This window comes from Scyliorhinus canicula, chromosome 6, assembly GCF_902713615.1.
Source record: "Scyliorhinus canicula chromosome 6, sScyCan1.1, whole genome shotgun sequence".
In the NCBI taxonomy this organism is placed as follows: Eukaryota; Metazoa; Chordata; class Chondrichthyes; order Carcharhiniformes; family Scyliorhinidae; genus Scyliorhinus; species Scyliorhinus canicula.
In genome coordinates, this window is record NC_052151.1 from 24,003,594 (window position 1) to 24,274,300 (window position 270,707).

Genomic DNA, 270,707 nt, shown 5'->3' on the forward strand with positions numbered 1-270,707 from the left:
GAAAGGTCCAGAAGTAAAAGAGTTGTTGTCATGGGTGACTTCAACTTCCCTAATATTGACTGGAACCTCCTTAGTGCAAATGGTTGGGATGGAGCAGATTTTGTCAGGTGTATCCAGGAAGGATTCCTGACTCAATATGTAGATAGGACGAGGAGGGCGGTGAGGTTATATTGGATTTGGTGCTTGGCCACGAATCAGGCCTGGCGTCAGATGTCTGGGTGGGAGAGCATTTCGATGAAAGTGACCACAACTCCTTGACCTTTACCACAGTCATGGAGAGGGATAGGAACACACAGTACGGGAAGGTATTTAATTGGGGATGGGGAAATTATACTGCTATTAGACAGAACCTGGGGAGCATAAATTAGGAACAGATGTTCTCAGGGAAATGCACAACAGTAATGTGGGGGTTGTTTAAGGAGCACTTGCTGCGAGTGCTCAATAGTTTTGCCCCACTGAGACGAGAAAGGAATGGTAAGGTGAAAGAGCCTTGGATGACATGAGAAGTGGAGCTTCTAGTCAAGAGGAAGAAGGAAGCTTACATAAGGTTGAGGAAGCAAGGATCTGGTACGGCTCTCGAGGGTTACAAGGTAGCCAGGAAGGAACTGAAAAATGGACTGAGGAGAGCTGGAAGGGAGCATGAAAAAGCCCTGGTGGGAAGGATTAGGGAAAACCCCAAGTCGTTCTACACCTACGTGAGAAATAAAAGGATGATCAGAGTGTGAGTAGGGCCAATCAGGGATAGTGGAGGGAACTTGTGCCTCGAGTATGAGGATGTACGGGAGGCCCTAAATTAATATCTTGCTTCAGTATTCACTAGAGAGAGGGACCTTGTTGCTTGTGAGAACAGTGTGAACCAGATTAATAGGCTCGAACAGTTTGATATTAAGGAGAATGTGTTGGAAATTTTGAAAAGCATCAGGATAGATAAGTCCCCTGGGTCAGACGGGATATAGCCAAGGCTACGATGGGAAGCAAGGGAGGAGATTGCTGCGCCATTGGCGATGATCTTTGCGTCCTCACTCTCCACTGGGGTAGTACCAGATGATTGAAGGGAGGAAAATGTTGTTCCCTGGGAATTACAGACCAGTCAGTCTCACATCCGTGGTGAGCAATATACTGGAAAGGATTCTGAAAGATAGGATTTCTGATTATTTAGAGAAACATAGTTTGATTAAAGATAGTCAGCATGGCCTTGTGAGGGGCAGGTCATGCCTCACAAGCCTCGTTGAATTCTTTGAGGATGTGACGAGACACATTGATGAAGATCAGGCAGTGGATGTGGTGTATATGGATTTCAGTAAGGCATTTGATAAGGTTCCCCATGGTAGGCTCATTCGGAAAATCAGGGGGCATGGGATACAGGGAAATTTGGCTGTCTGGATGCAGAATTGGCTGGCCGAAAGAAGACAGCGAGTGATAGTGGATGGAAAGTACTCCGCCTGCTCTGCTCTTTGTGGTTTTTATAAATGGCTTGGATGAGGAAGTGGAAGGGTGGGTTAGCAAGTTTGCCGATGACACGAAGGTTGGTGGAGTTGTAGATAGTGTTGAGGGCTGTTGGAGTTGACAACAGGACATTGACAGGATGCAGAGCTTGGCTGAGAAGTGGAAGATGGAGTTCAATCTAGATGAATGTGCAGTGATTCATTTTGGAAGGTCAGATTTGAACGCTGAATGCAGGGTTAAAGGCAGGATTCTTAGAAGTGTGGAGGAACAGACAGATCTTGGGGTCCCCATACATAGATCCCTCAAACTTGCCCCCCAGGTGAATGAAATGAAAATTAAATGAAATGAAATCGCTCATTGTCACAAGTAGGCTTCAAATGAAGTTACTGTGAAAAGCCCCTAGTCGCCACATTCTGGTGCCTGTTCGGGGAGGCTGAATACAGGGTAAAAGGCACGATTCTTAGAAGTGTGGAGGAACAGAGGGATCTTGGGGTCCTCATACATAGATCCCTCAAAGTTGCCACCCAGGTTGATAGGGTTGTTAAGAAGGTGAATGGTGTGTTGCTTTGATTAACAGGGGCATTGAGTTTAGAGCCGCAAGTTTTTGCTGCAGCTTTATAAAACCCTGGTTAGACCACACTTGGAATATTATGTCCAGTTCTGGTTACCTCATTATAGGAAGGATGTGGATGCTTTGGAGAGGGTGCAGAGGAGATTTACCAGGATGCTGCCTGGACTGGAGGGCATGTCTTATGAAGAAAGGATGAGGGAGCTCGGGCTTTTCTCACTGGAGCAAAGAAGGAAGAGAGATGACTTGATAGAGGTGTACAAGGGGATGAGAGGCATGGATAGAGTGGATAGCCAGAGACTTTTCCCCAGGGCGGAAATGGCTGTCACGAGGGGACATAATTTTACGGTGATTGGAGGAAGGTATAGGGGAGATGTCAGAGGTCGGTTCTTTACACAGAGAGTGGTCAGAGCGTGCAATGCACTGCCAGCGGAGGTGGTGGAGTCAGAGTCATTAGGGACATTTAAGCAACTCTTGAACAAGCACATGGACAGCAGTAAATTGAAGGGGTGTAGGTTAGGTTGATCTTACAACATCGTGGGCCGAAGGATCTGTACTGTGCTGTACTGTTATATGTTCTATGCCACAGGAAGGGTATTAAAGTTGTTGAGAATGGGTAGAAAGCGCACTCACCAGGATTATACCAGAAATGGAAAGCTCTAGGTATGAGGCACATGAGACATTGGAACTTTAAAAAAAAATGTATTCAGGGGATCCCTTGCATGGTTGGCAATTATTGCTCATCATTAATTTCCCTTGAGTGCCACCAACTGGATTTGCTGCAGTAAATGTGGTGTAGGTCCACTTGTGGTGTAAGAAGGTAGTTCCAGGACATTGACCCAGTGACAGTGAAGGAAAGGATATATCGTTCCAAGTCAAGATGGTGTCTGGCAAATGCAACAATGTTTATGCCTGTGTGCTCTTTGTGTTGCTTATTTCAGGATGGTTGGCGTCGTGTTGACAAAGATCACAACATAGCTTGAACTTAAACAAATCTGTAAATTTATTCACACCAGTAACTTGGGAAGCACGGTAGCACACATGGCGAGCACTGTAGCTTCACAGCGCCAGGGTCCCAGGTTCGATTCCCCGCTGTGTCACTGTCTGTGCAGAGTCTCCACGTTCTCCCCGTGTCTGCGTGGGTTTCCTCCGGGTGCTCCGGTTTCCTACCACAGTCCAAAGACGTGTAGATTAGGTGGATTGGCCATGCTAAATTGCCCTTAGTGTCCACGAAAGGTCAGGAGGGGTTATTGGGTTACGAGGATAGGGTGGAAGTGAGGGCTTAAGTGGGTCGGAGCAGACTCGATGGGCCAAATGGCCTCCTCCTACACTGTATGTTCTGTATATGTATCTATGTATGTAACTTGGATGCGACATGTACTCCTTCAGAATACACAGTTGATTAATAGCATCTAAACTACACTCATCTACAGCTAATCTCACTACTGGTTTAAACTATGAGCTGCACTCACTTACACTATCTGTACTTCTGACCTTCATTAGCTAACTCCTGCATGCACTCCCCCCCCCACAAGGCTGAGCATCACTGCCTTATATAGTTGGAACTGTAACTCCCTCTAGTGGCTGCTCTTGACAGTACATTGCTGATAGTTATGATAATAACACAACCCCTAGAGCAATTTGGGAAGTGAACAAGGAAAGAATCACATGACTTGTCAATCATGGATGCATTCAAGTCTAAGGGTGTGCATACTGCATGGAATGTTTCACAGGGCAGCATCAGATGAATGATAAGCATATTATAATGATCTTTATTAGTGTCACAAGCAGGCTTGCATTAACACTGCAATGAAGTTACTGTGAAAAGCCCCTAGTTGCCACACTCCGACGCCTGTTCGGGTACACGGAGGGAGAATTCAGAATGTCCAATTCACCTCACAGCACGTCTTTGGGATTTGTGGGAGGAAACCGGAGCGCCCGGAGGAAACCCACACAGACACGGGGAGAACATTCAGATTCTGCACAGTGAACCAAGCCGGGAAGCGAACTTGGGACTCTGGCGCTGTGAAGCAACAGTGCTAAATACTGTGCTACCCGAAAGGTGAAAGCAAAATAGTTTCTTTTGAGAAGAGTAGTTCTTTCATCTTGTGAGGTTTTTTACATTTTGTTTGCCCATCAAGGTGAAAGAATTCAGTGCTGGGAAACATGTAATGAACTCAAGGGGTGGGATTCACCGTACCGCACCGAAATTGCGATCTGCGCGAGGGCGGAGAATGGGCGTTGATGCTGAAATCTGGTCCCCGGAGAATCACCGCAAATTGCAGAAGCGCGGTCTACGCAGCACGAGTAGGGGGGCCATTGACAGAGGCCCCTGCGGCGATTCTCCGAGGACAACTGGCCGAGTTCCTGACAGTGTGATTATAATCATGTTTTGCCTGTTGGTGGGGGCAGGGGAATCCTTCACCGGGGGGGGGCCTCACAGACGGCCAGGCAAGCGATCAGGCAGCACCGATCCTTGGGCGCGCCTGATCTTGGGGGGGAACCTACATTCATGTTGCCACTTTGCGGGCTAAGTCCGCCATGTCGCATGGGGTGGCCTCTACAGGCAACCGCAGTGCTCATGTGCGGACTCCCGATCGGAAGTGCAGGGCCCCGTACCGCAACCAGAGCTGCAAGAAGCACTCCAGGGCCCTGCTAGCCCCCTGCAAATTGGAGAATCCTTCAGAAAGTCCAGAGTGAAATTCCCGCTTCTTGACGCTGGCGTGGGGACCTAGCCCCATTATTGGAGAATCCAGCCCAAAATCTAGGTTTCCTGCCTTCTAGCTCTCATAGTGGGTCAGCACTTCTTTAAATCACTCCTGCACTGATGGTTACAAACTGGTGTGTAGACTTAATTGGTTGATACTAGCTAAGATTATTGGGAGGAATCATGGCCGGGGTTCTCCAAACTGGCACCAGGTCGGAGAATATCCGGGGGACGCGAGAATCGCGCTATGCCGCCCCAATGCCGGCTCGCCGATTCTCCAGCGCCGATTCTCCGGAGCCTGCGGGATCGCCGCAGCGCCGATCGGGGGCCCCTGAAAGTTGCCGTCAGAACTTGGCCGCGGGATTGGAGAATCCCGGTCTGTGGCTTTACATGTAACAGAACCTATACTAGGGTTAAATATGCTAAATTACATTACACTGAAGTAAACAATCTCTGTCCGTATGAACTTATGATTACAACATTGATGGAATCTCTTAAGACTTCTCTTTTGTTGACTGGAGCAGAGTTACTGTAATTGTTGCCATTATTTGAAGAGAAAAGATGGTGGCAACCATGACAGGATGGTGGAAGGCTCTCAAGAAAGTCGGAAGATCTTTGAAGTGTCTTCCTTAAAATGAATTATGTCGAGACTAAAGCATTAGTGATTGAAGTTCCAGGGTCCAAATATGCTGCCACTCGTAACTTTACAAACTATTATAATGTTATTTTTTCACTTTTTTCTTCTTTTTTTAATATAAATTTAGAGGGAGTACCCAATTTTTCTTTTCCAATTAAGGGCTGTTGTAGGCTATATTCGGGGTATCACAGTGTGGTGATCCAACCAGTATATATGGGTGCTTGCAGTAGGGGAGTGTATGGCCGTACCTGTATTACAGGTTTCTCCGGTAAGCCCCTGCCGGCTAGCTCTGCCCACAAGGACCTGTATAAATATTTGTAAGTTTCACTGAGATGCCATTCTACAGCTGCCGCCGGAGGAATAGCATCTCACTGTAATAAAGCCTCTCTTGTACTTCACTCCAGTCTTTGTGTAAAATTGTTAGCGCCACAATTTATTACAGTGAGATTTTCCTTACACCATGGACATCAGGATTAAACCTGACCGCCTGCAGCTGGATTCGCAGTCGCCCCACGCCAGGAAAGACTTTGTTCACTGGCTTGCAGTTTTCAAGGCCTACATCTCTTCAGTGGACCCTCCATCTTCGGAGGCTCATAAACGACAGCTTCTTTACTCAAGACTCAGCTCTAGCGTGTTTCCGCTAATTTGAGGCGTGCCTGACTACGCCCGGGCCATGGAACTGTTCAAAGAGAACTACGCACAGTCGACGAACACCCTGTTTGCGAGGCATCAACTCTCTACTCACGTCCAACAGCCGGGTGAGTCGATTGAGGACTTTTGGAGGGCCCTTATACCTCTAGTACGAGACTGCGACTGCCGGGCCCTCACGGCCACAGAACATTCCGACTTACTCATGCGGGATGCCTTTGTTACGAGTATTGCATCGGACCCCATCCGGCAACGACTGCTGGAAGGGGCCGCTCTTGATCTCGCGGCTACAAAGACCCTGGCGCTATCAATGACGGCCGCCTCCCATGGTGCGCGATCCTACCCTGCTAGCCACTCGGCCCACCCGTCCTACCCCTCGTGGACCACACAAATGGCCCCCCCCAGCCCACCCGTCCTACACTTCGTGGACCCCGCAACCGCCCCCCCCCCCCAGCTGCCTACCTCGCATGCTACGCCTGCGCTGCTCACCGCACCGCGCACCCTGGGGGTCCCCGCTGCTACTTCTGTGGTCAGCAGAAGCATCCCCGCCAGCGCTGCCCGGCCCGCACCGCAACCTGCAAAGCTTATGGCAAGAAAGGTCACTTTGCAGCGGTGTGTCAGTCCTGGATGGTTGCCACTATCGCGCCCGAATCTCCCCCCTCGCCTCAGCTGATCGCACAATGGGCCCTGCCGTCCGCTGCCCCCGATCCCACGTGTGATCAGTGGGCGCCGCCATCTTTCGCCGCCCCCGCCATGTGCGCACCATGGGCGCCGCCATCTTCACCCTCCGTGACGCTCGACCAGTCCCATCCTCGCAACCTGGCACCCTCTTCCATGACGGTGCTCGTCAATGGTGTAGCCACCTGGGGTGACCACTGCCCAAACACAAAATGGAAGATTGCAAGGAATGCAGGGAAAATGGACATGTTGTGAAAAGCAAGCAGCTTGCAGAGCGCTTGTACATTTGGACTGCTGCAGAAACCAGTTTGGCTGTTGCAGAAACCAGACAGCACTATGAAAAGAAACAGTTAACATATTAATGAGGCGATACCGGGCGATCCCCAGGCACAAAAGAAACAAGTTAACACTGATCGATACATTGAATGGAAGGCTAGACTTTTCGGCGCCAAAGAAGCCCAAAACGATGAGCCCCAAGAACCGCCCCTGTGATCGAGCAACTGCCCCGCTATTGGGGAATTCAAATCAATCGATTGGGAAGAGACCCAATCGATTACAAGAGGATAGACGGTCTGCCCAGGTGGGTGCAAGACCCTGAGAGGAGTATAAGACAGAGAACGCGACCCCAGCTCTTTCTCTCTGTCAGCCTCTGCTAGACCAGCTAGCTCTCCCAGCAGAACACCGTTGCAGCAGAAGGACCTTGTGCAGGAGAGGTCTGGGCAGAAGCCACCAGCAAGTAAGTCACAATGCACGCTACGGGAATAGACACCCCTGACCCCTTTAGACCATAACCACTGGAACCCTGCGGACCCTGGACAAAGCTAGAAGCCGTTGTTCCCTGATCCGGCAGTCCCCTTATCCAGATAAGTATTTGGCCTAGTAGTGGTAGGATTAGTCTAGTCCTATAGTTTATATGCATGATTAGTAGATTACTGTAATATAATAAACGTGTCTTGTTTGAACTTACTAATTGGTGTATGGTTTTATTGCTTTAAACTTCACCTTGAAACTTGTGGCGGTATCTTAACGATACCTGGCGACTCCAAAGCTAAGTAACGAAACAGAGCCAAATTGTGTGTTAAGCATACTCACCCAGAACGAGCAACACCGGCCACGTGACCTCCTGCCTCATCGACTCCGGGAGCACCGAGAGCTTCATTCACCCGGACATGGTAAGGTGCTACTCCCTTGCGGTCCATCCCACCAACCGGCAGATCTCCCTTGCCTCCGGTCCACTCTGTCCCGATCTGGGGCTTCTGTCTGGTTAATCTCACTGTACAGGGCATGGAATTTGACCGTTTCCGCCTGTTCATTCTCCCCAACCTCTGCGCGTCACTTTTACTAGGCCTGGATTTTCAATGCAACCTCCAGAGCCTCACCCTCAAATTCGGAGGAGCCCTACCTCCCCTCACCATTTGCGGCCTCGCAACCCTCAAGGTTGGGCCTCCCTCCCTCTTTGCCAATCTGACCGCAGATTGCAAGCCCGTCCCCACCAGGAGCAGACGGTACAGCACCCAGGACAAGGCCTTCATCAGGTCCGAAGTCCAGCGGCTGCTTCGGGAGGGTATTATCGAGGCCAGCAACAGCCCCTGGCGAGCCCAGGTGGTAGTGGTTAAAACTGGGGATAAACACAGGACTACAGCCAGGCCATCAACCGGTACACGCAGCCCGACGCGTACCCCCTCCCTCGCATTTCTGATATGGTCAATCAGATTGCACAGTACCGGGTCTTCTCAACAATTGACCTGAAATCCGCCTACCACCAGCTCCCCATTCGTAAATCGAACCGTCCCTACACTGTCTTCGAGGCAGACGGTCGTCTGTACCAATTTCTTAGGGTTCCCTTCGGCATCACTAACGGGGTCTCGGTATTTCAACGAGAAATGGACCGAATTGTTGACTGGTACGAACTGCGGGCCACATTTCTGTACTTAGACAATGTCACCATCTGTGGCCATGACCAGCAGGACCATGACGCCAAACTTGCTAAATTTCTCCACACCGCATCTCTCCTTAACCTCACGTATAACAAGGAGAAGTGCGTGTTCCGCACAGGCCGTTTGGCCATCCTCGGCTACGTTCTCCACAACGGACTACTGGGGCCCGATCCCGACCGCATGCGCCCCCTCCCCCACTGCCCCAATGCTCTCAAATGATGCCTGGGGTTCTTTTCTTACTACGCCCAGTGAGTCCCACAATACGGGGACAAGGCCCGCCCACTAAACCAGCCCACACAATTTCCCCTCACGGCCGAGGCACAACAGGCCTTCGCTCGTATTCGCTCAGACATAGCCAAGGCCGGGATGCACGCAGTAGATGAGACTTCCAAATAGAGAGCGACGCTTCAGATGTCACCCTTGCCGCCACGCTGGCAGGCAGACCCGTGGCATTCTTTTCCCGCAGCCTCCACGCCTCCGAAATTCGACATTCGTCTGTTGAAAAGGAGGCCCAGGCAATCGTTGAAGCGGTGCGGCACTGGAGGCATTACCTGGCCGGCAGGAGATACACTCTCCTCACTGACCAACGGTCGGTAGCCTTCATGTTCAACAACACGCAGCGGGGCAAGATTAAAAATGATAAAATCTTGGGATGGAGGATCGAGCTCTCCACCTATAATTACGAGATCTTGTATCGCCCCGGCAAGCTCAACGAGCCCCCAGACGCCCTCTCCCGAGGTACATGTGCCAGTGTACAAGTGAACCTTTGAACGCCTCAGCGTGGGTTTCAAAGGGCCCCTCCCCTCCACCGACCACAACATCTACATCCTTAATTTGGTCGATGAATTCTCTAGGTTCCCCTTCGCCATCCCATGCCCGGATATGACGTCTGCCACCGTCATCAAGGCCCTTGATTCCATACTCGCTCTGTTTGGTTTCCCCGACTACATCCACAGTGACAGGGGATCCTCGTTCATGAGTGACGAGCTGCGTCAGTTCCTGCTCAGCAGGGGTCTCGCCTCCAGCAGGACGACCAGCTACAACCCCCGGGGAAACGGGCAGGTAGAGAGGGAGAGCGGGACGGTATGGAGAGCCGTCCAGTTGGCCCTATGGTCCAGGAACCTCCCATCCGCTCACTGGCAGCAGGTCCTCCCTGACGCGCTCCATTCCATTCGGTCGCTACTGTGCACCATGACTAACCACACACCCCATAAACGTGTTTTTGCCTTTCCTAGGAAGTCTACATCTGGGGTGTCGCTTCCGACTTGGCTCACGACTCCGGGCCCAGTCCTTCTTCGTAGGCATGTCAGTCACCACAAGGCGGAACACCTAGTGGACAAAGTATGCCTGCTCCACGCGAACCCCTAGTATGCCTAAGTGGAACTCCACGATGGCCGCCAGGACGCAGTCTCGCTCCGGGACCTGGCTCCCTCGGGTGCTGATCCCATGCCCACGCCCCTTCCCCCCCCCGCTCCACCCTACTTTTCCCCGGCGCCCCCGTATTCGTCCCCACCAGGTCCATCCCTCATTCCCCTGCCCACGCTGGAGGACATGGAAGAGTTTGGCTCGCTCCCGTAGTCATCCTGCCACTGGCCAGCACCAACACCGCCAGCACCTACACCGTCGTCACCAACGCCGCCTGTGCAGACATCACCACCACAGCTACGTCGCTCGCAATGGAACATTCGACTGCCGATCCGACTTAACCTGTGACCGGATTGCCTGATGTGCTCTTGGTTTTCTTTTGTTTTGCCCTTTTGTAAATAGACCACCTGATGTATCATAGTTCCACATCACCCCCGCCGGACTCATTTTTTACAGGGGATGAATGTGGTGATCCAACCACTGTATATATGGGTGCTTGCAGTAGGGGGATGTATGGCCGTACTGTATTACAGGTTTCTCCAGTAAGCCCCTGCCGGCTAGCTCTGCCCACAGGGAGCTGTATAAATATTCGTAAGTTTCACTGAGATGCCATTCTACAGCTGCCGCCGGAGGAATAGCATCTCACTGTAATAAAGCCTCTTTTGTACTTCACTCGAGTCTTTGTGTACAATTGTTAGTGCCACACACAGTACATAGGTGGGATGTACCTTATACTGTAGTATGAGTGGTAGAACCTGCCTGCTAGTTCCGCCCAGCAGGCGGAGCATGAGAGTCTGTGTTTCACCCACAGCAGTCATTCTGTACCGGAGCTGCTGGGGTAACTACTTGTTCATTAAAGCCTTCAATTGGACTACAATCTCGCTTCAGTAGTGATTGATTGTGCATCAGGGGCAATTTAGTGTGGCCATCCACCTACCCTGCACATCTTTGGTTGTGGTGGTGAGACCCACGCGGACAGGAGAAGTTGGGCAGGATTGTCCGGTCGGGGACGCTGAACTCTCACTCGGCGATTGGTCGGAGAATACTCTTTTCCAAGCAAATCTGGGGCGACGTTGCTTTTGCGATGCTTAGCCCCCTCCAAAGCGGCGTACCAGCGCCGTATCGACGGCCTCAGGTCATTGCCTGAGGCCCACCCCCGATGCTCCACCCCCGACCGGTCGAGTTTCCGACAGCGTGGGTCTTTTATGGTCTCACCCGTCGGGAACATAGAACATAGAACAGTACAGCACAGAACAGGCCCTTCGGCCCTCGATGTTGTGCCGAGCAATGATCACCCTACTCAAACCTGCGTATCCACCCTATACCCGTAACCCAACAACTCCCCCCCCCCCCCAGCCCTTAACCTTACTTTTTAGGACACTACGGGCAATTTAGCATGGCCAATCCACCTAACCCGCACATCTTTGGACTGTGGGAGGAAACCGGAGCACCCGGAGGAAACCCACGCACACACGGGGAGGAAGTGCAGACTCCGCACAGACAGTGACCCAGCCGGGAATCGAACCTGGGACCCTGGAGCTGTGAAGCATTTATGCTAACCACCATGCTACCGTGCTGCCCGGAACTCGGGCTGGCGGCTGCGGATTCATCAGTCCAGCGCCACCACAGTCGGGGTGGGGGGGGGGGGGGCGATACCCTGATATGCTGACATATAATTAAGGCCAAATTTATTTTGATAGATATGTCAAGACTCACTCAAAAATAAGCTATTTGGGTGACCAAAAATTCTAAATCACGAGATTGTTTTCATTATTTTAATTAAATCAGTACATTAAACCAATGGAAATTCTTTAAACGTTGATTGCAATTGAACTCATTTTAATCTCAAGGCCAAGTTCATTTTTGGGCCTCTGAATCTCCAAAACCAAATAAAGCTCAAATTCTATCAGTGCATGACGTCCAGTTGGCTTTTTTAACATGAGCTGCTGCCCACGAGTCGATTAAGATTTTCGAGATAGTTTTTTTACAATATATTTTAAGAGCTTGTGAGCATATTATGAGGTACTTCGCAAACGGATAAGACACTTTATCTGCATTGGAGTTATTAGCCTTTCTGTGTACGCATCCATCAAAATTTAAATACTTTTTTAGAATGTTTGTCAAATCCATTGAATGGACATTATTATTTCCTGGGCATCCCTGTATGATCCATTAAGTTCAAAACTAAGCCATGAATCTCTCAAGCAGTAGATTCAGATGATTGAGTTAACTTTCATGGCGTCATTTTCTCAGCAATTGGAGATGGAACTCTTAATATTCCTGCCGTTCCAGAAAAAGAAACCCCCGATAGGAATTGAGAAATGTTTTCTCACACTTGGAAGCTCCCATTTTTGTGACTTTGAATATATTTGGAAACATTTGAAAAATAGATTTGAACTCTTTCCCATGCGTTGCAACAAATTTGATGCCCTTTATCACCTTCCCATTTCACACCATCCTCGTCCATCTGTTCTTTCCACTTCTCTCCTCATTCCCTGTGTACTCCCAGTCCTTCCTGTTTAGCCTCATCCTTTCATTGCCTTCACCAAACCGTTCAAACTTTAACCTCTTCCTCATCAACATTAGTTTGACTCTAAAGTTGGCTGTCAGCCAACAAGAAGGAGAGGCAATGATGTGGAGTAAACCTGGCCTGGTGGGGAAAGATCACTGGTGAAAGTAGTAGGAATACATGGGGGGGGGGATTCTCTGTTCCCCAACGCAGATTTTGTATGCTCCTCCCCCTCCGAAACTGCGTCATCGCGGCACACGCCGCAAGCCATTGGGACGGCGTCAGCGGGTCACTTGAAGGCTCTCCCCTGAAGCTCCACCCCCCCCCATGGGCCGAGTTCCCAATGGCGCGGTGCACTTCTGGTCCCAGCCGTGCGGGAACTTGGCTTGGTGGCTGCGGACCGTGTCCAGCACCGCCACAGTCGGGTGGGAGCTATGCTGCTCGCCGGGGGTGGGGGAATGTCTTCAGCGAGGGCTGGGGGGGACTGGTGGGAGCTGGACAGGGGGTGAAGAGGGAGTGTCCAGGGGGACACTAAATGACAGATCGAGTCCACGCACGGCCGGCGCCATGTTGTATGGCGCGACCGCTGCAGGTCGTCGCCGTGCGCATGCGTGGCCAGGGACCGGGCCATTCTCCAGCCGTTTATTTCGTGGAGGCGGGAGTTTTACGTGGCGCGGCTGCGACCAGTGAGGGGGTGCCACCAATTTTCTCCACGTAAAACGCCACAGATCCTCCGCACCTAGCCTCAGAATTGAAGACTCTGGCCCCAAAAATCTTATTAGCAAGATGGTTTTTCGCATTGGGGAGTGCCAGCAATCAAACTGAATTACGTTTAAAACATTTTCTATGAAAGTTGTAAACTTTGCATTCCTATATTCTTCAATCCATTGTGGCTGCCATTTCACAGCTTTAGTGAGGGTTACAGAGGCTTGACTGCTGTGAACACTGAAGTGGAGATGCCGGCGTTGGACTGGGGTGAGCACAGTAAGAAGTCTTACAACACCAGGTTAAAGTCCAACAGGTTTGTTTCAAACACGAGCTTTCGGAGCACGGCTCCTTCTTCAGGTGAATGAGCTGAAGAAGGAGCCGTGCTCCGAAAGCTCGTGTTTGAAACAAACCTGTTGGACTTTAACCTGGTGTTGTAAGACTTCTTACTGTGAACACTGAAGCCATTGTCTTCTCTTGTTCTAGTTTTTTCTGTTACATCCACATCTATTTTTCAATGTTATTGAGGCGGTACCGGCGTTTTTCACCATTGTTTAACAACAGCACTATTGAGGTTCTAAGATGTGGAGATGCCGGCGTTGGACTGGGGTAAGAAGTCTTACAACACCAGGTTAAAGTCCAACAGGTTTGTTTCAAACACGAGCTTTCGGAGCGCAGCTCCTTCCTCAGGTGAATGGCGAGGTATGTTCCAGAAACATTTATATAGACAAAGTCAGGGATGCTGGACAATGCTTGGAATGCCAGCATTTGCAGGTAATCAAATCATTACAGATCCAGGGAGAGGGATAATCACAGGTTAAAGAGGTGTGAATTGTCTCAAGCCAGAACAGTTGGTAGGATTTTGCAAGTCCAGGTCAGATGGTGGGGGGTGAATGTAATGCGTCATGAATCCAAGATCCCTGTTGAGGCCGCACTCATGCGTGCGGAACTTAGCTATAAGGTTTTGTTCGGCAATTCTGCGTTGTCGCGTGTTTTGAAGACCGCCTTGGAGAACACTTACCCGGAGATCAGAGGCTGAATGTCCTTGACTGCTGAAGTGTTCCTCGACTGGAAGGGAACATTCCTGCCTGGTGATTGTCGCACGATGTCTGTTCATTCGTTGTCGCAGTGTCTGCATGGTCTCGCCAATGTACCACGCTTCGGGACATCCTTTCCTGCAGCGTATGAGGTAGACTACATTGGTCGAGTCGCACGAGTATGTGCCGTGTACCTGGTGGGTGGTGTTACCACGTGTAATGGTGGTATCCGAGTCGATGATCTGGCATGTCTTGCAGAGATTGCACTAGCAGGGTTGTATGGTGTCGTGGTCGCTGTTCTGAAGGCTGGGTAATTTGCTGCAAACAATGGTTTGTTGGAGGTTGCGCGGTTGTTTGAAGGCCAGTAGTGGGGGTGTGGGGATGACCGTGGCAAGATGTTCACCTTCATTGACGATGTGTTGAAGGCTGCGAAGAAGATGTCGTAGTTTCTCCGCCCCAGGAAAGTACTGGACGACGAAGGGTACTCTGTCAGTGGTGTCCCGTGTTTGTCTTCTGAGGAGGTCGGTGCAGTTTTTTGCTGTGACGCGTTGGAACTGTCGATCGATGAGTCGAGCGCCATATCCCGTTCGTACGAGAGCATCTTTCAGCATCTGTAGGTGTCTGTTACGCTCCTCTTCGTCTGAGCAGATTCTGTGTATACGGAGGGCTTGTCCAGAGGGGATGGCTTCTTTAATGTGTTTCGGGTGAAAGCTGGAGAAGTGGAGCATCGTGAGGTTGTCTGTGGGCTTGCGGTAAAGCGAAGTGCTAAGGTGACTGTCCTTGATGGAGATGAGTGTGTCCAAGAATGCAACAGAATTTGGAGAATAGTCCATGGTGAGTCTGATGGTGGGATGGAATTTATTGGTCTCATCGTGTAGTCGTTTCAGTGATTCTTCGCTGTGGGTCCAAAGGAAAAAAATGTCATCGATGTATCTGGCGTATAACATCGGTTGCAGGTCCTGTGTGGTGAGGAAGTCTTGTTCAAACTTGTGCAAGAAGATGTTGGCATATTGAGGTGCAAATTTGGTTCCCAAATTTTCTAATTTGTTCTAAGATTTCTAAGAGTTTCTAAGAGGTAACTCATTTGCCAAACTGAGGCACAGTCTCTAGACGATTGTATCTCACCTTCAAGGCTACAGCGGCAGAAATTACTCATTAGTATGAATGTAACTGGAAAATGTTGGAAACACCAGAACATAATCGCCATTGCTTCACAGTTACAACGTTGGATTAATTCAATGAAATTTTGTTCAGACAAAAAAAAAGGATGGTGTCTGGCTTGGACAGGAATTTCCAGTTGGTGGTGCACCTAGGCATCTGCTGCCCTTGCCCTGCTAGGTGGTAGAGAGTTTTGAAAATCCTGTTGAAGATGCCTTAGCTGCAGTGCATCGTGTAGGATTCTCCATTTCTGAGACTAAGGGCTGGATTCCCTGATCCCCACGCCGGTGTTTTATGACAGACCAAATGGGGTAAAAAGGCCACCGATGCCGTGTTTGGCTGGGGGCTAGCGCCAAGGCAGTGTAGAGCACCCAGCTCTAGCTGCCGATATGGCCCAGAGAATTGGCGAGTCCGTGACCATGTACGCGCATGGCGGTGGCTTTCAGCGGCAGCGCTGTTACAACATGGCACCGGCCGTTCGCAGACCCGGCCTGCAAAATAGTGCCGCCCCTTTGGTCAGCTTGCGTGCCCCGGACCACCCTCCAACAGTGCCCCCGGCCCCTGGCAAAGTCCGACCTGCCCATGGATCGGCCCTCACCCGGCTGGGCCCGCAGCCGCTACATCGAGTTCCCGATGGATGAGACCACGCGCAACCGATGCCGTTGGGAACTTGGCCGATCGGGGGCAGGGCATCGGGGGGGGGCGGGTCTCAGGCAATGTCCTAAGGCCGCGATACGGTGCATGCCATATTCTCTGAGTATGCTGCTTTGGAGGGAGCGGAGCATCACGAAAGCGGCGTCGCCCCTGATTCGGTTGTGAACGGGGATTCTCCAGCCGATCGGTGAACGCGATTTTGGCTTCGGCAACCGGAGAATCCAGCCCGAAGTGTTGACGCTGACATAGAAGTCGTGGACATCCATGACAGCAATACTGCTGCCGCACCTGGACAGATTCCGCTACTGTTAAAGGGCTAGCACAGGTGCCATGTCAAACACAATCGATTCCAAATGGGAACAGGGCTGGATTCGTGATTGACACTCAGGAGGCTGACAAGCTGCAGCTGCATATACACTCTGCACTCCCTACACACACCATCCCAGCCAACAAGATGGTAGCAATGAGAGCGGCCCCAAGATTCACCGATGCCGAGCTGGAGAACCTCCAGGACACGGTGGAGGTGAGGCGGTTGACCCTATACCCTGGTCCGGGAAGGAGGCTGCCAGCCGCTGCCATTCACCGTGCTTGGGTGCAGGTGGCAGAGACGGTCAGTGCCAACAGCAACATTGTCCAAACTGGCCATCAGTGGCAAAGAAATCAGCATGACCTCCTCAGGTGGCCAGGGTGAGCTGGCAGCAGTGTGTACCTGGCGCTAACCTCCATCCCTCACACCCATAATCTGACACGTCCCTTCCACCTGGAGTGGGAGAAGACAGGAGGGGGACTGCCAGGCCTGCAGCCCCTGACTATGGCAGAGCAGAGGGCCCTGGATGTGGTTGGCGGCCCGGAGGAAAGGGAGGTCGCTGAGATGGAGGGTGGCTGCATGGCTCCCCACGCCGCGTGTGCCAACACCCACCCAACATCACCCCCACACAACCCTCACCCCCACACTACCCTCACCCTACACCACCCCTTACCCTACACCACCCCTTACCCCAATCCACACGCTCACTCCCACCACCCTCCGACCCACGGTCTGATCATGCGTCTTGTCTTGCGCCTTGCAGGAGCTGCTGGGGATGGGATGGATCCATCTGACGTCCCCCGCCCCCAGCTAGTGCCACATGCAAATGGTGTTCACTGTACGCGGATTCCAGACCGCATTGACGTCACTGTCGTGATGACAGAGAATTGCGATTTGGCATCAAATCGGCACCTGCTGCGATTTTGGCATCAGAACCGATTCTCCGCCCAATCCCCTTTCACGATTTTGGCAACAGCCCACGGACAATCCCGCCCTACATACTTCAGTGGTGGAGGGAATGAATTTTTAAGGAGGTGGATGGAGCATCAATCAAGGTTTTGGTCTGGATAGTACTGAGTTTCTTCAGTGTTGTTGGAGCTGCACTTATCCAAGCAAATGAGGAATACTCTATCACACTCCTAACATGTGCCTTGCACATGGTGGACAGGCTCTGTGGAGGCAGGAGGTGAATTACCTTCTGCAGGATTCCCAGCCTCTTATCTGCTCAGGCAGCCCATAATTTACATGGATGGTCCAGTTGAGCTTCTGGTCAATGGCAACCCCCAGGATGTTGAAGCTGGGGGATTCAGCGATGCTATGGAATTCCAATGGGAGGTGAACAGATTCCCTCTTGATGGAGATCATCATTGCTTGCCACTTGAGTGGCACAAATACAGTAGTCCCCCGTTATACCGCGCTCCGCAATACCGCGGTTCGCGATATACGGCAGGGGGGGCTTATGGACCCCAACTGTCAGCTTCCCTCTCCGGATCAAAGTGAGCTGGCCGCTGAAATTGACGCTGCCGGCTGCTCTCTCCCTCCAATCCAACTTTTAAGTTTTAATGTTTCTGATTGGAGGGAGAGAGCAGCCGGCAGTGTCAACTTCAGCGGCCGGCTGATTGTTTCAGTGAGAGAGCAGCTTCCCTCACCGGATCAAAGTGAGCCGGCCGCTGAAATTGACACTGCCGGCTGCTCTCTCCCTCCAATCCAACTTTTAAGTTGTAAAAAATGCAGCAGTACTTGTTTTAATTAGATCCACAATGGGGGTTTTAAATTTATTTTAAAATCTATGCTAGCGCTTCCCATTGTGAGTCTACAGGGGTCTGACCTCTCCCCCCGCCCCCCGTAGACTCACAATGGGAAGCGCTAGCATAGATTTTAAAATAAATTAAAAACCCCCATCGTGGATATCCGCGGCTCGGTGGCTGTCTTGGACCCCAACACCCGCGTTATAAAGGGGGACTACTGTATTACTAACAAGGGAGTCAAAGGTTTTTAGTGTTATGTTAAATGTGGATTTGAGGCCGCAGTCAGAGCAGCTATGATCGTATTGCATGGCGGAGCAGTTCGGAAGGGTAAAAAGGCCTATCCATGCTTCCAATTTATATGTCTGTATGTTAGCCCAGGCCAAAATTGTCCAGGTCTTGTTGCAAATGGGCATTGGCTGTTTCAGTGTCTAGGGAGTCAGATCATTGCGCAATTATCAGCTAACACCCCCACTTCTGAACTTTAATTCCTAGCGATTCCTAGCGACTTCAATTTTGATATGGCTTCTTGAAGCCACATTCTACCAAAGGCTGCCTTGGGCATTCACCCTGATCTCTGGATATCAGCTCTTCTGCTCATGTTTCGACCAAAGTTGTGACGAGGCCAGGAGCTGAGTGATCCTCGAGGAACCCAAACTAAGTGTCAGTGACCAGGTTATAGCTATGTAAGCGTCACTTGATAGGACTGTCAATGACCCCCTTCCACCACTTGGCAGATGATCGCAAGTAGATTGATGGAGCAGAAATGAGCAAGATTGCATTTGTCCGACATTTTGTGGATAGGGCATACTTAGGAATTTTCCACGTTGCCAAGTAGATGCCAGGCTGTCCTGGAACAGCTTGGCCAAAGGCGCAGCAAGTTCTAGAACACAAGTCTTCTATACCTTAGCTGGAATATCGTCAGGACTCATAACCTTTGCAGAATCCAGTGTCTTCAGTCCTTTCTTGATATCACGTGGAGTGAATCGAATTGGCTGCAAATCAGTATCCATGATGGCGGGACCACAAGAGGACACTGACATGAATTATTCACTCGGCATTTCTGGCTGAAGATTGCTGAAAATTCTTCAGCTTTGTCCTTGCGCTGGTAGGCTGGGCTGTCCTGTCTTCGAGGATGAGGATATTTGTGAAGGCAATGAGTTGTGTAATTGTGCACTACCATTCATGACTGCAGAGACTAGATCTGATCAGTTGGTTGTGGGATGGCTTATTTCTTTCTGCCACTTGCAGATGGTGGGGTTAGTTCTCTGCATCTTTTTATGGAAGAGGTGAGGTTCCAAGGTAAGGTCTAGTGCTTCATCTTTTAGTATCGCAGGAAAGAATTCAATCAAAGCTCTTGTTGAACATCACAATGCGAGAACTGACAATGCAACGAAAGCAGTAATTCCAAATGAAGGCCAACCATCACCAATTTTTCAGGGTAACCAGAGATTATTAATTAATGCAGCCTCATCAGTGGCACTAACATGCCGAGAATGAAGGCACAGTGGCCAGCATGGCCTCCTCAGGGTGGCCAGGGTGAGCTGGCAGCAGTGTGTACCTGGCGCTAACCTCCATCCCTCACACCCATAATCCGACACTGCAGTAGCACAGTGGCCAGCACTGTTGCTTCACAGCAGCAGGGTCCCAGGTTCGATTCCGGCTTGGGTCACTGTCCGTGTGGAGTCTGTACAATCTCCCCGCACCTACGTGGATTTCCTCTGGGTGCTTCGGTTTCCTCCCACAAGTCCTGGAAAATGTGCTTGTTAGGTGAATTGGGCATTCTGAATCCTCCCTCTGTGTACTCGAACAGGCACCGGAATGTGGCGACGAGGGGATTTTCACTGTAACTTCATTGCAGGTTAATGTAAGCCTACTTGTGACACTAATAAAGATTATTGTAAAAAAAGATGTGGCTAAGATTTCTTTTGATGCCGAATGAATATTGTCACAAATGTGAGGTTAACGAAGCTACTTTGGAAATTAGCGCGGTAGCTAATGTACCCATTCCAGGTGTGTTTTTTTGGCAGCGTGGTATGTAGAATAGAGCAGGTGCCCTTCCCACCACCTTTCCACCCATCACCGAGCTCACCTCCATAATATGGGCAGCACGGTAGCATTGTGGATAGCACAATGGCTTCACAGCTCCAGGGTCCCAGGTTCGATTCCGGCTTGGGTCACTGTCTGTGCGGAGTCTGCACATCCTCCCCGTGTGTGGGTGGGTTTCCTCCGGGTGCTCCGGTTTCCTCCCACAGTCCAAAGATGTGAAGGTTAGGTGGATTGGCCATGATAAATTGCCTTTAGTGTCCAATATTGCCCTTAGTGTTGGGTGGGGTTACTGGGTTATGGGGATAGGGTGGAGGTGTTAACCTTGGGTATGGTGCTCTTTCCAGGAGCTGGTGCAGACTCGATGGGACGAATGGCCTCCTTCTGCACTGAAAATTCTATAAATTCTATGGGCAGGTGTTGAAATTGGCAGCCTGCCACCACATTTAAATTGATTATCAAGGGTCAATGTTAACCAACCCAATGTTGCCATAAAGTGTTTATGCTGCCCAAGACCTCAGACTCGCCTGTTCCTGGGGACCCAAAGGACCTTCTTCCTCCTCCATTTGCAGTCCCAGCAGTTCTCACTGACATGCTTTCGGTGCTGCCAGTACTATCTTAAGGAGCTACCAGCCTATCCTGGTGAGGGGTGGCAATTCCACTCGGCCCTTGTTTAGCTCACCCGCAACACACCATCGGTGTGGGGAGAGCCAATTCGAAGTGGGTTGGCTTCATGTCACATTTGCTTCCAAGGACCTCCCCTCATAATATTAAACCCTGTGTCTTTAAATTGAGGGTAAATTAAGAAGGTCACGTGATCTGTACAGTCTTCCTGATGCTGAGCCTAGATGGTTTGATTGTTAGAGAGCGAACTCTGATTGTTTCACTGAGAGGAATGTGCAAGCTATTTATGCTTGGAAATTATGGCTCTAATTGCTGAATACACCATGAGTAGACCGTGAGTCTTCCAAAGCCCCAGAAATGGTAATCAATAGTTTTGTAACCGAACCATTTACCTCAAAGATGAAAGGGTATTGGAATCAAAGCTAACCGATTAGCATTTCAGTGCAGCAAACGTTCCTGTTGTCAGGGGGGGAGAGGGTAGAGGAAATTATCTTTAAGATTAGCCTGCACGCTTCCCTATTAACCGACTAAAAACAAAGACAAACAAGCAGCTTGCAGTTTTATCTTGTGTGGTCATTTATTTATTTATCTATTTTTAATTAATTTAGGGGGTGTGGGCGCGGTGGTTAGGCCAACATTTTTTGCTCATCTGTAGTTGCCCTTGAGAAGGTGGTGGTGAGCTGCCTTCTTGAACCGCTGCTGTCTTTGAGGTGTAGGTAGACCCACTGTGCTGTTGGGGAGGGAGTTCCAGGATTTTGTCCCAGCAACAGCGAAGGAACGGCGATATATTTCCAAGGCAGGGTTATTTTTAAGCTTCTTGAGTGTTGTTGGAGCTGCACTCATCCAGGCAAGTGGAGAGTATCCCATCACACTCCTGACTTGTGCCTTGTAGATGGTGGACAGGCTTTGGGGGGTCAGGAGGTGAGTTGCTCACTGGAGGATTTGGACACAATCTTCTGGCCTCATTACACTCCCGCTCAAGCGTAATGAAGCTGGTGAACAGCGGGCGAGTCCAAAAACCAGAATTGTAGCACGTGCCAAACAGTTTGCAATGAAACCGGCCCGCTCCCGTAGACGAATTCAGAATCTCGCCGTAGCGTGGCGAGAAACCAAGTATCACCACTTAAGCCCCATTTCCATACAATTAACGAGAGCCACCTGTCATCCAACAGCCTCCCATCATTCACTGGCCTCTCCAGCAAGCGCTCACGTTGGCGCCGATTAGTACTCCTTTTGAAAAACGTGAACCTGGTGGGAGGGCTTCTGTGGCGAGCTGAGGAGGTGATCAGCCATCTTTGCTCACAGGCAGAGACCAGGGGTGCTGGCCTTGCCATGCCAGTGCTGGGCAGGGGGTAAGGGACCCTCTGCATGGGTGGGCCGCCATTGCAGGGTGGGGGTGGGGCGCTGGGGGGGGCAACTGGGGAGCAATTGCTTGCGACACCACCATGTCAACCCTTGGATCTCAACCCCATTCCGGGGGAAACCCTGTCCCTGACCGTCTGCCCCACCAATCACCCATAACCTCCATTGACTGCTGAGGCCTCAGGCTGTATGGCCGAAGGCTATTACTGATAGAAAATTGGCAATTGTGGTTAGGTGAGCACTTGACACATGCCAAGTGGGTTCCTGTGAGTAGGCAGGCCATGTAGCCTGTGGGTGTCATTGCCCTGCATTCCGATTGCACCTTGATGCCTGGACACTGTGTGGGAGTCAACTCCACACACGTAGCAGCCAATATCCGAACACGCAAGGGATGGGGCACAGCTCCCAGGGCATGACCATGGCCGGAGGGTGGTTGGGTGCCAGGGGGAGAGGGGGTTGCCTAGAGAATCAGGCAAAGTGTCTGGGGGTCATCCCGCATCGCGGAACAAAGTAACAGAGGCATCATGATGTTTGTGTAAGGAGTTGTTTAATGTGCTGTACAATACCCCATGACCAATAGTGCCGCCCGCCCCAACCACCCAAACCCACTCCCTGCACACCCCTACCTAACCCCTCCCCCTACCCTACTAAGTTAGGGTGATGCTTAACGTAGCTGGCCCTCCTAGCTCTGCCAGTATGTCTTGCAGTTTGTCCAGGATGCACACCTGAGGTGGGAGCAGCAAGCTGCTTACCTCGGCATGTGGCATTCGATGCCCCTGGTGGGCGTATGCGGGGACTCACTTGTCGGCGGCACATGGACAACCGTGCCACCCTGTCCCGTGTGCTGATCCCGCGACACGGCCTCAGCAGAGGGTTGGAACCCGGAGTGCTGGTGGCCACCGTCGCCGCCCCATGGGACGGGTCCGGGTTGGCACTCAGCGCCCCCTCCTCCCGGTCGATGCACATAGGGCCTTGGGGGACACCTTGGGATGGAGGGGCAGCTGTTTCGCGCCCTGGCTGCCCCTGCTTCATCTGGCTCTGCCAACCATGGCGGTTCCCCATAGTCGGCACCGTTGTGTTGATGCCCGTGGCGATGCTCCTCAGTGAGTGGGACACATCGCCCAGTGACCGGGCCATGCTCTGCAGTCCCTCAGCCATGTCCACCTGAAACTGGGACAAGCTCCACAGCACCTCAGCCATTCCCATCTGAGAGCTGGTCATGTTCCACAGAACCCGATCAAGGTCGGCCTGGTACTGGGTGAAACCTCCCTGTGCGCCAGACATACTGCCGAGACCCTCAGCCATGGCGTCATCGACTGAGCGATGCTTTGGACATCTTCAGTCATGGTCGTGCACCAGGCTCTCCACTGCGGTCACCACCCTGGCATCTCTTGCACCTGTAGCCTCTGGGACTCCTCCAATCAGCTATGGATCTGCTGGAGAGACGCTGATATCTCCCTCTGAACATTCAGGTTGGGCCCCATCAGCTCCAGGTAACCCTGTACCAGAGGCTCAGCATCAGGCTGGGACCCAGTTGGGCCCTGGGATCGAGCAGACCTCCGACTGCTGTCTCGCCTGGGGACTCCTGCCTCCACCTGATCCACATCATCAGCTGTGTGGTGCTCACCAGATTGTGCCCCAGAAGCCTGACCACTAACATTTCCCAGCGAGGTGTGCGTATCTGCGCTGGTGGAGGGTGGGGATGACAGCTGCACCGCGACTATAACAGTTACATCCACGGAGCTCTCCTCTGAGGTGTTCTCCTCAGGAGAGGGGGCCGCCCGGAATGGGCTGGTGCCGTCGGTGCAGGACCTGTGGGAGAATGGACATGTGGTCAGTGTGGAGGGATGGGTCAGTCAGTAAGGTAGTCAGTTGTCATGTTTGATAGGTCCTTCAGGTGGAGCCTGATGGTCCTTCACCTCTGCGGCGTCCGCCAGCCACCGTGTGGGTGACCACAATGTCCTTGGCCACACTGCTCACCTCAAGGGCCCGCTCCTTGAAGAAGGTGAGGGTTCTCAAGTCCTGCACCCCACCGCCAGTCTGGGGCCTTTCCCGCCGATTATGAGAGAGCTTTCCTTGAGGGAACACAGAGAGGGCATCGTTAGCCACACGCGTGGTTCACAGTTGGGGGAAGGGAGGGTTGGGGTGGCGGGAGGGTTGAAGGGGTGGGTGGAAGGGGTTTTGAAGGGGAGGGGTATGGGGGAGGGTTGTGGGTCACCTGGGGGGGGGGGTGTGATGCTCCCTTGGGGGTTTTGTTGGTGTCTACTTACTCTGGCTGCACGGTGTAGGCCTTCGACCTATTTCCGACACTGGAGGCCAATCTTCCTGGTCACACTGCCCGAGCTGACAGCTGCCGACACCTCATCCCAGGCAGCACAGGCTGCCTTGTGGCTCACCCTCCGGGACCCTCGGGGGAAAAGGACATCCCTCCTGGCCTCCATTGTGTCCAGGTCAACGTCCCTGAATTTTGCATCTGGTCTCATCGGCACCATTGTTGCGAGCTGGATGGTGTTGGCTGAGCAAGAGCTGCTTAACGTTGTTAGCGGGGCGCTGGCGAACCCTGTCCCGGTGAATCAGCTGGCGAGCCGGCATTCGGGGCGAGAAGCCCGTGAGGCCTTGTTAAGTGGACCAATTAACGTTGGCCTTGCTGGCCAAATGCCGGGAAACCCATGGAAATTCCCGTTTGCTACAGCACTTGGAAATCTTTCCGGAAAATTGCGCCCTAGCGTTTGACCTACCCTGGTAGCCACACTATTAATGTGACTAGTCCAGTTCAGTTTCTGATCAATGGTAATTCCCAGGATGTTGATTGTGGGTGATTCAGCGATGCTGATGCCATTGAATGCCATGGGGAATGGTTAGATCCTCTCTTGTAGGAGATGGTCATTGTCTGGAACTTGTGTGGAGCGAATGTAACTTGCCACTTGTCAGCCCAAGCCTGGATAATGTCCAGGTCTTGCTGCATTTGGACACGGACTGCTTCATTATCTGAAGAGTCACGAATGGTGCTGAACATTGTGCAGTCATCTGTAAACATCCCCTCTTCTGACCTTATGATGGAAGGCAGGTCATTGATGAAGCAGCTGAAGATGGTTGGGCCTGGGACATTACCATGAGGAACTCTGATCTGAAGCTAGCTGAGAGTTACACTGCAAAATATAGAAGCAGCCTTGTTTGCAACTGAAGCAGAAAAGATGTTCACCATGCAGAACATGGGTTGAAGCTTGTGCTTTGACTGAAGACTGATCTTGTGAGGATTTAGAGGAGGCTGGAAGATTCGCCTAGCTTTGAGATGGATGAGGTGTTCCACAGTCAATGCTGACATTAGAAGTCGACAAGGATGAGAAAGTAAAAAAGAAATAAAGCCATAGGAAGCTGGAGACAAGTGCAAACTGTTTGTTATAAGAATGACAATTCCGGGGTGTGTGCAATGTGCGAGAAGTAAAAAAAAGTCAATTTGTTTCTGTACTTTGAAGCATAAGTTGCCTACAAAAAGAAAATAGTATTTAGTCAATCGTGTTTTTAAAATAATTTTTACAATAATATTCTTAAAATATGGCTGCTTAATGTGTCATTCTTTCAGCTGTTAAGTGGACGTTTGAATTTCTCTTTAAAAATGATTGGTCTCTCTGGAGATTGTAACAATATTAATTGCAGTCACTGACTTCTCGTTAAATTTATTATTTGGCTTAATGCAGCCTGGGCCTCTGCTTGGCATATTAAATTAACATCTATTATAATAATCTGGTCATGAGCAACAGAGAGATAAATGGCAAGCCTGTATTGTTGTGACTTAGTGTGTGTCCCAGTACACAATCTGCTTTAATTCCTGTTGTGGCTATAGTAACAACAACAACTTGTAATTATATAGCACCTTTAATGTAGATAAGTGTCCCAAGGGGCTGCAGAGGAGCACAATCAGGAAGCAATTGACATAAACCCAATTGGGGTGGTAAAATCTCGGTCAACAAAGCTGATTTTCAGGAATGTGTTAAAGGAAGATAAACGGGTAGACGAGCAGAGAGGTGTGAGGGTGGGAATTGCAGTTATTAGGGCCGAGATGGCTGAAGGCATGGCTCTCAATGAGGTGAAGGAGGCTGGGGCAGACAAGAGGATCACAGGGTTCCTCGAGAGTTGTAGGGTTGGCAGAGATTTGATAGCTGCGGAGGAGTGAGGCAATGGGTAAATCTGAACAACAGGGCACTCATTTTATAATTGAGGCACTGGCCAACTGAAAGGCGGTGTAGGTCAGTGAGCACAGGGGTGATTGGTGAATGGGGTTGGGTACATGCTAGGAAAGGGGAGCACATTGTTGGATGAACTGTCATTTCTGCAGCGTAGAAGATATGTGTGCAGCCACGAGAGCATTAGAATAGTCAAGTCTCAAGGTAAGAAGTCTGACAACACCAGGTTAAAGTCCAACGGGTTTGTTTCAAACACTAGCTTTCGGAGCACTGCTCCTTCCTCGGGTGGTTCACCTGAGGAAAGAGCAGTGCTCCGAAAGCTAGTGTTTGAAACAAACCTGTTGGACTTTAACCTGGTGTTGTAAGACTTCTTACTGTGCTCACCCCAGTCCAACGGCGGCATCTCCACATCAAGTCTCAAGGTGACAAAGGCGTGGACGAGTTTCCCAGCAGATGTAATGAGGCTGTGTAGACAGACAACATGGAGGTGAAAATAAGCAGTTATTACAATGGAGAGAATAGTGAAGCTGGATCAGCACAGTTTAGGGTTACTTAGGACACCGTTGTGAGCAGTTTGGTTCAGTTGTGACAGTGATCGGGAATAGGGAATAGGGATCTCTTTACATTCCTATGTCAAGAAACTCCCAGGGGGTTCATCTGATCTGCTACCAGGACGGTTTATATCGCTCTCTCTAGCTCTCTCTCTCACAATCTATACCTCAGTGTCTCTCCCTCTCTTTCTCTCTTTTTCTCTCTCTCTTTCTCTTTCTACCTAGTCTGCTAAAAAGTCAAAACAACCTGATCAACATTGAAAGAGTAATGAGGTAAGGACAATATTGTATTCGCTGCTCACAATGTGATATCCTGTACACTGAGGAAACCAAAGGAAGATTGGGTGATGTCTGTTCAGCCCACAGGTGTGACCACGACCTTCCTGCTGACTGCTGTTTTAATTCTCCACCATATTTCATAGAATCATAGAATTTACAGTGCAGAAGGAGGCCATTTGGCCCATCAAGTCTGCACCGGCTCTTGGAAAGAGCACCCTACCCAACCCCACACCCTCACCCTATCCGCATAACCCAGTAACCCCACCCAACACTAAGGGCAATTTTGGACACTAAGGGCAATTTATCATGGCCAATCAACCTAACCCGCACATCTTTGGACTGTGGGAGGAAACCGGAGCACCCGGAGGAAACCCACGCAGACACGAGGAGAACGTGCAGACTCCACACAGACAGTGACCCAGCCGGGAATCGAACCTGGGACCCTGGATCTGTGAAGCAATTGTGCTAACCACTATGCTACCGTGGTGATCAACAAGGGCTCATCAGCTGTAGATCAAAATAGTGGCGTGGGGTATTTTACACACGCCTGAGGGGAAACAGAGCCTCAGTTTAATCTGTCATCTGAGATACGGTTTCCCTTGAGAGTGCAGCACCTCCTCAGTACTACACTGGGGTATCAGCCTGGATCTTATACTCCAGTCTCGGGAATGGCAATTGGATTAAAACCTTCAGACAAGGGTGAACTGAGGGTCGCCTAAGGCAGTGGTTTCAAACTTTTTATCGGTGGACCCATTCTTACCAACCGGCCAACCTTCGGGTCCCACGTTGGCCAACTTTCGCAACACACGTTGGCCAACTTTCACAACACACGCTGACCAACTTTCGCAACACACGCTGACCAACTTTCGCAACACACGCTGGCCAACTTCGGCGACTCACGACACCTGAACTCTGCGACCCACCATTTTCACTCACTTTTAAGAAGCCGAGGGAAGAAAGGTCCAAGTGGAAAAGGTCCTTACGGTGACTGAGAGTAAGTTCTCACTTTAAGGCAGTACCACAGATAATAGAATGATCAATCTCTCCCTATCGATCTGTCTTCTTATCTCTTTAACTCCCTGTGTTAAGAAACTCCCAGGAGGTTCATCTGATTTGCTACTGGGATTGTTTATGACACTCTCTCTCGCTCTCCCTCCCACATACCTCAGTGTCGGTCTCTCTTTTTACCTAGCCTGCTAAAAAGACCCAACAACCTAACCAACATTGAAAGAATAAGGAGGTAAGGACAACATAGTGTTCGCTGTTCACGGTGTGATATCCTGTACACTGGGGAAACCAAAGAAAAATTGGGTGACGTCTATTCAGCCCTCAGGTGTGACCCTGAGCCTGCTTGGTCCACATGATCTCACTGGCTTTGTCTTTCAATGTTACATTTCTGAATGGATTGTTCATCAGAGGTCCTGGAGCATTGTTTCAGTGCACCAGCACTGCTTTGCCCTGTTGTGGACTCTCCTAAGTAGCTAAGTGGGCAGCACGGTAGCATTGTGGATAGCACAACCGCTTCACAGCTCCAGGGTCCCAGGTTCGATTCCGGCTTGGGTCACTGTCTGTGCAGAGTCTGCACATCCTCCCCGTGTGTGCGTGGGTTTCCTCCGGGTACTCCGGTTTCCTCCCACAGTCCAAAGATGTGCAGGTTAGGTGGATTGGCCATGCTAAATTGCCCTTAGTGTCCAAAAGTGCCCTTAGTGTTGGGTGGGGGTACTGGGTTATGGCGATAGGCTGGAGGTGTTAACCTTGGGTAGGGTGCTCTTTCCAGGAGCCGGTGCAGTCTCGATGGGCCGAATGACCTCCTTCTGCTCTGTAAATTCTATGATCACAACACCATTGCTTTATCCTTTTGTGGAAATTCCTGAAGCTCTCACCACGACTGCTTTGCCCCTGTTGTGGACACTCCTGAGCAGCTCACACCACCACAGCTTTGCCCTGTTGTGGACACTCCTGAACAGCTCACACCACCATTGCTTTGCCCTGCTGTGCACACTCCCGAACAGCTCACACCACCACTGCCTTGTCTTGCTGTGGACTCTCCTGACTGCTCACACCAGCATTGCTTTGCCCTGTTGTGGACCCTCCTGAACAGCTCACACCAGCATTGCTTTGCCCTGTTGTGGACACTCCTGAGCAGCTCACACCACCACTGCTTTGCCCTGTTGTGGACTCTCCTGACTGCTCACACCAGCATTGCTTTGCCCTGTTGTGGACACTCCTGAACAGCTCACACCAGCATTGCTTTGCCCTGTTGTGGATTCTCCTGAGCCACTCTCTCCAGCAGGTTCAGTTGTGAGATCCTGGCCTGTTTGTGTCACTGGCCCTCTCTTCCTTATTAAAAAATAATCTATCTTAAATTTTACAGTCTTGTTGCTTGTTTGCTGCTAACAAAATGAAGTGCAGTAAGAAGTCTGACAACACCAGGTTAAATCCAACATGTTTGTTTCAAACACTAGCTTTTGGTGCACTGCTCCTTCCTCAGGTGAATGAAGAGGTAGGCTCCAGAAACATATATATCGACCAATTCAAAGATGCCAGACAATGCTTAGAATGCGAGCATTAGCAGGTAATTAAGTCTTTACAGATCCAGAAAGAAAATGGAGGAATCGTAATCGTGCCCAGAGCACGTGATGTCAGTGTTCGAGGTGCGTGACCTGCTCTGTGCCTCGCTTCAGGCAGGAAGACAGCATTCAATTTTTAAAAAAATCTTCTCCTGGGTCAGGTGCGGATGTCAGGAGGAGGTGTTTCTCTCTGGGCACCAGGCATGCGCACTGATGAGCGGGCACGCATGCGCAGCGCGCCCGCATCCTGAAAGCCGGTCATGGCCGTCATTTTTAAAGCCGGTCTCAGTTGGCATTTTTAAAAGCCGTGACCCACCTGCGGGTCGCGGCACCGACTTTGAAAATGACTGAGCTAAGGGAATGTGCAATGAAGTGAATAAAAGGATCTTGGATTTAGTGTTCTTATTAAGGCAAGAGACCTAGGAGGGGAACTGAGGCTTGTAGTGCAGGGCGTCTCCAGGACTGGGAATGCAAGGAGACGGGATAAGCACGTAAAATGACTGAATAAATAGTGGGGCGTTCTCAGGAGCAACTTTCAAAAGAAAACTGGGCAAATACCTGAAGAAGGAGAATTCTGCAGGCCTATTGAGAAACAAACAAGGCGCTCGGATGGATTGGTTAGCTCTTTCAAACCTAGTACTGACAGGATGGACTGAATGGCCTCATGATTGGCTATTTAATTCCATGATTGCATGAGTGCATGGTTAGTGATCACTGAGCTTATATATCAGAGGAAATAATGAACAAAGGAGGTTTGGAATGGGGATTAATGATACAGATTTGGGTTTCTGGGAGAGGAGAAGTTAAAATTGGAGATAGTGTGATTAGTATCGCTTTCAACAGACTGAGGACACATCAATAAGGAAGAATAAATAACATAAACACTCAAAGCTTTAAAGAAAAGGCACCCCCTTATTTTTCTCACTTCCTCTGTCAATTTCCCGACCTTTTGGTGACTGGGAGAAAGTTCTCACTTTAAGGCAGTACCACAGATAATGGAATGATCAATCTCTCCCTATCGATCTGTCTTCTTATCTCTTTAACTCCCGGTGTTAAGAAACTCCCAGGAGGTTCATCTGATTTGCTACTGGGATTGTTTATGACACTCTCTCTCGCTCTCCCTCCCACATACCTCAGTGTCGGTCTCTCTTTCTACCTCGCCTGCTAAAAAGACCCAATAACCTAACCAACATTGAAAGAATAAGGAGGTAAGGACAATATTGAGTGGGATTCTCATAGGCCCGGGGCTGCGCCGGAGAATCGCCGCGACCGGCGCAAATCACGCCACGCCGCCCCTACGCCGGGACGCAATTCGCTGCAGAGCGGAGAATTGACGCGGTGTGGCCAGCGAGGCGCCAGCCGGGGGCTGCTCTACGGGGCAACCCCCCCCCCCCCCCCCCGCGATTTTTGGCCCGGGCCATATCAAAATACCCGAGTCCCGCTTGCTCCGTTCTAATCTGCTCTTAGCCAGCGGGACCTCGGCGTGGAAGGGTCCGGGGCAGCATGTGCGGGGTCGGGGGGAGGGGGGGTTCTGACCCCAGGGGGGGACTCCGCTATGGCCTGGCCCTCGATCGGGGCCCACTGATCGGCGACCGGCCTCTCGGGCTGGGGGCCTCCTTTCTTCCACGCCGGCCCCTGTAGCCCTGCGCCATGTTGCGTCGGGGCCGGCGTGGAGAAGGGGGCCACTGCGCATGCACGCATTGGTGCCGGTGCCACTGCGCATGCACGCATTGGTGCCGGAGCCACTGCGCATGCATGCGTTGGCGCCAGACCCCGCAGCGCCCAGTTGACGCCGGGATCAGCAGCTGGAGCGGCGTGGGCCCTGCTGGCCGCGATGCCGTTTCCGACGGCGTCAACACTTAGCCTCAGGATCAGAGAATCCCACCCACTGTGTTCACTGCTCACAGTGTGATATCCTGCACATTGGGGAAACCAAAGGAGGCTGGATGACGTCTGTTCAGCCCGCAGGTGTGACCATGACCTTCCTGCTGACTGCTGTTCTAATTCTCCACCCTATTTCCACTTGGACCTTTCTGTTATTGACCTCTTGCAGGTCTCCAATAAAACTCAATGCAATCTCGAGGAACGACCCCTCATCTTTTGATTGGGCCCATCACAGCCTCTGGGGCTCAGCATCCTATGAACAACTTTGGATTGTGACTCCTGCTCCCATTTATTTTTGGTCAGCAGCCCTTGGTAATGATTCTGCTCTGTTTAGCTCAATGTGCCTCCTTACGTCTGCTTATCCCAATGTTTCTCCCTTTTATCACAATGTCTCTCCCTCCCTCTTGTTATAGTCATAGGGAGCCATAAAGCAGGATTTATTGGCTGTTCACCCTGGCGGAATATTCCGGAAATCCCGTTGACAACGGCGAGGTTGGTAAATCCCACTAGTTGGCCACCTCCGCCACTGAAAAACACCCGGCGGGTTAGAACATAGAACATTACAGCGCAGTACAGGCCCTTCGGCCCTCGATGTTGCGCCGACCTGTGAAACCACTCTAAAGCCCATCTACACTATTCCCTTATCATCCATAGGTTTATCCAATGGTCATTTAAATGGCCTTAATGTTGGCGAGTCCACTACTGTCGCAGGCAGGGCATTCCACGCCCTTACTACTCTCTGAGTAAAGAACCTACCTCTGACATCTGTCCTATATCTATCTCCCCTCAATTTAAAGTTATGTCCCCTTGTGCTAGCCATCACCATCCGAGGAAAAAGGCTCTCACTGTCCACCCTATCTAATCCTCTGATCATCTTGTATGCCTCAATTAAGTCACCTCTTAACCTTCTTCTTTCTAACGAAAACAGCCTTAAGTCCCTCAGCCTTTCCTCATTAGATCTTCTCTCCATACTAGGCAACATCCTGGTAAATCTCCTCTGCACCCTTTCCAAAGCTTCCACATCCTTCCTACAATGAGGCGACCGGAACTGCACGCAATACTCCAAATGCGGCTGCACCAGAGTTTTGTACAACTGCAACATGACCTCATGGCTCCGAAACTCAATCCGTCTACCAATAAAAGCTAACCCACCGTACGCCTTCTTAACAACCCTCTCAACCTGGGTGGCAACTTTCAGGGATCTATGTACATGGACACCGAGATCTCTCTGCTCATCCACACTACAAGAATCTTCCCATTAGCCCAGTACTCTGTCTTCCTGTTACTCCTTCCAAAATGAATCACCTCACACTTTTCTGCATTAAACTCAATTTGACATCTTTCAGCTCAGCTCTGCAGTTTATCTATGTCCCTCTGTAACCTGCAACATTCTTCCGCACTGTCCACAACTCCACCGACTTTAGTGTCATCTGCAAATTTACTCACCTTCTACGCCCTCCTCCAGGTTATTTATAAAAATGACAAACAGTAGTGGCCCCAAAACAGATCCTTGTGGTACACCACTAGTAACTGAACTACAGGCTGAACATTTCCCATCAACCACCACCCTCTGTCTTCTTACAGCGAGCTAATTTCTGATCCAAACTGCTAAATCACCCTGAATCCCATGCCTTCGTATTTTCTACAATAGCCTACTGTGGGGAACCTTATCAAATGCTTTACTGAAATCCATATACACCACATCAACTGCTTTACCCTCGTTCACCTGTTTGGTCACCTTCTCAAACAACTCAATAAGGTTTGTGAGGCACGACCTACCCTTTACAAAACCGTGTTGACTATCCCTAATCAAATTATTCCTTTCGAAATGATTATAAATCCGGGGCAGCTAATTCTGTAAAGTAAGAGGGGATGGAGGCTAGGGCAGTTGCATGCTCCTCCTGTAGGATGTGGGTGGTGAGGGATACCACTGGTGTCCCCGCTGACTATACCTGCGGGAAGTGCACCCAACTCCAGCTCCTCAGAGACCGTGTTAAGGAACTGGAGCTGGAGCTGGATGAACTGCGGATCATCCGGGAGGCAGAGGGGGTTATCGAGAAGAGTTACAGGGAGGTAGCCACACCAAAGGTACTGGACAAGAGTAGCTGGGTTACAGTCAGGGGAAAGAAAACTAACAGGCAGACAGTGCAGGGATCCCTCGTGGCCGTTCCCCTTCAAAACAAGTATACCGTTTTGGATGCTGTTGGGGGGGATGACCTACCAGGGGAAGGCCCCAGCGGCCAGGTCTCTGGTACTGAGTCTGGCTATGGGGCTCAGAAGGGAAGGGGGGAGCATAGAAAAGCAATAGTAATAGGAGATTCCATGGTTAGGGGACTAGATAGGAGATTCTGTGGTCGCGAGCGAGACTCCCGAAAGGTATGTTGCCTCCCAGGTGCCAGGGCCAGGGATGACTCGGATCGTGTCTTCAGGATCCTGAAGGGGAGGGTGAGCAACCAGAAGTCGTGATGCACATTGGTACCAACGACGTAGGTAGGAAAAAGGGTGTGGAGGTAATAAACAAGTTTAGGGAGTTAGGCTGGAAGTTAAAGGCCAGGACAGACAGAGTTGTCATCTCTGGTTTGTTGCCGGTGCCACGTGATAGCGAGGCTAGGAATAGGGAGAGAGTGCAGTTGAACACGTGGCTGCAGGAATGGTGTAGGAGGGAGGGCTTCAGGTATTTGGATAATTGGAGCACATTCTGGGGAAGGTGGGACCTGTACAAGCAGGACGGGTTGCATCTCAACCAGAGGGGCACCAATATCCTGGGGGGGAGGTTTTCTAGTACTCTTCGGGAGGGTTTAAACTAATTTGGCAGGGGAATGGGAACCGGATCTGTAGTCCAGCAACTAAGGAAGCCGATATTCAGGATGCCAAGCACGTAGTGATGCAGTGGGGAAGGTAACACTGACAAAGGAGAGTACTTGCAGGCAAGGAGATGGGTTGAAGTGTGTATACTTTAATGCAAGAAGCATCAGGAATAAGGTGGGTGAACTTAAGGCATGGATCTGTACTTGGGACTACGATGTGGTGGCCATCACAGAAACTTGGATAGAAGTGGGGCAGAAATGGTTGTTGGAGGTCCCTGGTTATAGATGTTTCAACAAGATTAGGGAGGATGGTAAAAGAGGTGGTGGGGGGGGGGGGGGGGGTGGCATTGTTAATTAGAGATAGTATAACAGCTGCAGAAAGGCAGTTCGAGGGGGATGTGCCTACTGAGGTAATATGGGTTGAAGTCAGAAATAGGAAAGGAGCAGTCACCTTGTTGGGAGTTTTCTATAGGCCCCCCAATAGCAGCAGAGATGTGGAGGAACAGATTGGGAAACAGATTTTGGAAAGGTGCAGAAGTTACAGGGTAGTAGTCATGGGTGACTTCAACTTCCCAAACATTGAGTGGAAACTCTTTAGATCAAATAGTTTGGATGGGGTAGTGTTTGTGCAGTGTGTCCAGGAAGCTTTTCTAACACAGTATGTAGATTGTCCGACCAGAGGGGAGGCCATATTGGATTTAGTACTTGGTAATGAACCAGGGCAGGTGATAGATTTGTTAGTGGGGGAGCATTTTGGAGGTAGTGACCACAATTCTGTGACTTTCACTTTAGTTATGGAGAGGGATAGGTGTGAGCAACAGGGCAAGGTTTATAATTGGGGGAAGGGTAAATACAATGCTGTCAGACAAGAATTGAAGTGCAGAAGTTAGGAACATAGGCTGTCAGGGAAGGACACAAGTGAAATGTGGAACTTGTTCAAGGAACAGGTACTGCGTGTCTTTGATATGTATGTCCCTGTCAGGCAGGGAAGAGATGGTCGAGTAAGGGAACCATGGTTGACAAGAGAGGTTGAATGTCTTGTTAAGAGGAAGAAGGAGACTTATGTAAGGCTGAAGAAACAAGGTTCAGACAGGGCACTGGAGGGATACAAGATAGCATGAAAAATCTTTGGCGGGTCGGATCAAGGAAAACCCCAAGGCCTTTTACACATATGTGAGAAATATGAGAATGACTAGAGCGAGGGTAGGTCCGATCAAGGACAGTAGCGGGAGATTGTGTATTGAGTCTGAAGAGATAGGAGAGGTCTTGAACAAGTATTTTTCTCCAGTATTTACAAACGAGAGGGGCCATATTGTTGGAGAGGACAGTGTGAAACAGACTGATAAGCTCGAGGAGATACTTGTCAGGAAGGAAGATGTGTTGCGCGTTTTGAAAAACTTCAGGATAGACAAGTCCCCCGGGCCTGACGGGATATATCCAAGGATTCTATGGGAAGCAAGAAATGAAATTGCAGAGCCGTTGGCAATGATCTTTTCGTCCTCGCTGTCAACTGGGGTGGTACCAGAGGATTGGAGAGTGGCGAATGTCGTGCTCCTGTTCAAAATAGGGAATAGGGATAATCCTGGGAATTACAGGCCAGTTAGTCTTACTTCGGTAGGCAAAGTAATGGAAAGGGTACTGAGGGATAGGATTTCTGAGCATCTGGAAAGGCATTGCTTGATTAGGGATAGTCAGCACGGATTTGTGAGAGGTAGGTCTTGCCTTACAAGTCTTATTGGCTTCTTTGAGGAGGTGACCAAGCGTGTGGATGAAGGTAAAGCAGTGGATGTAGTGTACATGGATTTTAGTAAGGCATTTGATAAGGTTCCACATTGTAGGCTTGTGCAGAAAGTAAGGAGGCATGGGATAGTGGGAAATTTGGCCAGTTGGATAACAAACTGGCTAACTGATAGAAGACAGAGAGTGGTGGTGGATGGCAAATATTCAGCCTGGAGCCCAGTTATCAGTGGCGTACCGCAGGGATCAGTTCTGGGTCCTCTGCTGTTTGTGATTTTCATTAACGACTTGGATGAGGGAGTTGAAGGGTGGGTCAGTAAATTTGCAGATGATACGAAGATTGGTGGAGTTGTGGATAGTGAGGAGGGCTGTTGTCGGCTTCAAAGAGACATAGATAGAATGCAGAGCTGCGCTGAGAAGTGGCAGATGGAGTTTAACCCTGACAAGTGTGAGGTTGTCCATTTTGGAAGGACAAATATGAATGCGGAATACAGGGTTAATGGTAGGGTTCTTGGCAATGTGGAGGAGCAGAGAGATCTTGGGGTCTATGTTCATAGTTCTTTGAAAGTTGCCACTCAAGTGGATAGAGCTGTGAAGAAGGCCTATGGTGTGCTAGCGTTCATTAGCAGAGGGATTGAATTTAAGAGCCATGAGGTGATGATGCAGCTGTACAAAACCTTGGTCAGGCCACATTTGGAGTACTGTGTGCAGTTCTGGTCACCTCATTTTAGGAAGGATGTGGAAGCTTTGGAAAAGGTGCAAAGGAGATTTACCAGGATGTTGCCTGGAATGGAGAATAGGTCATATGAGGAAAGGTTGAGGGTGCTAGGCCTTTTCTCATTAGAACGGAGAAGGATGAGGGGCGACTTGATAGAGGTTTATAAGATGATCAGGGGAATAGATAGAGTAGACAGTCAGAGACTTTTTCCCCGGGTGGAACACACCATTACAAGGGGACATAAATTTAAGATAAATGGTGGAAGATATAGAGGGGATGTCAGAGGTAGGTTCTTTACCCAGAGAGTGGTGGGGGCATGGAATGCACTGCCTGTGGTAGTAGTTGAGTCGGAAAAGTTAGGGACCTTCAAGCGGCTATTGGATAGGTACTTGGATTAGGGTAGAATAATGGAGTGTAGGTTAACTTCTTAAGGGCAGCACGGTACCATTGTGGATAGCACAATTGCTTCACAGCTCCAGGGTCCCAAGTTCGATTTCGACTTGGGTCACTGTCTGTGTGGAGTCTGCACATCCTCCCCGTGACTGCGTGGGTTTCCTCCGGGTACTCCGGTTCCCTCCCACAGTCCAAAGATGTGCAGGTTGGGTGGATTGGCCATGAAAAATTGTCCAAAATTCTATGATTAACCTAGGACAAAAGTTCGGCGCAACATCGTGGGCCGAAGGGCCTGTTCTGTGCTGTATTTCTCTATCTCTATTTCTCTATCTATATCTCTATCTCTTATAAATCTTTCCAAGACTTTGCCCACAACAGAAGTAAGGCTCACTGGTCTATAGTTGCCGGGGTTATCTCGACTCCCCTTTTTGAACAAGGGGACAACATTTGCTATCCTCCAGTTTCTGGCACTATTCCTGTAGACAATGACGACATAAAGATCAAAGCCAAAGGCTCAGCAATCTCCTCCCTAGCTTCCCAGAGAATCCTGGGATAAATCCCGTCCGGTCCAGGGGACTTATCTATTTTCACACTTTCCAGAATTGCTAACACCTTCTCCTTATGAACCTCAAGCCCTTCTAGTCTAGTAGCCTGTATCTCAGTATTCTCCTCGACAACATTGTCTTTTTCCTGCGTGAATACTGACGAAAAATATTCATTTAGCACCTCTCCTATCTCCTCGGACTCCACGCACAACTTCCCACTACTGTCCTTGACTGGCCCTACTCTTACCCTAGTCATTCTTTTATTCCTGACATACCTATAGAAAACTTTAGGGTTATCCTTGATCCTACCTGCCAAAGACTTCTCATGTCCCCTCCTGGCTCTTCTTAGCTCTCTCTTTAGGTCCCTCCTAGCTAACTTGTAACTCTCGAGTGCCCTAACTGAACCTTCACGTCTCATCTTTACATAAGCCGATTTCTTCCTCTTGATTCAACTACTTTAGTAAACCATGGTTCCCTCGCTCGACCACTTCCTCCCTGCCTGACAGGTACATACTTATCAAGGACACGCAGTATCTGTTCCTTGAACAAGCTCCACATTTCAATTGTGCCCATCCCCTGCAGTTTCCTTCCCCATCCTATGCATCCTAAGTCTTGCCTCATCGCATCCTAATTGCCTTTCCCCCAGCTCTAACTCTTGCTCTGCGGTATATACCTATCCCTTTCCATCGCTAAAGTAAACGTAACTGAATTGTGGTCACTATCACCAAAGGGTTGGTCGATAAATTCCTCCCATAGTGTCACACAGCACAGAAACAGGCCCTTCGGCCCCCCATGTGTGTGTCAACCATCAAATACCAGTCTACACTAATCCCATTTACCACGTCTTGGTCCGTAGCCTACTATGCCTTTGCGATTTAAGTTCTCGTCCAGATGTTGCTTAAATATGGTAGAGTAGCTACCTCCACCACCCTCTAAACCAGTGCATCCTGAATCTTCCTACTCTGCTATTTTTTTTATATCTCAAAACCCTGGGAGGATACAAGTGAGGTTACCACTTGCGGTTTGTCTCCTGTGGGAAAACATCGTCACAGCAAGAAGGCAATAGAATCTTGTATTCCAATCATTATATAAAAGCCAAGGACACAATGTAACCCTTGACATTAATGACTATTTGGCTCTGTCTATTTTCATGTAGCCCTCTCCAGCATTTTGCAAGCAGATCTGTTAAATGAAGCAATGTACTTATGCATTTCACTCCTGTTCTAATTTTCTAATCCTCTAATAGCCCAGCTCTTATTGTTACCTATGATTGATGGCATGTTGGAGGAGTATTCATTAAAAAAAGACTACTTTGAGTGATAAAGCTGAATCTGTATCTCCACAAACTGTGCTGGGCTATGAATGTTACTGTGCCCCATTAAAGTGCACTCACTTGTCACTGAGTTTGATTAATCGTTTTTTTTTGCACCCATTGAATATCCATTAATGTTAATTACTGAGACAGCAGTCAGCATGATGACACTGCTTGAAATAAGAGTCATATTAACAGTACAACTAAAAGTCCTTAACACTTCGCAGTTAAAGAGCAAATGAGTCCTCGAAAGAATTGGATAATGAGCCATGATTACCGAAGGCCAGGTAGAAGAGTTGGAAGAAAATGTACAGCTTTGAGGAGCTGGATTCTAAACAAAATGGGGATCTGCACTCAATCCAAAGGAATTGGAAAGCAAACAGCACAAAGAAAACCAGCACTGGAATATTGAACAGTGGGAAAGATGTGAATTATAGATATGAGATGGAATTTAAACATGAAGGAAAGAAAGAAAGCAGCTAGGCGTCAATCTGTAATAATTTGTTTATTGACCACCATGAGGATCATGACAACAATTAATGATCATCCAATGGGGCTGATTGAATACGAGCGCACAAGGTAGGGGGCGGAGACTCACCTCCTGGGGCTTGTCAGACTAGTGGATGAAAGTAGGCCCCAGTCAGGGCCTGGTCAGACTATTCTCCCAGTAAGGTCTACTGGGGATGAGGTACAGGAATAACTTGTATTTATGTAAACAAATCCAGCTACGTTTATGACAGTCTCCTTTGGAGCTATTACTTTGGGTCCTCTGGGATTATTTTTGGTTGAATTCAGTTCTACTGCTTTTGATGGCCCACAGTGCCTCATGGATATCCTGTCCACAAAGACTAGGTTGTGGTAGTTGGAGGTCAATCATTTCAGTCTCACAACCTCGCAGTAGGAGCTCCTCACGGTAGTGTAACACAGTGTTTTTCAAACTTTTTTTCCGGGGACCATTTTTACCAACCGGCCAACCTTCGGGACCCAATCCAGTCACTCTTTGTGACATTTTGCCGGCTTACTTTCGTAACCCACACCGGCCGACCTTCTCGACCCACCATTTTCTCTTACCTTGTTTGCTGCTGACAAAGTGGAGGAATCACAATCGTGCCCAAAGCATGTGATGTCAATGTTCGGGAGGATGTGACCTGCTCTCTGCCTCCCTTCAGGCTGGAAGATTACAGAGAATTTTTTTTTAAATCTTCTGCGTCTCCGATTGCGCAAATTCGTGGGCAACAGCCGTAGCAGCCGGCTTTTTTACTACAAGTTCAGGGGGGTTTTATTTGATAAAATATTACAGGAACAAAATGCAGAAACTGGAAATGTATTCATCCTCTCGAAATTGGCGGTTCACCATATTTCACCTAAACATTAAAATTAAAAATGTAAAAAAAAATAAAAGACATTTAAAAATCAATTAATTGATAAAGCTTCCAAATACGACCTGCAGGCACTTTGTTTTGGCATGTCTAAAAATCAAGATTAAAAAAGTTCACATCTCTTGGTTGAAGTTGAAGCTGCGGTAAAACCATCGTTGGATCACTCACCAGTCTTGGAGTCAGAGACTTCCACTTGATCAGCGTCAAAGTTCAGAAAGCAACCAATCACATCATTCTCCCCGAACATTTTGCAGCCGGCTTTTAACAATGCCGGCTGCGAACGGCCTTCAAAAAGGCTGCAACCAGATTTTAGAAAATGCGGCCGCACTGCACATGCGCTCATCGGTACGCATGCAGGCAGGTATGCGCAGTGCGGCCGCACTTTTAAAAATATGTTTCTGGCCGTTTTGAAGGCTGCTTGTAGCCGGCATTATTAAAAGCCGGCTGCTGTGGCTGTTGCGCATGGATTTGCGCGATCAGGAGCGCCACAACGGATGGCTCCGCGACCCTCCCGAAATCCGCCCGCGACCCACCTGCGGGTCGCGTCCCTGACTTTGACAATGCCTGGTGTAACAGATCCAACCATCTTCAGCTGCTTTATCAACGACCTTCCTTCCATCAGAAAGTCAGAAGAGGGGATGTTTGCTGATGACTGTGCAATGCCCACCGCCATTCATGATTCCTCCGATACTGGTTCAGTCTGTCCCATATGCAGGAAGACCTGGACAATATTCACACGTGGGTTGATAAGATGAAATTAACATTCATGCCATGCAAATTCCAGGAAATCTCCATCAAGAGAGAATCTAACTATCTTCCTTTGACATTAAATGCATTACCAACATGAAATCCCCCACTGATTGACAGCCCATTTGATTGACAGCCCATCAGCCAATATTCACTCCCTCCACCACTGACGCACAGTGGCAGCTGTATGTACAATCTACTAAATACATTGCATCAACTCTCTTAAGGCTCTTTCAACAGCACCTTCCAAATGTGGTGAGTGTGGAGTCTTAGGATTAGTATGGCAAAGCAGGTCCTATTCCCATCCTGGACCAGACCCGTACAGTAGCTGGGATGCCAGACAGAAACACCAATTTTTTATTTAATTTTTAAGACCGTGAGGAAAGAATACTTCTCTCCAGGAGTAATTGCAAGCACAAATAGGGCGATGGTACAGTAAAACAGATTTTATTACTAACACAGAATTAGTGACTTTAACATCACAAAGAAAATAGCTTCCAATTACCCGTTAAACAATGCTTAATAATGTCAATGAAACACTACCCCCTAACTGCTATCTTTTAGCTGCACTCATGTTTGGTCTATTTTTAGTGCTTTTACCATAATCATGTTGTCTAATTCTTTCAAATTCTAGATATGTTTGACCTGTTTCTTTCATTAGATTTCTAAACTTCGGTCTGCAGTCTTCTGCCATTAGTTGACATACACTTAATATGTCTTTTCTTATCTCATCATAATCTCTAGATACCTTCTCTGATAGTGATGCAAACACCTCACTTACTCTACCAACCAACTTTGTTTGAACCAATGATACCCACATGACCTTTCGACAATTCAATTGTTTAGCCACTTTCTCAAATGAAAATTTAAAAAATCCTTCTACATCTTTATCCTCAAGTTCGACAGTGCTTGAATGTTTTTAAATATATCCCCTCTAGGCTTTTGACCAGAAGATGTTTCTCTTTCCTCAAGACTTTCCTCAGCTTCTTCCTTTTACTTAAACATTTTACGTTGTTGTTCTCTTTGCAGCTCCAGTTTCCTAAGTTCAAATTTTCCCATTTTTTACCTTTTCCTCCTTTCCCTGCCTGTCTAAAAATTTGTTTATGAATTCTAGGTAATTCTATTGATTCAGGTGGCATGGCGGCGCAGTGGTTAGCACTGCTGCCTACTGCGCTGAGGGCCCGGGTCACTGTCTGTGTGGGGTTTGCACATTCTCCCAGTGTCTGCGTTCTGCGTGGCTCTCACCCCTACAACCCAAAGATGTGCCGGTGGATTGTGGATTGTGGTAAGTGGATTGGCCATGCTAAATTGCCCCTTAAATTGCCAACATTATCAAATACAATTTTGTGCCCAGCCACTTAAGAAAAAAAAGGAACCGTCAACAGGTAGGTTTTAAGGAAAATTTGAAAGACGTTAGAGAGTTTCAGAGTTTAGGAACTAGATCGTGTGGTGATATGCATCACTGTAAATACACAAGGAATTAATGCAAATACACTAAGACTAAGTAAACACAAGAGGGAGCACCAGAGACATCATGACATACAGACATTCAACCAATAGGTCAGTAAGATAGGGCACGACCAATGGGCAGTCAAGACACACCCAGAGGTGACACTACCACAAGGGGGCTACCCATATAAAAGGACAGGGCACACATACTCTTTCTCTTTCCATAGGCGACACTCAGAGACACAGGGGCAGATCAGGAAGCATCACGCCCACCGCATGGCTTAGAGCAGACTGGTTCGTTAGATTGAGTTACTATAGCAAGATTAGCAGGAGAGTCGAACTCAAGTAGGAGAATTGTTAACTGTTCAATAAATGTGCTAAACCTATCTTCAAGTCTGAACCTTCCTTTGTCAGAGCATACATCAAGGAAGCTGCTTATGCTACATGAAGAAGCATAACACAACAGACAGGTGCTAATAATACATGTTACAAAGGCTTATGTCACAGCTTTTAAAGCGCTTGCTGATTATAACTGAGATCATGTCTGAAATTTGTATGAATTAATGAGATTAATTTAGTATTAAATTTCTCAGATAATGAATAATAATAATCTTTATTAATGTCACAAGTAGGCTACATTGACACTGCAATTTAGTTACTGTGAAAAGCCTCTAGTCGCCACATTCCGGCGCCTGTTCAGGTACACTGAGGGAGATTTCAGAATGTCCAATTCACCTAACAGCACGTCTTTCGGGACTTGTGGGAGGAAACCAGAGCACCCGGAGGAAACACACGCAGACACGAGGAGAACGTGCAGACTTCGCACAGACGGTGGCCCAAGCCAAGAATGGAACCCGGGTCCCTGACGCTGTGAAGCAACAGCTCCAACCACTGTGCTAGCGTGCTACCCTACATTGACAGGTTAACACTATATAGTCATTCTCTGAAACAGATTAAAGCGTGTAGCTAGTATAGTATCAGGGATTAATGTCAGGTTTTTATCATGATACAATGGTATCACTCCGAAGTGTGCAAACATGTTGCAGATTCATTTATAAAAGCTAGGCACATGGGAACATTTACATACAGTGGTAGCCCTAATGAAGTAGTGTTGAGTAGAAACCAGAGAATGTCTGCAGTATTGTCTCAGAACCAAGTTCCACATCTAAAGTCCAATGCAGAAGGACTCAAACTCAGAACATGGCAACAGTTCAGAACAGCTAGCAATGTTTGCAGAAGCTATAGGAGATGGAATGGATGGTTTGGTTGCCTCACCTTTAGAGAGGTCAGACTGTTGAATTCCATTTGTGGAGGTATTATCCAATCCTCCTGGGACCTCTGCTTTGAGTGCCTTTCCCTTCCATGCAAGTGTCTCTTTCCAGACTGGTTGCCTGGTCAGTGTGGGGGAAAGTGCTGAGTGGAGTGTCCCAGGTCTTTGTGTTGAGTCCATAACAGTTTCTAACTGACATAAATGGTTTGAATTCGGAAGCTCAATGCAAACCTTTCAAATTTACAGGTGATGTTAAACTCAGTGGAGTTGTGGAATCAGGGAGTGGGTTTGTCTCACCTGACGCAGAGTGTTGACGTGGTCGTAAAAACCGGAGAGTTTAACGGCGGCGTCATCGGACCGCTAAGTGTAGCGATCCTCTGCCCTTCAGCGGGCCGTCACGGCACTGGAGTGACTCACGCCGCTCCAACTGCCGATACCGGCGTCAAACTGCGCATACGCAGTGCGACCGGCGCGAACACGCGCATGCGCGGTAGCTTCCTTCACCACGCCGGCCCCGACGCAACATGGCGTGGGGTGACAGGGGCCGGGGCGGAGTAAAGGAGGCCCCCACCAGGAGAGGACGGCCCGCCGATCAGTAGGCCCCGACCGCGGGCCAGGCCATGCTGGAGGCACCCCCTCCCTCCCGGGGTTGGACCCCCCCTCCCCCCCACCAGGCCGGCGAGGTCCCCCTGGGTAAGACCACATGTGAACAGCGCCGGCGGGACTCGAGCTTTCTTGGCGACCACTCGGCCCATCATGGGCGGAGAATCGCTGGGGGGGGGGGGGGTCGCATAGAGCGGCCCTCGACCGGCGCCACACCCGGGGGGGCATCGCACAAAATGGGCCTGGCCCGGCGATTCTCCGAACCGGCGCGGGCTGAGAGAATCCCGCCCAGGTTTTTTGTTGACTTAGCATTACAGAATGAAGTGTACCAAATATGGGGGCGAAACAATGGGAGATGGAATTTAATTCAAACAAGTGTCAGAAGGGAAAAGGGGCATCAGGTTATACAAACATGAGAACAGGGGTAGGCCATTCAGCCCATCAAACTGGCTCCACCATTTAATACAATCATGGCTGAACGGGCATTTCCATGCCTTTTACACCCCCTGTCCCCATAACCATTTACATTATTGTAAATCAGAAATCTATCAATCGCTGTTTTAGACATACACAATAACTGGGCTTCCACAGCCCTCTCGGATAGAGAATTCCAAAGATTCCAAAGAACCTTCTGCAAGAAAGAAAATTCTCCTCATCTCGATCCGAAGTGACTTAATCCTTTATTTGCAGTTCTGCCCCCTGGTTCTGGACTCCCCAACCAAGGGAAACATTTTACCTGCATCAACCTTGTTTATTCATTTAGGTATTTTGTAGTTTTGCACTGGGCTAAATCGCTGGCTTTTAAAGCAGACCAAGGCAGGCCAGCAGCACGGTTCAATTCCCGTAATAGCCGCCCTGAACAGGCTCCGGAATGTGGCGACTAAGGGTATTTCACAGTAACTTCAGTTGAAGCCTACTCATGACAATAAGCGATTTTCATTCCATTTTTCAGATATCAATGAGATCACCTCTCATTCTTTGACACTCCAGAGAATACCGTGACCCAGTGGTTAGCACTGCTGCTTATCGGAACAAGAGACCTGGTATAGCCAGCCTTGGGTGACAGTGTGGGGTTTGCACGTTCTTCCTGTGTCTGAATGGGCTTCCTCCGGGTGATTTGGTTTCCTCCCACAGTCCAAAGATGTGCAGGTTAGGTGGATTGGCCATGTTAAAATTGCCCTTTAGTGTTCAAGATGTGCAGATTAGGTGGGGCTACAGAGATAGGGCGGGGGAGTGTGCTTAGCTCGGTGCTCTTTCGGAGGGTCGGTGCAGACTGGATGTTCCAAATGGTCTCCCTTTGCACTTTGATTTGATTTGATTTGATTTATTATTGTCACATGTATTAGTATACACTGAAAAGTATTGTTTCTTGCATGCTATGCAGACAACGCATAGTGTACATAGGGAAGAAAGGAGAGACTTCAGTATATAATGTTAGTCATAGCTAGGGTGTAGAGAAAAGATCAACTTAATTCGAGGTAGGCCCATTTAAAAGTCTGATGGCAGCAGGGAAGAAGCTGTTCTTGAGTCAGCTGGCATGTGACTGTGGTGATTGTAGAGCTGAGTAGATGCAATACAACTGATCAAGCACTAGAGGGAGCACGGGAAAGCTATATATACACAGGGACAGGAAGTGACGACACACTTCACGGAAGGCAGAACTGGTAGCAGGACACAGACACACAAGCAGGCAGCATTTGAGGTAGCCGTATGTTAAGCTCTGAAGAGAGAACAAATTCACAATAAAGCATCTTCTTCATCTTTGAGACTACAAGCTTTATTAAGACACGAGGAACAACACATGGTACCAGCAGTGGCTTCAGACGCTTACTACAAGACAACTCAGCTGCAGGCACAGAAAGACCAAAATGGCAAGAAGAACTCCTACTGGACATTCGACTTGGGAAGACATCGCTTATTCGAGGATGTGGCTTGGAACCCCACCTCAGCTGGACATGACCGGTAATGTAAGAAATGTCTGGAAAATATTTAAACAAATGTTCGATTTTTACATCATAGCTAATGATGTAGCAGCAGCCTCAGATGAAATTAAAATAGCAATGCTCATCGCAGGACATGAAGCTAGGAAAGTATATAATGGATTTAAATACTCAAAAGATGAAGACAGCAACAACTTACAAACAATACTAAAAAAATTTGAAGAGTACTGTATGGAATTTGAACAGCACGGTATGCTCAGAGGCCAAACTGCACAGAGACTGAGTGATGCAAAACTCTACAAACAGAAACGCTTCAGTCAAGAAATCGCGAGTGAAAAGTACAGATCAAAAAGAAGAAATAACTTGAATTTTTCACAAAGCCAAAATGCTGAAATCCAGTCCAGATCGAAAGGAAAAGGTAACTTACAACTTTCAGATGTCACAGCATCAGCGACACGGTCGCAAAGCTCAACACTAATCTACTCATGGTAGATGAATCCAACACCATGGTGCCATGGCAGATTGTCGATACATTGGATGACAGCAATACCCAAGACGAAGACGACGCCACACAGAGAGCACAGAAAGGCTCCACAGTGAGAGTAATGAAAGACTCCAAAAGGGAAGCAAGCAAACACTCCCTGGCGAACACCATGCATGAACAAGACCATGAAGGTCAACCCGCTGTATCTGAGCAACCGCAAGCAGACTATGAAAGTCTACCAAGCTCACATAAACAAGAAGAAGACAATGTACATCTACCCACTGCATACGAAGGTGATCACACTCGACATACAGGAGGTACAGGATCACAGCGAGACTGACAGTTCTCAGCTTGTCTGTACAGAAGCACAGAGTAGGGCCACCCAAGAGTCCAGAGAGACCACATCAACAGAAACTATGCAAATTTTGACTCCAGAAGAGGAGCACCAAGAGTCCTGTGAGACCACATCAACAGAAACCATGAAGATTTTGACTCCAGAAGAGGAGCACCAAGAGTCCAGAGAGACCACGACAATTGAAATCATGAAGATTTTGACTCCGGAAGAGGAGCACCAAGAGTCCAGAGAGACCACGTCAAATGAAATCGTGAAGAATTTGACTCCAGAAGAGGAGCACAAAGGAAGCAAAGACGAGGAATCAAATCCACCACAAATGACTGATGTCACCAGCATCAATGCAACATCAGATCAGTCTCACCATTCTCGAGACGAAACGTTCAATGCAACAGATTCCACAAAGGAAACTCGCACCAATAACTGTGACAATGACTCAAATTATCCACACGGGACACTCATTGAGCATAACAAGAAAAACAAAAGCCAAAAGAAGCACAGCAGAAACGAGAACAACAACAGCAAGAACAAAAGCAACATGAAGCGCGACAAGAACAACAAAAATCGCAAGAAGCACTGCAGAAACAAGAAGAACAACAGCACCAACAACAACTACAAGCACAACGACAAAAATTACAAGAAGAACAACAAAACCAACAAGAAGCATAACAAAGATAGCGACAACAACAAAGACAGAAACGACAAAAACAGCAACAACAACGGCAACGAAAACAACAAAGACAGGAACGACAGACACAACAGCAATGAAACAATGACTTGTACAAAATGGTACAACTCTGCACATGAAGGACAATGCCACAGCACACTGCAAAACAATGACAAGACTACAAACATGCCATGGGATGACAACGAATCGCACAAACTCACATCTGCTCCAGAACAAGCAAGCACACCAGCTTTCAAGGCAGATGACATAATAAATCGATACCACAAGCACAGAAAAAGTCCATGTCAGTCAACATCAGTGGTTCGACCATGCAAACACCTCGGGATGACGCATTGGTTACTTAAAATAACAAGAACACCGACAACATTCACCACGTCAATAACAACAAAGGAAAAAACTCAGTGAACAAATTCATCAAGTTTGAACTCATAAATGTTTTTATTAAGAGTGGGCTCATAAATATAAATTGGCTTTGTAAAATATGCAATAGCACCATCACTTGTATAGATACACATATCATAAGTAACTGTTTTGTACAATTTTCTTTAATGATGTACAGAAAATATGTAAAGAAAAAAGGGCGGGTGTGGTGATTGTAGATCTGAGTAGATGCAATACAACTGAGCAAGCACTATAGGGAGCACGGGAGAGCTATATATACACAGGGGCAGGAAGTGACGACACACTTCACGGAAGGCAGAACTGGTAGCAGGACACAGACACAAGCAGGCAGCATTTGAGGTAGCCGTAAGTTAAGCTCTGAAGAGAGAACGAATTCACAATAAAGCATCTTCTCCATCTTTGAGACTACAAGCTTTATTAAGACACGAGGAACAACACAGTGACCTCAAATGTTTGTATCTTTTTCCTGGCGGAAGAGGGTGGACAAGAGCATGTCCGGGGTACGTGGGGTCCTTAATTATGCTGGCTGCCTATCCAAGGCAGCGGGAATTGTAGACAAAGTCAATGGATGAAAGGCTTGTTTGCGTGATGGACTGTAGGGATTCTATGAGTCTATGATCCTCTGATTTTTCTATGAATACAGCCGGTTTGCCCAATTTCCCTTCAAAGACAGTCTCGCCATCCCTGAAACAAGTTTAGCAAACCTTTGTTGCACTCCCTCTATGGCAATCATATCCTTTCTGCACACAGCACTCCAGGTGCAGTCTAACCAAGCCCCTGTTCAATTGAAGAATGATCTCACTACTCCTCTTGGGATAAAGGTTAACATTCCATTCACCTTCCTAATAGTTTGCTGCATCCACATGCTACTCTTCAGTGACTTATGGACAAGGACATCCACGTCCCTTTGTACATCTACACCTTCTAATTTCTTACAATACAGGAAATACTCTGCACATCTATTCCTTCTACAAAAGTGGATTCACTTACATTTCTCCATGTTATATTCCATCTGCCACATTCTTGCCTGTTCACTCAGTCTGTCTCATTCCACCTGTCGCCACTTGACATTTTCCTCACAACACACATTCCCGCCTAGCTTTGTATCATCTGCAAATGTGGAAATATTACATCTGTTCCCCACATCCAAATCATTATCAGGGTTATTTTTGCTTTGCAGTTTGTGGGACCTTGCAAATCACAAATTCTATGCGGCACTTCCCATGTCAGAACATGACCTATACAAATGTTTGCTGTGTACATTAGGGTGTCCTGCTGGTGTGGCCAAATTCCCCTCCAACTCGATTTTCAAATTTGCGGATGACACCAACATAATGGGTCGGATTTCAAACGATGACGATACAGAGTACAGGAATGAGATAGAGAATCTGGTGAACTGGTGTGACGACAATAATCTCTCCCTCACTGTCAACAAGACGAAGGAGATTGTCATTGACTTCAGGAAGGGTAGAGGAGAACATGCCCCTGTCTACATCAATGAGAACAAAGTAGAAAGGTTCGAGAGCTTCAAGTTTTTAGGTGTCCAGATCACCAACAACCTGTCCTGGTCCCCCCATGCCAACACTATAGTTAAGAAAGCCTTTCAACAACTCTACTTTCTTAGAAGACTAAGGACATTTGGCATGTCAGCTACGACTCTCACAAACTTTTACAGATGCACCATAGAAAGCATTCTTTCTGGTTGTATCACAGCTCGGTATGGTTCCTGCTCTGCCGAACACCGCAGGAAACTACAAAAGGTCACAAAGCCAGGCCAGATGGTGGGGGGGAATGTAATGTGACATGAATCCAAGGTCCCAGTTGAGGCCCTGCTCATGCGTGCGGAGCTTGGCTATAATTTTCTGCTCGGCGATTCTGCATTGTCGCGTGTCCTTTGTTCAGCGGAAAGAGGCACTGGCTTGAACAGATGCCATCTCGCTGCCAGCGCAATAAACCATTTGATGCGAAGGCCAGCCCTGAGCGTTGAGTGATTTTTTTAAAAATTCTCTCCCGCTAACAGTATTATGAAATAAAAAGTGGTTAATTAATAATCTTGTTGTGTGGTGTCCTTTAGGAAACAGTGACCATAACATGTTGGAGTTCTTCATTAAGGTGAAAATTGAAGAAGTTTGATCTGAAATTAGTGTTGCAAATAAAGGAAACTATGAAGGCATGACGTGTGAGTTGGCTAAGATAGATTGAGGTAGATCATTATTATAATAATAATCTTTGTTAGTGTCACAAGTAGGCTTACATTAACACTGCAATGAGGTGACTGTGAAAAGCCCCTAGTCGCCACACTCTAGCGCCTGTTCGGGTACAGAGAGGGGGAATTTGGAATGTCCAATTCACCTAACAAGCACATCTTTCAGGACTTGTGGGAGGAAACCAGAGCACCCAGAGGAAACCTACACAGCAACGAGGAGAACGTGCAGACTCCGCACAGACAGTATCCCAAGCCGGGATTCGAACAGGGGTCCCTGGCACTGTGATGCAACAGTGCTAACCATTGTGCCACCGTGCTGCCCGATTAAAAAGCATGACATCCCTTTCTGGCATAAAAAGGAAAAGTGGCCCAACCATGGCTAACAGAAGAAACTAAGGATAATATTAGACCCAAAGAGGAGTCAGATACAATTTCTAGAAAAAGTAACAAGTCTCAGAATTGGGAGCAGTTCAGATTTCACTAAAGGAGGCCAAGAAATTGCTTAAGAAAGGATAAATAGATTATGAGAGTACAAAAGACCCTGCTCCTATGCCCTCATGTCTGTTCTTGGCCTGCTGCAATGTTCCAGTGAAGCGCAACGCAAACTGGAGGAACAACATCTCATCTTCCGGTTAGGCACACTACAGCCTTCCGGCCTGAACATCAAATTCAACAACTTCAGATGATCAGCCCCACCTCGACCCATTTGTTTTCATTTCATTTTAACTGTCTTTTACCATTTCTTTCTTTCCTGCACCTTTCTCCTCTTTGCTTCCCCCTTCCCCTCGCCCCACACCTACAGTTCATCCTCTGATGTTAGTTTCCCTGCTGTTTGACCTTTCACATCTTTTGTCCTCTCTGGGGACTGCCATTAACACTCTTTCCCCTTGGTTTCTGTGGCTATTAGCACCCGGTTTCCCTGGGTTTCTGTGGCAATGACTCATCTTTCATTCTCACTCCACAGTATAAATATTTCCCACTCTCTGTCTGTTAGCTTTGACAAAGAGTCATCGGACTCGAAACGTTAGCTCTTTTCTCTCCCTACAGATGCTTCCAGACTTGCTGAGATTTTCCAGCATTTTCCCTTTCGTTATGAGAGTACAAAAGCAGACTATAAAAGATTTGATAAATAATTAAAATGAAAAAGATTAATGAAAAGAGATGTAGGTCCCTTGCAGTTTGCAACGGAAGAATTCATAACAGAGAATAAAGAAATCACAGAACAATTAAACAACTACTTTAGTTCTGTCTTCTCGGAGGAAGACACCCATAACCCATAAGGGCAGCACGGTAGCATGGTAGTTAGCATAAATGCTTCACAGCTCCAGGGTCCCAGGTTCGATTCCCGGCTTGGGTCACCGTCTGTGCGGAGTCTGCACGTCCTCCCCGTGTGTGCGTGGGTTTCCTCCGGGTGCTCCGGTTTCCTCCCACAGTCCAAAGATGTGCGAGTTAGGTGGATTGGCCATGCTAAATGGCCCGTAGTGTCCTAAAAAGTAAGGTTAGGGGGGGGTGTTGGGTTACGGGTATAGGGTAGATACGTGGGTTTGAGTAGGGTGATCATGGCTCGGCACAACATCGAGGGCCTGTTCTGTGCTGTACTGTTCTATGTTCTAACTTCCCAGACCTGCTGAGGAACAAAGGGTCTCGTGAGATGGAGGAATTGAAGGACATGACTAAAAGAATAGTGCTGGAGAAATTAATCGGATGTAAAGCCGATAAAACCCCAGGGCCTGATAGTCTACATCCAATGGTACTAAAGGAGGAGGCCATAGAAATAATGGATGCGTTGATTGTCATCGTCCAAAATTCTATAGATTCTTGAAAAGTCCCGGCTGATTGGAGAGTGGCAAATGTAACCCTGCTAGTTAAAAAAGGAGGGAGTGTGAAAATGTGGAATTACACTCCAGTTAGCCTAGCATCAGTGGTATGGATAATGCTGGAGTCTATTATTAAAGGTGGGGTACCGGGGCACTGGGGTGGGATCTTCCATCTCCAGCCTCCCCCCTCCTCCCCTCCCGCCCCACCCCCCCACGGGGAAGGCAACTCGCCCATTAGTCGCTTGCGGTATATTTCACTGTCGCCGATATCTACGCGGTTTACGTGGCTCGCCCGTCCTGCCACTGGAGAACACATATTCTGGGGGTCGTCTTTGGTGGGTCTAGAAGATCCCACCAGTGGGAAAGGCTGGAAAATCCTGCCCTTGGAAACTATCAATGGGGTTACACCAAGTAGACTTGGATTTATGAAAGAGAAACCATGTTTGACAAACCGACTGGAGTTTTTTTGAGGATGCAACTAGTAGAATAGGTAAGTTTGAACCAGTGGATGTGGTTAATTTGTGTTCTTTGTGCACTGAGTGCCAGGAAATCTGGAGTGTAAACTCAGCTGCGCATCTGGATAGGTACTCACCAGTTTTCAATCTGAACCTGACACTCTGAAAAATGTCGTGGAATTTCCGTCCATTATTCCCAGGTTTGCTGATGAAACAAAACTTGGTGGGAATGTGAGTGGTAAGTAGCTTCAAGGTGATTTAGACAAGTTGATTCAGTGGGCAAATACATGGCAGATGCAGTATAACACGGGTAAATGTGAAGTTATCCATTTTGGATACAGGAACAGAATGGTAGAATATTATTCAAATGGTGGCGGATTGGGAAATGTTGAAGTACAAAGGGACCTGGGTGTCCTGGTACACCAATCGCTGAAATCAAGTATGCAAGAACAGCCAACAGTGAGGGTGGCAAATGATATGTTGGCCTTCATTGTAAGAGGACTTGAGTACAAGAGCAAGGATGGCTTACAGTAGCTGTACAGGGCCTTGTTTAGACCCAGCTGGGGTATTGTGTGCAGTTCTGGTCTCCTTTTCTAAGAAAGGATATATTTGCCACAGAGGAAGTGCAGCGAAGGTTTATCAGGCTGATTCCTGATTCCAGGGGACACAATCTCAGAATAAAGGGACACTCCTTTAAAACAGAGAGGAGGAGGAATTTCTTCAGCCAGAGGGTGGTGAATCTGTGGAACTCTTTACCGCAGAAGGCAGCGGAGGCCAAATCACTGAGTGTCTTTAAGGTAGAGATAGATAGGTTCTTGATTAACAAGGGGATCAGGGGTTGTGGGGAAAAGGCAGGAGAATGGGGATAAGAAAAACATCAGCCTCGAGTGAATGGCAGAGCAGACTCGAAGGGCCAGTGGCCTAATTCTGCTCCTATGTTTATGGTCTTATGGCAGGATTGTGTATGAGGAGACGTTGTGTCAACTGGGCCTGTATTTACTGGAATTGGATTGGATTAGATTGGATTTGTTTATTGTCACGTGTACCGAGGTACAGTGAAAAGTATTTTTCTGCGAGCATCTCAAACAGATCATTTTGTACATGGGAAGAAAAGAAAAGAAAAAGAAAATACATAATAGGGCAACACAAGGTACACAATGTAAATACATAGACACCGACATCGGATGAAGCATACAGGGTGTAGTGTTAATGAGGTCAGTCCATAAGAGGATTGTTTCGGAGTCTGGTAACAGTGGGGAAGAAGCTGTTTTTGAATCTGTTCGTGTGTTTTCTCAGACTTTTGCATCTCCTGCCCGATGGAAGAAGTTGGAAGAGTGAGTAAGCCGGGTGGGAGGGGTCTTTGATTACACTGCCCGCTTTCCCCAGGCAGCGGGAGATGTAGATGGAGTCATTGGATGAGAGGCAGGTTTGTGCGATGGACTGGGCGGTGTTCACGACTCTCTGAAGTTTCTTACAGTCTTGGGCTGAACAGTTGCCATACCAGGCTGTGATGCAGCCAGATAGGATGCCTTCTATGGTGCATCTGTAAAAGTTGGTAACAGTCCTGAGGAAGTATAGGCGCTGAGGAGAATGAGAGGGGATCTCTTTGAAACATCTAAAATTCAGACAGGCCTGGGTAGACTGGATACAGGGATGTTGTTTTCTTTGGCTGGGGGGGAGGGGTTCGAGAACAAAGGACCACAATCTCAGCTATGCCATTCAGGACTGAGATGAGGAGAAATCTCATCACTCAGAGGTTGGTGAACCTGTGGAATTTTTTACCACAGAAAACTGTGCAGACCAAATCACTGAATATACTTAAGAAAGGAACAGATGGATTTCTAGACTCTAAAAGCATCAAGGGAAATGAGGAGAGAATGGACTTATTGAGATAGAGGGTCAGCCATGATCATAATGAATTGCGGAACACACTTGAAGGAGGCGAATGGCCCACTATTGCTCTGACTTTTTATGTTTCTATGCTTATTTCTTTGCACAGCTTGAACCTCTTTTTTGAAAATCATTGAATAATTTTCTCTTCGAAAAATGTTGGCAAATTGAAACACACTCCAAGAGAACATATTGATCGAATTTGATACTTTAGCAGTCTTTACCTTTTAGTTAACTTCACAAGCAACTTTGAATCTTATATCACAGAAGAAGACCATTATTGCTCTTGTGCTTATGTCGGCTTTTTGAGAGATTTTCTTGCACTTTTTAATTCATTCGCTGTCAAGCTAAGACGTCTTGCTCATTTTTAGTTGCCGTGACAATGTAATTGGCCTTTATCTTGAAACATTAGACATGGTTCTATACACCGGACTGGTTTGTTAGTTTACTCAGAGTCAGTTAAGAGGGAGACATGTTGATGTGAGATGGGGTCACCGGTAGGTAATACAGTGATGGGTTAAGACAACTTTGCCGCGAGTTGAGATAACAAATCTTTTACAACCAGTCTTTTGCGAGAATATCCTTTCACAGAAGCAGAAATTTTGTGAACTCAATCTGCTACCCAATTGCTACGCGTGGAAGATCTCCTCTCGGCATTTGCCTGCCAAAACTTCAATCTCTCCTCTGCTCTTGTGTTCCCTGATAATTAAAAGCATCCATTACCTGAGATTAACCTGATTTTTAAAAAGAGGGTACCTGTTCGCCAATTTTTATCCGGGTACCTAGTCCCACCAGGGAACACGTAGCATCCAATTGGGACTTGAATCAACACCATTACTGCTATATTAAACCCTCACGCATGCCATTCCTCCATTCCCACCCTGCCAATGTTCCAGCAGAAGTGCCCATTAATAGAACATGATGGTACCAGTAGCAGTCACCAGGAGAGCACTTTCGACTTCTTTGACCTCATTCCGGGTTTTCTCACAGCTGTGTCGCGGGAGGAAAACACTTAATTCGGTAAGACGTCTGGATAATCCTGAAAAGGTGGCAACACTGGTCATCAGGATTCTGTATATTTCAAGACAGTCCCCTGGATTCTGTCAGTATTTTCAGGGTGTACCCCAATTTATAGACAATAAGGGGGAAACTTGACGAAGCTACTACTCATAATAATAATCGCTTATTAGTCGCAAATAGGCTTCAATGAAGTTACTGTGAAAAGCCCCGAGTCGCCACATGTAGCAGGGAATCGGTGGCCATTGTGCGCCAGTTTTCCTGGAAATTTCTTTCCCAAGGCAGATCCATCAAGTTTTCCATCCTGCCCATGATGACTCCCTCCAAGGGCGGGACTGGACAATTCTGGCCATGGCGAACGTGAGAGAAGACAGTCGACAAGAGTTCAATGTGGGGAAATAAATGAGGTTTGGATCAAAGAACAGCAAATCAAAATATTATCTTCACGTTGAGAGACTGAGTGCTGTGGGGTGGGGGTGGGTGGGGGCGGGGGGGGGTGGGAGCCAAGGGGACACATGTGCACAAATGGATACTCAAAATGGCTGGCAAAAAAAACAGCCCGTTGGGGAGCCAAGGGGAGGTGAAGTGTTGCTTTATTCTGATTGCAATTGTCCCCACCCACCCCAATTCTGTTCTCCAACCAGCCCCATCCAGCCTCTTAGGATTCACATTCAGGCTGCTGCCAGTGAATTGACAGGGTGATGTTTATGACATCCAAATGCAGTGTCTGTGTTGAGCTGGCGGAACAGACGTGTCTTGTTGTGCTCTTGGCGTAGCATAAGCTGCTTCCTTGATGTTCACTCTGACAAAGGAAGGTTCAGACGTGGAGATAACTTCAACACGTTTATTAAACTATTAACAATTCTCCCACTCGGATTCGCCTCTACTGTTAATCCTGCTATAGCTACTCAGACTGACGAACCAGTCTGCTACGTTCCACGTGGTGGGTGTGATGTTGAATCAACCCTGTGTCTGTACTCACTGTGTGTCTCCACTGGGAAGAGGAAGATCATGTGTGTTGTGTCCTTTATATATGGGTTGGTGTAATGCCCCACTGTGGTAGTGTCACCTCTCTGTGTATCGTGAATACCCATTGTCCTATCTTACTGGCCTATTGGTTGAATGTCTGTGTGTCATGTCTCTGGTGCTCCCTCTAGTGTCTAGCTAATCTACGTGTACTTACATTAACCCCTTGTGTATCTATAGTGATGCATATCACCACAAGACGGAGTCAACTCTTGTGCAAAATGTGAGTGAAACTTGAGACCCACTATTGAGCAGCACTTGGGCCTCCTCCCAGAAGGAAAACCCAGTAAAACTCTGAAAATAACTGGCACTGGTCTGGCCTGGTCTTGCATACCATAAAATGGAGCACCAGTTCAGAGCAGAAGCAGTAATTTCCTTCATTGCTGGTTAGGGGTGAGTGAAGTTAACGCAGCGCAGACAGCTCGCATGAGAACCTGCAAGTTTGTTCTTGTTGGCCTGAAACCTTTTTAATTCGGAATTTTGTTTCAACCTAATATCCCCAAGCCACACCCTGCAGTCCGTGTCCCCCAGCTCATGGAGCATGTTTCTGCTGGCCCTTGGCAGGGAGGCATGAGGGACAGGCGTCTGTGCCCCCATGAAAATGAAACAGCTGCCCACTTACCCCCTCTCAAATCCTGGTGGGCATCAGCACTGGAGGGCACTATGTGAGCATGATGCTGGCTTGACCAAGGGACCGGAAGCTGCGGAAATCCGATATCTTTACAGAATATAGCTTTTGTTGGACAGTACAATGGCATGCTCAAGATTTAGTCAACTATTTTATAGTCGATTAAGGAAATCCTTTCCTCACTGACTGTGCTTTAACAGCTTATTCTTCATTCCATAGTCACAGTTGCCAGCTTTAACACCGTTACATTTCATCTTAAATCCTTGTGTATTAAATGTCATTGGTGATTCATCTCCCCAGTTGCTGAAGCACGCAACCACCAGTTCTGTTGTATCCTTGAAGTGTTCCAGTAAATATTTTTGGCTTGGCCAACCTCTCATAAACCCGAGTCGGTGCAAAATTATTGCTTTTGCCCTTTTCACTTTCTCCCTTTTTAACTGATTCCAATCTTTGAATCGCAATAGATGTCATTGAGGCCCAGAAGAGCCATGTTTCTTCCGAATTTGTTGCAAGCGGATAATAAAATAACTGCTTTCCAGCCTTCCAGGACCGTCACATTCAAGCGACTGGTTTAAAACACAAGAATCATTGGCAGCTCAGTCTGCCCCGGCTGTGTGAAACGTGTCTCGGTTACGGTGCGCTCTGGGCCGAGGCTCTCCGCTGCGAGTCCGACTCGCTGCCGCTGCGGGCGGGGACGGAGAACCTGGTGCTCAGCCAAACCTCCCATTGACTGCGACGGGACCGGAGAATCCCATCCTTTGTCCCTGAGTCTGTAGCCTCTGGGTTTATGCCCTATGCCAGTGCAGAGCTGAGGGAGTGCTGCACTGTCACAGGTATCAGCTTTTGGGACAATTGTTAAGCATTCTGTTTCAGGCAGATATAAAAGATCCCATGGTGCTCTGCCAAGCAGACCACGGGGTGTTCTCCCTCTGGTGTCCACACTGTAATGATATGGAGTTTCTCATCTTTATATACACACATATATATATATATATAGTATATCAAAGCAAATTACTGCGGATGCTGGAATCTGAAACCAAAACAAAAATGCTGCAAAATGCTCCAGCATTTTTTCTTAGGTTATATATACTGTATCATCTTTGTATATATGAACGATCATGTAGAATAGTGTGTAATTACAGCATCCAGCCACACGGTGGTCCACATGATCTTGGAGTGAGTGAGTAGAGCGGGTTGGAGACAGTCGTGTTTTTCAATACTGGGGCGGCATTCTCCCCTACCCGTCGTGACGGAGGGTGCCGGCGTAGGGGAGTAGCGGCAACCACTCAGAGACACGAGTTGAAGTAAACTGTGGCTTTAATCGACTTACAACTGAGCCTGCCTGCGTCTAGCTGAACTGAAGGCAGGCTCACAAGTCCGCGGCACTTTACACTTCCGGTTGTGGGCGGAGCCATGGGAGGAGCCAAGGGCGGTGCCCTGTACATGCTCCTCATCTCCCCCTGTGGGCAGAGCCGCGCAACGGCTCACAGATGGAACCCACAGGGACACAGTGATATTCAGTGTGAATTATGTTATACATTTACCACATTCACCCCCTGTTAAAATAATCAAGTCCGGCGGGGGTGACAGGTCTATAGGTTTAGTCCGTCCGGCACTCGAATCGTTCGTTGGGACCAATGGAGCACCGGAGTTGCAGGCGCTTCGGATGGCTGTGGACAGATGCTCGGTGTGAATCCGAGGGTGGACTCCGGGGCTGGTCCTTCCAGAGCTTTGTTCCTGACTGGTGTGACGGGTGAAAGGGGGCGCAGGGAGCCTGTAGGTGCAGGGGCGCAGGGCGTGGGGGGTCAGGTGGGGCGTGGTGTGAGGGGTACCTCAGCGGTAGTGGTAGTAGTAGTGGTAGATCCTGCAGGTGCCAGGTCCCGGAGGGAAACGGTGTCCTGTCGGCCGTCGGGGTGCTCGATAAATGCGTAGTGGGGGTTTGAATGCAGGAGTAGGACCCACTCTACCAGCAGGTCTGTTTTATGTGTCCGGACGTGCTTCCGAAGGAGGACCAGGATGGAAGCGAGGTCCCCATGGTAGCGCCCCTAGGGAAAACAAATAATCGCTCGTGAGGAGCCTGATTTGTGGCCGTACACAGGAGGGACCTAATAGCATGGAGCGCGTCGGGGAGGACCTCCTGCCAGTGGGAGGTCGGGCGATTCCTGGACAGGAGGGTCAGTAGGACGGTCTTCCAGACCATCGCGTTCTCCCTCTCCACCTGCCCGTTCCCCCTGGGGTTATAGGTGGTAGTCCTGCTCAAAGCGATGCCCTTGTCGAGCAGGTACTGACGCAGCTCGACGCTCATGAAGGACGATCCCCTGTCACTGTGGACATAACTGGGGAAACCGAACAGGGTGAAGACACTGTGCAGGGCTCTGATGACTGTATGGGAGGTCATATCGGGGCATGGGATGACAAACGGGAAGCGAGAGAATTTATCGATGATATTAAGAAAATAGATGTTACGGTTGGTCGAGGGGAGGAGCCCTTTGAAATCAATACTCTGTCGTTCAAAGGGCCAGGATGCCTTTACCAGGTGGGCCTTGTCTGCTCTAAAGAAGTGTGGTTTACACTCCGGGCAGATCTGGCAATTCCTGGTGACGGCTTTAACCTCCTCGGTGGAGAAAGGCAGATTGTGGGCCTTGATGTAGTGGGTGAGCCGGGTGACCCCCAGGTGGCAGAGGTTGTTGTGGATGGCCTGTAATCGGTCGTCTTGAGTGTTGGCGCATGTGCCACGGGACAGGGCATCTGGGGGCTCGTTGAGCTTCCCTACACGGTATACGATGTCATAATTATAGGTGGAGAGTTCGATCCTCCACCTCAAGATTTTGTCATTTTTTATTTTGCCCCGCTGCGAGTTATCAAACATAAAGGCAACCGATCTCTGGTCGGTGATGAGGGTAAATCTCATTATTGTGAGGTAGTGCCTCCAGTTCCGTACGGCTTCCACAATGGCTTGGGCTTCCTTTTCGACTGAGGAGTGTCGAAGTTCCGAAGCGGAGAGGGTTCGGGAGAAGAACGCTACTGGCCTACCTGTCTGGTTCAGAGTGGCAGTGAGAGCGACCTCTGAAGCTTCGCTCTCCACCTGAAATGGGACGGATTCATCCACTGCCCGCATGGCGGCTTTGGCGATGTCCTCCTTCCACTGGCGGGTGACAGCAGAACTAGGGGGCATAGCCTCAAAATAAGGGGAAGTAGATTTAGGACTGAGTTTAGGAGGAACTTCTTCACCCAAAGGGTTGTGAATCTATGGAATTCCTTGCCCAGTGAAGCAGTTGAGGCTCCTTCATTACATGTTTTTAAGGTAAAGATAGATAGTTTTTTGAAGAATAAAGGGATTAAGGGTTATGGTGTTCGGGCCGGAAAGTGGAGCTGAGTCCACAAAAGATCAGCCATGATCTAATTGAATGGCGGAGCAGGCTCGAGGGGCCAGATGGCCTACTCCTGCTCCTAGTTCTTATGTTCTTATGTTCTTATGTTCTTAATGCAGTTGAAGGCCTGGCGGGCCTCGGCTGACAGTGGGAAGAGTGCAGTCTTAAATAGTGGGCGGGCTTTGTCTGCATACTGGGGGACCCACTGGGCGTAGTAGGAGAAAATCCGAGGCACCTCTTGAGGGCCCTAGAACAGTGAAGGAGAGGGAGTTGTAAGAGGAGGCGCATACGGTCAGGGTCGGGTCCTAGGATCCCGTTTTCCACGACGTAGCCGAGGGTGGCTAGTCTGGTTGTGCGTAAAACGCATTTCTCCTTATTATATGTGAAGTTGAGTTTTTGGGCGTTTTGGAGAAATCGGTGGAGGTTTGCGTCGTGGTCCTGCTGGTCATGGCCGCAGATGGTGACGTTATCCAAGTCCGGAAACGTGGCCCGCAGCCCGTACTGGTCCACCATCGGTCCATTGCTCGTTGGAACAGCGAGACCCCATTCATGACGCCAAAGGGAACCCGGAGGAAATGGAAAAGGCGGCCATCAGCCTCGAATGCCGTGTAGTGGCGGTCCTCCGGGCGGATTGGGAGCTGGTGGTATGCAGACTTCAGATCCACCGTGGAAAATATGCGGTACTGGGCGATCTTATTTACCATGTCTGCAATCGTGGGGAGGGGGTACGCATCGAGGAGCGTGAACCGGTTAATGGTCTGGCTATAGTCCACTACCATTTGGAATTTTCCCCCGGTCTTGACGACCACCACCTGAGCTCGCCAGGGGCTATTACTGGCCTCTATGACTCCCTCACGTAAGAGCCGCTGGACTTCGGCTCTAATAAATACCCTGTCCTGCAGGCTATACCGCCTGCTGCGAGTGGCCACTGGTTTGCAGTTAACGGTGAGATTAGCGAAGAGTGGAAGGGGGTCGATTTTTAGTGTTGCTAAACTGCATATAGTGAGAAGGGGAAGGGGTCTGCCGAAGCTGAGTATTAGGCTCCTGAGGTTACACTGAAAATCCCGAGTAGGAGAGGGGCGCAGAGGTCTGGGAGTACATACAATTGGAAGTTGGAGTAGTTGGCGCCCTGTATCGTTAATGTTGCAATAGTGCGCCCTTGTATCTGGACAGAGTGCGACCCCGAGGCAAGGGAGATAGTTTGCTGTGTCGGAAATATCGGGAGCGAGCAGCGTCTTACCAGGTCTGGGTAAACGAAGCTCTCGGTGCTCCCGGATTCGAAGAGGCACGGTGTCTTGTATCCGTTGATTTGAACGGACATCATTGAGCTTCTGAGGTGCTTTGGCCGCGACTGGTCCAAAGTGACTGCACTGAGCTGCGGGTAGTCGGTGGCGTGGTCAGCGGTGCTGGACTGGCCCCGTGATGACTGTCCGCGGAGGTCGTAGTCATCGAGTGGCATCTCGGGTGATGGCCAAGATGGCGGCCCCCGTTGGTCGCACGTGGCGGGCGGCGAGGAAGATGGCGTCCAAGGTGGCCCCCCTCATTTATCGCACGTGGCGGGCGGCGGGGAAGATGGTGCCCAAGATGGCGGCCCCATGAATCGCACATGTCGTGCGGAGGCAGAGTTGGCAGACACGCTGGCACATTGCGGGGTCTGCGGGCCTGTGAGTTGGAGGGGCGAGTTTTCTGGTTAGCGTTAGAGTTGGAGTTTTTAGTCTTAGCCAGGCATACCTTCGCAAAGTGTCCTTTCCGCCTGCAGCTGCTGCAGGTAGCATTGCGGGCCGGGCAGTGCTGCCGGGGGTGTTGGGGCTGGCCGCAAAAGTGGCACGATAGCCCTCCATGGTGGGCGGGTGGCCGCGCGGTGCAGACCTGGGGTAGTCTCTAGTCGGGGGTCCACGATGGGGGTCGCGTGATCGGCTGGGAACGAGTTTAAACTTTGAAAAACGTCTTCCAATGAGGTTGCTAGCGTTACTGTGTCCTCCAAGTTCTGGGCCCCTTTTTCGAGGAGACGCTGGCGCACATAATTGGACCGGACCCCTGCAACATACACATCTCAGACGGCAAGTTCCATGTGCTGGGAGGCTGTCATGGCCTGGAAGTAACATTTCCGTGCTGCAGCTTTAAGGTCGCGCAGGTAGTCTTCTAGTGACTCTGTGGAGCGCTGGAGGCGTGTTGTAAAGATGTGCCGCGCGTAAACTTCATTTACGGGCTGTACGTACAGGCGGTTGAGTATCGCGAGGGCCTTGGTGTACGAGTCATTACTATCAAGTTGAGTTGAAGTACGATGGCTCACCCGTGCGTGGAGAAGACTGAGTTTCTGTTCTTCTGTAACAGCGGAGGTAGTCGACGCAGCCAGGTAGGCCTTGCAGCACCGAAGCCAATGCAAAAATATTTCCTTCGCTTCTGCGGCCTGTGGATCGAGTTCCAGTCGATCAGGTTTGAGGGCTGATTCCATGGTAGTTTTTTTAAGTCGATTAAATTGATGCGACCATCAATTCACTCAGAGACACGAGTTGAAGTAAACTGTGGCTTTAATCGACTTACAACTGAGCCTGCCTGCGACTAGCTGAACTGAAGGCAGGCTCGCAAGACCGCAGCACTTTATACTTCCGGTTGTGGGCAAAGCCATGGGTGGAGCCATGGGTGGAGCCCTGTACAAGCTCCTCATCTCCCCCTGTGGGCAGAGCCGAGCAATGGCTCACAGATGCAGCCTACAGGGACACAGTGATACACAGTGTGAATTATGTTATACATTCACCACAAGTTATTTGATCTAATGCTTAGCTTTTTCTGCATACTTAAGAATAGCGTACTTTATAGCGTAGTGTAAATAAACTGATTTTGATTTTGTACAAAGTCTGCATGTTCTTTGTAGCAACACTACCACCTTAAGAATATTAATTTAAACAAACAAAGAACATCACACTGGCCAGTATTTAAACTTGAATTAATAAATATATATGCTCTGATCATTGCCTCATCAATGTATAAATTGGTATTTCCCTGCATTAGAACAGTGGCTACACTTAAAACTCCTTAATTGGCTGTAAAATGCTTTTGGGATCTCCGGAAGTGATGGATTTATGGGGCGGGATTCTCCGACCACGTTGCCGGTTCGGAGAATCGGCAGGCGGGCGTGAATTACGTGACGCCGGCCCACTGATTCCCCGGCGACCGGAGATTTGGCATCAATGGCGCCGACGCGGTCGTCGTGGCTCCGGTCAGGGCCACTCCATGCGGCCCCCCGGCGATTCTCCGCGCTCGATGGGCCGAATGCCCGCCGAGTGTGGCCGAGTCCCGCCGGCGTCATCGTACCCGGCGAGTCCTCGACGTTCATGCTGTGGGGGCCGTCCTGGTGTGAGGGAGGGGGTATCCGACTCCGGGGGGGGCTTCCATGGTGGCCAGGACCGTGATCGGGGCCTGCCGATCGGCAGGTGGGCTTATCCCGGGGGGAGGGGGGGGGGCCGTCTATGTCCCTCAGCGCCGAGCTCCTGGAGGGCTCCGCCATGTGGCCTGGGGCAACCCACGCGCATGCGTGCACTCGTGTCGGCCATGTTGCGCATGTGTGAACTCACGCTGGCCATGCTGGCGCCCGGATCGGCAGCTGAAGCACTCCAGTGCCGTGCTGGCCCCCTGTGCAGCACATGATCGCTGCTCCTCAGGGTCAGATGACACTTAGCCCCAGGATCGGAGAATCCCGCTCCAGATCTTTATTTTTCTTTATAGCCGACCGGCCACTCAAAATGGCTGACACAGAATCCAGTAAACTAACCAAAGGAACAGCCCTGATTATAAGCATTGCAAGATAATTAGGTGCATATGCTTTCTAACTTATTCTATAGGGACACAAGGCATTCCCTCACTTGTCGTGGAGGGGGTAATAATCTCAGTGGATGAAAGTCTGAAGAGAAAATACAGATATTGGTGACACATTGCTCGGGAGAATTCATCTCAGAAATATAGATTTCTTATAGGAAAATGGGGCATTTTACTTTGGTGTCTTTACATTCTGCTCACCCCACCCTCCCAGCCACACCCCCACCCCGGACCCCGCAACATCATCTGAGAACATAATTTTGGTTTTTGTATTAACACCCCACAAATGCCAGACAATTGGCGCAATCCAACAGCCATGCTGCGCCTGAAAAGCAGCTCACCGCGATGCAGCGTGGTCGATAGAAGCCATGGACCCCGCTCCCAGGATTTAGCCAGTTCGCAATGCCTCCCGGGATCGAACGTGATCTCTCGAGACATTGCGATGTAAATCCCTCCTATTGTGGGCGGGATCACTTTTCAGCAAATCTGCATATTAAAGCGAGACAGCTGGTTTCACTTTAATGTGAAGATTCCCGAGGTACCTGAGGCATTGGGATCCACCCTCTTTGCCTCGGGGACCTCGGGTGAGTGCCGTTCGGCACTGGCCCGCGCAAATGGGAACCAGATGGATCGGCACTTGTGGGGGTCTCCCACGGGATTGGATACCCCCAGGTGCACACCCTTTGGGCAGGGTGGTACCCTGGCACTGCTAATACCATGCTGGCACTGCCAGCCTTGCAGTGACACCCGCGCATCCTAGAAGTGCCACCTGTATGCCAGCTTGGCACTGCCAAGGTGCCCAGGTGTCACTGCCAGCTTGCACTGGCATTTGTTGTGTGCTGCCGATCGGGCCTGGGTGCCCTGCGTATTGGGGTGGCTGGGATTCTCCCGTTATACACTGAGGCTTGGGAATCCTGCAGTGGGTAACTCACCTCCTGACTCCCCAAAGCCGGCCCACTATCTACAAGGCACAGATCAGGAGGGTGATGGAATACTCTCCACTTGCCTGGATGAGCGAGGCTCCAACCACTTAATCATACTTTAAATCAAGTTGGCGATTGAGATTTACAAAAGCTTTCAAATGAGAATTAGGTATATGCTTGAAAAGAAAGCAAATTGTAGGACTAGCGATTTAGCCTGGTGAGCTAAACCAGGCTAAACTAGAAGATAACATTCCTGGTTATCTTCACCAGATAACCAGGGGTTAGCATTGTCCACAAACTGGACAGGACTGGCCATGTAAAACAAAAACAGAAGCTGCTGGACACCCTCAGCAGGCCTGGCAGCATCTGTGGAGAGAGAACAGAGCTTAACGCTTCGAGTCTGGATTTGCCAAGACTCTTTGTCATCCAGACGTGAAACATTTGACTTCGCAAGGGGGTGCCAGTGTTCAGGTAGGTGGTTTGAAGTGTGTCTACTTCAATGCCAGGAGTATACGAAATAAGGTAGGGGAACTGGCAGCATGGGTTGGTACCTGGAACTTCGATGTTGTGGCCATTTCAGAGACATGGATAGAGCAGGGACAGGAATGGTTGTTGCAGGTTCCGGGGTTTAGGTGTTTTAGTAAGCTCAGAGAAGGGGGCAAAAGAGGGGGAGGTGTGGCGCTGCTAGTCAAGGACAGTATTACGGTGGCGGAAAGGATGCTAGATGGGGACTCTTCTTCTGAGGTAGTATGGGCTGAGGTTAGAAACAGGAAAGGAGAGGTCACCCTGTTGGGAGTTTTCTATAGGCCACCTAATAGTTCGAGGGATGTAGAGGAAAGGATGGCGAAGATGATTCTGGAAAAGAGCGAAAGTAACAGGGTAGTTGTTATGGGAGACTTTAACTTTCCAAATATTGACTGGAAAAGATATAGTTCGAGTACATTAGATGGGTCATTCTTTGTACAATGTGTGCAGGAGGGTTTCCTGACACAATATGTTGACAGGCCAACAAGAGGCGAGGCCACATTGGATTTGGTTTTGGGTAATGAACCAGGCCAGGTGTTAGATCTGGAGGTAGGTGAGCACTTTGGAAACAGTGACCACAATTCGGTGACCTTTACGTTAGTGATGGAAAGGGATAAGTATACCCCGTAGGGCAAGAGTTATAGCTGGGGGAAGGGCAATTATGATGCCATTAGACATGACTTAGGATGTGTTGTTTGGAGAAGTAGGCTGCAAGGGTTGGGCACACTGGATATGTGGAGCTTGTTCAAGGAACAGCTATTGCATGTTCTTGATAAGTACGTACCAGTCAGGCAGGGAGGAAGGGGCCGAGCGAGGGAACCATGGTTTACCAAAGAAGTGGAATCTCTTGTTAAGAGGAAGAAGGAGGCCTATGTGAAGATGAGGCGTGAAGTTTCAGTTGGGGCGCTTGATAGTTACAAGGAAGCGAGGAAGGATCTAAAGAGAGAGCTGAGACGAGCAAGGAGGGGACATGAGAAGTCTTTGGCAGGTAGGATCAAGGAAAACCCAAAAGCTTTCTATAGGTATGTCAGGAATAAAAGAATGACTAGGGTAAGAGTAGGGCCAGTCAAGGACAGTGGTGGGAAGTTGTGTGTGGAGGCTGAGGAGATAAGCGAGATACTAAATGAATACTTTTCGTCAGTATTCACTCAAGAAAAAGATAATATTGTGGAGGAGAATGCTGAGACCCAGGCTATTAGAATAGATGGCATTGAGGTGCGTAGGGAAGAAGTGTTGGCAATTCTGGACAAGGTGAAAATAGATAAGTCCCCGGGGCCGGATGGGATTTATCCTAGGATTCTCTGGGAAGCCAGGGAAGAGATTGCTGAGCCTTTGGCTTTGATTTTTAGGTCATCATTGGCTACAGGAATAGTGCCAGAGGACTGGAGGATAGCAAATGTGGTCCCTTTGTTCAAGAAGGGGAGTAGAGATAACCCCGGTAACTATAGGCCGGTGAGCCTAACGTCTGTGGTGGGTAAGGTCTTGGAGAGGATTATAAAAGATACGATTTATAATCATCTAGATAGGAATAATATGATTAGGGATAGTCAGCATGGTTTTGTGAAGGGTAGGTCATGCCTCACAAACCTTATCGAGTTCTTTGAGAAGGTGACTGAACAGGTAGACGAGGGTAGAGCAGTTGATGTGGTGTATATGGATTTCAGTAAAGCATTTGATAAGGTTCCCCACGGTCGGCTATTGCAGAAAATACGGAGGCTGGGGATTGAGGGTGATTTAGAGATGTGGATCAGAAATTGGCTAGTTGAAAGAAGACAGAGAGTGGTAGTTGATGGGAAATGTTCAGAATGGAGTTCAGTTACGAGTGGCGTACCACAAGGATCTGTTCTGGGGCCGTTGCTGTTTGTCATTTTTATAAATGACCTAGAGGAGGGCGCAGAAGGATGGGTGAGTAAATTTGCAGACGACACTAAAGTCGGTGGAGTTGTAGACAGTGCGGAAGGATGTTGCAGGTTACAGAGTGACATAGATAAGCTGCAGAGCTGGGCTGAGAGGTGGCAAATGGAGTTTAATGTGGAGAAGTGTGAGGTGATTCACTTTGGAAAGAATAACAGGAATGCGGAATATTTGGCTAATGGTAAAATTCTTGGTAGTGTGGATGAGCAGAGGGATCTCGGTGTCCATGTACATAGATCCCTGAAAGTTGCCACCCAGGTTGATAGGGTTGTGAAGAAGGCCTATGGTGTGTTGGCCTTTATTGGAAGAGGGATTGAGTTCCGGAGCCATGAGGTCATGTTGCAGTTGTACAGAACTCTAGTACGGCCGCATTTGGAGTATTGCGTACAGTTCTGGTCGCCTCATTATAGGAAGGACGTGGAAGCCTTGGAACGGGTGCAGAGGAGATTTACCAGGATGTTGCCTGGTATGGAGGGAAAATCTTATGAGGAAAGGCTGATGGACTTGAGGTTGTTTTCATTAGAGAGAAGAAGGTTAAGAGGTGACTTAATAGAGGCATACAAAATGATAAGAGGGTTAGATAGGGTGGACAGCGAGAGCCTTCTCCCGCGGATGGAGGTGGCTAGCACGAGGGGACATAGCCTTAAATTGAGGGGTAATAGATATAGGACAGAGGTCAGAGGTGGGTTTTTTACGCAAAGAGTGGTGAGGCCGTGGAATGCCCTACCTGCAACAGTAGTGAACTCGCCAACATTGAGGGCATTTAAAAGTTTATTGGATAAGCATATGGATGATAAGGGCATAGTGTAGGTTAGATGGCCTTTAGTTTTTTTTCCATGTCGGTGCAACATCGAGGGCCGAAGGGCCTGTACTGCGCTGTATCGTTCTATGTTCTATGTTCTATTAGTGATGCGACCATCAATTCATTCAGGGACACGAGTTGAAGTAAACTTTAATCGGCTTACAACTGAGCCTGCCTGCGACTATGCTGAACTGAGGGCGGACTCGCAGGACCGCAGCACTTATACTTCCTGCTAGGGGCGGAGCCCTGTACATGCTCCTCATCTCCCCCTGTGGGCAGAGCCGCGCAACAGCTCACAGATGGAGCCCACAGGGACACAGTAATGTACAGTGTGAATTTATAGTGGTTACACATTTACAACATTTAGTCCCCTTCTCTCTCCCACAGATGCTGTCAGACCTGCTGAGATTGTCCAGTGTTTTTTTGCTTTTGTTTCAGATTCCAGCATTCGCAGTAATTTGCTCTTACCTGGCCTATAGAAATGCTGTGGCCACGAGAGCAGGCCAGTGGTGGGAATCCTGCAGAGGGTAACTCACCTCCAGAGCCGGGCCACTATCTACAAGGCACAAATCAGGAGGGTAATGGAATAATCTCCACTTGCCTGGATGAGCGAGTCTCCAACCACTTAATCATACTTTAAATCAAGTTGGTGATTGAGATTTACAAAAGCTTTCAAATGAGAATTAGGTATATGCTTGAAAAGAAAGCAAATTGTAGGACTATAGTGAAATAGAATGTGAGTGGGGCTAATTGAAGGCACTGACAAAGCGACAGTACAGTCAAAGTGCATCAAAGAGCCTCCTTCTGTGCTGCAAGATTATGTGATTTTCAGTAAGGTTGCATTTATGTTGCATCAGTGGTTTTAAAGAAGGTAGTGGCTCTGGTTTGAGATGGGTAGAAGCTTCCTCACTCGAATCAAATTCCTTCCAATTTCACTCCCGAGTGGCCTAACTCTAAATTTAAGATCCTTTCCCCTTGTTCTGATTTCCCCCACTGAAGGAAATAGCTTAGTTTGTCAACCGTGATTGTTTGGAACCGAATCACAGTCGGGGACACACGAACTGGAGTAGAGGCCATTCAGCTCTTTGAGCGTGACCTGCCTTTCAAATAGCCCATAGCTGATCTCTATCACAGCATCACTTAACTACCTCTGTTCCATATCCCCTGACGCCTTCAGCTAACAAAACCCCTATCATTCACTGTCGTGAAAATTTCAATTGACCCCACTGCCGATTGGGAGAGAGTATTTGAGAATTCCACGAGCCTTGATGTGGAAAAGCACTTCCCGATTTTGCTCCAGAATATTATTTAAGATGGTGCCTCATTTTGCGTGAGGTCCCCTCACAGAAGAAATGGTTCATCTCTATCTGATCTAAGAAGTCAGTTTTAAAACCCTCAATATTCTAAACTCACATGTATATAAGCTCCTGTTTATGCAAATTGTGATAATTTAACCCTTTATGCTCTGGCACCTGCCTGATGAATTTGCACACACTCCAGGACCAATAGATTCCACCAGAGTTGCGCCTCCCAAAGCTGAGTGCAATAGTCCATCGGACTAAGGATTCGTACAACTAACTTTAATTCAACCTCTTTGCCTTATCTTTATCCTCCCTCAGGGTATGGGCATTGCTGTCAAGGTCAGCATTTATTGCCCATCCCTGGATTAGTTTGGTGAGCCACCTGTTTGAACAGCTGCAGTCCGTATGCTGAAGGTGCTATACGAATGCTGTTAGATAGGCATTTCCAGGATCCCAACAGGGGCAGCACGGTGGCACAGAGGTTAGCACAGAGGCACCAGGGACTGGGCTTTGATTCCAGCCTTCAGCGACTGTCTGTGCGGACTCCGCACGTTCTCCATGTGTCTGCGTGGGTTTCCTCCGGGGGCTCAGGTTTCCTCCCACAGTCTGAAAGATGCACAGGTTAGGTGGATTGGCCATGCCAAATTGCCTCTTGGTGCCCAAAGATGCGACGGTTAGGTGAGGTTATGGGGATAAGGTCATGGAGTGGGCCTAGGTAGGGCTCTCTTTCAGAGGGTCGGTGCAGACTCGATGGGCCAAATAGTCTCCTTCTGCACTGTAGAAATTCTATGTTTCTATTCTAATGCAATATTGACGGAATGGCGATGTAGATCTAAGTGGGAATGGTTTCATAGACAAGGGTTTTCATAGAATTTACAGTGCAGAAGGAGGCCATTCGGCCCATCGAGTCTGCACCGGCTCTTGGAAAGAGCACCCCACCCAAGCCCACACCTCCACCCTATCCCCATAACCCAGTAACCCCACCCAACACTAAGGGCAATTTAGCATGGCCAATCCACCTAACTTGCACATCTTTGGACTGTGGGAGGAAACCGGAGCACCCGGAGGAAACCCACGCACACACGGGGAGAACGTGCAGAATACGCACAGACAGTGACCCAAGCCGGGAATCGAACCTGGGACTCTGGAGCTGTGAAGCAATTGTGCTAACCACTGCGCTACCGTGCTGCCCGTAAGTCTGTAAGTCAAGAATGTTTTCTGTTCTCAATCGCTTTGCACCCTTGACCTTCAAGATGTGGATTTAGGAGCTGCCGCCAAGCAAGCTTTGGTGAGTGACAACAGTACTTTATACAGATCAGCTGGAAAATTTTCCTGAAAGGACAGACCAAATATTTGTTGGATCTTTCATCGCTCGGTACTGCATAGGAAGTCATTCAAATTTTTGGGCCTAAGTCTCTGGAGTGGGACCTAAGCCTACAACATTTCGACTCAGAGACAGGAGTGCAACCAACCAAACCACAGGCTGTTCAACTGATGCAGTTATAGTCGATGTTTTGAACAATGTGCTCTCAGTGGCTAATTGAAAATGCCCAGGGGACTGGGCCTTCACACCTCCCACTATCACTCCCACCCATTCCTGATGCTAACTGAAGGTGCTCCAGTCCCTTTAAGCTGTGTGTGGAAATTCCCAATGATTAATAACCTGACTCCAGCTCAATTTTCAGAGTCCTGTCAGCGCTGGCTCAAAGGTCGAAGTATTACCGTGAAATTAGAAAGTTGTGGGGTCGAACATGGCTCTCGAGGACTGAGCACATCATTTAGAATCGCAATCCAGTGCAACACTGAGAGGGAATTAAAAACTAACATCTTTCCCAACAGAGCCATCCAATTATACGAGTAGCCTGCGGCCACTGGGCAGTGATTGACTGGGACTTAGAGCGCAACCATGGAGGTCCTGTGGGGCAATGGGTAGCATTCCTGCCTCTGTGCCAAAAGTTCTGGGTTTGAGTTCTACCCCAAGACTTGATGGCCAAGGCAGGTGCGTTCACAATGCAGTCAAACAAAATCCTTCCATACATGGCAATGGCTGTCGAGTAGGAGCTGAAGAGGCTCCTGGTCAGCCATACTTGATGTGGAGTGGCGCCCCTCAAGCTATAAGTGACCTATTCCAGGAATGACTAGATATGGAAAGAGGCAAAAGTCTGCCTTAAGTGTGGGAAGAGAATTGGAATGGAATGAAATGGGAGAATAATGGACAGTTGGCTGGGAGATGCGGGATAGAAGGTCTTGCCAACAGCAATTGCCTATACCAGGCAGTGTCAAAATCGGGGGCACGACCCGCGGGTGGGTCACGGGCGGGTGTCGGGAGGATCACGGAGCCGTCTGACACGGCGCTCACAATTGCCCAAATCTTTTAATAACGCTGGCTGCAAGCGGCCTTCAAAATGGCCACGCAGAGTTTTGCGCATGCGCACCGATGAGCGGGCCCGCATGCGCAGTGTGGCCGCATTTTTCTTATATGGTCGCAGCCTTTTGTTTACAAGTTTGGGGGAGTTTTTAATTTGCTAAAATTTTACAGGAAAAAAATGCAGAACCTGAAAATGTTTTCATCCTCGAGAAATTGGAGGTTCACCATATTTCACCTAAACATTACAAGTAAGAGAAAATGGTGGATCGCACAGGTCAACCGGCATGGGGCGCGAAGGCCGGCGGACGTGGGCTGCGAAGGTCGGCCGGCGTGGGTCGCGAAGGTTGGCCGGCGTGGGTCGCGAAGGTTGGCCAGTGTGGGTCGCGAAGGTCGGGCAGTGTGGGTCGCGAATGTCGGCCGTCGTGGGTCGTGAAGGTCGGCCAGCGTGGGTCACGAAGGTCGGTCGGTGTGGGTCATGAAGGTCGGCCGTCGTGGGTCGTGAAGGTCGGCCGGCGTGGGCCATGAAGGTCTGCCGGGTTGGGTCGCGAAGGTTGGCTGGTTGGTAAAAATGGGTCCCCGGAAAAAAAGTTTGAAAAACACTAGCCTATACAAGCACACGTGTTCCAAATGGATTAAAAATTATTATGACGAGCACTGAGAGCACAAGAAGTAAGATAACTGGTGGAATAATGAAGGGAAATAGGCAAAGGGCAAGCCTTGAGAAAGAAGGCGGAAAGGATGGTGGAATAGGCAGAAGACATGAATCATGCTTAAGAGGGAAAGCACTATTTTTTATTCTTTCACGTGGGTGTCACGAGAAAGGCCAGAACTTGGTACCTATCCTAATTGCCCTTGTACTGAGTGGCTTGCTGGGCCATTTAAGAGGCTGGTTAAGATGTCAATCACATTGCTGTGGTTGTCATGTAGGTCAGACTGGGTAAGGATGGCAGATTTCCTTTACCGAGAGGAGGTTGGGTGGGTTTTTACAACAATTTATGTAATTTCATTGTCACCCTTTCTGAGACCAGCTTTCGATTCCTCATTTAAAAAAAAGAGTTCATTAATTGAAATTCCGGCAGCTTCCAAGGTAGGGCTTGGCAGTATATCCCCAGGGACCTCGAGTCCAGTGAGATTACCATGACACCGCCATCGTTCTTGTGCTGGGTGATGTGTTAGGTACTCTGGATCTGTGGAGACTGCGTTTACCTCAGCATTAACACATACAGGCTACCAACACTTGAAATAGTACAACACTATTTTATTAAGCTAGGAACTGTTGAACATACTTTCACTGTGGGTCGACACTATGTTAGATAAAATTGAAGACCTATGCCTATCCTAACCAGTCTATACTATCAGCACATGGTGAAGATCTGTGCTGCAAGCTGTGAGCTCTGTCCGTCTCAGAGGCTGCATCCCGAATGAGCGGGAAAACTAGAGCCCTCTGGCTTTATAGTGACCGTGCCCTAACTGGTGATTGGTTGCTGTGTTGAGTGTGTTGATTGGTCTTGCAGTGTGTCAGTCAGTGTGTGTCTGCACCATTATATCCTGATGTGTCTATTATGACACTGGGGAGCGCTGGGAATGTTGATCTGAGAGGGAAAGAGGGAAAGCTGTTTGCTAGGGAAATGGAATAGTGATCTACCTTGGCAAGGAGAAGGCTGGCGTGATTAGACAATCTCAGTGAAATCTGTAAACCACAAAGTGTGCAAGTACTTCCAATACTGACAGCAACTTGTACTTCCAGAGCACCAAGTAGCTCAGCGGGAAAGATTTCTGCTGCTTGATGGGATGTGGACCTCCTGCCAAATTCCTCCATCAGAGGTTTCCGCGTATCAGAAAAGCTGAAGAAGCAACTGTCGGCCCTGCCGAATGGTGGGCCCACGCCAACTAGACTGCAGCCAAAGCGAATCACTCCTTGAGGAGGTGCGCCCCCCCCCCCCCCCCACACCCCGTCGGACACAGGCAAAAGTGTTGGCTATCCAACTGAAAAAGTGCACAGTAGCACAGTGGTTAGCACTGTTGCTTCACAGAGCCAGGGATGTTCGATTCCCGGCTTGGGTCACTGTCTGTGCAGAGTCTGCACGTTCGCCCCGTGTCTGCGTGCGTTTCCTCCCGGGCTCTCCGGGTTCCTCCCAAAAGTCCCGAAAGCCGTGCTTGTCAGGTGAATTGGACGTTCTGAATAGCGGGGGAAACTAGTGGAAGCAATTCTGAGAGACAGAGTTAATTTGCATTTGGAGAGGCAGAGATTAATCAAGAACAGTCAGCGTGGTTTTGTTTCGGGGAGATCATGTTTAACTAACTTGATTGAGTTTTCCAAGGAGGTGACCAGGTGTGTGGATGAGGGCAATGTATTTGACATAGTCTACTTAGGATTTCAGCCAGGCTTTTGATAAGGTCCCACATGGGAGACTAATAGAATAAATATTGTTTTGGCTTTAAAAAATACTTTTCCATTTCTGCTGTACCGGCTGTACTGATTGGCTGTTCTGGGGAGATTTGCATACGTGCAGTGCGGTCAGCCTAATTGTGAAGGGGCTGTTGTCAACTCACCTTGAAGGGTGACATCACAGCAAAGCTGATTGGCTGGCAAGGAAAGTGCTCCAATTAGCAGTTGCTGGGAGAAATTTAACTCTTCATGTATTGGTGAGTATTGTGATTGGTAAGTAAAATCTTTATTCCTTTCACTTATTAATTATTTGATACTATATTTGTAATCAGTTAAGGTAAAGGGTAAAAATGGCAGGAGATCCCAGACCCGTGTTATGCTCCTTGTGCTCAATGTGGGAGCTCAGGGACGCGGCCGATGCCCCGACTCCTTCATGTGCGGGAGGTGTGTCCAGCTGCAGCTCCTGTTAGACCGCATGACGGCTCTGGAGCTGCGGATGGACTCACTTTGGAGCATCCGCGATGCTGAGGAGGTCGTGGATAGCACGTTTAGCGAGTTGGTCACACCGCCGATTAGGATTGGAAAGGGAGACAGGGAATGGGTGACCAAAAGGCTGAGAAAGAGCAGGAAGGCAGTGCAGGTGTCCCCTGCGGTCATCTCCCTCCAAAACAGGTATACCGTTTTGGATACTGTTGGGGGAGATGACTCACCAGGGGAAGGCAGTAGTAGCCAGGCTCACGGCACCGTGGCTAGCTATGCTGCACAGAAGGGTGGGAAAAAGACTGGCAGGGCTATAGTCATAGGGGATTCAAATGTAAGGGGAGTAGACAGGCGTTTCTGTGGTCGAAAACAAGACTCCCGAATGGTATGTTGCCTCCCGGGTGCTCGGGTCAGGGATGTCTCCGATCGGCTGCAGGACATAATGAAGGGGGAGGGTGAACAGCCAGTTGTCCTGGTGCATATAGGCACCAAAGATATAGGTAAAAAAAGGGATGAGGTCCTACAATCAGAATTTAGGGAGTTAGGAGATAAGTTAAAAAGTAGGACCTCAAAGTTAGAAATCTCAGGATTGCTACCAGTGCCACGGGACAGGCAGAGTAGAAATTCAAGAATAGTCAGAATGAATACGTGGCTTGAGAGATGGTGCAGGAGGGAGGGGTTCAGATTTTTGGGACATTGGAACTGGTTCTGGGGGCGGTGGGACCATTACAAACCGGATGGTCTACACCTGGGCAGGACTGGAAGCAATGTCCTAGGGGGTGCTTTTGCTAACACTGTTGGGGAGGTTTTAAACTAATGTGGCAGGGGGATGGGAACCAGATTAGGAAGTTAGAGGTCAGTAAAGAAGCAGCAACTAAAGCCGGTAAGGTACGAGACAATAAACTCAATGTGACTAAGGGGAAGAGAAGACAGGGAAGAGATGATGAACGCAAAGGTCGTCTGAGGTGCATTTGTTTTAATGCGAGAAGTGTAGCAGGTAAGGCAGATGAACTTAGGGCTTGGATCAGTACCTGGGAATATGATGCTATTGGTATTACTGAGACTTGGTTGAGGGAAGGGCAGGACTGGCAACTGAATATCCCAGGGTATAGCTGCTTCAGGAGGGATAGAGAGGGAGGTAGAAGGGGTGGAGGAGTTGCATTACTCGTCAGAGATGATATCACAGCTGTGATTAAGGAGGGCATGATGGAGGATTTGAGTACTGAGGCAATATGGGTGGAGCTGAGAAATAGGAAGGGTGCAGTAACATTGTTGGGACTTTACTACAGGCCTCCCAAAAGCGAGCATGAAGTAGAGGTACAAATATGCAGACAGATTATGGAAAAATGTAGGAGCAATAGGATGGTTGTGATGGGAGATTTTAACTTCCCCAACATTGAATGGGACTCATGTAGTGTTGGAGGCGTAGATGGAGCAGAGTTTGTAAGGAGCATTCAGGAGAGTTTTTTAGAGCAGTATGTAAATAGTCCAACTCGGGAAGGGGCCAGACTGGACCTGGTATTGGGGAATGATTCCGGCCAGGTGGTTGATGTTTCAGTTGGTGATTACTTTGGGAATAGCGATCACAATTCCGTAAGTTTTAAACTACTCATGGACAAGGACAAGAGGGGTCCGAAAGGAAGAGTACTAAATTGGGGAAAGGCAGAGTATAACAAAATTCGGCAGGAGCTAGGGAATGTGGATTGGGAGCAGCTGTTTTTAAGGAAGTCTTTTAAGGAAAGGTTGATTAGAGTGCAGGGCAGACATGTTCCTGTGAAAATGAAAGATAGAAATGGCAAGATTAGGGAACCATGGATGACGGGTGAAATTGTGAGACTAGCTAAGATGAAAAAGGAAGCATACATAGGATCGAAGCAACTCAAAACTGATGAAGCTTTGGAGGAATATCGGGAAAGTAGGACGAATCTCAAACGCGCAATAAAGAGGGCTAAAAGGGGTCATGAAATATCTTTGGCTAACAGGGTTAAGGAAAATCCCAAAGCATTTTATTTGTATGTAAGGAGCAAGAGGGTAAGTAGAGAAAGGATTGGCCCACTTAAAGACAAAAGAGGGAATTTATGCGTGGACTCAGAGGAAATGAGTGAGATTCTTAATGAGTACTTTGCATCGGTATTCACAAAGGAAAGGGACAAGACGGATGTTGAGGCTAGGGATGAATGTTTAAATACTCTAGGTCAAGTTGTCATATGGAAGGGGGAAGTTTTGGGTATTCTAAAAGACATTAAGGTGGACAAGTCCCCAGGACCGGATGGGATCTATCCCAGGTTACTGAGGGAAGCGAGGGTCGAAATAGCTGGGGCCTTAACAGATATCTTTGCAGCATCCTTGAGCACGGGTGAGGTCCCGGAGGACTGGAGAATTGCTAATGTTGTCCCTTTGTTTAAGAAGGGTAGCAGGGATAATCCAGGGAATTATAGACCTGTGAGCTTGACGTCAGTGGTAGGCAAACTGTTGGAGAAGATACTGAGGGATAGGATCTATTCACATCTGGAAGAAAATAGACTTATCAGTGATAGGCAGCATGGTTTTGTGCAGGGAAGGTCATGTCTTACAAACCTAATAGAATTCTTTGAGGAAGTGACAAAGTTAATTGATGAGGGAAGGGCTGTAGATGTCGTATACATGGACTTTAGTAAGGCGTTTGATAAGGTTTCCCATGGCAGGTTGATGGAAAAAGTGAAGTCGTATGGGGTTCAGTGTGTACTAGCTAGATGGATAAAGAACTGGCTGCGCAACAGGAGACAGAGAGTAGTGGTGGAAGGGAGTGTCTCAAAATGGAGAAGGGTGACTAGTGGTGTTCCACAGGGATCCGTGCTCGGACTACTGTTGTTTGTGATCTACATAAATGACCTGGAGGAAGGTATAGGTGGTCTGATTAGCAAGTTTGCAGATGATACGAAGATTGGTGGAGTTGCAGATAGCGAGGAGGACTGTCAAAGAATACAACAAAATATAGATAGATTGGAGAGTTAGGCATGGAAATGGCAGATGGAGTTCAATCCAGGCAAATGCAAGGTGATGCATTTTGGAAGATCAAATTCAAGAGCGGACTATATGGTCAATAGAAGGGTCTTGGGGAAAATTGATGTGCAGAGAGATCTGGGAGTTCAGGTCCATCGTACCCTGAAGGTGGCAATGCAGGTTGATAGAGTGGTCAAGAAGGCATACAGCATGCTTGCCTTCATCGGACGGGGTATTGAGTACAAGAGTTGGCAGGTCATGTTACAGTTGTATAGGACTTTGTTTCGGACACATTTGGAATACTGCGTGCAGTTCTGGTCGCCACATTACCAGAAGGATGTGGATGCCTTGGAGAGGGTGCAGAGGAGGTTCACCAGGATGTTGCCTGATATGGAGGGTGCTAGCTATGAAGAAAGGTTGAGTAGATTAGGATTGTTTACGTTGGACCTAGGGGGGACCTGATTGAGGTCTACAAAATTATGAGAGGTATGGACAGGGTGGATAGCAACAAGCTTTTCTCAAGAGTGGGGGTGTCAGTTACAAGGGGTCACGATTTCAAGGTGAGAGGGGGAAAGTTTAAGGGAGATGTGCGTGGAAAGTTTTTATGCAGAGGGTGGTGGGTGCCTGGAACGCTTTACCAGTGGAGGTGGTAGAGGCGGGCACGATAGCATCATTTAAGAAGCATCTAGACAGGTATATGAATGGGCGGGAACAGAGGGAAGTAGACCTTGGAAAATAGGAGACAGGTTTAGATAAAGGATCTGGATCGGCGCAGGCTGGGAGGGCCGAAGGGCCTGTTCCTGTGCTGTAATTTTATTTTTTCTTTGTTCTTTGTTCTTTGTTCTTTGTACCACACCTGTAGAGTGGGCCGTGTGCTCCCCATACCACAATCTATTAAAAGCTGTGGGTCTGGTGAACTCCATGATACACTTTGGGGTTCTCTAAACCCTGGCCCATAACAATCTTCCCGCCGATTGTCAATGGGATTGCCCATTGTAACCACCCGACACCACTGAGAGCCTTGTGGACGCGCTCCAGCGCGAAAAGTGAACCGCGATGGCCGGAGAATCCCGGCTCCAGCCTCACTACCTATCAATTCAGAATCACAGAATAATACAGTGCAGAAGAAGCTCTTCGGCCCATCAAGTCTGCACCGACACATGAAAAACACCTGACCTCTCTACCTAATCCAGTTTACCTGCACTTAAAATCATAGAAGGAATAGAATCCCTACAGTGCAGAAGGAGGCCATTCAGCCCATCGAGTCTGCAACCGACCCTCCGAAACAGTACCCTAGGCCTACACTGCGCCCTATCCCCATAACACCACCTCACCTTTTGGACACTCTATGGGGCAATTTAGCATGGCCAATCTACCTAACCTGCATATCTTTAGACTGTGGGAGGAAACCGGAGCACACGGCAGAAACCCATGCAGACACGGGGAGAACGTGCAGACTCCACAGAGACAGTACCCGAGGTCGGAATTAAACACGGGCCCTGGCGCAATGAGGCAATAGTGCCAACCATTGTGCTGCCCACTCAAATGTTATGATGTGCCAACTGCTCGTCCAGGTACTTTTTTAAAGGCGATGAGGCAGCCCGACTCTACCAACCTCCCAGGCAGTGCAATCCAGACCATCACCATCCTCTGGATAAAACATATAAAATCCTGATGGGACTGGACAGGCGAGATGCAGGAAGAATGTTCCCGATGTTGGGGGCGTCCAGAACTAGGGGTCACGGCTTAAGAATAAGGGGTAAGCCATTCAAGAATGAGCTGAGGAAGAACATCTTCTCTCAGAGAGTTGTGAACTTGTGGAATTCTCGAGCACAGAAAGCTGTTGGGGCCAGTTCATTGGACATATTCAAGAGGGAGCTGGACGTGGCCCTTGCAGTTAAAGGGATCAAGGGGTATGGAGGGAAAGCAGGAGTGGGATACTGAATTTGCATGATCAGCCATGATCACATTGAATGGTGGTGCAGACCCGAAGGGCCGAATGGCCTACTCCTGCATCTGTTTTTGATGTTTCTATGTTTAAAAAGCTTTTCCTCAATCCTCCAAAACCTCCTGCCCCTCACCTTGAACTTGTGTTCCCCCCCCCCCCCCCCCCCCCCATGACTGATCTTCAACTAAGGGGAACAGCTGCTTCCTATCCACCCTGTCCATGCCCCGTGTGGTGAACCATTGTGTGCACCTGCATTAGGGGATGTAAGGTAGGAGCTGCACTACAGGTTCGCCGGTAGCCCCTGCCGGCTAGCTCCGCCCACAAGGAGCAGTATAAATATGCGTGTCCTCCTCTGATCTGCCATTTCGCCAGCTGCAGTAGGAGGCCACGCATCTGACTGTAATAAAGCCACAGTTGTACCAATCTGATTCTTTTGTGCAATTGATCGTGCAACAATTTATTACAGTCATATTTTCTAAGAAATGGATATCAGAATCAAACCAGATCGCCTGCAGCTGGATCCGCACTCGCCCAACGCCAGAAAGGACTTTAATCACTGGCTAGCTTGTTTTGAGCTTACATCAACGCTGCGACCCCCACGCCGACGGAAGCTCAGAAGATTCAGGTCTTATACTCCAGGTTAAGCTCCAACGTGTTCCCGTTGATCCAGGATGCCCCGAGTTACGCGGAAGCGATGGCACTCCTAAAAGATAACTACGCACAGAAAGCAAACACGCTCTTCGCCAGGCACTTACTCGCCACTCGCTCTCAACTCCCTGGTGAGTCTATCGAAGACTTCTGGTGGGCCCTAATCCCACTCATACGGGACTGTGACTGTCAGGCCGTTACGGCCACCGAACATTCCAATCTCCTCATGCGTGACTTGTTCATAATGGGGATTGCGTCAGACCCCATCCGACAATGACTACTCGAAGGGGCCACGCACAACCTAATGGAGACAAAAGCGTTAGCGGTCTCCATGAGGGTCGCATCTCGTAATGTCCAGGCCTACTCCCCTCGCCAAGCGGCCCACCCGTCCTACCTCTCCTGGACCCTGAAAATGACCCCCCCCCCCCGGCTGGGGCCCTGCCTAGTCAATATGCCTACGCCGCCCACCAATCCGCGCAACCCTGGGGTTCCCGCTGCTACTTCTGCGGTCAGCAGAAGCACCCCTGCCAACGCTGTCTAGCCCACACCGCCACTTGCAAGTACTGCGGTAAAAAGGGCAACTTTGCAGCTGTGTGACAGACCCACGCAGTCGCCGCTACCGTGCCCGCAATCGCCCCCTTCCTCCGGCCGAACACACAATTGGCTCCGCCACCTTCCCCTCCTAGGGCCACGTGCAGTCAGTGGGCGCCGCCATCTCCCCCCCTTCAGTCCACGTGCGGCCCATGGGTGCCGCCATTTTGTTCCCAACAAGACCTCCGGACGCCACCATCTTGTCTCCTCCACGGGGCTGGAACGCCAGATCTGGGTCGCCGACGCTCTCCATCTGAAACCTCGAACGACCACTCGCAGCTCACCTCGATGACACTGGACCAGTCTCGTACTCACAACCTGGCCACCTCTTTGACGACGGTGAAAATCAACGGCCACGTGACCTCTTGCCTGTGGACTCCAGGAGCACCGATAGCTTCATACACCCAGATACGGAAGTCCACATTCGGGGTGTCACTCCCGACTTGGCTCACAGCTCCAGGACAGGTCCTGCTCTGTAGGCACGTCCGACTCCACAAGGCAGACCCCTTGGTGGACAGGGTACACTTGCTCCACGCCAACCCCCAGTATGCCTACGTGGAGTTCCCCGACGGCCGCCAAGATACTGTCTCCCTCAGGGACCTGGCTCCCTGAGGTTCCACTCCAACACACTCCCCCACCCTCGCGCCACCCTCCCCTCCCCCGGCGCTCCCAACATTAACCCCACCAGATCCATCCCTCCTTCCCCTGTCCGCGCAAGAGGACGATGAAGATTTTGGCACGCTCCCGAGGTCAACCGACTACTGGCCAGCACGAACACTGCCAGCACCGACGTCGGCGACACCAGCACCGACATTGCCGCCACCGTTACGTCGCTCCCAGCGAACCGTCAAAGCACTGGATCGACTGAACCTCTGACGGGCACCGGACTGTCAAAATGGACATTTGTCTTCCCTCCCCACTGTAAATTATTTGCAACATTCTATATAGTTCCACGCCACCCTCGCCGGACTCATTTTTAACAGGGGGTGAATGTGGTGAACCACTGTGTGCACCTGTATGAGGGGATGTAAGGTAGGACCTGCACTACAGGTTCGCCTGTAGCCCCTGCCGGCTAGCTCCGCCCACAAGGAGCTGTATAAATATGCGTGACCTCCTCTGATCAGCCATTTCGCCAGCTGCAGTAGGAGGCCACGCATCTGACTGTAATAAAGCCACAGTTGTACCAATCTGAATCTTTTGTGCAATTGATCGTGCATCACCCCGACACGATGCAAAGCAAAAATCAAGTTAACAATGTCAGATTCTGCTCTCAGGGATTTCAGGGAATGTTGTTACTGAGTATTCATTCGGAGAAGTCAGTGAAGAGTCTTTTAGGAACAGGCACTTATGAAGAAAAACATTTTCCCAGTCAAATCAATCAAGGCACGGCTTTCTGTTAGTTGAGGACGCAAGTGTGTCAGGGTTCAATTAGGGCATGGAAGTGTTGTTCTTTTAATAATGAGGCTCTATTTATGATATGATGTTATGTCCCAACAGCGTCGTCAATGCTGTGGGTGTTTCTGTTTCTCTTACTGAACCACAAGGCTTTCCCGTATATCGGTTAAATGACCACATAACCAGTTAGTCAGTTCAAGTTCAAAGGTGGTTTATTTGCACACAAGGGTTACTTTGACATGCAAGCACAATTTACCACAAGTTAAATTGCACCTATGAGCTACAATAACCTATACTTAACTTCAGGGCCATGATGTGGAGATTCCGGCATTGGACTGGGGTGAGCACAGTAAGAAGTCTTACAACACCAGGTTAAAATCTAACAAACCTGTTGGACTTTAACCTGGTATTGTAAGACTTCTTACTAACTTCAGGGCGACCGGCGCTGTGCAGATTGATAAGGCCATTGGGTTTGGGTCTTGATGTCACGTGGCTGGTTTGAAGAAGTGGCTCTGTCTCTGCTGGGCTCATCCATCAGGTAGCGACTGTTGGTCTTGAACTTGGCTGTCTGGTCGTTATGCTGCAGTTGGACTGGCGTAGGCTGGATCCAAAAGAGGCTGGCACAGGCCGGGTCCAAAAGGGGTTGGCACAGGCCGGGTTCAAAAGAGGTAGAACACATGGCTGGGTTTTTGTGCTCTTTGGGGCGGTCCTTAATCTTGGACCCAATAATTCGACAGGCTTCAATCACTGCCTTTGATTTTAGTCAATAAACAGGCGGGTGCCTTGGTGGCTGGGCGGGTCCATGGCGGTCATTGACCTTGGCAGTTGGGCTCTCTGAGTAAAGGGAGTGGCACCGATCACTCTGTGGCTGTACCGGTTTCTTGATTGGAGTCCTATTGTTCTGGGGAACGGGCCATTAAAATGCAAACGAGCGGGGGTTTTGATCAGGTCTAGTTACCTGCGTTTCAAATACACAGAAGCTCTGTATCTGTCTGAGTCCTGGGTTGGCCATAATTCCCATGGTCCTTTGCAGGTGGCCATCTCAGTTGGCTACTGAAGCCATTTAAGAAAAGATGTCGGGATGAGCGAGAAAGAGGTAGAAGATCATGGAAGCAATGTGCCATGACAGTATTGAAAAGGGCGGCACGGTAGCACAGTGGTTAGCACTGTTGCGTCACAGCTCCAGGGTCCTAGGTTCGATTCCCGGCTTGGGTCACTGTCTGTGCGGAGTCTGCATGTTCTCCCTGTGTCTGCGTGGGTTTCCTCCCACATGTCCCGAAATACGTGCTGTTAGGTAATTTGGACATTCTGAATTCTCCCTCCATGTACCCGAACAGGCGTCGGAGTGTGGCAACTAGGGGCTTTTCACAGTAACTTCACTGCAGTGTTAACGTAAGCCTACTTGCGACAATAAATATTATTATTATCTATCATTAATAAGACGGGAAAGTCTGCAATGAGACATATAGGGCGAAATTCTCCGACCCCACGCAGGGTCGGAGAATAGGCGGGAAGCGGCGTTATTTCCGCTACCGCAGGTTTTTCAATTCTCCCGCCGGTTATAAACCGGCGTTGTGCAAATCCCGCCGGCAGCCTGTGAAAACAGCTGGCGCCGGCGGGATTTCATTTTTTAAAAAACTTACCTCAAATCTCCGGCCCGGATGGGCCGAAGTCCCGCCGCTGGGAGGCCTTCTCCCGCCGCCGAGGTTTAAACCACCTTGGTGGCGGCGGGCTCAGCGGCGCGAGCAGGCCCCTGGGTTCCTGGGGGGGGGGCGGGGGGCGATCGGACCCGGGGGGGTGCCCCCACGGAGGCCTGGCCCGCGATCGGGGCCCCCCGCTCACTCTGCGGGGCAGTGCCGTGGGGGCACTCTTTCTCCTTCACCTCCGCCACGGCCTCCGCCATGGCGGACGCGGAGGAGAACCCCGCATCGCGCATGCGCCGGTAGTGACGTCAGCGGCCAGCTGCCGCTGACGTCACTGCCGGCGCATGCGCCGACCGCCGAAAGCCTTTCGGCCAGCCCCGCTTCCGACGGCGCCGGGTGTTTGCGCCAGTCTTCTGGTGCAAACTGCTCCGGCGCGGGGCTGGCCCCCAAAGGTGGGGAGAATTCCCCACCTTTGGGGAGGCGCGACCCCTGAGTGGTTGGCGCCACTCCCCTACGCCGGCACCCTCCGTCACGCCGGGTAGGGGAGAATCCAGCCCATAGAGAGAGAAAGGTTTGTTACCTGAAATCCAGGTATCTTTGGATCAGGTTTCTTGTTGTATTTTCCATTTGGCACTTGTGTACTCTGCTCCTGCACATCAGTTTTAGAAACATAATTCATGCGCATAAATAAGCCGTTATTTTGGAGACAGAATTCAAAGTGTAGTTTCTGTCCTGTATTATTCGGCAAGAAGTCTCATAATTAGTGAGGGTAGTGAAAACGCGACACTTGTTTATTTAAAAAAAGAAAAGTGTGTAAGGCTTTAGCTCCATGGGGCGTGTGCGTGGGCGAAGAAACAATAGAGGTAATTAATTCAGCACCGAGAACAAGAGCATGGATCAATTGCTCACATCGAATTGCAGTGGCTCGAGACCGAACACTGCCCTTAACTTGTCTTCATATCGTAGCAGCAGGAGAAAGAGAGGAGTGAGACTAGTGGGGGCGGGGGAGAGAATGGAGAGGGAATTTACACTGCCATTCGTCCTATCGAGTCTACAACGGCCCTTGGATAGAGCAGCCTACTTAGGCCCACATCTCCACCCTATCCCCATAACCCAGTAACCCCCACCTAACCTTTTTTGGACACTCAGGGCAATTTAGCATGGTCAATCTGCCTAACCTGCACATCTTTGGACTGTGGGAGGAAACCGGAGCAGCCGGAGGCATCCCACGCAGAGACAGTGAGACCGTGCAGACTCCGTACCGACAGTGAGCCAATTCGGGAATCGAACCTGGGACCCTGGACCTGTGAAGCAACAGTGCTAACCACTGTGCTACCGTGACGTCCCACTGTGCTACCGTGCCGCACAGAGGGACCAGGGGGTTTACATGCATTGATCTTTGGAGGTGGAAGCATAAATTGAGAGATTGCAAAGCATATGGGATACTCGTTTCACAAAGTGCATTAACAGGGAATTTAGAACATAGAACAGTACAGCACAGAACAGGCCCTTCGGCCCTCGATGTTGTGCCGAGCCATGATCACCCTACTCAAACCCACGTATCCACCCTATACCCGTAACCCAACAACCCCCCCCCCCCCTTAACCTTACTTTTTAGGACACTACGGGCAATTTAGCATGGCCAATCCACCTAACCCGCACATCTTTGGACTGTGGGAGGAAACCGGAGCACCCGGAGGAAACCCACGCACACACGGGGAGGACGTGCAGACTCCGCACAGACAGTGAGGGACAGAATTTATGCTGAAATTTTATAAAGCTCTGGGTCAGCCACAACTAGAATGTTGTGTTCTATTCCGGTCACCACACACTTGAGGAAGATTATGAATATCCTTCAAAGAGTGCAGAGGGAATTTCCCAGAATGGTTCCAGGGGCAGAGGGATGTTGGCGACAAGGTGGGGAAGCAGCGGTTATTCTCATTAGAGCAAAGGAGACTGAGGGGAGAATCGATAGAGGTGTCCAATATAGTGAAGGTTTAGATGGAAGGAAAGCTGCTCTCATTGGCTGGTGGTACAAGAACCAGGTAACACTGATTTAAGCTTTTGAGCAAGGGGAAGACGCAGGGGAAATGGGAGGAAGTCCTTTTTTTATGCGGTGCGTGGTTATGACCTGAAGTCTGCTGCCATCAGAGGGTGGCGGAAGCAGAAACAGTCAATGCTTCCACAAGGAAATTCGATGGGCACTTGAGGGAAATAAAACTACAGGAATAGAGTAGGGGGTTGGACTATTCCACAAAGGGCCAGCATATACGCAATGGGCTGAATAAGCTCTTTCGGTAATAACTCTCTGGCCAGAGTTGTATGTGCCCTTCCCCTCTGGGAACAAAATGGCAGATGGGGCAAAGAATCATAGAACTGGGTGGCATGGAATTTAACCCATGGAGGGGTAGGAGTTGGGTGGACCTATGGGCCAATTGAAGTCCTGTTAATAGTCACTTAAAGATCTCCTCCCGCTGCCACTGGTATTTGTCCAATGGAAGGTCATGCCCCGAATTTGGGTAGGGGCCTTTCTAATCATATTAGGCTCCCCTCCCTCTCCAACCATCAGTGATGATACCTCCACCCACTTGTTCTCTCCCACCTGACCATCTACTTGCAGCCCCCCTACTTCACTAGCCAGAGCTTGCCTGACTGGCCCCGGTGAAGCCTCTACACTTACCTCAGTCACCGCCCTGTGGGGATTGGCTTCAGTCCCAGTAGGGCCACCGCTCGTGGTGACCACAATTTGATCAACCGACAGCTCTAGGAGGCAGGACGTCCTCCCAGATGGGGTCAGAAGCCTTGAGCTGAGTCAATTGGCAGCCCGGTCAAATGTCGTTCCCCACATAATCGCCTGATTCCCTCAAAGATCTGTCACTCTCAATCTTCAATTTATTTAATGACGGGAGCATCCAAAACCCTCGGTGGTAGAGACGTCCAAAGATTCACAATCCTTTAGGTGAAGTCATTTGCTGTGCCCCCCCCCACCGCGTTTTAGATTCCCCGACCAGTGAAAATAAACACTCAGCGTCCACCCTATTAAACCCTTTCAGAATCTTGTACATTACAATGAGATCACCTCTCATTTTCCTTGCTCCAAAGAATATAAGCCCAATCTGCTCAACCTCTCATTATAGAACAACCCCCTCATCTCTGGAAGCAATTTAGTGAACTTTTGCTGTACCGCCTGCAATGCAAGTAAGGTCTTTTATTCAGTGAGGTGACCAAAACTACACACAGTGCTCCAGATGTGGTCTGAACAAACCCGACACAACCTTCAAAGTGGGCAGCACGGTAGCATGGTGGTTAGCATAAATGCTTCACAGCTCCAGGGTCCCAGGTTCGATTCCCGGCTGGGTCACTGTCTGTGCGGAGTCTGCACGTCCTCCCCGTGTGTGCGTGGGTTTCCTCCGGGTGCTCCGGTTTCCTCCCACAGTCCAAAGATGTGCGGGTTAGGTGGATTGGCCATGATAAATTGCCCGTAGTGTCCTAATAAAGTAAGGTTAAGGGGGGGTTATTGGGTTACGGGTATAGGGTGGTTACGTAGGTTTGAGTAGGGTGATCATGGCTCGGCACAACATCGAGGGCCGAAGGGCCTGTTCTGTGCTGTACTGTTCTATGTTCTATGTTCTAACTCTGGGAAGATCTTTATTCTTGTTCTCCAATCCCCTCGCAATAAAGGCCAACATGCTGATGTGTTGGGTACTCTGGATCTGTGGAGACTGCGTTGACCTTAGCAGGAACATAGACAGGCTACCAACACTTGTAATAGTACAACTCTATTTTATTTACTTAAGAGTTGCTGAATATACTTGCACTGTGTGTCGACACTATGTTAGATTGATTGAAGACCTATGCCTAACCTGACCAGCCTGTACTGCCAGCACATGGTGGATGTTTGTGCTGCTGACTGCGGGCTCTGTCTGTCTCAGAGGCTGCATCCCGAATGAGCGGGAAAACTAGTGCCCTCTGGTTTTATAGTGAGCGTGCCCGAACTGGTGATTGGCTGCTGTGTTGTGTGTGTTGATTGGTCTTGCAGTGTGTCAGTCAGTGTGTGTCTCTGCACCATCATATACTTATGTGTATATTATGACACATGCCATTTGCCTTCTTAATTGCTTGCTACATCTGTATGTTAACTTTTTTTCTTACGATCCTTGTACTAGCACACCCAAGTCTCTTTGAAAGAGCAACACTTACAAATTGATCACTCTTTCAAAATATTCAGTTCTTTCAACCAAAGTGAATGCCTTCACACTTCCCTACATTGTAATCCATCTGCCATTTTATTACCCACTCACCTAAACTCTTTACAGCCTCTCTGTGTTCTCCCCACAGCTTACCTTTCCACCTAACTTTGTATCATTAGCAAACTTCTATATCTTACTCTCCGTCTCTTCGTCTAAGTCATCAATATAGGGTTGAAGTAGCTGAGGCCCCAGCACTAATCCTTGTGGCTCTCCACTATTCACTATTTGCCAACATGAAAAAGTCAATTTGTGACCATTCTGCTTTCTATATGTTAACAATTCCTCCATTCATGTTAATATATTAACCACAAATCCATGCCCACTTATCTTGTCCATTAATCTTTTGTGTGGCACATTATTGAAAGCCTTTTGGTAATCCAGGTACACGTCTACTGCTTTCCTTCATCTAGCATACTAGTCACATTCTCAAAAAACTCCAATAAATTTGTCAAATAGGATTTCCCTTTCGTAAAACCATGTTGACGCGTTCTAATCATGCTATGCTTGTGTAAGCCCATTGTCAAACACCCGGAGGAAGCCCACGCAGACACAGGGAGAAACCCACGCAGACTCTGCACAAACAGTGACCTAAGCCGGGAATCGAACCTGGGACACGGGAGCTGTGAAGCAAATGTGCTAACCACTGTGCTACCATTTACCCCCCTTTAGTCTTGCCCCCACTCTCACTCTTTTAACCCTCTAGGACAGCTCTCAGAGAAACCTTTATGACCATTTGAGGGAGCATAATGGTAAAGTAACTGGACTCGTAATCTGGAAGCCAAGGTGAATGTTATGGGGACGTGGTTCCAAATGAACCATGGCAGCTGGCGCAACTTAAATTCAAATGAATAAAACTGGAATTATGTAGCTAGACTCAGTAATAGTAACCATGCAACCATCACTGATTGTTGTCAAAAACCCATCTGGTTCACTAATGTCCTCTGGGGAAGGGACTCGGCCATCTGTACCTCGTCTGGCCTACATGTGACTGCTGACCCACAGCAATGCGTTTGACTCCAAGGATGATGGGCAACAAATGCTGGCCTTGCCAACATTGCCAACGTAAGAATGAAGTGCCAGGCGTAGTCCTGAAATCATCACCCTCAGAATCAGAGTGAATGTGCGACCAATTGAGTCGCAGTTGACAATTGCATATTTATTGGATTTATTGGTTTAAGCCAGTTTGAATTGTACAGCTCAGTCTATATTTTTTTTCTTCTTGTAATTCATAATGAAAATTAGTCTGGGAACATCAGACTCTCTGCCTCAAAGGTTCAATCAATTAGTTCCACTTAACAACTGTATTAATCAGCGCTCACCTGCACCATTTCAATGGGCAAATCTGCTTGTGTTAAACTGTGTTAGACTTCCATGATTTTAATTTAATAGCATGGAGATACAGATCGACTGAGATTCCAGGCTCTTTAAAGAACAGAATAAAACTCTGGCCACGGAATGAGGAGAGAATTTCCATTCTTGTAGAGGGACCTTCATCCACTTTAATTGTTCTTTTTCATTGCATCCCTTGCAATATGTGCTTGTAGTTAAATATGAATGCTTCTCAATTCCCTTGGAAACACTGTGGAGCGCAATGGGACTGGAATTGTGTTGGTGCCACGCTCTGTTCAGTCTCCCAGTGTAAACTCCCTGGCACAGCAGCCCAGGGAAAACTTAACCACCACTTCCCCTGGGATTTCCCAGATCTCCTGCTAGAGTAGGTGTGGGAACTCCCGCGGAATTTGGTCCTTTGAAGAGCATTGAATAACATTAAGCAGCCCTGCCTGTCATTATGTAGGTCAATGGAGTGCCCAGCAAGATCTCGCAGGGTCAGACAACAGGAGGGATAGCTGCTACTGGCTTTTACTATTTCATAGAATCCCTCCATTCGGCCCATCAAGTCTGCACTGATCCTTTGAAAGAGCACCCTACCTAGGCTCAATCTCCCACTTTATCCCCGTGACCCCACCCAACCTTTGGACAATTAGGGTAATTTACCATGGCCAGTCCACCTACCCTGCACATCTTTGGACTGTGGGTGGAAACCGGAGCTCCCGGAGGAAACCCCACGAAGGCACAGGGAGAACGTGCAGACTCCACACAGTCACCTGAGGTCAGAATCAAACCTGGGTCCCTGGCACGGCAAGGCAGCAATGCTAACCACTGTGCCGCCGTGCTGCCCGTTTCTGGATGGAGAATTCTAAACAGCCCGTAAAAAAGCAGCTTGCTATTACTACCCCACTAACTGGAGTACTGATTCAGACACTTACCATTGAAGCCAGATATCTGTGTTTCTCTCAGTCTGGCCTCGAGTATCGCTGATTTTAATTACTCGCCATTGGCAGGCGTGCCTTCAATGGCTCAGTGCCCAAGCTATCAAATTCACTCCTTGTACCTCTCTCTGCCTCCCTTCCCCCTTTGAGACACTCCTTCAAACCTACCTCTTTCACTAAAGGGAATGTGGAATGTTTTGTTACGTTAAACACTCTCCATAATTATCTATTGCTTTTGTATTGAGAAAGAAAATGGTGCGGAGACAAACAGGCAGGCCCACCTCAGTCGCTGGCCATATGCTTGATGTGTTATGTTCTCTGGGATAACACAGGCTGCAACACGATGCAGCTTTGACCAAAAGATACTCCAGACTTTGAAGTAAGTTCAATGTGATTTATTGAACCATTTGCACAGTTCTCTATGAGTTCGACTCTTCTGCTACTCTTGCTATAGTAACTCAGTCTAACTAACCAGTCTGCTCTAAACCACGTGGTGGGTGTGATGCTTCTGATCTGCCACTGTCCTTCTCTCTAAGTGTCGCCTGTAGAAAGAGAAAGAGCATGTGTGCTGTTCTTTTATATGGGTTGTGTAATGCCCCCTTGTGGTAGTGTCACCTCTGGGTGTCTTGGCTGCTAATTGGTTGTGTCTTATTCTATGTGTTCCTTCGCTGCATGTCTGCATGTCATGACATCTCCGGTGCTCCTTCTCGTGTTTACTTAGTTGGGAGTGTATTTACATTGATGCATATCACCACAGTGCTGACGTCCAAAACCGATTTTGATCCCACGTCAAGTAACAACGACAACACAAAAGATGGAGTACGCTGGCTCGTCACTCACAGCAGCTTTAATGCTCTTATTTTTTTCAAATTTAAAAAAAAAACTACATTACGACAAAGTCTCGCGATACAATTCTTTTTCTCTCCTGGTATAAAATAAATTAAAGCACGATTTTCCAACCAAACCATCGGACAGTCAGAGAACAAAACAGAATCTGTGTGAGGCACCCCCCTTTGGACCCCGATAAAGAAACTGTGTCCATGAGTAAGCAGCAATCGCAAATGGAGGGTCTGGGGGATGACCAAAGAACACTAATGTCATGAAGCAGTGAAGGCGGTGACCCGCGGAAGAAAGTTTCACGAACAGACAGATATTGAGCACAGCGCAGGGTGATTTTGCCTTTCAGTTTGGGGCTGGAGGAAAAGGAAAAAAAAAGTATATATATAATATATATATTTATATATATTTTATATATAGATATATACACTAGACTTTAATGATTATTCAACAACATTTTCAGGGATATTTATATGTTATCTTCACAGCCAGTCAACCGCGGCCCAGCCCTACTACATCCTCCCTTTCTCGAATGAATGTCATCAAGGGTCAGGGGAAAGGTTTCGGCCATAGCTTCAGACAAAATGGCCGTCTTATTAGCTGGTAATGGCGCCCCTTGGATTGAAGCAGCCTGCAAGGGGGCACTTATATTTCCTTTACAACAGTGTTGCTTAATCAGAAGGAGTTTCTGTGCGTACAAGTGCACAGTAGAGGGAGAGGGTTGTGAGGTCAAGTGATTCTTGGACACGTATCCACCCTCCCTTTTCGCCCCCATGACTCCCCTCATGTTTGACTTCCTTTGCTATTTATCCTCCTGTGTGTTGATATGACCTGGAGCCAAATCAATAGATGCTCAGATCGGAAGAGTCTCCATTCTGCTACTTCCTTTGCAGCTTCTTAAAAGTCTCTTATTGATGCGGCATTCCATAGATTTTTGAACCAAGAGTGTACATGGAAACAAAAGATTTCAGATTAACACTCGAAAGACTGCTTACTCAGCAAAACAAAGATCAAAGCCCGTACATAAAATCCCCAGGGCTGCTTTGCAACATCCTGCAAAAAAAGGGAGGCAGCCTTTTTTCTGGAATGAAAGCAGAGTCATCACTTGGGTGGGGGAGGTTCAAATGTCCGCACATTCAATTGTTTTCAAGCAGTACATACTCAGCGTCACAGGCTCAGACCTGACCATGTGGCCCAGATTTGAGCTACCAGTGAGACATCACTTCAGTGGCCTGATGCTTGTGTTGTTGGCTCTGTGTGAGATTCTGCTTCTGTGCAAGAGGAAAGCCCTTCACTCAGCATCAACCCCACGTGTGTTTGACAACAGTGACTGCAAGGCAGGATTAACTTCACTTTTCATTTTATAGTGCCAGTGCTTGTTTTTGTTTGATCAATGTACTCAGGTGGCATTGTACGATTGTAAAACACTCAATGTGAACAGATGCAGCTCCCGTAGCAATTCGACGAGCATACGTTTATGGGTGAAGTATGTGCTCTGGTGGAAGGTGTAGATCAGGTGTGCCCGGGTGGCATGCAATGGGTGTATGCATGTGTTGATATGTGTGTGTGGTCAATGTGTGTGTTCATATGTGATTCACGGTATGCATACATGTGTGTTCGGGGTGGCACAGTAGCACAGTGGCTAGCACTTCTGCCTCACAGCACCAGGGAACCGGGTTCAATTCCGGCCTTGGGTGACTGTCCATGTGGAGTCTGCACGTTCTCCCCATGTCTGCGTAGGTTTCCTCCGGGTGCTCCGGTTTCCTCCCACAGTCCAAAGATGTGCAAATTAGGTGGATTGGCCATGCTAAATTGCCCTTTAGTTCCCAAACATATGCATGTTAACCAGGGTTATGGGGATAGGGCGCTGGAGTGGGCCTAGGTAGGGTGCTTTTTTGGAGGGTCGGTGTAGACTTGATGGGCTGAATGGCCTCCTTCTGCACTGTAGTAATTCTATGATTTTATTGTCTATGATTCTATATGTGCGTGTGCTTCAATGTGATTGGGCAGTATGTGTCTAGTACATGTGTTTTTCGATGTGATTGCGGGTATTTGTCTGGTACATGTGTTATATGTGTGTTTGTCTATGTGATTGCGGGTATGTCTCTGGTACATGTGTATATATATATGGGTCATGTGGATATGCCTGCTTGGTAGTTGTGCATCTTCATTCTTTAAGGAGGAAACTCATTCATTTAAATTCTTCAATCACCCGACATGTTCTAATGGGAGGTTTCACTCAGATTACATCCTGTGTCTCTCAGCCTTCCTTCACGTCTATCTGCTTGTTAGCTCTTCTTTAACCCACCAGTGCTCCATTATGGTCCTGATTCACCAGGAGGGTCCAGGGTTTGCATTCTTTTCTGGGATAGGTTCTCAGTGAGGGTGGTCAAGGGATTGGCCTCAGTGCCCACACACATTAGAGGGATGGGTGGGGAGGGGGGCCGAAGTGGCCGGGGGGGGGGGGGGGGGGGGGGGGGGGGGGGAGGAACCAGAGCTTCTATTGCTGGTCTGTCTGAATGGGAAATGCACGTGTGTACATTATATAAGGAACCAGTCAGAATTGGTTGATGAACCTGCAGGGTGACTGTGGGAGGGCACAGCAGAGTAAGTGACTGGAAATAAAGGAGGAGGAAAGAAAGTTCTGTTGAGGTGGGTGTGGAAATGTATTCATTTATCCATTGTGGCTGGGTCTCACTAGTAAGGGTAGCACTTAATCCCCACCCTGAATTACCCTTGGGGAAGTTGGGGGCGAGGCTCTTTCTAAACCTGCCTCGGACCATGTGACAGTTACATTTTTCTGCAGCGGTTGATACAACTGAGTAGCTTTGCTGGACCATCTCAGAAAGGCAATTAAGGGTCAACCACATTTGCTGTGTGTCTGGCGTCAAATGCAGAGCAGACCAGACTGGGCGAGGATGGCGATTTGTTTTTTTTTACATAGAATTTACAGTGCAGAAGGAGGCCATTTGGCCCATCGAGTCTGCACCGGCTCCTGGAAAGAGCACCCTACCCAAGGTTAACACCTCCACCCTATCCCCATAACCCAGTAACCCCACCCAACACTAAGGGCAATTTAGCCTGGCCAATCCACCTAACCTGCACATCTTTGGACTGTGGGAGGGAACCGGAGCACCCGGAGGAAACCCACGCACACACGGGGAGGATGTGCAGACTCCGCACAGACAGTGACCCAGCCGAGAATCGAACCTGGGACCCTGGAACTGTGAAGCAATTGTGCTATCCACAATGCTACCGTGCTGCCCTATTTCCCTCGCTAAAGGGCATTAGTGAACCAGGTGAGCTCTTACGGCCATACATGGTCTTTATCATGCTTGCTAAGCTTTGAAAATTTGAACTCACGGGTGGGATTCCCCCCCCCCCCCCCAACCCACCCCACCCCAAGTCATGTTTTCCCACAGTAGAGGCATCTAGCCATTGGCTGCTGGTGGCATTTTCCGGTCATGATGATGTCTGTGGGGTTTTGCATGGCTTGTCCATCCCACTGCTAGGGAACCCACCCGGGGGGGGGGGGGGGGGGGGGGGGGGGGGGGGAGGAGGATGGGTGGGTGTTTTCAGCAAGACAAGAAGTCGCCTCTGGTGGGGCCACCCAAAGTCTCTATATATCCAGTCCAGTAACATAACCATTATACTACCATAATAAGAGAACGTAAGAAAAAATCCCCTCAGATTAATACTGACATAGCAGACATTTCATCAGGATGCAGGCAACCTACCAAAGGCAGGTGGAATGAAAGGAAATGAGCATCTGTTAAACATGTTCTCCCACATGCCTGCTTTGGAGAATTCCAGAAAGATGGCCGTAACAAGCAAAGGTGCAGCATGATTGGGGAGGACTGACCCACTGCGAAGAGCTTCCTGATGTCATCCCCCAATAGCCTACGTCTAATTTTAGGATTTTATCGCCTTACTTTGGAACATCCGCCAATCTCCCCTGTAGGATACTCGGCTCGTTTTTAACACCTCATTTTCTGCGCTCTCCCCTGCCACCCTCCCCCCAAAAAAAGGCCTCTGAAGCTTTCAAGATTGGTCATGAGATATATGTGGCTAGGTGGATTGGCCATGCTAAATTGCCCGTAGTGTCCTAAAGGTTAAGGGGGGGGGGTTGTTGGGTTACGGGTATAGGGTGGATATGTGGGTTTGAGTAGGGTGATCATTGCTCGGCACAACATCGAGGGCCGAAGGGCCTGTTCTGTGCTGTTCTATGTTCTATATGTGAAGTAAGAGTGTGAAGGGTGAGGGAGAAAAGTGGATGAATGGAGCTGAGGTACAGTTAAGCCATGAATGAAGGAGTAGGCCCAAATTCGAAATGGCTGCCTCAACTTATATTATCTGCTACCGCCCCCCCCCCCCCCCCCCCCCCCCCCCCCCCCCCACCAACAACCCCTCTCTGATTTGACTATATTTAATCCTCTGTTTCTCAGGGGCGATCAGAATAACTCTTTGAAGCAATTAAAGGCTTAACTGGTAAGGCAGTGTGGTACTGAGTCATAAACAACTGCCAAGACCCAGCTTTAACTACCGCACCAGGAGTGGGTGTAGGAGCTGGAGAGGGGGAAAATAAATCAGCCCCCCTGCTCCTGGGAGCTAACCATTGTGTCCACTGGTCACTGCTTTTGTATGGACTGTTATATAGTCCTTTCATCCTCCTCCTTTTGAAATATCTAGTTCCCTATAATACTTGTAAATCTCAGCATCAATTTCCACTTGGAGTGAAACATGCTCTACCATCCAGTGACCCTCTGCGTGAAAGCATTCCTTTCAATTCCGGCTCGTCGTCTTTGTTCTGAGTCTTGTTAATGATTTTTCAATCGGTGACAAAAACTTTTCATTTTCCGGAAAAAAAGGCCGAGGTGGGGGGTGACCCTAACAGAGTGCTTATCAGATTATCCAGGAGTTTGATCGGATGGACGGAGGGAAGATGTCTGTACCTTTGGGGTAGATCAAAACCACGGGCTGCAAATGTGATCTTAGTCAGCAATAAATCCCCCCAAAAAATGAATGCTGGAGAGCTTTCTTCACCCAGAGAGTGGTTAGAATGTAGAGCCCACTACCACAGAGAGTAGTTAAGGCAAATAGGACAGATACACTTCAGGGGAAGATAGATAACTACGTGAGGGAAAAAGGAATAGAATCATATACCGATAGAGTTCGGTGAAGAGGATTGGGGAGGGTGCTTGTGTGGAACATAAACATGGGCAAAGACCAGTTAGGCTGAATATCTGTGCTGGAGGTCCTGTGTAGTTAATCCTCTCAAAATCTTTCACTATTTCAATAAAGTAGATCACCTTTCTTTTCCAGTGAACACAGACGAGCATTCCTTGGTAACTGTGACCTTGTATTTCTGGTATCGACCGCTTCTCCGACCCTCTGTTTTGGTATGGCTGCCCTCGCCTGTGGCCTGCTCAACATCTTGTACAAACTAACCGTGGTTTCCTTCGTTTTACATTTCATGTCTCCCAGTGCAAAAACGCACAATCCCGTTTACCCCTTGGAGCCTTTTGGGCATGACGCACCCTCCGGTCTTCAGTGGCCTGACGACTGACCGGAGTCAGGCACTGAATAGCCTCGTCAAGGAGGTACCCAGTGGGCAGCCAGCACCCGTGGAACCCCCGACCCCAGCAAGAGTCAATGCCTTCAGGAGGGGGAAGAGAGAAACAAAAGTAAGGATGGGGTGGCGAAGGGGAGGTGGGGGGGGGGGGGGAGCTGAACATCTCATTTGTTTTTGGCACTGCAGTGCCATTGAAAACTGACATTGTGCTCACATTACAACCTCCCTTTCCTTTACTTTGGTCTCAGTCCGGGAGCTGCAGCTAATTGTGATACTGGCCATGACGCAATAACGGGTCCATTTATGTGTTACACTCAGAATGAGACCGGTTAAGGTTGCACAGTTAAGATCTGGCACCGATTTGTTTTGTTACGGGTTGTCGGCTGACGCAACGTGCATTATGAAAGGATCATGGACAAAAAATGGTACTGTTTCCGTTTCTGAAGCCATGAGCATCACTTTGCATTCATCAAATCTCCTGGCATTTTATTTCCTGCCAAGTCACCCGTCATTCCTCGAAGCACTCAAAACCCGCCTCCACCCGCTCTCCTCATCCGCCTTCCCCCCTCCCCCCCCACACCCGCAACCCCCACAACGGCTTTTCCTCTCACAGTAGGTTTCACGTCAGTCCTGACCAAGTCCTCCTTTAAACCGTGCTCTCCATCACCCAGTCCGAGCTGGAGTACACCCCTTTGGTGATCTCGAGGTCATCCTCGTCGTACTGCACGAGCACGCCGTTGACCGACAGGCTCCTCTTAGTCCAAATGTTGGTGATCTTTTTGGGGTAGCTGTAGCACTGGGTGGAGGCGAAGTCGCCCATGTCGAATGAGTGACTGCGCCGAGTCTTCCCTTCCATGGGCAGCGTGAGGAGCTTATTGAGCCTGGACTCGCTGCGGCCTAGCAGGGGCTCCTTGTCCGAGTAGTGGGCCAGGGTGGATGCCTTGGAGTTGTAGTCCTCCTCCTTGCGCTGGCACCTCAAGTCGAGGGAGGCAAAGGCCCCCATTAGGCGGTCGATGTTGTGCCTGGACCTGGATGTGGATCGCCACTTTCGGGAGAGGGTGCTGCTGTCACTGTGGAGGCTGTAGCAGTCTTGGCTCGAGCCCGTGGACGAGGACAGGCTGCTGTGGAGGGAGCCACAGTTGAACTCCAGCAGTTCGTCCTGGCCCACCATCTTGGGGTTGAACTGCGGCAGAATGCCATTGTGGATGGGGAAAGCTGCCGTCGTCTGCGAGCACTCATCGCTGACAGTGGCCATCTTCTCCTGGCCATTGCAGAACTTGTACTTGAGCATCAGAGTGATGATGAAGACCAGCAGAGAGGCGACAATAATTCCCCCGATGACCAGGATCATGGTCCCACCTAGGAAGTGGCTGTGGAAGGATTTACACTGACTATAATCCTCTCTGGTCATGAACTTGATGCATCCTACCACGTTAGTGGCAGTGAGGGTGGTGGCCGTATCATCCCATATCGCCAGGACACAAAGGTCGTAACGAGATCCGGACACCAAATTCTTCACAATGAAGGCTTTATTCGAGGCCGGGATCATCCTGAAAAAAGTAACAGCAACATGATTAACCTTGTGAAAATTGTATTCATAATGCCTTCATGCCTCATTGAACTATGGAAACATAGCAAATAGGAGCAGGAGGAGGCCATTTGGCACTTCGAGCCTGTTCCACCATTCATTATCATCATGGCTTATCATCAAGTTCAATATCCTGATCTCTCCTTACCCCCCATATTCTTTGATTCCCTTCACCCAAAGTGTTATCTCTTAACTCCTTCTTGAAAACATACAATGTTTTCGCCTCAACTACTTCCTGCAGTAACGAATTCCACCGGATCATCACTCTCTGAGTGAAGAAATTTCTCACCATCTCTGTCATAGGATTTACAGTGCAGAAGGAGGCCATTTGGCCCATCGAGTCTGCACTGGCTCTTGGAAAGAGCAACCTACCCAAGGTCAACACCTCCACCCTATCCCCATAACCCAGTAACCCCACCCAACACTAAGGGCAATTTTGGACACTAAGGGCAATTTATCATGGCCAATCCACCTAACCTGCACATCTTTGGACTGTGAGAGGAAACCGGAGCACCCAGAGGAAACCCACGCACACACGGGGAGGATGTGCAGACTCCGCACAGACAGTGACCCAAGCCAGAATCGAACCTGGGACCCTGGAGCTGTGAAGCAGTTGTGCTATCCACAATGCTACCGTGCTGTCCTAAATGGTCTATCTCAGACTGTGACCCCTGGTTCTGGACACCATCAGGAACATCCTTCTTGCATCTACCCTGTCTAGTCCTGTTAGAATTTTATAGGTTTCTATGAGATCTCCCCTCATTCTTCTCCAACCCTAACCGACTCAATCCCTTCTCATGCATCACCCCCGCCATCCCAGGAATCAGGCTGGTAAACTGTCATTGCACTCCTTCTGTAGCAAGAACATCCTTCCTCCGATAAGGAGAGCAAAACTGCACACAATATTCCAGGTGTGGCTCCACCAAGGCCCTTGTTAATTGCAGCAAGTCATCTCTGCACCTGCACCCGAATCCTCTAGCAATGAAGGCCTGCATACCATTTGCCTTCTTTACCCCTTGCTGCACCTGCATGCTACCTTCAGCGACCGGTATACGAGGATACCCAGCTCTCGTTGCACATTCACCTCTCCTAACCTATGGCCATTCAGATAATAATCTGCCTTCTCGCTTTTGCTACCATAGTGGATAACCTCACATTTATACAAATTATACTACATCTGCCATTCATTTCCCCACTCACTCAACTTGTCCAAATCACACTGAAGGATCTCTGCATCCTCCTCACAACTCACCCTCCCACCCAACTTGGTGTCATCTGCAAACTTGGAGAGATTACATTTTGTTCCCTCATTTAAATCATTAATATATATTTGTTATAACCTGCCTGCTTACCATTGGCTGGGGTCTAATGACAATCCCACAATCCTGTGGGAGTATGAGCTTCCCCAATGAGGGGGGCGGAGAAATCATTAGCAGACTCCCTGCATAAATAGAGCTGGCCAGTTTGGAACCAGCAGAGAGAGAGGAGTGAGCAGCAAGGGAAGTTGCTGCTGCTGTTGTATATATGTTACTGAAAATAAATGTTATTTCTTTGTATCCTGAAAACTTGTGCTGGATTCTTCGTGGCCCTCACAAAAATATTGTGAATAGCTGGGGTCCTAGCACCAATCCCTGTCACACCCCACTATTCACTGCCGATTTGAAAATGACTCGTTAATTCCTACTATTTGTCTACCGTCTGCCAACCAGTTTTCTATCCTTCTCAAAACTATCCCCAATCTCATGTGCTTTAATTTTACACGCTAACCTCTTATGCGTTTGTCATAAGCCTTCTGAAAGTTCAAATAAACCACATCCCCTGACTCGCCATCATCAACTAGTTACATCCTCAAAGAATTCCAGCAGATTTGTCAAGCATGAATTCCCCTTCATAAATCCATGCCGACCCTGTCCGATCCTGCCACTGTTTTCTAAGTGCTCTGCTATAAAATGTTTGCTAATGGAGTCTAGAATTTTCCCCACTACTGATGTCAGGCTGAGTGGTCTATAATTCCCTGTTTTCTCTCTACCTCCCTTTTCAAATAGTGGAATTACGTTAGCTACCTTCCGATCTGCAGGAACTGTTCCAGAATCTATAGAATTCGAGAGATAACCACCAATAGAATTCTGGAAGATGATTGATCCTTCAGTGTGATTTGGACAAGTTGAGTGAGCGGGTAAATGAATGGCTGATGCAGTATAATTTGGGTAAATGTGCGATTATCCACTTTGGTATCAAAAACGAGAAGGCCGACTATTATCTGAATGACCATAAATTAGAAGAAGGAAATATGCAACGAGACCTGGGTGTCCTTTCACTGGAAAGACAGAGACCGAGGGGAGAAATGATAGAGATCTACAAAATTGAAAGGCATAGACAGGCTGGCCATGCACAGTAGCACAGTGGTTAGCATGATTGTTTCACAGCTCCAGGGTCCCAGGTTCGATTCCCGACTTGGGTCACTGTCTGTGCAGAGTCTGCACATTCTCCTCATGTCTACCTGAGTTTCGTCCGGGTGCTCCGGTTTCCTCCCACAGTCCAAAGATGTGCAGGTTAGATGGATTGGCCATACTAAATTGCCCTCAGTGTCCAAAAACATAAGGTTAGGTGGGGTTACTGGGACAGGGTGGAGGTGTGGGCTTGGGTAGGGTACTCTTTCCAAGGGCCGGTGCAGACCGGATGGCCGAATGGCCTCCTTCTGCAGTATAAATTCTGTGAATCTATGATAGTCAGAGGCTTTTTCCAAGGGTGGAAGTGTAAATTACAAGGGAGCACAGGTTTAAGGTGAGAGGGGGAAAGTTTAAGGGAGATGTGCGGGGTAGGTTTTTCACGCTGAGAGTGGTGGTGCCTGGAACGCGCTGCCAGAGGATGTGGTGGAAACAGGCACATTATCACCATTTAGGAGGCATCTGGATGGGTACATGAATAGGGAGGAAATAGAGGGTTACGGACTGAGTAAGGGCAGAAGGTTTTTTTTGTTAGGGCGTTATGATTGGCACAGGTTTGGAGGGCCGAAGGGCCTGTTCCTATGCTGTACTTTTCTTTGTTCTGTGACCACCAATCACTGACAATGTAAGGATAGGTGGGAAAGCCAATTATAAGCAGGCCTCAAAGATTCAGCAAAGGACGATATTGATAAGTCAAGTGAGTGGGCATAATTTGGGTGGATGAACTATAATGTGGGGTTTTCCACCTCAGGAGGAAGACTAGAAAAGCAGCATGTTATTAAAATGGAGAAAAAACTGCAGATGCTGTCAGACAGAGGGATCTGGGTGTCCTGGTACATGAATCATAAACGGTTAGAAAGCTGGTGCAGACATTCAGCAGGCAAATAGAATGCTGGTACTGATTGCAAGGGGAAGGGGATAGAGAAGTAGGGACGTTTTCCTGTAGTTAGGAACATAGGAACTAGGAGCAGAAGTAGGCAGTTCAGCTCTTCGAGCCTGCTCCACCATTCAATCAGATCATGGCTGATCTCTTCCTGGTCTCAAATCCACCTCCCTACCTGTTCCCATAACCCTTTAACCAGTTTTTAAAAAATCAGAAATATAACTATCTGTGTTGAGATAGCTGGAAGGGCATTGGTGAGACTCCCCAGAGAGTGGCAGAGGCAGGGTCATTGGTGAGACTCCCCAGAGAGTGGCAGAGGCAGGGTCATTGGTGAGACTCCCCAGAGAGTGGCAGAGGCAGGGTCATTGGTGAGACTCCCCAGAGAGTGGCAGAGGCAGGGTCATTGGTGAGACTCCCCAGAGAGTGGCAGAGGCAGGGTCATTGGTGAGACTCCCCAGAGAGTGGCAGAGGCAGGGTCATTGGTGAGACTCCCCAGAGAGTGGCAGAGGCAGGGTCATTGAATGTTCTGAAGGCTGAGCTAGACAGATTCTTAATTGACGGAAGGAAATCTGCTGTTATTACCTGGTCTGGCCTTCGTGTGACTCCAGACCCTCAGCAATGTGGTTGACTCTAAACTCCCCGCGCATGTGGCCCAGCAAACCACTCAGTTGCAACTAACTGCTGCAGAAGTCAATCGCGAGCGGTTCAAGAAAGCAGCTCACCACCATCTTCTCGAGGGCAATTCATATGTTCGCTAGCTTTGCAGGAACCGAGTTCAAACCTCCTCAATGTACTTTCCATAAGACACCTTGAAAGGTCACACAGAAAGTGGTGATGTGCATTGCAGTAGTTGTCAAAGTTCCAATTCAGGGGTTGTGTTTGAGTTTAAGAGCTGCGGGGTTACGCTGCAACTATACATGACCCTGGTGAGACCACATTTAGAGTATTGTGTGCAATTCTGGTCACCTCACGATAGGAAGGATGTGGAAGCATTGGAAAGGGTGCAAAGGAGATTTACCAGGATGCTGCCTGGTTTGCAGGATAGGTCTTATGAGGAAAGGTTGAGGGAGCTAGGGCTTTTCTCTTTGGAGCAGAGGAGGATGAGAGGCGACTTAATAGAGGTTTATAAGATGATGAGGGAGATAGATAGAGTGGATGTTCAGAGACTATTTCCTCGGGCGGATGTAGCTGTTACAAGGGGGAATAACTATAAGGTTCAGGAGGGATGTCCAAGGTAGGTTCTTTACTCAGAGAGTGGTTAGGGTGTGGAATGGACTGCCTGCTATGAGAGTGGAGTCGGACACTTTAGGAACTTTCAAGTGGTTATTGGATAGGTACATGGAGCACACCAGAATGAAAGGGAGTGGGATAGCTTGATCTTGGTTTTGGACAAGGCTCGACACAACATTGAGGGCCGAAGGGCCTGTTCTGTGCTGTACTGTTCTATGTTCTATGACTATACAAAGCCTCAGGACGTTATGGCCGGGATTCTCCGGTTTCCGATGCCGAAATCGCGTTCGGCGATCGGCGGGGATCCCAGTTAGCGGCAAAATCGGGGGCGGCGTCAGTTTTGCGATGCTCCGCCCCCTCCAAAACGGCACGCGAGTACGCGCGCGCAGTCGGGACAATCTCAGGACGTTACCTTAGGCCCTCCCCTGCTGCTCCGCCCCGATGGGCTGGGTTCCCGATGGCGTGGGGCACGTGTGCTATTCTCCGGCCGGATCCGCAGTTGGAGCCGGGGGCTCTACGCTGCGTGCCTGCTCGCCCCCCCCCCCCCCCACCAGACAGAGGATTGGTGGAGGTTTTGCGCCATTTCTTCGGGCGCAAAACGCCACTATTCTCACGCCGGCATCAGCGCATCGTCTCCCAAATGGAGGATCCAGCCGCATATGTTTCAATAAGGTCGCTTCTCGTTTTCTCTAAATTCCATTGGAAATTGTCCTCATCTATCCAATCCTTCCTCCTAAAATAACTCCCTCATTCCAGGGGATCCTTTGAGTGAACCTTGTCTACTTTGAATGCAATTATGTCCTTCCTTAAATAAGGAGAGTGAAACTGTGCACAGTACTCGAGATGTAGGCGTGCTGTCATCAAGCACGTCTCCACACAGAGCAGATCGGCAAGCCAGAAATTTCCTTCTCCAACCAGCTGCTGAGGCTAGGAGGTCAACTAAAAATGTCAAAGCGGAGATTGACACATTTCTGTTCGGCTGATGTATTAAAGGTTATGAAACCAAGGTAGATACGGGTCACTTATCCTTCATCCAAAAACCAAGCACTTCCAAAAACTACTTTTTCTGAACCTCATTGACCTTTGGTGCGATTTTATTATGGTGAATATGTCAAAACGAAACTTATTATTTATTATTCAGTGATACATCTTAATTCTCTAGCCCATTTTATTCACTTTGGAATAAAACTAGCCTCGGCTTAGGCATACGCAATCTAGGTTTATTTGTGGTATCTGAAAACCCAAACTACCTGAAATCCAAAATGTTTCAGACAAATGACACTCCACCTGCAGTTGGAACTAACATGAAGATTAATCATGGCCAAACTGAATGGTGGAAGAGGCCTGGGGAGCTGAATGACTTACTCCTGTTTCGAAGTTCCACTGTTCCTACTAATAGGTTGTAACTCACTTTGTGACTCTCCAAAGCCTGTCCACCATCTGTAAGTCACAGGTTAGGAGTGTAATAGAATACTCTCCTCTTGTCTCAATAAGCTCAGCTCCAACAACACTCCAGTAGCTCGACCCCTTTCATACAAACAGAAAATGGGAGCAGAAGTAGGCCATTGAGCTCACCAAGTCTGCTTCTCCATTCAACATGATCATGGCTGATCCTCTATCTCAACCCCTTACTCCCGTTCTCTCCACATACTTAGCACAGGGCTAAATCGCTGGCTTTGAAAGCAGACCAAGGCAGGACAGCAGCACGGTTCAATTTCCGCACCAGCCTCCCCGAACAGGCGCCGGAATGTGGCCACTAGGGGCTTTTCACAGTAACTTAATTTGAAGCCTACTTGTGACAAGAAGCGATTTTCATTTTCATTATACCCCTTGACACCTTTGAAGCCTCAAAATCTATCTATTCCCTTCTTAAATAATCCAGTGGTTTGTCTGCACAGTGTTCCCACATAGAGAATTCCACAGATTCACCACCCTCTAAGCGAAGAGGTTTCTCTTTGTCCCAGTTCTAAATGGCCTACTCTGTAAGCCAGCCAGAGGGAACAGCATCCCTGAATCCAGTCTGTTCAGCCCTCTCAGAATTTTACACATTTCAATGAGATTCCCTCTCATTCTTCTAAATTCCAGTAAGTACAGGCCCAGTTGACCCAATCTCTCCTCATACGACAATCCTGCCATCCCAGGAATCAGCCTGGTGGATCTTTCAGGACAAATCAGCCCTCTTGGTTGGAACCCATTTTATCAAGTCTACTTCCTTCACCATTGGTGCACAGTAACAGCAGTGTGGGTACCATTTCCCAGTTGCACTGCAGCCACTTATCAATGGCTCGTGTGACAAAACCAGTTAAACCCACTTATCACCGAGAAAGACGAGGGCAGCAAATGCATGGGGACACCACCACCTGCATGTTCCCTCCAAGGTACCCACCATCCTGACTTGGAAATACATCGCCATTCCTGTTGTGGGTCAAAATCCTGGTACTCCCTCTCTAACAGCATAGTGGGTGTGCCTACATCACATGGACTGCAGCGGTTCAAGAAGGCAGCTCACTGCCCCTTATCAAAGGAAATTAGGGATGGTAACAAATGTTGGCCTTACCAGCGACACCCACATCATATGAAAGAATTAAAAAATATATATTTTTTTATTGACAACTTTTTATTTCAAACAAAATAATCGAACAAAGTAATGCTTCAAGTAACGATGTAAAAAGATCACAATCAGTAAACAAAAATGCATCCAATCCTACCCACCGCCATTTAACTAAAAAACATCTTATACAACTAACTCCTTAAATACGAAAATAAATGGCTGCGATCTTAGGTATAACCTTCCACCAACCCCCTAACAACTGTAGAAAATCCATGAAGTCATCCAACCAAACCAGGACAAAGGGCAGAGTAGGAGACCTCCACCCAAGCAGAACTCACCTCCGCACTATTAACGAGGCAAAGGCGAGGACATCCACCTTCACCTCACCTGCAGCACTGGCGAGTCCAAAACCCCTGAAAATGGCCACCAGCGGACAAGGCTCCAATTCAACATTAAGGATCTCTGACGTAGTGTCAAAGAAAGAGATCCAAAAGTTTGGCAACTTGGGGCACGACCACCAGAACATAGGCGTATTATTAGCCATCCCCGAGAACACCACGCACACCTGCCATCCACCTCTGAAAACAAACACTCATCCTTGCCTTTGTCAGATGAGCCCTGTGCACCGTCTTGTATTCGATCAATCTAAGCCAAGCGCAATAGGAGCCAATTGACCCTCCCATTTCACCTTCACCTCATCCAGCCGAGCCGACTCCACTGATATGACCTGACCATAAATACCCAAAATAGTCCTTCCACAAGACCTGGCCAAAGATAAAATCCTCTTCAACAGGGAGGACGATGGTGCCATTGGAAAAGAAGGAATAGTCTTTCGCAAAAAAATCACAAAACTGCAAGTATCTGAACAAATTGATCGCAAGAAGTTGAAATTGTCCCGACAGCTCCTCAAAACTGGCAAACCTTCCCTCCACGAACAAACCCCAAACCTTTGCAGACCTTCCCCTCCCATGTCCTAAATGTCCAAGCCCACGGCACAAAGAGATGATCACCTCAGATAGGGGCCAACAACGACATGGAGCTCAATTTAAACTGATGCCTGAACGGCTTCCAGATTCTCAGTGAGGACCTCACCACCGTCTTCGAGGAAAATCGTGCAGGAGAGAATGGAAGTGAGGCAGTCACGGTAGCACCCAAACTAATCCGCCTCCATTTGCCCCCAGTATAGAGCGTGGATCACGAAGCCACCCCAGCATTTCCTCAATATCGACAGCCCAATAATAAAATAACAAATTGGGTCAAGCTAAAGCACCTGACTGTCTGTCCCTCTTGAGAAATGTCCTACAGATCCTTGGGATCTTGCCCGCTCAAATAGACAAGGACACTAACTTGTTAATTCTTACAAGAAAGGATTTAGGGAGGAAAGTGGGGAGATACTTAAAATGAAATTAAAACTATGGGAGGACATTCATTTTAATAGTCTGAACGCTGCCCGCCAAGGTCCAGGGGAAACGTCTGTGAGTCAAACGTGACACCATTCACCAAACTTAATTGATGGAGCGAGGTCCAATGATGGGCCATCCACATTCCCAGATAATGAAAGCTGGATCTGGCAAGGCCAAAGGCAATATCCCCAGATTGGCTCCCCTCCCCAGGGGGTTAACTGTAAAGTATTCGCACATGTCCAAATTCAACTTATACCCAAAGAAGTCAAAACTCCCCAGTAGCTTCATTATCTCATCCATAGTGGAAACTGTATCTGTAATATAAAGAAGCAGATATTCTACGTACAAGGACACCCTATGGTCCCTCCCTCCCAGACTTATCCCTTACTGGAGGATGTTAACGCTATGGCCAGTGGTTCAATTGGCAAAGCAATCAGAAGTGGAGACAATGGACATCCCTGCTTTGTACCCATATTTAATGGAAAATACTCCAACCTCAACGTATTAGTGCAGATATGAGCAATGGGAGCCGGACACAGTAATTTGTCTGATCTTCCACAATCACCTGTGGAAGGCAGGGCTCCAATCGCAGTGCCAGCACCTTTGCAAGTAATTTGCCTTTGTATTCAAAAGCTAAATGGGTCAAAATGACCCACATTCCTTAGGGTCCTTGTCCTTTTTCGCGATCAGAGAAATAAGGGTCGGCGCCAGTCTGACGGGCACCGAACCCAATACAAAGTGACACCATCAATCTGGAAGTCAAAAACTCAGAAAACTGAAGGCAAAGCGAGAAGATGAAGCTAGGCAAAAAAATAGTTTGTCATTTTACTTTTAAAAGTTCGATATATTGAAAACCGCACATTCATCCTCATCGAAATGTAAGGGTGAATTACCTGATGACTTAGAGTTGCCAATTTCCGGAAATGCTACATCGCCTAAACACGTTGAACAAGTGGACTCTGAAATGACGATAGAATAATAAGATATTGCTGATTCTGTTGAAGTGAGGGAAGAAACCTGCACTGGAAACATTGCCTTATGACCAAAATACCTTTCACTGGGTAGGAGAAATGGGGTGAAGTAAATTAGAAATCGGTGCATTTTTTTTGGAAAACACTAAGGCAGTCGACTGTTAGGTTTGCAAATTATTCCCTGGTCCTCGTAAATGGAAACGAGCATTTGTCTCGGGGTTCTCTAATTGGAGAAATGTTGGAAGAGATATTGCTGATCATGAAACTTCCACCAAAGCTCATATTAAAGCTATGCATGCGTTTGTTCAAAGATTTAAATTAGCTGAAGAACTGGTGCGACATTATCGGCTCAGTTTGAAAAGGAGCGTTCTAATTGGGGAAGGTGCTGAGACGTGTTGTTGGCACAGTCAAACTGCTGTCTTCCTTGGGACTACCTCTAAGAGGACATGATGAGCCATCATTGTCAAATCGAAGAGGTCACTCTTTAGCCTGCCTTGAATATCTCGCTGAATTTCATGGGCTTCTTAAAGAGCATTTGAAAAGTTATCAATATTGTGGCTCAGGGAAGACCAAGGGTGGGATTCTCTGAACCACCAACCCGGTTTTACGCATGGTGCAGCCCCGCAAGCAGAGGAATCATTCATTTTTAAAAATTTTTTTAGAGTACCCAATTAATTTTTCCAATTAAGGGGCAATTTAGTGTGGCCAATCCACCAATCCTTTTGGATTGTGGGGGCGCAACCAACACAAACACGGGGAGAATGTGCAAACTCCACACGGACAGTGACCCAGAGACGGGATCAAACCTGGGAGCTCTGCACCGTGAGGCAGCAGGGGGGTGATGTGACCATTAATTCACTCAAAGACACGAGTAGAAGCAAACCGAGGTTTTAATCAGCTTAGAACAGAGCCTGCCTGCGACTAGTGCAATACTGTGGACCGCCTACAGGTCAACTGCTCTTTATACTTCCTTTCAAGGGGATGAGCCATGGGCAGAGCCCGTACATGCCCCAACATATCCCCCTGTGGGTGAAGCCACACAACGGCCCATAAGTGGAGTCCACAAGGTCAACAACACAACATAGCAGTAACACAATGGCAGAACATGATACTAATACACTGGTGAATTACTAGTACTATACATTCACCACAGGGGGTTCATTCATTCTTGCAGGCGGCTAGTGGGGTTCCCGTCATGGGCACCTCCACGCCGTTGGGAAACCTGTTGGTGTGAGTGCGTGCCGGCGAAGTGGAGAATCCCGCAGCAACAGTTTAACGCACAAAACCTACGATGACCATCACTATCATGGAAGAGCGGCTCAGAAACTAATGCACCACATGAAGTAAAAGATGCCAAATACTATTCCATAGTAGTTGATTCAACACCAGAAGGGTGTGTTGTGGGCCAATTAACATTAATTTTAAGATGCATGACTAGCAATGCTGAGGCGATAGAGTGATTTCTCTGCTTTGTTTATCTACAATCCCACACTTCTGAGTATCTGGTGACAACTGTTTTGGAAATCATGAGGGGGAATTTAGGATCAGACATCAAAGATTGTCGTCGGCAGGACTTTGACAATTTCGGAAACATTCAGCTCAACAAGCAAGACTAAACAATGCAAGCCCCTGCCAATGGATGGGCTGTGAAGGACTGGGCTGTGTTCGCAACATTCTGTAGTTTCTTTCAGTCTTGGGCCGAGCATTTGCCATACCAGACTGTGATGCAGCCAGATAGAATACTTTCTATATGCATCTGTAAATATTGGTAAGAATCAATGCGGACATACCAAATTTCCTTAGCTTCCTGAGGAAGTATAGGTGCTGTTGTGCTTCATTAGTTCTAGCGTCGATGTGGGTGGGCCAGGACAGTTTGTTGGTGATATTTACACCGAGGAATTTGAAACTGTAAACCATCTCCACCTTGACCCCGCTGATGCAGACAGGGATGTGTACAATACTTACTTCCTGAAGTCACTGCTCTTTAGTTTTGCGGACGTTGAGGGAGATTGTTGTCATTGCACTATGCCACTTGGTTCTCTGTCTTCCTCCTGTATTCTGACTCAGCATTGTTTGAGATTCGACCCACTACGGTCATGTCATCAGAAAACTTGCAGATGGAATTGGAACTGAATTTTGCCCCGCAGTCTGTATATGTGTATAGGGAGTATAGTAGGGGGCTAAATATGCAGCCTTGTGGGGCCTGGGTATTGAGGATTATTGTGGAGGAGGTGTTGTTGTTTATCTTTATGTATTGTGGTCTATGGGCCATGAAGTCGAGGATCCAGTTGCTGAGTGAGGAGCCAAGTCCTAGGTTTGGAGTCTTGATATGAGCTTGGCTGGGATTGTGGTGTTGAAGGCAGACTTGTAGTCAATGAATAGGAGTCTGACGTAGGAGTCCTTGTTTTCGAGATGCTCTAGGGATGAGTGTAGGCCCAGGAGTATAGCGTGTGCTGTGGACTGGTTGTGGCGGTATGCGAATTGCAGTGGATCAAGGCAGTCTGGGAGGTTGGAGTTGATGTGCCTCATGACTAACTTCTCGAAATACTTCACAATAATAGATGTCAGGGTCATCGGTCAGTAGTCGTTGAGGCACGTTGCCTGTGGCTGCAGTGGGTCACATGCTGGTAATTCGAACCACCATCGCTCTCAAGACTGGCCTTCAGAAAGTCTCCAGGACAAAGAATGGAATCCTGCCAGACAGAGAGCCACTGATATTGAACTTGGACACACTGGGCACTCCACTCGCATGAATTTCGCCGACAACATCTTTGATTTTGTGAGAGGAAGTAAGGAAGTTAACTTTTATTTTTGAAACTGAATGTAATACTGTGGGGATCCAGGTTCAAACCCCGCCGTGGCAGATGGTGGAAATTGAATCCAATAAAAGTCTAATGATGACCATGAAACTCATCTAGTTGCCCAAGTGGAGATGTTCCTCGCCAGCCTGGCTGTCTAGAGTCTCCTTGTTCCACTAAATCCCATTTTCACTGAACTCGAGACGCACTCTGACACAAGGCAGCAATGAAGGAGCCCTCCTTTTATGGCCCCTAATTCAAGGCTCTTGAAACTGGATTAAATCATTTGTCTAATTAGCTCGCTTCAGCTGATAAGCCTGTAACCTCCATCTTTAAAGTTGCAACTAAACTCTGCCCAGTCAAAAGAGTAACTTTTGATTATTTACGAAATTAAAGTACAATCTGGACTTTAGTTTGAAATTAGCGCTTAAGTTAAATTATTCCTTAAAATTTACCCGTTGAGATTCCCTTTTTCATCAAACTCCAGATGCACTCTGATGCAACAAGACAGCACTCAGTGAACACAAGGCCGCACTGACATCAATGTAGCATTTGACTGAGCATGGCATCAAAGAGCCGTAGTAAAACTGGGAATCAAGGGGGAAAACTCTCTGCTGGTTGGAGTCATACCTGGCACGAAGGGAGATGGTTGTGGTGGTTGGAGTTCAATCATCTCAGCTACAGGACATCACTGTCAGAGATCCTTAGGGTAGTGTTTTAGGTCCAACCATCTTCAGCTGCTTCATCAATGACCTTCCTTCCAGCATAAGGTCAGAAGTGGGGATGATTGAGGATGACTGCACAATGTTCAGCACCATTCGTGACTCCTCAGATAATGAAGCAGTCCATGTCCAAATGCAGCAAGATCTGGACAATATCCAGGCTTGGGCTGACAAGGGGCAAGTTACATTTGCGCCACACAAGCGCCAGGCAAAGATCATCTCAAATGAGGGAGAATCAAACCTTCGTTCCATGAAACGCAATGGCATTTAAATCATTAAATCCCCCACTATCAGCATCCTGGGGATTACCATTGACTTCATACTGAACTAGAGGAGCAATATAATTACTGTGGCTGCAAGAGCAGGTCAGAGGCTAGGAATCCTGTGCCATTGAACACTCACCTCCTGATTTCCCAAATCCTGCCCACCCCTACAAGGCATAAGTCAGGAGTGTGATGGAATACCCTCCTGTTGCCTGGATGAGTGCAGCTACAACAACACTTAAGAAGTTCGACACTATCCAGGACAAAGCTGCCCACTTGATTAGCACCCTATTCAACATTCACTCCCTCCATCACCGACACACAGTAGCAGCAGTGTGGACCAGCAACAAGATGCACTGCAGGGACTCACCAAGGCTCCTCAGGCAGCACCTTCCAAACCCTTGACCACTATCATCTGGAAGACAGAGGCAGCAGATACGTGGGACGTTCCCCTCCAAGATACTCAACATCCTGACTTGGAAATATATCAATGCTCCATCAATGTCGCTGGGTGAAAATCTTGGAATTTCCTTCCTAACAGCGCCGTGAATGTACCTACACCTCAGGGACCTCAGCGGTTCAATACGAAAGCTCACCATCATCTTCGCAAGGGCAATTTAAGATGGGGTAGAAATGCTAGCTTAACCAGCGAAGCCCACATCCTGTAAAAATTAATTTTATAAAGTCTTGCCTCATAGGTTAGTTCCGCCATCCCAGGATTCAGTCTGGTTTAATAATAATAATAATAAGCTTTTATTGTCACAAGTGTGAAGTTACTGTGAAAATCCCCAAGTCGCCACATTCCGGCACCTGTTCGGGTAAACTGGTAAGGGAATTAAACCCGAGCTGCTGGCTTTGTTTACAAACTAGCTGCCTAGCCCACTGAGCTAAACCAGCCCTTATAATAGTCACAAGTCTTATTGTCACAAGTAGGCGTACATTAACACTGCAATGAAGTTACTTTGAAAAGCCCCTAGTCACCACATTTTGGCGTCTGTTCGGGTACACAGAGGGAGAATTCAGAATGTCCAATTCACCTAACAGCACGTCTTTCGAGACTAGTGGGAGGAAACCGGAGCACCCGGGGGAAACCCACGCAGACATGGGGAGAACGTTCAGATTCCGCACAGGTAGTGACTCAGCCAGGAATTAGACCTGGGACCTTCACTGCACCCCCTCTATAGCAAGAACATCCTTCCTCAGATAAGGAGACCAAATCTGTGCACAATACTCCAGGGGCGCGATTCTCCCAAAACGGGAGAAATCGTAAGGCTGGCGTCAAACCCGGGCGGGTTTGACGCCAGCGCGCCCCTTCCCGACCGGGAACCGATTCTGGTCCCCGGTCGGGGCTAGCAGCCCGACGCCGTAGGCTCCGGCATCACGGGCTTAACGAATTTTGTTAAGCCCGCTTGCCGGAGTTAGCGCCGGCTGACGCGTCATATGACGTCAGCCGCGCATGCGCGGATTGGAAGACTCCAACCCGCGCATGCGCGGATGACGTCATCGCGTATTTGCGCGAAACCCGCGCATGCGCGGGCCGGGATGCCCCTCAGCCGCCCCGCGAATGGATACTGCGGGGCGGCGGAAGGACAAATAGTGCGCGGGCATCGGGCCCGCTGCCCGCGATCGGTGCCCACCGATCACGGGCCCATGGCACCCTTGGCACGGCCGTGGTACTGCCGTGCCAATCGGTGCCATGGTTATAAAAAGCGAGTTGTTCCCGCCGTTTTTCGAACGGCCAGACCAGGTCTGTTTGCCGTTCGTAAAAACAGCCGTAAAGGGCTGGGACTTCGGCCCATCAAACAGCTGTGAATCGTTGCCGGCCGTAAAAAAACGGCGGCAGCGATTCGTGTCGGGAGTTGGGCGGGGGAGAATAGCAGGAGGGCGGGAAAAATGTCGGGAAGGCCCTCCCGCTATTCTCCGACCCGTCGTGGGGGTCGGAGAATTTCGCCCCAGGTGTGGTGTCACCAAAGCGCTGTATAATTGCAGCACGACATGTCTGCTCCTCTACTCGATCCTTTCGCTTTGAAGGCCAACATACAATTTGCCTTATTTACCGCCTGCTGCATCTGCATGCTTACCTTCAGCGAATGGTGCATAAGGAAGGTCATGCTGCACACCCCCCTCTCTCAATCTGTAGCCATTCAGGTAATAATCTGCGTTTTTGCAGCCAAAATGGATAACCTCACACTTATCCACATTACACTGCATCTGCCATCCATTTGCCCACTCACTCAACTTGTCCAAATCACACTCAAGCATCTCTGCATCCTCCTCACAGCTTATCCTTCCACCTTTAAGTGCAGCTATTCCATCACTGACAGAGCTGATGTTTGGCAGACCATTGCTTACCAATCTATCTACTCTTACCTGATCTACTCCCTCAGAAACTGGACAGCAACCTTGAAAACCTCAAGAGGAGATGACCAACATGCGCTATAAAAATGCAGGTACAGAATTGTCATGTTTGTAGTTGGGACAAGTTCACATTCAAGGTCACACAGAAGGAATATGCACCCAGTTGAGGTGATAAGTATTTGTTCAGAACCAAGGTCCTGTGAAGTTATTGCACAGAAAGGCACAACTATTTTCTATGCATGTTTCTAATAATTTCAAGAAGGTATTAGATATAGCTCTTGGGGCTAAACGTTTCAAGGGATATGGGGGGAAGGCGCAATTTGGTATTTTTACTTGATGATCAGTCACGATCATAATGAATGGTGGAACAGACTCAAAGGGCCGAATAGCCTCCTCCTGCTTCTATTGTCTATGTATGTTTCTACGGAACAATGGGCGTAACCGAGGATAATTCAGATCCACTCCAGCTGCTCAACCAAAGGATAACCCTATTGCATCGACGACAAGATCCAAAATGCAACCAGGAACCTCATCTGGGTTGGTTTAGCTCACTGGGCTAAATCTCTGGCTTTTAAAGCAGACCAAGCAGGCCAGCAGCACGGTTCGATTCCTGTACCAGCCACCCCGGAAAGGCGGTGGAATGTGGCGACTAGGGGCTTTTCACAGTAACTTCATTGAAGCCTACTCGTGACAATAAGCGATTTTCATTTCATTTCATTTCATCTAAGGATAATAATCACACCATTCACTGTGTGCAACAAAAGACACCTTCAGACAAGGTTACTATTACAAGGCTGGAGTGTACGATCAGATTGCCTCTATGCTTTAGAGACTGATAGATGCATCAGTTCAATAAACCTACTTATTGGTAACTAATCAGAATCATTGTTGTGAATAGTTATTGTAATAAAGCAATACAAGCCAAATATCCGCAAGAGCATTATAAAACAAACTTTGACACACATATTAGGCCAGGTCAAAGAAGTAGTTTTTAAGGGTAATCTTAACTTAGAGGTGAGAGGTGTTGTCATGTACCTTTACCATGTATACATGTTCTCATGTGCTTAGTCTTAATAGGTGAACCCAGAGCATGTTTACACCATCCCTTTTGAGTGATTGGTGCACAGATAAAAACAGGACAAGAGGCTGAGAGACTTGGTGAAGGAACCTCAGAACATCAGCCCTCTGCAGCTGGAGGCACCAATGATAGGGCAGTGGAAGCTGTGCAAGAGGTCAGAATTGGAGGAGTTCAGAGACCCCAGTGGGTTGAGAGCAGGAATCACTGGAGGTGAACCTGCAGGCACATGTGTGAGGGAGATGAACAAAACCTGGCGTGGGTTAGGATAGGGGCAGCAGAGTCTGTCTCACAGTGAGCAAGTGGATGATCCTCGAGTACTTTGAACAATAAACGGCTCTTTCAGAAGAAAAAACCATCTCCAACATTTGGGATTGAGAATCAGACCCAATTTGAGCCAACCTTAAGCTGGAACATTGAAACTGAATGAAGTATTGCGGCATCTCCAGACACACAGTCGCTGCAGTATAAAACCCTTGCAACTGAGAAAGGCAAATTCAATTTGCAGACCCTTATTCTTGTCTTCTACTCCCCTTTTTAGGCAGATTTCTCTTCACAATTGGCAAATGCTGGTCTGAATTTTTCTTTTGGAGAAAACGCACAGAAAATGCACGTGATTTATTGTTCGAGTCACTCAATTGGAAAGAAAACACATTGAAATTCGGCAGTAGCCCACGGCTTCCTCATTCCAAAAGAGAATTAATCTTGTCACACTAAATGTACAGTACATGCCATCTCATTAAGGTTTAACTTGATTATGCTTCCATTCATTTAGTCAGAAAAATTAAAAATGCAAATGACTAGCCTCACATGAGATATTGTTCATCGCGAGCAGTGAAGGGGAAAATCTGTAGTTAATTTGAAGAGTTTACATTGCATAGAACTGCATTACACTCAATGTACAGTACACGGCCATTCAGCCTTACTGATTTATGCCAATGTTCACGCTTCACGTGAACCGCTTCCTACGCTAATTACCTCTTTCTCTCATCCTGACCTTATTTCTTTCTATTGCCTTCTCCCTCATGCATGCATCAACCCTTCCCTTCAATGCCTAAATCACTCCATGCAGCAATAAACGTTACATCTCCATCCCTCCTTGTGGAAAGAAATCGTCCCGGTTTCTTTTTGTTTTGCGTGCGTTTCAAAATGTTTCGAGTCCATCTTACAGCCTCTTCTCTTGGTCTTGCGAACATGTGGAGACAGTTTCTCCCGCAGCTGGTAGCACTTGTACCTTTAAGTCATAAGGTTCTGGGTTCAACTCTCACGAACGCCAGGGTACAAATTTAAAGCTGATATCCCATTGCAGCCCTGAGGGAGTGCTGCAGAATCCGAGGTGCTGTTATTTTGCTGAGATGTCAAATCGAGGCCCTGCTGCTTGCTTGGGTGAATGTGAAAGGTCGCGTGATGCTATCTTTAAGAACTGTGGTAAAAGGGCAGGGGAGTTGGCCTGTGGGACAACCGCGACCCTGACCAGGTCATTTTGCAGGGTATGTCGTGCAAGCTCATGAAGGGAGAACTAAGGCCTTCATTTTTGGCCCTGATAAATGTCCCGTCTGCCTCAGATTACATGGAAGGTCACGGTGCCTCAACAATTTGAGCAACAGGTGAAGCTACGTGTTTCACACTGCTACTATGCAACAGCAGCACAAGTTGTATTGGCCACTAACAAGATGCTGCCATTAAGCCAAGAAGATTTTCTGCCGATCACACAAATGAATAATGTGGTATAGGCATTTCAGTGTCAGTGTGCTGCTAGGTATGTAGGCCGTAAGCCTTAAAAACTGGCAGATTGCATCAAACAGCATGTCTCTGCTGCAGGCAAGCTTCAGACCTTACACAACCATCCCATGCTTGCAAAACTCAAAACACAGAGTCCAAAATTTAATCTGATTGTGCATTTCGATATTTGCTGAATAATCCTCAATGTGCTAAGAATTATGGTGACAACTAATTTAAGATTGTTAGTCGGGCTCACAGTGTGGCACACTTGCATGTACTGGAAGCTACATATATTAACATACAGAGCCCTATTTATTGCAGACAGAAGGTACATGTAGACCCATTGCACCTGTTTTAGCTAAACAAAGTGAGTGGCAACCATTTTCTGGGTCATTCCTCAGACCAATCAAAGTCAAGCTGCGAGTTTAAATTTCAAATAAATTACATTTTAAAAAAAATGCTTGGCAGTTAACTGTCAGTCACCATTAACTGGTTCACTCTCCATGGCAATGTCTCTACCAATCAGAGTCCATTTACCAATCAATCAACACTCTTTTCTCATACAGTGTTGATTTCCCTTACACTGTATCCCAGCAAATGTCTTGATGAGTGCAAGGCAAAAAAGCTTCGGCAAAATTTTTTTTTTTTTTCGCATTGCTCAAATTCTGCACCACCAAACGACAATTTGTTTGCACCTCCTGGTTCCCCTTTATCTACCCTACTTATTGTATCCTCAAAAAACTCAAACAAATTTGCCAAACGGGATTTCCTTTTCGTAAACCCATTGTTTTTCAAAACCACTTTCATGGGACATGGACTTTGCTGGCTAAGGCCAACAGTTCGATTGCTCATCCCCAATTGTCCTTGGGAAGGTGGTGGTTGATGCACGATCAATTGTACAAAGACTAGAGTTGGATACAACTGAGGCTTTATTGCTCTAAGATGTGTGGCCTCCCACAGCAGCTGGCGGAATGGCTGCTGAATGAGGACATGCATATTTATACTCCTCCTACTGGGCGGAGCCAGCAGGCAGGGACGACCGGCGAACCTGCAGTACAGGTCCTACCTTACATCACCTAATACAGGTGTAACAGTGGTTTACCACAGTGGTGAGCCGCCTTCTTGAACCGTTGCAGTCCATGTTGGTGTAGGTACATCCACTGTGCTATTCGATTGGGAGCCCCAGGATTTTGACTCAGTGGCAGCGAAGGAATGACGATATATTCCCAAGTCAAGATGCTGTGTGGCTTGAGAGAAACTTGCAGGTGATAATGCTCCCATGTATGTGCTGCCCTCTCGGTGGTTAAGTTCACGGGTTTGGACGGTTGGGAATTTTCTAAGAGCATTGCGAAGACTTCCACAATAATAGATTTCAACATTTTACAGATGATTGATGTTTAACTGACATGTAGTTTAGTCACTTTGCTCTCCCTTCTTTCTGGAATAGTGGTGTTACATTTGCTAACTTCCAATCCAATGGGATTGATCTAGAATGTAGGGAATTTTGGGAAATCATTACCATTTATGCTTGCGAGAAACAATTTTTTTCAATCACAGGGACCTGCCGTCTGCAGACAAAAGGAATATGTTCAAGCCTGGTGTCTTTCTTTTAATTACCCAGGAGCTTAGGGAGCCTAAAGCTCCCCCTTGCTTTCTGCCTGGCAACACTTTGGCCAATCAGAGCTGACTTGCCAACCAATCATCAGCCTTTTCACCTGTAGTATAAATTGTTGTGATTGTTTGAAATTTGACATTCTTGTGTTAAATATGTGATATGTCTCTTTTTTCAACAATGAGTCATTCATTTCAGATTTTGTAGTGCGAGGTTTCACTGGATTTTGCCGGCTGGTATTTTTTTCCAACAGCACCCAGGAGGTAGAATTTCTCTTTCATACAAGCCTCTGGGACTCAGGACTGGTTTGCCAGCCTGATGCCAAGGTTGTAACTGCCTATTAAACGAGCAATTCCAACTGGGGCAGGGGTTTCTGCTCCCAGACTCCCACCCCCATCCTCCTCCCTCCCTGTTGGTCAAATCGGCTGTGAGGAAGAAAAAAAAGACTCAAAATGCCAGGAAATAACGAGGGCATTTTGTAAAGAGTTCGCAAATAGTTCAGGTGAAACATACTCTTAAACATTTAAGTTACACAGTCCTGGCAAATGTGCAGTTGTTACGTCACTCGAGTATCGCAATTTAACCGCAACCCCGCTCCCAAACTTCCACCTTCCACCCCTACCCCCAGTAATAGCAGTTTCTCCTCATAAACCCACCCGAGCGTCCGGATGGGAAATGGGGAAATGGTACATTTGCTCAGGGCACTGAGTGTGTGAAATGGATTTCTCGCTGAAGCAACTGCCAACCAGAGGGCGGAGGGATGGGGGGGTCGTGGAGAAATGTCTGCCATGGACTGTGAATGGCGCTTGCATGAGAAGTATTGTGGGGCCATTAGCGAAGCATATCGTATACTGCCAGCAGGAATTTGGAAAACAAGTTTCCAGTTAGGGAGACTGAGGCGGGATTTTCCAACCCTTTCCAACGGCGGGATCTTCTGGTTCCGCCGGTGGCAACAGCAACCCCCCCCCAACCTCACCGTGGCGGGTTCCCTGATGGCAGGCAGGCGAGCCATGCAAAACGCAGAAGACATCGGTACTCCCGATCGCAAGTGCCTCCGCCAGAGGAAAACACACCACGGGGGGGGGGGGGGGGGGGGAGGGGGTAATCCCGTCTTTGGAGTCCTTTAGGGCAGGATTCTCCGGTCCGCCAGTGGCGGTGTTTCTCGGCCGCCTGCCGTTCGCTGGTGGTGGGATTCTATCTTCCTGCCGATTGTCAATGGGATTTCCCATTGTAACTGCCCCACGCTGCTGTGAACTCTGCTGGCGGGGGGTGCGGTCACGACGGGAAAATTAAATCGCAACAACCGGAGAACTCTGGCCTCAATCTAATGCTACAATCTGAGTGGTGTGCTGAGCAGGGGGCGATCATGATTCCCTTTGATGGAAGAGCAAAGATGAGGCAAATAGCCTTCGTCAAACATAGCTCACTTGTAAAACACCTAAAAACATAAGAATGGAAAAGCAAGTGCATTGAGGAAAAAAAAAAAATCTTTTTTGTAAAGGCAAGAGCCTAAGGTTTAATAGTGGAACTGGTTGTATATTCTGGAATTTTGCTTCAAGAGTAGAGCACAAAGGTCAAAGTTATGTGTGGAATAGGGGTGGTCGACCTCTTAAAGTGGAAGAATCAGAATGTGAATTGTATCTGACAAGGAGCTGCTGCCTCAGCTCTTCAGAGACCAGGCCATTTATGTTTATGTGCTGCCTTCGGTGACCTGACAAGTGAACATGGACATCTGCAGTCAACAGCACTCCATCAAGGTGAAAGCTCCTGAAAGGTACTTGGCACTCACAAGCTTTACATTCCCAGAGTAAGCTGTGGCACGCTTGTTTTGTTCATTTTACTTTGCGCAATGACACACTAAACAAATTCTCATCCTTGTTTTCAAATCCCTTCATGACCTTGCTCCGCCCTATCTCTGTAACCTTCTCCAGCCAACAACCTTCCCATAGCAACCTGAGATCTGAATTCAATCATCCGTGACTGGTTCATTGAGTGATTCCGGGGTTTTTGCCTCCGTTAGATTACCCTGGAATCATTGTAAATTTGGATGACTCTTCGAGTGACGTAATGCCTCACATCAGTCTGGAACTTGGGCTAGATTCTCTGCCGCTCGTCACCGATAGCGGAGTTCCCGAAATGGCAGAGAATCCAGCGTCGGCTAAAATGGGATCGCCGCCTATTCTGATGCTCCTGGGCCGCCCTGCGTCAGCAGGAGGATGAAAATGGGTCAAATTGAACCATATGCATCCTTTTAACGGTCTGGCCACCAGATTCTACAACCCTGCCTGGAAGCCTCCCATTACAGAGACCCCTGCCTGAAATCCCACCATTACAGAGATTCCTGCCTGCAATCCCACTATTACAGAGATTCCTGCCTGCAATCCCACTATTACAGAGACCCCTGCTTGCAACCCCACCATTACAGAGACCCCTGCCTGGAAGCCAAAGAGCTGTCCAGGCAGAGACAGTGGGAAAAAAAATCACTGCTTTAAAACTCACCTGTGCAGTACATTTGCTGACTCAGGCAGAGGTAGCAACACCTGCCAGTTCCTAAAAAGGGAAAACCACATCAGCTGGGTCTGAACCCCCTCAGATCTTTGATCTGCACAACTTTAGTTCATGCGAATGTGAAATTGGTTTGAGTACACTGTGATTGACAGCTTGCACACACAGCCAGCTGTCTGGATTATTTAACCTCATTTCTCTTCATGCCTGAGTGGATTTCATGTCGCCAGCTGTGACACTAACCACAATGTTTATCAACCTCTCGCTATGATTCACAGGACTAGGTTCACATCAAAACCACTTAATTTCTTTCATTGCCTCCTTTTCACTGCACAAAGCACTTCACTGCTCAGCTGGTGTGGTTTTCCCTTTCTAGGTACTGGCCGGTGCTGGCCTGAGTCAGCAGGTATATTGCACAGGTGAGTTTTAAAGCAGTGATTCTTGTTGACTGTCTTCCTGGACTGCTTTCTAGCTTCCAGGCAGGGGGCCTCTGTAATAGGGGGTGTCCAGGCATGCAACTTTCTTATAGTGGGGAGGGGGGGGGGGGCCACCCTGATACTGTTGTGGGGCAGGGGTGATCCAGAAAATCCCGTGGTGGTGGTGGGTGGGGAAGGTTGGCGGAATTGCATTGTGGGATGAGGGAGGAGCCAGGTCGCTGGACCTCGCTATCGGGCTGTCCACTCAAAATGGCGGCTCAATAACAGGCTTCACGATAGAATCCCGTGCAAGCCCCGCCATGCATAAATTTGCAAGGCAAAGGATAGGGAATCGCCTCTGATTTGCGCTCCCAGCAGGCGCACCAATCAGAGGCGATTCATCTCCAGCGGGAGAATGTGGCTTCCCAAATGGGGAATTCCAGCCCTTGTCTTCAAACAGTTGGCACCTTTTGTCTTGTGACTATTATATATCAAAATGGTGCTGAGGATTAACCTTTCCAATTCCACTTGGTGGAGGTAAATTGTCCATTATACATTTCTTCCAATTTTTATTGTTATTGGAGTGGATAAATCTGGAAAGATGCATGCTGGGCCACACTTAAGACTTGACAAATTGATAGTGCCACACTTGAAAATGAAATGAAATGAAAATAAAATGGCTTATTGTCACGAGTAGGCTTCAATGAAGTTACTGTGAAAAGCCCCTAGTCGCCACATTCCGGGGAGGCTGGCACGGGAATCGAACCGTGCTGCTGGCCTGCTTGGTCTGCTTTAAAAGCCAGCGATTTAGCCCAGTGAGCTAAACCAGCCCCTGACTTAACACTCCTCGGCCAAATTATCCCCAATGTCTCGATAGAGAATTCCTCTTTTTCACCACTTCCCAAGGTTGAAAAGTCCGGGGGCGGAATTCTCTGTTAGTTTCTTTTCTCATCTTTCATAAATAATCATAAATTCCTTAACAGATACTGACAAAATCAAGGAATGTGGGATAGTGCGGGAGGGTGAGGTCAAGGATCAGCCGCAAACTCATTGAGTTGTGGATCAGGCTTGAGGGGCTGAATGGTCTCTGCCTTAGATGTTGTTATAACTCAAACCTCTGACACACTGCACTGCCTCCAGGACTCAACTGTTTCCTTCATTCCTTGAGTATTCAGGAGTGCTCGGACCAGAATACTGTGCAGCTTCAGGATGCTGGCCAGAGTTGTACTCTGCTATCTGCCAATATCTGAACATTCAGTCTGATGTGCTTTCTGCTGCTCTGTGATGACTGAAAATGGTCCATGTTCAGTCTGCTAACAGAGCCAGGTCTCTTTCAACCTCTTTCCTGATTTGGTCATTATGCATCCCTTCACTCTCCCATGTTCATAGAATCCCTACTGTGCAGAAAGAGGCCATTCGGCCCATCGAGTCAGCACTGACCCTCCGAAAGATAATTCTACTTAGGCCCAATAGCCCGCCCTATCCCCCGCCCTTTCCCCGAAAAATGAATTAAATAATAATTGCTTATTGTCACGAGTAGGCTTCAAATGAAGTTACTGTGATAAGTCCCTAGTCGCCACATTCTGGCGCCTGTTCGGGGAGGCTGGTACGGGAATTGAACCGTGCTACTGGCCTGCCTTAAAAGCCAGCGATTTAGCCCAGTGTGCTAAACCAGCCATAACCCCACCTAACGTTTTTGGACACTAAGGGTCAATTTAGCATGCCCAATCCACCTAACCTGCACAGCTGTGGACTGCGCGAGTAAATCGGAGCACCCGGAGGAAACCTACGCAGACACGGGGAGAACATGCGACTCCACACAGGCAGTGACCCAGCAGGGAATCGAACTCGGGTCCCTGTCACTGTGAGGCAGCAGTGCTAACCACTGTGCAACCCCTTCCAATATACAATATCTTGCTCTTCTCTCTGCTGAATATCACCTAGTCGTGTTTTCTCCCACATGCCTGGGTCCTTCGATAATTCCTTTGCCCCTTCATCTCAGTCCCTTTAGAATTAGCAAAGTATTCCTCTGACCAGCAGCATTCCCTGCTGTGTCTGTTTTTCAAATTGACTCCAAGTTGTATCTCAGGTTCAGCCCACTTTGTGTCTTTGCCTTTCATTAGGAATTTGCTATTTCCTTCAGGAAGACTTCAGTTCTTCTAATCGCAACAGCTTTCTTTGGAGCCTTTCTGTGGGGAAGTGCTCTCGGGTTATATGGGAACCCAATGCTAATTATTTGCCCACTGAGCAGAGTGCCCGCTATTAACACACTGCTGCGTGAAAGCTGGCAACCACCCAGCAGGAACGCTTCAAGAGGAATTTGAGGCCTTTCAGGTTTATGAAGTCCAAAGATGTGCAGGTTGGGTGGATTGGCCATGAAAAATTGTCCAAAATTCTATGATTAACCTAGGACAAAAGTTCGGCGCAACATCGTGGGCCGAAGGGCCTGTTCTGTGCTGTATTTCTCTATATCTAAAGTTGGATCTGCTGCCACCTCAGCTTTCTGCTTCCCATCTGCAAAATCTGTCCAACGCAATTCACCCTCAACTCCCCAACAGCCCAGCTACACGTTCCACCTTGTGATGACCAGCCTGGCGGACTGGACTCAATTTTCCTGTGCTCAAAGGTGGTGAGCTTTGGGTGAGCAACTGGCCGACCAGTTGTTAGTGAGGCCTCACAGTACACCCTGGATGGGTTGTCCAGTGAGCTCCCATCAGGGAGGTAATATTCCTCTTTCTATTCCTACATCACCATGAGTGAGCAGGGGTGATGACTTTTGGATGAAAGGGTAACCCAAGACAACTTGTCTACCATTCAGACGAATCTAAACAATCCCCCCAGCAATATCCAAAGAAGACTGGAGAGTTCTCCCAGGGCCCCGCCAAACATTTCTCCCCCGGCCAGCACGCGAAACCAGCACCACCTGTCATTTACCTCATTTCTGTTTGTGGGCCTTGCTGTCTGCAATTTGAAGCCGGGATTGCTTCTAAAACAGAAGCCACATTTAAAAAGAAAAGTACTTCTGATATCTGACGCGATGACAGAATCAATGGGTGTGATTTGATAGCCCTTCCTGCTGGCGGGGTCCCATGATGGCAGAGGGTGTGAACTTTGGAAAACCCCGTTCACAGCAGTGGGACCAGAAGATCTTGTCGCCGGGCAATAGCAAGCTTCCGCCAAAACCCACACCGTCTGAACGGGAAAATCCCGCCTGGTATCATTGACAGTTCGTTCTTTTAGTTCCTCGGACGTTCTTACAGCACCAAACACAGGGAGCAACTCAGAGGTTCCTCCTCAAACAGTGCAACTTTAACCAGCTGTGTAACCACCCAAGCTATGGAGAATCATTCCATGGTCAGGAATATCATTGTTTGGCACAAGGACTTTCAGGCGTGTCGTGATTAAGCAACGAAACCTTTCTCTGACTCAGGTCAGTGCCAAACATACTGGATTCAGTCAGTTTTACCCTCTGACATAGTTCCAATTCTTTACCTGGAAGGCTATCAGATAGTAAAGGAAATATATCAGACACAACCGGGCTTACTCCCTGGTTTGATCCTTCAAGTCTACCTATTTGATGAATCTTCTGGACACTTGTCCTAATAACTTCTTATGTGACGTGATTTTAAATTTTGTTTATAATCCCTCCGATGAAGCGCTTTAGAAGTGCTAGATAAATTGAAGTTTATTGTTAATCCGTTCTTGGAAAGAATCACTGGCAAAACTAGTATTTATCACCGATTCCCAATTGACCTTGAGAAGATGTACTTTGAAACATCGAATCTCGACAGTACAGGCGGAGGCCATTCGACCCATCGAGTCTGCACCGACCCTCTGACAGAGCATCCTACCTAAACCCACTCCTCAGCCCTATTTTGCATGGCCAATCCACCTAACCTGCACATATTTGGACTTTGGGAGGAAACCGGAGCACCTGGAGGAAGTCCACATAGACATTGGGAGAATGTGCAAACTCCACACAGTCACCCAAAGCCAAAAATGAACCCGGATACCTGGTACCGTGAGGCAGCAGTGCTTAGCACTGTGCCATTGTGCTGCCCACAGGTGGTAGTGAGCTGCCTTCCTGAACCACTGTCATCCATGTGGTGTAGGTAGAGGTTGACCCTCTTATGGACTGACCTGATTAATACCACACTCCTGCATGCTCCACCCGATGCTGGTGGCTAGGTATTTACATTGTGTACCTTGTGTTGCCCTATTATGTATTTTCTTTTCTTTCATGTACTGAATGATCCGTCTGAGCTGCACGCAGAAAAATACTTTTCACTGTAGTTCGGTACACGTGGCAATAAATAAATTGAATCCAATAGTAGACCCACAATGCTTTGTTGCAGTGGTCTGATTCAACTGAATGTCTTGCTAGGCCATTTCTGAGGCAGCTAATTTGCTGTGGATCTGCAGTCACAGGTTGGCCAGATTGGTAAGCAGGCAGATTGTCTCCCCTGAAGGTTATTCGCGAACCTGCCTGGTATTCACTACAATCGGGTCATTTCACAATCGTTATTCCTGAGTCTAGCTTTTATTCCAGATTTATTCATTAATCGAATTGAAATTCCCTCAGTCGACCTGCTGGGATTTGACTTCTCATCTCCGGAGTATTAGTCCAGGTCTCTGGATTACTAGTTCAATAACCTTTCCACGTTGCTACCATTCCCAAACATCTTTCAAGACTGCACTGACCCAAGAAGGAAATGAAGTGATATAAAAGTCTGACTTGCGGCTTTGTTTACCGTTGGGCCTTGGTCCCCACTATTTGTTCTCAGGCAAATCCTGCCTGGTCCGGGTTCCCGCCCATAAAGGTGCTATATAAATATAAGATGTGAATGTTGTTGTTTTACATGCAAATAGGCTATTTGGTCCAACTGATTCACACCAGCTCCACGTTAGCCTCCTCCCACTTTCAGGCCTCTAACCCAGCCAGCGCAGCACTCAGCACTGTTGCTTCACAGCTCCAGGGTCCCAGGTTCGATTCCTAGCTTGGGTCACTGTCTGCACGGAGTCTGCACATTTTCCCCATGTCTGCGTGGGTTTCCTCCGGGTGCTCCGGTTTTCTCCCACAAGTCCCGAAAGACATGCTTTCTAGGGGAATTGGACATTCTGAATTCTCCCTCAATGGACCCAAACAGGTGCCGAAGTGTGGCGACTAGGGGCTTTTCACAGTAACTTCATTACAGTGGTAATGTAAGCCTACTTGTGACAATAACAGAGATTATGATGAAAATTATTATTATTATTATTCCTCCCTCATGAACTCTTCCAACTTCCACTTTGACCTCTCCACACATTTACCCTAAGTTTGGTGACTATGAATGTTTGCTGCTTAATTACCTGTAAACTAATACTTCATCAGACGAGCTGTTGTACTGAAGCTGATACATTTTAACCTTCGGTGCAGACCTGCCCACTGACCACTTGACCAATGCAGTGCTGGCTGTCACCTGGGATACCGTGACCTTCTTCTCCAGCGCGGTCTTGGTTTCTCCCCGGTGCGACTTGGAGGAGCTGGTGATGTCGGAGAGCCGGGAGTCGGGCTGCAGGGCCCGGCCTGTGCCGTTACTGAGGTGAGGCAGCTGGACGATGGAAAGCTCAACCGAGGCTGTCGACTCGCCGGCTGCGTTGGCCGCGATGCAGGTGAAGGTGCCGTAGTCCTTCGAGGTGGTGATGAGGATCTCCAAAGTGCCGTTGTCATAGATGATGGTCCTCGAGGAATTGGCGAGGATCTTGTCATCGGGGGCTACCCAATGGATGACGGGCCTCGGATCCCCGATAGCTTTACACCGCAGGGTAGCCGTTTGCCCTTCCAGGACGAGGACCTTGAAGCTGTGCTGAGTGATCAGCGGCTGCTCGCACACAAACTCTTCCTCCGAGATATACCAGAAGTACCTTCCTTTGAGGTGGGATGGGGAGGCGCAGGTTTCCATGTCGTCCTCCCGGCTCAGTCGGCGAAGCCAGAGCAGCTCGCAGTTGCAATGGAGCGGGTTGCCCCCGAGACTCAGCGTCAGCGGCGGGAAGTAAGGAGTTGTGGACATGAGAAGCATCTCAGACCTGGCAAAGATGGGGTCAGGAGGAAGCTTCTGCAGCCTGTTGGAGATGAGGTCCAACCTGGCCAACTTCTGCAGGTCGACAAAGGTGCCTTCGGGTATGTAGTCGATGAGATTGTGATCCAAGCTCAGTGTGTGCAGGTTACTCATCTTGCTGAGCGCTTCCCACGGAAGACTCACCAGGTTGTTGTAGGAAAAGTCCAGGTCTTCTAAAGTGAGCAGGAAATCGTCCAGCGCTCCTTCTGCCACTCTCTTCAGCTGATTGTTGTTTAAGCTCAAGTGCTGTAAGTTTAATAGGCCCCGAAAGACATTTCTGCCGATCTCCGTCAATCTGTTGGCATCCAGATGCAACGACCGAAGGCTTTCTAGATCTATGAACGCAAAGGGCTGGATGTAGTCAATGGTATTCCTGGATAAAGTCAGATCAACAAGGCCACTCATATTGGCAAAGTCGAGCCGGTTGACTGCAAATATGAAATTGCCCCCCAGCCGTAGTTCAACTGTTCGCCGATCAATGTTTGGTGGGACAAACAGAAGGCCCTTGGAGGGGCACAGCGTTCCCAGTGACTCGGACAGGTTTTGACACACGCAGTATTTGGGACAAGCAGAGGCTGCCATTGCCATTCCAATCAGCAGCAAGCTGCAGACCAGTTTTTCCATTGTCGATCATACAGAGGTACCTGAAACAGAGGCAAAACAGTGTGAGCATTCTGCTGAAAGGACACAGCATCCCCCTGCACAGTCAACATGAACAGCATCCTTCTCTTACCTATGGCATTCAACATTGTATCCTTTATTGCTTCCCTCTCTTTTCCAACACAATTATTGCCACTGCCCAACTAAACTCTTTCCCTCCGGAGCTTCAACCGCACCTCACAGTGTTGAAATGAAGATGCCTCGCTTCTAGATTAACCAACTCTGGTTTCAGAGGTTCCCTTGGAGATTTCACCACATGTTCCCCCACCTCCAACCAGTGAGCCCTGACAAATAGCAACCCCCCACCCCCACACCCATCTCCAGTAAATGTTAAAAGAAAAGATTATCGCTTCAGCTGGCTAAATGGCTCACCAGCACTTGCTAGATGCTGCCTGTATTGATATGCAGGGACCTGTCCTCTGCAGGCAAAAGGAACATGTCCAAGTATTGTCCAGGTGTTTGAAGTAAACTAAAGCCTGGGGGGCAAGAGTTTCTTGGTGCATTCTCCATCCCAACGTCTTGACCAATTTGAGCCAACTTGCCAAGCAATCCGCTCCCCTTTTCTCATTCAGTTGCCTCCTTTGAAATGTGGCATTCTTGTGCCTGACCTGATGAGTGCAAGACAAAAAGCTTCGGCAGCATGTCTCTTTTTTTCAGCAATGCTCGAGTTCTGTACCAAGCAGCAACTATTGATAAAATACAAATAAAATGGTTGTTTTATGCCCATGTGATTATCTCCTCCTTTGCAGATTAATCTTTAACTTCCTGAAATGCGAGGACAATCTTTGAGGGTTGCTGCTGCTATCTGCACCATTGATTGAGAGACAAAGGCAGTGAACTACCCATTCTGTGTTTGAAGTCTAGGACTGGTTGGATTTGGACAGAAATGAACTTTCCTGATTCTCTGCATCCTTGCATTTTCGAAATCAGCTTCACACAGCTTCAGAGACGTGGCTGCAGGGGGACCAGGGATGGGAACTGAACTATTCAGTATTCAGGAAGGACAGACAAAAAGGAAGAGTTGCATTGCTGGTATAAAAGGAAATTAATGCAATAGTGAGGAAAGGTCTTAGCTGAGACGATGTGGAAGCTGTATGGATAGAGCTGAGAAACACCAAGGGGCAAAAATATGTTAATGGGGGTTGAATACTACTCGTATACTACCCCCCAAACTGCAGGGCTGATGCTGAGAATTACATTAAACAGGAAATTGGAGATGCATGTGATAAAGGAACATCTGTAATTATTGGTGGCTTTAGGAGATAGGAAATAGGGATAGGAGGAGGCCATTCGACCCTTCAAGCCTACTTCGCCATTCATTATGATCATGGCTGATCACCCAACTCAATAGCCTAATCCAGCTTTTCCCCCCATATCCTTTGATCCCCTTTGCCCCAAGTGCTGTATCTAACTGGTTCTTTAAAACATATTTTGGCCTCAACTATTCCTGTGGTAATGAATTCCAGAGGCGCACCCTTCTCTGGGTGAAGAAATTTCTCCTCATCTGTGTCCGAAATGGTCTACCACGTAGCCTCAGACTGTCACCCCTGGTTCTGGACGCACCCACCAGTGGGAACATCCTTCCTGCGTCTACCCTGTCCAGTCCTGTTAGAATTTAATAGGTTTCTATGAGATTCCCCCCTTATTCTTCTGAACTCCAGTGAATACAATCCGAAACAGCCCAATCTCTCCTCGTGCATTAGTCGTGCCATTCCCGGAATCAGTCTAGTAAAGCTTCGCTGCACTCCCTCTGTAGCAAAAAGATCCTTCTTCAGATAAGGAGACCACAATATTCTAGGTGTGCCCTCACAAAGCCCCTTGTATAATTGCAGCAAGACATCCCTGCTTCTATACTCAAATCCTCTCACAATGAAGGCCAACATACCATTAGCCTTCTTTGCCGCCTGCAGCACCTGCATGCTTACCTTCAGCGATTGGTGCACAAGGACACTCAGGCCTCATTGCACAGTCCCCTCTCCTAATTTATGGCCATTCGGATAATAGTCTGCCTACTGTCTGTAAACATTGTATGGTTTCGAAAAGGAGTTAAATATAGCTCTTGGGGCTAAAGGGATCAAAGGATATGAGGAAAAATCGGGAGCAGGTTCATCGATCGCCGCAATGCAGAAGGAGGCCATTCGATCCATTGTGTCTGCACCGACCCTCCAAACAGCACCCCACCTCGTCCCACTCCATCCTTCCAACCCCACCTAACCTTTTAGACATGAAGGGGCAATTTTTGAAAGGCCAGCCCACCTAACCTGCACATCTTTGGACTGTGGGAGGAAACTGCAGCACCCAGAGGAAACCCACGCAGACACGGGGAGAGCATGAAAACTCCAATGCAGTGACCCAAGGCAGGAATTGGATCTGGGACCCTGGCACTCTGAGGCAGAACTGCTCATTATTGTGCCACTGTGCCGTCGTTATTGAGTTGGACGATCAACCATGATCATAATGAATGGAGAAGCAGGTTCGAAGGGACAAATGGCCTACTCCTGCTCCTATTTTTTAATGTTTCACTGAACTGTCACCTCGCGGTCATGGTGCCTCATCAATCTACAGAATACACCGTCGCTCAACAAAGAGTTATTTCAAAACACTGTGCATATTTGAAATCTGAAAGAAAAAAGGAAAATGCTGGAAATGCACAGCAGACCTGGTAACATGTGTGCAGCGCGAAAAGGGAAGTTAATGTTACAGATCTGCAGAGTTAACTCCAATTATCTCTCCAAAGTTAATTTATATTTGCTCACTGTTAGGCCTCTCTCTCATCACTGGGGGGGGGGGGGGGGGGGAGTGTGTGATGTGATTCACCTGGTTTCGCTTTGGCCTTGAGCAGTCAACTCTGATGCTGATGCCTTCGCGTTTTCTATCCTTGCATACGTTTTCCCAGTGTGTTTACCTGATCCCTTGCGAGTGATTGGTGCCTTTACTCCATTGTCAAAACACAACATGGCGATCAGCAGTGGTCAATCAGCGCAGCAGCAAAATTTAGCACTGGTGCGACCTGGTGAACGTTAGGTCATGCTACATGGCATGAGAGGGCCCTTGACAAGTTGGTCAGACCTCAAAGAAGACGGGGCGTCAGAGAGCGTTGAAATCACAGTGTGGTGTCGACACAGAAAAAGATTTGAAGGTACAGTGCCCAAGTAAAGAGCCGGGAAGCAGATGGATACCTTGCAGTGAGATTGTAGAACATAGCCTGTCTGTTCAGTGAGTGGGATAGCAGGGAGAGAGGACGAGAACCGGGTTAGCTCAGTTGGGGAAAGGCGAGCGACCAGCGCGTGGGTCGGATCGATAGTGAGTGAGGGAATGGTCAAACGAAAGAATATCCGAAAATTGGGTCAGAGTAGGTTGTGATGATAACGGGTGGCTCTGGGAGTGGCTGAACAAATTGATCAAAACAAGGAACAAGGACTGAGGGATATGGTCAAAATGTCCACAAAATTCCCCAGTTTGAGTTGGGATGCAGCTGATCTATGATCCAAAATCAAAATGTTTAAACAATGCAGAGCTATGGAAGCAGTAAAGATTCACCCGGCACTTGGGAATGAAGGTTCACACAGGCTGAACACGTCAGAATTAACAGCAGAAGAGCTAAAAGATCCCCAAAAGATACAACTACATTGGAACACCCATTCAGAATCATCTTAAACTTCCATATTCATTGACGAGAGTTTGTCATTTCAACAACAGCCAACAAACTCTACAGACCAGCTCATCAGCAGACTCAGTGTAAAGGATAGGTGCTATGATTTTTCAAATGCAGAGCTAGCAGACAGAATTGCTGAGTTGGTGATCGCACCTGCTCCCATGGAAGCGTTCCAGCAAGATCTGCTAGACGAGCCCAAAGCATATAGCATGGAAGAGCTACTCAAGGATGGATATCAGTATAAAGCGATCCTTGCAGGTTGACCAAGCTTACATGTCCTAAACTGCCCACCCAATTATTGATGCCCTCATTTAGAACACCCGCATCCACCAAGACACGTGGAAGGTGTAGCTTTCTTCATGAACCAAGGAAAGCCCCAGCTTTTAATCAACTCTGCAAGGCATGTGGCAGAAAGGGCCAGTGTCAGTGACCCTGCACTAGAGCAAAGGCCGATGGAGTGGTACAGAAGCATGCACTGATCGAAATAAACCGTACACAGCATGTACCTTCAGGCAATAAGAATGACTATGTGGAGTCCTGTCAGAAACATGTGCATGAGGTGACTGACAAAGCAGAAAGTGACAATGATGTGCACAATGAGACGAAGAGGGTAGAACACATGTTCCACACTGCCAATCACATGGAAAATGTAGGTTCCATCTCACCATCTGAAGTGTTTTCTGAGATTTGAATTACGTCTCCTGAGTAAGTTGGTAACTGTTTGTCATTGGCCAAGATTGACACAGGGGCAAATGCCAACATACTACCTCTCCGGTGTCTAAAAGACATGTAACCACATTCATGGAAGGTCATGACGAAACCTACTACAGCAATGTGCAGCAGTTCACTCATTCCATGTTTAGGTTCCATTGTCCTGGAGTGCCAACATTGTCAATCCTCCTGGGTCTCACAGGCGTTCCACATTGTGGAGACTAAAGGCCCAGCGATTGCAGGTCCACCAGCATGCTTTGACCTCGCGCTTGTGACAATCCATGGAATCAGCCAGACCTCACATGGCAGATTAACCTCGAAAACTAATCTGATCATGTCAGTTCACAACTTAACATTGAAATTTCCAAAACGTTTCAATGAAATTGGCAGTTTCAAGGAAGCGGCAACTTTACAACATCAAGAGAATGCAGGTCTGTCAATTGATCCATTACATAAGTACAGTACCAATCACAAGGCAAATTAAATGATGAGCTCGGAACAATGGAGAAAGATGGAATGGTTGGAAGAGTACAACAGCAGAAGGGCTGGTGCAGCTCAATTACGTGTGTCATAAAGAAGGACAGATCTAGGGAAGCTTGTGGCGCAGTGGTTAGCATTACTACCTCATGGTGCCGAGGACCGGGGTTCGACCCTGGCCCCGGGTCACTGTCGTGTGGAGTTTGCACATTCTCCCCGTGTATGTGTGGGTCTCCACAACCCAAAGGTGTGCAGAGTAGGTGGATTGGCCACGCAAAATTGCTCCTTGATTGGAAAAATTTAAAAAAGGATGGATTATTGAGAGTATGCCACGATCCACATGTTTAAACATAGCTTTGAAAATGTTGACCTGACAAAGAACCCACATCTGAAGAGTCAGAGCCAAGGTTTGCAATATTCTTCTTGAAGCTTAATTCCAGGCATGGATACTGGTCAGTCCATCTTGTGATGAAGTTCCAAGAGCCAGCTACATTTTGTACCCCATTTGTTCGATGCTGTTTTCAACATCCTTCTCGGTGAGCTGTGAGCCAGGATCTCTTTCAAGATTACATGGACATTATTACGTGCACTGTGCTAGGATGTATCTACATCACTAACGCATTGTTGTTGTGGGAAGAAGGAAGCAAGATCATGACCTCAATCTGCACGTATTGATGCACGTAGCATATAATGAAGAATATGTGCACAACAGTCCAAAATGTGCTATTAAAGTGTAGCACATCAATTTCTTTGGTTCTGTTTATTCCAGTGCTGGCATTTGTTCAAATGCAAGTAAAATGGAGGATAAATGGAGAAGTTGCCAGAACGACTCCTCAAGTTAAGGACAAACTTTGAAAATGTCTTTCATTTCTTGTCTCCATAAATCCCCAATTTCACTCAAAAAATCTGCCTCTCTCAGAATTATTGAGAACGGATGTGCCTTTCCTGGGGCATGAAGACCATGTGGCCCTCTTTGAAACACGGAAACAGGCATGATCAGAAGTACTGACACTTCAATTTTACAATCTCGGCAGAAAACTACTTTGGAGATCTATATCTCACAGAGATACCTGGGAGAACGCAGACTACAAAAAGGCAAACTGTTTGCATTTGTTTCACAATCTCTCTCCGTAACGCATTCCAACTACTCCAACATTGAGTGGGAAAAATCAGCTTTAGTGTTTGGAATCATGAATTTTCATACCTATCATTTTGCAAAAGATTTGTAGTAGACCATAAGAACGTAAGATATAGGAGCAGAATTAGGCCACTCGGCCCATTGAGTCTGCTCTGCCATTCATTCATTCTCTTGCCTTCTACCCCAATCCCCTTATTAATTAAGAACCTGTCTATCTCTGTCTTAAACGCACTCAGTGACGTGACCCCCACAGCCTTCTGCGGCAAAGTGTTCCACAGATTCACCACACTCCGGCTGAAGAAATTCCTCCTCATCTCTGTTTTAAAGGATCGTCCCTTCAGTCTGAGGTTGTGCCCTCGGGTTCTAGTTTCTCCTACTAATGGAAACATTCTCTCCACGTTCACTCTATCTCGGCCTTTCAATATTCTGTAAGTTTCAATAAGAGCTCCCCTCATCCTTCTAAACTCCATCGAGTACAGACCCAGTGTCCTCAACCGTTCCTCATACGACAAGCTCTTCATTCCCGGGATCATTCTTGTGAACCTCCTCTGGACCCTTTCCAAGGCCAGCATATCCTTCCTCAGATACAGGGCCCAAAATTGCTCACACTACTCCAAATGGAGTCTGACCAGAACCTTATACAGCCTCAACAATACATCCCTGCTCTTATATTCTAGCCCTCTCGACATGAATGCGAACATTGCATTTGACTTCCTAGCTGCCAACTGACCCTGAATGCAAACGTTAAGACAATCGTGAACAAGGACTCCCAAGTCCCTTTGTGCTTCTGATTTCTGAAGCCTTTTCCCATTTAGAAAATAGTCCATGCCTCCATTCTTCCTACCAAAGTGCATAACCTCACAGTTTTCCACATAGTATTCCATCTGCCACCTTTTTATACACTCTCCTAGCCTGTCCAAGTCCTTCTGCAGCCTCTCTGAACAAAGAACAAAGAAACGTACAGCACAGGAACAGGCCCTTTAGCCCTCCAAGCCTGCGCTGACCATGCTGATCTTCTAAACTAAAATCTTCTACACTTCCGGCATCCGCATCCCTGTATTCCCATCCTATTCATGCATTTGTCAAGTGCCTCCTAAATATTACTATCGTCCCTGCTTCCAACTCCTTCTCCGGCAGCAAGTTCCAGACACCCACTACCCTCTGTGTAAAAAACTTGCCTCGGAAATCTCCTCTAAACCTTGCCCCTCGCACCTTAAACCTGTGCCCCTTAGAAATTAACCCTTCAGCCTGGGAAAAGGTCTCCGATTATCCACTCTGTCTATGCCCCTTATAATTCTGTAGACCTCTATTAGGTCGGCTGCTTCCTCAACACAACCTGTCCCTCTACAGATTTTGTATCATCTGCAAACTTAGCAACAGTACCCTGAGTTCCTTCTTCCAGAACATTAATTTATATCGTGAATAGTTGTGGCCCCAACACTGACCCCTGGGGAACACCACAGAGGGACCACAGGCTGCTGGAGATGATTTGATGAAAACCACTGAACGATCGACAAAAATTCAAGGTTGCGACTGTGAGGTTAGGTACAAGCCAGGAGACTAGGTGGTCACATTGTATACCCTTAGAAGGTTGCGAAGATATATCCTTAGATCGGCAAGTTGATTTCATTCACATTGTATTTTAAGATGCTCTCCAGGTTGATCCGGTATCTTTTGTGCAATGCAGATGCCGAAGACAATTCTGGCCTTATTGGGATGAGCTTGGCATCTCCCAGAGACTCATGCTTAAGGACAGGTAGGCTGTTTCACAGGAATCTTTGTAACATGACGGGCGGGTTTCTCCGCACCCCCCCCCCCGCAGGGTGAGAGAATCGCCGCGGCGCCCCGTGAATCGCGCCACACCGCCCCAACATGATTCTCCCACCCCTGTGAAAACGGCCTCGCGTGGATGGCGCTGGGCCGCACAGAGAATCACCGCAAATGGTTGTAGCGGCAATCCTCCGGCAGCTCCGCGATCCTCCGGCCCGGTTGGGCCAAGCGGCCATCCGAAAAAATCTGAGTCCCGCTGGCGCCGTTCTAACATGCTCTGGGCTGGTGGGACCTCGGGGTTGAAGGGTCCGGGGGGCGGCCTGTGGGGGTGGAGGGAGGGGTGCAACCCCGGGGAGGGCCTCCGTGGTGGCCTGGCCCGCGAACGGGGCTCACTGATCGGCGGGCCAGCCCCTCTGGCTGCTTTTCTTCCGCGCCGGCTCCTGGATCCCTGCGCCATTTGGCGTTTGGGCAGGCGCAGGGATGACGGCCACTGCGCAGGCGCTAGATGGCGCCGTCCCAACTGCGCACGTGCGGACCCCGCGATGCCGGGTCGACGCCAGGACCGGCAGCTGGAGCGGTGTGGACCGCCCGCTCCAGTGCTGTGCTGCCCCCCCCCCCCCCCCCCCCGGGACCCGAGAATGGGGTCTCGGTACTCCCGTTTTGGCGCCGGTACCGGCACTCTGGCGCCGGTCCAGAGAATCGCGGCCGATATTCTTCAACAACTTCATTAATCACGCATGGACATAGTTCAGACGAGCAGTCTCATATGAGAAGCAGTTGAGGACTCTGGGTTGTACTCGATGGAGTTTAGAACGATGAGGAGGGGGGATCTGATTGAAACTTACAGAATACTGAGAGGCCTGGATAGCGTGGATGTGGAGAGGATGTTTCTACTCGTCGGAGAAACTAGAACCTGAGGGCACCGCCTCAGGCTGAAGGGACGATCCTTTAAAACAGAGATGTGGACGAATTTCTTGAGCCAGAAGATGGTGAATCTGTGGAACTCTTTGCCGCAGAAGGCTGTGGAGGCCAAATCACTGAGTGTGTCGAAGACAGAGATAGACAGGTTCTTGATTAATAAGGGGACCAAGGGTTGTTGGGAGAAGACAGGTACATAGGGCTGAGAAACTTATCAGCCATGATTGAATGGAGGAGCAGACACGATGGGCTGAATGGTCTAATTCTGCTCCTATGTCTTATGGTCTTAAGACAGACAGTCTATTAGCCAGGTATGAACAATGATATTGAAGCTGTGGTCAAGATGTGAAATGAAAAATGAAAATCGCTTATTGTCACAAGTAGGCTTCAAATGAAGTTACTGTGAAAAGCCCCTCGTCGCCACATTCTGGCGCCTGATCAGGGAGGCTGGTACGGGAATTGAACCCGCGCTGCTGGCATGCTTTGGTCTGCTTTAAAAGCCAACTCTTTAGCCCTGTGCTAAACCAACCCCTGTGTGAGGCATGGCGAGAACATATCTCAAGTCAGCAAATAGAACCATTGATTTCATGTGAAATTCCTATCCATCCTTGGTCAAAAATCACAACCGACCTCTTTCATGTTCAAGGCACTGACTTCAGCATCATTGTCGACCAATTTACCGAGTGCCCCGTTAACTGCTAAATACGTCAACCACAACTGTCATGCACACACTCTGCTTCCAGCCTATTTGATGTGCCCAGACAGATCATTCCGAAAACCAGTGTGCAGTTTATTGGCAAGCCATTGCAGGATGTGTGGGTGAAGTGGAAGATCAATCGCACAACGCTTGCTCCTCATGACCCTCTATCTCACAGCCTGGTTAAGCGAATGATTCACATGGTGAAATCTCTCATTCTCAAATCCAGGCAGACCAAGCAATTTGACAGCTGAGAGCGACACCTTTAAGTGCAACTATTCCATCACCAGCAGAGCTCGTGCCTGGCAGGCCAGTGTGTACCGATTTATCTACTCTTACTCATTCTACTCTCTCAGACATGAGACAGCAGCTTTTAAAACTGCAGAAGATGACCAATGTGCCCAACAAAACTACAGATGCAGTATTGCTAAGATTACAATTGGGAGAACCAGTTGACATCGAGGATCCCATAGAGCTACATGGCCACCAGTCAAGATGCTGGTATAGAATCATATTATCCATGCAGTGCAGAAGGAGACCATTCGGCCCATCGAATCTGCACAGGTCATCTGAAAGAGCACCCCAACCTAGGCCTGACCCTTCGCCCGACCCCACCTAACCTTTTTGGACACTCGGGGGCAATTTAGCACGGCTAACCCATCCAATATTGTTGGGCTGTAAGAGGAAACCAAAGCACCCAGAAGGAACCCAGGCAGACAAGGTGAGAATGTGGAAACTCCGCACAGTCACCCAAGATCAGAATTGAACCCGGGTCCAGATCGGTGAGGCAGCAGTGATAACCACTGTGCCACCGTGCTTTACAACTCTAGATGTGTTTGCAAAACGTTCCTTTGTAAAGCATGCACTCAATTCAAGGCAGAGTTAGACAAGAGTTTCAATTGGCAAGAGAGTTTTGGGGTTGGCAGGAAGTGCTGCCTAGGCCACAATTTGGTCCATGATCTGAGTGGTGAAAAACCCTGGGTATCAGGGGGACAGTGTATCCCTGCTCCTATTTCTGATGATCTCATTATTTTTTCACAGCACTGCTATACCTGGTATTCCCATTCCTAGGAGGTCAGTTCATTAAGAATACTTAAAGAAATAGGACACACATTTGGTGCAGGGTGAATGGTCCAGTGTAGAACCGAGTAATGGGAACCAGGCAATATCCAGGTTTAATCTCTGGCCTGTACTCAGTTAACTCTTCTTGACTTGGACCTCAACTGGAGCTTGTTACAACTGAGCACCATGTCCTTGGATTAGGGGGAGCAAATTCCAGCCAGGGTTCCCACTCCCTATTTACAGAGCAGTGACCCCATGTAGGACATAGATGTGCTGGGGATGAAGGCCCAATGAAGGCATTGCGCACAAAGGTGCAACACTGAACGAAATTCATCCTCACTCATGAGAACAGAAGATAAGAAGGTAAGAAAAGGGACAAGGAGTAGAGATTTCAGCTCTTTGAGCCTGCTTCACCATTCAATCAGAGACTGGCTGATTTTCTTCTTCAACACCATTTTCCTGCACTATCCCGTATCCCTCGATGTTTTTAATATGCAGAAACCTATCGATCTCAGCTTTGAACGTGCTCAATGATTGAGCTTCCACCACCCTCTGGGGTCGAGAAGATTCACCACCCTCTGACTGAAGAAATTCGTCCTCATCTCTGTCCTAAATGGCCTGCCCTTTATTCTGAGACTATGTCCCTGATTTTAGATCCCCTCCAGCCAGGGAAACACTCTTTCCTGCATCTACCCTTTTACACCCTGCAAGAGTTTTGAATGTTTGAATGAGATCACCTCTCATTCTTCTAAACTTCAGAGGATAAAGGCCCAGTCTATTTAATCCTTCCTCGTAGGACGATCGCTCCATCCCAGAAATTAATTTGATGAACCTTCACTGCACTCCCTCCATGGCAAGTATAATTTTCCTTGGGTAAGAAGACTTTGGTCTGCATATAATACTCCAGGTGTGGTCTCATCAAAGCTCTATATAACAGTAGTTCAATAAACATCCTGGTGTTAACTTAACAGGTATACCTTTTTGGATACTGTTGTGGGGGGATAGCCTGTCAAGAGAAAACAACAGCAGCCAGAACAGAGGCACCACAACTGGCTCTGTTGCTCAGCAGGGGAGGGCAAAGTGCAGGAGAGCGATAGTTATAGGGGACTCTATAGTAAGGCACACAGATAGGCCTTGTGTGGATGTGAAAGACACTCCAGGATGGTATAGTGCCAGGATCAAGGATGTCTCTAAATGAACACAGGACATCCTGAAGGGGGAGGGCGAACAGCCAGAGGTCGCTGTACACAAAGGTACTAACGACATAGGCAGGAAGAGTGATGAGGTCCTGCAGAAGGAGTTCAGGGAGTTAGGCTGTAAGCGAAAAAGCAGGACCTCTAGGGCTGTAATCTCAGGATTACTCCCTGTGCCACGTGCCAGTGAGACTAGAAATAGGAGGGTAGTGCAGCTGAACATGTGGCTAAACCAGTGGCGTGGGATAAAGGGTTACTGATTTCTGGACCATTGGGATTTCTTCCGGGGCAGGTAGAACCTGTACAAGAAGGACAGGTTACATCTAAACTGAAGGGGCACAAATACCCTGCCGGGGAGATTTGCTGGAGTCACTCGGGAGGATTTAAATTAGTATGGTAGGGGGGTGGGAACTAGAGCACGAGCTTAGAAGGTGTAATAACTGAAGAGGAAATAAAGAACAAAAATAAGAAAACAACATCACCCTCAGGCAGAGCAAAAAAGGTGACAAGTGTGAGAACGGTCAATGCAGGACTGAGGTTGTGTAAATGCTGGCAATATACGGAACTAGGTAAATGAGCTTGTTGCGCACATTAAAATTAGCGTATCATGTTGTGGACATCAGAGACGTGGCTGCAAGGGGATCAAGGCTGGGATCTAAATATACAAGGATATGTGTCCTATTGAAGGGACAGGCAGATGGGCAAAGGGAACGGGGTTGCATTGTTAGTAAAGAATGAAGTTAAACGGGGATGAGAAAAATACCAGCCATGTTTGAATGGTGGAGCAGACTCGATCGGCCGAGTGGCCTAATTCTGCTCCTATGTCTTATGGTCTTATAAAAAGGGAGCAAGGTTGCATTGTTAGTTAAATTGATAGCAAGGAGCGATATAGGATCAGAAGGCATAGAATCTCTGTGGGTAGAGTTGAGGAATCAAAAAGGTAAAAAGACCCTGATGGGAGTTATGTACAGCCCGTCTAGCAGTAGTCAGGAGGTGGGATTCTCCGGTATCCGGCGGGCAGGCCGTACCAGTGCCAAAGAGTGGCGTGAACCACTCCAGCCTCGGGCCGCCCATAAGGTGCAGAATCCTCTGCACCTTCGGGGGCCAGGCTGGTGCTGGAGTGGTTGGCGCCGTGTCAACCGGTGCTGAAGGGCCTCCGCCAGCCGGCGTGAGTTGGAGCATGCACAGGAGCGCCAGCGTGTTCCCATATCCGCTGGTGTAATTCCTGCGCATAGGCAGGGAGTTTCCTCTCCGCGCCGGCCATGGTGGAGCTTTACACAGGCCGGCGCGGAGAGAAAGAGTGCCCCCACGGCACAGGCCGGCCCACAGATCGGTAGGCCCCGATCGTGGGTCAGGCCACCATGCCCCCCTCCTCCTGGGGGCCAGATCCCCCGCATCCCCCTGAGGACTCTAGAGGCCACCCGCAGTGCCAGGTCCCGCTGGTAAGAACGTTGTGTAATTTAAGCCGGCGGGACTGGCCGAAAATGGGCGGCTGCTTGGCCCATCGTGGAGCGGAGAATCGCCGGGGCCCCCAACCGGCGCGGCGCGATTTCCGCCCCCCGCCAAAAAAACGCCACAGGAAAATTTGGCAGCCGGCATTGGGGCGGCGGGAAGGGATTCATGCCGCCCCGCCCCCCCCCCCCCCCCCCCCCCCGGCGATTCTCCGGCCCGGCAAGGATGGGGGGCAGAAAATAAATCAGGAGATTGAAAAGGCATGTAAAAAAGGCAATATCACATTAATCATGGGCGACTTCAATGCACAGGTAGACTGGGAAAATCAGGTTGGTAGTGGATCTCAAGAAAAAGAATTTGTGGAATGTCTAAGAGATGATTTTTGGAGCAGCTTGTGACAGAGCCTACTCGGGAACAGGCAATTCTGGATTTGGTGATGACGCAGGCTTGATTTGGGAACTTCAGGTGAAGGAATCCTGAGGGAGCAGTGACCAGAATATGATAGAATTTACCCTGCAGTTTGAGGGGGAGATGCTGCAATCAGATGTAATGGTGTTACAATTAAATAAGGGTAACTGCAAAGACATGAGGGAGGAGCTGGCCAGAGTTGATTAGAAAGGGAGCCTAGCAGGGAAGACAGTGGAACAGCAATGACAGGAATTTTGGGGGGTTATTTGGGAGGAACAACAGTAATTCATCCCAAGGAGGAGGAAACATGCTACGAACAAGGCATCCATGGCTGATGAGGGAAGTCAAGGACAGCATAAAAGCTCAAGAAAAAGCATACAAAGTGGCGAGGATTAGTGGGCAGCCAGAGGATTGGGAAGCCTTTAAAAGCAAGCAGTGGACTACTAAAAAACCAATAAGGGGGGAGAAGATGAAATATGATTGCAAGCTAGCTAATAATATAAAGGAAGACAGGAAGAAATGTTTTCAATCTATAAAAGGTAAGAGAGATGCAAAAATAGACATTGGACCACTGGAAAATGTGTCTGGGGAAGTAATAATAGGAAACAAAGAAATGGCAGAGGAACTGAATAGTTACTTTACATTAGTCTTCACGTGGAAGACACCAGTGGGATGCCAGAGCTCCAGGAGAATCAGGTGGCAGAGGTGAGTGTAGTGGCCATCACGAAGGAGAAGGTTCTGGGGAAACTGAAAGGTCTGATGGTGGATAAATTATCTTGACGGGATGGACTACACCTCAGGTTTCTAAAAGAGATAGCTGAGGAGATTGTGGAGGCATTGGTGGTGATCTTTCAGGAAACACTGAAGGGAAGGAGGGTCCCAGAGGACTGGAAAGTGGCTAATGAATCACCGCTGTTTAAGAAGGGTGGGGGGCAGAAGATGGGAAATTATAGGCCGGTTAGCCTGACTTCGGTCATTGGTAAGATATTACAGTTCATTATTAAAGATGAGATCATGGAGTACTTGGAAGTGCATCATAAAATAGGACTGAATCAGCACGGCTTCGTCAAGGGGAGGTCATGTTTGACAAATCTCTTAGGGTACTCTGAGGAGGTAACAAGGAAATTAGACAAAGGAAAACCAGTGGATGGGATCTATTTAGATTTCCAGAAGGCCTTTGACAAGGTGTTGCATAGGAGACTGTTAAATAAGTTAAGAGCCCAATGGTGTTAAGGGTAAGATCCTGGCATGAATAGAGGATTGGCTGAATGGCAGAAGGCAGAGAGTGAGGATAAAGGGGTCTTTTTCAGGATGGCAGCCGGTGACTAGTGGTGTGCCTCAGGAGTCTGTGCTGGGACCACAACTTTTCACAATATACATTAATGATCTGGAAGAAGGAACTGAAGACACTGTTGCTAAGTTTGCAGATGATACAAAGATCTGTCGAGGGACAGGTAGTATTGAAGAAGTTGGTGGGCTGCAGAAGGACTTGGACAAGCTAGGAGAGTGGGCAAAGAAGTGGCAGATGGAATACAATGTGGAAAAGTGTAAGGTTATGCACTTTGGAAAAAGGAATGGAGGCATAGGCTACTTTCTAAATGGAGAAATGCTCAGGACATTAGAAACACAATGGGACTTGGGAGTCCTTGTTCAAGAATCTCTTTAGGTTAACGTGCAGGTTCAGTAGGCAGTTAGGAAGCCAAATGCAATGTTAGCATTCATGTCGACAGGGCTAGAATACAAGACCAGGGATGTACGTCTGAGGCTGTATAAGGCTCTGGTCAGACTCCATTTGGAGTATTGTGAGCAGTTTTGGGCCCCGTATCTAAGGAAGGATGTGCTGGCCTTGGAAAGGGTCCAGAGGGGATTCACAAGAATGATCCATGGAATGAAGAACTCATCGTATGAGGAATGATTGAGGACTCTAGGTCTGTACTCGTTGGAGTTTAGAAGGATGAGGGGGGATCTCATTGAAACTTACAGGAAACTGCGAGGCCTGGATAGAGTGGACACGGAGAGGATTTTTCCACTTGTAGGAAAAACTAGAAGCAGAGGACACAATCTCAGACATTAGGAACGATCCTTTAAAACAGAGATGAGGAGTAAATTCTTCAGCCAGAGGGTGGTGAATCTGTGGAACTCTTTGCCATAGAAGGCTGTGGACTCCAAATCACCGAGTGTCTTTAAGACAGAAATAGATAGGTTCTTGATTAATAAGGGGATCGGGGTTATGGGGAGAAGGCAGAAGAATGGGGGTGAGAAAATATCAGCCATGATTGAATGGCGGAGCAGAGTCGATGGGCCAAGTGGCCTAATTCTGCTCCTATGTCTCATGGTTTTTTCATTGATCAGAAACTGAACTCAACTTGATCAGAAACTGAACTGGACTAGCTATATTAATACTGTGGCTACCAGAGCAGGTCAAAGACTACGACTCCTACAGCGAGGAATTCACTTCCTGATCTCCCTCCCCCAAAACCTGTCCACTATCTACAAGGCACAAGTCAGGAGTGTAATGGAATAAAATCCACTTCCCTCCACCATCATGAACAGTAGCAGCCATGTGAACCATCTACAAGATGCACTGTAGTAACTCACCAACGTCCCTTTGCCAGCACCTTCCAAACCCACGACCAATACCATCTAGATGGACTAGAACAGCAAATACCTGGGAACACCACCACCTGGAGGCTCCTCTCCAAGTCACTCATCACCAGTCATGGAAATATATTACCATTTGAAAATGAAAATCGTTTATTGTCACGAGTAGGCTTCAATGAAGTTACTGTGAAAAGCCCCTAGTCGCCACATTCCGGCGCCTGTTCGGGGAGGCTGTTACGGGAATCGAACCGTGCTGCTGGCTTGCCTTGGTCTGCTTTCGAAGCCAGCGATTTAGCCCAGTAGGCTAAACAGCCCTTCTGCACTGTCGCTTGTTAAAATCCTGGAACCCCTCCCAAACAGCATGGTGGGTGTACCTACACCTCAGGGACTTCAACGGTTCAAGTAGGTAACTCACCACCACCTTCTGAAGGGCAACTACGGATGAGCAATAAATGCTGGCCTAACTAGCGACGCCCACATCCCGTAACTGAATTTTAAAAAATAAGATATCCTTTCTCATATACTCGAATCCACTTGCAATAAAGCCCATCTCAGTTGCATGCTGTATACATGTTAGCTTTCAGTGACCCATGTACAAGATAGCTCAAGTCCGTTTGGAGTTTAATATTGCCTGGCCTCTCATCATTTAAGTAATACTCTGTATCTTTGTGTTTCCTACCAAAGTGGGTAACCTCACATTTCTCCATATTGTATTCCATCCGCCAGATCTTTGCCCAATCTCAAAATTCGCCTAATCTCTTTGAAGTGTCTTTGCAACTTCCTCACAACTCAAGCCTCCAGTTTTGTGCCATCTGCAAACTTGGAAATATTAAATTTAATTCCCACATCCAAACCAAAGATCTTGTGGATTGCTAACAGCTGGGGCACAAGTACTGATCCTTGTGGTACCTCACTAGTCACAGCCTGACAACCTGAAAAGATCCATTTATTCCTACTATCTGACTTCGGCCGTTAACCAGTTCTAAATCCATTATAGTATATTGCTTCCAATCCCACCTTCTCTAAATTTGTTCAGTAACCTCTTGCCATTTCAGATGTTTTCTGAAAATCTAAACTTACCGCATTCACTGGTTCCCCCTTATCGTTTCTCCCAGTTATATCCTCAAAGAACTCCAGCAGGCTTGCTAAACTTGATTTCCTTTTCATAAATCAATATTTTAAAAATGTTTTTCCAATGAAGGGGCAATTTAGCGTGGGCAATCCACATACCCTGCCCATCTTTGGGGTTGTGGGGGTGAGACCCATGCAGACACCGGGAGAATGTGTAAACTCAACATGGACTGTGACTTGGGACCAGGATCGAACCTGAGTACTCGGCACCGTGAGGCAGCAGTGCTAACCACTGCACCCGGACTGTGCTGCCCTCTTCATAAATCAATGTCGACTCTGCTTAATCCTACCATTATGAACATACGAACATAGATATGAATTCATAGAATCCATATAGTGCAGAAAGGGGCCATTTAGCACATCAAGCACTGACCCTCTGAAAGAGCACCCTGCTAGGCCCAGTACCCTGCCCTCTCATATGAGGAGAGACTAGATCGGTTAGGATTATATTAATTGCAGTTTGGAGGAGTGAGTGGGGATCTCATAGAAACTTATAAAAATCTAACAGATTACACAGGATAGATTCAGAAAGAATGTTCCCGATGTTGAGGGAGTCCAAACTAGGGGTCACAGTTTGAGGATAAGGGGCAAACCTTTTAGGACTGAGGGGAGGAGACATTTCTTCACCCAGAGAGTGGTAATCTGTGGAATTTGCTACCACAGAAAGTAGTTGAGGCCAAAACGTTGTGTAATTTCAAGAAGGAATTACATATAGCTCTTGGGGTTAAAGAGATCAATGGATATGGGGGGAAGGCGGGATCAGCGTATTGAACTTGATAATCAGCCATGATCCGAATGAATGGCGGAGCAGGCTCGAAGGGACGAATGGCCGACTGCCGCTTCTATTTCTATGTTTCTATGTAAAGGCAATGGAGCCTGGTCAATCCCGTACCAGCCTCCCCGGACAGGCGCCGGAATGTGGCGACTAGGGGCTTTTCACAGTAACTTCATTGAAGCCTACTTGTGACAATAAGCGATTTTCATTTCATTTCATTTTTTCATTTCATCCACTTAATCTGCACGTCTTTGGTCTGCGGGAGGAAACCGGAGCACCCGGAGAAAACCCACGCAAACACGGGAGAACGTGCCGACTCCACACGGTTACCCAAGGCCGCAATTGAACCCAGGTCCCTTACACTGTGAGGCAGCAGTGCTCAGCACTGCCCCCGTGCCAGCATAATTAGGAGCAGGAGTCGGCCACTCGACATTTCAAGCCTGCTCTGCCATTCAATAAGATCAAAGGTTATCTGATTTCAACCATAACCCCACAATCCTGCCCACACCTGATAACCTTTCACTTCCTTGCTTATCGAGAAGTTATCTATCTCTGCCGTAAAAATATTCAAGGATTCTTCTTCCACTGCCTTAAGAGGAACAGGACTCCAAAGGCTCTTGAGAGGAATAATTTCTCCCACCTCTGTCCTAAATAGACCACCACCAATTTTTAAACAGCAACCCTGAATGTTAGATTCTCCCACAGGAGGAAAATTCTCTCCACATCATCCCCGTCAAGACCCCTCAGGATCTTATATGCGTTACTCAAATCACCTCTTCCTCCTCTAAATTTCAGCGAATACAAACTTATTCTGTTCAACCTTTCCTCATAACTTATTCTGTTCAACCTTTCCTCATAAGATAACTCATCCAATCCAGGTATTAGGCTTGCAAACCTTCTCCGAACTGCTTCCAATGAATTTACATCTGTCCTTAAATAAGGAGACCAATCCTGTACACAGCACTCTAGATGTGGCCTTACCTGTATAGCTGAACCACAATGTCTTTTCCCTATCACAGATGTTAAACCAATTTACCTGTGGTTTCCTGCTCACTGTCTCCCTTCACTTTAAGGAGTTACAGTCACTATTTTCCAATCGAATGGAACCTTCCCCAAATCTAGGCAATTGTGGAAAATGAATGCATCCACTATCTCACCAGCCACTTCTTCCAGCAATTTGCTCAATACCACTTCCCTGCTGATTGTAATTTTCCTTGAGTTTTTCCCTCCCTTCCATTTCCTGATTCAAAGCTATTGTTACTTGTATCTGCGAGACTGAAGACCGATGCAAAATATCTGTTCAATTTATCTGCCATTTCCTTATTTTCCCTTAATAGTTCCTCAGACTCATGTTCTATACGAACCATGCTCACTTTGTTAACTCTTTTATTTTAAAAAAATAACTAGAGAAACTCCTACTAGCTATTTTATGGGTGGTACGGTAGCACAGTGGTTAGCACTGTTTCTTCACAACACCAGGGTCCCTGATTCGCTTCAAAACTTGGGTCACTGTGCGGAGTCTGCAGGTCTCCCCGTGTCTGTGTGGGTTTCATCAGGGTGCTCCGGTTTCCTCCCACAAGTCCCGAAAGATATGCTGTTAGGTAATTTAGACATTCTGAATTCTCCGTCAGTGTCCCTGAACAGGCGCCGGAATGTGGGGACTAGGGGCTTTTCACAGTAACTTCATTGCAGTGTTAATGTAAGCCTACTTGTGAAAATAATAAAAATTATCATGATTATTTCTAGCTAGCTTCCGCTCATACTCTAATTTTTACAGCCTTATCAATTTTTTGCTTATCATTTGCTTTATTTAATTATTCAGTCCAATCTTTTAACCTGCTGCCCATCTTTGCACAATTATATGCTTCTTCTTTCAGTTTGATACTATTTTAAATTTTTTTAGTTAACCATGGATAGTGGGTCCTCCCCCTTGGAATTTTTCTGTCTCGTTGTAATGTATTTCTTCTGAAATATCCCCTTAAGTGTCCATACTGCAATTCCATTGACCTATCTCTTAATCTAATTTTTGCAGTTCACTTTCGCTAGCCCTGCTTACATGCCTCAGAATTGGCCTTAAGTATAAAATACTCATCTTAGATCCACTCTTCTCTCCCTCAAACTGAATATTAAATTCATCATATTATGATCACTGCTACCTATGAGGTCATTAATTATTCCTATCTCATTGGCAATACCAGGTCTAGTGTAGCCTTCTCTTTGGTTGGCATCAAAACTATTTGTTCTAAAAAATGATCCCCAAAACATTCTGTGAATTCCCCATTAAGGCTAACTTTGCTCATTTGATTTTTCCAGTCAATATGCAGAGTAAAATCCCCCATGATTATCTCTGTACCTTTCTGACAAGTTCCTGTTATCTCTTTCTTTATACCTTGTCCAACCGTACGGTGACTGTTAGGGGGTCTGTACATCACTCCCTCAAGTGACTTCTTGTCTTTATCATTTCTCACCTTTACCTAAACCGTTTCTACATCCTGGTTTCCTGGCCTTAGGTTATCGCTCACTCTTGTGCTGATATCATCACTAATTAACAGAGTTGCCCCTCTACCTTTTCCTAGCTTCCTATCTTTCATATATGCGATGCACCCTTCAGTATTCTGGTCCCATCAATGTCATTCTACAGCCATATATCTGTCATGGTTATCCGATCGCACATACTTATTTCTACTTGAGCTATCAGTTCATCTGTTTTACTTCAAATGCTGTGTGCATTCAGATGCAGAGTCTTGAGATTTGTCCTTTTATTATTTTTGCAACCTCCAGCCTTATCTGCTGATTTACTGTTAGATCCGCAATCCCTGTACTCTATGTACCTTCCTGTCATGGTCGGTTTGTTATTTATCACACTAATACCGTTCTCCTTTGTTTTGTCTCTAATTTTCAATTCATCACATCTTCCCAAATTTGATCCCTTGCCCCCTCCTCCCCTATTTATTTCACAACCTTCGACCCTACCATTATTTTCCAAGTGTCCTGTAATCAATTCCTTTATTCATAGAATCTACCATTTCCCTTACTAACAGGTTTATAGTACCCCATGTCCTCTCTTCCCCCTCTTTCTTAGATAGTGGGGATGCATTTGCCCTCTTCTATTCTGCAGGAACCATTCCAGAATCTATAGAATTTTGAAAGCTGATCATCAATTAATCTACTGTTTCTACAGCCACACTTTCCAAGACTCTGGGTTCTCGAAGAAAAAGCCCAATGGATTTATCTTCTTTAATTCCTATTAATTCCTCTCATAATATTGTTTTGCTAATATTAATATCTTCTAGTTCCTCATTTACACTGCTCCCTTGCTTCTCCATCATCTCTTGTTTGTTTTTTAAAAAATATTTTCTTTCATGAAGACAGAAACAAAGGAAGCGATTCACCCAAAAAATTACTAACTTTCATTTTGTTTGAATTTGGCAGGCTGGAGTTTTTGGTTGAGATCCAGATCGGTATTCACCCATTATTTTGGAGTTTGGGGAGTTTCTCACCTGTCAATCCCACACTTTTTTTGCAGTGGGGAACTAAACTCGCCGACCACACTGGCTCCTCAGAGATCGGGGCACTCTTTCGAAAGGGCGCCCCGCTCACAAAGTGAAGTTGAGGATCCCCCATGCCCCCACCTTCGGACAATGTGACCCCCACTTCAGACGTGGGAAACAACCACAAACCTCGATCTCCAAGGGGGAACCTCCCGCCATCACTAAAAATGATCATGAGACCCCCTCATCGCAGAGGCATGAAGACATCCATCCTTGTGGGGATTGGGTCATTGCACCCCCCCTCTCCCAAGTGAGCACACCTTGCATCAGGGATGCTGAAGGATCCCCCCCCCCCCCCAACCTTTTGGTCTTCCCACTTTCAGGGCCTCCCCATTCACCCTCTTACCCTCCCACCCTTCATAACCCCCCGACCTTGGGACTAGTGGGAGGAAACCGGAGCATCCGGAGGAAACCCGCGCAGACACGGGGAGAACGTGCAGACTCCGCACAGATGGGCCGAGTGGTCTAATTCTGCTCCTACGTCTTATGGACTTACAATATTCTGGTTTTATAGTTCGTAATTCACCGTAACCAATTTGTCAGTCATACCTTCATAATTTCCTTCAGAGTTAAGACCCTAGTTTCTAACCAAATGACATCACTATCAAACTTAATGTAAAATACACCCATATTATGATCACCTTTTCCTAATGGCGCCTTCTCAACAGGATTACTAATTCATACTTTTTCAATGCACAGTACTGTATTTAAAAATATATTTACTATATTTAAAATAGCCCATTTCCTTGTTGGTTTCTCAATGCAGTGCTCCAGAAAACGATCCCATAAATATTCCAAGAACTGGTCCTCCATAACATTAGTACAATTAGGTTTACTGAGAGTTCATGATGATTGAAATATCCCATTATTATTGCATTAACCTTGTTGCATGCACCTCTAATTTGCTGATTTCTACTGTGATTTGCATTACCATTGCAATATGGAGGCCCATAAAAAAGCTCCCAGCAGTCTTTTCTGCTTCTGGCGAATTCATAGTGCAATCAGTCCGGACGTTATTCCCCGAGGACCAGAAGCAGCTCTTCTGTTTTGAGAGAGAGCTGACTGGTGGTGATTAAACCCGAGGGTCAGCACACTTCAGGTGAGGGGCAAGATTGAGAAGTTGGGGCCTTCATGGATAACCTCGGCCAGTCCGGGTGCACTCTTACCACATCACTTTAATTAACAGAGCTACCCCACCACCTTTTCCTAACTCCTGTCCTTCCTGAATGTCACATACGCTTGGATATTGAAGCCAGCTTTGGTTTCTGTATAGTCATGTCTCTGTAATGGTCATCAGGTCTTACATAAGAATTTCTATTTGAGCTGACAATTCACATGTTTTATCACGAATGCTGTGGGACTTCAGATTCAGTTTTCTTTGACCATTTTTGTGAACTTTGGCACACTTGCAATCACTATCCCTTCCTGCCACCTTCTAATCACCATTGCTGTTATTGCTACCTTGCTCTATCGCCTTTTCATTTCCATTTAATTGACTCAAGCTCCCTCGGTATGATCCCTAAAACCCACATTTTAGTTTAAAGCCCTCTCTACTTATTTGGACTCTCTCGGGCACTGGTCCCAGCACAGTTCAGGTGAAGTTCATCCCGACAGTATAGGCCCCACTTTCACAAGTTCTGGTGCCAATGACTCACAAATGGAAACCTACATCTCCCTCACCAGACTTTGCGCCTCACATTCATCTCCCTGATCCTATTGGTATTCCATCAGTTTGCACATAGCTCAGGTAACAATCCAGAGGTTATTGGGCGGGATGCTCCGACCCCCTGCTGGGTTGAAGAATTGCCGGGGGTCGGCGTGAATCCCGTCGCCGCGGGCTGCCAAATTCTCTGGCACCGAGATTTGGCGGGGGCGAAAATCGTGGCGTGCCGGTTGCCGGCCGCTGGCAGCGCCCCCCCCCCCCCCCCCAGCGATTCTCCGGCCCACGATGGGCCGAGTGGCTGCCCGTTTGTTTTTTGCCCGTCCCGCCGTCGTAAATTAGAATAGACCTGGCGGTGCGGGCGGCCTCTGGGGTTCTCGAAGGGCCCTGGGAGGTACCCCCACGGTGGCCTGGCCCGCAATCGGGGCCCACCGATCTGCGGGCGGGCCTGTGCTGTCGGGGCACTCTATTCTTCTGCACCGGTGGCTGTAGCGGAAACAAAGCCCTCTGTGCATGCGCTGGGATGACGCCATCATTCGCTGGCGTTCCGCGCATGCGTCAACTCGCGCCGGCCAGCGGAGGCCCTTTGGCGCCGGTTGGCGTGGCACCAAGTCCCTTCCCTGCCGGCCGATGCGACGCAAACCACTCCAGGGCCGGCCTAGCCCCGAAGGAGGATTCCGCACCTTTTGGGCATCCCAACGCCGGAGTGGTTCACGCCACTCCTTCCCGCCGGAGTTGCCCACGCCGCCGATTACGGCAGAATCCCACTCATTGTCTTTGAGGTTCTGTTTTTTTCCTATTTTTGTGCCTTGCTCCGATACTCACTATACAAAAACCTCTTTCCTAGTTCTACGTACGTCATTGGTACCCAAATGGGCCACAACAACTGGATCCTCCCACTCCGATTGCAAGTTCCCCTCCAGCCCGGAGCTGATAACCTGAACCCTGGCACTGGGAAAGCAACACAACATTCTGGATTTTCGCTGCTACAACTTCCGAGTATTGTAGCTAGTTTGTTAGGTATCTAGTTTAAATGGATTTCTGAACTTCAGCACAATTAGCTCATCATTGTCAGAGTATAAATGCACGGTTATCTGAGCACTACGTGTCTGCACCGAGACTCGGCTGCGAAGAATAATGGGCGGGATTCTCCGTTGCCCGACGCCGGTATTGTAATCGCCGATCGGCAGAGAATCGATTCCGCGGCCAAATCAGGGCCGGCGCCGGTTTGACGCCGGTCAGCCACGCTCCGCTCCCTCAGAAATGGCGTCATCGCGCGCCGCTGCAACGTAATTGGCGTGTCATCAGCCGGCCCTCCCATGATGCTCCACCCCTGACGGGCCGGGTTTCCGACGGTGCGGGAGATGTGTGGTCTCAGCGGTCAGGGACCTGGCATGGCGGCTGTGGACTGTGCCCAGTGCCGCCACACTCAGCCGGGATCCGTGCCGCTGGCAGGGGCGGGTGGGGGGGGGGGGTGTCCACGAGGGCTGGTGGGGGGTGGCCAGGGTGTGGCCTGTAGGGTGGGGGGTGTGGGGCTGGCGGGCCAGGTCTGCGCACAGCCGGCGCCATGTTGTACGGTGCGCCCGCTGCAGGTCGTCTGCCGTGCGCATTTGCACCCAGGTCCCCGCCCTTTCTCCAGCTGCTTTCGGCGCAGAAGCCAGGAGTTTCACCCAACGGCCCTGCTAGCTCCTCACCGGTCCCAGAATCGGTGAGGGGTCGGCGCCGAATTTTTCATCGTAAACCACCCGCAAATTCTCCATTCGAACCTGCACTTAGCCGCAGAAACGGAGAATCCAGCCCTCCTGACAATACTGCCCCCTACCACGACTACATCCATTTTATTCCTTCAGTCACCAATATTCAGCAATGTGCCTGCCCCCACCCCCTGACTCAGGTCACCATACTATTTATGAATTAGAGTGGGTGGCTTGGTGGAACACTGTTTCGCACTGCTGCCTCACGCCTCCAGGGACCCTGGTTCAATTCCGACCTCGGGTGACTGTGTCAAATGTGCACTTTCTCCCCGTGTCTGCGTGGGTTTCCTCCGGATGCTGCGGTTTTCTCCCACAGTTGAAAGATGTGCAGGTTAGGTGGATTGGCCATGCTAAATTGCCCCTCAGTGTCCAAAGATGTATAGGTTAAGTGGGGTCATGGGGATGGGGCGGGTGAATGGGCCTAAGTAGGGTGCTCTTTTGGAGTTTCAGTGCAGACTCGATGGGCAGAATCGCCTCATTCTGCACTGTAGGGGCTCTATGGATTTATCCATAAATAACAGCGAGATACTACAATGGCAGAATATTCTAGCCCAAATGGCCTTGCCACTGAAACCGGTGAAGCAGGTATGGTATGTGTGAAGCTGACTAGAAGCCAGGATTAACCCCCTTGGTGAGCATTGTCCTGCTCATTTACACAAGTGAATATACGAGGTTGTAACAATGATACATGCTTCTTATTGTTGGTTTAACTCGGTGAAAAAACTATCACATGAACCAGACTGCCTGCGATGGTTTGGCCTAACAGAATCGCAAAAACGTTATGGCACAGGAGGAGGCCAATCAGCCCATTGTGTTTGCCCTGGCTCTCCGGCTGAGCATTATGACTTAGTGCCAATCTCTATGACGACAGTTCAGTTTTAAGCAACCCCATGATCCCAATGCTGCATATCCGAACTGCGGAATGAAAAAAAAACCATCCCATTGCTCATTCCCTCATCTGTCCCATCTAAAACATGGTTGCCACGGCTTAAAGATTAAGTCCATTTTTGTGATAATGAATGGAATCCATGAAGCCATATATCTTAAGCTGATTTCTCTTTACTCCGACATCTTTGGTTGTCCGTTCCCTGTAATAACTCCATCATTCAGGAGACATTAATGTGTGTGCAAGTAAGTGATACCTTGGAACAACAAAGAAAAATGCAATTAAAGTGGGCATGGTGGTCTCATTTATAAATCAGTGCAGCACACGGCTTAAGATAGCACTTCAGGAGGAACCGCCAGCATCTATCCATCATATCTGGCAGCTTTCGATGAAGTTTGCCTGTTGCTGTGGTAACACAAGGCCTGTTTGTTTTTATCTTTGGAGACTATGGCATTTGAATGCCTTATGTATGGAGCATGTAAGCAAAAAGTGCCCCAGTGTGTTGAGTTCCTGAATATAGGAATAGGAGTAGGTCATTGAGCCTCTTAAGACTGTTTTCCCCAGTCAGTTTTTATTCTTTCAGGGGATGTGGGCATCGCTGGTTGGGCTAGCATTTACATGCCCATCTCTAACTGCACTACATAGAATCACAGAGGACCTACAGTGCAGAAGGCGGTCATTCAGCCCATCGAGACTGCACAGACCCTCTGAAAAGCCACCTTACCTCGGCCCACACCCCCTATCCCCGCAACCCAGTAATCCCACCGAATCTTTTTGAACACTATGGGGCAATTTACCATGCACAATCCACCTAACCTGCACGTCTTTGGACTGTGGGAGGAAACCGGAGCACCCGGAGGAAACCCACGCACACACGGGGAGGATGTGCAGACTCCACACAGACAGTGACCCAGCCGGGAACCGAACCTGGGACCCTGGAGCTGTGAAGCATTTATGCTAACCACCATGCTACCGTGCTGCCCAAATCTTGTTGGGGTGCCATTTAGCACTGGATTCGACAAATGTGGAGCAGACATAATGACATCTGGGGGGTCTCCCAGACCTTTAGAGACCCTAGGTGATACCCTGGCACTTCCACCGGCACCGTGGCATTACCAGGGTGCTCGTGCAAAGGTGCATGGGTGCAGTTTTGCCATGCCAGGGATCAGGCCCGGAGTTGCCTTGCCCTTAAGAGGTGGGGTGAGAGGGGGGCACGAGGACTCCTTAAGAGGTACGTTGCGTGGTGGTGGGGTGGCTGGGGTGGGGTGGGGCAAAGATTGGCATGGCATTTAAAAATGGCACCCCGATCCGCAAGTCATCTTTCTGCACTGGCGCACTGTGGTAAGTGCGGCCTCAGTTTCCCGTGAAGGCCAAAAGGAATGGCAAAGTGCCGTTAAATAGTGGGGTTTTTCTCGGCGCTGCAGAAAAAGAGTGAGACACCCCACTTAACACGTCCAAAATGGGACTCATCCCATTAATTATCCCGTAAAATCACACCCATTATACCCTCCCTGAGATGTGATGCTTGGAACTGCTCAAAGTGCTCCAGGTGTGGAATGGGCAGGCGTTTGTGCATCTGAAACATGACTTCTGTTTCTGTCTGTATTCTCGTACTTTAGATGATGGAACTATGTTGGTTCGATCGTTCAATCCTCAATGTGCTGTAGCATTGGGATAAATTAGCAGCATAACTCTTTCGAAGAGCTGGAAGATACAATTCACTGCTCAATTTCAAAAGTACTTCACTGACTGCGAAACGCATTTGCAAGTTTTGAGTTAGTGAAAGATAAGGGGCGGAATTCTCCATTTAGGAGGCTATGGGCAGGATTATCTGTCTGGGATGATTGGATCGCCGGGCCAAAATCGAAATTGGCACCTGAACACGATGCTCTGTCCCCTCTCTGGCAGCGGGAACAAGGTTCACGTTTCATGGCAGCGGGAGTATGGAAATAATGCAAATGGGTCTTAACACCCATTCACATCTACTTAGCAGGCCCGGCACATTATGCTCTGGCCTCCCGTGATTCTCCAGTCCCCACCAGAAGGAATCACATGGGCGTGTTTTTAAACAGCATGGCTCTGGAGTGTTGGAACTCATGGTGGGTCAAGGTGGCCCTTGGCCCACTGCAGGGTCCACCGTGCCTGGGCCATGCTGGTGGAGACCAACCAAACCCATCCGAGAGCCACCCCGCCAACAATGAACTGCCCGCCCACACCTCTTCTACCAGACCCTACCCCCCTACGCTCAAGTATGGGGGTGACCCAACCCACCACTCCCCTCCGGAGACCCCTATAATAGGGAGAGCCCCCAGGGATTCCTGGAATTGATCCCCCAGGGACTCCCTGACTAAAGGGACTCCTTTATGAGGCGGATTCCCCCCACCCCCCACACATTGACCCCTCCCTCAGAAAAGAGACCCCTGTTGGAAGCTAGAGAGCAGTTCAGATAGAGGCAATTGCACCTGTAACACTTGGCTTGAAGCTCCACGTGTCCATTCCTGGAAGGGGAACAGCTGTGATCGGCCTGTGGTTTGCACAGATCCATTAGCTACAAGCCATTCATAGCGTTCTAGTGGTGGTCTGTGATTGACAGCTTCCACAAACCATCTGCAACTCTTTACGACCCTTTACATTCACTTACATCCCCTCACGGGGACGTGGATCTCGTTCCCGCCGGCAGCAGGAAGTTGGAGCATCGCGATGGGGTCGGCACCCGGGATCAATCTCGAATTTGCCCCGACGCCTAATTCTCATCAGGGAATGCAACCCGAGCGAACCGGGATAGAGAATCCCTCCCAAGTTTAAAATACCCCTCTCTGAACGGAGGCTGTACTCCTGACTGTTTCCTCTCCTCCTTTCCCTCTGATCTATCAATCCTCACTGCTGGCAAAGAGCCTGTACCACAAATGACAGACCCCTGATACTGGCCGCTTACGTATCCCTTGCCTTTTGTTTTCTGCATTGCTGGGTTCAAGTCCCACTCTGGGGGTGGAGACTTTCTGGTCATATAAAACAGATCTTGTTTGTCAATCTTACCTAAAACTGTTTGCAACAGATTGACCAGAAGAAATTAGACTGAAAGCTGCAGTTTCGTTTCGTGATTGTCTGACCCATTTGAGACAGAAATGACCGCGTGAGGTTAACAAACCTTCAAATGGTCCGTCAAAGTTTCCGTCCTGCCCATGACGGGTCCCGCAAAGGGCGGGGCCGGGACATTTACCCCAAAGAATTGGGCGCGAGATCCAGATTGACTCTCCAAGGAAGTGCGGGCAGAGTAATGCACCATCGGAGCCGGTGCTGTAAATTGGAGGAGAGGAAACAGTTAAATGGTTGGCCAAGAAGGTGACAGCTGGGAGCATAATGTGGGAAGTGTGAAAGGATAGACAAGTAGAACATTTTGAAAAGGTGAGAGACTGGTTAAATGTTAATGTTCAGCAAGATGCCGCTGTCCTTATGCATAAAATCACTGAACGTTAACAGGCATCCACAGTAAAGGAATTGGCATGGCAAATGATATGTCAACCCTTTTTCCAAGGGGGATTGAGTAGCAGTAAGAACATAATACTGCAATTATATAGGGCTTTGGTCAGAACACAGCTGGTGCGCTGTGTACACATTTGGCCTCCTTACCTTAGAAAGAATATCCTTGTCTTAGAGAAAATGGAATGAAGATTCACTGCATTGATTCCTGGGATGAAAGGGATGTCCTGTGGGGAGAGATTATGCTTTATTTTTGGACCCATGTTTTCTGGAGTTTAGAAACCGCTGGAGTCTCTAACCTTTTATAAGTCCATAAGACATAGGAGCAGAATTAGGCCACTTGGCCCATTGAGTATGCTCCACCATTCAATCATGGCTGATATTTTCTTGTCCCTATTCTCCTGCCTTCTCCCCATAACCCCTGATTCTCTTATTAATCAAGAACCTATTTATCTCTGCCTTAAAGACACTCAGTGATTTGACCTCCACAGCCTTCTGTGGCAAAGAGTTCCACAGATTCACCACCTTCTGGCTGAAGAAATTCCTCCCCATCTCAGTTTTAAAGGAACGTCCTTCTAGTCTGAGATGGTGTCCTCTGGTTCTAGTTTTTCCGACAAGTGGAAACATCCGCTCCACGTCCATTCCATCCAGGCCTCGCAGTAGCCTGTAAGTTCTCATCCTTCTGAACTCCAATGAGTACAGACCCAGAGTCCTGAACTGTTCCTCATACGACAAGCTCTTCATTCCAGGGATCATTCTTGTAAGTTCTCATCCTTCTGAACTCCAATGAGTACAGACCCAGAGTCCTGAACTGTTCCTCATACGACAAGCTCTTCATTCCAGGGATCATTCTTGTGACCCTCCTCTGGACCCTTTCCAAGGCCAGCACATCCTTCCTTAGATACGGGGCCCAAAACTGCTCACAATACTCCAAATGGGGTCTGACCAGATCCTTATACAACCTCAGAAGTACATCCCTGGTCTTGTATTCTAGCCCTCTTGACATGAATGATAACATTGCATTTGCCTTCTTCACTGTCGACTGAACCTGCACGTTAACCTTAAGAGAATCGTGAACGAGGACACCCACGTCTCTTTGTGTTTCTGATTTCCTAAGCATTTCCCCATTTAGAAAATAGTCTATGACTAAATTCCTCTTTCCAAAGTGTATAACCTCACACTGTTCCACATTGTATTTCATTTGCCACTTCTTTGCCTACTCTCCTCGCTTGTCCAAATCCTTCTGCAGCCCCCTTGCTTCCTCAATTGTACCTGTCCCTCTACAGATCTTTGTATCATCTGTAAACTTAGCAACAGTGCCTTCAGTTCCTTCTTCCAGATCATTAATGTGTCAGGCATGACCTCCCTTTGAAAAAGCCGTGCTGACTCAGTCCCATTTTACCATGTACTTCCAAGTACTTCGCGATCTCATCTTTAACAACAGACTCTAAAATCTTACTAATGGCCAAAGTCAGGCTAACCGGCCTATAATTTCCCGTCTTCTGCCTCCCTTCCATCTTAAACTTTTCAAAGAGTTCTACTTGCCTATCCTTCCACATTCCCAAATTACGCTCCCAGCTGTCACCTTTTTTCCCAATCGCTGTACACAGTATCCTGCGAACTACAACACCTCCAATGGTGCACCACTCCCTCGATACTTCATTGGAGTGTCAGTCGAGATCTCGTATCCAATTCTCTGACTGGGACTTGGAATGTTTTAAGTCTCAGAGAGCTCGTCAGGGCAGATGCTGAGGGACTGTTTTTTTAATGTGAATGTGTTCTTTCACAGGACGCAGACATCGCTGGATCAGCCATTTGTTGGCCATCCCTAATTGTCCTTGAGGAAAAACATAGAAACTAGGAGCAGGAGTAGGCCATTCGGCCCTTGGAGCCTGCCCTGCCATTCAATAGGATCATGGTTGATGCTCTATCTCAATGCCATATTCCTGTTTTCTTGCCATGCCCTTTGATGTTATTAAAACCCAAAACATAACCTATCTCTTTCTTGAATATGTTCAGTGACTTGGCCTCTGTGGGAGAGAATTCCACAGATCCACTACCGATGAGTGAAGAAATCTTTCCTCATCTCAGTCCTGAATGGTCTACCCCATGGCTGCATCCTCTGGTTCCAGATTCCCCAACAGGCAAAACATCCTCCCTGTAGCGAGCATGTCCAGCCCTGATAGAATTTTACATGTTTCAATCAAATCTCCTCTCCTTCTAAATTCCAGGGAATACAGGCCCAGTTGAACTGATCTCTCTTCATCGGACAGTTCCGCCAATCCTGGTATCACCCCAGAGAAACTTTGCTGCACTCCCTCTATGGCAAGTATATCTTTTCTTATGTGGAGAGATCAAAACTGTACACAATACTCCAGGTGTGGTCTCATCGAGGTCCTAGGGAGAAAGAACAATGAAAAGTACAGCACAGGAACAGGCCCTTCAGCCCTCCAAGCCTGTGTCAATCACAGTGCCCAAACTAAAATAAAAACTACCTTCTGCCCTTGGTCCATATCCCTCTCTTTCCTCCCTATTCATGTATCCATCCAGATGCCTGTTAAATGTTGTTAATGTATCTGCTTCCACCACATCCTCTGGCAGCGCGTTCCAGACACCCACCACTCTCTGCGTGAACAACCTACCCCGCACATCTCCCTTAAACTTTCCCCCTCTCACCTTGAACCTGTGCTCCCTTGTAATTGACACTTCCACCCTTGGAAAGAGCCTCTGACCAACCACCCTGTTTATACTTCCGATAATTTTGTAGACCTCTATCAAGTCTCCACTCAGCCTCTGTCTTTCCAGTGAAAACAATTCTAGTTTATTCAACCTCTCCTTATAACCAACACCCTCCAGCAACATCCCAGTGAACTTTCTTTGCACTCTCTCGCTTCCACATCCTTCTGATAATGTGCTGACCAGAACTGCACACAATACTCCAAATGCGACTTAACCAAGGTTTTATACAGCTGCAACAGGAAAGTAGGAAGGAACTTAAGCAAAGAGTCAGGAGGGCTAGAAGGTGTCACGAAAAGTAATTGGCAAATAGGGTTAATGAAAATCCCAAGGCTTTTTACTCATACATAAAAAGCAAGAGGGTAGCCAGGGAAAGGGTTGGCCCACTAGGGTACTGGGTGCCTGGAACCTGCTGCCGGAGGAGGTGGTGGAAGCAGGGACGATAGTGACATTTAAGGGGCATCTGAACAAATACATGAATAGGATGGGAATAGAGGGATACGGACCCAGAAAGTGTAGAAGATTTTAGTTTAGACGGGCAGCATGGCCGGCACAGGCTTGGAGGGCTGAAGGGCCTGTTCCTGCGCTGTACTTTTCTTTGTTTGTTCTTTGTTTGAAAAACATGATTTCCCAACTCTTGTACTCAATGCCCCAGCTGATGAATGCAAGCATGCCATATGCCTTCTTCATCACCGTGGTCTCCTGTGTTGCCACTTTTAGGGAACTGTGGACCTGCATGCCCAGATCCCTCTGTATGTTCATGTTCCTCAGGGTTCTGCCATTTACAGTATAATTCATACCTGGATTTGATCATCCAAAATGCATCACCTTGCATTTTTCCGGATTTAACTCCATCTCTTGCCCTATATGTTGTATCCTCTGACAATCCTCAGCACTAACAGCATCTTTGCCACTCTTCGTGTCATCCGCAAACTTACCAATCAGACCACCCACATTTTCCTCCAGATCATTCTTATACACTTTAAACAACAGAGGTCCCAGCACTGATCCCTGGGGAACACTACTAGCTACAGATCTCCATTCTGAAAAACACCCTTCCACCGCTACTCTCTGTTTTCTATAACCAAACCAGTTCTGTATCCATCTCGCCAGCCCACCCCGAATCCCATGTCATTTTATTTTTTGTACCAGTCTGCCATGTGAGACCTTGTCAAACGTCTGACTAAAGTCCATATAAACTACATCCACAGCCCTTCTCTCATCAATTTTCTTTGTCACCTCTTCAAAAAACTCTATCAAGTTGGTGAGACATGACCTTCCCTGTACAAAACCATGCTGCCTGTCACTAACTGGTCAATTTTCCTTCAAATGTGGATATATCCTGTCCTCAGTATCTTTTCCAAAAGCTTCCCCACCACTGATTTCAGGCTCATGGTCCTTTAATTTGGTGATTCTCCAGTCTTCTGGAACCTTGCCTGTGGTCAAAGAGGATGTGAAGATATCTGTTATGGTCTCAGCTATTTCTCCCTTTGCCCCCCGCAGTAACCGGGGATAGATCCCATCCGACCCCAGAGACTTATATACCTTAATGCAATTTAGGATACTCAACACTTCCTCCTTTGATATATTGACGTTTTCAAGAGAGTTTGTACACCTATTCCTGACCTTAACATCGTCATGTCCTCCTCTCTGTATAATTGCAGTAAGACAGCTCTACTTCTGAATTCAAGTTCCCTTGCAGTGAATACCAACATACCGTTTGCCTTCCTAATTGCTGCACCCGCCTTGCCTTTCATTGACTGGTGTACAAGGACACCCAGATTCCTTTGTACATCCACACTTGGAGGAGGGGGTGAGCCACTTCTTGAAGTGCTGCAGTCCATGGGGTATAGGAACACCCAGAGTACTGTTACCCAGCAGCAGTGAATGAAGGACCGGTGATATATTGCCAAGTCAGGATGATGTGTGGCTTGGAGAGGAATGGTCGGTGCTGGTACTTGCATTTGTCTGCTACCTTTGGCCTTCTTGTTGGTAGAGGTCGCGGATTTGGAAGATGCTGCTGAAGGAGCCTTGGCACGTTGCTGCAGTGCGTCTTGAAGATGGTAAATGCTGCTGCCACTGTGCGTCTGTGGTGGGTGGAGGGAGTGAATGTTTAAGGTGGTTGATCGAAGTGCCAATCAAATGGGCTGCTTTGTCCCGGATGGTATTGAGCTTCTTGTGTGTTATTGGAGTTGCACTCATCCAGGCAAGTGGGCAGTATTCCATAGAACCACAGAATTCGTACAGTGCAGAAGGCTGCCATTCGGCCCATCGATTCTGCATCCACCCTCTGAAAGAGCACCCCACTGAGGACCACTCCTCCTCCCCGATCCCTGTAACCCCATAACCCACCTAACCTGCACATTCCTGGATACAATAGGACAATTTGGCTTTGGCAATCCAACTAACCCGCATAAAATCTACATGAGCGGCACTGTAGCACAGCAGTTAGCACTGTTCATTCACAGTGCCAGGGACCCGTGTTCGATTCCTGGCTTGGGGCACTGTCCGTGCGGAGTATGCACGTTCTCACCGTTTCTGCGTGGGTTTCCTCCAGGAGCTCCGGTTTCCTCCCAAAAGATGCACTTCTTAGGTGAATTGGATATTCTGAATTCTCCCTCAGTGTACCCGAACAGGTGCCGTAGTGTGGCGACTAGGGGCCTTTCACAGTAACTTCATTGCAGTGTTAATGTAAGCCTATTTGTGACACTAATAAAGATTGTTATTATATTATTACTTTTTGATTGTCACTCAAGGCAGACGTTAAACATGGATCGCTGGTACTGTAAGCCAGCAATGCTAATCACTGTGCTACCGTGCCACCCATTACACTACTGGCTTGTGCCTTGTATTTGGTGGCCATGCTCTGGAAGCCAGGAGATGAGTTAGTGTCTTTCGAATTCCCAGCCTCTGACCTGCTCATTTAGCCACAATATTTATATAGCTGGAAGAAGGAACTGAAGGTATTGTTGCTCATGATGGTACAAAGATATGAAGAGGGAAAGGTTGTGTTGAGGAAGCAGAGAGGCTGCAGAAGGACTTGGACAGGCTAGGAGGGTGGACAAAGACGTGGCAGATGGAATACAATGTAGAAAAGTGTGAGGTTGTGCAGTTTGGTGCATAAGGATAGAGGCATAGATTGTTTTTGAAATGAGAAAAGGCTCAGAAATCAGAAGCACAAAGGGACTTAGGAGTCCTGGTTCATTATTCTCTTAAAGTTAATGTGCAGGTCCAGTTGGCAGTTAGGAAGGTAAATACAATGATAGCATTCATGTCAAGAGGGCTAGAATACAAGAGCAGGATGTACTGCTGAGGCTGTATAAGGCTCTGGTCAGATCTCATTTGAGCAGATTTGGGCCCAGTATCTAAGGAAGGATGTGTTGGCCTTGGAAAGGGTCCAGAGGAGGTTCACAAGAATGACCCCTGGAATTAATGACTTGTCATACGAGGAGCGGTTGAGGACTCTGGATCTGTACTCAATGGAGTTCAGAAGGCTGAAAGGGGGATCTCATTGAAACTTACAGAATACTGAGAGGCCTAGATAGAGTGGATGTGGAGAGGGGAAACTAGAACCTGAGGGCACAGCCTCAGACTGAAGGGATAATCCTTTATAGCTGAGATGAGGAAGAATTTCTTCAGCCAGAGGGTGGTGAATCTTTGGATGTAAAAACTCAGCCATGATTTTCCTGACCAGCGGACCAGGCTTGACAGGCCACACGGCCTACAATGTTTTCCCACATTATTATAAAATGTTTGCTTTTTCTTTCCACTGGTTTACATTGACCATTGAAGTCAACTTTCACTTCTGGACTGTGAGAAATGCGAATTTGTTCACCAGTGCTTTACGGACAGCATTCTGTGCTTTGCTGGAACCTGGGCCTTGGGAAGCACTCGAGCAAATGCACTCCTTGATGTAATTCCAAGAACTTTAATGTGCTGTTGGTACAGTGACCTTTTCATTTCGCAATAGTGGTCAGATAATTCAATTATGAAGGTACATGCGTCTCTCAGGTAGATTTGCTGGAGTAGATAAGTGGCAGTGACAGTTGGTTAAATGGTACTTACATTACTCCCTAAAAATACATTATTGAAGGGAAAAAAGCACAGCTGCATTTGACCTCAATAAAAATTAAATCCTTGTTTTCGTTCCTGCCTTTTTAAAATCTACTCTTCGTGAAACGTCTGAGGGGATGGGTTCGCGGTTGGCGTGGGTGCATTGCACTAAAGCACTTGTGCAAATGCTTGTCTAGCTTAGAAGTCAACACTGGATTCACATCGCAGCAAGATTGAGACTTCCCGGGTGTTATTTTACTTGACAAGAGCTCTTCAGGCTGAGCCAGGTCTGAAAATATGTGGAATGGGCACCACTGTACAGGGCATTGGTGAGACAGCATCTCAAGGACTGCACATTTGTTCTCACTTGAAGGAAGGAGGTACTTGCATTGAAAGAAGTTCAGAGAAGATTCACTCGGCAGATTCCTGGGATGAAGAGTTATCTACTGAGGAAAGGCTGAGTAGGTTAGGCCTGCACACATTGGAGTTGAGAAGAATGAGAGGTGACCATGTTGAAACATGTAAGATTCTGAGGGGGCTTGACAGGGTAGATGCTGAGAGGACGTGTCCCCTCGTTGGGGAATCTAGTACCATCTCCCATCTAAGACAGAGATGAGAAGGAATGTCTCTCTCAGAGAATGCCTACAGTACAGAAGGAGACCATTCAGTCCATCGAGGCTCTACCGACCCTCCGAATGAGCCCTTTACCCTCGCCCACCCGCCCTATATCCATAACATAGCCTGAACATCTTTGGGCACAAAGGGACAATTTAGCACGGCCAATCCACCTAACCTGCACATTTTTGGACTTTGGGAGGAAATCGGAGTACCTGGAGGAAACCCATGGAGATATGGGGAGAATAGTGGCACGGTAGCACAGCGGTTAGCACTGCTGCCTCACAGGGCCAGGGATCTGGGTTCGAATCCGGCCTTGGGTCACCCCTCTGTGAGGAGTCTGCACGTTCTCCCCGTGCCTGCGTGGATTTCCTCCGGATGCTCCGGTTTCCTCCCACGGTCCAAAGATGTGCAGGTTAGGTGAATTGACCATGCAAAATTGTCCCTTGGCGCCAAAACATTTGCGGCTCAGGTGGAGTTGCGGGGATAGGGTGGGGGACTGGGTAGGGTGCTCTTTCAGAGGGTCGCTGCTGACTCAATGGGCTGAATGGCCTCCTTCTGCACATTAAGGGATTCTATGATTCTATGAACGTGCAAACTCCACACAGTACTCAATGGTAGCAGTGCTAACCACTGTTAGTCTTTGGAATCCCCTTATCCAGAGAGCAGTGGAGGCTGGGTCATTGAGTATATTTAAGGCTGAGTTAGTCAGATTTCTAACCAACAACTGAATCTAGGGTTATGGGGGTGGGGTGGGGGTTAGATAGGAAAGTGGAGCTAAGGCCACAATCAGATGGTGATGTCACTATTGAATGCAGGTCCTTCTTATTCAATGGGGCTGCTTTCAAATCCGGACTCCCACAAATGAAAGGAGAATCTTTCAGCCCCATCATCCAAACCGTGAAATTTGTAGATGCCGCAAAACACCAGAAGAAACGTCTCCAAGTTTATCAAGGACTCTTAGCTGCACAGTAAGTCCGTCATGTATTGACTTGCACTTGGCAACTTCAGAGGTTTGACTCCTACTGTTTATAAGTCAACAGGAATCCAATGGCTCCATCGACTCTCTGCTGATGTTAAAGTTAAATTGACATTCGGATAATACCAAATGAGCATTGGGGCTTGTGTGTACACTTGCACATCCAGAGAGAGCTGTTGTCCCTGCGTCAAAGGTGTTACAAAAAACAACTGCATCAGGATGGAGCGGAGCAAAGAACAGGTGTTGATATCATTCCCTTTTCATCCCCAGAGCATCCCAAAGCACTTTGCAACCAATGAAATGCTTTTCTTTTAAGGCACATTTCCCTATTGAACTGTTGGGAAAGTGAGAGTCCTGATTTGCTGAAATTCTGGGAAAGGCAGTGATTAAATTGCACTACATCAAGTTTCCACCAGTAGCAAGCTGCAGTACAAATGCGCCCCGTTAGGATCTTGGAATATTAAGGCCGGGATTTTCCTCAGTCCCTCATAGGAACAGGAGTAGGCCAAATCTGCCCCTTGAGCCTGTCCTGCCATTTATTGTGTCCATGGTGTGAGTGGTGGCCTAAATCCATATACCTGCCTTTGGCCCATATCCCTTAACATCTTTGCTGAACAAAAATCTCTCTACCTCACATTTAAAATTTACAACCGTTCGAGCTTCAATTGCTGTTTGTGGGACAGAGTTTCAAACCTCTACCACCCCTCGAGTGAAGATCTTCTTCCAAACATCTCTTTATCTACCCTGTCATTCCCTGTTAATATCTAAAATATTTTGATCAGATCACCCCCTTCACCTTCTAAATTCTAGCGAAAACTGCTCTAATTTGTGTAATCTCTCCTTGGAACTTGACCCCTGCAGTCCAGGTATCATTTTTGTAAACCTACATTGCATTCCTCCAGGGCCAAAATATCCTTCCGAAGGTATGGGGGGGGGGGCGATTCTCCGAACCCCGTGCCGGGCCGTAGAATCGACGCAACCGCGCTATGATGCCCCAACGCTGGCCCGCGATTCTCTGAGGTGCGGAGAATCGTCGTCATTTGCGGCGCAATAGGCGCGGCGCCGGCCGCTGGAATCGGCGGGGCCACCGATTCCTTGGACCGGATGGGCTGAGCGGCTGCGCAGATACGACAGAGTCCCGCCGGCGCCATTCACCTCTGGTCACTGCCGGCGGGAACTCTGCGCGAACGGTCGGGGGGGGGGGGGGGACACACTCCTTCACCGGGGGGGGGGGGGGCTCCGATGGTGTCTGGGCCGCGATCGGGGCCCACCAATCGGCGGGCCGGCTTCTCCCCCCCCTCCCCCCCCCGGGCCTACTTTCTGACGCGGACGGCCCCTGAACACCGAAGCCATGTTGAGTTGGGGCTGGTGCGCTAAAGATGTCCCCCGCGCATGCGCAGGATGGTATGGCCCAACTGCACATGCGCAGGTTGGCGCAGCGCCCATTTGGTGCCACGAAAGGAGGTTGGAGTGGCGTGATCCGCTCCAGCGCCGTGCTGGCACCCGTGGTGTCCAGAAGTACTCGCAGTGACTCCAAGTGGGATCTAACCATAGCTGCATCAGGATGGAACGAAGAATCAAAGAACAGGCATTGACCTAATTCCTTTCTCACCCTCAGAGGATCCCAAAGCACTTTTCAACCAATGAAATGCTTTCTTTTAAACTGCAGCATAACTTCTGGGTCTTAATACTCCAATCCTCGAGATATAAAGGCCAGCATTCCATGAGACGTTTTGATTATTTTCTGCTCTTACTCGTGGCATTTTGAGGATTTATGAATCTGAACCCCCAAATTTCTTTGGACATCCACTGTACCTAACCTCTTTCCATTTAGAAAGCACTCTGCTCCATCCTCTTTTGGTCCAAAATGGATAACCTCACACTGGTGTACATTGAATTCCATCTGCCACAATTTTGCCCATTCACCATATCTGGCAATATCTCCAGGGGCTGGTTTAGCTCACTGGGCTAAATCGCTGGCTTTTAAAGCAGACCAAGCAGGCCAGCAGCACGGTTCGATTCCCGTACCAGCCTCCCCGGACAGGCGCCGGAATGTGGCAACTAGGGGCTTTTCACAGTAACTTCATTGAAGCCTACTCGTGACAATAAGCCATTTTCATTTCATTTCATTTTCATTTGTAATCTTATGCTGTCATCTAGGCTGTCTACAATGCCACCTAACTTAGTATCACTGGTAAATTTTGATATATGACTTGCGGTAAGAATATAAGAACTAGAAGCAGGAATAGCCCACCTAGCCCCTCGAGCCTGCTCTGCCATTCAATGAGATCATGACTGATCTTTTGTGGACTCTTCTCCACTTTCCGGCCCGAGCACCATAACCCTTTATTCCTTTATTCTTCAAATATCTATCTATCTTTATCTTGAAAACATTTAACGAAGGAGCCTTAACTGCTGCATTGGGTAGGGAATTCCATAGATTGACAACCCTTTGGGTGAAGAAATTCCTCCTATCAGCCCTAAATCTACTTCCCCTTATTTTGAGGCTATGCCCCCTAGTTCTGCTTTCACCTGCCAGTGGAAACAACCTGCCCGCATCTATCCTATCTATTCCCTTCATAATTTTATATGTTTCTATAAGATCCCCCCTCATCTTTCTAAATTCCAACGAGTACAGTCCCAGTCTAGTCAACCTCTCCTTGTAATCCAACCCCCTCAACTCTGGGATTAACCTAGTGAATCACCTCTGCACACCCTCCAGCGCCAGTACGTCCTTTCTCAGGTAAGGAGACCAAAACTGAACACAATACTCCAGGTGTTGGCCTCACTAACACCTTATACAGTTATGCCATCATCTAAGGCATTAATGAATAGTGTGAATAATTGAGGCCCCAACACAGATCCCAGCCGGATACCACCAGTCACCTCCTGTCAATTAGAGTAATTACACATTATCCCCACTCTCTGTTGCCTGCCACTCAACCAATTTCCTAACCATGTCAATAATTTGCCTTCAGCTCTGTGGGTTTGTACCTTAGTTAACAGTTTCTTGTATGGGAGTTTATCAAGTGTCTTCTGGAAGTCCATGTAAATAGCATCCATAGACATTCCCCTGTCCACTTCCTTAGTCATCTCTTCAAAAAATTCAATAAGATTAGTCAGGCATGACCTTCCCTTCACAGTTCCATGCTTGCTCTCCCTGACTGACCAAGATCTTTCGAGGTGCTCAGTTACCCCACCCCTGATTATAGACTCCAGCAATTTCCCCATCACTGATATTAGACTAACTGGTCTGTAATTCCCTAGTTTCCCCCTTTCACCCATCTTAAAAAGTGGAGTGACATGGGCAATTTTCCAATCCAGAGGAACTACTCCTGAATCCAGAGAACTCTGAAAGATTTTAGTCAGCATATTTACAATGTGCTCCCCTACTTCTTTTAACACCCTGGAGTGGAAACCGTCAGATCCTGGGAATTTGTCACTCTTCAGTTACATTAATTTCCCAGTTAGTGATGCTGTACTTACGTTAATTGTATTAAGTCCCTGTCCTCTATCGACCTTTAACCTTTTCAGTACATCCGTCAAATTATCCTCCTTTTCAACTGTACATCCTGGGGCAAAGTAATTGTTCAACATGTCTGCCATTTTCCCATCATCACTGACAATGGGCGGGATTCTCAGACACCCCCGCTGGGCCGGAGAATCGCCGGGGGAGGGGGGGGGCGACGTGAATCCCGCCCCCACCGGCTGCTGAATTCTCCGGCACCGGGGTTTTGGCGGGGGTGGGAATTGCGGCGCGCTGGTTAGCGGCTGCTGGCAGTGCCCCCCCCCCCCAGGCAGCTGCCCGTTTTAGGCTGGTCCCGCCGGCGTAAATTAAACCTGGTACTTAGCGGCGGGACCTGACTCTACGGGCGGCCTCCGGAGTCCTCGGGGGGGGGGGGGGATCCGGCCCATGGTGGCCTGGCCCGCGATCAGGCCCAACCGATCCGCGGGCGGGCCTCTGCTGTGGGGGCTCTCTTTCCCTCCACACCGGCTGCTGTGGACCTCCGCCATGGCCGGTGCGGAGATGAACCTCCCTGCGCATGCGCTGGGATGGCTCCAGCAGACGCTGGCACTCCCGCGCATATGCCAACTTGCACCAGCCGGCGGAGGCCCTTCAGCGCCGGTTGCCGCAGCGCCAACCCCCGCCGCCGCCGGCCTAGCCCCTGAAGGTGCGGAGGAGTCCGCACCTTGCGGGCGGCCCGACGCCGCAGTGGTTCACGCCACTCCTCGGTGCCGGTAAGGCGGGTAGGGGAGAATCCCGCCCATATATCTCCATTGTCAGCTTTTAGTGGGCCTACAGTGATCTTGACCACCCCATTTCCCTTTATATGTTTATTAAATTTCTTCTTATTGATTTTGATGTCCTTTGTAAGTTTCCTTTCATTATCCCTTTTAGTCGCTCTGATAAGCTGCTTTGTGACCCTTTGTTGGTCTTTGTATCTATCCTATTCATTCGGATCTGTGTTATTTTTTGCATTTTTGTAAGCCCTTTCTTTTGATTTTATGCTGGCTCTAACCTCTTTAGTTGTCTATGGCTGCTCTTTTTGTGAAGCAGAGTCTTTTCCTCTTAGGGGTATATATACTTGTTTTGTATCTCATTAAATGTTTCTTTAAATATTCTCCACGGATCTTCAGTCGTTTTATCTATTAACAAATCTTCCCAGTTTACTGTAGACAGTCTCAATCTCAACCTGTTAAAGTAAGCCTTACCCAAGTCTAAAATTCTAGGGCGGATTCTTCAATAATGGGGTTATATCCCCAGGCCGGCGTGAAAACCGGCGCCCACGACTCTGGCGTCAACGGCCCCCAAAAGTGAGGAATTCTCACCTTTCTCGGGGGCTAGGTTGACGCTGGAGTGGTTCCCCCAGCTCCAGCCGGCGCCGAAGGGCCGGCGCGAGTTCGCGCATGCGCGGAACAGCTGCCGTGATCTAGCGCATGCGCGGACCGGCCAGCATATTTCCGCGCATGCGCGGGGGTTCCCTTCTCCGCACCGGGCCCCGGGCAATATGACAGAGCCCTACAGGGGGCCGGCGTGGAGGAAAGAAGGCCCCACGGAACCAGCCCGCCCGCTGATTGGTAGTCCCCAATCGCGGGCCAGGCCACCTTGCAGGCTCCCCCCCCCGGGGTCGGATCCCCCCTCCCCGCTCCCCAGGACAGCTCCAGAACACTTACCTGCCAGGTCCTGCCGTGTGTGAGGTGAGTGATCCATGCCGGCAGAACTGGGGAAAACCTGATGGCCACTTGGCCCATCGGGGTCCGGAGAATCGCCGGAGGGGCCGCTGTCAATGGGTGTGACCGGCGTGGCAGGAATCCCGCCGGCCCCCGAAAAACTGCTCCGGAGAATAGGGAAGCCGGCGTTGGGGCGTCGGGGCGGGATTTGCTCCTCCCATCGGGGATTCTCCGAACCGGCGCAGGGTCGGAATTCTCTGACCCCACGCCAGGTCGGAGAATCGGCGGAGAGTAGGGTGAATCCCGCCCCGTCGCTCCGACGCCAGCTGCCAAATTCTCCGGCGCTGGTTTTCGGGCGGGGATCACGCACGGCAGTCGCGGGCTGTTGGCAGCGGCCCCTCCCCCCGGGAATTCTCCGGGCCCTGATGGGCCGAGCAGCCGCCCGTTTTTGGCCTATCCCGCCAGCATTAAATGGACAAGGTCGTACATGGTGGGACCTGGCTGGTAGGCCGTGTACTGGAGTCCTCGGGAGGGGCACGGGAGAATCAGGCCCGCGATCGGGGCCCACCGATCTGTGGGCGGGCCTGTGCCTTGAGGGCACTCCTTCCTTCCGCGCCAGCCTCTGTAGGGTTCCGCCATGACTGGTGCGGAGAAGAACCCCCTTGCACATGCACAGGAAACATGCCAGCTGGTCTGCGCATGCGCGGAACCACGGCGGCAGTTCTGCGCATGCGCCAATTTGTGCCGGCCCTTGGGCGCCGGTTGCCGCCAACCCCTCTGCCGCCGGCTTAGTCCCCGAAAGTCCGCAACTTCCGATTGGCCCGATACCGGAGTGTTTTGCGCCGTTCTTGGCGCCGGTGTCGTGCCAGCCCACCGTTTGCGGGAGAATCCCACCCCTAGTGTCTGGAACGTGCTTTTCACTTTCGAACACTACACTGAATTCCAACATGTTGTGATCACTATTTGATAAATGTTCACGCACATTTCGGCTACTGATTAAATTTGTCTCATTACTCATAACTAGATCTAATATTGCCTGCCCCCTTGTGGCTTCCAGAACATATTGCTGCAGGAAACTATCGTGGACACATTCCAGAAATTCACTACCTTTCTGACAGGTGCTCACCCGCCTCTCCCAATCTGTGGCTAATTTTAAAAACCCCATTAATACTACTATGTTCTTGCTGCACACTTGTTTAATTTTTGCATTTATACAATCTAAAACCTCAGGGTGGCACAGTGACATAGTGGTTAGCACCGCTGCCTCACAGTGCCAGGCCCAGGTTTAATTCCAACCTTGAGTGACTGTTGGTGTGGAGTTTGCATGTTCTCCCCTTGTCAGAGTGGGTTTCCTCCGGGTGCTTCGGTTTCCTACCACAGTCCAAAGGGAGGCAGGCTAGGTGGATTGGCCGTGCCAAATTTGCCCTTTAATGTCTAAAGGTGTGTTTACAGGATTGCAGAGTTGGGATAGGGAGGATAGGATTTTTGTAGGATTTGAGTACCGAGGTACAGTGAAAAATATTGTTCTGTGTACAGTCCAGATCGTTCCATACATGAAAAAAACATAGGACAGACATAAATACACAATGTAAATACATCGAAGCAGGCATCAGATGAAGTATAGGTAGCATGCTCTTTTGAGGGTCAGTGAAGGCTTCTGCGCCGGTTGGCATCCTTTTGCACTGTTGGGATTTTATGATTCTATTAACTGCTACCAGGGGGTCGATACACAACTCGGATGCTTGGTTCAAGCAGGAAACCATCAAACTCTTGTCAACTGCCCCAGCAGCCTCGGACACACCCACACCTACCGTCACAGCTGTTCCCGTAACAGCCTCCCCGAACAGGCGCCGGAATGTGGCGACTAGGGTCTTTTCACAGTAACTTCATTTGAAGTCTACTTGTGACAATAAGCGATTTTCATTTTTTTCATTTCAAAGTCAGATCGGTCTTCTTAAAAGTGACTCCTCGGAAGGCGACGGTTCCTGACAGAGTCCCTGATCGTGCACTGAGATCCAATGGACCAACTGGTGGGTGTGTTCGCGGATATCTTCAACCTCTCACTATTTCATTCCGAGGTTTCCACCTGCTTCAAGAAGACCACCATCGTACCGGTGCCAAAGAAGAACCAGGCACATTGCCTCGATGACTACCGTCTGGCGGTCTTGACATCTATCATTATGAAGTGCTTTGAGAGGTTGGTCATGGGACACATCAACTCCATACTCACAGAATGCCTTGATCTAGTGCAATTTGCATACTGCCACAACCGGTCCATAGCAGGCGCCATTTGCCTGGCCCTGCACTCATCCCTGGAGCATCTCGACAACAAGGACTCCTATGCCAGACTCCTATTCATTGACAACAGCTCCTCCTTCAACACCATAATCCCAGCCAAGCTCATAGCAAAGCTCCAAACCCTAGGACTTGACTCCTGGATCCTTGCAACTGGATCCTCGACTTCTTGACCCACAGACCACAATCAGTGAGGATAAACAACAACACCTCCACAACAATAGTCCTCAACACCGGGGCCCTGCAAGGCTGCGTACTTAGCCCCCTACTATACTCCTTAAATGCACACGACTGTGTGGCAGAATTTGGCTCCAACTCCATCTACATGTTTGCTGACGACACGACCATAGTGGGCCGGATCTCGAACAACGATGAGTCAGAATACAGGAGGGAGATAGAGAACCTAGTGGCGTGGTGTAATGACACAATCTCTCCCTCAACGTGAGCAAAACTAAAGAGCTGGTCATTGACTTCAGGAAGCAAAGTACTGTACACACCCCTGTCAGCATCAATGGGGCCGAGGTGCAGATGGTTGACAGCTTCAAATTCCAAGGTGTGCACATCACCAACAATCTGTCCTGGTCCACCCATGTCAACGCTATGACCAAGAAAGCACAACAGCGCCTATACTTCCTCAGGAAACTAAGGAAATTTGGCATGTCCACATTGACTATTACTCAGGTGCACCCATATAGTCTCCACCGGATGCTTTTACTTCATTATATCTTCTCTTACCATTGAAGTGACAGTATTTCTATATCAGTAAGGCTACTCCACCCCCTCTGCCACCTTCCCTGTCCTTTCTGTTAACTTTATAATCGGGTATATTTAGATCCCAGTCTCGATCATCCTGCAGCCATGTCTCCGTAAAAGCTACTGCATCGTCATCTTCAAGTTCCACATTTCTTTGTGCATTACTATATCGAACTCTTAATTGGTCGACAGCCTCTTTCTGTCCCTCAGCACTGATGCTTAATTTGCTTGTTTATTATTTTTCCAGCAGGCTCCCGGAAGTGACGTCCCGAAGCTGGCCTGGGAGGGCCCTCAAGGCCTCCTACAATAACCCCTACCCTCCCCTCTGGCACCACAGCCATCAGTGGAGCACAGCTCACGCTGCCAACCGCCTTCTCAGGAATTTCCCCTCCCCTCCACGGTGCCGCCTCACAGCTGTGAGCAGAATTGTGATTGCAACAAATCCAAACCGCCTCAGAGAGTTCCTCAAGCTGGAGGCATGTTCCTCCCCCCACAGTGGCAGCACCCATTTGTGGCAGTAAGGCTGACATCCTTCAGAAGCTGCAGGCCCCCTTAATTAGATGGTAGGCCTGAAGGTCATCGCTTAATTGTTTCTTTGAAATTATTTCATGAGATCGCTAGCAATCCGGCATTTCTTGCCCATCCCTAATTTCCCTTGCTGTTAAAAGCCAATCACATTGCTGTGGGTCTGGAGTCACATGTAGGCCCAGAGTCACATGTAGGCCCGGAGTCACATGTAGGCCAGACCAGGTAAGGACGGCAGATTTCCTTCCATTAATGGACCAGATGGCTTTTAAGAACAATGGTTTCATGGTCATTAATTCCAGACTTTTAATTCCAGATCTTTTAAAAATTGGATTCAAATTTCGCCATCTGCCTTGGCAGGGATTCAAACCCAGGCCCCCAGAGAAGAATCCTGGGCCTTCAGATTACTAGCCCACTGACAATACCACTACCCCACCTTACATGGTTGCCTCTGGGACAATCTCCAAGGACGGAATGCTGACATTATTCCTTAAAGTGCCCTCAATGCCACTCTAAAAAGATATTCAATTAATCCAATTTCCCTGCTCATTCCTCCTAACCATGTGCACCTTTCCTTTGCAAGTATAGATATTATGAGTCACTAACAAATCTATTTAAGTTCGTGATGTGGAGATGCCGGCGTTGGACTGGGGTGAGCACAGTAAGAAGTCTTACAACACCAGGTTAAAGTCCAACAGGTTTGTTTCGAATCACTAGCTTTCGGAGCACTGCTCCTTCCTCAGGAGAATGAAGGAGGATGAATGAATGAAGGAATCACCTGAGGAAGGAGCAGTGCTCCGAAAGCTAGTGATTCGAAACAAACCTGTTGGACTTTAACCTGGTGTTGTAAGATTTCTTCCTATTTAAGTTCAAGCAGTGTATTTTGAATCATAATATCCCGTTGTTCAGGAAGGAATGTTGTCTTGTTTCCCACTGGAATTTTTGCCTTCCGTCTGTGTCCTCTGATTCGTGACTCTGCTGCCTCTGGGAATAGTTGCTTCCCTATGTACTCGATCAAAACACCTCATCCTTTTGAAACATTCCCGTATTATAATGGACAAACGTTAATCCGGTCACACTCTTTCGTGAGGAACCCACGAACATGGGGAATTCGCACACACCATGAAAACCGGTGGAATAACGGCCAACAAACAAAGGCCGTGCACTTTCAAGAGAGAGTTCAGAGTCACCATCAATCATCATTAATTAGCTATCATGGATGGTAATTTACCTATTCATTTTCTAAAACAAATAAATACAGCTCAGTGCTGCCATCTCACCAGACAAAGGAACAGGCACAGGATATGGATGGAGCTCATCTGGAAGAGCTCTCAGTGGACCAGTTTGTAAATATTCAGTAAATGAGTCGCATTATTCAAATTCTCTCATGATGTCCTTTAACATACATAGAGCTTGGATAAATGACAGCGATGGAAGGGTTTAAGATTTCTTTATTCAGTAAGTAGTTTCGTTTCGCGATTTAATCTCAACATACGGTGACACAGGCAAGGTTGTCCATCCTCTAGTTGCCTTGTGTAGATGAAGAGTCAACCACACTGAGTGGCATTCGACGGTACGATTTTGCAGAGCGTTCGCTCCTGGTTGTGATTTGAGCACAGCAGAAATTGGCTCTCAGTTGTCAACCATTGTTAACCAGTCTTGACCAGACAGTCATGCGATGGCTGAAGTGGAATCTAGCTTACTAAAGCCCAGGAGGGAGAACGAGAGCTGTTGCGGCTGCGCACAAGAGTAGAGCTGAGTTTAGAGATAGAGAGAACTTCACTCAGGATTCAGCTTTGATGCTGCGCTTTCTGGAAGTGTTTCATCCTGGCACCAGTTGCCTGAAATGGAAACCTTCCTTTCCTGCATAAACAAGCATTTGACTAAGACTTACATTTTGCCTTCAATGTGACTCAATACATTGTCAGCTCTTGTTTTTATAAAGTCATAGTAGTTTTACAGTGCAGGACGTGGCCCTTCGGCCCATCATGGCGCACTAGTCATCAAGCACCTATTTACTCTAATCTCATTTTCCAGCTCTTGGTCCGTAGCCTTGTGTGCAATGGGCATTTCAAATGCTCATCTAAATACGCCTTAAATGTTGTGAGGGCTCCTGCCTCTACAACTCTTTCAGGCAGTGAGTTCCAAACTCCTCCACCCCTCTCTACCACCATTGGGTGGATTCACCTCCCACCCTCCCAAATCTGCCCGAGACCTTACCCTGCCCACCGTGACATCTCCCACCACCCCCCGTAGACCTGACATGACCACCCCACCAAGCACGACCCTAACCGACCTCTTCCCCCCCCCCCCCCGCCATCCACTCTCGTCGGCCCAACATGACGCACCCTCCTGACATCCAACCCTGCCCCTCCACAGCCTGCCACACCACCACTCCCACCCTCTCCTTCCAGGTTTGAACCACCTGTCACCTCCCCTCCTGCGGTGCGACCCCTCCCCCACTCCATCCTTTTGAGGTCCAGCTCACCCCGACCGGTGTCCGACCCCTCCCCATGGCCTGACTCTCCCCTCTTGAAGCCTCATCGCCCCCTTCCCCCCACCCCCAAAGTAATTAGAAAGTAGTAGATGCCTTTAAGGGGAAGCTAATTTATCATCGGAAAAAAGGGTTACACGCCTAAGTTTAGATGAGGGAAAATAGGAGGAAGCTCAGGAGGAGCTGAATGGCCTGCTGCCGTGCCATATATCCTTTATAATCTCAGCCTGAAACAGGCTATTGGAGCACAACTGACCATTTCTAACATTATACAGTCAATGCACACTGCTATTAATAAAAAAGAGCATTAAATCAACCTCTAAATCCAAAATGGTGTAATATATGTGAACTAGGAGCCTCTTTGTGTTGAGCTGATGTCCTTCGGCATCAAGACACTGCAGAATGGCACAACCACTGGACATTGTCACACCAGCACACCTCAAACTGTTCCTCACCCAATGAGGTACTTTGTGCAGTGTGGTCACTTCGCCACCCCTATGTGGGAAAGAGACAATTCCCTGGACTTGTGTTCCCGATCGCTGTCGGACATTTTGCTTGCGGCTGATAGTGGCCGAGGAACAGGAACAAACGCAACCAGGATGGCTTTTTCCTGACCTCATACTACACACATCGAGAAAGACATGGAGGTACCAGAGATTACAGCTATCTGTGGCATCCACACATCAACGGGAGTAGGGAGGAAGGGGGACAAAGGCCGGTTGGGGTGTGGGGTGTAAATCAGCCAATTTTTTTGAAACCTACAGCCTTCACAGACACAATCAAAGCACCTTTATAAACCACCTTTCATGATTTCAGTGACAGAAATCCAGGATCCATCCTGTGTACTTCTTTGAACCGTGCAGTGTGATCTTTTCCCTTTACCTGACAAAGATTGGACTTTGTTTAATACGTCATTTAAAAGGTGGCACCTCTGATGGCATGGTAGGACGGCATGGTGGCATAGTGGTTAGCACTGCTGCCTCACAGCGCCAGGGACACGGGTTCAGTTCCGACCTCGGGTGACTGTGTGGAGTTTGCACTTTCTCCCCGTGTCTGCGTGGGTTTCCTCCGGGTGATCCGGTTTGCTCCTACAGCCCAAAGGTGTGCAGGTTAGGTGGATTGGCTGTGCTAAATTTCCCCATAGTGTCCTGGGTCGTACAGGTTAAGTAAAGTTAAGGGACAGGGAGGGGAATGGATCTGTCTAGGGTGCTCTTTCAGAGGGTCGATGCCAACTCGATGGGCTGAATGGCTTCCTTCTGCACTGTTGAGATTCTATGATTTATGATTCTATGAGTGTGTTGCACTCCAACACATGGGGGAGATTAAGGGATGTGACAGCTGATAACATGCCACCAACTTGCGTTGAAGAAGAGAATTATGATTTGACGCAAGTTTCTGGCTGCTGTACCATTAGTTTCGCAAAGGTGACATTGAACCATAAAATCCTGACAATGCAGAAGAAGGCCATTCAGCCCATCAAGCCTGCATCAACCCTACAAAAGAGCACTCTGCCTCAGCCCACAAACCCACCCTATCCCCGTACCCCCACCTAACCTTTGTAAACTATGGGGCATTGATCATGGCCAATCGACCTAACTCGCACATCTTTGGACACTAAGGCGCAATTTTAGCATGGCCAATCCACTTAACCTGCACATCTTTGGACATGTGGGAGGAAACTGGAGCACGCGGAGGAACCCCACACAGACACGGGGAGAACGCGCTGACTCAACACAGACAGTCGCCCGGTGGCCGGAATTGAACCCGGATCCCTGGTGCTGTGAGGCAGCAGTGCTAACCATTATGCCACTGTGCCGTTCAACATCTCACAGTTAACCTCACCGTGAGTTCCTATGTTTGCACATTAATTGCCCTTCAATCTTGGCACAGCAAGTGAAGTCTAATGAATAATTGAGTAAGTGCCTTTTAACATTAATTACTGCCAATCACTCTTTCTAACCCAGAAAGTGAACAATTAAAAGTGTGGAGTCTCACTCCATCAGGTAGTGAATAGTTGCAAATTTTTTAAATGCAAATTTTTTTGTCTTAATTTTCCTTTCTTCATCTTTATTTTCCTCTCTCTGAATTCAATCTTGTCTTCCCTAGTTTTATTTCTCTTTCTTTACCTGATGTGGCATTGAATTCACCCATTCATACCCCGAAGTTCTCCATCACCATATTTTTCAATGCTAAATTTCATTCATTAAAGAAATACGCTTTTGGTATCATCGTTCATCAAGATCCCAGATGCGCAATTGCCTTCACCTCATTGTGCCATCATTAGCTCCCACTTACAGCAAATCTGGGGCAAAAATGTTTTGAGCTGAAGGATGCAGGAAACAGTCCAAGTAATTGGGCAAGCACGAGAGCCAACTTCCTCTGGGTGCTCCGGTTTCTTCCCACAGTCTAAAGATGTGCAGCGTACGTGGATTGGCCAAGCTGAATTGCCCTTAGTGTCGAAAAAGGTCAGGTGGAGTTCCTGGGTTACGGGGAGAGGGTGGAGGCATGGGCTTAAGTAGGGTGCTCTTTCCAAGAGCCAATGCAGACTCAGTGGGCCGAATGGCCTCCTTCTGCACTGAACATTCGATGATTCTGTTCCAATGGACAGGATTTTCCAGTCACACTGATAGTGACTGCCTGCGATGGCTACCCTGGTGGCAAAACGGGCAAGCCACGTAGACATCAGCGGGACCGGATGTTCCCATCAGCGGCCAATGGGTGAACCACCTCTGCCATCGGAAAACACGCCTCGGAGAGGCCGTAAAATCCTCCCCTCCTGTCTGTAAATTGCACATTTAAATTTGAAATATGCAATCGAAGTAAGGGAATATTTATAAAATGATCACTGTTCTATGGTTGGGAACGGGAAATTCTGCCAGGGCGACCTTTTAAAAAAATCATCCTGGACTTCAAAACAAAACAGAAACTCCAGAAATGAAATGAAATGAATAATGAAAATGAAAATCGCTTATTGTCACAAGTAAAGCTTCAAATGAAGTTACTGTGAAAAGCCCCTAGTCGCCACATTCCGGCGCCTGTTCAGGGAGGCTGGTATGGGAATTGAACCGTGCTACTGGCCTGCCTTGGTCTGCTTTCAAAGCCAGCGATTTAGCCCTGTGCTAAACCAGGTCCATTTGCATGAGGGATTAGCGACATACACCTGTGTTCTGCTATGTTGGCAATTCAGTGTCGATGTTCCACATATATCCTTCTATTATTATTACAGAGAGAAGTGTGTTGTAGGATCACAATTCCCATTGCTCTTGTTAAACAGGAAAGCAGAGGCTGATAATAACAGTTGTCATAGGAGCCTCAGCCAACCTGCTATTTTAGTGCCTGACTTGACAACTGTTAACAAGTCTTCCTGTATAGCTGAAGGTTGGAGCCAACCCCATGAAGCTGAACACAATTAACTCAAAGTTCACCTTATTTTCCCACTTTTCCTTCTGTTTTCCCTCCACCCCTTGATGTCCTCCCCTTATTCCTGAGTCATTCTGGGTCACCTTGCCATCGGGAGAGGCGCACATTGCTGGTCCCCAGGTGATGAGTGAGTTCAGCCGAGATTCCACGAGGATAGACTCAAACGCAGGAGGGCAACAAGAGTAATTCATTCCCAGCTGATTTTCCCGCAGCCCGTCTCATAGCCTGCCGCATTCTTGCTGTGACCTGTCCCCACTGGCTGAAACCAGCAACCCATACTTGGTTCAGCATTCTCTTTCCTGACGTTTTCCCAAATTACTCAATTCTTATCCCTAAGCTGATATCGTAACGTCACATCCCACTCTCAAGGAAATGTTCTTCTAGGTGCTCTGCCCATTCTTTTTGTGAGGATTGAGCTGTTCAGGGTGATTGAAGAGTGGACCAAGTTATCACGGAGGGAACGGTCCCTTCCGAATGCTGAAAGGGGAGGGGAACAAATGTTTGATGGTGGTATGGAATCTGTACTAAGCTGTTCCGTAGCGAGGGATGTGGGCCTGCAGAGGCAGAATGACGATTGTAGCCGAAACAAAAATGTGCTCTCTGTAAACTGTAGTAACCACTCAAGGATAGAAGGGGAGACAGGTATGCAAACGAAGGATTGGAAATACTCGTTTTCTATTGGTCCACATACCCTGTTTCCTATTGGCTAGAAATGCTGTCCTTTCATTGGTTTAAAATGAAACTTTAACTGTGATATTATTGGTGTGTTGACATGCAAATAAAGGGATTAGGCTTCGACTGTAAGCCTATTGGTTGACAATGTTATAAGTATTTCTGCTGCACTGGATTCAGGCAGAACATCGCAGTGAATCCCACTGATTTGTTTTCCTTGTGCACAAACCCATAAAGTTTTATTAAAAAGTACTCACTGCGCCTACTTTCCAATGTGGCACCACGTTGGGGGTGGCAAAAAATGATGGAAATGTTCTGTTGAACATGGTGGCTGGTGAGGTAGAAGGTGAAGACAAGGGCTTCTGGAAGGGAGGGGAAGGGGTTGAGAGCAGTAGTGGGAAATGCTGGTTCAGATGATGTAACCTCCCACACCAGAGTTTCTGAGATGCCTTCTTTTTTTCCTCAACCAAGGATCCCCCCCCCCCCCCCCCCCCAACCACTCCCACAGCCCTCCAACGCTGGTTGACAGAGCCTGGGCCATGTCTGACCCCTTCTTGTGGCAGCTTTCCATCCAAGTGCAGGAGCAGGTGGTAGCAGAGTGGCATAATAGAGACCCAGGTTTGAATCACACCATGACGGATAGTGAAATTTGAATTCAATAAAAATCTGGAATCAAAACTCGAATGACAACCATGAAACCATCGTCGATTGTCATAAAAACCAACCATCTGGTTCACTAATGTCCATTAGGGGAGGAAATCTGTCATCATTAGCAGCTCTGGCCTACATGTGACTCCAGACTCACAGCAATGTGGCTGACTAAAAATGTCCTGAGTCAGCAACTCAGTTCAAGGGCAATTAGGCATGGGCAATAAATGCTGGCCAGTCAGTAACACTCACATCCCCTGAATTAATAAAAACCAATGATGCAACACCCTTTTACCTCCTCTCTCGTCACCATACAAGGCCCCCAAATACTCCTTCCAGGTTGAGGCAGCTACTATTTATGCGTACTTCTTTCAATTTAGTCGATTGTAATTTCTGCTCACGGTGTGCTCTACTACAGAATGGGGGGAATCAAATGCAGGCTGGGTTACCATTTACAAAACGGCCTCGTTCAGGCTGCTAGCCTGACACCGAGCTTCTGGTGGCCTGTCATTTTAACCCTCCATCTTGTTCTCATGCAGACATCTCTGCCTTTGGCCTGCTGCACTGGTCCAGGAGAGGCTCGACGTGAACGTCAGGAACTGCATCTCATCTTTCAATGAGGCACCTTACAGCCTTCAGGGCTCAACATTGAGTTCAATAACTTCAGATCGTAAAGTCTGCAGCCCATTTTGTTTACATTCCGGTTTCTTCTTATTTAGCTTTCAGCCATCAGCGCACCTGCTCTCGGTACATCTTCTGCTTCTTCTTTTTTCCCCTTTCTCCTTCACAATTCTCCTTGACCCTCGATGGCCAATGCTTCGGTCATTCAACTCCTCCTGTCTTCCACCCTATCACAGACCATCTGCCACCCACCCTCTGCTCAAAGCCTACGACATCTCTAGCTTTTCCCAGTTCTGAGGAAAGCTCATCAACCTGAGATGTTAACTGTTTCTCTCACCACAGGGGATGATAATAATAATAATAATAATAATAATAATAATCGCTTATTGTCACACATGGGCTTCAATGAAGTAATGTGAAAAGCCCCTAGTCGCCACATTTTGGCGCCTGTTCGGAGAGGCAGGTACGGGAAATGAACCCGCGCTGCTGGCCTTATTCTACATTAAAAGTCAGCTGTTTAGCCCATTGTGCTAAACCAGCTAAACCATGCTGTTGGGAAAACTAAGGTAATTTTAAGCGACTTATATTTGTTTGGGTAAATATTGGAAATAAGATACAGTTTTAAGTGGTTTAATTGAATGTTTCAGAGCCTGGAAGGGACAAACCTACAATTAAATTCACGCTGGACAAAGGTGTTTATATGTACGGGAGTTGGTTCAATTCCAACTGTGTTTCTATTGTGCTTAGGTCTATGGCATGAAGAGTAAATAAGGCAGCAGTGGTTGCTCAGCAAATAGGACAGGTAGAGAAGCTTTTAAGTTTAGATCATGTGAATTTGATTGCTACTGGAGATTGGTAGTGAGAGAGAAGGTAGCTCTGCTAGAAGCAATTGGTTTTGAAAAGCTTAAGAAGGAACGTCTCTGAGTCTTGCTAGAAGAAAAGCCATACTATAGAGTCTAGTTAAGAAAACAGATGCTGGAAATCTAAGGTCTGGCGACTCAAGGAAATTAGAGAAATGAAGAGGAATTTCCAAAATGTCTTGAGTTAACAGAACAGAGTAAACTGGGAACCAGAACAGATTACAGTTCAGTAAAGTCTCAGAGCGTTGAGAAGGTATTGGCTCATGAGAGGTTTCTGCAGTGGCGCTACGGTTTGTGAGAAATTACTACAGTTTGGGAGATATTGGGCTGGATTCTCCGTTTCAGCGGCTTAAGTGCCGGTTCAGACGGAGAATTCGTGGCCGTTTTATGATGACAAAATTGGCGCCGAATTCTCACTGATTCCGGGACCGGTGAGGGGCTAGCATCAGCGCTGGGTGAAACACCCGGCTCCCACACCAAAAATGGCCGGAGAATGGCCGGGTCCTTGGCCACGCATGCGCACAGTGCCGACCTGCAGCAGTCGTGCCATACAAAATGGCGCCAGCCATGCGCGGACCCGACCCGCCATCCGTGACCTAACAGGCCACCACCTGGCCAACCCCTGGCTACCCCCCACCAGTCCCTCCAGCCCTTGCAGAAGCTCCCCCCCCACGCTAGCGGCATGGATCCCGGCCAAATGTGGACACAAGACGCAGCCGCCACAACAGGTTTCCGACCCCTGAGACCACACGTCAATGGCGAGGTCGGGACTCGGCCCATCGGGGCTGCAGCATCGCGGGAGGGCCTACCGATGACACACCAACGGCATTGCAAGAGCGTGCAGCACATGACGCGATTACTCCACTTCCTTGGGGGCGGAGCACGGCCGACTGGCGCCAGCCCCGATTTGGGCATCGGAGCCCATTCTCCGCCCGATCACCGATTACAATATCGCCGTCGGGCAACGGAGAATCCCGCCCATTATTTGAAATAAGTGTGTAAATTGGCGGCTGGATCTCAGAGGTTGTGTAAAAGACTTTAAAACAAAGGAAATCTGAAGGGAGAGGTGGAAACCCGGAAAGTGAAACCTTGGTGGAAACAGTGGAGGGAAGCATAATTTAAAAGAAGATTTGCAAGTGTGACCTTTGAAAGCGGAATCTCTAATCACTCGTGTGGAAGCCAGAGTTCAGTCAGATAAGGTGACTCACGGTATAAGAACCATCTGGGGGGGATTTTGAGGCAAAATTCAGACATTCACTTGGCTTCAGAGAGGAGTGCGTCTTTCCACAGTCATCCTCACTGTTACCAGCCTCCTAAATGACCCTCTTATGGACTGACCCCATTAACACTACACCCCTGTATGCTTCACCCGCTGCCGGTGCTTATGTAGTTACATTGTGTACCTTGTGTTGCCCTATTATATATTTTCTTTTATTTCCTTTTCTTTCCATGTACTTAATGATCTGCTGAGCTGCCCGCAGAAAAATACTTTTCACTGTACCTTGGTACACGTGACAATAAACAAAATCAAATCCAATCCAATTCAATCTTGTCCGTTTAAAAGGGACTTTTGTGACCATTGTAGTTTAAGATGTACTTTGCAATCTGTGTTAATCTTAAAATCTTTGTGTAATTGTGAAGCTAAGGGGGGAGTAAAGGAGTATTTCATCATAATCCACTTTTTTCATGATCAATCATGCTTTTTTTTCATTTTGTTAAAACTAATTAGCGGTTCTGTGACTGTTCCTTCAGATTTAATTTAAAAAGCAAAAGTTACGGGGCAGGATTCTCTCCCGCCGGCCCCATTTTGCGGTGTGGCGCGCCCCCACCGACAGTGGGATTCTCCGTTCCTGCAGCCGGCCTCCCAGTGTGGGCCACAGTGTGGGCCGGAAAACGCGGGGTCGTGGGTACGCTGCCGGTGGGGTGGAGGATCCTGCCAATGGAGAATCCCGCTGCAGGTCTTTTGAGCCAGATTTCCATTCTGGGATCTTCCCATCCAGTTATAACATCAGCAGGGATGGTAACAATTCTGCCTGACTTTCCTGAGTATTCACATCAGTTTCTGTTTTCATTTAGGGAGGTTGATTCGTGCTTTGGGGTCGGTCCATGCCTCTGAGCCAGAAGTACTGGACTTGATGGCCAAGGAAGGCACTTTCACAATGTCAACCTGCAAGTCCTTCCAACACACACCAGGCAGGTGGTAAGAACTGAAGAGATTTCTGGCCAGCCACATTCCGGCGCCTGTTCGGGGAGGCCGGGACGAGAATTGAACCCGCGCTGCTGCCTTGCTCTGCATTACAAGCCAGCTGTTTAGCCCACTGTGCTAAACCTGGCCTTATTATTATTATTATTATTACAAGTAAGCTTACATTAACTCTGCAATGAGGTTACTCTGAAAAGCCCCTAGTTACCACACTCCGGTGCCTGTTCGGGTACAGAAGGTGAATTCAGAATGTCCAATTCACCTAATAGCATGTCTTTCGGGACTTGTGGGAGGAAACCGGAGCACCCAGAGAAAACACCTGCAGACATGGGGAGAACGTGCAGACTCCGCACAGACAGCGACCCAAGCTGGGAATCCAAACTGGGACCCTGGTGCTGTGAAGCAACAGTGCTAACCACTGTGCTACCCTGCCACCCATAGAGAAAAAAAAAATCACAACACTTTGTTGACACACCCACAGATTATCTCAAAGGGGATGACTTTCTCTGTTTCCTTGAATAACTAAATATAGTGAGTGAGTACTTTACTGTGATTTACTGGCAACACTCACAGGGGTGTTTGCAATTGTCTCCCCTGTAAGGAGTCTGCTGCTCTGTAACTAGTTGTCAGCGGTGTAACATGACTCATTTAGAGTGTAAAACACTGTTTTTAAGTTTGCTCAAGGAACTTCTATACCGTTAACTCTGCTCTCCCTCATTATTCTGTGGTGGCTCTCGTTAGAGCTGCCATCAAGAATTGTGGCCTATTTTCAGGCATCAATGGCGAGTGTGAGTACAAGCGAATGAAACCCGAAAAAAGGCCAGCAGAGTTGTGGATTTTATAAATAGGAATATAAACAGCTTAACGATGAATTCATACGGTGCACGGTTTAGATTGCAGTTCTGTGGAGGGATATTAATGCCAAATAAAGAATAGTGTTTTGAATGGGTTTTTAAAAAGGAGATTTGAGATACTGGGGTTATTTTCACAGATGACGCAATGGTGAAAACCAGATTTAACAGAGAATGTTTTTAAACAGCAAATAGGGAAGGACAATTTCCACTGCCCGTTGTGAGGACATTGATTACAAGACTGAGGATTAAAGTGAGGAGAAATTTATTTACTCGGAGAATTGCTGAGGCAGAGAATGATTCGACACAGGGTATGGCTGAGGCAGACACTGTGGCAACTTTTGAGGGAAAATTGGCCAACTATATGCAGCAAAGGAAGAAACATGACTATAAAGAGAGACTAGGGCAGCACGATTAGTTACTTAGGAAATTTACTTCAGCTGCTTGTTGGGCACAGGCCACCTTATCATTTTCCTGGCATGTGCTTTTCATTTTCAGATCCCTTAGCCCCCTGCTTGCACTCTGTCCGACTTTTCACAGAATATTAATGCGGCATTGCCATCTTTTTAGCAGTAGGCGACTCTGAACCATCAGATCCCGTGGTGTCAGTCTGTCGACTGCCTTCGATTTTATCAATATATCAATCCTCAATACACGTGTCACTGGGTAACAGCCATGCCTCCGTGGCAGTGTGGCTTCAGCTCTTCTCCAGAGACCTGAGCCCAAACCGTAGGCTGACCATCCAGTGCAGTATTAAGTGAGAGGTGGAATTGGCATCTTTTAGATGAACAATTAAACCGAGGCCCTGTCTGTCCATTCACGTGGATGTAAAACCTCCCAATGCATCATATTGAAGTCATGCAGGGCATTTATCCATCTTGGCTAATATTCACCTCTCAACAAACTGGAATTATCTTATTGTTTTCTGAGGGAGCTTGATGTGTGCAAATTGGCTGCTGCATTTCCTACAGTACAACCGTGACTGGACTTCATAAGTACTTCCTTGAGGGCGGCACGGTGGCGCAGTGGTTAGCACTGCCGCATCACGACGCTGATCCCGGGTTCGATCCCGGCCCCGGGTCACTGTCCATGTGGCGTTTGCACACTCTCCCCGTGTCTGCGTGGGTCTCACCCCCGCAACCCAAAAATATGTGCAGGGTAGTTGGATTGGCCACGCTAAATTGCCCCTTAATTGGAAAAATTAAAATATACATATATAAGTACTTCATTGGCTGCAAAGATTTTCTGAGGCCCTGAAAGACTCTCTCGACTGCCTTGGTTATGCAATTACGGAATTCTCCGGTCATTGCAATTCAATTTCCCTGCGGGCAGTGTACCCCTGCCAGCGGGCTTCGGGGTGGTGACGCGTGGTTACAATGGGAAGTCCCATTGACAAGTGGCGGGAAGATAGTAGGCCGCCGCCATCAGCGAAAGGCATGCAACCGAGAAATTTCAGTCAGTCCTTTTTCTCAATGCGTGGGTGTGTGTTGCTGATCAGGGTCCTCCTGGCCACAGGTACCGGCCGCGCTGCAAGAGAAAATAATGGCCATTCGAAGCTATTGAAGAATAAAGACCAAGTCAGCTGATGTTCAACAGATGATACCTTCTTTACCTTGCAGTCACTCTGGGGTTTGTCATCCAGGCGCTGCAGCATATTTGATGGGAGAAATGGGAATCCCAACTCTTCAGACTGAAAGTGGACTGCAATGGAACATAACACAGGAAACCCATGGTTCTAGGAATTGAGCATCAAGCCTCTTCCTCTGATGCTTTCACTCAGGGTGGCCTGGGGACAGTGTCCTCGTGAATTGCATAACCAAGGCAGTCGAGAGAGCTTTAAATTAAATAGTGAGAAGGGAGGGTTCACGTGAGGGAAGATTTGGAAAGTTGAAGAGAAAGGACAAAGTAATAGTTCAGGATAGCGTTACACGGAATAGCAACCAGAGTGTAGTTGGGAAGGACAGAACACGGAAACATAAGATTGCACCAGGAAATATGGTCGGAGTAGGGAAAAATAGTTTCAAACTAACATAGGTGGAGGAGGATAAACTGATCGAACTATAAACGTTGAGACAATAGTAAAGTATATGAATGTGGGGAAAGTCAAGTTACGTGGGACAGGAAGGGATAGAGAATTCGGCGGTAATGGTGCAACAGAGAATCAAGTCCATGGAGGGGGTTGCCGGTGAAAAATTGAAGTAATTTTATCTGAATGCATGCATCATCCGGAATAAAGTAAATTAACTTGTCGCACAAATAGCAATAAATGTGGCCATGGTGGCACAGTGGTTAGCACTGCTGGCTCACAGCACCAGAGACCTGGATTTCATTCCGACCTTCATACTGTCTGTGTGGAGTCTGCACGTTCTCCCCGTGTCTGCCTGGCTTTCTCCGGGTGCAGATTAGTTGGATAGGCCATGCTAAATTGCCCCGAGGTGTGGTCATAGGGATAGTGTGGGGATTGGGCCTGGGTTAGGGTGCTCTTTCAGAGGGTCAGTGCAGACTCGATGGGCCAAATGGCCTCCTTCTGCACTGCAGGGATTCTATGATTCAATGAAAGTGGAACAAATGTTTCACTGCACTGATTTCTGGGATTGGGGATTGTCCTATATGGGATACTTGAGTGGACTAGGCCCATAATGCCCGGATCATGGAAGAATGAGGTGATTTCACTGAAATATGAAATTCTAAAAGGGTTTGACGGGGTAGACTCTGAGAAAATGTTCTTCCCTCGTTGGCAACTCCAGAAAGTATAGTCATGACCTCAGAATAAGCACAAGAGCCAGACTGTAACATGCTGATGACAAGTTGATACATCGTAGATAGAATGGGCACACCATTCTCCTGGTGTCTGGTGCATTAGACCACAGAATACGGAAGAACCTCAGCCAGTGAGGATGCCCGGAGAGACCTCCCCTCCCCCCATCACCAGAATACCCTGGCCCTGAGCGTTTTCCAAATCTCTTTCCATATGTTCAGTGGGATGTCAATAGAATGAATACCTGGACATCTGGTTCTTTATCTCATTGCTCGTGAGGGATGAGAGGGTGTGACGGTGCAACTTTCTGCCCAAGCCCCGTCAAGAGATTTGGGTAACCCCCGAGGAATCTGGACCTCCGTCTCTCTTATACTTTATAGGACAGGGCAGAGAAATGGTTTGATGCCAGTATTCATCGGAAAGACATTGGATACCATGGGGTGAAACAGGGCAGGCAGCGGTTACGTCTGCCTCAAGCCTTGGCCCATCAAAGATTTCCAAGGTGTGGAGGACCCTGTGTAAATAACAAAATAACCTGAATTACAATTTTTACCCTGCAAATGGGCAGCACAGTGACTAGCACTGCTGCCACACAGCATCAGGGACCTGGGTTCGATTCCGGCCTTGGGTGACTGTGTGGAGTTTGTACGTTCTCCCCGCGTCTGCGTGGGTTTCCCCCAGAAGCTCCGATTTCCCCTCACAGTGCAAAGATGTGCAGGTTAGGTGGATTGGCCATGTTAAATTGCTCCTTAGTGTCCAAAGATTAGGTAGGTTAGGTAACGGGATTCTGAGATAGGGCGGGGGTGTAGGCCTGGGTGGAGTGTCCTTTGGGAGGGTTGGTGCAAACTCGATGGGCTGAATGGCCTCCTTCTGCACTGTAGGGATTCTATGAAAGGGTCCAAGTGGGAGATGGGGAGATTTCATTTTGTGCAGTGAATGGTAATGATCCGAGTACATTGCCTGAAAAGGGTGTTGGAAGTAGAATCAATTGTAACCTCAAAAGGGAAATCGGTTAAATACTCAGACTGGAAATTTTGCAGGGCTATGGGAAAGAACGTGGCGGAAGGGGTTTGGTTGGGTGGGGAGAGCAGAGGAGGTGCTGGTAGTCGTGCAGAGGTTGAGTTGAACTAGTTGGGTGTTTTTTCCAAAGAGCTGGCACAAACATTTTGGGCTGAATGGCCTCCTTCTGTACCATCTGTCTGACTCTAGATGTAACAATGGCACGGAACATTCAGCAAAGCCCTGATACGGTCTCTTCACTGCTTTACTTTGCTTAGTTGAGTTCTCGATCCAGTCGACCAACAGCAAAACGGTGAGCGAATGAAGAGAAGAGAGAATAATACAAATAACAGAGGGATCTCCTCCCCATGTGCCATAAGGCTTGTCACCCTGTTTCTGATTGTGATGAAGAGGAACCATTTGCCGGCTGAGTACAGCAGACAATAAGCAACAAGATGTAAAGGGTAAATGTTGAGCTTTTGTGCATCTCGCACAGCCTCAGTGAGCACATCAGGAAATTGCACATTGTCTGTCTGTGATTTCTATCCTTTGAGACGGATGGATGAGAAAATCAGCGACTGGGACCTGTACGATTGTGCAAACATGTTCTCATCATGCCCGCTGAAGCCTAAAACCGCCCTTAAAATAAAACGCCAATATTCAAATCTGTGCAGTAAACCTTATGACAAGTCCTTCCAGGCAGAAACATTCGTCTTAACCCTTTCTGTGCTGTGAAGCAGCAGTCATTCCGAGGATCGGGCACTAATACAGGATACAGACTGAACCATCCCCTGTGGCCCCCGGTGACAGGCTTGGCTGTTACTCCTCCTGCCCAGGGTGGGTCAGATTGGGGCATCTGTTTGCCACCTCTGACCCTTGCTGTCACGCCTCCAACCCCCCCAACTATTCAGGTCAGTGTTCAGAGGTCAGCCCCTGACAGGAGCGTCACTGCAGACCCTAAGAGGCAAGAGAGGTGAAAGGGAGCAAAAGAGACACAAAGGTGAAGGAGGGTTATGACAAAGCTACCAAATGTGACCTGGCAAAGGTGTATAATGTAAGGAATATCTTCTGCTGGCGCACGGTCTAACATTGAATCATAGAATTTACAATGCAGAAGGAGGCCATTCGGCCGATCGAGTCTGCACCGGCTCTTGGAAAGAGCATGCCTCCTCCTTATCTCCGTAACCCAAACTAACTTTCTGGACACTAAGGGGCAATTTAGCCTGGCCAATCCACCTGACCTGCACCTCTTTGGACAGTGGGAGGAAACCGGAGCACTCAGAGCAAACCCACGCAGACACGGAGGGAAAGTGAAAACTCCACACAAGCAGCCATCCAAGGCCGGAAATGATCCCGGGGCCCTGGAGCTGTGAGGCAGCAGTGCTAACCACTGTGCCACCCTCACTGTCCTTTCTCATAGTTCTGAGGCGGGGGCATGACCAGAAGGAAGAGAAATGGATGAAACCGATGAACTCTGATGGAAGGTCAACAACCCGAAGCGTTAGTCCTGTTTCTGTCCTCAGGCCTTGCCTGATCTGCTGAGTATTTCCAGCATTTCTTTTTGTTTTTATTTCAGTTTTCCACGCTATCTTGCATCAAAGTCTAATTTTAAATTCAGATCACTCAGGAACAAGATGAAGAAGTGATTTTTCACACAAGGGCAGCAGAAACTTAGAGCTCTCTTCCCCAGTACTTCACTCGAAGCTAAGTCCACGGATCATGTAAGAATTAGAACTTCTGAAACTGGTGGGTTTTTGGAAGTCAATGGAAATGGAGGAAATGTGGGACAATTAAGTTATGACTGTGTCTCGATCGCTCTTTTTCTCGCTCTCTATCTCACTGCCTGTATCATAATAATCTTTATTACTGCCACAAGTAGGCTTACATTAACACTGCAATGAAGCTACTGTGAAAAGCCCCTAGTCGCCACACTCCGGAGCCTGTTCGAGTGCTCAGAGGGAGAATTCAGAATGTCCAATTCACCTAACAAGCACGTCTTTCCCTTGGGAGGACACCGGGAGCACCCGAAGGAAACCCACGCAGCCACCGGGAGAAGGTGCAGACTCCACTCAGACAGTGACCCAAGCCAGGAATCGAACCTGGGTCCCTGGCGCTGTGAAGCAACAGTGCTAACCAATGTGCTACCTTGTCGCCCCATCAGTCTCTCCATCTGTTGCTCTCTGTGTGTCACTCTGTCGGCATCTCTATCTATCAACCTGTTCCTCTTTTTCTCCCTCCATCCCTCTGCCTGTATCTCTCCCTCTTTCTCTCCCTCTTCACCTCACGCTCTCTATTCTATCATCCGATTTTAATCTAACCCAGCCGGCTAGAATGGGACTACTTTGGGTGGTTTGTTTAACTTTCTCGCTTGAATTTTGTACCCGAGCGAATTGTCTCTCCTCTTGGTTCAGTGTTTTACAACGTAGCAAGGACTGGTCGCTGATGTGACCATGCCACACTACAATTTACCTGCCTGATGATACAGCCTTTCCAAAGCCAATCATCCAATTGTGAACTCCATTTCAAACTAACTAGCTCAAATAGAAAACAAGGTTTAAATCAAAGGCTTTTACATTTTAAAAATAGGAAAGTCTAAGTATAGTCTGAATAGTTTATTAATCAGGAATTGGTCAGAAGTAAATTAAACTATAATTGTAGAACTTTGCAGCACAGAAGTTTCCTAAGTGACCCATGTTGGCTGTCAAAGAGCTGCCCAATTACTCTCACTCTAGTAATAAAAGACCATAAGATGTTGGAACAGAAGTAGGCCACTCGGCCCATCGAGTCTGCTCAACCATTCAATGAGATCTTGGCTGATCTGATAATCATCAACTCCACTTTCCTGCCTTATCCCCATAACCCTTGATTGCCTTGCTGAATAAAAATCTGTCGGTCTCGGCCTTAAACATATTTGACAACCCAGCCTCTACAGCTCTCTGCGCTAAAGAATTCCACAGATTCACTACCCTCTGAGAGAAGAAAGTCCTCCTCATCTTTGTCTTCAATGGACGACACCTTACTCTGAGGTGATGCCCTCTGGTCCTAGACTCTCTCACAAGGGGGAACATTCTCTCAGCATCTACCCTGTCAAGCCCCCTGAGAACCCTATATGTCTCAATAAGGTGTCTTCTCATTCTTCTAAACTCCAATGAGTAAAGGCCCAACCTACTCAACCCCCCTTATAAGATCATCCCTTAACACCAAGGATCAGCGTAGTGAACCGTCTCTGCACTGCCTCCAATGCCAGTCCATCTTTCCTTCGATAAGGGGAGCAAAACTGTTCACAATATTGTCAGTGTGGTCCAACTCGTGCCTTGTATAGTTTTAGCAAGACTTCCCTATTGTTATTCTCCGTTCCCTTTGAAATAAAGGCCAGCATTCCATTTGCCTTCCCAATTACCTGCTGAACTTTCATACAAGTTTTTTGTGAATTATGCACGAGGACCCCCAAGTCCCTCTGTGCTGCAGCTCCCTGCCGCCTTTCTCCATTTAAATAATATTTAGCTCCTTTATTCTTCCTGCCAAAGTGCATCACTTCACATTTTCCTGCACTATATTCCATCTGCCAATTTATGCCCACTCACCTAACCTGCCTATATCCCTCTGTCAACTCTTTGTGTCACCCTCACCACTTGCCTCCCCCCCTTATTTTTGTGTCATCGGCAAACTTGACAACAGTGCATTCACTTCCCTTGTCCAAGGCATTAATACATCTTGTGAGTAATTGTGGCCCCATCACAGATCCGTGTGGCACTCCACTCATTACAGGTTGCCATCCTGAAAAAGACCCTCTTGTCCCAACTCTCTGCCTTCTATCACTTAGCCAATCCCCTATCCATGTTAATATACAACCCCTAACACCATTGGCTCTTATCTTATTAAGTAGCCTTTTGAGTGGTACCACCAAAGCGGGAAGCAGAAGGAAGGAAGACAGAAGAGCCACGGCACAGGTTACCCATGTTTACTTTGATGCTAAATAGCTTTTAAGTATTTATTTTACTCACAGTCAGTCAGACTTACTCTTCACGGGAAATCTCTATAAAACTACAGTGATTGGAGCATGTGATCATATTGGATCTCAGCTGTAAAAATAGCAATAAACTATGTTTTATAGTCTCCACGAGAACAAACACGAATTCTTCCTGTAATTTAATCTGCCATTCAGAACAAATCCCCCTAAATTCACACGTGTGTTGACACGTGAACACAGATTCCAGTAGACACATTTCCCTGCATATATATACTACACATGCACGAACACACATGCACACGCAAACACCCAGAAGCACTCATACACAAACATATATGCACACACATGAAGCAACAAGTGTGTGTGTGTGTGTGTGCTTGCAGGCGCACACAGTGATCACATATGCTTCTGCTCATACATGCATGCATGCCAGATTCGGCCATACACAGGAGCACACACAGACACTTGCGCGCACAAAATAATCCATATGTGAAAGAATTTACAAACAGGTTAACCTGTTAAAACCTGAGTTTTATTACTTTTTTCAGACAGTTATGGCATAAGCGGCAATCACTGCGATGTATGAATTTAACATTCTCCGTCTGCCTTCACCTATCGATTTGTTTCTGTCTGTGTAACATGATAAAGCACCTAAAACATGGCAGTTTAGACTGTCTATCTGTCTGATTGTCCGTCTGTCATCTATATGCCTATTGCCAACTATTTACTTTGGACTACCTCTCTTTATTGATCAGGTAATATATGACTGCCTGCATCGGACCGTCTACACATCTATCTGTTCTGAACCGTCGCAGAAACCTCGAGAGGCAAGTGGCACATTCTGGAATCAGAAAGGCTGAATAAGACCAAGAGGTGGACCAGGCCAGTTGAATCAAGCAAGTTTGGATTAACTCCGACTTCGATCTATGGTTGTACTTATTAACAAGGATTTAGCGTATATAGGTTAATCCTCCCCCCTCGAACAAACACTTATCTAACTGGACATCTGCTTGCAACAACTCGATGCTCACAGTGCATTTCTCAACACTCATTCAGCAGAATGGATTCCAGACTGGTTCTGAGTAGCTGAATGCTGCATCAGGAATGGGTCTGAATCGTAGAGAACAGGAAAGTCCAAGAGGTGACTCTCCCACATTAGGTTACAAGTTAACAGCCGTCATTAATCAGTCATGTTGTCTCGGTGAGTCACACCTGGCAGGATGAGTGCAGCTCCAACAACACTCATCATGCTCGATTTCATCCAGGACAAAGCAGCCCACTTGAGTGTCACACCATCCATAACTTTAAACATTCACTCCCTGCATCACAGTAGCAGCAGTGTATATCATCAACAAGACGCACAGCGGCAAGTCACCAACGCTCCGTCGACAGCACCTTCCAAACCCTTAATCTTTACCATCTAGAAGGACAAGGGCAGCAGATACATGGGAACACCAAGTTCCTCTACAGGCCACACATATTCCAGAATTGGAAATATATCACCGTTCCTTCACTGTCACTGGTTAAAAATCTTGGAACTCCCTCCCTAACAGCACTGTGGGTGCACCTACACCACATGGACTGCAGTAGTTCAAGAAGTCAACTCAGCACAAGCTTCTGAAGGGCAATTAGGGACGGACAATAAAAGCTGGCCGAGCCATAGACACCCACATCCTGTAAACAAATAAAACAAACCTCTCTCTCCTCTGGGGCAAAAGATTGTCGATTCAAGTCTTACTCCAGAGATATCGGGCTGGATTTTACAGCCCTCAATAACTCCTGCCTAATCTGCATATTTGAAAGCGGAGCAGTGAGGGAGGGCTCATGAAATAAAGCTTGTAGCCTTCCAACCACCTTCCTGCCAACCCTGACATGCCTTCCATTTGATCTGGGCGGGGAAGGCGCTTTGGAGTTTGAAAGGTAACCAGTCTGGTTAACACAGCTGGCTTTCCGAAGTCACTATGCCATGCGGCTGCCTATGGAGGCAGACATGTTAAGAGCAGTTTAATAAAGAGTCCCACCAAGGGCACATTGATGAAGTCTGCTGTTCTGTCATGTAAAAACTGCTTACCCACCTTAAGGTCTATTGAGGTCTTGAGGTGGCCATTTAATGACTGTAGCGGGACCTAATTCCGCTGCTGCTCTCTTAGGTGTAGTAGGGAAAGACAGAAACAAGTTGGGTAGCCAGGCAGCTTGCACTACCTGGGCTATTATCAGGCAATAGGGACAGTACCTCCCTTTGAGGCACCCCTGTGCCCAAAGTATGTACTGGTCCCAAGAGTAGACCCTGCTAAACACTCTGAGCGCGATTCTCTCGTCTCGTCCATGGTGGGACCCGTTGCGAGTGAGAACAGAAAATTTGATGTTCCACCAAAACTCCATTCCCTTTCCATTGCACCGGAAAGTCCCAGCGGTGAATGAGGATGGAAGAATTTGGCCTATATAAGTGCAAATCTTTATTTATTTAAGCGCTAAGCCAGTAGAGGGATCTCAGTAATGAAAGTTCTGCAATCGAGGTTAAAGTGCATTTCTTGGAGCTGAGTATAGGCAGTTAGGAGGCAAAACCACCTGTTTAGCTGAGATATTACTGCCCAAAGCAAGAGGCCAAAGTTTCAAACAGACATTTGCAAAATGCGTTCTCTACCTTAGAAATGATCGCTCACATTTCAATTTGCTTTGATGGGGAGGGGCAACGATGATACCACATAATAGAATCTTCCCTTCTACCGGCTCTCAATGCTCAGCATTTAACTACCTCATTGGGTCTCCTACTCTCCCTGTCTCAGTGAGGATATTAAAAACAATGTCGACTATGCTGGGATAAATATTCTGTCACTTCCTTAGGCACCAATTAACAACTCATTTACATGACGTACTTGGCCAGATGTAGCACCGAGCGAGCAATTTACATTCTTTTGATTGCCTCAGCAGTGACTTGGTGCAAAGCAGCAACACTGAGTCAGCGCACTGAATATAGGCAACTCCTACACTGGCGTACTGTTGTTAGAACGAACACTTTAACAACAAAAATCAAGCTGTAAGACTGTAATACCACCTTAGCTGGCACCCCCAGCCTGTGGCTTTCTGTCTGATTCGCTGTGTTAACCCATGAGCTTCCACAACCCAACTTTAATGCTTCAATTGGTAGCTTTTAAACAGACCTTCAGTGAAGTGGCCTTGTTTGGAACAATCACTAAGCCTGCGATATCTCCGATGGCATTACTCCGTGGGCGGGATTCTCTGATCCCCCAGCCACGTATTTCTCAGAGGCGCATCATCCACTGGCAGTGGGATTCTCTCTTCCCGCCACTTGGCGATGGGATTTCCCATTGAAACCACCCACCTTCGCTGGGAAGGCCGCAGGCGGGGGCGCGCTGCCAACGGCTGGAGAATTCCAGCCCATATCTTTGGCCACAAGCAATGTATAACAGCTCCATCCTTCTCCTGCACCCTGGCAGAGACGATCAAAGCCTTGTCACAGCACCTTCTACTGTAACTCTACCATACCCTGGACCTCAAAACTGTGCAACTCCTCACTGCATTCAAACTTCTCGCCTTACTGCAACCAACATCACCCAAATATTATTTGGTGAAAGTTTTGACGGCACCATGTTAAGCAAACATGAGCTAAGGTGTTGGTGGAGATACGTTGGTCTTACAGACTTGGTCACAGGCAACCAGCCACCGCAGAGTTCGAGCTGTAGATATATTCTGCCCGAGGGCGGCGTGTGGTGCAGTGGTTAGCACTGGGACTGCGGCGCTGAGGATACGGGTTTGAATCCCGGCCCTGGGTCACTGGGGAGTTTGCATATGCTCCCCGTGTCTGAGTTGGTTTCACCCCCACAACCCAAAGATGTGCAGGTTAGGTGGCTTGGCCGCGCTAAATTGCCTCTTAATTGGAAAAAGAAAATAATTGGGTACTCTAAACTTATAAAAACAAAGGTATATTCTGCAGGAATAGAGAGATACAAATTTGAGGCCGTACCTTCTCCAGCCCTGGAACCATCCAAGATCTCTGTGACCCCGTATGTATCCCATCGTTCCTTCTCCCTATCATTGGCGACCATGCTAGACCCCAAGTTCTGGAATTCTGCCCTTAAACCTCCCCACCTCTCTCTGCTCATTTGAAGGTGCACCCGAAGGTTTATCTGTTGAACAAAGCTTTTGGGTATTGTCCTCCACTGAAGTATTATATAGGAGACATTGTGGTGCAGTGGTAACTCCCCTACTATTGGATCAGAAGCTCTGGGTTCGGGTCCAATGCCAAGAGTTGTTGGCCAAATGAGGAGTGTTCAATACGGCTCAACAGGCTGATAATCAGCTCCTCAATCCATCCTCCACTTACCCCCACTACTCCCAAAGAGTAAAAAACAGTATAAAGGGCGTGAAGATACGGCAAAAATAATAATTGAAGTATTGCATCCAGTTTCAGGCACCATACTTTAGGAAGGAGAACGAGCGAGGGTGTAGAAAATTCACAAGAGTTCACAAGCTCCAAGAATGTGGAACTTCAGTTATAGGGATAGATTGGAGAAGCCAAGGCCATTTCCCTTGAAGAAGGGAAGGTGAAAAGGAAATCTGATAGAGGTGTTCAAAACATAGCATAAAAACATAAGACCTAGGAACAAGAGTAGGCCATCTGGCCCCCTCGCGCCTGCTCCGCCATTCAATGAGATCATGGCTGATCTTTTGTGGACTCAGCTCCACTTTCCGGCCCGAACACCATAACTCTTAATCCCTTTATTCTTCAAAAAACTATCTATCTTTATCTCAATAACATTTAATGAGGGATCCTCTACTGCTTCACTGGGCAAGGAATTCCAGTATCCACAAGCCTTTGGGTGAGTTCCTCCTAAACTCAGCCCTAAATCTACTTCCCCTTATTTTGAGGCTATGTCCCCTAGTTCTGCTTTCACCCGCCAATGGAAACAACCTGCCCGCATCTATCCTATCTATTCCCTTCATAATTTTAAATGTTTCTATAAGATCCCCCCTCATCCTTCTAAATTCCAATGAGTACAGTCCCAGTCTACTCAACCTCTCCTTGTAATCCAACCCCTTCAATTCTGGGATTAACCTAGTGAATCTTCTCTGTACACCCTCCAGTGCCAGTATGTCCTTTCTCAAGTAAGGAGACAAAAACTGAACACAATACTCCAGGTGTGGCCTCACTAACACCTTATACAATTGCAGCATAACCTCACTAGTCTTAAACTCCATCCCTCTAGCAATGAAGGACAAAATTCCATTTGCCTTCTTAATCACCTGTTGTACCTGTAAACCAACTGTAAAACATGAGGAGACCGGAGAGAGGGAACAAACTGTTCTTACTGACAGGAGAGTGGAGAACTCGAGGACAATGATTTAAAGTGAATGGCAAAGCAAGCAATGGGGACATGTGGGAAAGCTATTTTGGACATCAAACGGTGAGGGTCTGGAATACACTCTCTTGAGGTTGTGGTGGAGGCAGGTTCAATCGAGGAATTCAAAAGAGAATTGGATGCTTATCAGAAGAGAAAATGCTTGCAGGGTTATGTGGAATAGAGGGAGGAGTGGGAACAGATGAGTTGCTGTTGCAGAGAGCTGTCACTGACACAATGGGGTGAATGGTCTTCTGCACTATAACCATTCTATGATTCCTTATCTCTTTGAAGCGGTGTAGTTTTTAGTCTGACAATGTTCCTGTGAAGGCCCTGGGCTGTTTTACAACATTAAAGATTGTGGATAAATGCAAGTTGTTGCTGCTTTTAAAAAATTCACTCATGGGATCTGGGCATCGCTGGCAATACCAGCATTGTTTATCCATCCCTTTGAACTGAGTGCCTTGCTCGGCCATTTCAGAAGGCATTTGAGAGTCAACCACATTGCTGTTGATCTGGATGCACAAGTAGGCCAGACCAGCTAAGGGCTGCAGATTTCCTTCCCTAAAGGATATTAATGAGAAGAGGAAGAATGGACAGGGTAAGATTGTTTCCCTTGGTGTAGAATTGTAGAACCAGGGGACATAGATTCAAGATAAGGGGCAGAAGGTGTAGAGGGGACATGAGGAATAATCTTTTTACTCAGAGGGTATTGGGAGTTTGGAATTTGCCGCCCGAGTTGGCGGTGGAGACAAAGACCCTAAACTCTTTTTTAAAAATACCTGGACCTACACCTTAAGTGCTGTAAGCTACAAGGCTATGGACCGGGTTAGAAAGGTGGAATAAGGAAGGGCACCTGGGTGTCCTTGGGCTGGCATGGACAAGATGGGCTGAATGCCTCTTTCTGTGCTGCAATTTAATCTTAATAATCTTTATTGTCACCAGTAGACTTACATTAACATTGCGGTGCCTGTTTGGGTACACAGAGGGAGAATTCAGAATGTCTAAATTACCTAACAGCACATCTTTCAGGACTTGTGGGATGTCTGGGGTACCCGGATAACCCCACGCAGACACGGGGAGAACGTGCAGACTCCGCACAGACAGTGATCCAAGCCGGGAATCGAACCTGGGACCCTGGCGCTGTGAAGCAACAATGTTAACCACTGTGCTACCGTGCCACCCAACTTTTCGATGATTCTACGATTCTGGGTGGGTTTTTACGACAACCCACAATGGTTTCATGGTCATCATAAGACTTTTAATTATAGATTGTTATTGAATTCAAATTTTCAAATCTTCTGTGGTGGGATTCGAACTCAGGTTCCCAGAGTATTCCCTAGGGTCTCTGGATTAGAAGTCCAGTTTGGCAGAGGATGAGAGGAAATTGAGAAACAACGGCATCTGTGGCTATCCCCATGTGCCCACCAAGAGGCAGCTCGGAACAGGACTGGCCGAGATCTGACAGCAGGTCAGGTAGCAGGTCACACACCTAGCATCTCACCCAATAGTGTGAGAGAGGTTAATTGGACATGCAATTGATGGTCAAAAGTAAAATAAAGACTTTCATTTAGAAAGTGCCTTCCATGGCCTTGGAACCAAAATGCTTCACAGCCAATGAAGTGCTTTGTAAGTGTTGGCAACTCCTTTTGGAGAAGGTTTCATTCTTTTCATTGGAATCCCAACAATACAGAAGGAGGCCATTCGGCCCATCTAGCCTACACAGGCCCTCTGAAAGAGCACCCTACTTCGCCCGCTCCCCCACCCGATCCCTGTAACCCCACCGAACTACACATCCCTGGACACTAAGGAGCAATTTAGCATGGGCATTCCACCTAACCCGCAAATCTTTGGACTGTTGGAGGAAACTGGAGCACCCGGAGGAAACCCACGCCGATAAGGGGAGAACGTGCAGACTCTGCACAGATAGTCGCCCGAGGCCGGAATTGAACCCGGGTCCCTTGTGCTGTGAGGCAACTGTGCTAACCACTGTACCACCGTGCCACACCCCGCTTCTCCCTCCCCCCCCCCCCCCCCCCCCCCCCCCGATGCAGTCCACCTGTAATGAGAGGAAATTGGCAGCGATTTGTGTAAGTATGGCAAGATTGCAAAAGTAAGAATGACCAGAAAACCTTCTTTCTTGCCTGATATTAGCTCAGGGATAAATATCAAGCAGAGCATTGGGAGAACAGTCCAATACTTCTTCAATTGGTGTCAAGAGATCTTTCACATGCACCTGACGGAGAGCAGCCAGCACCTTAGCTAAATGCCTCATCTGAAAGACGGTGCAGCACTCCAGCTTAGATTTTGGGCCGTATAAGTTTCTTTCTCCCCAGGCTCAGTAACTCTCAGCTGGAAAGGGAAAGGGTGGACAATCAGGCAGATTGCAGACGTGTCATTTTTTTTAAGCAAGGAAGTATTGAGCCACCTCTCTGAAAATGAAGCCACTTCAGCCTCAGAATACAGTTCGGATTCTCCAACCAAGGATCTGTACGGACATTCTTAGAACATAGAACATACAGTGCAGAAGGAGGCCATTCGGCCCATCGAGTCTGCACCAAACCACTTAAGCCCTCACTTCCACTCTATCCCCGTAACCCAATATCCCCTCCTGATCTTTTTTGGACACTAAGGGCAATTTAGCATGGCCAATCCGCCTAACCGACACGTCTTTGGACTGTGGGGGGAAAGCAGAGCACCTGGAGGAAACCCAAGCAGACACAGGGAGAATGTGCAGACTCCGTACAGACAGTGACCCAGTGGGGAACTGAACCTGGGACCCTGGCACTGTGAAGCCACAATGGTAGCCACTTGTGCTACCGTGCTTCTTGATTGAACCAAGCGGAGAATGGAAACAAAACAATCCCACAAAGAACAGTGGAATCGTATCCATGCTGAGCTGTGATCCTGTTTCATCTGCTCCCATAATGTCACAGTGTATCTCTCTGTAAAGAATTATCCGACACTTGAAAAAGCTTGCCCAGAAGAGTTTAGCCTGCAGCATAGTTCGATGGAGCTTTTTATTTACTTATTATGGCACAGGATGTGGGCATCGTTGGCTAAGCCAGCAATTCTTGCCCATCCTTAATTGCCCTTGAGAAATTGTTCAAATCCTATGGGACAAGTGGCCATAGGCCCAGGTGACCATAAGATGCTTTTTCCCTATGAGGGGGAGAGCTGATTGGTGATGATTTAACTTGAGGGTCACCACACCTCAGGCAATAATAATAATAATCGTCATTATCACAAGCAAACTTACATTAACACTGCAATGAAATTACTGTGCAAAGCCCTGAGTCGCCACATTCCGGCACCTGTCCGGGTACACAGAAGGAGAATTCAGAATGTCCAAATTACCTAACAGCAGGTCTTTCGGACTTGTGGGAGGAAACCGGAGTACCCGGAGGAAACCCACGCAGACACGGGGAGAACGTGCAGACTCCGCACAGACAGTGACCTAAGCCAGGAATCGAACCTGGGACTCTGGCGCTGTGAAACAACAGTGCTAACCACTGTGCTCCCGTGCATGCCCAAGGTTGGGAAGGCAACCTCTCATGAAAAACTTCAGCCGCTACGAGAATTGAACCCACACTGCTGGCCTTACCCTGCATCACAAACCAGCTGTACAACTGAGCTAAACCGCAGCCAGGAACAATTAAAGGGCATTAAAGTGGAAGTTGCTCAGGCAACAGTAAAGTTACAAAGATCTAATCTGAATGACCTGTGCTGTTTGGGACTCCCCGAGGAATGTCAGTCTGACGTTAATGAGGACAATTCCTCAAGTTGGACAAGGCCTCCCAGCACATAATAAACCTGACTTGGAACTATTTGCCATTCCTTCACTGTCGTTGGGTCTAAGTCCTGGAACTCCCTCCCTCACAGCACAGTGGCATACACCACATGGACTGCAGCGGTTAAAGAAAGCGACTCACCACTACTTTCTCAAGGGCAATTAGCGATGGGCAATGAAGGGTGGCCTGGTCAGCGGCGCTCACATCCCATGAAGAAATGCTATCCAGAAACGAAAACCACACGGACGGGAAATTTACCCAGACTTGCTGTGATGTTGCCTCACCGTTCCATGGCATTAAGTTGAAAGAGAAAGGAACTCTTGAAAATGTCTGGCCTAACATTAATCCTTCACATTTTCTGCGGTGACAAAAACCAATTCAGCTTCGAAGGAACTGGAGCCAAAGACATTGCAACAAAAAGAAAGCTGTAAATCTCAATCGCTTGCTCACTGATGAAATCTTCTGCCAAGTGCTATAATCCTCCGACAAATGTTTACAGCCACATGCTGCAACGTGCTGGATGTGTTATACCGTTTGATTTTGTCACTTCTTGCAGTGGGAGGATGCTGTTGCGTCTCTTTGCTGCAGTGCACTCTGGGAAGGGTGACATCGTCCGTTCTATTTCCATTTTCCGAATTTGTTTATCCGTTTTTACCTCTGCAGAGTGTAATCTTCTGGTCATGTGTTGCTGTACGATGGTTGCCTTCATACCTCGTTCAAGTGTCTTCATTTTTGTGTCTTCATATACAAAAATAAGGGGGGGGTCACCTTCACCTTCACTATCTACCTGGTCTCTGCCAATCAGCCTCTCAGGCCTGGTCCACTATTCATTTAGATCATGCCTGATCTGTATCTTAACTCCAACTACCCGCCTTTGTTCTGTTACTTTGGATGCTCCTTGGGCATGGATTGCTACCAGGAGGCCATCCCATGAAAGCTGGCGGACTGGTAGGGCAGGCTTCCCCATGGCCAGGAAAATGATGTCAGCCCTGAAATATTGCCCCTGACAGGTGACGCAATTCTTTAAATTAGCTGCACATCTCTGTGTGGCCTGGAGCCTATCCCATATCCAGCAGGGTTGGGCCTCTGCCCCTAGCAACCGGAAAACACTGGGGAACCATTATTTTACTGCTCCCCCCCCCCACCCCCACCCCACACCCCACCCCCACTCCACCTCATCTCCTGCCCAACGGTGGTTGAATATTCTGTCCCATTAGTCCAGGGTGGATTTGCCCCTAGATCTGAGGGTCTCAAGCCCCAGCGGTGACCGACCAGAATTTTGGCTCCAGATTCCTGATGTAGGGTGACATATCGCTTATTGTCACAAGTAGGCTTCAATGAAGTTACTGTGAAAAGCCTCTAGTCGCCACATTCCGGCGCCTGTTCGGGGAGGCCGGTACGGGAATTGAACCTGCGCTGCTGGCCTTGTTCTGCATTACAAGCCAGCTGTTTAGCCCACTGTGCTAAACCAGCCCATTGAGCTAAACCAGCCTGAGTCATCTCAACCTGCACACCCTGATGGGATGAGGGGTACTGAGTCTCAAATGCACTGTCCCTGTATAACACCACGTTACCGGAGGTCAAGGCTAATACTCTGGGAAAACGGGTTGAAGTCCGGCTGGTGGAAGTTTAAATTCAATTAATAATCTAAAATATAAAGGTACTCATGGTATTGGTAACCATGACAACTATCAGTGAGTGGCATCAAAATCCCCACCTGGTTCAAAGCTGCCCTTTCGGAAGGAAATCTGCGTCCTCCCCCAGTCTGGCCTTCGTGTGACTCCAGACCCACAGCAATGTAGATGGCACTGAACTGCTCCTCTGAGCAAAGCCACACAGTTCAAAGGCAATTCTGGACAGACAACAAATGCTGGCCTTGTCAGTAACACCCACATCCTTTACAAAGAAAAATAAATTACAAACCCCTGGCACTGAGGAGAAAAACTTGAGTTTGCAAGATTTCATAGCCTCACAATATTCCAAACACCGTCACGGTCAATGAAGGTTTTTTACAATAGAACATTGACAAAACAATCTGCTTTTCATGTTTCTGATTGAGGGATAATTGTAAAAGATATGGGGCGGAATTCTCCGCTCCCGCGAAAAATCGGGAAGGCCGTCGTGAACTCGGCCGAGTTTCACGACGGCCTCGGAGGCCGCTCCTCTCACCTTATTCACCCCCACCTAGGGGGCTAGGAGGGGCCCTCCGTAACTCTCGGTCACCGGGCCTTGACGCTTGCGTCAAGGTGGCGTGCCAAGAATGACGCGGCCGGCACGCCTAAGTGATGTCAGCCGCGCATGCGCAGGTTGGCCGGCTCCAATCTGCGCATGCGCGGCTGATGTTACGACAGCTGACGGCTCGAACCTGCGCATGCGCGGTTGCCATCTTCCCCTCCGCTGCCCCGCAAGGCGTGGCGGCTTGATCTTGCGGGGCGGCGGAGGGGAAAGAGTGCGTCCCTTTGAGACGCCGTCCCGACGATCGGTGAGCACCGATCGCGGGCCAGTCCCCTCCCGAGCACCGCCGTGGTGCTCACTCCCCTCTCCACCCCCCACAAGCTTCAATGCAGCTTTTGGCGCCATGTTCACGATGGCAGCAACCAGGTGTGGTTCCCGCTGTTGTGAACCGCGACCCATCCAGGCCGGAGAATCGCCGCTCGCTGTGAAAAGCGGCGAGCGGCGATTCATCCAAGCGGGGGGTGGGAGAATCGTGGAGGGGGCCAGAAGGGTGTGTCGTGAGTCGCCCGGCCCACCCGCGATTCTCCCATCCGACTTGGGAGAGGAGAATCGCGCCCATATTCTTTCACAGGATGTAAACATCTTTGGTGAGACCAACATTGGTTGCCCATCCCTAATTGCCCTTGAGAAGATGGTGGTCAGCTGCCTTCTTGAACACTGCAGTCCTTGTGGTATGGGTATACCCACTGTGCTGTTAGACTTAGATTTATTATCACGTGTACCGAGGTACAGTGAAAAATATTGTTCTGCGCACAGTCCAGGCAGATCGCTCCATACATTAAAACATACGATAAATATGAGGGTGCCCCACCCAACGACGCAATGAAGGAAGGGCGATATATTTCCAAGTCAGGATGTTGAGTGGCTTGGAGGGGAAGATGGTGGTGTTCCCATCTGCTGCTCTTTTCCTACTGGGGGGGTAGGGGTAGTGGGTTTGGAAGTTGCTGTTGAAGGAGCCTTGGTGAGCTCCTGCAATGCATCTTGTAGATGGTACACCTGGCTGTCACTGTACGTCAGTGGGGTAGGAGTGATACTGATCAGGATGCCAGTGAGAATTTCCATGCTCTTCTTCCATATTGAGGCACAGGATGTTATACAACTACCTTTAGAGAAGGGAGAGCCTCAATTGAACAAAAGACTACACCTCGGGCAGGGCAGTACACTCATTCAGTTCTACACTGGGCTGTTTAGCTCAGGGCTAAATCGCTGGCTTTGAAAGCAGATCAAGCAGGCCAGCAGCACGGTTCGATTCCCGTAACAGCCTTCCCGAACAGGCGCCGGAATGTGGCGACTAGGGGCTTTTCACAGTAACTTCATTTGAAGCCTACTTGTAACAATCAGCGATTTTCATTTTTCATTTCAGAATGGGAGTTGGAGCCATAATCATTCCGAATCAGAGGTGAGAGCATTACCCACCAAGTCACGAAGAGCTTTGTCAGTGTAAATAATGCTTGGGGAGGCACTTTCTCCCTCTAAGCATCCGGCTGCCATTTCATCAGGTCAGTCAGTCCAAATAACCTTTGAAAGTAAAATTGTTTTTCACTGAAATAAAGTAAGTTAACTCAGCCCTTTCAGTGAATGGATCAAAGGGACCTTGGTGTGAAGGTTCACAGATCACTGAAGACAGCAGAACAGTAGATAAGGTGATTAGGAAGGCCTGTGGGATTCTTGCCTTCATTAATCGAGGTATTGAATATAAGAGCAGGAAGGTTATGTTGGAGCTGTATAAAACGCTTGACCGGTCACAGCTGCCGTTCTGGTCACCACACCATAGGAAGGAAGTGATTGCACTGGAGAGGGTGCAGAGGAGATTCACCTGGATGCTGCTTGGGCTGGAGTGTATCAGCTATCGAGAGAGTGGATGGGCAGGGGTTGTTTTCCCTGGAGCAGAGAAGGCGGAGGGGAAACCTGATTGAGGTATTTAAAATTATGAGGGACATAGATAGGTGGATAGGAAGGTACTCCTCCCCTTAGTGGAGGGGACAATAACCAGGGGGCATAAATTTAAGGCAATGGGCAGGAGGTTTAGAAGTGATGTGAGGGAAAGCCTTTTCGCCCAGAGAGTGGTTGGAATCTGGAATTCGCTGCCAGAAAGGGTGGTAAAGGCGAGAACCCTCACAACTATTAAGACGCAATTATTTGAGCACTTTAAATTCAATTGCACACAAAGCTACGGACCAAATGCTGGAGAATGGGATTAGAACAGTTAGGTACTGGATGGTCAGCGCGGATAGTATTGCCTCTTTCCGTGCTGTAATTCTCCGCTGGCGGGATTCTCTGTCTGGTCGGCAGCGCACCACCGCCCACGGGTTTCCTGGCGACATGGAGTGGCTACAATGGGAAATTCCACTGGCCGGCCGCGGGAATGGAGAATCCCGCTCCCAGCGACGGCACGCCGCTGAGGAACATGCAGCCGGGGAGGTGGAGAATCCACTCCTGTGACTCTATGATCAGCAGTGGGCATGAATGGAATCAGGCATCATGTGATCAAATGTCACATGGTCAGACGTTATGTGATCAACATATCATGTGATCAAACTCCCAGGAACATCTCCAGCCAGAGATAGCAACCCTGCATGAAATACATGTGGACACCAGTGCCTGACCTGCGAGTATTTGATGGTGGTCTTGGATCCCTGACGCTCACATCCCTAACCCAACTGAACCTGGAGAAAATGACCGCAAAAAGAAAACCACTCGCTCCTCCTAAAGTAACGGAAGTCATGACGTGAAATGGATGGGGACTGAACCTCCCCCAGGGGTTACCAGCAGATGAACGAGGGATGATGGTCTGATATGTTCTTGGAGGAGTCACCACATAACTCTCCCACTTCCAAACATCCCATCACCCAAAGCTTCATCATTGACAACTATCGTCAACCGCACACCATCTTTCCACACTAATTAGAATCTGACAGATTCTCCAATGCCCAATTAAGTGATTCCGGACAGTCAAACAGCAATTTTCCCATCTTCCAATATCCTTTTTGCATCTAAAGCGTTCAAAGAACATGAACAAGAATGCATCATCTGTTTTTAATGCCCAATGATTTTTTTTCAGTGTTGTTGATTAACCTTTTGTCTTGAGAGACTCAAAGCCAATCTTGGAGCCATGAATACAGGAGCGAGATAGATAACCCAGTGGAGTGGCACAGCGACAACAATCTATCCCTCAATGCCAGCAAAACGATAGAGGGGGTCATTGACTTCAGGAAGCAAAGTACTGTTATGGGCCAGAGTTGAGAAAACTCCAAAGTATATCATGGAGTCCACCTGACCTACAACTGTTTATTAATTTTGGTTATGAGGATCACAAGGGTCTACCTTTCAAGTGTTATTCAACAGAGGCCTTTCGCACTTTTAATCAAAAACAAAGTTTATTCTACAAATTTAGTTAACATTTTTATAAACATGCACAGTAAGCATTTTTATCAACTACCAACATAAATACCCCACACAGCTATAGTACTCTATGTATAACCCTGAATAAATTTCTCCCTTAAACTGTTCCAATTTAATAACAAGATTCCATAAATCAGAAAACCCTTTTCAAAGGTGTGGCTCAGCACACAGCACCCAAGTCCTGGTATAGATGCTGCTATGTCCTTTCCAAAACAGCAGGTTTGAATTTCTTACAGGAAACAATTAATTATTTTCAAGTTATCAAGCAATCTGGATACAACTTTTAAAATGCAGAGAGACAAGATAAGACTTTTCTGTCTGAATCCAGCAGCCATATGTGAAAATGAAAGCAAAAAACTCAGAGTCACGCAACAGCCCCAAAGCAAAGCAAAAGTAAAACTCAGAGCCACAGCCCAGCTCCACCCACACAATGACATCACTGAAGCCATCTGATAAGACAAAACATTTCTTAAAGGGACATTCCCATGACAGTACTGTACCTGTCAGCATCAACTGGGCTGAGGTGGAGATGGTTAACAACTTCAAATTCCTAGGGCTGCACATCACCAAAAACCTGTCCTGGTCCACCCACGTCGACACTACCACCAAGAAAGCACAACAGCGCCTATACTTCCTTCCTTTCCAAGGAAATTCGGCATGTCCACATTAACTCTTACCAACTTTTACGGACGCACCATAGAAAGCATCCTATCTGGCTGCATCACAGCCTGATATGGCAACTGCTCGGCCCAGGACCGCAAGAAACTTCAGAGAGTTGTGAACACAGCCCAGTCCATCACGTGAACCTGCCTCCCATCCATTGACTCCATCTACACCTCCCGCTGCCTGGGGAAAGCGGGCAGCATAATCAAAGACCCCTCCCACCCAGCTTACTCACTCTTCCAACTTCTTCCATCAGGCAGGAGATACAGAAGTCTGAGAACTCACACGAATAGACTCAAAAACAGCTTCTTTCCCGCTGTTACCAGACTCCTAAACGACCCTCTTATGGACTGACCTCATTAACACTACACCCTGCATGCTTCATCCGATGCCGGTGTCAATGTATTTACATTGTGTACCTTGTGTTGCCCCACTATGTATTTTCTTTTTATTTTATTTTCAGGTAATTAATGATCTGTTGACCTGCTCGTGGAAAAATACTTTTCACTGTACCTCGGTACATGTGACAATAAACAAATCCAATCCAATCCAATCCATCCATCCATGCGTAGATCCCCATCCATTTAATATATACACCTACTGGACCACAGAATTCACAGCCTAATCCTACATGGTTTTGATAGAATAAATAAGGGGAAACCGTTACAGTGGCAAAGGGGTTGTAATCAGGGTCACAGATTTACAGTAATTGGCAAAGGAGTTGGAGGCAACATGAGAGAAAAAATAACACAGTGCGTTATCATGATCTGGAATGCACTGTTTGAAAGAATGGTGGAAACAGATTCGATAATGTCCCAGATCTTCCAGTGTCAGGATGGTTGTACCCCAGAGGATGCACTAGGAGACCCTTACGAAGATCCTAGGGAAGGACAGCATGGGAATTGCCTGGGAAGTTTCACATTCCAGTGGGCAATTCCCCTGTCCAATTTAAAGTTGGAGACTAGAGGTGGTTCCGATTCATTCAGCAGAATAGTTACCAAGAAAAAGTTGGAAGGATTAAAACTAGTTCTGACTCCTGGATAACTATCACACTGACATGCCCGACTCCCCACTGGACCCCCGATTACCCCATCTAATCACTCAACTAACCCCCACCCTGTGATTAGCCTCATGACCACCCAACTACCTCCATTGCCTTGACTACTGTACTCACCCCCGACTTACCCCCCAACCATTCAATTACCCCCAATACCCCAACTAATACCCCTACCCTCTGACTACTACCCCAACACCTGACCACACCACCTAACCACTTGATTATCCCCCACTCTCTGTCTGTAAGACCGGAAGACCATAAGACATAGGAGCAGAATTAGGCCACTTGGCCCATCGAGTCTTCGCTGCCATTCAATCATGGCTGATATTTTCTCATCCCCATTCTCCTGCCTTTCTCCTGACTAACCTCTTGAGCATCTATCTCTATTCCACTGACTACGCCTCCAACCCTGGCTACCACCCCAATCACCCCACCGCGACTTTCCCCCCTGACTACGTTCCCCCACTATCCGCCAGCATCCAACTTCCTGCTGACCATCTGATTGCCTCCCACCCCCGGGAAAATCCAAGAACCCCCCACACCCCAACCATCCCCCACCCCCAACTGCCCTACTTCCCCCTACCTCTCTGACTACCCACCCACCCACTCCCATCATCTGACCCGACCCCAACCACAGACACTGTCCTGCCCCATCACTCCATAATCTTACACTTACATTACTTACTTTCTCACCTAGTTTGTCAAACTGGCTGAATAGTTAAAAACTTTTTAAAAAATTTAGAGTACCCAATTCATTTTTCCAATTAAAGGGAAATTTAGCGTGGCCAATCCACCTAGCCTGCACATCTTTTGAGTTGTGGGGGTGAAACCCACGCAAACACGGGGAGAATGTGCAAACTCCACACAGACAGTGACCCAGAGCCAGAATCGAACCTGGGACCTCGGCGCCGTGAGGCTGCAGGGCTAACCCACTGCGCCACCGTGCAGCCCTTGAATAGTTAAAGTCACTGGAATACCGCAACTGGTATCCAATAAAGCGGGTGTGGGTTCATTCTCCTCGACCCTCCTACACTGAAGGATTCCAGGAGCGGCAATGCTCCACATTTCTCATCAGGTACAGGTCGGAATTCTGGGCGAGAAATGAAGGAGTGGAAGAGCAATCTGACAGGGATTGCCACTCCATGGAAGATTCAGTCCAATAACTTTCAAATGGCGCCTGGTAGTACAGAATCTGAATATTGCTTTAAAAAAAGGACATGCTGTCGAAGCTTCTCATCTTGCACTTATCAGGACAGAATCACATGAAAAAAAGTAATCCAAATAAAGCATGGGCGCAGCCATTTCTTGTCTATTCCTCATGGCAATGCTACCATTTCAAATCAAAACTTGCCTGGCTTGAAATGAAATAAAACCTTGGCAGTTAGCTGTACGCTGATGCATTGTCCGTGGCAACGCCTCTACCAATCAGAGTTCACCTGCTAGTGCATCCTTCTCGTCCAGTCTAAATTGTTGTTCCCTCTGAGATTTGGTATTTGCAATTCTGCCCTGATGAGTGCATTGGGGGCACGGCGGCACAGTGGTTAGCACTGCTGCCTCACAACGCCAGGGATCCGGGTACGATTCTGACCTTTGGTGACGATCTATGTGGAGTTTGCACTTTCTCCCCATGGGTCTGCGTGGGTTTCCTCCTGGTGCTCCGGTTTCCTCCCACAGTCCAAAGATGTACGGGTTAGGTGGACTGCCATGCTAAATTGTGCCTTAGAGTCCAAAGGTCAGGTGGGGTTACGGGATTGCGAGGGAGTGGGCCTAGGTTGAGTGCTCTTTCAGAGGGTCGGTGCAGACTCAATGAGCTGAATGGCCTCCTTCTACGCTGTCGGGATTCTATGGTTCTAAGATGAAAAGCTTCGACAGCGTGTCTCTTTCTTCCAGCAAAACCCAACTTCAATATGGGAATTAGTTGAATACTTGCAGTGGAAGAGTTGCAGGGCTATGGGGAATGGGAAGTGGGATTAATTGGGTAGCTTTACCGAAATGCTGGCACAGATGCAATGGGTTGAATAGCCTCCCTCTGTGCTGTTATTCTAAGGCAGATGGAAATGAACCTCAGTGAGAATTGCAGCTTAGATTTGTTTACCGGGCCTAGCACTGCAGTGAGACACCAAGTGTTAACAGAGGGGGTTACCAGCTGCTGTGATTAATTATTCAGCGGTGACTATTTTTGTTAATATTAATTTTACTTTAAAAAACCCACAGGAAGCAAGGTAGAACCTGACTACGTCTGTTGAACTTGGCTGTGATCACTGCTAAGTTGTTTGAGGTGGAAGGTCTCATTGGTGGCGTGTGCCTGGCAGGGCCCTGCAAGAGCTCCAGAACTGTTGCCAAGGTAACCCAAGGCTTCTCCCCCAGAGCTGCCTTGCAAGCACTAGAATGTCTTAATCTACCAGCAACAGCTTTGATGACCCAAAACAACCATGTCACGATGGCCTGCCGCCATCTTGGATGTTGGGAAATGAGTACCTTGCCACTGGCAACAACTTAGGTGATTTTTAAATTTGTTTATTTTGTTTAAATTCCTGTCCTGAAGGTGAAAGACCCCATATACACCTTCAGCACTTGGCTTGACTCACCCAAAAGTGTTTGAAGCAACATTGTTGGGGAGGTGATAATTGAATGCACTGACCAACATTCTGACAACGGAGCTGCTAATCACTGCCAGCCATCGAAAATCTTTTGCCCTCCATCTTTTACCCAGAGCAGTGGCCGCTTTAGCTCAGTTAACTGAACAGCTGGTTTGTGATGCAGAGTGAGGTCAGCAGCGTGGGTTCAATTCCCGTACTGGGTGAGATTATTCATGAAGGCCCTGCCTTCCCAACTTTGCCCTTCGCCTGAGGTGTGGTGATCCTCAGGTTAAATTGCCATCAATCAGTCAGCTCTCCCCCCTCAAAGGAGAAAAACAGCCGATGGTCATCTGGGACGATGACGATTTCAGATTTTACCCAGAGAAGACGTACACTTATCTCATATCTTTCACGATCTTGGAGTGCTCAAAGAGCTTTCACCCACTAAAGCACACTGGTACAAATTAGGAAATGCGGCAACCAATATGAGCATATCGCCCCACCCCTACACATACAGAGAAGAAATAATAGATAATTTTGGGATTCTTTTCTGATGTTGTTTGCATGTTGGATATCGGGGAGAACGGAGAAATGCCTCTCCTCTTCATTAAAATAGCAGCCTGAATTTTCCGGCTGTTCACGCCGGCGGGATTCTCTGGTCCCACGGGTTTCCCGGCGGCTTGGGGAGGCTTCAACAGGAATTCCCATTGACAGCGGCAGGAGCAGAAAATTCTGCCGCCAGCAAATGGCGCACCACCTCCCATCGCCGTGAAACACACAGCTGAGGCGGCCGAATCCCGCCCAGGATCTTTTCCATTCGACTGAGGAAGCAAACGTGCCTCCCATTTAATGCCTGGTTCAGACAAATGGCCTCGCCGACAGTGCAGCACCCTGCTGGAGGGTCCAGACTGGATTGGGCAATTCAGCCCCTCGAGTCTGCTCTGCCATTCAATACGATCATGGCTGATCTCATCCCAGCCTCAACTCCACCTTCCTGCCCGCTCTCCATAACCCTTCATCCCGCTACTAATTAAAAACCCGTCTACGATCTGCTCCTTAAATTTGTTTGGTGTTCCGGCATCCACTGCACTCTGAGGCAGAGAATTCCACAGATTCACTACCCTCTGAATGAAGTAATTCCTCCTCATTTCGGTTTTAAATTTGCCACTCCTTAGCCTGAAACTAGGCTGCGGGATTCTCCGTCGGAGGGATCCTCCACTTCGCCGGCAGCACACCCACGCCTGCGGGATTTTCCCGAAGGCATGGGGTGGCCACAATGGGAAACCCCATTGACCGGCTGTGGGAACGGAAAATTCCGCTGCTGGCGGCGGCGGCCATGCCAGAAAAAAGGGCTGGCGGGACGGAGAATCCCGTCCATGGTCTCTCGTTCCACAATGGCCAACAAGGAGAAACATCTGATCTACGCCTACCCTGGCCGTTCCCCTTTAACATCTTATATACATCAATTAGATCTCCTCTGATTCTTCTAAACTCCAGCGGGTATGGGCCGAAACTGCTCAATCTCTCTTCATTGGACTGAGGAAGCAAACTTGCCCCTGGAATCAATCTAGTCAACCTTCTCTGAACCGCCTCTATTGCATTTACGTCCTGCCTCAAGTAAGAGGACCAAAAGTGTATGCCGTACTCCCAGCCTTCTGATTCAGAGACGAGACCAACCACGACTGAGAGCCACTGTAGCATTGTTTCTTCCGGGTGAGATACATTAATCCAATTCAGATTGAGCATCTAACATTGGCATAGATGTGGCTCTTGCAGAGAGCTGGTACAGACAGGATGGTCCGAATGGCCTCCTCCCATGCTGGAACCATTCTGTGATTCTGTGAATCTACACAATTCTCCTCAGCGCACCCCCTGGTTCCACCGAGTCACTTGGGGATTCCTTACCTTCGGAAATGTAAATGCCAGTTTTCAAATGAAGTTTTCTGTGATGTCAGTCGTAAAAGCTTACTGCCAGTAAACCAAAAATTAAAACAAAAATACAACTGAGCCAATTATTGGAGTTGGAGCAGATCTGATTTCATTGCTATAAAATGCTTTAGCTCAATGTGTGGTAACTTTTACACTTAAGGTACGGGATTCTCTGCGAACCGGTGGGGCGGGCCACTCCGGCGCCAAGGTGTGGCGTGAACCACTCCGGCGCCGGGCCGCCCCGAAGGTGTGGAAGGGCTTGGCGCCACGCCAACCGGCGCCAAAGGGCCTCCGCCGGCCGGCGCGAGTTGCCACATGCGCAGGAGCGTCAGCGTGTGCTGGCGCCATCCCAGTGCATGCGCAGGGGGGGTTCTTCTCCGCACTGGCTATGGCAGAGGTTGACAGCGGCTGATACGGAGGTAAAGAGTGCCCCCACGGCACAGGCACCCCCCGGAGCCAGATCACTCCCGCGCCCCCCTACCCCCCCCCCCCCCACCCCCGCCGAGGACTCTGCAGGCTGCCCTTGGAGCCAGGTCCCGCCGGTACAGACCTGTTGTGATTTACGCCGGCAGGATTTGCTGAAATTGGGCGGCCACTCGGCCCATTGTGTGCTGGAGAATCGCCGGGGGGGGGGATCCGCAGCCAGCGGCCCCCGACCGGCGCGGCGCGATTCCCGCTCCCGCCAAAACCCCGGCGCCGGAGAATTAGGCAGCCAGCGGGGGCGGGATTCACAAGGCACCACACCCAGCGATTCTCCGATCCGGCGGTGGGGGGGGGGGGGGGGGGGGTAGGAGAATCCCGCCAAAGTTGTCCCTGGAATTCAGTGAATAAAGTGTTTTTGTAATGAATACTGTCCCAAGGATCCGCAGGGTGCTGCAGCTCACCTGGCCCTGACCTCCATGAAACTTCATGAGTCCAGGAGGAGATCTCAATGCTGGTCTGTTATCATGGCCTTGGTCGGGTGTCTGGTGTGCAGGACCTCAGCCAGGACATGTGGTTACCACTACATCTCTCTTACCAAACGGACTTTCATGATCAAGTACCAGCATAGCAGCCTGGATCGACAGGCCACAGTCCTGCACTGGCCCCTCAGGGTGCTCCCATATTAACAGTGTCCCAGGACCTCAATGTCCCTGTGCCCCAACAAAAGGCCTGGGGCTCATTTGATCTCATTTACTTCCGTTGCCTGGTAAAGGATGGTAGAGGCTCTGCTCCCCTCTTGACGACACTTTCCCAGAAACAATGGTACAAAGTTGGGTTGTGTGGTAACTGGGTCCCAGCCTAGTTTCCATCTAACCTTCCAACCTCTCACTAGGGTTAGGGTGCAAATTCCTCAGAAGGGCCATGAAAGTCCAGCCCCAGGGGCTGCACCGATGAATAATTACAGCACATTGCCTCACAGCACCAGGGACCCGGGTTCGAATCCCGGCTTGGGTCGCTGTCTGTGCGGAGTCTGTACGTTCTCCCCGTGTCTCCGTGAGTTTCCTCCGGGCGCTCCGGTTTCCTCCCACAAGTCCCGAAAGACATGCTTGTTAGGTGAATTGGGCATTCTGAACCTCCCTCAGTGTACCCAAACAAGTGGCAACTAGGTGATTTTCACAGTATCTTCATTACAGTGTTGATGTAAGCCTTCTTGTGACACGAATAAAGAGTATTGTTATTATCATTGACATCTCCCATTACATCCTGTCAGTGCAGCGATATTCAAACAATACATTAGCACACACGGGAATATGAGCATCTACTAGTTTATCAATACCTATTCCAGCACCAGTGATTTTAAATGGAAATTAGATGGGTACTTTAGATAAACTACAAGGATATGGGAATAGAGTGGGAGGCAATGGGACAGGATATGTGTTCGGGGAGCTGGCATTGACTCGATGGGCTGGGTGGCCTTCTTCTGTGCTGAGTCAATCTCTCGCAGTACAACACTTAGGCTGGTGTTGTGGTAAACTATATTTTTCTTCTGGTCGGCTCTCAACGTCATTTATCAAGTTGTTGAGGGGAAATACAAAAGGGAGACACGTCGTTAATTCAACACGTCGAATCAGTTTTAATTAGGTCAAAGTCTCCTTTGTTATCAAAGCTATTGATTGTAAATTTGGGGTGGCACGGTGGCAGAGTGGTTAGCTCTGCTGCCTCCCAGCTCCAGGATTCCCAGGTTCAATTCCGGCCTCGGGTGACTGTGTGTGTGGAGTTTGCACTTTCTCCCCGTGTCTGCGTGGGTTTCCTCCGGGTGCTCCGGTTTCCTCCCACAGTCCAAAGATGTGCAGGTTAGGGGATTGGCCATGATAAATTGCCCTTAGTGTCCAAATAGGTTAAATGGGGTTATGGGGATAGGATGAAAGCGTGGGCTTAAGTATGATGCTCTTTCCAAGGGGCCGGTGCAGACTCAATGGGCTGAATGGCTTCCTTCTGCACTGTAAATTCTATGATTAGCTCCAGTCTCATTTCGTCACATTTTCTGCTCCCCTTTTCTTCCAGTTTCAGGTCAGCAGTGCAGGTGCTTTTATGGGTTACATTGCCATAAGGGAACCTCATAAAACACGTCCTTTCATTTCGTAGTGTCTTCCACATGATAAAAATGGTCCTGAACCACACCACAGAAGTGTTGCTTTCCTTTCTCTTCCTGTACCAAATGGTACACAAGTCAGACTTATGTTTGCTCCCATCACTAGTTTTTCCTGGGAAAGGTCTCTCGCCTGTCTCCGGGGGCTTACAGCTTGAGGTGCGCCACTCCCCATCAAGCATGGCTGACTAGGAGTCTCTCCCATGTTTACCGCCTGCCATTTGGGGAGGATTTGTATGTTGATACTCAACCTGTTTGGCTGCATAATGAACACACCTTCCGTGGACATCAGGTCCGAGAGTGGGACTCGAACCACCCGGAACTTCTGGCTCAGAGGGAGGGACGTCACCCACTGCGCCATAAGACCGACATCAGAAAATGGGACCGTGGAGAGACACCCTTGCTGCCGTGCCCTTCCCCCATGACCCCCATCCCTCATTTCTGGCCTGGAATCCAGTAACAACCGTGGGCTTTGGGCAGGTGTCATACCGGCAGCAGCCATCGACTCCCCGGTGGCGCTGCCGTTCAACAAAGCTGCCAGCCTCTGATTGGTAGGCAGCCCTTCACGGGCGGGACTCCAGTCCCTGAGGTCCTTCCATTGCTGGCTGTTCAATTAAGTGCCTGTGTCGAACAAGGCACGGTGAGCCTTCCTGGAAAGAGGTGACATGGGGCTCTCACTGATCTCGCTGGTCGGCGGCAGGGACCCCCAACACCTCCATAAGATCCCGGCCAATGAGTGGTCAATGGGCGAGGAAAGAGTCAAATGCCATATCATTCCCCCCAGAATTCCCCAAAGTGCTCCTTGCTGGGCAATGAATAACTTTTAACGTGCAGTCACCGTTCCTCGGGCAAATGGAACAACAAACTTGCAGCTCGGTAGGTCCCACAAACAGAAGATCACTCCTTAATCTGTTATTGGTGATATTAGTTGAGGGAGAAATAGATCCCTCGAAACAAGCAGCCATAGCCAAGTGTTTAAATTCTCATTCTAAATACAGACTGACCCACCATTACAACATTCTCTCCAGTGTGTAAGCGTGGATTATGTTTCTCTCAAACACTCGAGTGAGATTCCTAACTTAAAAGACTCACGAACAAGGTCAGACAGCACGGAGTCAGGGGTCAAGTGGCAGAATGAATTGTTAGTTGGCTTCGAGACTGGAGGTCGAAAGGGTAGGTGGGAAGTGCTGTTCCACAGGAATCAGTGCTGAGATCACTGATGTTCAAATTTTACATTAATGATTTGGACTTCCAAATTTAGATTTGGAATCTCAATTTGGTCAAAGGTCAAGGAGGACTGCGGCAACTGACAGGAGAGCATTTATAAACTTGCAGAATGGACAAATAATTGGCAAATGAAGTTCAATACAGTGAGCCTGTACATTTTGGTGGGGATAATAGGGAGGTTACTTACTACATGGAATGTGCAAGTCCATGTGGGATATCCATAAGGGATCTCAGGACCAAAAATACATTAAACACTAAAAGTTGCTTCACAGGTCAGCAAGGCCATATGTTAGCAAACCGAGCACTGGGCTTGATATCTAAGAGGGCTGGAATTGAAAATTCGGCAAGCTGAACCGATATCAAACCTTGGTTAGGCTACATGTAAAGGTGATGTGAGGAATAATGTTTTCACCCAGGAGGGTGGCGCAAACTTACTGTGAGGGTGGTGGAGGCATGTTCGATCGAGGAATTCAAAATGGAATTGGGTTACCACCTGAAAAGAAAGAATGTGCAACGTTACGGGGATAAGGCACGGGTTGGGACTCGGTCGAATGCTTTTTCAGAGAGTCAGTACGGACCCGAGGGGCCGACTGGCCTCTTTCTGCACTGCAAAGATCCAGTGATATCAGAGAAGATATGCAAGTATGATAGCAGAAATGCGTGCGTGTTCATATCAGGAGAGGATTGACGGGCTGGGTCTCTGCTCCCTTGAGAAAAGGGGACTGAGGACCCAATAGAATATGACGATGTTAGGCTGTTGCTGTGGCACAGTTCTCCCGATTTTGGCCCAAACCCGCCAGATATTAATGAGGGGATGTTTTCAGGGTCGGCTGTGCTGGTCATGTCCACGGTACACATCAGTGCCTGACTTGTGTCTTGTTAGAATTCTATATAGTGGTTTAATAGAACTGAGTGGCTATCTGAGCCATTTCAGTGGACAGTCAAAGGTCAATCATGTGGGTACAGGGTTGCATATCAACCAGACCAGATAAGGACGGCAGATTTTGCTCCCTAAAGGGTGTTAGTGAACCAGATATATTTTTTTGGGCAATCCAATAGTTGCATGGTCACCAATACTGAGACTAGCTTTTTATTCCAGATTGAGCTAGCTAACTGCATTTATCTGAACTCATGTCTACAGGTCATCGGAATAACCGTTGAGTAACATAACCACGATGCTATCATATCATACATGACTGGGCAGGGAGCAGAGAGATACAGATCCTTAGAAAATAGGCGACAGTTTTAGATAGAGGATCTGGATCGGCGCAGGTTTGGAGGGCCGAAGGGCCTGTTCCTGTGCTGTAACTTTTCTTTGTTCTTTTGTTCTATATCCAATACCGAGTGTGCCCAACCAGAAGTTCCAGTGAAACCAAAACTAACGAGGGTCAAAGCGGAAACTGTCCAGTGGCTCAACCCATAGCTGACACAAAGGAATATATCTGTGTTTTGTGATGTTCTTTGTGTTGCTTATTTCAGGATGGTTGGCGTAGTGTTCACAAAGACCACAACATAGCTTTAACTCAAACAAAGCTATAAATTTATTAACACTACTAACTTGTATTCGACACGTACTCCTAAAGAATACACAGTTGATTAATAACATTTAAACTACACTCATCTACAGCTAATCTCACTACTTATATGAACTATGATCTGCTCTCGCTCACACTAATTGTACTTCTGACTCTCTCACTCTCACTCTCTCTCTCTCGAGCTAGCTCCTGCACACACTCTCCCACAAGGCTTAGCATCACTGCCTTATATACTTGTAACTGTAGCTCCCTCTCGTGGCTACTCTAGACACTTCATTAACCCTTGCAGCTCTTACAGTTATGATAATACCACATGTTTGAGGGAAATCATCACCCTGAAGGCATCTCGGCCCAACTTCCACGGGAAGCAAACTCAATTCTTGCACTACTTGTTCACTGCTGTCAGGATAATCACACAGGGTTCAAATCCACTCAACATTTCTCTGATAATGAAGGGAGCTATGCCCACTTACAGCATCTAAAATAACACTCTTGCTCAGGCTGACAGGCACCAGGCAATGACTACTTAAACAAGCTATGGCACAATCATTTTACTTTGACCTTCAAGTCCAGTGCCGTCCACATCTGAGGATCACTGTCAGCTTAACCACATCAATACCATGGCAACAGACCCACGGCAAAGTCTGGGTATTCTCCAATGATTGCTCCCCCTGTTGACCCCTCAGAGCCTCTCCCCCATCTCCCCATGGCAGAGGCGAGATGGAATATTAACCAACAAAAAGATGGGTGTAGCTGCAGCAACATTCAAGAAGATCAATGTCATCCACAACAGAGCATTTACCTTGACATGTGTCCTTGCCACTGGACTTAATGCTCATTCCTGCCATGAACTGTGGTTGCAGTACCTACTATTTATAGGATACACTGCAGTAACTCACCAAGGTTACATCAACAACGACTGCCTTCCTCTATCTTCCAGAAGGACAGGAGCAGCAACTGCATAGGAATGATCCCCTCCCAGTTCCTCTCCAAATTTAGTTTTCTTTAGTAATCTTTATTGTCACAAGTAGGCTTACATTAATACTGATGTGGAGATGCCGGCGTTGGACTGGGGTAAGTAGTCCAAAGGTGAAGGAGCAATGCTCCGAAAGCTAGTGTTTGATACAAACATGTTGGACTTTAACCTGGTGTTGTAAGACTTCTTACTGCACATTAATACTGCAATGCAGTTACTATGAAAAGCCCCTAGTCGCCACATTCCAGCGTCTGTTCGGGTGCACAGAGGGAGAATTCAGAATGTCCAATTCACCGAACAGCACGTCTTTCGGGACTTGTGGGATAAAACCGGAGCACCCGGGGGAAAACCACGCAGACACGGGGAGAACGTGCAGACTCCGTACAGACAGTGACCCAAGGAGGAATTGAACGCGTGACCCTGCCGCTGTGAGGCAACAGTGCTGACCACTGTGCTACCGTGCCGCCCAAGCGCACATCATCCCTACTTGGACAAATAATCGGCATTTGCTTGGTAAGATCCTGGAATTCCCGAGCGAGGAATGTCAATCTAGAACTTACTTGGAGGTGTGTGGGCCAAATCAAAATAAAACATGGCAAAGAAAGTCAGTGTCATTCACATGGTGCCACTGTGCTTATATGCTTACAGTATTTCTTAAAGTGTTATTGGACAGTTTCCAGCGAGATATTACAGGGGTGAAAGGTGAGGCTATCAAAGTGCAGGAATAATGCTGGAGGGAAGTGAGAGGATCAGGTACTGGCATCTTAATGGGCCACATGTGTTGGTGCAATACATTAGTCGACTGATGGGCTCTGATAAGCTAGCTCTCAGCTGCAATCCTCCCCACTTGCTGAGCTGTGAGTATAATCCCAGTCATGGCACGATGACGAAGCTGTGCTCAGAGGCCAGGGGGCGTCAAGCCAGGAAGGGAGGAGGAACTGTGAAGAGAATCCTGTTGGCACATTTGAGATCAGCCCAGCAGGAGCAGCCTGTCTTCCTTCTTCACCGCAGATAATCCAGATGGGCTGGGAAACCAGGGGAGTAAAGAGAAATGGTTGAGGTAAAAGGGAAAGAGAAACACTAAATCCACAAATGTTGGAACCCTACGATAAGAATAGAACAACATTAGTTCCATCATCGACTCGGTGGTGGGAGGACTTGCTGCACAGTGAAAGCGTCCTTACCTCTGAACCAGAAGCGCTGGGTTCAAGTCCAATGCCAGGGCTTGTTGGCCATGGAAGGAACGTTTGCAACGAGGTTCAACGGGCTGATAATCAGTTCAGGAGTCCAATTCCCAAAGGGGAAAAACTGTGTGTGAAGATATGCTCAAAAAACAACACTGGATCGAGGTACATAAGATCAGATAAGGTGGATAAAGAAGCACTGTTCCCATTAGTTTATTGTTCAAGGACTAGGCGACAATGATTAAAGGTCTTTTGCATAAGAAATCTGAGGGATGTGAGAAAGAACATTCTTTTATGCAGCCTGTGGTAATGGTCTGCAACTCGCTGCCTCTGATGGTGGCACAAGGTAACCTTTCCAGTCCGGAACTGTTGGGCCCACTTCTGGATTTTGGAATTTCTGATTTGTAGGACGACGTTGGAATGTCGAACCACAGATGTGTGAACCGGAAAACACCACAGATACAAATATCTGCCTGAAGCATAAAACATTATAAAGCCGCAATTTTTTTCAATCTATCCGAATATTTTCCATGTTTCCGGTCCTAAAATTCTGTACTGAAGTGATGCCAAATAGTCGGGTCTGGTTAATCTGTGAGGCACTTGAGTTTGCTCAAGTATGTTCTGGACAGCTGATGTTCCTGAACAATACATTTTCTGGACTGGAGAGGTCACGGTGTAGAAATGAATTCATGATTTATGATTTCAAAAAGAAATCCGATGAGAATGTGAACGATATAAACTTACAGGCCCATAGCAGCCGAGAGCTAGCTGTTTATCAGAGCCCATCAGTGCACCCCGACCCCACAGCCCACCTTCCTGCCACCCTCCCCCAGCTACTCCCCCCCAGCACTGGCAGAAGCCCCCTGGCCAGCAGCGCAACTGTCAGCAAACTACATAGAGCCGGAGAATGGGACTGACTGGGTTGCTTTCCAGAGAGCCAGCATGGAGGCAATAGGCTGAACAATCTCCGCCTGTGCCATTGTGAGTCGCGAGCAGGAGGGCAGCACGGTAGCCTTGTGGATAACACAATCACTTCACAGCTCCAGGGTCCCAGGTTCGATTCTGGCTTGGGTCACTGTCTGTGCGGAGTCTGCACATCCTCCCCGTGTTTGCGTGGGTTTCCTCCGGGTGCTCCCGTTTCCTCCCACAGTCACAAAGATGTGCAGGTTAGGTGGATTGGCCATGATAAATTGCCCTTAGTGTCCAAAATTGTCCTTAAGTGTTGGGTGGGGTTACTGGGTTATGGGGATAGGGTGGAGGTGTTGACCTTGGGTAGGGTGCTCTTTACAAGAGTCGGTGCAGACTCGAAGGGCCGAATGGCCTCCTTCTGCACTGTAAATTCTATGGGTCACTGTTTCATATCTTTAGTCAGCAGTGGAGGTGGGGGGAGAGGGGGATAGTGAACCTACTTTTGATAGGGCTAAACAAAGTGAGGAGGGGAAAGAAAGAACAGCAAGTAACAGCTCAGGCGAAATCTTATCACAAGGGAACCGATGACGTGTTTTAAAGTAAATGTTTTGATGAGGTTAGAAAGACGTGAAATGCTGGGTGATACGAAAATACCACCTTATTGAACAACAAAGGCCAACACCATCCCAGGTTCTGCCAACCTTCCACCTTTGATTCCATAAGGACGGTGCCACTAACAGCAACAGCTAGTGCATCCAAACTCACCTCCGAAAATAGAGAAATGTTGACTTGAAGTATTATAGTTTGATCAGCTGAAGGAAGCTGTTATTCACACCCAGTGCCCATCAATCACTGACTGCTTGTCGTCAGCGACTTGCTATTGCGTGTCTGTTCGCCAAGGTTGCCCAGGCAACAACAGCAACTTGTTTTGATGTTGCATCTTTAATGTCGCAAACCGTTCCAAGGTGCTTCACAGAAGCTGTCTCGCCCAGAAACTCCCAATCAGAGGCAGACGCCGAATCTCCAAACATAACCCAAATCCATCTGAGATACCCTGGCCAATGGAGTCAGATAGCTGGAGTAGTGAATGGCTGGGCCCAGAGGCAGGTCCATCAGAATTGGCGCACTTTACCCACCTGGTGACCAAAATTGAGTTTGGGCAACTCAGCCCATTCAAAAACAGAGCTACTGAAGGGTCTCCCTGAAAGCCTGGTTCCAGGAGCAGACTAAACTAAAATAACACCAAATAGGGGGTTCCAACAGCAAGATGTTACCATCAATGAAAGATTGAACTCTGTGCAAAGCCTTTGGGTGGCACAGTGGTTAGCACTGCTGCCTCACGGCCGAGGACCCGGCTCCGATCCCCACCCCGGGTCCCTGCCCATGAGGAGTTTGCACATCTCCCCTTGTCTGCTGGGTCTCACCCCCACAAATCTGCAGGGTAGGTGGATTGGACATGATAAATTGACCCTTAATTGGAAAAAAAATAATTGGGTACTCTAAATTTAAAAAAAAACTCTGTGCAAAGCCCACTGGTGGTGAAAGGCTCCTATCAGGAGTTACTCCGCAGTCCCAATTCGTTGTCACTCAAGGTGCGTCTTTATCACTCACGGAACGTCCTCCCCAGTTCCTTGATTAATAGTTAACCAGTATCTAACTCGTGACAATAAGTGATTTTCATTTCATTTCATATGTATCAGGATCAGGGGCAGCACGGTGGCGCAGTGGATAGCACTTCTGCCTCACGCCACTGAGGTCCCAGGTTCGATCCTGGCTCTGGGTCACTATCCGTGTGGGGTTTGCACAGTCTCCCTGTGTTTAACATAGAACATAGAACGATACAGCGCAGTACAGGCCCTTCGGCCCTCAATGTTGCACCGACATGGAAAAAAAAACGAAAGGCCATCTAACCTACACTATGCCCTTATCATCCATATGCTTATCCAATAAACTTTTAAATGCCCTCAATGTTGGCGAGTTCACTACTGTTGCAGGTAGGGCATTCCACGGCCTCACCACTCTTTGCGTAAAAAACCCACCTCTGACCTCTGTCCTATATCTATTACCCCTCAGTTTAAGGCTATGTCCCCTCGTGCTAGCCACCTCCATCCGCGGGAGAAGGCTCTCGCTGTCCACCCTATCTAACCCTCTGATCATTTTGTATGCCTCTATTAGGTCACCTCTTAACCTTCTTCTCTCTAACGAAAACAACCTCAAGTCCATCAGCCTTGCCTCATAAGATTTTCCCTCCATACCAGGCAACATCCTGGTAAATCTCCTCTGTACCCGTTCCAAAGCATCCACGTCCTTCCTATAATGAGGCGACCAGAACTGTACGCAATACTCCAAATGCGGCCGTACTAGAGTTTTGTACAACTGCAACATGACCTCATGGCTCCGGAACTCAATCCCTCTACCAATAAAGGCCATGACACCATAGGCCTTCTTCACAACCCTATCAACCTGGGTGGCAACTTTCAGGGATCTATGTACATGGACACCGAGATCCCTCTGCTCATCCACACTACCAAGAATTTTACCATTAGCCAAATATTCCGCATTCCTGTTATTCTTTCCAAAGTGAATCACCTCACACTTCTCCACATTAAACTCCATTTGCCACCTCTCAGCCCAGCTTTGCAGCTTATCTATGTCCCTCTGTAACCTGCAACATCCTTCCGCACTGTCTACAACTCCACCAACTTTAGTGTCGTCTGCAAATTTACTTACCCATCCTTCTGCGCCCTCCTCTAGGTCATTTATAAAAATGACAAACAGCAACGGCCCCAGAACAGATCCTTGTGGTACGCCACTCGTAACTGAACTCCATTCTGAACATTTCCCATCAACCACCACTCTCTGTCTTCTTTCAACTAGCCAATTTCTGATCCACATCTCTAAATCACCCTCAATCCCCAGCCTCCGTATTTTCTGCAATAGCCGACCGTGGGGAACCTTATCAAACGCTTTACTGAAATCCATATACACCACATCAACTGCTTTACCCTCGTCCACCTGTTCAGTCACCTTCTCAAAGAACTCGATAAGGTTTGTGAGGCATGACCTACCCTTCACAAAACCATGCTGACTATCCCTAATCATATTATTCCTATCTAGATGATTATAAATCGTATCTTTTATAATCCTCTCCAAGACTTTACCCACCACAGACGTTAGGCTCACCGGCCTATAGTTACCGGGGTTATCTCTACTCCCCTTCTTGAACAAAGGGACCACATTTGCTATCCTCCAGTCCTCTGGCACTATTCCTGTAGCCAATGATGACCTAAAAATCAAAGCCAAAGGCTCAGCAATCTCTTCCCTGGCTTCCCAGAGAATCCTAGGATAAATCCCATCAGGCCCCGGGGACTTATCTATTTTCACCTTGTCCAGAATTGCCAACACTTCTTCCCTACGCACCTCAATGCCATCTATTCTAATAGCCTGGGTCTCAGCATTCTCCTCCACAATATTATCTTTTTCCTGAGTGAATACTGACAAAAAGTATTCATTTAGTATCTTGCTTATCTCCTCAGCCTCCACACACAACTTCCCACCACTGTCCTTGACTGGCCCTACTCTTACCCTAGTCATTCTTTTATTCCTGACATACCTATAGAAAGCTTTTGGGTTTTCCTTGATCCTACCTGCCAAAGACTTCTCGTGTCCCCTCCTTGCTCGTCTTAGCTCTCTCTTTAGATCCTTCCTCGCTTCCCTGTAACTATTAAGCGCCCCAACTGAAACTTCACGCCTCATCTTCACATAGGCCTCCTTTTTCCTCTTAACAAGAGATTCCACTTCTTTGGTAAACCACGGTTCCCTCGCTCTACCCTTTCCTCCCTGTCTGACTGGTACGTACTGATCAAGAACACGCAATAGCTGTTCCTTGAACAAGCTCCACATATCCAGTGTGCCCAACCCTTGCAGCCTACTTCTCCAACCTACACATCCTAATTCATGTCTAATGGCATCATAATTGCCCTTCCCCCAGCTATAACTCTTGCCCTGCGGGGTATACTTATCCCTTTCCATCACTAATGTAAAGGTCACCGAATTGTGGTCACTGTCTCCAAAGTGTTCACCTACCTCCAGATCTAACACCTGGCCTGGTTCATTACCCAAAACCAAATCCAAAGTGGCCTCACCTCTTGTTGGCCTGTCAACATATTGTGTCAGAAAACCCTCCTGCACACATTGTACAAAGAACGACCCATCCAATGTACTCGAACTATATCTTTTCCAGTCAATATTAGGAAAGTTAAAGTCTCCCATAACAACTACCCTGTTACTTTCGCTCTTTTCCAGAATCATCTTCGCCATCCTTTCCTCTACATCTCTAGAACTATTAGGTGGCCTATAGAAAACTCCCAGCAGGGTGACCTCTCCTTTCCTGTTTCTAACCTCAGCCCATACTACCTCGGAAGAAGAGTCCCCATCTTGCATCCTTTCTGCCACCGTAATACTGTCCTTGACTAGCAGCGCCACACCTCCCCCTCTTTTGCCCCCTTCTCTGACTTTACTAAAACACCTAAACCCCGGAACCTGCAACAACCATTCCTGTCCCTGCTCTATCCATGTGTCCCTGCTCTATCCATGCGTGGGTTTTGCCCCCACAACCCAAAGATGTGCTGGGTAGGTGAAATGAAATGAAATGAAAATCGCTTATTGTCACGAGTAGGCTTCAATGAAGTTACTGTGAAAAGCCCCTAGTCGCCACATTCCGGCGCCTGTCCGGGGAGGCTGGTGCGGGAATCGAACCGTGCTGCTGGCTTGCTTGGTCTGCTTTAAAAGCCAGTGATTTAGCCCAGTGAGCTAAACCAGCCCCGGAGCTAAACCAGCCCTATGGATTGCCATGCTTAATTGCCCCTTAATTGGAAAATATGAATTGGGTACTCCAAATTTAAAAAAAAATTGTTTCTAAAATGAATGAGGATCAGAAGGTCGTTTGACCCCTTAAAAGATTTTGATTGATCCGATTGTGGCCTCTATTTTTCTATCTGTCCCCAATACCTTTGACTCCCTTGTCAGTCAAGAATCTATCTAACTCAATCTTAAAAATATTCAATGACACGGTCCCCACCGCTCTCTGAGGAAGATAATTCCCCAGGCGAATGTTCCTCTGTGAGAAAATATATCTTCTTACCTCCGTTTTAAATCTCCCTTATTTTTAAACTGTGTCTCCCAGATTTGGGGCGGGATTCTCCCCTACTTGGCGGGGTGGGCCGTACCGGTGCCGAGGAGTGGCGTGAAACACTCTGGAGTCGGGCCGTCCAGAAGGTACGGAATGTTCCGCACCTTCAGGGGCTAGGCCAGCGCCGGGGTGTTGGCGCCATGCCAGCCGGCGTGGAAGAGCTTAGCGCCGTGCCAACCAGCGGCGAAGGGCCCCTGCCGGCCGGCGCGAGTTGGCGCATGCATGGGAGTGCCAGCGTGTGCTGGCATCATCCCAGCGCATGCCAGGGGGGGTTCTTCTCCGAGCCGGCCATGGCGGAGGTTGACAGCAGCCGGCGCGGAGGGAAAGAATGGCCCCACGGCACAGGCCCGCCCGTGGATTGGTGGGCCCCGATCGTGGGCCAGGCCACCGTGGGGGCACCCCCCGGGCCAGCTCCCTGCGCACCCCTCCCCCCCCCCCCCCCCCCCCCCCCCGAGGACTCTGCAAGCCTGCAGGCCGCACTTAGAGCCAGGTCCCACCGATACGGACCTGGTTTGATTTACGCTGGCGGGTCCGGCCGAAAACAGGCAGCCGCTCGGCCCATTGCGGGCCGGAGAATCGCCGGGGGGGGGGGCTGCTGCGAGCAGCCGCCGACCGGCGCAGCGCAATTCCCACCCCTGCCAAAACCCCAGCGCCGGAGAATTCGGCAGCCGGAGTCGGGGCGGGATTAACGCCCCCCCCGGCAATTCTCCGACCCGGCTGGGGGGTCGGAGAATCCCACCCCTTGTCTCTCCCATCAGGGATCTTTCCAGCATCCACACTGTCATGTCTAAAGTCCCAACCTGTCCTCATAGGAGAACCCCCTCATTCCAGGAATCAGTCCAGTGAATCTTCTCTGCACAACCTTTAATGCAACGATATCCTTTCTTAAGGAGATCAAAATTGTACACAGTACTTTAGACGTGGTCTCACGAATACCCTAAAGAACTGTAGAAAAACCTCCCGACTTCTATGTTCCATTCCCCTTGCAATAAACTCCAACATTCCATTTGCCTTCCTGATCACTTGCTGTACCAGTCCTTGGATCCTGGATTTTTTATGCAGAAGGTCAGCTCAGTTTCAGGACAGATATTTTCCCCAACTGTGTATTCTGTTTGAGTTTCCCTGTTCGCCTGATGTAAATTTGGCAGGCGGTACAGTTTCCATCAATCTTACGCTATTCTGACAGAGCATAGATCAGTCGATCTCTCTTTCTATTCCAATTGTTAGTAATACTAGCCGATTGCCTAAGGCATTACATATGGGAAGCTGAAGTGTGCTGCTTTGAGGAGAAAGGAAGATAGATATCATAGGATAAGCTTAGCAGCTGAGTGATTATAGTAAAAGACTAGCAATCTAAAGGAAATGAGGCGGTATTTTCCCACCAACCCAACGTGTGTTTTTCAGCGATGGAACAGGACTGGTCCCACCATTGATTTGATTTGATTTGATTTATTATTGTCACATGTATTAGAATACAGTGAAAAGTATTGTTTCTTGCATGCTTTGCAGACAGCGCATGTCGTGCATAGGGAAGGAAGGAGGGAATGCAGAATGTAATGTTACAGTCATAACTAGGGTGTAGAGAAAAGAATCAACTTAATACGAGTTAGGTCCATTCGAAAGTCTGATGGCAGTGGGGAAGAAGCTGTTCTTGTGTCGGTTGGTACGTGACCTCAAACGTTTGTATCTTTTTCCTGACAGAAGAAGGTGGAAGAGAGTACGTCCGGGGTGCGTGGGGTCCTTAATTATGCAGCAGGAATTGCAGACAGAGTCAATGGATGGGAGGCTGGTTTGCGTGATGGATTGGGCTACATTCATGACGGTTTGTAGTTTTCTGCGGTCTGTGGCAGAGCAGGATCCATACCAAGCTGTGATACAACCAGAAAGAATGCTTTCCATGGTGCATCTGTAAACGTTGCTGAGAGTCGTAGCTGACATTTCCTTAGTCTTCTGAGAAAGTAGAGTTGTTGGTGGGCTTTCTTAACTATAGTGTCGGCACGGGGAGACCAGGACAGGTTGTTGGTGATCTGGACACCTAAAAACGTGAAGCTCTCGACACTTTCTACTTTGTCCCCATTGACAACAGAGTTTCCCATCGACAGAACTCCTCGTCGCCGGGAAAACCGTGCCCCGCCGTGGGACCTGAATTTCCCGCCGGCGTGGACAGCCGGTAAACCCCGTCCAGTGGATTAAATTCCCACCGTGGCAGATTCGCAGGATCATCTAGTATGCAACAAGGCCACTCTGTCCATTATCCTTGTGCTGACTCTTCGGAGGAACAATTCCATTTATCCAACTCACCCTTCAAGGCAGTCCGATTACATTTTCCATATGACTAGTAAATCTGCTTCCACCACCCTTTCAGGGTTCCAGATCAGAACGACGAACTGAACAGTAAATACTAACCTCCACCCCCCCCCCCCCCCCCCCCTGCACCCCCCCCTGCCCCCCCCCCCCCCCCCCATTGCCCATCCCACGCCACCCTCCCATCTTCCATTTGGTCCTTTTATCAATCATTTAAAATCCCTGTCCTCTGATTGTGAAATTAAAGTCAACGGAACTGGCCATTTCTGGGCTATAATCAGAAAAACTGACCACAGGAGCTGCTGGATTGTTAAGAAAGCCCAACGGGTTCAGTAATGCTCTCCAGGAAAAGGGACCTGCCATCCCTTTTCCAGTCAGCCCAATCTGCAGAGGAAGTGCCAGAATATGCCTTTAATGAGTGATTCCTTCTAAAGTCACACAGTACTCAAAACAGGACAAAATTACTTGGATGAAATGTATTCAGATAGAAATTTGGACAGTTGAATTCACTTCTCAAGTATAAAACAGGCACAAAGCACAGTGAGTCAAACCATGTCCAATTTGTGTGGCACAGCAGTGCAGTGGTTAGCACTGTTGCTTCACAGCACCAGGGTTCCGGGTTCGATTCCTGGCTTGGGTCACTGTCTGTGCGGAGTTGGCGCTTTCTCTCCGTGTCTGCATGGGTTTCCTCCAGGTGCTCCGGTTTGCTCCCACAAGTCCTGAAAGACATGCTTGTTAGGTGAATTGGACATTCTGAATTCTTCCTCTGTGTACCCGCACAGGCGCCAGTGGCAACTGGGGGATTTTCACAGTAACTTAATTGCAGTGTTAATGTAAGTCTACTTGTGACAATCAAGATTATTATTATTATTAAGGCATTGATGATGCCACTTCAAAGCTGTGGGGTCCTTTCTTTCGGCATCCCACATGGAATGCTCCATAAATATGAAAAATTAGGTGAGGAATGCCTGCTGAAGGATTCCACCAACATTTCTCAAAGATGAAAAGGGCAGTTGTGGTGACAAAAAGATTTTTCCAAAAACCCTGCGCCAACAAATTTCAGCTAGCTGGGGGGAACGAGCTACGGTACCTGCAGCTCAAAAACTTCCTACGAAAGGAGACAAGGACGTACCCACAACCGCCACGACAGACACTACTGGAAGACCTACTGGACGCAAGTATCCTAGAGAAAGGGAACTGTAGTGACATGTATGACCGACTGGTAGATAGGGACGACACCGTACTGGACGCAACAAGGAGGAAATGGGAGGACGACCTGGGGATGGAGATAGGGTGGGGACTCTGGAGCGAAGCACTGCATAGGGTCAACTCCACCTCCACGTGCGCAAGGCTCAGCCTGACGCAACTAAAAGTGGTACATAGAGCCCACTTAACAAGAACCCGTATGAGTAGGTTCTTCCCGGAGGTGGAAGACAGATGTGAACGGTGCCAAAGAGGCCCGGCCAACCACGCCCACATGTTCTGGTCTTGCCCCAGACTCGTGGAGTACTGGACAGCCTTCTTCGAGGTAATGTCCAAAGTGGTGGGAGTAAGGGTGGAGCCATGCCCGATAGTGGCGGTCTTCGGGGTTTCAGAACAGCCAGATCTATTCCTGGGGAGGAGGGCGGATGCCCTTGCCTTTGCCTCCCTGATCGCCCGCCGTAGAATCCTGTTTGGCTGGCGGTCAGCAGCACCGCCCAGAGCTGCGGACTGGCTGTCCGACCTCTCGGAATCTCTCCAAATGGAGAAAATCAAATTTGCCATCCGAGGGTCGGACGACGGCTTCCACAGAACGTGGGAGCCATTCATGCAACTGTTCCGGGACCTATTTGTGGCCAATGTACAAGAGGAAGAATAGTCGGGGGAAGGTAGCGGGAGGGGGGGGGGCAACAGGTTCGTTACGGGGGTTCGATGGCTAGCTAAGGCCCAAAACCAAGCTAAATAAACATGTTGAGGGGGGGGGGGGCGCAGTTACTACTACGAAGATGCTTACCTGTAAATATGTATGTTAATTTTTGCGTGTTTGTTTTTGTTTGTTTTTTTTTTTGTTTCTCTCTCCTAACAATTTGTAATTTGTTCAATATAAAATACGAAAACTGAATAAAAACATTTATAAAAAAAAAAAAAAAACCCTGCGCCAAGAATGGGGTTGAGGCCGAAGGACCCACTCCTGTCGTTCCTCCAACTCTTAGTTGGAGCACCTGTTGCCTCCAGAGTTCTGTTGCTGCGTGAGCGGCCAAGTCTAAATAGGTCCAGACCAAAATCGGCACCCACGTGGCAATTTGGAGAGCGGCGACATCAGGTTTTTTGCAGCCAAGTGGTTTTTCTACAGGACAGGCACGAAGTTCCGGGAAGGACAAAGCTGAGGCACCACAGCACCACCACAGGGAGGGAGGAGTAAATTACAGCACGCCAAGTTTACATAGGTAGTTTCAGTTATAAAGGCAAAAACAAGAATCTATTGTGGTAAAATTTTACCTCGACACATCCCAAGTTGCCAATTTAAAAACTTGAAGTTTAGCCAACATTGTAATGTAAGAAATGCGGCAACCAATTTGCCCCGCAGAAAATCCTCACAAGCAGTAATGATATAACAACTGTATAATCTGTTTCTTGGCACTATTAGTTGAGAAATAAACAATGTTGGATTGAGACAAGCCCACCACCTTCTGACTCTGAGGCAAGAGCGCTTCCTGGTGAATCGAAGCTGACGATCCTTTAAAACAGAGATGAGGAGGAATTTCTTCAGCCAGAGGCTGGCGAATCTGTGGAACTGTTTACCGCAGAAGGCTGTGGAGGCCAAACCACTGAGTGACTTTAAGACAGAGATAGATAGGTTCTTGATTAATAACAGGATCAGGGGTCAGAGGAAGAAGGCAGGAGAATGGGATGAGAAAAATATCAGCCCTAATTGAATGGCAGAGCAGACTTGATGGGCCGAGTGGCCCAATTCTGCTCCTATGTTCTATGGTCTTATGGACACATGAAGAGACTGGTCAGTGAGACCAGATATAGAGAACATGACTGATTCTTCGGCACTGATGTCCAGGGAGGCTGAGTCCAACTCTGATTGGGCCCATCTGTTTCAAGTGAGAACACCATTGATTTACGTTGAAAACCAGTGTGCAAAACTCCCTGCAAAATGCTCTGGGATTATGAAAACTGGCTTCAATGTGGCCATTGGATCTACTCACTTCTCCCTCCCGTGCCAAGTCTCACCCCCCCCCCCCCCCCCCCCCCCCCCACTGGCACTCCACTCCAGCAGAGATCTGCTCACTCAGCACAGGCCCTTGACCCAACCTGGAGCCATCCTGATTCTGCGCATGGTTTGTCACGTCAAATACCTGCCATGAAATATCTGTCTGCCGATAAAGCCAGGGTTCGGCTTGAGCTAGTTTCAAGTTGAATTATTAATTTCAACGTTGAATTATTCATGGACCAACATTTGAGGGAGCCAGGGCTCTGTGTGTTTAACACGGTAACGCTCCCTTGCAGATATGAAAACTGCTTTTCAAGGCCCGCTGGCAAAATGTTGCTGAGTTATGTAACCACGTGAAAATGGGTCCAAAATAGAAAAATTTCCAGTCCCTTCAGGCTTTTAAAACCACGTGACCTATCATTGTGAACAGCTTTGCAGAATACACCTGCAAAAGATATATCTGGTGAGGGAAAATCTAACTCTCTTGTCGGAGGATGTAATGAATAATCACCAATAATAAAATTAAAATTAAAAGAAGGACTTGCACTTTCATAACTTCAGGATAGCGCAAAATGCTTTGCAACCAATTAAGCATAGTTTTATAATACACTCAATAATTAGTTAATTCAGTCCAGCTAATATTCAGTTACAGATAACAAGCACTCAAGCCCCTATTCACCAAGCCAAACAGAATTTGATCACTGTTTTCTTATACTGAGACATAGCCATGTCCTGTCCAACATTATTTTCAAAGAAGTGCCTTAACTCTCAGAAGTGCTTCAAATGATGAGTTACTTTGAAGCGTGAGGATTCTTGTTGCCTTGACAAACATGACAGTAATTTTCCATCTATTAGAGTACCGGGCACAGGAATGGCATTAGTAGTTGTAGCGTTTACCAAGCTGAAAATGATAACGCCTTAAGGAACAGGAGCAGGAATAGGTCATCTGGCGCCTCGAGCCGCCTCTGCCATTCAAAACAATGGCCGATCTTTGAGCTCAATTCTACTTTCATAGGAACATAGGAGTAAGCCATTCAACCCAATGAACCTGCTCCGCCATTCAAACGGATTATAGCGATTCGTCTACCTCAATATGCCAACCCCGTGCCTTTTGATGTCATTAGAATCCAGAATCTCGTGATTTCTATCTTGAACATATTCAATGACTCAGCTTCCACCACCCTCTGGGGTAGAGAATTCCAAAGATTCGCCACCCTTTGAGTGAATAAATTCTTCCTCAACTCGGTCCTAAATGGCGTGCCCTTATTCAGAGACGGTGTCCCCTGGCTCCAGACGCACCAGCCAGGGGAAGGTCTGATCCACATCTACCCTGTCACACTGTAAGAATTTTGTAAGTTTCAATTAGGTCGTCTTTCATTCTTGGAAATTCTGGAGAATACAGCCCCAGTTTTCTCAATCTCTTTTCATAAGACGAGCCGCCAGCCCAAGGATTAGTCTGATTAGGCGTGAACCTCTGTTGTGTGACATTATAGGAGTGTTCAGAATACAATGGCTTAATGTCATATCATAATTAACCACTAGATGGAGCTGGATGCAGAACTATATAAAGCACTGACTCAAAAGTTTCTGAGAGAGGGTTGGAGGAGAGCTAGAGAGAGCAGTGATAGAGAAGATAGTGCAGTTAGAGATAGAGTGTAAAGACTAGTGTAGTTGAGTGTAGATTGTAGATTACTAGATGATTCACAGAATCACATTTACAATGCAGAAGGCGGCCATTCGGCTCATAGAGTCCGCACCGGCCCTTGCAAAGAGCACCCTGCCTAAGCTCACACCCCCACCCTATTCCCGTAACCCAATCCAACTTTTTGGACACTAAGGGCAAATTTAGCATGGCCAATCCACCTAACCTGCACATCTTTGTACTGTGGGAGGAAAGCGGAGGAAACCCACGCAGAAACGGGGAGAACGTCCAGACTCTGCACAGACAGTAACCCAAGCCGGGAATCGAACCTGGAACCCTGGAGAGCAACTGTGCTAACCACTGTGCTACCGTGCCCCCTTCTTGTTTACTATAGGAGTAAATGGTCGAGCTTTAATTAAGCAGTGTAAGTAAATGTTAGCTTTGTTGATGAACTTAGCTTTTGTGAACTCTGGGGTCTTTGTGAACACTACAACATCCATCCTGAGAACAAGAATCATAAAGAACACTACAGTTGAACTCCCTCCAAAGCAAGTACATCCTTTGTTTTAGAAGGAAATCCAAACTGTACACAATACTCCAGGTGAGGTTTTACCAAGGCTCTATACAAATGCAGCAAGACATCTTTACTCCCGTATTCAAATCCCCTTTGCAATGAAGGCCAAAACACCATTTGTCTTCCTAATTGCTTGCTGCATCTGTACGCTAGCGTTTAGTGACTCATGAACAAGGACACCCAGGTCTCTTTGAACACTTCCCAACCACTCACCTTTTAAGAAATACTCTGGGTGCAATCTATCAGCCGCAAACCACTGGAATTGGGATGGGACGCGGCCTGTGGATCCCAGGAGAGGCATCTTCCAGGATCACCAATGGTCGTTACGCCTCGCGAGATGTAACGAGATGTCGCGAGGCGTCACAATCTGGATCCTGCCACAATGGGTTGGACCCAGACATGTAGAGTTAACTGAGTTTAAAAGCTCACTTAACTCTGCCAATGCCAGATGGAACCGACTCCTGGGGTCTACTGGCCTCGCCGAGGAGACCCCAGCCAGGCGCCGTTTCGCACTGGTCCCCTCAAACGGGGACCGGGGGAACGGCACTTGGCGGAGTCTCCCAGGCAATTGGAGGTGCCCCGGTTGCTGGCACATGGGCAGGTGGCATCCTCGCACTGTTGATGCCAGCTGGGCATCTTGGCACTGCCAGAGTGGCACCTCAGCAGTGCCACATGTGCCACTCCGGCACTATTAGAGTGCCCAGGTGGCACTGCCATGCTGGCAGGGACCCTGCCAGTGTGCCATGTTGGCAGTGCCAAGGTGCCTAGGTCACATTCCACCCATGTGGGGGGTTGGGCTCTGGGAGGCCCTGCCCTTATGAGGTGGGGTGCAGAGGGGTTCAAGGACCCCTTTTTATGTGAGTTGGGACATTGTGGGGACCCAGGGGTCGCTTCGGGGGCCGAGACATCAATGGACATTTTTGAATGATCCGTCCTTTTCCTGCCTGAGGAGCTCCTCTCAGTACAGGAAATGATGCTAAGGGCAGCCTGGGGGGCGTTCATTCCAGCCAGGCCCCGAAAACACAACAGAGTGCCATTAGATAGCAGGGTCGCTGCCGGCACTGCAAGTGCCAGGAACGACCCCTCTAACCCCGCCCAGAGCAGGTTCATTTTTTTTTTGGTTGGATCGCGCCCTCTGTCTTTCTGTTTTTCCATCAAAGTGGATAACTTTGCACTCATTCACATTCCATTCTATCTGCCATGTTCTTGTCTATTCACTTAGCCTGTCCAGGTCCCCTTGGTGCCTCCTTGCATTCTCCTCACAACGGACATTCTCACCGAGTTTGGAGTGATCAACAAATTTGGAAACATAACATTTGGCCCCCGCATCCAAACCATTAATATAGATTATGGCCCTCAACACCGATCCTTCCGGCACATCACTCATCACAGCCTGCCTTCCTGAGAATGACTGTTTATTCCTACTCTGTTTTCTGTCTGTTAACCATATCTCCATCCCTACTAGTACATTATCCCCTCTCCTATGTGCTCTAATATAGTTTTCTAATCTCCTATTTGGGACCATATCAAAAACCCACTTATAACATACCTACACATCTCTATTATCTATGCTGCAAGTAACAGCCTCAAAAAAGTCCAAAAGGTTTGTCAAACATTATTTTCCTTTCACAAATCCATGTTGACTCTGCACAATTATATTATTTTCCAAGTGTCTAGTTATTAGATCCTTTATTGCTGATGCTGACATTTTCTCTACAACTGACCTCAGCTATCATGTCTGTAATTCTTTGTTTTCTCTCTCCCTACTAAAACAGTAACTTTTGCAATTTTCTAGCCTGCTGGAACCTTTCCAGAATCTATAGAATTTTGAAAGACATCCACCAATACATCCACTATCTCAATCACCAACTCCTGCAACACACTGACATGCAGTTGTCTGACCCGGCCACTCGTCATCGCCCTTTATTACCTGAGCCCCCAAAATCCACCAAATTCAGCCTTAAAACAGGTTTACAAGAATGGTTCCAGGGATGAGAAGCTTCAGTGATGAGGATGGATTGGAGAGGCGAGGACTGTTCTCCTTGGAGAGAAGAAGGCGAAGAGGAGATTTTATGGAGATGTTCATAATCATGAGGTATCTGGGCAGAGTAGATAGGGAGAAACTGTGACAGCTTGTAAAAGGTCCAAGAACGAGAGAGCACAGATTTGAAATGATTTGCAAAAGAAGCAAATGTGATGTGATTTTTCACACAGCGAGTGATTCGGGTCTGGAATGCACTGCCTCGAAGTGTGGTGGAGGCAGGTTGAAAAAATGAAATGAAAATCGCTTATTGTCACGAGTAGGCTTCAATGAAGTTACTGTGAAAAGCCCCTAGTCGCCACATTCCGGCGCCTGTCCGGGGAGGCTGGTACGGGAATCGAACCGTGCTGCTGGCCTGCTTGGTCTGCTTTAAAAGCCAGTGATTTAGCCCAGTGAGCTAAACCAGCCATTCAAGAGGGTGTTAGATGATTATTCGAATAGAAACAAATGTGCAGAGAAAAGGCAGGGGAACGGTACTAAGTCATTATGCTCATTTGGCATTTCTCCATATTATCATAGAATCATAGAATTTACAGTGCAGAAGGAGGCCATTCGGCCCACCAGATCTTGGAAAGAGCTCCCTATTTAAGGCCACACCTCCACCCTAACCCTGTAACCGCACTTAACTTGATTGGACACCAAGGGCAACTTAGCATGACCAATCCACCTAACCTGCACTGTGGGAGGAAACTGGAGCACCCAGAGGAAACCCACGCAGACAGGGGGAGAACGTGCAGACTCCACACAGCTCCAGCTCGCCTCCTTCTCACTTAGCCCTTTCCAGACCAACAAACTTTGATACATTATTCTTTACATCCAAGTCATCATTGCAGATTTTAAATCGCCGAGACCCCGGGATATTTTTGGCACCCCACTCGTCACAGCCAGCCAGCTTGAAAATTGTTTTCTGTTCTTCAATCAATCCTCTATCCATGCTAATATATCATTCCTAACCCCGTGAGTCCTAACCTTGTCTGATAACTTTAATCGGGAACCTTGTTGAATGTCTGCTGAAAATCCAAGTGTAGCACATCTGCTGGTTCCCCTTTCTCCTGCTATACATTCTCAAAAAGCTTGGTAACTTTCCAAACATGATTTTCCTTTAGTAAAACCATGTTGACTCTGCCTAACCATGCTATGATTTTCTGAGTACCCTGTTACCGCTTTCTTATCAATGGACTGCAGCATGTTCCCGTCGACTCATGTCAGGCCAACTGGTTTTTAGTTGCCTGTTTTCTCGCCCCCTTCTTTCTTGAATGGTCGTGTTGCAGTTACTACTTTCCAATCCACTGGGACCATCTCAAAACCTAGGAAACTTTGGAAGATCACAACCAACGCATCCATTATCCCTGGTGTCACCTCTTTCAGAACACGAGGGGTATTAATCCCTGCACCCGAGGAACTGTCAGATTTTATTCCTGTTAATTCCTCCAGCACTTATCCGCAATCTTCCCGGAAAAGTCAGTGTCAGATTTTCTTCACACCACTGACAGCAGCAGTTCAAGAAGGTCAACGACTGAACCCCTTCCACTGGGAAAGAAGGGATGGACGGTAAATGGCAGCGATACCCGCCAACAGGGAATGAATCACAGAATTGTCACGGCGCAGAAGGAGGCCATTTGGCCCATCGTGTCTGTACCTGCTCTCCAAATGAGCATCATGGTTTTGTGCCTTTCCCCTGTACCCCTGCATATTGTTTCTATTCAAATGATCATCAAATAATCAAGTGTTGGCAAATGGAATTAGGACGATAGGTCAGGGGTTTTTCACGTGTCAGTACAGACTTGATGGGCCGAAGGGCCTCTTCCGCATGGCGCAAGTGTGTGAGAAGAAATTCCTCCTCATCTCAGTCTCAAATGGGCACCCCTTTATTCTAAAACTATGGCCTCTGCACCTCCTCTCCCATGAGGGGGAACATCCTCTCAGCATTTACCCTGTCAGCCCCTGAATGTTTCAATGAGATCACCTCTCATTCTTCTAAATTCCAATGAGTAAAATCTCAACCTGTTTAACCTTTGCCCACAAAACAATCCCTCCATACCGGGGATTGCCTGAGTGAACCTTCTCTGGCCCATCTCCAATTAAATAATATCTCTCCTTTAATAAGGGGACCAAAACTGCTCAGTGTCCTCCAGATGTGGTCTCACCAGTACCCTGTACAGTTGCAGCAAGACTTCCCGACTCTGATACTCCAACCCCGGTGGAATAAGGACCAACATTCCATTGACCTTCCTGTTTACCGGCCACACCTGTGTGCGAGCTTTCTGTGTTTCGTACACAAGAACCCCCAAATCCCTTTGCGTTGCAGCTTTCTGCAGTTTTTCTCCATTTAAGTAATATTCTGTTCTTTTGTTCCCCCTTCCAAAATGAACAACTTCACATTTTCCCAAATTATACTTCATTTGGCAACTTTTCTCTCACCTACTTAACCCACCACTATCTCTTTGCAAACTGTTTGTATCCCTCTCGCAACTTGCCTTTCCCCTTATTTTTGTGTCGTCTGTAAATGTGGCTGCAGTACATTCCTTTCCTTCCTCCAAGTCATTAACATATATTGTAAACAGTTGTGATCCCATTGCTGAGGTTGGTTATACCCGGAGACCTCAGATTTGAGCTCCTTCCGAGAATATACCAGGGGTACCTCAGGATTACAGAGTGTCCTGCCGTGAAATTCAGTCTGATGACGAGGGATCTCCAAACCAGTGGAGGGAATGATCTTGACCCGCATTACCTGTGTAATTCATCTCCAGGAGCAATGAGAACCACCAGTGGTATCCTAATTTCCGTCCATACTGTGGGAATATCTCGGAATGGATTTCCTTGTGCTCGAAAGGAAGATATGCCTTGTAGCTTTTGACTATTACTGTGGATAGATGGAGGTTAAGTTACTTCATGGTCCCACGTCAGAAGCTATCATTAAGTTATGAAAATAAATTTTCCCTTAGATGACATTCCAAACCCGTGATAATGGCCCACAGCTTGGCACCCAACATTCTGAGTACTTCGCAGAAACCTACGGATTTCTTCACATTACTCGCTCACCCAGATACTACAAGCTAATGGGTAGGATGAAATAGGAGTAAGGATGGTAAAGCCTTTGTTGATTAAAAAGTACAATGTCTATAAGACTATAAGAATAAAGAAAAGTACAGCACAGGAACAGGCCCTTCGGCCCTCCAAGCCTGCGCCGACCATGCTGTCAGTCTAAACTAAAATCTTCTACACTTCCAGGGTCCATATCCCTCTATTCCTAATCCTATTCATGTTTAGCACAGGGCTAAATCGCTGGCTTTGAAAGCAGACCAAGCAGGCCAGCTGCACGGTTCGATTCCCGTACCAGCCTCCCCGAACAGGTGCCGGAATATGGCAACTAGGGGCTTTTCACAGTAACTTCATTTGAAGGCTACTCGTGACAATAAGCGATTTTCATTTGTCAAGATGCCCCTTAAACGTCATTATCGTCCCTGCTTTCACCACCTCCTCCGGCAGCGGGTTCCAGGCACCCACTACTCTCTGTGTAAAAAACTTGCCTCATACATCTCGTCCAAACCTTGCCCCTTGCACCTTAAACCTATGCCCCCGAGTAATTGGCCCCACTACCCTGGGAAAAAGTCTCTGACTATCCACCCTGTCTATGCCCCTCATAATTTTGTATAAGATGTAGGAGTAGAAGTACGCCATTTAGCCCATTGCGTCTGCTCCGCCAATGAGATCATGATTGATCTGTTGTAATAATCCTCAGTTCCACTTTCCTGCCTTATCCCTTGGCCCCTCAAGTTCTTTACTGATTAAAAATATCTCTGTGTCAGCCTAGATAATTCTTAATAACGCAGCGTCTACAGCTCTCTGTGGTAAAGAACTCCACAGATTGACTACCCACTGAGAGAAGAAATTTCACCTCATCTCTGTCTTAACTGGGTGACACCTTACTCAGAGATATTGCCACCCGGTCCTAGATTCTCCCCCAAGGGGAAACAACCTCTCAGTATCTACTGTGTCAAGCCCCCTAAGAATCCTTTATGTCTCAATAAGGTTGACTCTCAATCTTCTAAACTCCAAGAGTACAGGCCCAAGCTACTCCACCTTTCCCCATAAGAAAATCCCTCCATCCCTAGGATCCATCTCATGAACGTTCTCTGGACTGCTGAGCTACTCTTCCACACCACCCCCTCCCCTCAATGGTCTGGCCCTGTCTGAACCTCTAATGGCGAAGATGATGTCGCACTCTACCAGTTTCCCAGAAGACTCGGAAGATGATCTGAACAGCGAGCTGATATTCTCTGAGGATTCACATATACGTGACCTACTTCAAGGAGAATGTGGAGAACTGAAATCCTCTGAGGGAGCTGTAAACAAGGTCATTTACAGGAGTCGAGGAGTCTGGTGAAAGCACCACAATGGTTATTTCTGTGGACGAGGGATGAAGGCAGAAACTTCAGGCAGAGATGCAGAATTTTGTATTCAATATAGTTAGAGGCATGGGGGATGGGGGTGACGTTGTGTAAAAGGGTTAATGGTAAGTATATAAATAGACAGTCTACAGCATCCGTGGTGCAAGGTCATATGATAACACGGCCTGCTGAGAGGTAGTTCTATGTGAAGCCTTGTGCTGAGCCATAACAAGTATATTGTTCAAAGAATGTTCAAATAAAAGTTAACAGCCTTCCTTCCAGCAGTCTCTATCGATCCTGGCCAATAACAACCTAAGCTAAGACCCACAATGGTGATAACAACAGGGGTTGGGAGGAGGCACACTGGAGTATAAACACCGATATAAATGGAACGTCCTAATTCTTTGCTGTACTTGCAGTGCTGAATCTGTCCATGACAGCATTGGTAGGAGTGGCAACCAGATTCCTTGTGGAGACAGAGTCCCATCTTCACATCGAGGGTACCCTGCATCGTGTTGTGTGGCTCGATGAGACACTGCTATATGGGATAAGATTCTGGACTGGTCAAACAACTCAGGACTGGGTATCCATGAAGCTCTGTCGGCCAATAGCAGCAGCATAACTATATACAACCACAATCTGTAACCTCATAACCTGGCCCCCATTCTACCATTGTTGCCAAACTGGTGGATCAACTCTGGTTCAATGAAGAGTGCAGGAGGCCTGCCAGGAGCAGCATGAGGCACACCTAAAAATGAGGGGTCGACCTGTGAATCTACAACACAAGACTACCTGCGTGCAAAACAACATAAGCAGTAAGTAGTAGACAGCGCTAAGTGATTCCAAAACCAATGGATCAGATCTGAGCTCTGCAATCCTGCAGCTCCTTCATCAATGATCTTCCCTTGACCATAAGGTTAGAAGTGGGGATGTTTGCTGACGATTGCAACAGATCATGGTTCCTCAGACACTCATGCAGTCTGTGACAATACACAGAAAGACCAATATGAAGGGGCTGCTCCTCAACTTTTGGTTGCACTTCAGCCCCATGCTCCTAATCTTCAGTTGCCCTGGTGCAGAAGGGGGGTGAGGAGGGAGGAGGACCTCCTCATAAACCTGCCCCTGGGCCTGGCCAATTTGGCAATTAACAGGTCCAGGCAGCGGACATTTGAGAGGGTTGTCTGACACGATTGTCTTCCCCTCTACTTGGTGTATTTATGGCCGGGTAGTCTTGGAGATGGGGCAGGCAAGTCCGCCAGCACCCTTCAGACCTTCCGTGCCCGGTGGGCACTGCAGGGGTTAGGGTGCATTATCATCTCTGGAAATGGCACTTTGGTTTGAATTAGTAAGTTTCTTAAATATTCACTCCCTCCACAATTGATGCACAGTGACAGCTGTGTGTACCATCTACAAGATGCACTGCAGCAACTTACCAAGGCTTCTTCCAAACCACAACCACTACTATCTAGAAGGACAACGGAGGCAGATACATGGGGACATCAGCACCTTGAAGTTCTCCTCCAAGTTACCCATCATCCTGCCTTGGAAATATTTCTCCGTTCCTGTGGTTGGGTCAAAATCCTGGAACTCCCCTCCCTAACCGCACAGTGAATGTATCTACAGCACTGCAATGGTTCAAGAAGACAGCTCACACCACCTTCTCAAGGGAAATTAGGGATGGACAATAAATGTTGGCCGGGCCAGTGATGTCCACATCATAGATATCATAGAATTTACAGTGCAGAAGGAGGCCATTCGGCCCATCGAGTCTGCAACGGCTCTTGGAAAGAGCACCCTACCCAAGGTCAACACCTCCACCTTATCTGCATAACCCAATAACCCCACCCAACACTAAGGGAAATTTATCATGGCCAATCCACCTAACCTGCACATCTCTGGACTGTGGGAGGAAACCGGAGCACCCGAAGGAAACCCACGCACACACGGGGAGGATGTGCAGACTCCGCACAGACAGTGACCCAAGCCGGAATCGAACCTGGGACCCTGGGGCTGTGAAGCAATTGTGCTATCCACAAGGCTACCGTGCTGCCCAAATCCCAGGAATGAATAAAAAAACTCCGAATAATAATTCTATGTAATTTTCCCTTCCCCCACAGGAGATGCACGAAAGACTGGGAGCAAATTTACCCTGCATTATTGTTTGAAGTTTTTGTATCTGCTTTTTGAGCAGAAGTTCAGCCTGCTGTGAAAAGAGCCGACATAGGAAATTTATATTAACCTTAGACCGATGTTGATAATTAATTGCACGGCACTCGGTGGGATTTAGCAGCTGTGTTAGCCACAGGCACAAATCCTAAATGGGCTTTAAAACTCGCAAGAGGCCAGAAACGGGATTTGCACTGAAGAGATTTCGGAACGCCATCTTCCCGGGCCCTCCCCGATGATGCAATCAGGTTCATACCCAGGAAGGGCGCGAACCTGATTTGCACGAATTTGGGTCCATTATAATATATTTGGCATGGTTAACATTGCACCTTCAGTCCTCGTTGAATCTTCCCACCTACCAGGTATTACGTCACACTGGCGCGAATTACTACTGCTTTTTAAAATTGGGAAGCAGGCGTCATGACCTCCGACATGGAGGAATGAGAAGTTTCAAGTGTCGAGACAAGACAGCAAGGAGATCTCGGAATGATGCAGCCTGAGTAAGATGGGTGCCTATTATCTTTCCCTATCACTGAAGCAAAAAGCAATTGTGCCCTCTAACATTCCTGAGATTTATGTTCATCAAACTAATTGGCCAACAAGAGTTAACCTTAACACTGTCAGCTGCCCACAGTCTCAAAGTCAAGGAACCTCAAAACATTTCAAAGTCAAGGAATGGGATGAATTCAATTCAAAGGAATGGAATGAATTTGAATTTAAACGCTTGTGTGCAGGAGATTAAGAAGCACTGCGCTTGCTTATGTGCTGGACCCCAATGCCAGCCAGTGAGGACCCATCAGCCACCAATCGGACACCACTGTTCAGTTGACACTGCCCAGGGGCTGTTTAGCTCAGGGCTAAATCACTGGCTTTGAAAGCAGGCCAGCAGCACGGTTCAATTCCCGTAACAGCCTCCCCGAACAGGCGCCGGAATGTGGCGACTTGGGGCTTTTCACAGTAACTTCATTGAAGCCTACTCGTGACAATAAGCAATTTTCATTTCATTATGGATGTGTGAGTATATAAATCTCCTGTCAGAACCCAGTGATATAGAGAACGAGGGAGGAGAGAACCAGATGGGAAGCCAAAGGTGACTCTGACTGGGTGAGGTCATAGGACGGGACCTGTCAGGCACCTGAGCTGTGAGTGAGGGGTAGCTGCCGGATAAGGTGTGGGACTGGCTCCTTCAAAGTCTGGGAGGCCAATGGGTCAGAGGAGTCATTGATGCTATCAGGCTGCAATATCAACCTGATTGGTCTCTCTCTCTCTCTCTTTCTCTCTCTCTCTCTTTCATACTTTTTTGTAATTTACAGGATGAGGTTGTCGCTGGTTAGGCCAGCATTTATTGCCCATCCCTACTTTAACTTCAGAAGGTGGTGGTGAGTTGCTTTCTTGAACCGCTGCAGTCCCTGAGGTGTAGGTATACACACTGTGCTGTTAGGGAAGGAGTTCCAGGATGTTGCCCCAGCAACAGTGAAGGAACGCCGATATATTTCCAAGTCAGGGTGGTGAGTGACTTGGAGGAGAGCCTCCAGGTGGAGGGTTCCCAGGTCTCTGCTGCTCTTGTCCTTCCAGATGGTGGTGGCCATGGGTTTGGAAGGTGTTGTCGAAGGAATCGTGGTGAGTTACTGCAGTGCATCTTGTAGATGGTACACACGGCTGCCACTGTGCGTCGGTAGTGGAGGGTTTGAATGTTTGTGGAAGGAGGAGCAATCAACCGGGCTGCTTTGCCCTGGTTGGTGTCAAGCTTCTTGAGTGTTGTTGGAGCTGCACTCACCGAGGTAAATGGAGAGTATTCCATTACACTCCTAACTTGTGCCTTTTAGATGGTGGACAAGCTTTGGGGGGTCATGAGGTGAGTTACGCACCATAGGATTCCTAGCCTTTGACCTGCCCTGGTAGCCACTGTATTAATATAACTAGTCCAGCTCAGTTCCTGATCAGTGGTAACCCCCAGGATGTTGCTTGTGGGGATTCAGCGATGGTAATGCCATTGAATGTCAAGGCCCAGAGGTTGAAAAATGAAAATGAAAATCGCTTGTCACAAGTAGGCTTCAATGAAGTTACTGTGAAAAGCCCCTAGTCGCCACATTCCGCCGCCTGTTCGGGGAGGCTGTTACGGGAATTGAACCGTGCTGCTGGCCTGCCTTGATCTGCTTTCAAAGCCAGTGATTTAGCCCAGTGTGCTAAACAGCCCTCTCTTGATCCTCTCTTGTAGGAGATGATCATTGCCTGGCGTTTGTGTGGCGTAAATGTTTCTTGCCACTTGTCAGACCAAGCCTGGATATTGTCCAGGTCTTGCTGCATTTGGACATGGACTACTTCATTATCTGGGAAGCTAGCAGCACGGTTCGATTCCTGTACCAGCCTCCCCGGACAGGCGCCGGAATGTGGCGACTAGGGGCTTTTCACAGTAACTTCATTGAAGCCTACTCGTGACAATAAGCGATTTTCATTTCATTTTCATTCAAGTCGTGAATGGTGCTGAACATTGTGCAGACATCCACAAACAGCCACATTTCTTTTTTTTAATATTAACTTTATTGTCACAAATAGGCTTACATTAACACTGCAATGAAGTTACTGTGAAAATCCCCTAGTCGCCACATTCCGGCGCCTGTGCGGGTACACAGAGGGAGAATTCAGAATGTCCTAATTACCTAACAGCACGTCTTTTGGGGCTTGTGGGAGGAAACCGGAGCACACGGAGGAAACCCACACAGACACGGGGAGAATGTGCAGACTCCCCACAGACAGTGACACAAGCCGGGAATCGAACCTGGGACCACTGGCGCTGTGAAGCAAAAGTGCTAACCACTGTGTTGCCGTGCTTGACCTTATGATGGAAGGCAGGTCATTGATGAAGCAGTCGATGGTGGTTGGGCCTCGGACACCATCCTGAGGAGCTCCTGCAGTGATGTCCTGGAATTGAGATGATTGACCTCCAACCACCACAACCATCTTCCATTGTGCCAGGTATGACTCCAACCAGCGGAGAGTTTCCCCCTTGATTCCCATTGACACCAGTTTTGCTGGGGCTCCTTGATGCCATACCTGGTCAAATGCTGCCTTGATGTGAATGGCAGTCACTCTCACCTCACCTCTGGCATTCAGCAGGTCACTGAGCAATATTGGTCTAGAGCCAGTGTGGAGGAGCACAGATTTTAGCAGCAGCGTGTGGTGGGACACAGGCAAGGCCTAGCGACAGGAGTCACTGGGGCTGCAGGGCAGGTTCAGGGGCCTGAAGCCACACCAGCCGTACAGGGGTCAGAAAGGTGCAGGTGGAAACGGAGGGTGCACAGGATCTGAGTGTCCTTTATGGAGCTGTTTGATACCATGTGCCATAGGAGACTCTGCTTCACCAGGTAGACTATGCGGTACCTGTGCCACATCTTTGTGGCAAATTGTAGGCGCCTGTCCATAAGTTCATCTATGAAGTTATGGACGCACTCTATGCAAGGGCTTTGGACTTTGTTCATTTCAACCTGGATCAGGCCCTGCAAGATGAGTAGTCCAGGGGATTTGGCACAATTGCTGGTTTGCCACAGGTTCAGGGAGCAAATAACTGCACTTATGTCACTCTTTGTGTCCCATGGCATCAGGGAGTCTCCTTCAGAAACAGAAAGTGGTTCCACTCCCTCAATGTGCAGCTGGGTGTGTGACCACCAGATGCGATTCATGCATATGTGTGCATGTTTTCCAGGGAACATGCATGACAGTTACATCCTCGGGCAATCACAGATCCCTGGCATTTTTGAGGGTCACCCCAGGCTGCAGGGGTAGCTTGTAGAGGACAGGTGATATCCCCTGAGCTCTTGGCTGATGATGCCAGTGTGGTGGCTAGAGGCTGCAGCAGAGGTCCGATACAACAAGGCTCACAGTGCCACCTGATCTGTGAGCGACTAGTGCATTGGCCCCCTGAAGATGCGCTTCCGTTGCCTCGACAGGTCCAGTGGTGGGGGCCTTCCAGGTCAGAGGGCCTTTCACACCTGTGGTGTCTGCTGTGCCTGACATAACCTGGCTCTGCAATGGAGCAACAGCATGCCTGAGGAAGCAGCACGTGTCCTTGTATGTGGAGTACGTTCAGGAGGGGGTTGAGGAAGAGGCTAATGAGAATCCGCAGCACGAAGGCTCGGCGAGGCAGGAAGGCTAAGGACTCCCTCGTTGCCTCTCGCTTCATGGAGTGGAGCCGGCATGTTGTTGTCCGGTAGCACGCCCCCCCTCCCCCAACATCCCCTCATGACATTGTGACCCCGCTATCACCAGAGATTGAAGGTTGCAGAGATCTTACTCAGCAGGATTTTGAGCCGAGGAGTCCTTGAGTGCCTGCTGCCCAGCCATTGCAGGAGGGTGATGTTTCTGTCTGACTCCTGCCTGTCTGCTGTCAGCACTCTGGCAGCCCAGCTCATGTGTGAGTGAGGTTCAGCCCTACATTCCTTTGTCCCTTAGCTCTCGGGGGGATTAGGGGTGAGGGTCTAAGGTTCACTGAATCATGCCTGAGTCCTGTCACTGTGAATGAAACATTCACAATGAATGGGCCTAACCGTCTGCCGGACACTGAAGGCCAGTGAGATAACTGTGTCCAGATGGGGAGAAGCGCTATACCACTGGGGGGAGGGTTAAAGAATGTGAGGCATTTAGGGTGCCAACAATAATATTTAACTCAGTGACACATGCAGATGTTACAAGTCACACTGCCCCCCAACTACCTGTGCCTAACTTCACCCATGCCCACTTTGTGCCCCTACAGTTCGTTACCATTTGCAAGCCTGCCCACTAAGTCTGTGCGTTTCCAGGACGTAGAGGTGCCCTGCTGCCTTCTACACTCTGCTGTCTGAGATGCCTTTCCGGCACCTTCTGGAGGCCCGGGTTCGGAGGGTCCCAGCCAACCTTCGGGTGGCCCCGGTGTTGCCACGTCACCTTGACCTGCCGGCTGTGTCTGAATTGCACCGTTCAGGGGAAGGAGGGAATTCAGATTGTCTGGTCAAATCCTGGGTCTCCTGGGTAAAGTACAAGATGTCCTCCTCCCTCCGGGTGTTCATGGGCCCCTGGGTTACTCCATGGGGGACCGAGTGGCAGATGGAGTGAGCTCCATCTGGTGCGACCAGACCTGGAGGCCCGTCATTGTCAGCACCATGCAGTTGAAGCCCTCGGCCATGGTCCTCAGGGACTGAGCCGTGTTTCAGAGATCCCCCATCGTGGATCTGACCTCTTGGCCCAGGCTTTCCACTGCGGTCGCCTCCCTCGCAGTGTAGGCCTGGGTGCCACGCATTGCTGGTACATCTCCTGTGACAGAAAACTTTGGGACTCCTCCATTCAGTCTTGCAATCACAGCAGCGTCACTGGCACCTCCTCCTGGTATTCCTGGCTCTGCCTCTGCTTCTCCTGCAGCTGGGGGACGAATGAGTCCAGAGGCATGGCACCCAACTGACCTCCAACTGTCCAATCCCTGGGACGTTCTGCCTCCACCTGATGTGTAGCAGGAGCTGTGTGGTACTCATCAGATAGTGACCCAAAAACTTGCCTGCTGAGCCCCTCAGCTTGGGCATCCCACCGCCCGTTTTCTCACGCTCACCACGGTTGTGGGTGAGCTTCTCCGGCAGGAACACAAATGGGGTTAATGTGAGCTGGCGCCTGGCGGGTCAGCGGTTGATGACACCTGGCATATGTGGGCACTGCGCTTATGCCGGGATGAGTTCTGATGAGGAGTGAGTTGGGGCTTGTGGATGCCGTGGGAGGTCAGGTTCTGGGGTCCTGCGAGGCGCCGGCATGTGTGATCGAGGTGACATTCCAGGGGGTGACGGAAGGGGTGGAGTGCAGAGAGGAGACAGGGAGAAAACTCACCCTGGCTGATCGGAGTAGGTCATTCATATTTTTTTCACATTTAACCCCCGCCCTCTTGGTCAAACTGCCGGCACTGACCGGGGATGCCACGCTCTCCCAGGCAGGATTGGTCACCTTGCTGGATGGTCTCCTGCCAGCCTAAGGGTATATTATTGCCCATTTCTCCTCCAGGGCATCCAGTAAACGGCTGATGGCCCTCTCCATGAATCGAGGAGCAGCTTTCCTCACTGCCATTTTCCTGGCTTGAATGGGAGAGGGTGCTGTGCAGCCGTTTAAATGCAGCGCCCCCTTGATGGAGTTGCTCAATGACTTCAGGGGGTGGGTGAATTAGATGCTTCATGCCTCCGGGGCAGGGTCTTTCCACTGGGGGAAATCACTTTTTCAAAATGCATGGGAATTGTGATCCGGTCGTGCTGGCGGGAATTCCCTGAAATAACACTTTGTGCACAGCTCTTCCACAAAGTTTCCAAGTGTGGTGATGAGCTGGAACTGCGGTGAGCTTCCCCGCCACTCAGCCCAGTGAGGCTGGCAACGCTTTTCAACGTTAATTCACCCACTTAACTAGGCCCCATGGGCTTCTCGCCCCGAATGAAGGTTCACCAGCCGATTCACCGGCACCAGCGGCCACAGCACCTTTGGGGATAAATTTGAAGAGTGGCATCACAGCAAAGCAGTGACCTGATTGGCTGGCAAGGAAAGTGCTCCAATTGGCAGTAGCTGGGAGAAATTCAACTCTTCGTGTGTTGGTAAGAATTGTGATTAGGAAGTAAAATCTTTATTCCTTAGCTCTCGGGGGGGATTAGATACAGACTGACCTCCGAACCCTTGGTCCATCTCACCAGGCGTTGCCACCTCACCCTCCCCCGGGCACACCGCGTGCAGGTGGTGGGTGTGAGCGAGCACGCAGCAGACAGACGGGCGTCAGACTATGGCACAGATTGAGGTGCAGCAGTGCTCAGCTCTCTGCGGGTTATCACATCCCCCCCCCCCCGCGGACAGTGACCCGCTGACAATGCCAACACAGTCCCAGCAACCTGGAATGATGTGGCACAAAGCCTGAGTGTTCGGGGATTGGCTGCTGCGATTGTGGTGTTGCCTGCCGCAGTGTTCAGGCACAGTGTCCAAGCAGGCCGCACCAGGCCTGGCCTCCTCCCAGTCCGACGGGGTGCTGGCCAGCGCCGGCCAGCAGGACAACAGCCTGGCCCGCAAACTCCAGCAGCTGGTGACGGAGAGGCAAGTTCATCTCTGTATTCCTCCACCCGGACAACGTCAGCAAGCCTCATTTGCGGATCGATGACAAGTTTTTCTGAACAGCCGGATCGTGCTCGTCCAACCAGATGTAACCATCTGCCCTTCTTCACCCCTCCCCCCACTGCATTATGGGATGCCAGCGAACAATTTTCTCCCTCTGCATAGTGGGATGCTGGAGATATTGCAAAGCTCTGTGCTGCAAAAAGAGACATGCCGTTGAAGTTTTTCATCTTGCACTCATCGCGGCAGGCGCAGGAAGGCCAAAGTTCAAATGATTACCGTTCATGCTACAGGACGCTGATTGGTTGGCAGGTCATGTTGATTGCGTGAGGCGTTGCTATGGAGAAAGCAACAAGGAGGTGTAGGTTCCCTGAGTTCCCAGGTAGTTTTTTTTTAAAAAAAGACGGCGCAAGACTTGAACATGTCCCTTCTGTTTGCAGAGGTTGGGTTCCTGCATACGATACGGCACGGTAGCATAATGGTTAGCACTGTGGCTTCACAGCGCCAGGGTCCCAGGTTCGATTCCCTGCTGGGTCACTGTCTGTGCGGAGTCTGCACGTTCTCCCCATGTCTGTGTGGATTTCCTCCGGGTGCTCCGGTTTCTTCTCACGGTCTAAAGACATGCAGGCTAGATAGATTGGCCATGATAAATTTCCCTTAGTGTCCAAAAAAGGTTAAGAGGGGTTATTGGGTGAGGGGGATTGGGTAAAAGTGAGGGCTTAAGTGGGTCAGTGCAGACTCGATGGGCCAAATGGCCTCCTCCTGCACTGTGTGTTCTATGTCTATATCTATCATGGTCTGATTGGGATGCTTGACAATGACTCCCACATGCTACATGGCCCGCCTACCCAGGGGAATCCACTTGGGATGTGTGACATGCTCACTTAACCACGATTGCCAATTCCCTATTAGCAATAGCTTTCATCCGCACGTCCCGCAAATTCTATGGAAATACGACTTAACTGGTGATAATTTGTTTCTCGCCACACTACAGCAAAATCCTGAATTCGCCTCCAGGAGAAGGCTGGTTGTATTGCAAACTGTTTGGCACCTGGCACAGTTCTCATTTTCAGCCTCTCCCGCTATTCACCGGCCTCGTTTCATTCGTGCGAGAGCGCGACAAGGCCGGAGAATCGCGGTCTCTGTCACTTTTCGGAAAATACCGGCCAGAGCTTCCATCAGGATCACCCCCTCATGTTGTATTGACAGACATCTGCCAATAGAGGCCCTCATTGAGCTCTAGACATGAGTCTTGGTGCCAGCATTTCAGATTATTCCCTCAATCCTTCAAGCTGTGAGCTAAATTTAACAACCCTAATCGGGGCAGCACGGTGGCACAGTGGTTAGCATTGCTGCCTATGGCGCTGAGGACGTGGGTTTGAATCCCGGCCCTGGGTCACTGTCCGTGTGGAGTTTGCACGTTGTCTGCGTGGGTTTCACCCCCACAACCCAAAGACGTGGAGGATAGGCGGATTGGCCACGTTAAATTGCCCCTTAATTGGAAAAAATAATTGGGTACTCTAAAATTTAAACAAAAAACAACCCTAATCACCGACACACTGCTGTGAGTAATACAGCAGAAAAATCAGAGGGACATTCTGCACTGTAAATTCAATGATTCTACGAAAAGGGTATTTTCTTTCGATGCCCCAAGCTGGACAGCTGAGAGATGGGCCCCGAAAATGCCAGAACCCGCCAGCGTGCCAATTTCACGACCCTGTCGGCAACCTTTCGGTGAGGCAGCTTCGGAGCCCAGTAGGCTTCCCTGCCCTCGGAAAACAAACAGCGAATTAGGCTCAATGTGAGCGAGCACAGAGGACGCTGGGAAAACCCAGCAGGTCCAGCAGTATCTATCAGCAGAGAATCAGGGTGAACATTTCGAGTCCATGGACCCTTTTGTCAGAACTGAAAGGGGGGAGAATGTGTTGGAGCAAAAGAAACTGTAACAAGAAGTAGCAACTGTTAGAGCTAACGACATATAGATCATAGAATTTACAGTGCAGAAGGAGGCCATTCGGCCCATCGAGTCTGCACCGGCTCTTGGTAATGGCCTGGTGTGAGGGGGAGTGAGGGGTGGGTTGCATTGAGGCACTGTGTGGAATATTAAAAAGGATGAGAAGAGGGGGGGGGGTTTAAGATAGAGGAGAAAAATCAAACTCTAAAGTTGCCAAACCTCAACGTTGAGTCCCGAAGGCTGCAACAATCCCTCATCAACAACCTGGCTGAAGGAGGCGTGATTGAGGATATTCTACTCGGCCTCCAGTTTCCCGATGCCGCGGGTGGGGGAGGGGGCAGTTTAACTGCCTGCCACAAAGGGCCGGAGGGCCTTTTCTCTGCTGTAGATATCGATGACTCTCTGAAGGTGCGTCAAATGGCTGCCTTGTGGAGAGATTCCCCACGCCTCCCCAGTGGTGGACAGGCTTCTCTCTCCATCCCCTACACCTTTTTTTACAGCTCAGAGGGGAGTTTCCCATTGAACTGCCTCCTCAGTTACTTATCTTCTGCTACAACCAGATGCTCTTCTTCGGCTGGGAGCCCTCCGATTGGCCCTCCAACTTCAAGAGCCCACCCTCCACTTCTCATTGGACAAGGAGATGTCTACATGTCAAGTAATGGGGCGCCATCGCCCAAGTAGTGGATGCCAACTGGGGGCAGTTTGGGTGGCAGGAGTGACAGTATTTTCAATATTTACTCAATTCCCTTTCAAAAATTCTTATTGAATCTGATTGCTCCACATTCTCAGGCAGTGAGTTCCAGATCAGAACAACTTGCTGTGTAAATCAAAATGTTCTCATGTTTTTTTTTAGTTTTTTTTCCGATTACTTTAAACTTGGGTCCTCTGATCCCAGCCCCCCTGGCAGTGGAAACAGGTTTCCTCCTACTTATCAAAAGCCCTCTTGCTTTTGAACACCTCCATTAACCCTCCCCTGAATTTTCTCTGCTCCCGGGGAAACATTGCCAACTATTTTAAAAATTGATTCTCGGGATCTGAGTGTCACTTAGGAATTTCCCATTTCTAATTGCCCTTGAGAAGGTGAGTCATCTTCTTGAACGGCTGCAGTCTCTGAGGTGTAGGGAAACCCACAGTGCAGTTAGGGAGTGAGTTCCAAGATTTTGACCCAACGACAGTGATGGAATGGCGATATAGTTTTCAAGTCAGAATGGCAAGCGGCTTAGAGGAGGACTTACAGTTAATGATGTTCCCTTGTATCTGCTGCCCTTATTCCTAGAGGTGGATAATGGTCGCAGATTTGGAAGGTGCTGCCTAAGGAGCCTTGGTGAATTGCTGCTGTGCATCTTGTACATGGCACACACTGCAGCTCCTGCGCGTTGGTAGTAGAGGGAGTGAATGTTGTCAGTAGTAGATGGATGCCAATCATGTGGGCTACTTTGTCCTGGATGGAGTTGAGCTTCTTGAGTGTTCTTGGAGCTGCACTCATCCAGGCAAGTGGAGAGTATTCCATTACACTCCTGACTTGTGCCTTGTAGATGGTGGACAGGTTTTGGGGAGTCAGCAGGTGAGTTACTTGCTGCGATTCTCTCAGCCTCTGATCTGTTCTTGTTGCCACAGTATTTATATGGCTAATCCAGTTCAGTTTCTAGTCAATGGTAACTCAAAGGATTTTGATTCAGGGCGATTCAGTGCTGCTATTACCATTGAATGTCCAGGGGAAATAGATTCACTGTTGTCAGAGATGGTTATTACCTCGTACTTGTGTGGTGTGAATGCTATGTGCTACCTATCAGCCCAAGCCTGAATGTTGTCCAGATCTTGCTGCATACGGGCATGGGCTGCTTCAGTATCTGAACGGTTGCAAAAAATACTGAACATTGTGCAATCATCAGCGAACATCCCTACTTCGGAAAGGAAGGTCGTTGATGAAGCAGCTGAAGATGGTTAGACCTAGAAAACTATTCAGAGGAACTCCTGCAGCGTTGCTTGAACCCGAGATGACTGACCTCCAACAGCCAAAACCATTGTGCCTTATGCTACAACCAGCAGACAGTTTTTCCCCTGATTCCTATTCTCTTCAGCTGTGCCAGGGCTCCTCGATGCCACACTTAGTCAAAGGCTGCCATCTTGTCAAGGACAGTGGGCCATGTGGTGTTCTTTGTATTTCTAAATTCAAGATGGTTGGCCTACTGTTCACAAAGACCACAAATAGCTTTTAACTTGAACAAAGCTATAAATTTATTAACACTACTTAATTGGATTCGACACTTACTCCTATATAATATAGTTGATAATTAACATATAATCTACACTCATCTAATAATAATAGCTTATTGTCATAAGTAGGCCTCACTGAAGTTACTGTGAAAAGCCCCTAGTCGCCACGTTCCGGCACCTGTTCGAGGAGACCGGTACGGGAATTGAACCAGCGCTGCTGGCCTTGTTGTGCATTACAAGCCAGCTGTTTAGTCCACTGTGCTAAAACAGCCCCAAACTACTACTAATCTCTACACTATTACATTAACTATGATCTACTCTCACTCACACTATCTTTCCTTCAGTCTGTACTCTAGCTTTCTCCTCAAGCTCACCTCCACAAGGCTTGACATCAATGCCTTATATAGTTGTACATCTAGTTCCGTCTAAATGTACAACCACTCCCTTGTGTCCCAGTCAAAATGGAGTGGACTTGGTTAACTCCCCTGTTAGTCAACGCTGCAATTTTTTAGTAACTTTGCATTAAATCACGAGCTGCCACTCCGCATTGTTTGGATTAATAACATCGGGAGCCTGCGCCACAGTTTCAATCACGGGTACATTACATTAACCCTTACAGTTCTTTACATTTTTGATAATGTCACAGGCCACTCTCACCTCACCACTGAAATTCAGCTCTTTTGTACATGTTTGGACCAAGGCTCTAATGAGATCAGGAGCTGAATGGGCCTGGAGGGGCCTGAGAAGCAGGTTATTAACAAGTAAGTGCCACTCGATAGCAGTGTTGCTGAAACATTGCATCATTTTGCTGATGATTGAGAGTAAACTGATGGGGCGGTATTTGGACGGATTAGATTCATCCTACATTTGTGGACAGGACATGCCTCGGCAAATTTGCAAATTGTTGAGGAGATGCCAGTGTTGTCACTGTCCTGGAATAGCTGGCTAGTGGAGTGCCTAATTCTGAAGCACAAGTCCTAGAGCCATGATGTTGTCAGGCCCCATGGCCCTTGCCATGTTTAGCCAAGGACTTTACCTGCCTTTTTAGCAGCCTTATCAGCTGGGCCCGCAGCCTTCAAAGGTTGCTGTTCTGAATTGGACTTAATTGCCTGTAAAGATGGCGGAAGCAGATTCAGTCGTCAATGTCCAATGGGATTCCATTCACACCCCACAGCTGTGGGCAGTGTGTGCTAATTGACAGTAAGGTGATGAGTAATTGCTCCAATTCTCTGGCATTAGCAGAGCTGTAACAGCAGCAAGTTGAGCATCAGCATTATAGACTATTCTCGTCTGATCCAGATTATGTGCTGACATTCTGGGAAGGTGGGCGGAGATTCAAAGCTAGCTTCAGAAATGGAAGGGAGGTCCCATTTTGTCTGATCTCTTTGCCAGGTAAGTGTCCCCACTGAAGGAAATTTCTCATTGCTGTGGACATGTGCTCCATTCATTGACGGAAGACCGTACAGCCCCTGTACGTATGATCCTAATTCCCGCCTGCCAAGTCTTTGTGCTGGAGCTGTTTAGGTCGCTCGTTCAAGGAATCAGCACAGGCATAATGGACCTTCTGTCTCACACAACATCAGTTGGCACATGTCCGTTGAAGACACCTCTCTCAACACCACTACAGTCTGCCGCTGTCTCTAAATTATTAGATTTTTTGCCCGACATCTCGTCCTTGATTAGCAAAAATTTCTTCTGACCGTGCAGTGGGAAAATCAAAGCCATTGCCTTTGGCCTCCACCCCTCTTTCCTCACCCCTGACTCCACCCGCACTCCTTGGCAACTCTTGGTAAGGCTGATCCAGAATCTCGACAAACCTTGTGTTGTACTTGACCCTGTCTATCATTAAGAATGCCTCCATCCATCACTCTACCTGTTGAAACCCACATAGAATAATAAAATACCTACAGTGCAGAGAGAGGCCATTCAGCCCATCGAGTCTGCACCACCCCTCTGAAAGAATGCCCTACTGGAGCCCACAGCCCCGTCCTACCCCCTACCTAATCTACACACATCTTTGGACACTAATGGGAAATTTAACATGGCCAATCCACCTAATTTTCACATCTTTGGACTGCGAGAGGAAACTAGAGCTCCCAGAGGAGAACGCGCAAACTCCACACAGACACCCAAGGCAGGGATCGAACCCGGGTCCATGGTGCTGTGATGCAACAGTGCTAACCACTGTGCCACCGTGCTGCCCACCTGTGCCCATTCTACCTCGATCCTTGACTATTGCAGTAGGGAGCGTTCATCGTAGACCTGGGCATTATTATTGAACGAGACAGAGCTTTCTTCTGCATCTAGACTGCTTCATCTGATGCCGACAACAGTTGCTTGAATAAGTGAAAGGTTCCAATTCCCAAGCCCAAGATCTCTCACACACGCACACAGAAGAAAATCACAAAATAAATCTGATTAGCCTTCGCAGTCAACATTGTTTTCATTTTGTTCGAACAGAAAGTGCCGGAGGAAGTCATTGCAGGAGGCTATTGAGCCTGACAGCAGAAAGCGAGCCGGAGCAACATCAGAAAGGCAGTGATTAACCCAGGTTGTTCTGCCATTCACGTCATTACTGACAGTGTATGCAGGTTAATCCACCTCCATCTCACTGCCGGCCTCAATAATTCCTTCAGGCTATTAATTCCCCACCACCACTCCCGACAACGTCTTCACTTAAAGTGTTGAAAGATTCAGTCACGACAAGCCTGCAAAGCTTTGTTAACAATAAGCATTTAGCTTATTTGTTGCATTTTTAAAGGCTGCATCTAGCATTCTCTTGTGTCCCAGTCAATGGAGTGGCCTTGGTTAACTCCCCTGTTAATCAGCGCTGCAATTTTTGATTAAATTTGCATTAAATCACTAGCCTCCACTCCGCATTGTTTGGATTAATAACATTGGGAGCCTGCGCCACAGTTTCAGTCACGGGTTCACTGTGTTGTGGTTTTCTAGTCAAACAGACCTTTACTGAGTAAATAGATAAAAACATACAGGCCGGAATTTTCTGTTTGGGAGACTATGGGCAATTCTCCGTTTCTGCGGCAAATTGCCGACGCCGGCGTGGGACCCGTGGTGTTTCACGACTGGCAAATCGGTGCGAGCCCCTCACCGATTCCGGTAGCAGTGAGGGGCTAGCTCTGGCACGCGCAAAACGCCCACGGATCTTGTCGAAAATGGCCGGCGAATGGCTGGGACCTGGGTCGCGCATGCGCTCGGCTGACGACCTCACTACAACATGGCATCAGCAGTGTGCAACCCCAACCCGCCAACCGCGAGACCACAGCCCCACCCCCTGGCCATTCCCCCCCCCCCCCAACCAGTCCCCCCAGCCCTAGCAGAAGCCCCTCAGCGGCACGGATTATAGCCATCTGGGATGGCCACTTTCAGAACACAAAATGGACGCACACAGAGACTCTTGGGAAATGTGGACAATGCTGGACAGCAAGCAGGCCAAGTGCTTGAATGTATATTTGGGAAGCAGTTACCAGACGGAATCGAAACTCTGGGTCGATTAACATATTGATGGCCCATCTCCGGGAAACAAGGGACTAACACTCAGGTAGTTGATACTGTTACAGACATCCCGGTGCCAGAAAGACACAAACAAAGCAAGGCCAATGGCCACCTCGGACACGCCCAGCCATCAGGGCACCCACCCCTTTGTTGGTTAAGATCAATAACAATGATCGAGAAGCTGCCCAATTAATTGGGACCAAGTTTAAGGCCCGCCTAAAAGCGGGCAAAGCCCCTCCAAGTATAAGAAGGAGCCCCCACAAGAGATTCGCTCTCTTGGATTCGGCTCTCAGGCAGAGAGACCCGTCCACCAGCATCACCAGAAGCAAGTAAGTCCAAGGTCAACGCTCGCTACCAGACGGACGACCTTAGCTGTTCTCCTATATCTCTTCGAACCCAAAAGCCTCAGATCTGAACAACGGCCATTGTTCCTCTGACTGAGTGGGCACCCAAAGTTAAGTGAAAAATGAAATGAAATAAATGAAAATGAAAATGGCAACCTGGCAACTCTGAAAGTAAACATAATTAGGATTAAGGAAGGCGACCATATTGACTGCTATATTTATAGCAAGTAAACAGAGCAACATTCCTGGCGACATCTGACGGGTGGACATTGGGGGCAGCTCGCTTAAGGAGTTACCCCCTTGGCCTATGGCAAGGTCCGCCATGTCAGGGCCATGCAGGTAAATACCAGCAGTAAGCCCACGTGATTCCCAGCCCGAAGAACCGGAGAGATACGAGGCCCCGTTGACTCGGGTGACGGGCCCGCTAAGTCATTAGGAACCATTAGCTCCGACCTGCTGGTGCGCGGGTCAAACCCTGCTCCTGCTACCAGCAGGAGGAGGGGGTGCTGGAGCATAGCAGTCGGCTCCACAACCGGCGCAAAGCTCGATTTTGGACAGACGCCTAATTCTCTGCCCGATCACGATCCGTGTTGTTGGTGCCGTGGGGCAGAGAATCCAGCCCACTGCTTGCAGTGAGTTCCATCCCATCTCCAATTCACACAGTGGAGTGAGTCCACACGCTCGGCTTTCCCTTAAACGTAATGATTTTGATGGTGAAAATGCTTTGTAAAATGGTGGGATTGTAACCAAACTTCAAAGTTAGGGAATCTTGCAATTCTCTTCTGTAAACTAGAACCAAGGAAGAGTAATTTGAGGAGTAATAGTCTAATGAAGCAATTTATAGCAGCCACCATGATGAGGAAAACCACAGCTTGCTTCTTGAAGGCAATCAGAAGAAGATCCTTCAACACCGCCTCCCACACTCACAACCTCTGCCGCCTTCAAGGACGAGGGCAGCAGGCACATGGGAACAGCACCATCTGCAAGTTCGCCTCCAAGCCACACATCATGCTGACTCGGAATTATATTGCTGTTCCTTCACCTTCACGGGGTGAAATTCCTGGAACACTTCCTTTGTTCCAGCTTGCAGAAAAGAATTGCGGGATTCCCTAACTTTGAAGTTGGGTTACAATCCCACCATTTCATTTTTAAAAAAATAATCTTTATTGGCACAAGTAGGCTTATATTGCAATGAAATGAAAATGAAAAGCCCCTAGTCGCCACATTGTGGCGCCTGTTCGGGGAGACTATTACGGGAATTGAACCGTGCTGCTGGCCTGCTTGGTCTGCTTTCAAAGCCAGTGATTTAGCCCTGTGCTAAACAGCCCCAACGAAGTTACTGTGAAAAATCCCCGCGTCCCCACATTCCGTCGCCTGTTCGGGTACACAGAGGGAGAATTCAGAATGTCCAAATTACCTAACAGCATGCCTTTCGGGACTTGTGGGAGGAAACCGGAGCACCCGGAGGAAACCCACGCAGACACGGGGAGAATGTGCAGACTCCACACAGACAGTGACCCAAGCGGGAAACGAACCTGGGATCCTGGAGCTGTGAAGCAACAGTGTTAACCACCATGCTGCCCATTTAACAAAGCATTCTCACCATCAAAATCATTAAGTTTCATGAAAAACCGAGCCTGTGGACTGACTCCACTGCATCAGCCAATGAATTGGAGGTGGAACAGAACTTCCTCCTGTGGGTGTACCCTCACGAGGAAAGGCCACGTTCCCTGGTTCACGGTAACCTTCAATCGAAAATGAGCACTGGGAGAAAGAACAGTAAAATGACAGTAAAATCTGTCAGAGCACGAGGTACCTTTCAATGAAGAGTGGGTGAGGCAGAACCTATGATATATCAAATGGAAAATTGGATAAATACACGATGGTGAGGAAGACTCAGGGCTATGGGGAGAGTGTGGGGCAGTGAGATTAGGTTTAAATAATTTGTAGCAAATAGCAGGCAAGGATGCAATGAGCATAATAATCTCCTTCTGTACAGCAAAATTCAATAGGTTCTGGCAGTGTGAGGATCTGATGACAGCCAGGGATTTGCTCAGGCAGTGGAACACTGGATGTTCATTGTTTGCAATTTAATCAAGAGCAACTTTGAAAATGTGCTGATTTGGGTTTGGGTTATTGTCATGTGTACCGAGATACAGTAAAAAGTATTGTTCTGCGTACAGTCCAGATAGATCGTTTCATACACCGAAAAGAAACATAGGTTGTACGATAGATACACAATGTAAATACGTAGACACCGGCAGCGGGTGAAGCATACAGGGGTGTAGTGTTAATCAGGTCAGTCCATAAGAGGGTCATTTAGGAGCCTGGTAACAGCGGGGAAGAAGCTGTTTTTGAGTCTGTTCGTGCTATTCTCAGACTTTCGTATCTCCTGCCCAATGGGAGAAGTTGAAAGCGTGAGTAAGCCGGGTGGGAGGGGTCTTTGATTACACTGCCTGTTTTCCCCAGGCAGCGGGAGGTGTAGATGGAGTCAATGGAAGGGAGGCAGGTTTGTGTGATGGACTGGGCTGTGTTCACGACTCTCTGAAGTTTCTTACGGGTTTGGGCTGAACAGTTGCCATACCAGGCTGTGATGCAGCCAGATAGGATGCTTTCTATGGTGCATCTGTAAAAGTTGAGTTTGTAAAATTAAGAGTCAATGTGGACATGCTGAATTTCCTTAGTGTTTGTTGTGTTATGTACTCTGGGATAACACAGGCTGCAACTCGATGCAGCTTTGTCCAAAAGATGCTCCAGACTTTGAAGTAAGTTCAATGTGATTTATTGAACCATTTGCACAGTTCTCTATGAGTTCGACTCTCCTGCTAATCTTGCTATAGTAACTCAGTCTAACTAACCAGTCTGCTCTAATGATGCTTCTGATCTGCCCATGTCCTGCTGTCTAAGTGTCGCCTGTGGAAAGAGACAGAACATGTGTGTCCTGTCCTTATATATGGGTTGTGTAATGCCCCCTTGTGGTAGTGTCACCTCTGGGTGTCTTGACTGCCCATTGGTCGTGTCCTATTCTATGTGTTCATTAGCTATATGTCTGCATGTCATGACGTTTCTGGTGCTCCCTCTAGTGTTTACTTAATCGTAGTGTATTTACATTAACACCTTGTGTATTTACAGTGATGCATATCACCACAGCGTTGACGTGGGTGGAACGGGACAGATTGTTGGTGATGTGCACACCTCGGACTTTGAAGCAGTGAACCATCTCCACCTCAGCAGACAGGGGTGTGTACGATACTTTGCTTCCTGAAGTCAATGACCAGCTCTTTAGTTTGCCTATAAATCATGATTTAATAGTGGGTGGTACAGCAACAATAACATAGAGGTGGTGTATCAGCCCCCAGAAATTCTCTGATATGCCTCACCATAGCTGTAATATATAGTTTGTGGATATGGCCTGTTTCTGGTGCATCCTTCAAGCAGATCATTACACAAAATGTTCAACCTAATTCCCTCCATATCATGTGCACACTGAAGGCGGTATTCTCCCCGACCCGACGGGGCGGGCCGCACCTTCAGGGCTGGCGTTGGCGGGGTTGGCGCCGCGCCAGCCGGCACGGAAGAGCTTGGCGCCATGCCAACCGGCACCAAAGGACCTCGGCCGGCTGGCGCCAGTTGGCACATGCCCGGGAGCGCCAGCATGTGCTGGCGTCATCCCAGCGCATTCGCAGGGGGGGGGTTCTTCTCCGCGCCGGCCATGGCAGAGGTTGACAGCAGCCAGCGCGGAGGGAAAGAGTGCCCCCACGGCACAGGTCCACCCGTGGATCGGTGGGCCCCGATCGCGAGCCAGGCCACCGTGGGGGCACACCCTGGGACCAGATTCCCCCCAGTGCACCCAAGATGACTCAGCAGGCCGCCCCCGAGAGCCAGGTCCTGCCGGTACGGACCTGGTTTGATTTACGCCGGTGGGACCGGCCGAAAACAGGCGGCCGCTCAGCCCATCGCGGGCCGGAGAATCGCCGGGGGGGGGGGTCGCTGCCAACGGCCCCCGACCGGCGTGGCGCGATGCCCACCCAAGTCAAACTGCTTGCAAACAAAAGCTTAAAAACATGGTCAGTGCCAGCGGTGGTTGTAAGGTGCTTTGGGATGGTCTTGCAACAATGCAAATTGATAAATTAATGTTGAGGATGGTTTGGTTGAAAGGCATAGACACTGAGAATATACACAGCTAAATGAAATGAAAAAATGAAATGAAAATCGCTTATTGTCACGAGTAGGCTTCAAATGAAGTTACTGTGAAAAGCCCCTAGTCGCCACATTCTGGTGCCTGTCCGGGGAGGCTGGTACGGGAATCAAACCGTGCTGCTGGCCTGCTTGGTCTGCTTTAAAAGCCAGCAATTTAGCTCAGTGAGCTAAATGGGTCAGACACTGAGACTATAACATGGTTAAATGGGACACTGAGAATATAACACAGTTAAATGGGACAGACACTGGGAATATAACATGGTTAAATGGGACAGACACTGAGAATACAACGGTTAAATGGGACACTGAGAATACAACGGTTAAATGGGACACTGAGAATATAACACAGTTAAATGGGACAGGCACTGGGAACATAACACGATTAAATGAGACACTGAGAATATAACTCATTTAAATGGGGCAGACTCTGGGAATATAACATGGTTAAATGGGACCGACACTGGGAATATAACACGGCTAAATGGGACACAGAATATAACATGGTTAAATGGGACAGACACTGGGAATACAACATGGTTAAATGGGTCAGACACTGAGAATATAACATGGTTAAATGGGTCAGACACTGGGAATATAACATGGTTAAATGGGACAGACACAGGGAATATAACAGTTAAATGGGACAGACACAGGGAATATAACAGTTAAATGGGACAGACACAGGGAATATAACACAGTTAAATGGGACAGACACTGGGAATATAACACAGTTAAATGGGACAGACACTGGGAATATGACACAGTTAAATGGGACAGAGACTGGCAATATAACACGGTTAAATGGGACAGACACTGAAAGTTAAATGGGACAGACACTGGGAATATAACACAGTTAAATGGGACAGACACTGGGAATATGACACAGTTAAATGAGACAGACACTGGCAATATAACACGGTTAAATGGGACAGACACTGAAAATATAACACAGTTAAGTGGGACACTGAGTATTCAACACGGTTAAATGGGATAGATACTGGGAATATAAACACACGTGCATCTGAATTAGGAGCAAGAGCAGGCCACTCGGCCCCTCAAACCTGTTCTGCCATTCAATACTATCATGGCTGCTCTGATTGGAACCTCAACCCCACATTCCTGCTCACCCCGATAACCTTTCACCCCTTTGTTAATCAGGAATCTACCTAGCTCTGCCTTAAAAATATTCAGAGATTCTGCTTCCGATGGGAAAGCCGATGGGGATGGAGAATCCCACAGGATTCCCCAAGTAGTTTTAACACTGGCGGGATTTCCCGTTGACATTGTCCCCACGCCCTGTCAATGACATAACGGGATTCCCACCATGAAAGGGTGGAAACTCCATCACCATACATTTAAATATTATTAGCGAGTTTCCCAACTGTACTAACCCCGCACATTAGGGGCAGGATTCTCCTTCCCCCCGCACCCAATTTCTGGCGCAACATCAACCCCCCCCCCCCCCCCTCCCCCGGCAGCGGGATGCTCCAACCCGCCAGCCAGCCAATGGGGTTTCCCATTGTGGGCACCCCCACGTTGTCGGGACCTGCAGCCACTGACGAACGGTCCCAAACCAGGAGACAGAGTTAAGTACAGCCCCCAGTGGGGGAGGGGTTGGGGGGGGGGGGGGTCATGTCTGTGCAAGACGCACTGCTGCCTGAGTGTGCCCGGGGACTACTCACTGGCAGTGTACTGCCACGCACTGTCATTTCCGTTTCAGTGGGCGATCCTTTTTTAAATTTTTATTTCTTTCAGATCAGGGCGCCCTTCAAAAAGAATGTCCTGATCTGTCAGGGACCGAAGTTGCTTGCGGGACTCGACCCTCCCATTTTATTTTTCAAATGCTTTAAAATTTGGTGGGAAAAGCTGGCTAGGCAGCTAGCAGGCTGCCCTCCACGTTTCCTGCCTGAAACAACACTTTGAAATAAGTCCACCTGTGGTGTCACCAGTTACCTGAACAACTCAAACAGAGGGCAGAATTCTCTGCTCCCCATGCCGGGTGGGAGAATCGCGGGAGGGCCGGGCGACTCACGGCACCCCCCCCGGCGCCCCGCGCGAGTCTCCCACCCCCCCCCCCCCCCGGCTCGGAACAATCGCTGATTGCGTCAAGGCGGCGCGTCGTGAATGACGCAACGGCGACGCCTAAGTGACATCAGTCAAGCATGCGCAGGTTGGGCAGCTCCAACCCGCACATGCGCGGCTGACGTCACGACGGCTGACGGCTCAAACCCGCGCATGTGCGGTTGCCGTCTTCCCCTCCGCTGCTCCGCAAGACGTGGCCGCTTGATCTTGCGGGGCGGCGGAGGGGAAAGAGTGCGTCTCTTGGAGGCGCCGGGCCGACGATCGGTGGGCACCGATTGCGGGCCAGTCCCCTCCCGAGCACGGCCGTGGTGCTCACTCCCCTCTCCGCCCCCTACAAGCCTCAATCCAGCATTTGGCGCCCATGTTCACGACGGCAGTGACCAGGTGTGGTTGCCGCCATCGTGAACCGGTCGGGAACGTCAGGCCGCACGGCCCATCCGGGCCGGAGAATCGCCGGTCGCCGTGAAAAACGGCGAGCAGCGATTGTTCCGAGCGGGGGGGTGGGAGAATCGCAGGGAGCGCCAGGGGGCGTGTCATGAGTCGCCCGGCCCTCCCGCGATTCTCCCACTCGGCATGGGGAGCGGAGAATTCCGCTCATAACCTCCCAACTTTCGTAACAAATTTCCCTCACAATAAAGAAGAACATTCTATTAATTTTCCAAATTACTTTCCGTGCCTGTATATTAGCCTTTTGTGATTCAGGCACTAGGACCCCCACATCCCTCTGCATCTCAGAGCTCTGCAATCTCTCGCCACTTCGGTTATATGCTTCCTTTTTATTCTTCCTGCCAAAATGGACAATTTCACATTTGCCCACATTGTACTCCATTTGCCAGATATTTATCCACTCATTGAACCTATCTATGTCCTTTTGTAGCCTCCATACGTTCCCTTCACAATTTATGTTCCAACCCATCTTTGTGCCATCAACAAACTTAGCAACCAATGGTCCCTTCATACAAACCATTTAGATGAATTGGAAAAGATTGATGCCCAAGCACTGGACCCTGTGGCACTCGTCACTTCCTGCCAATCAGAAAAAGACTCATTTATGCCACCTGAGAATATTTCACAAGTTAAATGGGGCAGACACTGGGACTATAACACGGATAAATTTTCCACTGAGGATATAACACGGTTAAATGGGATACTGAGAATATAATATGGTTAAATGGGACGGACACTGATATTATGCCACAGTTAAATGTAACAGACACTGTGGGCGAGATCTACCAGCCGTGTTGCGCCCGAAAAGCAGCACGACGGGGCGGGTAGATGCCGGGAGATCCTTCTTCTGGGATCAACCAGGCTCATCACATCTCGCAAGATCTAACGCCATCTCGCGAGACGTCACAAAATGCATCCTGCTGACTGTGGGCTGCATCCCTTTCTGGTAAAGCTAAGGTGAGATAGCTAGTCTCACTCGAACATGCATTCCCGAGATCTCACCAAGGCGTAGTATCTAACCCTCTCGCCTTGGAGACCTCGGATGAGTGCTGTTCAGTGCTGCCCCCACAATCGCAGACCTGACGGAAAGGCACGTGGGGGTTCTCCCAGGGAAATATAGGCCCCAAGGTGCTTCGTGGCAAGCTGGCACCCTGGCACGGACTGCCTGGCACCCTGGCAGTGCCCTTGGATGCCAGCCTGGCATTGCCAATTGCCATTTTATGTGAGACCGGGATTAGGCCTGGGGGTGTCCTGTTTGGGCCGGGAGGGCGGAAGACCCACTCATCAGTGAGTTTGGACCCGAGGGGGGGGGGGGGGGGGGGGGGGGGGGAGGTTCGGGGGTCATGTCTGGATATTGAGGGATCGAGACACCAATGGATCCGCTCGCTGGAACCCGTTCGGTGCAGGAAACGGGACTAATTGCGGGCTCGGCCGCACATTCTCCGCTGTGGCTCCCGATCTACCCAAATGGCCGTTCGATAGCGTAGTGTTTCTCGGCTCTCCAAACTCCGGAAAACACCCGGCTAATCCCGCATCCTCTGCTCCCAATGGGGTAGATCGCACCCTTAGAATATAACACAGTTAAATGGTACAGGTGCTGCAAATCTACCTTTTCAGCGATCACTCGCTAACGAGTATGGTTGTCTCGCCAAGAAACTCCATGTTACTGGTTATGGCTTCTGTGGGTCCTTGCGTGGCTGATGAGGCCGATCCGAGAGCCGCATCTGCAACCGCACATTTGCCAGGTGTTTCTGGGAGGTGGGATTGCTCCTTAAGACTCTCGATCGCTGGTATTCCTTTCTCAGGCTCCCTTTCAGGGCCTCCTCTTGCTCTCGGGTGTCCTCGAAGAATTGTATCCCTTCAATCGGGAGGTTCCTCCAAGTAGGTGTATTCTGAGCAAGGACCTCCCATGCCTTGACATCTATGCTGCATTTCTTGAGGTAAGACTTCATGGTGTCTTTGAAGAGATTCCTTTGTCCTCCTCTTGTTCAGAAGCCTTCCTTGAGCAGTTCAAAGACGATTTGCTTTGGCAGTTGGGATGCTGACAACCCAAGCACATGGTCAGCCAGTGGAGTTTGTTTTTGATGATCATGGTCCTGATGCTTGTGCGCTTGGCTCTTTCAAGGACGCTGATGTGAGTACGCCTGTTCTCCCAGCTGATGAGGAGGATCCGTCTCAGTCAGCGTTGATGGTACCTTACCAGGACCTTGAGGTGGCGTCTGCACGCAGTCCAAGCTTCTCAGCCATACAGAAGTGTTGGGAGGACGACCGCCTTGTGCACGAGCATCTTGGTGGCAGCACAGAAGTCGTGGCTGTCAAAGACTCTCATCCATAGGCATCCGAAAGAGGCGCTCGCAGATCGGATACGATGTCGGATCTCCGCACCGATGTCAGCCTTCGAAGAGATGTGGCTCCACAGGTATGGAACGTTTGGTGGGGTTTCTCCATTGATCTCGATGGAAGGAGAGACCAGATCTTGTCCTGAGGCAGGTTGGTAAAGTATTCTGCTTTCCTCTAGGTAGGCGTCTGGTGCGGTACATCTTTTAACGAGGGTACACCGCATCGGCAAGACACGCAGTCCTTGACAGAGAACAGGTCCAGTTCCAGTGGCAAGGAAAACCTCAATGACTGTGATCTCCCTATTCCTGCAGCTTTCATCCACCATCGCAGCCGTTGATACCAGAGGAGTATCTTCGGCCTGATCCACCGTTGAGGACTTGTTTTGAGAATATGACATTGTTAAATGGGACAGACACTGAGAATTTAACACAGTTAAATGCTTTAATTCCTTTTACAAGATGTAGGTTTTGCTGCAGAGATCAACCTTTATTGCTCATTCCTAGTTGACCTTGAGGAGGTGATAGTGAGCTGCCTTCTTGAACCGCTGCTTTCCCGGAGATGTAGGCCCACCCACAGTACAGCTAGGGAGATAAATGCAGGATTTTGACTCAGCAACAGTGGGAGCGATATATTTGCACGTCTGAATGGTGTGTGGCTTAGAGGGGAACTTGCAGGCGGTGGTGTTCCTAGGTACCTGCTGCCTTTGTCCTTCTAGATGGTAGCGGTCGGGGTTTGAGAAGGTGCTGTATGAGGAACCTTGGTGAGTTCCTGCAGTGCATCTTGTAGATGGTACACATGGCTGCCACTGTTCTTTTCTGGTGGAGGAAGTGAATGTTTGCAGAAGGGGTAGAA

At 48.4% G+C, this 270,707-nt stretch overlaps 1 protein-coding gene across 1 annotated transcript; it reads right to left on the bottom strand.

Moving 5' to 3' along the window:
* Nucleotides 1-96,316: 96,316 nt before the first annotated feature.
* LOC119967040 (leucine-rich repeat and fibronectin type-III domain-containing protein 2) lies at nucleotides 96,317-242,133 on the bottom strand. Its single transcript, XM_038799052.1, has 3 exons — nucleotides 241,838-242,133; nucleotides 127,385-128,777; nucleotides 96,317-99,041 (listed from the first exon to the last, which is right to left on the bottom strand). The coding sequence occupies exons 2-3, from the start codon at nucleotides 128,755-128,757 to the stop codon at nucleotides 98,138-98,140; spliced, it is 2,277 nt and encodes a 758-aa protein (XP_038654980.1). The 5' UTR covers nucleotides 128,758-128,777; nucleotides 241,838-242,133; the 3' UTR covers nucleotides 96,317-98,137.
* Between the last annotated feature and the right edge of the window lie 28,574 nt (nucleotides 242,134-270,707).

What these genes read in the sequence shown, in the direction of transcription:
- LOC119967040 (XM_038799052.1), bottom strand. Translation starts at nt 128,757, where the DNA reads ATGGAAAAACTGGTCTGCAGCTTGCTGCTGATTGGAATGGCAATGGCA. An exon ending in GATGAAGTATTAGTTTACAG is followed by an intron (nt 99,042 to 127,384) that starts GTAATTAAGCAG and finishes TACTTTTTTCAG; the next exon opens with GATGATCCCGGCCTCGAATA.